Below are 288,358 nucleotides of genomic sequence, written 5' to 3'. Positions count from 1 at the left end.
ATTATCATTAAATTTTAAGCGATCATTCCATTTTTATTTAAAATATGATACTTTAAGGTTTGAGGGAGAGAACAAAGAATAAACACTGCTTTCCTGTAATAGTATTTGGATGGATACCACTTAATAGCTCACAGCCACTTGACCTTTCTGTCACAGAAAGATGGATTGTTTCTTTGAGATTAGAAACCAAAACAAACAAAAACAACAACAAAAACAATATAATTCACATTTCATACATTTAGTTTATTGTGTAATATATATACTAAATATAATTTAATTGTAATTACATATATAAATATATTTAACTTTAGTATTCAAAATAAGAATTACTATATCTTTGCACAAATATATTCATCTAGTAACCTTATACTCACTCTTTCAAGCCACTACTTGGTTTAACTTTATGTGTGTTTGCTGTCATGCAAACAGTTTTCTATAAGCAAAAAGCAAATGTCCAACTTTGCCACCCTTATTCTTCTGGTTCAGTCCCTTAAAAAAAACAAATGCAGGTTATGTATCTGACTACTTATTGCTGGACAGGGTATTAAGCGAGTGTTCAGATTCATTTCCGTTAGATGTGATGTTATTTTTAGGAAGCTGGAAAAGAGAATTACAAACAATCACAACTATGAAAAATAGTAGCTGGGTGGGTGTGGTGACTCATGCCTGTCCAGCACTTTGGGAGATCAAGGAGGGAGAATCACTTAAGCCCAGGAGACCAAGAACGATATCAGCCTAAGCAATAGTGAGACTTCATCTCTACAAAAAAAAAAAAAAAAAAAAAAAAAAAACCAGAAAGGAAAAAAAAGAAAATTAGCCCAGTGTAGTGGTATGTACCTGTAGTCCTAGCTACTCAGTAAGCTGAGATGGAAGAATTGTTTGAACACAGAAGGCAGATGTTGGAGTGAGGCACTGAGCCAAAATCACGACACTGAACTCAACCCTGGGTGATTGACAGAGCAAGACCTTGCCCCCCCCCCCAAAAAAAAATTGTAGAATTGGAAAAAGAGAAGGAGAGCTGTTCTATGTGGTTAGACATGCTCTTTATAAACAAGGATCCTTTGCAATTTCCTACCTAGATCATTAAATAAATACATCATTGGTTTTCTGAAAATATTGATGTTTATTAAAATTTTAATACCATATTAAAGTGGTTTCTTTACAGTTATTACTGATAATAAATACTTAAACATAGGTTCAGAAAATCTTCACTTCAAACTAGTGAATTTTATTCCTTACCGCTCTTGTCAGAATAATCTCTTTATTGCCACCAAGTGTCTTGGATCTACGTCAGTCAGAATGTCGCAAAGGAATGTCAGAGCTATTGTGGTCAGTGAGTGGACATTAACCAGGAAGCAAATAAGATATTCATTATAGAGATCTATAACTAATATAGGAATATATTTTCTGTTAATTCATATTCATTCAGATACTAACATGAATTTGAGCAAGACTCTGCCTCTTGCATATAATGCATGTGTTCTAAAAGTAATGGGCAGATTGGAAGTGGAATGTGCCAGCAAATGCAATCATTCTAAATTAGTGACCTGGGGGATTGGGCATGAATCCTAAACACAGTATGAGAAATTATTACTCTGTAGTAAAGGTTTCAATAATACATTACACACATTTCACCACTCAAAACACCAAATGAAAGCTGTATACAAAACAGTAACATGGTTAATACGGTTTCCCTATTAACTTTATGATGCATAATTCTTATATAATGCTGTGAAAATGCTTACTTACAATGAAGGATAATGACTACAATAGCACTTTATTCAATGCTTTAATTTGTCCCATGAATCATCCAGGCCTATATAATTGCATTGTTAAAATGACACTATTGTATAAACAGGTCATGTGCAAATGGAATGGGTCCTTCTTAACTGGGCCATGCTAAGCACTTCTATGAAAAGATTTGCTAGGTAGTTTTACCTGAATGTATCTGCTCTCTCACAGAATTTACTTTTTTTTGTTGTTTTTAATCTCTGCATTAGACAAAAACTTGATTATCCTACAATACTAAACAAGATTGAGGAAGGTTTGCTGGGTTTTCAAGTGCCATGTTGATTCCTAGAAAATATTTATTTCTATTGCATTAATAGTTTTATGCTACCTATCATGGAAATTATGTCCACTTCTCATACTTAGGTGATAATGAGGTATTATAATTAAATAGTAAAATGTGAGCTATATTTAGTTATATAACAAGTTGATGAAAGATTTCATGTAAATGGTAGTTGGAGAGGTTTTTGGAAAATCAGTGGGGATTGTAATGATTATGGAATATATATCAACAATGAAATAAGATAATGCTGATTTTCACAGAGAATGATAATGCAATTATGACTAATAATATAAAATCATTTAAAATTATCTAAAAGATATGCATTACTTTTAAAATGCAATAAGGAAATGGTAAAATATGCCTTATTTGAATTTCCATCAAAAATTCAGTGAATTATCAGAAACAAATCTACAGAAACAGGGTAAGATAAATTAAACGTCTATAGACTCTGAAAAATTATAGAGTTCTTCAAAAGATAACAAATTTTCTTTTTCTTTTTTCTTGGTTTTCAAATGCCTAATCTTTGAGGCCTTCTATTTACAAAAACATTTTCTGAGCATGGTGATAACCCTAGGACTAGAACTGAATGAAGATTACTGCAGACCTAGAACTTTGTCAGGCAAAATGCAAAACCGAAGTGTTAAATAGGGGACTCAAATTTGGCTTATACGTTTTATATGAAGATGCAGCCAATAAAATAAAGCTACTGAAGATCTCACCTTAACTTAAGAAGTACTTGTGTTACAATGTTATGTAAAAAAAAATCTACAAAATAAAATTAGATCTCACATGATATCTAATACAGAATAGTGGAAGAAGATATCCAAAGGTGTTAACAATAAATGGTTTTGGATCATCAGAGAACAGGTGAGAACAGGTTTTATTTTTCTTTTTTTTTCTTTCATATATATATATATATATATATATATATATATATATATATATATTTTAGATGGAATTTCGCTCTTCTTACCCAGGCTGGAGTGTAATGGCACGGGCTCACCGCAACCTCCGCCTCCTGGGTACAGGCAATTCTCCTGCCTCAGCCTCCTGAGTAGTTGGGGATTACAAGCATGCGCCACCATGCCCAGCTAATGTTTTGTATTTTTAGTAGAGACGGGGCCATGTTGACCAGGATGGTCTCGATCTCTCGACCTCGTGATCCACCCTCCTCGGCTTCCCAAAGTGCTGGGATTACAGGCTTGGCCACCGCACCCAGCCAGGTTTTATTTTTCTATACTAGCAAATTTATTTTATATTTTAAAATTATTGTAATAACTATATATTTTATAACTAAAATGTAGCAATGTGATGTGTAAAACTGTAGCTGTCTACTAAGATGTATTACAATGATGGAAAGAGAAAGGAAATCAGCAACAATGTAGAAAAAAAATGTTAGAGTTTGAATCAGATAAAGATTGAATTAGGTGAAGAGCTTTACTTAAGAGATATCTAAATTACTATCTGGAACATAGTCATCCTGTTAATGTGTCTGAATACCATATTTATTTTGTTGAAAGATTCCATATTTTCCAGAAATCATACTTTCTTGAAATTTCAAGTCTTGCAGTAGTATGGAGAAAAAGAAAAAAATAGAGCAAACAATTAGGAATCAGAATGCCAGGGGCTAGAGGGAGTTGAGGTGGTGGGAAGACAGTAGTAAATAAGATTGGTATATTGATTTCAATATGAGGGAGAGACTTGAGCAAAGCTTTGAGAGAGAAGGGGAAGTTAGCCAAATCAATATATAGGCTACACTGTTTTAAATAAGCTGACATATTGCTTTCTTTTTGAAAGGTTCTGAAATACTAGTAATACTAATGCCAACAACGCTTGACTTCTTTAGAACATTTACACAAATGACCCCACTGCACTCATAATTAATGTGAGTTTCTATTCTGAGTTGCTAGCTGAAATTATTATTCTATTAGGATTTTGTTCTATATTATTATGTTATTAGCACTATGGGAATTACCAAGAGAAGCTGCTCAGTGATAACAGCCCCATTAATGCCTCTAGTGAAGTATTTTATACAGTTCTTTATTGATCTTGGTTCCAAATACATCTAAATGTTTTATTACACTTTTGTTGAACTATTCACCCTACTGGCATTCTCAGGTGGATACATTCCCAGTTCAAAAGTTCTTATTCTTGAGCTCCAGGTAGAAATGAAGAAAAAGTAAATCTGACCTAAATGAAAAATGCGGGTTGACTTTATTCAAGCTTTTTAATCATTAAAAAATATATTTTACTTATTTTACTTCTTATTTCCATATAAAGAATGTGCTACTTGTCATTAATTTGCATTAAATATATGTAAATATACACATACACACATATATACATGCAAAGTAAGAAAACCTCAAGAGTAAAGCTACAATGAAAATATGATTTATTGTATGAAAGCTCTAAATTCTAATTCCCTACTCTAAGACCAGTCCAATTCACAAGTAAAGGAATGACCTGAACTGACCCTCAGACAATTAATCAAGGGATTGAATGGGTTTCATTCTAACCCTAGTAAAGATCTGTTCAAATCATAGTTTCTGTCATGAAATATGTGTATATGTTCTACTTGTGGCTGAAGTTAAGCCAAGCTAAATTTGTAAACAGTTATTCTATATCTATCATTGAGCTTCATGATATGCCAGTCTGTCTGATTCTGATTCAAATGCATCATAATGGTAGCATATACAGTGTTGACACTGTCACTATTGAGGGCCACGAGAAGCATATAATAACTGAAGTGAATAAGGTAAACTCAACAGCAGTTATGATTACTTAATTGTTTTATTTCAACCCAAATAATTTTCTACTTCATGAAGAGTAAGACATCAACGGCAAGTATACAGAAAGTAGATGTCATTAAATAATTTATAATCAAGTCCATAATGAAGAATACATACTATACATTGTTTTTATGATATTCAGTTAAGGCAATCATAGTCAGGCAATTTCATGTTAGAGTAAGAGTAATGGGGCAAATAATATCTGCCAAAGCATTTTGAATTATTTATTAGTCAGTTGGGTATAGCTTAATTCATATTGAAATTAACTGAATTTTGCTTTCTGCACTTGATCTTAGCCCAAAGGCCAAGAAGTGATTGAATTTTGCTTCTTTTTCTTTCTCATATAAATGTAGACTCATACTCTAAATGGTTTCTTTGTATATTGTGAACAGTTTCTATGAAAGAAGGTCCTAATAGTACATATAAATTACATATATATATAAACAACAATACAGTATGTTATTTCAAACACCAAAAAATGTCATTTTTTTTTAGAACAGTGAAGTGCTCTTCATCCTTCTAAAATGCTAATGAAATTAAATCAAAATTGTACTTTAGGTGTTTACCATGAGCCTGTGAGTAGGGTCATCCCATTACTCTTACTCTAACATGAAATAATATGAGTAAATAATAAGTAATTAAGACAAATAGGTTTGACAGAAAGAGAAAATTTCAATTCTCTAGCATTTTTGGCTCCAAATTGTATCCTGTATCACTATTGAATTCAGAAAGGAATATAAAAACACCAGTTTTAAAATGTCAATTTCTTTTTGTCCACGAAGTTAGATCTGCCATGTGTTGAACAGATTTTTCTCATACTTTTCACCTTAAACTCTTTATTTTTCATCTATTACACTTTGAAGGTTTTTCCATTGACCTATCTAAAATAGTTGAGATGAAAATGGACTTATGCTTTTTAAAAGCTAATTTAATTAGCCAGGCTCCATTATTTTTGCCAATATTTATTTTGGCAAAAGTAAATAAACCTATATCATGCTGTAATAAATTATAGTGGAAGAAAGAAGTCTATAACAAGTTAGTATTTTTTAAATTCTACTCTTTGTAATTTTAAAATGCCCATCAAATTAAATTAAAATTGCACTTTGGGAGGCAGACTAGAAAAAAGAAGTGTTCGTGAATGCAGAGCATGATCCTTCTTTTAATTGATTACACTCTGGCTCATAAAAATGTCTAGTAAGTGAACAGTTTGTATTTCATTGCATTACTGTGAAAGAGATTCACAGGAGGTAACTGAACTCTTTATTATTAATATTCGAAGGTCAAAGTAAAAAATTGGGAGATGAATTGAAAAATACACATTTCCCCAAAGTCTCTATTATACAACAGTAAGAGTAAAAACTCTCACTGACAACAGAAAGTTTAAATTTTAACCATATGCTCAGAGCTCACATACGACTTTTAGTTTCTGTTCCAAACTCTTCTATTTCTAAAAACCTCTTTCATTTTTTCTTCTATATGAAAATAAAGTATTTTGATATATAGCTAGAGTTGAATAAGCATACATGTTTTATATTTATCCTCCAGAATAAACATTTTGGGTTCTTTTTCTTCCTCTTATTAAGACAATTTCATCTTGCGAAATCACAAAGCCTAGTGCTTTACTGGCCTCTATTGTTACAGTCTCAGTATAACACTTCCACACATGCAGTGTAATTTCATTTTGATATGTTTGATGAAGAAATAATGTGCAGTCTAAGGTTTTAAATATGCCACAGAAGAGGAATCAAATTACTGCCAGATTATGCAAAAAATTAAGCAATTCTTTTTGAAATAATATGTGGCATATAATTGGCACACATCAGATATACATTGGAGTGAGAAAAAACTAATCTTTTAAAAGTTTCCTTAGTTACTTTACATAAATCAATTAGATACTGCTTTCTGTCCCATGTCATATACGTTCCTAGCAATCAAGCTAAACATATACTGGCAGAAATCCTAGATATATTTTGCCAAATGTGATGTTAATACAGATTGAGCATTTTTAACTCAAAAATTTGAAATCTGAAATGCTACAAAATTTGTAACTTTTTGAGCACCAGTGTGAGATAGTGACACCTTTGCTTTCTGTTAGTTCAGTGTACACAAACTTTGTTTCATGCACAAAATTGTTTCAAATATTGAATAAAATTAGCTTCAAGCTATGTGTATAAGGTGTATATGAAACATAAGTAAGTTTTGTGCTTAAACTTGGATCTTATCCCCAGATATTTCATTATGTCTATATAAATATTCCAAAATCTGAAAAAAATTTGAAATCTGAAACACTCTGATCTCAAGCATTTTGGTTAAGGGATATTCAACCGTTATTCACTCTGTAATGCTGAAGAGAGATTGTGTGAAGTAGATAATAAATACTGCTTTACAAAAAAAAAAAAAACACATCCAGATCATAATTTATTTAGAGCCCAAAGATTAAGCCTGTATTTTTTTCTGTGTAGAGATGGTAACCATTGAAGTATCAACTTTACCAAATTTTAGTCAAAGAATGCAACTCAGTTTTTGCTTGATAAGATACTAAGGTACACAATATTATTAGAGATGTATTTCAATGATATGTTAAATGTTTCTAAAACTTTTATTTGCATAAATAGAGACAATAAAAATAGCCAAAGAGATGCCTTCTAAGGTAGTAAAAAATAGGAGGAGGGCCAGGCACAGTGGCTCATGCCTGTAATCCCAGCATTTGGGGAGGCCAAGGCAGGTAGATCATTTGAAGTCAGAAATTTGAAACCAGTTTGGCCAACACAGTGAAACCCTGTCTCTACTAAAAATACAACAAAATTAGCCAGGCATGGTGGCATCGACTGTAGTCGCAGCTACTTGGGAGGCCGAGGCAGGAGAATTGCTTGAACCCAGGAGGTGGAGGTTGCAGTGAGCTGTCACATCACTGCACTCCAGGTTGGGTGACTAAGAAAGACTCTATCTCAAAGAAATGAAAAATAAAAATAAAAATAGAAGAAAATAGCAGGAATTGTTGTCTAAAAATTGTCATTAAGTATGCACTAATCATCTTGGTCTTAATGTAAAAGCTCAGCTGTCATCTGAAAACTTTTTAGTAAAGCTGTCATTGCCCTAATCCCCCTCTCAGCCTTAATTGAAAACAAGCTGCTTAAATGATAAGGTCCTTGTAGTATAATCTAATACCCCGGTCTTGTAAACCAGAAAAGGAGACACACCCACTCCCCAGGACATCAGAGAGAGAACACCTAGTTCTGCCGCCAACACCCAAAGCTGAAGTTCTGATCTTAAAACTACTCTCTGAGTAACAAATTGTACTAATTTATATTATTGATGGACCAACAATAATGTGTTTTCCAAGCATACACAACACTACTACCCTGTGTAATTAGTGCATTAATGTTTAGCCCCATGAATAATGTACAAACTAAGGCTTTACTAAAAAGTCTACAAAGACTGACTCCAGGTAGTCCTTTTCTTCCCAGCTATTGTCTATATCAATACTTTTCAAAAGAAATGTAACATGAGCTATGTGTTAATTTTTAAGTAAAAAGAATAAGTTAAAGAAAGAGAAGGAAGGAAGGAGGGAAGGAAGGAAGGAAGAAAGGAGGAAGGTAGGAAGGAGGGAGGGAGGGAGGAAAGGAAGGAAGGTAGGAAGGAATGGAAAGGAAGGAAGAAAACTTCTCACAGATACCATATTTCTGAATTGAGAAAATATGGTAAAACATATAGGCAAAATATTTAGAACGTGAGAAGGCGTTAAGTACAAGGGATAAAAATGAAAAAGGAAAGAGGATTAGATGGATCCAGAGGTCAAGGGCCTGTTTGCAAATTTAAACGGGTGATCAAAGAGCAAATTGTAGAGATGGTGATATGTGAACGAAGACTTAAAAATAGCAAGGAAGCAAACCATATGTATAAATGGGGAAGAGTTTTTCAGGTATAGGGCACAGTAGATGAATAATAAGTGTTAGGTGCATAACTATTGTCAGAAACAGTCAGGAGACCAATGAGGCTTAGGCAGCATGTGGCACTAGAAGAACAATAGTTGTGGGCTGAAGGGAGATGGTGACCAAATCATGTAGGACCTTATAGACTTTTACAAAGACTTTAGCTCTTAATGTAAGAATTAGAATGCCTACAAAGGATCACTGCTGGCTACTAATACTGAGAATAAACTGTATACTGCCATAACAAAGTGTGAAAATTAGAAAATGTGTCCAGTAACTGGGCAAGAGTTAATAATGTCTTATTCCAGGGAGAAGGTGTTTATACTATAGTCATGTTCTAGGTACAGTTTGAAGATTAGGTCAACAGAATTTGTGCTTTTTTTTTTTTTTTTTTTTTTTTTTTTTTTTTTTTTTTTTGAGACAGAATCACTCTGTCATCCAGGCTGGAGTACAGTGGTTCAATCTCAGTTCACTGCAACTTCTGTCTTCTGCATTCAAGCAATTCTCTGCCTCAACCTCCCACTGTACCCACTGCACCCACCCCAAACAGATTTAATATAAGGGACAAGAGAAAGAGTTAAAAGTGTAGCTTTAATGTTTACTTGAGTAACTGGAAGAATTAAGTTGCCATAGATTAGATGAGAAAGATTGTGGGGCCGGGCGCGGTGGCTCAAGCCTGTAATCCCAGCACTTTGGGATGCCGAGGCGGGTGGATCACGAGGTCAAGAGATCGAGACCGTCCTGGTCAACATGGTGAAACCCCGTCTCTACTAAAAAAAAAAAAAATGCAAAAAGTTAGCTGGGCATGGTGGCGCGTGCCTGTAATCCCAGCTACTCAGGAGGCTGAGGCAGGAGAATTGCCTGAACCCAGGAGGCGGAGGTTGCGGTGAGCCGAGATCGCGCCATTGCACTCCAGCCTGGATAACAAGAGCGAAACTCCGTCTCAAAAAAAAAAAAAAAAAAAAAAAAAAAAAAGATTGTGGGAAGAGCAGATTTGGAAGTGAAAAGAGTTCTGTTTGGGACTTGTTAAGTTCAACATACGTATTTAAATGTTTTGACAACTGGAGGCCTGTGAGGGAAAGAAAATAAAAAGCAATTTGCTTTCCTGTAAGGCAGGTGAAAAATGTGGATGTGCTTAAAGAAGAAAGAAGTAAACAGATGAATTAAATGTTACTAATAGGTCAAATTCAAGACTGGGATTTGACTATTTCATTTAACACTATAATAAAAAAAATTATTTTTAGAATTTGAGAAATAAAATAGATATTAAAAATCCATAGAATGATGGAAAAAATATGATATTTCAAAAGAGGAGAAAAATTGCTGGAATTATTGGATTATGAAGGTAAAATCAGATGGATTCTAGTGCAAAAAAAGTGCGGAGTTTTAGCCAGGCATAGTGGCAGGCTCCTGTAATGCCAGCTACTCAGGAGGCTGAGGCTAGGAGAATTGCTTGAACCCAGGAGGCAGAGTTTGCAGTGAGCCAGCATTGCACCATTGCACTCCACAGTCTGAGTGACAGAGCAAGACTCAGTCTCAAAAAAAAAAAAAAAAAAAAGTAAAAACAAACAAACAAATAAAGTGAGGAATTTGCCTAGGAACACTTAGAATTCATTCAGAGTAACACGAGAAAAACCAGGAGTATTTGTACAGTTGCAGGTAGATTGTAGATTTGTAAACATGATACAGAAGCACGTGACAGTTCTCCAATTGCATCTCTTTTATCAAGCAAGTATAGAAGTAGATGTTGACGGCTAAAGAGAGGAGAGAGTAGGAATTCGTCATGCGGAAGAGTGGATTGTGAAGTGTAGCATGATCACTGGTTACACAAAGAATGCCTTTGAGATTAGCAACAAAAAAGCAATCCAGGATCAGTGCTCCTTTGACACATCTCTTTCTAGGATCATGGCCTCTCTACACGTGTGATGTAAAAGTTCATGTAAAATACCCTCTACCTCTAGTTGGAACATTGTCTGAGACTGGTAAAAAATGTTTGGTTTTGTCTACCTAAGTTGAGTTCTTGCCCAGTGAAAATAGGTTGTGATTGGAAATTCTTCAATGATTTTTAAATGCATTCCATTCATAACGGTTGATCTCTTCTCTCATTTAAACACAGTTAGAATTCACACTCATTAAATGATTTTTTTAGTTTGAAAAGATAGTTTGGAAAAGTCTGTGCTTCCAAAACTTTAGTAATTTGCAAAGCACCTTCAGGAGTTTCTTCTTATCTAGTTGTATTGAATGGACCTATGTCAATTTGCCTGTGAAGCAACTGTTATGTACTTTGAGTAAATATTGATAGCGTATGGCAGTTTGAGGCAGGTGAGAGCTATTTAGCTTTTCTCCCGTTATCTCCATTCCAGCTGGTATGTCACAACAACTGAAAGTCTTTTTTTTTTTCCTTTTTTTTTTTTTTTAATTGTACGTTAGGTTCTGAGGTACATGTACAGATCATGCAGGGTTGTTGCAAGGTGGTTTGCTGCCTCCATTCCCCCTTCATCTATATCTGGCATTTCTCCCCACGTTATCTCTCCCCACCCTCCCCATCCCCCAATTTCCCTCCCCTAGCACTCCCCCCAACTGATTCCAGTCTGTGATGCTCCTCTCTGCTCCCCTCCCTGTGTCCACATGTTCTCATTGTTCAACAATTGCCTATGACTGAGAGCATGTGGTGTTTGGTTTTCTGTTCTTGTGTCAGTTTGCTGAAAATAATGGTTTCGAGATTCATCCAAGTATCTACAAAGGACACAGACTAATCCTTTTTTATGGCTGGGTAGTATTCCATGCTGTATATGTGCCACATCTTCGTTGTCCATCTATCACTGATGGGCATTTGGGTTGGTTCCACATCTTTGCTATTCTACACAGTACCACAGTGAACATACATGTGAATGTGTCTTTATTAATAGAACAATTTATAATCCTTTGGGTATATACACGGTAATGGGATTGCTGAGTCAAATGGAATTTCTATTTCTAGATCCTTGAGGAATCGCCACACTGTCTTCCACAATGGTTGAACTAATTTACACTCCCACCAGCAGTGTAAAGGTGTTCCTATTTCTCCACATCTTCTCCAGCATCTGTTGTCTCCAGATTCTTTAATGATCACCATTCTAACTGGTATGAGATGATATCTCAATGTGGTTTTCATTTGTATTTCTCTAATGACGGTGATGTTGAGCAGTTTTTCGTATGTTTGCTGGCCTCATATATGTCTTCTTTTGTGAAGTGTCTCGTCATGTCCTTCACCCACGTCTGAATGGGTTTGTTTGTTTTTTTTCTTGTAAATCTGTTTTAGTTCTTTGTAGATTCTGGATATCAGCCCTTTCTCAGATGGGTAGATTGCAAAAATTTGTTCCCATACTGTTGGTTGCCAGTTCACTCTAATTTGTTGTTGTTGTTGTTGTTGTTGTTGTTGTTGTTGTAGTACAGAAGGTCTGGAGTTTAATTAGATCCCATTTGTCTATTTTGGCTTTTGTTGCCAATGCTTTTGGTGTTTTGGTCATGAAGTCCTTGCCTATGCCTATGTCCTGAATAGTTTTGCCTAGGTTTTCTTCTAGGGTTTTTATGGTATTAGGTCTTCTGCTTAAGTCTTTAATCAATATGGAGTTAATTTTAGTGTAAGGCATCAGGAAGGGGTCCAATTTCTGTTTTCTGCACATGGCTAGCCAGTTTTCCCAACAACATTTATTAAACAGGGAAGCCTTTCCTCATTGCTTGTTTTTGTCAGATTTGTCAAAGATCAGATGATTGTAGATGTGTGGCATTTCCTCTGAGGCCTGCGTTCTGTTCCATTGGTCTATATCTCTGTTTTGATACCAGTACCATGCTGTTTTGATTACTGTAGCCTTGTAGCATAGTTTGAAGTCAGGTAGCATGATGCCTCCAGCTTTGTTCTTTTTGCTTAGGATTGCCTTGGCTATGTGGGCTCTGTTTTGGTTCCATATGAAGTTAAGGTGTTTTTTTTCCAGTTCTGTGAAGAAAGCCATTGGTAGCTGGATGGGGATAGTGTTAAATCTATGAATTACTTTGGCAGTATGGCCATTTTCACAATATTGATTCTTCCTAATCATGAGCATAGAAAGTATTTCCATCTGTTTGTGCCCTCTCTTATTTCCTCGAGCAGTGGTTTGTAGTTCTCCTTGAAGAGATTCTTTATAACCTTTGTAAGTTGTATTCCTAGGTATTTTATTCTCTTTGTAGCAATTGTGAATGGGAGTTCACTCTAGATTTTGCTCTCTGTTAGTCTGTTATTGGTGTATAGGAATGCTTGTGATTTCTGCACATTGATTTTGTACCCTGAGACTTCATGAAGTTGCTTATCAGTTTAAGGAGATTTTATGCAGAGATGATGGGGTCTTCTAAATATACAATCATGTTATCTGCAAATAGAGACAATTTGACTTCTTCCTTTCCTAATTGAATACTCTTTATTTCTTTTTCTTACCTGTTGCTCTGACTAGAAATTCCAATACTAAATTGGATAGGAGTGGTGAGACAGGGCATCTTTGTCTAGAGCCTGATTTCAAAGGGAATACTTCCAGCTTTTGCACGTTCAGTATGATATTAGCTGTGGATTTTTCATAAATAGCTTTTATTATTTTGTGTTATGTTCCATTGATACCTAGTTTGTTGAGAGTTTTTAGCATAAAGGGCTGTTGAATTTTTTCAAAGGCCTTCTCTGCAACTATTGAGATAATCATACTTTTCTTGTCTTTGATTCTGTTTATGTGATGGATAACGTTTATGGACTTGCATATGTAGAACCAGCCTTGCATCCCCAGGATGAAGCCTACTTGATTGTGATGAATAAGCTTTTCGATGTGCTTTCATCTTTGGTTTGCCAGTATTTTATTGAAGATTTTTGCATTGATGTTCATCATGGATATTGGCCTGAAGTTTCTTTTTTAATTGTGTCTGTGCCAGGTTTTGGTATCAGGATGATGTTGGTCTCACAAAGTGAGTTAGGGAGGATTCCCTCTTTTTGTATTGTTTGGAATAGTTTCAGAAGGAATGGAATCAGCTCCACTTTATACATCTGGTAGAATTTTTGACTGTAAACCCTTCTGGACCTGGACTTTTTTGGTTGCTAGGCTAATACTTGCTACCTCAATTTAAGCCCTTGCTATTGGTCTATTCAGATTTTCCATTTCTTCCTGGGTTTGTCTTGGGAGAGTGCAAGTGTCCAGGAATTTAACCGTTTCTTCCAGATTTACTGGTTTGTGTGCATAGAGTTGTTTGTAGTAATCTCTGATGGTAGTTTGTATTTCTGTAGAATCAATGGTGATATTCTTTTAGCATTTTTATTGCATCTATTTGATTCTTCTCTCTTTTCTTTTTTATTTGTCTGGCTAGTGGTCTGTTTTGTCGATCTTTTCAAAAAACCAGCTCCTGGATTTATTGATTTTTTGATGAGATTTTTGTGTCTCTATCTCCCTCATTTCTGCTCTGATCTTAGTTATATCTTGTCTTCTGCTAGCTTCTGAGTTTTTTTTATCTTGCTCCTCTAGCTCTTTCAATTTTTATGATAGGGTGCCATTTTTAGAACTTTCATTGTTTCTCATGTGGGCATTTATTACTATAAATTTCCCTCTAGATGCATTTTTAAATGTGTCCCAGAGATTCTGGTGCATTTTGTCTTTGTTCTTGTAGGTTTCAAAGAACATCTTTATTTCTGCCTTCATTTCATTGTTTATCCAGTTGATACTCAGAAGCAAGTTGTTCTGTTTCCACTTAGTTCTGTGGATTTCAGTGAATTTCTTAATCCTGAGTTCTAATTTGATTGTTCTGCGGTCTGATAGACTATTTGTTATGATTTCCATTCTTTAGCATTTGCTGAGGAGTGATTTACTTCCAATTATGTGGTCAATTTTAGAGTAAGTGTGATGTGGTGCTGAGAAGAATGTATATATTCTGTGAATTTGGGGTATAGCATTCTGTTGATGTCTATTAGGTCCGCTTGCTCTAGTTCTGCATTCAAGTCCTAGATGTCCTTGTTAATTTTTTGTCCTATTAATCTGTCTAATATTGACAGTGGAATTTGAAGCCTCCCACTATTATTATGTGGCAGTCTAAATCTCCTTTTAGGATGTTAAGAACTTGCTTTATGTATCCAGGTGCTCCTGCATTGGGTGCATATATATTTAGGATTGTTAGCGCTTCTTGCTGGAGTGATCATTTTACCATTATATAATGCCCTTCTTTGTCCCTTTTGATCTTTGTTGGTTTGAAGTCCATTTTATCAGAGACTAGGATTGCAACCCCTGCTTTATTCTGTTCTCCATTTGCTTGGTAAATCTTCTTCCATTCCTTTATTTTGAGCCTATGCGTGTCTTTTCATGTGACATGGGTTTCCTGAATACAGCACACTGATAAGTCTTGACTTTTTATCAAGTTTGCTAGTCTGTGTCTTTTAATTGGGGCATTTAGGCTGTTTACATTCAATGTTAATATTGTTATGTGTGAATTTGACCCTACCATTTTGTTACTGGCCAGTTTTCTTGCCCATTAGATGACTCAGTCTCTTCATTGCGTTATTGGTCTTTGCCATTTGGTATGCTTTTGCAGTGGCTGGAACTTTTTGTCCCTTTCCATGTTTAGTATTTCTTTCAAGAGCTCTTGTAAGGTAGATCTGGTGGTGACAAAATCTCAGTAATTGCTTGTCCATAAAGGATCTTACTTCTCCTTCACTTATGAAGCTTAGTTTGGCTGGATATGAGATTCTGGGTTGAAAGTTCTTTTCTTTAAGGATGTTGAATATTGGCCCCCACTCTCTTCTGGCTTGTATGGTTTCTGCCAAGAGAACTGCTGTGAGTGTGATGGGTTTCCCTTTGTGGGTGACCTGACCTTTCTCTCTGGCTGTTCTTAGCATTTTTTCCTTCATTTCAACCCTGGTGAATCTGACAATTATGTGCCTTGGGTTGCTCTTCTTGAGGACTGTCTTTGTGGAGTTCTCTGTATTTTTTGGATTTGAATGTTGGCCTGCCTTGCTAGGCTGGGGGACTTCTCCTCGATAATATCCTGGAGAGTGTTTTCCAGCTTGGATGCATTCTCTCCATCACATTTGGTACACCTATCAAAGGTAGATTAGGTCTTTTTACATAATCCCATAACTTTTTGAAGCTTTTTTCATTTCTTTTACTCTTTTTTTCTCTTATCTTGCCTTCTCTTTTTATTTCATTGAGTTGATCTTAAATCTCCGACATCCTTTCTTCTGCTTGATGAGTTTGGCTACTGAAACTTGTGTTTGCTTTGCTTAGTTCTCTGGCAGTGTTTTTCAGTTCCATCAAGTCATTTATGTTCTTGTCTTAGCTGGTTATTCTAGTTAGCATTTGGTCTAACCTTTTTTCAAGATTTAGTTTCTTTGCATTGGGTTAGAATGTGTTCCTTTAGCTCAGAGAAGTTTGTTATTACCCACCTTCTGAAGCCTGTTTCTGTCAGTTAATCAAACTCATTCTCCATTGTGTTTTGTTCCCTTGTTGGCGAGGAGTTGACATCCCTTGAAGGAGAAGAGTGGTTCTGGTCTTTTATAGTTTCATCAGTTTTGCACCGGTTACTTCCCATCTTCATGGATTTATCTAACTTTGGTTTCAGAGAGCTGCTTGATGAGGTCACTTATCTACCTGTCAAGGCACTGCTGGGTTTCCAGAGATTCTGTCAGGTTGCTAAGTAAGCTTCTTGTGTCTTTTTGTTTTGACTGGGAGGCTAGACCCTCCTCTTTAATGGTGGGTTCCCCTCCTTGTGTTGACCTGGAGGTGCTGCTGGGTTGTCAAGGACACTGTCCAGTTGCTACGTAGGCTTTCCTTGTTTCCTTGTTAACACATGTAAACTAGGCACACCTCTTTAATGGAGTGTTGCCCCTTTCCTCCATGGAGCTGGATCATTCAGGGCTCAGCTTAGACTGAGGCACTGGCTGTGAAACTCCCTAGCATTAGTGCTTCAGTCTGCTGGGATTTGTGGGGGAGGGGAGGGACCCACCCAGCCACACCATCTGTCTCCCTGCTTCCAGCTCCCTCTCTCTCTCCAGTTTGGGGGGAGGGGGTGGTAGCTTGGTCTGCAGGCTCTGCCTGCTGGCTTATGGGCTTATACGTTTGTTTAGATCCATGTGACAATCAGCAGCATCGGCCTGGATTATTATTCAACTCTGTACTTGCAATTCCCGGTGATTGGCCATCGAAGATCCCCTGTTCTGTGGATTGCTGAGGCTTTGGGGGAAGTGCTGTTTCTGGACTGTGGTGCCCAAGGGGGGCTGCTGATTCTCTGGTCAGATGTACTTTCTTGGTGAAACAGCATCCCTCCCCACCTCGGTCTGCCCTGCCTAGGCTCTGCTCATCATCTGACCAGACCTGTTGAAATGAACCTGGTACTTTGGTTGGAGCTAGAAGATACCTTGTTTTCTGCACCTCTTTCACTGGGTGCTGTGCACCAGAGTTGTCCCTATTTGGCCATCTTGTCCCATGAGTCCAACTGCAAGTCTTATTCCAATTTCTAATAAAGATACAAACATTGAGAAGAAACAAAACAGCCAAGCAATCTGTTCAAACAGGCTTAGTGGAGATCTCACTCTGTCCTGAGACATTTCAGGGAGCACCTTACAGAGAAGTTTCATGCTGAGGTAGAGTTGACACTTCTGATAGCGGGATCAGGCATTCTACATGTCTAGTCAGATTGGTTGGCTGAGTATTCTAGTTATCAGAAGCCTAGGACTAAATAAATTTCTAAACCTAAAGTGGACCTCCCTATGTGTGAGATGTTAGACTTGCTGTTTTCTTACTTGTTATGCATGCAAAGGTGGAACCTATAAAACCTTTACAGACAAAGCATGTATTTTAACACATCAATTAAAAAAATACTGTATGTATCCCTAATGACAATTATTAAATGTCCTCATATAGACTTCAATGACAGTATTGAAGTGCTTAAACACTTTGAACTATAGATTCCTGATTTGGATAGCGCAAATGCCAACCAAATATTTAGTTATAAATCAAAGTTAACTAAAACATACATATTCACTTTGATGTAATATTGTTTATGTGGAATAATTAATCCTCACTCACTGAAATCAGGACCAGATAATCAGTACTATTACATCATTTCATTTGCATATATGTATATGTAACGTGTCTACTTAAATGTCTTCCTGGTCAATATGTACACTAAATTGTAAATTTGAGAACTAGTTATCCATTTAATTCTAAAAAATGCACTTTTAATAAATGTCTGATTCTAAAATGTTTGGTAAACTGTCCAAATGACAATGCACTTTGAAAACAATGACTTTTTGCGTCCTTTGTAGGGACATGGATGAACCTGGAAACCATCATTCTCAGCAAACTGACACAAAAGCAGAAAATGAAACACCGCATGTTCTCACTCATAGGCAGGTGTTGAACAATGAGAACACATGGACACAGGGAGGGGAGCACTACACGCTGGGGTCCGTTGTGGGGAAATGGGGGAGGGACGGGGAGGTGGGGAGGTGGGAAGAGGTAGCATGGGGAGAAATAACAGATACAGGTGAGGGGAAGGAAGGCAGCAAACCACACTGCCATGTGTGTACCTATGCAACAATCTGGCATGTTCTTCACATGTACCCCAAAACCTAAAATGCAATAAAAATAAAATAAAATAAAATAAAACAATGACTTTTTAAATATTCATCAAAGTAAATATAGTCTTGGTTTTAAAATTATATTTTCAGAATAGCATAAATATGAGAAGATCTATCAACTCTGTACTATTATTAGTATTAATAGATTAAAACAGCACAAGCATTGCCAAAAAGCAAAAATAATTTTCTCTCCATGTGGCATCCTGGTGGAGCAAAGTTTACATAAATTCATAATTTTTAAAAATTTAATTACATTATTTTGTTATAATTTTATTTTATAAAATCTATCTTAATAATTATTTAATGAACCCTCAAAATAGAATCAGAAGAATCTCATCTCTCTTGCTTATTTTTAATTAATGTATATTACATTTCTCTCCTAATAATTAGTTATAAGACAAATTTCATTCAAATAAACTTTAGATACCAGTAAAGGATTTTCATTATGTAAGAACATTTAACATAAATGGACACCCTACTCAACAAATGGTGCTGGAAAAATTGGATTGCCATATGGAGAAAAATGAAAGTGGACTCTTAATTCTCACCATATACAAAAATCAATTTAAGATGGAGTAAGATCTTAAAAGTAAGACTTGAAATTATAAAAGTACTAGAAAAAAATACCAATACTAGAAAAAATTATAAAAATACTAGAAGAAAAAAAAAACAGGAAAACTCTTCTGGACATTGATCTAGGCAAATAATTCATGACCAAGACTGCAAAAGCACATGCAACAAAAACAAAAATAGGCAACTGATCCTTAATTAAACTAGGATTCCTTGGCACAACAAAGAAAATAACAAAGTGAACAGACAAGCTTTAGAATGGGAGAAGATATTTGCAAATTAGGCATCCAGCAGGGAACTAATATCCAGAATTTACAAGGAAATTAACAACAGAAAATGATCCGGTTAAAAAAAAATGGGTAAAGTTCATGAATTAACATTCTTCAAGAGAAGACATACAAATGGCCAACAAGCGCATAAAAAATGTTCATCCTCAGTAATTCTCAGAAAAATGCAAGGTAAAAACCACAGTGAGATATTATCTTATACCACTCAGAATGACTATAATTAAAATTCAAATAATAATAATAATAATAGCAGATGTTGGTTAGCATGTGGAGAAGTGGAAATACTTATACACTGTTGGTGGGAGCGTAAATTAATACATCTTCTATGGAAAACAGTATGGAGGTTTAACAAATAACTAAAAATAGAAATACTATGCAACTCAGCAATCCTAATACTAAGTACTGACTCAAAGGAAAGAAAGGAAATTATTACATGAAAAAGATAACTGCACTCTTATATGTATCACTGCACTATTTACAATAGCAAATATATGAAATAAACCTAAATGTCCATCAGTGGATGATTGGATAAAGAAAATGTGATACACACACACACACACACACACACACACACACACACACAAACATATATAATAGAATACTATGAGGAAAATAGGTTTATTAATAAATATATATATTATTTTCTTAAATGCAGTCAGAAAAATGACGGGTTTGTTTCTAAAATATTAGTTAATATGTATTTTAATTAAGTAAAAAAACACGAAAATTTCACAACACTCCTATAATAACAGTCTTTCAAATAACCTGGGCCAATAGTGTGCAACAGGAGGTAAACTTGTATAACTAATTAATATACTTAATGTATCTTGGAGTCTCAAACTACCACTTTATTTTTTCAAATCTCAGTAGTGGAGTTAACAGGTAGATGAGGCCTCCTTGCCCCAGTTGTCTTTTGATACATCTGAAGAGTTAGCCAGATTAGATAAGACTCCCCTCTACAGTGAATGGCACTATGGTAAGAGCCCAATGTGGTAAAATTAAGCATTTTTATTTATTCTTTCATTTTTTAAACAGGTGTCTTTCAAGCAAATATTTATGTATTTTTTACATGTTTAATTGCTATAAGGTAGGCAATTTAAAAAACAAATCTAGTGCTTTTTGTCAAGTGAGTTAGTAAAATAGACTCAATCTTATCAACACATTTCTTAATCTCATTAGCTCAAAAAGTCACATATGCCACAATGGATGACATACCAATAATGTGATTGACATATTGTCATTTTTCACAATACTAGTAGAGCTGTTGACAAGTAAAACAAAAAAATGAAGCCTAACATGTTCTGTTTTAATTTAACTTTTAGCAAATATTTTATGTTTATTGAAAGTATATTTAGTTTTAAAAAATTGTTAGTGGCCTCTATAGAAGACATACTTTTCTAATACATATTTCTTAGGAATTGCTGTATTTTGCTTATAGTATTTATATTATTAAAATGCTAGTCCTGAAGAAATAGAAGAGATATACAATTGAGTATCAAACAGTGAATCTTCCATTAAATTGTTTTCCCAGAATAAATAACTAGCCTCAAACCACTAGAGGGCAAGCTTTACATTATAATGGAACAAGAATTCACTTTCACATCCAAAGAAATGGCACACATTTAAAGTGTTTAAAATGAGTATTTTGAGAATAGAAACCTAATTTGTATATAACTAACTTTTTTTTCTTAAGAGGTAAATTAAGGTAAAGCCATATTATATATGTATATTTCTAAATTTAGGTACTCAAGTGCAGTAATTTTTAAATGTTGACATAGTGAATTTTTTAGAATCAATATTAGACATATGAGTCACATGCAATTCAGCATCTTCATATAATTATACTCCATATCAAACAAATACTGTTTCCTAGTCATTAGTTTACAAAGAAATTACTGATTAAAGTAATCTGTGTGCTTCCTATTACCTGATCCTTAGATAAGGCAAAAGGAATTCTTCAGCCTAAAAGTTTGGTACCTAGGCTTAAGTGAAAATCTTTGTATATGGCACAGAGTTCTTTTTTTCATTGCAAAATATTTGAAAATGATAATTCGTTCATAGATCACACTATAGCCTGTGTGTGTTATATATTGCATGAAATTCCTATTTTGCTATGAAAATCCGATAATTACCTGAACTGACAGTCAATCTAATCGTGGCACAAATATGTATATACTGACCTATGTTAACAAATATCCTGTAGTTTTTTTCTCTGTTCTTTGGGTGTGCTCTGCTGCTCAGGAAAACATGGATCATTAGACAAGTACATTTAATAATTTATAGCATGTATTGAACACTTTACATTTAAATCGCATTATGTAACTTGTTCAAAGACACAAAGTTGGTGAGTGGTTGAGCCTGGATTACCACTAATACCTGACACTTTCTTCTGAAGTAGTAGTTATATTCCAAGTAAATCTTAAAGTTCAAATGACACACACACAAAAAAAATGAATTTAGAAGACCCCATAGTCTCAGCCCAAAATCTCCTTAAACTGATAAGCAACTTCAGCAAAGTCTCAGGATGCAAAATCAATGTGCAGAAATCACAAGCATTCCTATACACCAATAACAGACTAAAAGAGAGCCAAATCAAGAGCAAACTCCCATTCACAATTGCTGCAAAGAGAATAAAATACCTAGGAATACAACTAACAAAGGATGTAAAGGACCTCTTCAAGGAGAACAATGAACCAGTGCTCAATGAAATAAGAGAATATACAAACAGATGGAAAAACATTCAGTGCTCATGGTTAGGAAGAATCAATATTGTGAAAATGGCCACACTGCCCAAAGTAATTTATAGATTCAAAGCTATCCCCATCAAGCTTCCTGTGACCCTCTTCACAGAAATGGAAAAAAACACCTTAAACTTTATATGGAACCAAAACAGAGCCTACATAGCCAAGGCAATCCTAAGCAAAAAGAACAAAGCTGGAGGCATCATGCTACCTGACTTCAAACTATACTACAAGGCTGCAGTAATCAAAACAGCATGGTACTGGTATCAAAACAGAGATATAGACCAATGGAACAGAACACAGACCTCAAAGGCAATGCCACACATCTACAACCATCTGATCTTTGACAAACCTGACAAAAAAAAGCAATGAGGAAAGGCTTCCCTGTTTAATAAATGTTATTGGGAAAACTGGCTAGCCATGTGCGGAAAGCAGAAACTGGACCCCTTCCTGATGCCCTACACTAAAATTAACTCCAGATGGATTAAAGACTTAAACATAAGACCTAACACCATTAAAAACTCTAGAAGAAAACCTAGGCAAAACTATTCAGAACATAGGCACAGGCAAGGACTTAATGACCAAAACACCAAAAGCATTGGCAACAAAAGCCAAAATAGACAAATGGGATCTAATTAAACTCCAGACCTTCTGTAGGGCAAAAGAAACAATCATTAGAGTGAACTGGCAACCAACAGAATGGGAACAAATTTTTGCAATCTACCCATCTGAGAAAGGGCTGATATCCAGAATCTACAAATAACTAAAACAGATTTACAAGAAACAAACAAACAAACCCATTCAGAAGTGGGTGAAGGACATGAACAGACACTTCTCAAAAGAAGACATATATGAGTCCAAGAAACATGTGAAAAAATGCTCATCATCACTGGTCATTAGAGAAATGCAAATCAAAACCACATTGAGATATCATCTCATGTCAGTTACAATGGCAATAGTTTGAAAATCTGGGGAAAACAGATGCTGGAGAGGATGTGGAGAAATAGGAACACTTTTACACTTTTGATGGGAGTGTAAATTAGTTCAAACATTGTGGAAGACAGTGTGGCAATTCCTCAAGGATCTTAGAAATAGAAATTCCATTTGAAACAGAAGTCCCATTTCTGGGTATATATCCAAAGGATTATAAATCGTTCTATTAAAGACACATGCACAGGTATGTTCATTGTGGCACTATTTACAATAGCAAAGACCTGGAACCAATCCCAATGCCCATCAATGATAGACTGGACAGGGAAAATGTGGCACATATACACCATGGAATACTATACAGCCATAAAAAAAGATGAGTTTGTGTCCTTTGTAGCAATATGGATGAATCTGGAAACCGTCATTCTCAGCAAACTGACACAACAACAGAAAATCAAACACCAAATGTTGGTGTTAAACAATGAGAACACATGGACATGGGGAATGGAGCATCACACACTGGGGTCTGATCAAAAGGACAGTGCGGAGTGGGAAGGTTGGGGAGGGATAAAATGGGGAGAAATGCCAGATATAGGTAGGTGATGGAGGGTGGAGGCAGCAAACCACATTGCCGTGTGTGTACCTATGCAACAATCCTGCAAGATCTGCACGTGTACCCCAGAACCTAAAGCACACAAAAAGAAGTGATAGCTATTTGAATCAGATTATAGTTTGAGAAAGGATGACATCAGACTAAGGAGTGACTGTATTAGGCCATTCTTGCATTGCTTTAAAGATATTACTGAGACTGGGTAATTTATAAGAAAATAGGTTTATCAATCCATCACTGACCCTTTCCAAATCTCACCTCCTTCTCATATTGCAAAATACAATCATCCCTTCTCAGTAGTTCCCACAAAGTCTTAACTCATTCCAGTATTAACTCAAAATTCCCTGGTCCAAATCTGAAGTCTTATCTGTAAATGAGTTCCTTCCACCTCTTAGCTTGTGAAATCAAAGCAAGTTGTTTACTACCAAGATACAATGAGGTATAGGCTTTGGGTAAACATTCCCATTGCGAAAGGGATAAACTGACCAAAAGAAAGGGGCTACAGAACCTGTGCAAATTTGAAGCCCAGAAGGGCAGTTATTAAATCTTAAACTTCCAGAATAATCTCCTTTGACTCTATGTTTCACATCGAGGGTACACCGATACAAAGGGTGGGTTTCCAAGCCTTGAGCAGCTCTGCTCCTGTGACTTTGCAAGGTTCAGCTCCCAGGGCTGCTCTCATGGGTTGGAGTTGAATCCCTGTGGCTTTTCCAGATCCTGGGGCCACGATGCTGGTGAGTGTAGCATTCTGGACTCTGGAAGACAACACCTCCCTTCTCACAGCTCCACTAGGCAGTGCCTCATTAGGGACTCTGTATGGGGATTGCAACTTCATATTTCCCTTTAAAACTTCCCTAGTAGAGGTTCTCTGTGAAGGCTCCCCCACTGCAGCAGGCATCTGCCGGGGCACCAAACCTTTCTCATAAATCTTCTGAAATCTGGGTGGAGGCTACCAACCATTCTTGACTCTTGCATTCTGTGCACGTACAGGCTTAACACCACATAGAAACTGTCGAGGCTTATTGTCCAAAGTTGCAACTGAAGCTGTAGCTGGGTCCCTTAGAATCTCAGCTGGAGCTAGAGCAGGCAGGATATGTAGAGCAGTGTCCTGAGGCTGCACAAGACAGTGGGCCCCTGGGCCTGGACCATGAAACCATTCAGTACTTCTATGCTTTAGGGCCTGCAATGGAAGCGGCTTCCTGGGAGATCTCTGAAATGCATTTAAGGCCTTTTAACCGTTGTCTTTGTTATTACCACTTGGCTCTGTTTCAGTTAGCAAATTTCTTTAGCAGGTGGTTATTCCACAGCCTGTTTAAAGTCTTCCAAAAGAGCTTTTCCTTTTTCTGCTATATGGCTAGGAGGCAAATTGTTTAAACTTTTATACTCTGCTTCCTGTTTAAATATAAATTCCAATTTTATGTCATTCATTTGTTCCTAAATCTGAGAACAGGTTGTTAGAAGCAGCCAGACCATATCTTGAACACGGAGCTGCTTAGAAATTTCTTCTGCTGGATATTCTAGGTCATCACTTCTCAAACTCAAACTTACACAGACGCCTAGGGCATGAACAGAATGCAGTCATTTTATTTGCTAGGGCATAAGATGTGTGACCTTTGCTCCATTTCTCAATAAATTCCTCTTATCCATCTGAGATCGCTTTAGCTTGAACTTCATTGTCCATATCACTATCAGCATTTTGGTCACAATCATTAAACCAGTCTCTAAGATATTCCAATCTTTCCCTCTCCTTCTGTCTTCTTCTGAGCCTTCTAAGCTATTCTAACCTCTGTCCATTACCCATTTTGAAAGTTACTTCTACATTTTCAGGAATCTTTACAGAAATTCCCCACTCCTCAGTACCAATTTTCTGTATTAGGCCATTCTTGCATTGCTATAAAGAAATAGCCGAGACTAGGTAATTTGTTTTTAAAAGGTTTATATTGCCTTATGGTTCTGCAGACTGTACAGGAAGCATAGTAGCATCTGCTTCTGGGGAGGCCTGAGCTACAATTATAGAGGAATGAAAAATGGGAGGAAGTACATCACATGGAAAGAAAGAGAGAGAGAGACTGCAGCACAGGAGAGGTGTCACACATTTTTACATGACCAGATTTCACCAGAACTAAGAATGAAAGTTCTTTCATCACCAAAGGGTCAGGCTAAGCCATTCAAGCAGGATCCACCCCCATGATCCAAACACCTTCCACTTGTCCCGACTTCCAACACTGGGAGTTAGAATCCCACCTGAGATTTGGGCAGGGACATATATTCAAACCATATCAGTGGCCTAGCTGTAATCAAGTGACATTTTGACTTATTGAGTGACTACCACCTAATAACTTGAGAGATATCAGATCTAACCATCTTACCCTAAGTACACTGTAATTTTTTTAACAAAATTATGCTACATGAAGAAAATAAAACGAATTTAAATTCAAGATCATCAATTTATTCTGTGCAACTCGTTGCATCTTATTTTCATTAAACTTGAATATTGTGACCCATGGTGATATCCTGATTGTCTGAGTGTCCCCAGTTAAGAGTTTTCCTGAATCCATGTCCTTGGCAATTTGGCTTTGCTGTTACTACCATTAAGTAACATATATATGTTACTACCATAACAGTATCATACTGATACCGTTAAGGTGGCTGTTACAAACCTTACTGTTAAGGTTACAGGGTTACAAAGCTTGTAGTGTCACAGAGCATTCAGGTTGCAGAGTCATGTATAATTTAATATGAAATCAGACTTTGAAGAATTACCAGTCAACTGTGACTAAGTTGCTTTTCCTGAGCATCGGTCTTTGATAAGATTAAGAATACATATCTTTTCATGGATAGTAATTGTATTTTAATTGTAAAGTTAGTTATTTCCACTTAATAGTCTCTTGGGATAAACCAAGTTCCTCATCAATTCTTGTCTATGTACTATTGTGACAAGCAAAGATAACTATATTTTGACTGATTTTATATATAATATAGGACTTCTAATTTGAGAAGCACTATCCACAATAGCCAACATGAGACATTAAAAGTTAATTATCAAACTAATAGCCCAATGAGAATTTGTTTTGAACTTATCACTAATATTCCTATTCCAACAGTCCAATACATATACTTTATAATATATTTGCATTCCTATTCTTATAAATTCACTTTTAGATAGTTTTTCTTCCCTACTAACTTACATTCTCTGTCACCTTATAATGCACCCTTCTTCTGGTAACCCAACAACAGGTAAACCCAACCTTTTTTATTTATTAGTTGCTAAATGTCAGGGATGACTTCATTTTCTAGTCTGAGCCTAAGAATCAATTCTTTTAAAATAAGCAATAAGGTAAATAGTCCAAATATAAATATTGCCTAGAAACAAACAAGTGGCATTCTTCTTACCTATATTCTCCACTAAAATCAGTATTTGCCAATCCCACATGTATTTCATCTCTCTTAAAAAATTTAAACTTTTTTTCTATAGATTTAAACCTAACTGAAATTTATATTTTTTCATAATTTTAATTTATTTATTGCTTATTTTTTTATTTTTGTGGGTGCATAGTAGGTCTATAGATTTATGGGATACATGAGATATTTTGACACAGGCATACAATGCATATTTTAAAGCACCTCTCACAATAGCCAAGATTTGGAAGGAACCTGAGTGTCCATCACCAACAGATGAGTGGATAAAGAAAATGTGATATCTATTCACAGATTTTTAAAGCAAACAACTCTAGTGTTTATAATTACATGTTATTTCATAGGAGAGAGGTATTCTTGACTCTTTCATAACTCTCTGAAGCAGTGATATGATTAAGAACAATGATGTACAGTCATAATTGTTTTAATGTACTTGGTCAGGTTTAATGCACAATTCTTTCTTGATTAGGTGTAACAGTAAATAGCAAGGATCAACCTTTAAAGATATTTTCCTCAGAACTGATAGCTTTACAAATTCATTTTGTTATGAAATGTGGAATTTACCTGAGAGTATATATATAAATTGGCCAGACTTATTTATGTCTAATATAATCAAAATATATTATTGTCATAATTATCCTGAGAAAAAGGAAGAAATATTTAAATCTATGTTAAATTTTAAGAATGTTTTGACACTTTAGGATATCCTGGAAAATACTACTGTATTTTTCTGACCCCAGGATTCTCAGATGTTGGTACCAGAAGATAGCTGTACATGGTTTCATCCTCAGCATGCTTCAAGCTTGGCTTGCCCCAAGGGCTCATCAAAATCCAGGAATATCCTAGACTTCTATTTTTAGGGATAGCTGTTATTTAACAGTGTGTATGGAAACTTCTGGATACTCATTGGTAAAATAATATTGCTTTTTTTTTTTTTTTTTTTTTTTTGAGACAGAGTTTCACTCTTGTGACCCAGGCTGGAGTGCAATGGCGCGATCTCGGCTCACCGCAACCTCCGCCTCCTGGGTTCAGGCAATTCTCCTGCCTCAACCTCCTGAGTAGCTGGAATTACAGGCATGCGCCACCATGCCCAGCTAATTTCTTGTATTTTTAGTAGAGACGGGGTTTCACCATGTTGACCCGGATGGTCTCGATCTCTTGACCTCGTGATCCACCCGCCTCGGCCTCCCAAAGTGCTGGGATTACAGGCTTGAGCCACCGTGCCCGGCAATATTGCTTTTTAAGAAGGTTGAAAGGAATTTAAAATTTCTTTCCCTAGTAATTAATTACACAATTATTGTCATGCTATTCCTGCTATGTCACTATCTATATTAATTTTAGACATTTAGTTCTTTTTTTGTAAGGGAAATTAGCCATCTCACATACACATAAAAAAGTAGAGCAGTTTGTTCACATATCTTTTATAATTATTTGATAATCATTCACTGAAAACATAAATATGAATAAATGACAGCTCTATTTCCCCTATGTCTCATATGAATAGGCAAGTCATTCTCTGAAGATCTTCATACTTAAAGAAATTTTCAACTAGTGGACACAAAAATTCCAGGAAAAAAATCAGGAATTTGACAGGTAAAAAACTCTAGCATGCCAAAATATTTTGTTCATCTCATTACATATATTTAGGTGCATTATACCTTAGAAAAGCTGGAATATCTCACTATTTTTTGACAACGTGTAATTGTTGCCAATTACAGAGAATTCTTGCTGTTTTTGCTACTGTTTTTACCTTTTTTATTCTTGATACACAATCAAAATTTGGACAAATCGGTCAAGTGTAACTCAGTGAAAAAATACAAGAGAATACAGAAAAATTATACATGATTAATCTGTAGTAGTTTAAAATAATTGAATTTTTTTTACCATAATCAACTGATGTAACATGAACTGCATTTCCTATCAGGAAATTAATTCTCTAAAAATCTTGGAGTAGAATTATGTTTTGTTTGTTTGTTTGTTTGTTTGTTTTAGAGACAGAGACTCACTCTGTTGCCTAGGCTGGAGTGCAATGTCATGATCTTGGCTCACTGCAACCTCTGCCTTCCAAGTTCAAGTGATTCTCCTGCCTCCTCAGCCTTCCAAGTAGCTGGGATTACAGGTGCATGCCACCACGTCTGGCTAATTTTTGTATTGTTAGTAAAGATGGGGTTTTGCCATATTGGCCAGACTGGTCTAGAAATCCTGACCTCAGGTGATCCACCTGCCTCAGCACTTTGGGATTACAGCCGGCATACCCAGCCCAATCCTATCTTTTTTGATGAATCTCTGAATTGTAGCTCCTCACACCTCCAACTTCATTAATGATAGGTATTATGGAATGAATTAGACAGAATAATTGGTAACTTATTATCAGGAAATTTTTTAAATATCAACTATTACTAGTTCTAAGGACAGACTAGGAAAATGAAACCTGATTACACGGATAAACTACAGTTGCTCAGACTATTATTTTGTGTGAATTTTATGACTATTTCATCAATACAGAATACATCTATCTTTTATATTTATTAGCAGCTTTTTAAGGATGATTAGAGGTCTCTTTCTCAAAAGATATCTGGATAAAAATAAAATGAAAATGGACTCATTGCAGTTGACTCATCCTCCCAGTTTAGCAGTTCTTTCATACAAGTGCTTAAAAGACTTAAAATTATTTTTAAAATGAACAAATTACCTCTATAATATCATAAAAGCAGTAAGTTTCTGAAATAATATATTAATTTTAGTATTTATAGTAAAGGGAAACACAGAGATAACCATAAATTCAAGATAGGCAGAGTATCATTAGAGCTATTATTGGTATTGATTGATGTATAGATTTTGAAAAGATTATTCGTAAGATGATTAAATTAAACTCATACTGAATATTATGAGAATCATTGACATTGATTATCACTGAAGCTTTATACTTAATAAAATAAAAAGAACTATTTCTTTTTAGAATTTGTAAAATAAATAACTATAATGAGAAAATTCTGTTATTTTTCATAAAGATATTTTCTAGAATACATGACATTTACGGTATGTTTTTTCCTGTGGAGTACCTCCCTAGACTTGCTAGGAGGGTGGAGAGAATCTTGGGAATTTTTTAGCTCCAGTGTGGTATTTCTGTTTTCTTTAAATATCTTCTTTTCTATATTTAGGTGAAAAATGTCACTTAATACGAAAATACGTATGAAACTATCATTCAGATGTGTTTTCTCCGGTACCATTTGTTTAATATTCAATCAATATTTATTGACATTTTACTTTACGATAGGCTTTATTCTTATAAAGTGTTATAAGAAGAAAAAACATGGAATCATTTGCATTTTTGTTCATCTTTTCAACTTTTCTTGTCTACTTCAGCCTTTAGGTTAAGGGTTAAGAAAGATAAAGATCACTCCAAACAAAAGAATTTGTTAGCCCCATGATTCTGGTATAATAATGCCAGCCACCTATATCTGAATGTATCTAGACATGCTCTAAAAGACTATGTATTACAGAATAAATACATGTCCAGCAACCTTTATGCATAACTAGATGTCAGAGAATGCTAGCAAGTTATGTGTAAGTATGATACCAGCTAAAGAGTAAAGACTAGAAGAGGTAGGGCAGAGCATGCCTAGTGGCTTATGAAACATAGAACACAGTGAATACATGAGTCTCACCATTGATGGATGAATGCTGAAAAAAGATCTGCACTAGCTCTGGGGATTAAAAAAGATGGGGCTCAAAATGCACAGGACCAGGGAGGCAGTCTTGGGAAGACAATGTTTTGAAAGAAGAGAGAGATGACATGAAAGAGAGAAGTAGCCCAGGAAGACCTGAAAATGAAGAAAAAGATGAAAACACATGCGGAAATTAAGTTGTACTAATCAGTTGAAAGGAAGAACAAAATTAAAGCACACCAGCTTAAACAGTGTCTCCAACAAAACACACTACATGTTAAGTAACCTAACTCCTCTATGGCAGTCAAAGAAGGCGCTGTTTAGCCCAAACTATAGAAACTGCTGAAACCACTATCTCCCTCCTATAGACACATAAAAAGCACGTTAATTCTTGTGATAGTTAATTTTACGTGGCAACTTGACTGAGCTAAGGGGTGTCCAGATTAAACATCATTTCTGGGTGTGTTTCAGGTGAGACTGTATTTGAATTGGTGCACTCAGTAAAGCAGACTGACCTCCACAGAGTGAGGGGGCATCATTTAATCCATTGAAAGCCCAAATAGAACAAAAAGGCAGAGAAGAGAAGTTTACTGCTTTTTGCTTCTTTCCTGTTTGCTTGACCTGGGAGACTGGTCTTCTACCCTTGAAATAGGAGTTACAACACTGACTTCTCTGTTTTTCAAGTTTTTAGACACAAACTGGAATTGTGCCACTGGCTTTCCTGATTCTCTAGCTTGCAAACAGCAGATTATGGGACTTCTAAGTCTCTATAATCATGTGAACCAATTCTTCATAAGAAATCTCTTTGTCTTTTTCTGTCTATCTCTCTCTCTCTCTTCTAAACACACACACACACACACACACACACACACACACGCACACACACGCACACCCCTCTTATTGGTTCTGTTTCTCTAGTGAATCCTAATACAATACAAACCTGGTCCAAAAAAATCCAACACAAATAAAGTGATTAGATAATGGCAACCAACATCTGCATGGGGAAATAAGAAAAATTATATTAGCTGATAATAATTCTCTCACCCAAACTAACCATAAGCAAGATGAAAAATGTAGAACAAAAATACAATACGAATTAATCCTTAAATAATATTTCCAAGTATAAAAAAGAATATAAAATTTGAAAAGCCAGAAAAAAGGACAAAAACATACAACATGTAACATGGAAGGTGAAAAAACAAGAAAGGTACCACAATGAAATACCATCTTGCACCAGTCAAATGGCTCTTATCAAAAGTCAAAAAATAACATGCTGGTGAGGTTGTGGAGAAAAGGGAACACTTATGGACTGCTGGTGGGAATGTAAATTAGTTCAGGCACTGTGAAGAGCAGTCTGGAGATTTCTCAAAAAACTTAGAAGTACCAGTTGATCTAGCAATTCCATTACTGGATATATACCCAAAGGAATATAAATCCTGTGTTCATTGCAGCACCATTCACACTAACAAAGGTGTGGAATCAACCTAGATGCCCATTAATGGTGGACTGGATAAAGAAAATGTGGTACATTACACCGTGGAGTACTATGCAGATATAAAAGGTCGTGATCTTCGCTGGAAATTGTGGTCTTTGCTGCAACATGGATGGAGCTGGATGCCACTATTCTAAGTGAACCAACACAGTAAAGAAAACCTAATATCTCATCTTCTCACTTATGTAAATGGGAGCTAAACATTGAGTACAAATGGATACAAAGAGGGTAACAATAGAAACTGGGGCCTCTTTGAGGGTGGAGGATGGAAAAAGAGTGAGGACTGAAAAACTGCCCGTAGAGGCGCGGTGGCTCAAGCCTGTAATCCCAGCACTTTGGGAGGCCGAGGCGGGTGGATCACGAGGTCGAGAGATCGAGACCATCCTGGTCAACATGGTGAAACCCCGTCTCTACTAAAAGTGCAAAAAATTAGCTGGGCATGGTGGCGCGTGCCTGTAATCCCAGCTACTCAGGAGGCTGAGGCAGGAGAATTGCCTGAGCCCAGGAGGCAGAGGTTGCGATGAGCCGAGATCGCGCCATTGCACTCCAGCCTGGGTAACAAGGGCGAAACTCCTTCTCAAAAAAAAAAAAAAAAAAAAAAAAAAAAAAACTGCCCGTAGAGTATTATGCTGATTACCTGGTTGACAAAATTATCTATAAGACAAACTCCTGTGACAAGCAAATTACTCATGTTAACAAACTTGCATATGTACCTCTTGAACCTAAAATAAAAGTTGGATAGAAAAAAAATCTGAAAACAGAAGGAAAAAATTCCTGATGAATTCAAGGTAGCCTTTGATAAAAATATAACAAGAATTCAACAGAAGAATAAAAATTAAGAGAATTAAGATTAAGAGAATTAAGAATAAAATAGAAGAATAAAAATTAAGAGAATTAAGATAATTCACACATGTTCAACGTGTGTTCTCATTGTTGAACACCCACTTATGCGTGAGAATATGCGGTGTTTGGTTTTCTGTTCCTGTGTTAGTTTGCTGAGAATGAGGGTTTCCGGCTTCATCCATGTCCCTGCAAAGGACATGAACTCATCCTTTTTTGGCTGCATAGTATTCCATGGTGTATGTGTGCCTTTTAACAAGTCACTGATGGAAGCTTTTGGTGATCAAGACATTTGTGCTAAATAAGAAATGACCTCTTGACATTTCTTGTAGGAAAAGAGAATGCCTTTCTCTTTTCAAATAATAACTCAATAAAAATTGTATTTGCTAAGAATGAAAGCACTTATATATGCCTGGATTGTTTAAATTTTATTATCTGTGAGCACAGGCAAATCTACTGACATTTTTGTGCTCTTACAAATCCCTTTAAACTATAGCATGTCATATATACATGAAAATAATTTCTTTTAAAAAACTAATCAACTCCCAATAACTGAATGCACTTGCAAATATTTTGTGGATTTTTAAAAAGACCTTTTATTATAAGTTCCCAGCATCTAGCTTTCATTGTAATAAAACTAAAAAAAAAAAAAAATTGCCTTTTTTAGTGTTGAGGCATCATGAGTCACTTTATTTGAGAAATAACTAGTTGGACCACACACCCCCCAAAACCCCTTGTTGCTTTTACTCAGAGGCCTTCCACTCCTCCATTCTCTAAAATTTGTAAAGATTGGTGCAAAGCTGATAGCTACTGGCAACATGATTAATGAAAGGTGAAAGCATATTTCTTCAGCATAAAATTTATCTTTAATAAGAAATCTATACATATTCCCACCTGGATAACTGATTTTTAAATATTACCAAAGAAAATCCTTGATATATAGTTACATTCCAGGCCAGAAATATTTTTAAAATTATAGTAATGTCAACATGATTTTTATAAATTCAATTTTGTTAGGCCAAAAGAATTCTTTTCTTTAGGTTCGTTATGGCAGGAATATGAGCTTTTCTGTCATATAAATAAGATTTTCTTCAAACTAAAAGATTTAATTGCAATTTTTATGGAAGTAAAAAAATGATCTGGGCTTTTTCTACATCTTAAAAATTGCCTTTAGAGTTAAATCTAAAGAGCAAAGTGACATTCAGGCAACAGAATAGCACCTGCCTTTTTCCTTACACGCATAAATTGCTTCTAAGATTCTAAAATTAATACTGGAACAACAGAGCAGCAGAGAAAATCATATCTCTTACAAAAAGATCCCTGCAAAATGTATTTTTTTTAATTTCTGATTTCTGGTAGACAACATAAATCATTACCTATTTGTGTCACATTGTTTGGTAATTTTGAAAAAATTTTAGGGACATATTAGATACATTGCATGTAATATCTTGATAGAAAATATTTTCCTGAAAAGCAAGTGGTCATGATAAATGCAGATATGATTTTCCTTCAAGGTGTAATTTTCAAACTAAGCAAAATTTACATTTGAAGTATGAATGCCTTTTAACCAAAGACTACCAGAAACATATCTGAACAAATTTGTATTTATTCACAACCAAAGTCTACCAGAAATATAATTGAACAAATTTATAGCGCATCATAGGAGATGTGGGTTGTCTTAGTAACAACATGCTAAGAAGGGCTTGTTGTGGAATGGAGTTTGTGTTAGGAAAGTCTGCTGTAGAACAGGAGCTCTCCAGAAAACTCTTTTCTAGGAGCTGAGAAGAACAGAGCTGCACTTAGGCTGCGATTGGCAAAAAAAGCAAAAGTTACTCCTATTAGCTAGGACAGAGAGATCTTTAGTTATATTTTGGCTTGGACAATGTTCATGTTTTTTGCAAATTGGTATTGTGTTTGTCTTATTCGATCATGGATATATGGTGACCTTCTCTGTGAAGTTACTAATGTTAAATAAGAAAACATCAAAGCCCAGGGGTAAGTGCCAGGCCTACCTCTTCCTTCAGGGTCCACTTTTTCCTTTATCAGAAAAAACGAAAACAAACAAACAAACAAAAACCTTCATTGAGAAGGCTCTTACACTTTCCTAATGATACATTAAGGCAGTTAACCATGTCAAAATTATCACTTAATGATGGCACCTGTGGCCCATGCAAAGTGGCTGCTGCCAAGACACCAGCTTCACGGGGGGAGGGTTGGCCAGGGTTGTGTGCTCCAGGGAGCTGGCAGGAACCAGGAGCAGGCAGGAGCCCTGCCCTCCTGTGCTCAGCTGCAGCCACCCAAGTCACAGCTGTGGACCCAGGCCTCCCTATGTTCTTGGGGGCCTGGAGCAGGTAGGAAACCTGTCCTCTTTGTAGGCGCCCAAGTGGTGGCTGTGGACCGGGACATCGCTACAGTCTCAGGAGACTGGGAAGGACACCACTGACCCTGCAGGCTCAGAGGTGTCTGCTCCCACTACCCGGCCTCTCCTCCAAGTGTCTGCTCTGATAACCAAGCAAAGTTGAGCCTGAGCCCAGGCACTGTCACAGCCTGCTTGAGTGTGAGTACACTCAGGGCAGCACTGACATGCCAGCCCACTGCTGCATCAGCCCCCTCAAGACTTTGGGCACTGACAAGTGTGGGAAGGAGGTCGAGGGGGTATTGAGGGCGATTCAGTGCTGGCCTACAGGTGCCCCTTGATATGATCAGCCTAAGCACCATGAACAGCAGCATGAGGCAGACTGGCTCCTGGGTGGAAGGAGGCAGGTCCCACGTGAAGCCCCACCTTCAAACCAGGGAGAGTCTGAAGCCTAGGACCTGGGCTGCTGGTCTCACAGACTAGAATGGGAACCTGGGGTGCTTTTTCTGGGCCCACCCATGGCCAGCTATGGACCAATTGGCATATTCTTCCTCCCTTCTGAGGCCCATAAAGCCCCAAACTCAGCCAGACTTGAGGAAATAAGATGATCAACTGCAGAGGGAAGTTACCCACCACAGTGGTCTCCTCTCTGCTAAGAGCTGAACACGCAGGACATTCTGCCTGCAAAGGAAAGCTACCTAATGTGGGTCTCCTCTGAGCTGTTCTGTCACTCAATAAAGCTCCTCTACACCTTGCTCCTTCCACTTGTCTGCATACCTCATTCTTCCTGGATGCAGGACAAGAACTTGGGACCAACCAAATGGCAGAACTAAAGAGCTATAACACAAACACAGCTGAAATACACCCCTTGCTCAGCACCTTGCAGATGACAAGGAGAGAAGAGGAGGAGAGGAGAGCCATGCCCCTTCAAGAAGCCCAGACCCAGGAACTTCTGGAGCCAGAGCTGTGACATCCTCTTTGGGGCTGTGAGGTGCTTGGCATCAACAAGCTTCCAGGCACCATTGTGTTCCTTGGTTTCAACTGTGGAAGCTGCTTTTCGTATGCTTGGTCCAACCGCAGCGTCACAGGGTGCCTGCACCTGGAGCTGCCCACCCTGTCACAGCTGGTGTGCCTAGCTGGGCACAGTTGCTGGACCCTATGCTCACTCACACATCCCTCACCACTCCATACCCTCTGACCCTTGACAAATATGGGATCCAGGCCAGTAGAACAAGCCAAGTGAAGCCTGCCAGGCCAAGTGGGCAGAAAAAGCCGTGTGCCTGAACTAAACTTGAAGAAAAGCACCACTGGCCACAGAGGTTTCTGGAAGGTGAAGCCACATCCCAGGGATCCCATAACATTTACATCTTTCAATTATCTATATTCTTTACAAATTCTTTTGTTAACAATATTCTTTGAGCAATTTATATAATATAAAGATGTGTAAGTATTAATTACAAAAGCAAATTTTACCAATGAAGTATTTGCACACTACAAAAATGTTAACACCTTTATTGAGGTGTAATTGGCATACAATAAACTGCACATATTAAAATGTATCATTGCATAAGTTTTGGCGTATGCCTGCACCTAAATCATCACCACTAATAAATTCACTCATTTCTATAGGTACAATTAATTTTTAAAAAATATTTCCTTAAAATGATATTTACCTAATGAACAAAATTGTATTAATTTTATTCCTTCTATATTCTATATCTCTCATTTATTTAATTTGTTTTCTGCCCAATAAAATGGATTGAATGGAATATAGCCCTAAGTAAATAAACCACTAGAGAGAAAAGTCAGTAGTAAGAGTGAATAGTAGAGGCCAGGTAAGGTGGCTCAGGCACGTAATCCCAGCACTTTCAAAGGCCAAGGTGGATAAATCACTTGAGGCCAAGATGGTGAAAGCTCGTCTTTACTAAAAAATACATAAATTAGCAGGGCATGGTAGCAAATACCTGTAGTTCCAGCTACTCGGGAGACTGGGGCAGGAGAATCACTAGAAGCTAGAAGGTGAAGGTTGCAGTGAGCTGAAATCACAGCACTGCACTCCAGTCCAGGCAACTGAGAGGGAGGGAGGGAGGGAGGGAGGGAGGGAGAGAGGGAGGGAGGGAAGGAAAGGAAGGAAGGAAGGAAGGAAGGAAGGAAGGAAGGAAGGAAGGAAGGAAGGAAGGAAGGAAGGAAGGGAAGGAAGGAAGGAAGGAAGGGAAGGAAGGAAGGAAGGAAGCGGGAGGAAGGGAGGGAGGGAAGGAAGGAAAGAAAGAAAGTGAGAGAAAAGAAAGAGAAAGAAAGAAAGAAAGGAAAAGAGAAAGAAGGAAGGAAGGAGGGAGGGAGGGAAGGAAGGAAGGGAGTGGATGTAGAAATTCACTCTCCATACTCAGGCCGAATATGGTGTTCCTCTTAAGCCATGTTAAGAAAAGTTTCACTTTATCTTCATAGTTGAAAGTGCAGAAATTGTCTTTGGCTGATTTAAGAAGAATAGGATTAGAAATAGTTCACAGAATCACTTGGAATGCTGGGTAAACAAGCTCAGAAATTGGTGCAAACCAGGGAGGCTGTACTTCCAGCCCCAGTGAAAAAACTGCCACTGCTGGACCTGGAGATTAGATGTTGCCACCAGTGTAGCGATCACCCACCACCACGTTGCTTCTTTCCATCAAAGTTCATAGTGGGTGCATCTGAGCAGCCAAATCTAGATCAGCTGGTCCTGCTCAGGTTTCAAAGAGGCACTGGCAAATAGGTGAGCATTCATGTATTCAGCCTTGGGTTTAAGTAGCAAATTCTGCTTTTCACTAAGACACAAAATAATTTCCTCACACTAGAAATGGGAAGTGTGCAGGTTATGGATAGGAAATAAGTGGCAATTTTCCACTGCAGAGTCTAAAATGAAGTCATTTACAGATTAATTGGAAAAAAGGTATTTTGAAAGAGAAACTAGGCAGCATTCTGTCCTAGTCTGTGATTAAATGTAAAAATCAGGTGTAATATCAAAAGTAGCTGCTGAATAGAATGTTTGCCTCCTGACTGTCAGTTACCCATTCAGATAAATGAAAAAGAAACCAGGCTCTATAGTTCATCTTATTAAATACTTCCTGTGCCAGCTCGGCAGGGACTTGATGGTGACTCCCAGTCCTTTGAGCACGGAGCTGTGTTCCATCCCACCCACTCCTCATTTCCAGCTCACAAAGACACTTTGTAGCCCATGTGTCCCAAGGCAATGTATCTGCAATATCAACTTCAGTTCTCACATGCTTCAGAGCCATGCTATCATAACTTGGAAATATCTCCATCTCATCAATAATGGCATATGGATCTATACTAAGGCTTTGTATCCACCTTCAAAAAGAGAGAAGCTTAATTGTTAATATGCCTCATCCTGTGGTGTGTAACTGTACTATTTCATTTCTTCTAATTGTCTAGTGAACTTGAGCAAGCCTGAATCTTCAAGTACATTGAACAATGGGCCCAGCTGTGAGCCCTGGAGAGAGTAATCCAGGTATGATTATGTTGAAAATAGCAAACCATGCCATATTGTAAAGGAGCTACTAGCAATTGAAACCAACATCTACTGGGTCTCTTAACAGTTGTCAAGATTTGCCCCCACTAGACCACAACCCCCTCATCTTAAGTAAGAAAAGAAATCCCTCCACCTTGTGAGAAGTACATTGTTTACAAAGAAAAGCTGTTTTCTCCCTCCTCCAAGGAGCAGGAGAGATAATATTCCTATTGCTCTTCTAATCAAAAGAAAGTGGGAAAGGGACAAAGAAAGTGGAGAAAAACGGCTCAAAAATATTGGGGTTTTCTTCAATAAGCGAGGACTAAAATTTCACTCCTTATTGCATAGTCTGCTTAGGCAGTAGGTTTAATAAATTCCCTGTACCATACCTAGCACAGGAGAAAGAAAAACTTGGGTCAGTTGGTCTGGAAGGGAAACTTCCATATGAAAAAATGATCAGTACCACACTCTTAGCTTCCCAATTCTTAACTTCCAGAGACTATGGAAGGAATCCATGGATCCATCATGTCTGTAAAGAGGATAGAAGAAATGAAGTACCAAGACTAGACTGCATAGCAAACAAGGAGACACACGTGTCATAGCAGGTGTTGAGATGTCACTACCTGGAGTTCAGTAAGGATAGGCAGCCCCTCTCCTTAGGATTCCTAGGTCTCCATGGAAGCAAGCCACTCATCAGTGGAGCACATTGGTGCTACCTCCATTTCATGTCCAAATGAAAAGAGCCACAGCAGCAGTTGAAGTCAAACAAAAAGTGATGTTTGCAATTTTCTCTCTCTGCCTTCCAAAACAAAACACCAGAGAAGCTAATCCCAAGGACACAGTACAATCTGGGAAAGTGAGAGGAGGAGAGTGGAGGAAGTGTGCAGAAAGCTCTGTTCTAAGAGTAGAATTAAAGTTTTTAAAGGGTATAAATAATAAGCTGGCATTGTTGAAGTTTTCTATCTACACAAAAAAACATTTTAAGACTTTGTTTTTTTTTTTTTTTAAAAAAAAAGCAGTACTAGGTTTACAATAAAATTAAGAGGAAGGTACAGACTTCCCATATGCTCTCTACCTTCCCACACTATCAACCTCCTCCACCAAGTGGTAGATTACAATTGATGAACCCATATTGACACATTTCTACCCATGAACCCATATTGACACATTTCTACCCAAAGTCTATGGTTTACATTAAAGTTCACTCTTGTGCAAGGTGGGTTTGGACAAATGTGTGCTAATGATATGCATTATAGTATTACACAGAGTATTTTGACTGCCCTTAAAAATTATCTGTCCTCTGCCTATTCATCCTTCTCTCTCCAACTCTTGGCAACCACGGCTGTTTTTACTTTCCCCATAGTTTTGCCTCTTCCAGAATGTCATATATTTGGAATCATGTGGCATGTAGACTTTTCGGATTGATTATTGCACTTAGTAATATGCATTTAAGTTTTCTCCTTGTCTTTTCATGGCTTGTTAGCTTATTATTTTTGTGTACTGAGTAATATTTCATTGCCTGGGGCAACGCTGTTTATTCACTTACTGAAGGACATCTTGATTGGTTCCAAGTTTAGGCAATTATGAATAAAACTGCTATAAACATCCATGTGTTGTTTTCCATATGAATATAAGCTTTTACCTCCTTTGGGTAAACATTAAGGAGAGGGATTGCAGTATTGTAGTGGGTAACAGTAAGTGTAGTTTTATAAGAAACTCTCTTTCAAAGTGGGTGGTACCATTTTGCATTCCTATCAGCAATGAATGGGTGCCATTGTTGCTTCACATTTTTGCCAGCATTTCTTGTTGGCAGTGTTGTGGATTTTGGTCATTTGATAGGTTTGTAGCAATGTCCCATTGTCATGTCATCTTAATTTGTCTTTCCCTGATGACATAGACATGTAGTATCTTTTCATATACTTATTTGCCATCTGTATGTCTTCTTTGGAGAGATGGCTATGGCGGTCTTTGGCCTATTTTTCATTGGGTTGTTTGTTATTTTATTTTTGAGTTTTTATTTTATTATTTTATTTTATTACTTTATATTTAAATGTTCTTGATGTATTCTGGATAACAGGTTTTTTTTTTTTTAATCACATATATCTTTTACAACTATCATCCCCTAACCCGTGGTTTTACTTCTCAGTCTCTTGGCAATATCTTTCACAGAGCAGAAACTTTAAATTTTCTTCATAAACTGTTTGGTGTCATAGACCTCTTTGCATATATGATAATTGTGTTAGAATGTTTGTTCAGTCAAAAACCCTGCACACAAACACATTTGGCAGAGGTGATGGCAGTTCACAGACTTCCTGTAGTCTGTTTTATTCAGTTCAAAATGCTATAACAAATTGCCATAAACCGAGTAGCTTAAACAACAGACATATGTTTCTCACAGTTCTGGAGTCTGGGAAGTCCAAGATCAAGGTGCCTAGCAATTTGGTGTCTGATGCAGCTTTTCTTCCTGGTTTGCAAATGACCATCTTCTTGCTGAGTCCTCACGTGGCAGAAAGCAGAGAAAGCAAACAAGCTTTCCCGTGTCTCTTCTTAAAATGGCACTAAACCTATCATAAGGGCTCCAATTCATGATGTAATTATCTCCCAAAGGCCCCACCTCCTAATATTATCCCAATGAGAATTAGGTTTTCAACATATGAGTTGTGCAAGGGGGTTATAAATATTCATTCCATAATAAGGACTTTTGTAGAATATTTAGGAGTTCTCAGACCTCAGTTTATGATAAAAATAGATCATATATTATTCTCCTTGAATAATATAATTATTTTCTGTCACTGGAGGGGAAAATAGAAAGATGACTGATCTGTTTATTGTATCAGGATCTGCACAAAAGCAGTTCTTCTATTTAGAACACTTTCCCCAGCTCTTTTTACCTAACTACCTCCTACTAATGTATCAGAATTCTGCTCAGAATTCATACTGTCAGAAGCCCTCCAAGACTTCCACCTCTAGGATGAATGATCTGTCCTTCTTATTTACTTACAGAGTAACCTGGGTAGACATTTTTTGGAGTACCTTTTATAATGTAATTGTAAATTCCCTTAACTATAAGCATTATGATGTCAGAATCCTGTCTGATCTATATTTGTGTTTTCTGTAGCCAGCATACGACCTGGCACATAGTAAGTACACAATAAAAAACTTGCAAAATGAGCGAATGAAGGGATTATACCATCTGTCAGATGGTATAATTTTATTTACATTCTGAGGTTTATACCCAATCCTTCCCTCCGTTAGCAAATTATGATGTTCAGCTTATTAGAAAATGCTTCTCAGACTCTCTTCTCTTTCAGCATTTATTACTCCATTATTCTGAGGCCAAAGGAGCTCAATCCCAGTTTGGGGTGCTCACATTCTCCCAGATTTCTTGCTATTGCCATTTTCTGCTCTAGCCGTTCTGTGCCCTTCCTGCCTTCTTTCTAGGGGTCTGTACTCTCACAATTCCCTGCTTGTTTAATTACCACCGAGGTCACCATAAGATTTTCTATATGCTGCATCTTTCTAATTTGGAAACCCAGCCATGCTTTATCTTTGTACACAAATAGAGGAGATTCCCCCAATCCAAGACCTCTAAAGTGACCTGGCTTCTGTGACACAATGTAGACATATGGTACTGTCAACATTTACTAATTGCCTTACCAGCATCTTTTTCCTCTTTATATCACAAGGGATGATATGATTATCTTTTGAGAGGTTTTGTCTCTCCTATTATCAGAACTGCATTTTAGTTGAAATTCTCTTTTTTTCTTGGCTTTAAGAGTGGACCCCTAACTGCTTTAAACCAATTTTGTTTATTTTATTCTTTTAGGCCCATCTGACCCACTATAGGACAAAGCACAGAAAAAATAAAAAACCTGATGCCATTCGAGGAACAATATTCTCAATTTTCTTCTATATGGTATAATGTTTTATAGGAAAGCTAGAATTGCTGTAGTCATATTATCACCATAATTCAATTTGCGGCTTTTATTCTTTCTGTTTTACCTTTGTCTTCTATAATCAAAAGAATCCAAGCACAAAGACATGGATCACACTAAAGATTTTATATCTCACCAAAAAATAGAGCTTTAGAGTTCAGATATTGAAGGAAAATATGCCAAGAAACAAAGTAATAGATAGCGGAGGGAAATTAGAAAAACTATGCTATAAATAGGCTTAAAGTAATCTGGATTGCTTTTGAATGAGACACCAAGATCAATTAATCAATTGATGGTGAATTGTTAATCAATTTGATCCCCAGTATGTAAAGATGAGTTATATGGAAGATCTAAGAAATAAATTAAGTCTTATAACTTTGTGAAACTGAATGGCTGCCACTCTGTTGATATTACCCTGCTAACTTGTATATTTGGTAGGATCCCAGTTCAAGTAATGGAAGCTAAGAAGCTTTAATTCAAGAGGGGGATTTATTTAATGGACACTGGAGTATCAAGACAATCCGAGAACAATAGGCAGCTCAATCTCAGGAACAAACCAGAACCAGGAACCTATTAGGATTCTGCTTTCTTATCTTTACATCTCTCTGCAAAATACTGTCCTCTGTCTATGTCTCCTTTGCTCCTAATTCCAAATCCTTGGGAAGGATACTAATTGACATAGCTTAGGTCTGGAACCCAATCTGCAGTATTTAATTGATGCCATGGAGTGAAATCATGCATGAACATATACAGAAAATTCAAGCAGTTGGTATTATGATTCTTTCCTGAAAAAGAGAGTTAATTCCACCCAATTGGTGGAACTGTTGTTTAAAGGAACCACAGTTGTTTAAAGGAACCATAGAGTGTAGCACTACAATGTTATGGAACTCCTTCTGTCTCTTTCTATACTATGATACCTGATTATTGGCTTTTAGACCCACTGCTATGATGCAGCTGTCCAATCTTGTTACTCTAGCAAAAGAAATAAGACATACATTTTGTCTGTTTGTGAGGTTTAATAATGGGATGTAAGCTTGGAGTCAACACTCTCTGAGGTGACATGTAAGCCTCTCCAACAGAACAATTGTTTGTTGACCACAACCACAAAGGAGCACAAAGCTCATTACTCCTGGACCTGTCAGATATTAACAGACCATGTTTTTATATAAGTAATTTCCCAAAAGCTTACCATTGTGCTTTTCACCGTGGCATTGTTCTAGTAAACAAAGACTATTGCATTAAATGTGTGTTTTATGCTGCAACAAAGCTTTAACAAAAGAATGATTTTCTTCATTTTCAATTGGCCTTTCCTCTTAAACCCTAGCTCAACTTCTTAATATGTTCTCCCATTTATTTATGCAGAATATTTAGTGCACAATACACATAAGGTGATTTCTCCCTCTGATTCTTTTACAAGGTGAAATCCTAAGTACAATTTCATTCACTTTATTTTATTCTTCATGCAACTTTGTTATTCATTATACTGCTCAAAAATGAAAATTACACAATTTGTGGCAAAACTAAATCTTCACAAATTGTTTGTTCAAGCCCCAGCAATTCTTAATGGTCAAATCATGAACACCAGGAAACAGGAGTTTAAAATAGAAATGCTGACAAGTGCTTAAGCACAACACATTGAATGATGCTGCCACAATGCACTATATGAGATGTACTCCTCCAAGCTTATTGCCAGTGGTGAGTCTATAAATTCCTGAATTAAACTTCAACTGCTCACAGCTTATACTTTTAAATTAGATTTCCCACTTTATTCTCTCCTTAGAGAAATCTGAGCTGCAGAAACTAGTATACATAGGCAAATAAAAGTAGAATAAACTAAACTACTTATATCAGGTCTAAAATGCATTTCTAGCATGTTGCTACTATAGAAAATGGTGTGGTCACAAAATATGTCTTTAGGCACGTTGTATTAAATAGCTGTGGCCATTTCTAATAAATAAAGGAAAAGCAGAGGAAGAACTGCCAAATAGCATCCTCTGAAATGAAAACTAGATGATTTAGAAATTTTGGAAACTATATGTTACTTTTAAAATATTTTGTTCAGCATTTATAATAAGTTCTGATTTTTCCTACTATTTATGATGTAAAATAATGCCAGTTTTTCCATTTTGCATTCACACTGGTAGCAAACTTCACCCATAGATATAACAGAATCAATTTGGTTTTAGAATCCTTACAGATATTTTCTGAGACAGAGTCATTTGGAGAATGTGAGTTTTATTTAGTTAGTCTTTACATATTAATAGGTAATATTTGTTTAGTTAAATGAAGATGGTTAGTTCACATTATTGTTCAGGGATTCTCAGTGTGAGGATTGGAGATTATGAAGAACATGAAAAAATGTTCTTCCTAGACTCTGTAAGTAAGATTTATTAAGTTTCTGATTTTCAAATATTTTATAAATTCAACCAGAATTTCATCTTGAAACTCTACTATGAACTTCAGAAAGTCAAGAATGAATTGCTTGGGAAATCATCACTACATTATTCCTGTAAGTCTCTCAGAGAAATATCCTTTTTTTTCCATTTTTATTTGTGATCTTAAGTAAGTTGTAAATACAAAACAAACTTTCGTGTTAAACACATCCAGATGCATACATAAAAGCCAGGCAAGGTGACTCACGTCTGTAATTCCAGCACTTTGGGAGGCCGAGGTGGGTGGATCATCTCTGGTCAGCAGTTTGAGACCAGCCTGGCCAACATGATGAAACCCCATCTCTACTAAAAATGTAAAAAATTAGCTGGGTGTGGCAGTGGGCATCTGTAATCCCAGCTAATCAGGAGGCTGAGGCAGGAGAATCACTTGAACCTGGGAGGTGAAAGTTGTAGTGAGCCAAGATCACACCATTGCACTCCATCCACCCTGGGCAACAAGAATAAAACTCTCACTCAAAAAACAAACAAAAAAAAAACTTGAATATTTAGAGAAAAGAATTTATTTTGCCATCTAAAGATTTTAGAAAAATACAAACGGAACTTATTCACTTAAGTCATGTCAGCTTTTTCCCTAGTAATAAAATAGAAAATGCATTTTTAACTTGTTTCATTTACTTTGAAGTAATAGGCTTTTAAAAGTCTTTTAAATAAAAAGACTTTCAAATAAAAACTCAACATGAAATGGAAATAAACCAAATTGAATAAGAAATCACCAAATCAGATAACAATTTTGTTTCTTTAAATTGACTTCTAAAATATTTTTATTAAATATGTTTTGGCATTTTTTTGAAGTGTAGTAATATTTATGTAGGAGCAGATGCCCATGTAGGAATGTAATAGTCAGAGGCAACATTTCAAGTTAGGATGCATCTCTGAGATCTGAAGTTTGTGTACAAACTTAAAACCTATGTCAATTTAAAGCCAAACAACATCATCAAGAGTATCCTCTAGAGAGCACATTACAGTGTTAAGGAAGATGCTTCTTTTTGAACTATTCACTCATTTAATTTAATGGAAAGTTTTAGAGACAGTATTAGATATAGAGTCATTGAGAAGCCACCCATGTGTGGAACAGTTAGTTCAACTGCTGACAATGTTTCCAAATTTTCTTCTGCGATTTAAGCTTGGTTTCCTGGTTGGAGATAATGTGATTGGGCTAGATCCTTAAATAGAGTGGTAAATTAAAACATCATCACCCAAATTAATCTGTTTGTTGTTTCAACTTCTTTGAAGCTTAAAATATACAGCATAGTGTTAAAATATTACCTATTCCTTCTTTCATATATTTTTGTGAGGATGATGGATGTGTGTATTAGTTTTAGAATCTATGCTCCTAAGTTTTTGACTAATAGACACTTACTGATTTAACTATAAAAGCAGTTAAGGAAATCTCTGGAATTTTACCTTTGTGAAATTCCTGCCACAGCCAGAAAATGCATAGTCTCCTAAGGCTAAATGCTGAAAACCAATGAGGTATTCTGTTCCTACTTATATTTCCTTAATAGAAAGAAAGAAGGACTGGACTAATGGGGGCACTTTCATCTCTACTATCCTTTTAGAAAGCTGATTTAATGATCCTTTAATCCTTTCTCTGTAAATGTAAAAGTGCCAGTAATATCCCCAAAATGAAAGGGAAAAAAATCCTTGTATAAAGACATTTTCTTCCTAATCCAACCCGTCTATCCCTCTAATCCAGAGATCAGCAATTTATTTATTTATTTTTTTGTAAATGATCAGGTAACAAATATTGTAGGTTTCATGAACCATATGGTCTCTGTTACAACTGTGAACTATACCATTGTGGCATGACAACCACCATGAACAATACTTAAATACAAATACATGAGAGTAGCTGTGTTTCAACAGAAAAAAAATTTACAAAAAACGGATGGCAGGCTGTTGCAGTTGGCTATAAGGGAACATAGCTAAATATCACTGACACAAATGTTTGCAGACTTTCTGCTTCCCATTGGGAAGCCTCTGGCTTCATACAATTTTTTTTTAATACATCTTAAAGTGGCTTCTCCTCAGATTGTGAAAGGTGAGGTGATTTTATAATAAAAAGTAAAGAGGGTAATATGATGAGAAATACATCTCAAGGTCGGAGGATACATTTTTCAGAGTTTGAGAGGAGTGGAAGATGATAGAAAGCAAAGCTATGGTGCAGGTGTGTGACTGCAAAATAGTGAATATGTTACATAATAAACTTTTAATACCTCCTCAGAGATAAAACAGTCTATACATCTTCTGACCATACGATATAACTTGCACTAGTATGCTTTTAGGTGTTAAAACTCAGGAAGAAGTTTATGAGAATGTTTTCCTGGCAATGCTTATATGTGTGGCCTACTAATAGAAACATCTTTTTTGGATATGGGACACTGGTTTTCTTCTTTAAGCACCATTATGTCTTTTATGTCAAATCAACCATATTCTGTGAAGATCTTGGAACTGTGCTTTTGTCCTGTAACGTACATTTTTGAAATTACTTTTGTTTGAATGGACAATTTCTATAGACCAACTAAGACATCACTCTAGGTTAAACACAAGAGCATCCTGAGTCCTGGACAGGATTGTGAAGTGAAGGGAGTAAATGAAAGTAATTTGAATTTCATTCTGCATACGAAAGACCATTCAGTATGATAATAAAGGGATGAGATTTGGAGTTAGATACATCTGTGTTTAAATAAATCTCTGCATTTTCTATGTGCAGGATTGGTCAAGCTGCTTCAGGTCTCTATAAAAGAGGATAATGGTAATTCAGTCAGTTAGGTCTAAAGAGGTTAGGCAATTTTCATAAAGCAACTAAATGGTAGAGATTGGATTTGAACCCTGCCATCCACTCCAGGCCACATCTTCATTAATATATCTCTGCCTCCTTATATGTAACTCATCATTTCTGTATCTTTATTCCCAAGGAGTGGTTTATTCTTCCTATTCTAACTATATTTCATCTTTGGTAAGTTTGTTCATCAGTCAGAATTACTACTTGAGAATATAAGCACCCACACCCTGGTTAATAAACTATGAAAAAGAAATTATTGAAAAGATGGAAGTATGTCACAGAATCAATGAGAAGCCTAAAGAAACAGACCAGGAAAATTGCCAAGAGTTGAAATAGACTATGAACAAAAACTGCAGCCAAAATTATTCCAAAGGAATAGTAGGTAGGTAGGCCACATGCTGCCCTTGTTGACACCTCCATTGTGATGAGTATGGAGCGCAGATGTACCACTATCACAAATGTCACAGCACCAGATGCTGCCTCTGCTGTCCCTTCCAGAATGAATTAGATATTTAGTATTTTCCTGGCATCACTTACCCCATATCCAAAGCCCTGAACAGGAGTATCCAAGCATTTTAACTAATGCTCACACATCCTAGGAGCTGGAAGAGGGAATATTGATCAGGGTCTTACTTCCCAGCTATGCTGGAACCCCTCAATTAGACAGGTTGTCTAGGCAGTAAACATGATAAACAGCCACTTTAGTGGCATGTAGACTCCCTGACAGGAGGTACCGGAGATATAGCCTTTGGCGCCCTCATTTTCATATAACTAACTCAGAAGCACTTTCCTTTCCTATTTACATCTATTTTTTTTTCTTCTCCATCTTGGGGTGCCTTTCTCCTCAATAGATTATCTTGGAAGAGCATGTATTCTTCCCAGCCACCAAATCATTAGGAAATGCTTCAATTGTTTTAGTATTTCAAGATCTTCAATCTGAAAAAAATAAAAAATAACAAAATTTATGAAACAGAAATTTGCAATGGATTAAGGAATCTTATAAAGTTCTTTTGGGTATAATTTCCAATCTAAATGCCTGATTTTCTTATCAGATCATATGCAGAAGTCTTGTCACATGAGGCAGAAAAGCAATCAGATGAATTGTGCTTTAACACAGAATATGTTTACACTTTTAAATCTTATGTAAACCCTAGCCCCTGCTAGTAGCAACTGACTAATCTTTTTTGAGGTCTTTCTACTATCTTCTGGAGTGCAAACTCTTTTCCATCTCCTGTTGTTGTTACGATTTTAGATTGTGGCCTAAAGATTCATATACGTTTTCATCAATAGGAGAGAGATGGTCTATTGAGGATAACCATCCCTCTGGTCTAGCAGTTTGCTATTCAAAATTATAAGCATTCAGTAAATGTTTCATTTGAATTGAAGCAAAATAATCATATCCCCCTCCCACCGCCATGATGGAACTTCCAGATTATTTACACATGAGCCTTAGAAAACAGCTGGATTCAAAGAGCAATGATTTACTCTGATGAGTGAGAAAAACTTCTCTATTTGTTAGATTTACAATGGCACTATACGTTTTGGTTAGAGAAATGGTTACTTACATGTCTGCTTTCTTTAAATCTGAAACTTAATTAAATGTTACTCTATTTAATTAAGAATTGTGTTCTAATAGTACAACTTGAATGAATGACTGAAGAAAATTTTTCTCAGCAGCTTAGATTATAATTACATGATAAATAGAATTTCCCTCTCTCCCCCAAACTCAAATCACTAAGATAAAACATATTTACAAGTGCTTTTTTTTCTCATTGTTTTCATGGTGTTAATTCATTATCATACTTTCAGTTGAAGCAGATACAGTGCCATCTTGAAGTTTAAGAAACAAGATAAAGCCATATTTAACTGAAATCAATAGAGAAAAAATGAAAAGTGAGAAAAATAGGTGACCCATATTGTTTCATAATTATGCTATAGATTTTCCTTCCAATAAATTACCCTAGCAACACATCTAGCAAAAATTTAAATTATCCATGGAGGATTTTATAGATGATCAGTGTTGACACTAATATATAGCTTGGCTGAAATGCATTCTGCTAAAACAGAAATCCAGTTCTCAAACATTAAAATCTAATCAATAGCTTGCTGAAAGAAAATTTATTAGAGAAGATCTGCAACAATTTTATGGAGAATAAAAGAGGCAAATATTAAACAAGGCAGCTAAAATTAACATTTGATTTCTGATCTGTGAAAACATTAAACTGGGATTAGTGAAACTCTACACCATTGTCTAAATGCTTGCTTTTGTTTTCCAAATTAAGTCAACCTAGAACAACACAGAGGTTAAGTAGCAATCTGATGTATATCAGTTGCATACACAATAATGAGAACAGTTCAATTCACAAAGTCAGAATAGGCAGTTTTGGATTGTGTGCAATCAAAGAAACCCATTGTGACTCTCTCAAGAGGAAAAATCTTAGAAATAAATGTAACAGAATTCCCATGCTAAATATTCCTTATTTTCTGATTCTCAGGGCATGGTTCTCATTCAGTTTCACATACCTAGAATTTTAAAACTTCAACCTTTGAGAGAATGTAAGGCATAAATCCACGTATAGAAAACCAAGCAAATCTGATTATTATCTATCTTTCATATATTTGACAATTAAAGGAAGAGTAGCGAAACTGGGCCCATTCATATTTTTCCAGTCCAAATTCATATATTCTGAAAGGTTACAAAATAACTTTTTCATGGCACATTTTATTGAAACATACATAATATGTATCAAACCTTATTTTCTAGTACTATATTAATTTAAAATGTTAAAATGTCTATTTAGTAATGCTTCCGAAATTTTTCTTATAATAACTAGTTAATAGTCACACCAAGACCAGGAACATTTTATCAATCAAAGAGAAGACAAATTATTACTGTTACTCATTTACAGTTGTCTTTTTCATTGCATTTTAATTCTTCAATAATTTATAATTTTATACTGTTGTAATATACTTATTCTTTCTCTTAGCCAGAATATTGGATTTTTAAAAACTCCATTTCATAGACAGCAATGTGTTGGCTTTTGTAACATTCTGCCTAATATAGCCATGTAAAGTGTTGAAACTCTGGTCTCGGTTTTGTGTCTCACAGGTTTATGATACCCTTGCCTCATTGATGAGAAAAATAAAACAAATAAAATACAAGCTCTATAGCAGCTGGAGCTTGGGATACTCATTTTCAGTTGAGAGCAGATAATTAGGCTACATCCGTTCAAGTACATAACTAAAGGTAAGATGGTTCTGCCAAACACAAAACTATTCTGAAGCAATTTCATTTCTAATTATGGGTCCTGATAGAATATATTTGTACCTAATCTATAATGGAATGTAACCTCCTGAGAAATAAAGGAATCAAGATATTAAAATCACATTTTTAAGTTAGAAGTTAGGGATAACTCCTGTTTGGAAATGTTTTATAAATATGAAGAAATAGTCTGTGAAAAGACAAAAGTCTACAAAAGGAAAGTAACTATTTTTCCCAAGATCCTGGCTGGGATAGAGGGGTTGTATATACTGACATAGCATGTCACTGTGTATATGGATATAGAGATAAATATCAAAGAGATGTGGACAAAGGCAGAAATTGAGGCCAAGATGGAAAAGTTGAAACTTTTATTCAAAGATGTCTGAGCACATTCATATGCTCTGTCCTAAATTCTCCTAGTTAGCTGTCAAACGAAGATAATTACTTTGAAATCATCATTAAATTTATCAGGTCACCAAAGTAATGAATTTAAATGCCATGAATTAATAAATTCATTGTTTCAAAACTGATGAAGTTATTCCATGGAAAAAACTTATATACTCAGGTAAAATAGGCTCAGTCCATTTATCATTGCATTGGTTGATAGTATAACAAACTCATGTTGACTAAATTTCTACATATGTAATGTTTTGGATGCTAAATAGGACTACCAATGTTCTAGCAACTTAGAAATTTCCCTAGATTCATAAAACATTTCTCTCTTTCCATGTGCATGTAATATAGTCCCAAATAAACCAAATAAGTACAATTACAAATGCATAAAATTGTCTCTAATCTGAAACACAGAATGGCTACCTTTTAAACTCAGTTACAAAATCAGCATGGTTGAAATTAGGTTATGAGAGATTGACTACAGTGTCCTCCATTCAGATACTAGCCACAATTTTGGCTCTGTTCTGTAAAAAATGAGTTTGCAGTTTTCACTTCTTATTCAATGGTCTAATCCTTGGAGTTCATTCAAAATTTCCTCATATTCTTTTAATTCAGCTTCCTGTGTTCTCTAAAGTGGTATATAATTGTAGTTATTAGAGAAATACCACCATTACAGAATTTGCCCTACTGAAAAGTTTGCACATCTGTACCACTTAAAATTTGAAATATCTACTGAATTCATTTGTGAAGCCTTCTAGAATGTATCAATATGCTTGAATGAAACTGTAATTCAGTTGTTTTCAAACAATTCACAAGGGCTGCATATGGGGTTGTATCTCTAAAGAAAATTTTTGTTGCCTGATTTGAAAAACTCAATGCAATATTTCTCAAAATCTTGAGATTCAAAGAAACATATTCCAGCGAGAAGTTTAACCAAAAAAATTAATGTGGAAATATATTTTTCAAATCTCCTGAACTTATTTTTCTTCTTGGAGAATCAAAATACACATTCAAGTAATAAAGACTCAGAGGAATTCTGATCAAAACAAAGCTGTTTATAATTGTTAACTTTTGTTTAACTCAGCATTTCTTAAGAGTATATTTAACTAAAGAGCCAAAAAAAGACTTTTAGCATCCCATATTTTCACATACAACAACCTATTTATCTGAAGAGCAGTTTAAAAATTCTAGCTTATTAAAACATACACTCTTTACTGCCCACAAAGTAATAACAATTACTTAATTGTAACTCCCTAATGCTTAAATTTAATTTCACAGTTTGTAATCTCAGACACAAGTTTGTAACCTGAGTCCACGGGCTGTATGGAGTTGGTAGGCTCTTGAAAACTGTATGTAGAAACGCGGGTATATTCATATTTCTCCAGGAGAGAGTAAATAACCTTCATCTGATTATAAAAAGTCCATGACTGAAACAGTAGGTGTTCTTAATCCAGTAAATGCTAAAAATGTATTTCCAAAGTAAGAATTTTTAAAATGCATTAATAAATATTTTAAATGCTTATGAGTGGAAGCAAAGGTGTATATAGTCAAGTCCATCCTGATTAGGTGATATTATGAACAGAAAGTAAGTTTCACATCAATCACGTACATGCACTGTGGAAAACACACCTGCTTCTCAGCTTCTGATATCACCTCAGTTTATACTTCAAAATAAACATTACTTTTCAGGGAATCACTCTTGTTTTCCTGCTGTGACTAATTCTCTTCCACCATTTTACACCAAAAAAAATGAATTTTCTATGTTTATCACAGTAGTGTTCAAGGAATTGCCTTTTTCCAGAACTGAGTTGAGGAGGATAACTCTTTCAAGTTTATAAATTAATTGTTCATGAAGAGGTCAATGAAAAAAGGTAAATTTTTATTGTGGTAAAGAAACTGAGTATCTCCAGTGTTTTATTCTTATAAAAATTAATAACAAATTTAAGTGACTGAAGAAAATAAGATAATAATATGAAAATGAAATCTAGGATCCCTACAGGGTTCTCAGTCCTACATCATTTAAAGAAATTCTACTCAAAGAGCAGACAGAAAGTTTTATAACATTTCTTGTTTTCTTTTTTATAACTTGATAGCAAAAGCCAAGAATTTTTTTTATCATGTTTTTGCTTTCTTTGGCTAGACTGTAGTTAATGTCAGTTAATAGCATCCACCTTTTATTTTATAAAATAAATATACTTTTATTATTTTATGTATACATTTATTGTTTTATAGAGGTTGAGAGAAAGTTATTTGTTAAAATCCAGATGAGATGTTTCAGAGGCATATTTAGCTACTTGTTAAATACTTGTTTTGAAATTTCAAGTTATTTTCCCCTTGGTCAGAAAACAGCCAAATGCTTTTGGGGGTTTAACAATTAAGTTGTTCTGATTGGATTGCAACAAACTCCGAATTTTTTTTGTGAAATAAGATGACATTCTTTTAAAATTGATAAACATACAAATGGGGAAAGTGATTAAAAATGTTTATATTAACCAAGTATAGTAGCAAGCACCTGTAGTCCCAGCTACTTGGGAGGCTGAAGTGAGAGAATCACCTAACTTGGGAAATTGAAGCTGCAGTAAGCAGTGATCACTCCACTGCACTCCAGCCTGGACAACAAAGTGAGACTCCTCTCAAAAAAAAAAAATGTTTACAGGACTACTGAGGAGATTAGAAGTGTTTTAGAAACAGTGAAAAAAGCCTATTCTATCTAGGCCCCAAATAATTAATAAGTCTACAGTAATAATAAATATACACATAGCAAAATATGTGTTTTCTTAAATAAAGTATTTCAGATGCCCATAACATTAAGATCTTATTACAGCATAGCTTATACACACATGAACACACATACACATACAAACAACAGTTTTGGTTTTCATTTAATCCAAATGTAGTATTTTACCCACTGAAATTCAGACACAGTGACATTCTGAATATTAAATAACTATGAATTCATGACCCAATAAAAATTGCAAATACTCAATTTTTTTGTGTGTGCAGTTAATGAAACTACAGTTTTTATTTATCTTGGCAATTCCCTCTTGAAGTTACTGAGACATTTTAAATACTCAAAGTACATGACACATAACACAGTACTGCCATTTGTCCTATAATGTCATTAGAAGAGAATCTGAGATTGATAAACTTAACAACAATTAAGGTCAATTAGACATTAAGAGATAAATATAGATAGTCTAGTCAAATCAATCTAGAAATTCTGAGGTTGGGATTGAACTTTATGTACATTAAACCTACAAGAATTTATGTGTACTAATAATGCTTTTCACACCACAAACTCTGGAGGTCAATGCTCAACTTCAAATGTGAAACGAACTAGGAAATTGCCAAAGAATAAGAACAAGTATAAATTGGTTTATTAGCATTTGCTAATGTTATTTGTTAAAATGCAAATATGTTTTTCCTATTCCTACATATAAAATATCTTCTACACTAAGTATTTAAAATCCATAAAGTAGGCTATTTTAAAACACCAAATGATTTTTTTATTTTAATACTTTTATCTCTCTGGTTAGGATGAGATGGAGGAGTGGACAGAGGTATTAGATGCCTACATGAGCAGTATATTTGGACGAGGCTGATAGATTTCCTCCTTATCCTCTTTTTAATGTTTGAAATTCAGTGTTTGGAGACTTCCTGTTCTTTCTGCTTTAGTAAGAGGAGTATACATGATATATACATGAAACTTCAATATTCATATCTTAAATTCTGTTTATTGAAAAATTATAGACACCAAATTCACAAATTCATCACAAATTGAAAGGGTCACTAAACAACTCAAGCAAGGAATAAAGTTAATTCAGCAAATTAACACAGGAACAGAAAACCAAGCACTGCTTATCCTCACTTATAAGTGGAAGCTGAACAATGAGAACACATGGACACAGAGAGGTGAACACCACGCACTCAGTCCTGTTGGGGGATGGTGTGTTAGGAGGGAGAGCATGAGGAAAAATGGCTCTTGCTGGGCTTGTTACCTAAATGATGGGTTGATAGGTGCAGCAAACCACTACGGCACATGTTTACTTAGGTAACAAGCCTGCATATCTTGCACATGTATCCCAGAATTAAAATAAAAATTATAAAATAGATGAAGTTAAAATCGCAGAGTTCCATAATCTACTCAAGGTATAAAATTACTGCAATCATTATAAAATGTACTTTTCCCTCAAATTCTGGGAATTCTGATTCTTTCCTATGGATATAAAGCCATGGAAATTTTATAGTGTTGTCTTACAGTCAAACTGCATGATATAATAGCAATTTATAGTTCTCAGTAGATCCAAGCACTAATTAAAATAAATGAGTTTAAAATTTAGTAAATATTAGTAGCTTGTTTTATATATCACTGACAAATTGCTTTTAGACATAAGGAAGCACATACTCAACCTAATCATGAAGGATTTGATAATATAAGGAAGAATTCAGCAGGAAATTGGAGTATTTATTATGTAGGTAAAATAAATAGATGTTAGTTGATGAGGAAAAATGAAACAGAGCTTGAGAAAATTACAGATAAAGAGAAGTTAAACTGAAATATTTTTCATTTATTTGACCAATGAGTGGGAGTTAAATTGAGTATTGTTAATGTTCAGGAAAAACTGAAACTGTTCACATAATTACTCCCAGCTACTTACAGAAATGGTTTTCATTCTATAATATGCTAATAGCACTATTACAATAACATATTTTAAAAGATGGAAATAAAGCAAGCATTAGTTAAAAGCTATGCTTTCTTGTGTTTTCTCAGCTTCACCTTGGAGTAAGTCTGGGGAGACATTTTGAAAGAGGTTGTGCCATTCTAAAACACAGGTAAGAGTCCAGTTTCATTATTCTGCATATGGCTAGCCAGTTATCCTAGCACAATTTATTGAATGGGTGTCCCTTCCTTATTTCTTGTTTTTGTTGGTTTTGTGAAAGATTAGATGGTTGTAGGTGTGCAGCTTTATTTCTGAGTTTTCTCTGCCATCCCATTATGGGATATATATGGTCTCTTTCACCACATACAAAAATTTACTCAAGATGAATTAAACATTTAAATGTAAGCCCTAAAACTATTAATATAAAAATTCTAGGAAAAAAACTAAGATATACCCTTCTTAATATCAGACTTGGCAAAGAATTGTTGGCTAAGTCCCCAAAAGCAATTGCAACGAAAATGAAAATTGACAAATAGGACCTGTTTAAACTAAAGAGCTTCTGCACAGCAAAAGAAACTACTGACAGAGTAAACAGACAACCCACAAAATGGAGGAAATACTTGAAAACTATTCATCTGACAAATGTCTAATATCCAGAATCTATAAGGAACTTAAACAATTGAAAAACAAGTATCTAAATTAAAATGGGGCAAAGGACAAAAACAGACACTTCTTAAAAGGAGACATACATGTGGCCAATAAACATATGAGAAATGTTTCAGATCACTGAACACCAGAGAAATGCAAACAAAAACCACAATGAGATACCATCTAACACTAGTCAGAATGGCTATTACTAAGAAGTCAAAAAACATCAGATATTGGCAAGGTGCAGAGAAAAGGAAATGCTTATCCACTGTTGGTTGGGAATGTAAATTAGTTTAGCCACTGTTAAAAGCAGTTTGGAGATTTCTCAAAGAACTTAAAATAGAGCTACTATTCAACTCAGCAATCCCAATTCTGGGCATATACCCAAATGAAAATAGATCATTATACCAAAAAGACACATGCACTCATGTTTATGACACCACTATTCACAATAACAAAGACATGGAAGAAACCTAGGTGCCTATCAGTGGTGGACTTAATTTCTTAAAAAATCATGGTACATACATACCATGGAATACATGGAATACTGCACAGCTGTAAAAAATAAAAATTAAAAAATAAATAAATAAATAAAGACATGCCCTTTGCAGTACCATGGATGCAGCTGGAAGCCATAATCCTAAGCAAATTAATGCAGGAGCAGAAAACCAAATACTGCATGTTCTCACTTACAAGTAAGAGCTAGACATTGAACACATATGGATATAGACATGGGAACGACAGACACCTGCAAACTACTAGAGAGGGGAGGGGAGGGTGGCATGATTGAAAAACTGTTCACTGGGTACTATGCTCACCACTTGGGTGATGGGATCTGTACCCCAAACCTCAGCATCATTCAATATAAACATATACCAAACTTGCAGAGGTACTCCCTCTATCTAGAATAAAAGTTGTAATTTTAATTAATAAATAACGATATTTAAAATGGCTAAAGATAGATGGTAAGAAATTTAAATGGAGGCTGAAAGAATTGACTCAAGCTTTCAAATTCAAAAGAACTTTTGGGTACCATAGGCATGTTACTGCTTATGCTGAATGTTCATATCAAGGTAACTAATAGAAAAGATAATTGTCTTGCTTATTCTGTCCACCATCTTGAAGAAAATTCCAAGACAGAATGGCTAAGGCTCATTTTCTTGATTCTTGTATAAATTGTATTAGGGCTAGAGAAATTGTACTAGCCTTCTTTTAAAATGTTTTCTGGCTATGATAGAGTTGGGTCTCCTGAGTGTGGAGCAGCAGTTTAACTGGAGTCTGCAAGGTAACCCCAGCTTTCTCTAAGAGAGTGTTTAAATAGGTACAAACAGTCATTACTGGTCCAATTAACACAGACTCAGGAGTATGGTATTATCACTAAACAAGGGAGATTGTGGGCAAAATTAAATAGCTTCGTAGATCCTACTAAAAACCAATCTCTCATTTTGATTTTATTATTTTATTCCAAGTATAGCAAATTCCCAGAAAATTATATGCAGTTGCAATAAAATGTTCCTATTGAAATACATTGTAAAGTATAAACAGACAAAGATCTTTGGTACTCATGTCATTGTGTATTTTTGTGGTTGTTGTATAATTGTAATGTCATTTTATGTATAAAGAATTCATTACACATGCTAGATATAGTAGGTTATAAATCATATTAAGAACCTAAATTTAGCTGTGATATCTCTTCAATGTGGAGATAGTGAAATGTGAGAAAATTAATGTGGAGAATCAGAGTGTGTTCAATTTTGAGATCTGCTATTTCAATGGCATTAAATGGCCAAAAGCATTTTGTGTAGATTTAATAGCTAAGCATTTCTTTTTTTTTTTTTTTTTTTTTTTTTGGAGACGGAGTTTCGCTCTTGTTACCCAGGCTGGAGTGCAATGGCGCGATCTCGGCTCACCGCAACCTCCGCCTCCTGGGTTCTAGCAATTCTCCTGCCTCAGCCTCCTGAGTAGCTGGGATTACAGGCACGTGCCACCATGCCCAGCTAATTTTTTGTATTTTTAGTAGAGACGGGGTTTCACCATGTTGACCAGGATGGTCTCGATCTCTTGACATTGTGATCCACCCGCCTCGGCCTCCCAAAGTGCTGGGATTACAGGCTTAAGCCACCGCGCCCGGCCAATAGCTAAGCATTTCTTATGGGATATTGATTAGTAATAGCAGAAATCATAAATTTATTTTCCTGTTGTGACAACCTGAAATAGGACTCCATGGCTTGAACTGCATCAGATAATTGACAACTCTCAAAAGATTTATGTACTGAAACTCTCTTGTTGTTATTTTTTTCAATTATCTAAATTATATTAAAAAGTTACCATCCTATTTTGCTTTTCCTTGAATTATTCAGATAATTATGATCATTTAGAATTGTCTTGAGGCCTTATTTATTCTGATTTTACAATCACATACACATAAAGTTACTCAGTGGGATAAAATAACTAATCGTTTGCCCTTTGCCTAATAAAGAGGGTTGGAAAGAGCAGTCATGTTGAATATGTTCAGTAGTCAAAATCAGACGCCTCTCAAGATCGTGACCAATATTCAGAAATAATCATTTTCCATTTCACACCCTCCCTGAAGGTCATTAGGCTAAGTCAGCAAGGCCATGGGTTTCACTCTCAATGCTACCAACCATGGCAATATATGCCTACCTACATATGGTTATTCTCACAGAATGTTTACTATAGCTTAAACAAGGAACAAGAAATTGTATGAAACTGGGATTTCAAAGTTAAAACATTTCCACTAATACTTACACATAAATAAATTGCTCACTAAATATCTATGACTGCTTTGTTATTATTGGGTTTGGTACTGAATTTATTGAAATATGGAACTTTTATTCCAAGCCTATCACAAACATACATATTTTCCATTCTAGATGCATCATTTATTTTATCTTATGAACAGTTGCTTGGTCATCACAGTTGAAAATTTATGTCAAAGTTTACATTTAACATCCCCAAACCAGCAATCTTATTTTATGTTTCATATCACCCTGCTACTGTTTATAAAATTGAGTATTCTAAGTAAAAGTTTACATGATATATTAGAGGAACATTCAACACATTTAAAATAAATAAGTAATTTCAGTTTATTATGAGAAATTTAATCCATGGTACAGGGAGAAAAAATAATTGTGTAATTCTATTTAGTTAGGGTAACCAAAGAGACCTGAGAAACATACTTCTTATGGAATTATTAAGTATTTGGTGAGATCCCAGGGAATTCTATTTTCACAAAAACCTAATAGGCCTTCTAAAAAAAGATAGTGAATTGAAAAGGTATCATTGAGAGTTTGATTCTGGGCCTGAGACACGAAGAAGAAAGGGAATCCAACCTAGCAGGGCATCCCTAAACGGTCAAGAATAACCCTTCTTCCCCACGTCCAGGTTAGACAGAATCAATGTAGTGTCATATGACAGCACTAGGTAGTTATTAGTGGATGGATACAGCCACAGCTCAGGCAATATTAATCCCTGCTTATACTATACTTAGTGACAGTCTCTGATTATGGAGTTCCAAGGTACATGTGTATTTTGGAGGGGCTATCTACTCTACTCAGAAGCCCCTGACTAAGTCTCTCAATTTTGGACATTCATTGTTTTCGTTGCTCTAGGATCCTTCTCTCTAAACTTCTCAGATAATGGTATCACATATTTCCTTAATATCAAACTCAGTGAAGGCAGAACTTCTACTTTAGGCTACAGTCTTGTAGCTAAGAGATCGACCTCTCCATCATGTAGAAATTGAAGAGCTTAAGAGATGTCCCTCAAGCATACAGAGTAAGTGGGCATGATGGTTAATTTTATGCGTCAATTTGACTGGACCATGAGGTGCTCAGATAATTCATATGACTATCAGAATGTTTCTAGCTTAAATTAACATTACATTAACAGAGATATAGACCAATGGAACAGAACAGAGGCCTTGGAATTAACACCACACATTGACAGCCATCTGATCTTTGACAAACCTGACAAAAACAAGCAATGGGGAAAGGATTCCCTGTTTAATAAACGGTGTTGGGAAAACTGGCTAAACATGTGCAGAAAGCAGAAAGTGGATCCCTTCCTTATACCTTATACAAAAATTAACTCTGGATGGATTAAAGATTTAAACATAACACCTAAAAACATAAAATCCCTAGAAGAAAACATAGGCAATACCATTCAGGACATAGCCACAGGCAAGGACTTCATGACTAAAACACCAAAAGCAATGGCAACAAAAGCCAAAATAGACAAATGGAATCTAATTAAACTTCAGAGCTTCTGCATATCAAAAGAAACAATCAATAAAGTGAACCAGCAACCAACAGAATGGGAAAATATTTTTGCAAGTTACTCATCTGACAAAGGGCTAACATCTAGAATCTACTAAGAACTAAAACAGATTTACAAGAAAAAAAAAAGAAGCAAACAACCCCATCAAAAAGTGGGCAAAGGATATTAACAGACACTTTTCAAAAGAAGCCATTTATGTGGCCAACAAACATGAAAAAATGCTCATCGTCACAGGTCATTAGAGAGATGCCAATCAAAAACACGTTGAGATACCATCTCATGCCAGTTAGAATGGTGATCATGAAAAAAATGCTAGGGAGGATGTGGAGAAATAGGAACGCTTTTACACTGTTGGTGGGAGTGCAAATTAGTTCAATCATTGCAGAAGACAGTGTGGCAATTCCTCAAGGATCTAGAAATAGAAATACCATTTGACCCAGCAATCCCTTTACTGTGTGTATATCCAAAGGATTATAAATTCTCCTATTATAAAGACACATGTACACATATGTTCATTGCAGTACTTTTTTCAATAGCAAAGACTTGGAACCAACCCAAATGTCCATCAACGAGAGACTGGATAAAGAAAATGTGGCACATATACACTGTGGACTACTATGCAGCCATAAAAAAGGATGAGTTCATGTCCTTTGCAGGGACATGGATGAAGCTGGAAACTGTCATTCTCAGCAAACTAACACAAGAACAGAAAACCAAACGCCACATGTTCTCACTCATAAGTGAGTGTTGAACAATGAGAACACATGGACACAGGGAGGAGAATGTCACACACTGGAGTGTGTTGGGGGGTGGAGAGCTAGGGGAGGGATAGCATAGGTGATGGAGGGACAGAGGCAGCAAACCACCATGACATGTGTATACCTATGTAACAATCCTGCAAGATCTGCACATGTATCCCAGAACTTAAGATATAATAATAAAAAAGTAAAAACAAGTAAACAAAAACACATTAAATGATTTATGCACTTAAAAAAAAGTGTGATAATTTCACAGAAAAATCAATTTCTGCAATTATCAAGTATATTCAGCAGCCCTAATACAGTTAAGACACTCAAAGATTATCTAGGTATTGATAATACAATTGTTGCTTATTGATGTGAAGATACAAAACAGCTAAACAATGTGGTAAAATGTGTATTTTAATGGTATCAAGAACTGTTTGATGATTTATTCAGAGAACACAAGAAGAGTCAGGTACCAATGCAAAATTGCTACCAAATAGTAGAATTGTAAATATAGGCCCACTTCACAGAATATAAAAATTATTTGTCAATAAGGGTATCCTACAATCCAAGATATTGTGGTACGTAGACAAAATATTCATGGAGATCAAACCCCAACCTTTTTCAAACAAAGTAGTCTTTTTAAAAAGCTGGAATTAAAGTAGAATTTTGAGGAAGTATTGAGGAATATGGATATTATTACTTTGTTTCTATTTAAGAGGCAATTTGGAAAAAAAATCTATTCATAAGTTTAGTGTTCTTTGTATTTGGCATCACTTATTTATATGTAATAATAGTAGGTTCTAAAATGCTGAAAGGTATTTCCTCCACACTTTGGTTTAGAAGATGCATACTAAATTTTTTCAAACCATTTTTTCTCAAGCAATCTTTTTGTACAGGATAACACAAATGGAAAAAAATATCCTCTCTTCAAGTATTCTTCCATTTCTGATTGATGAGACCCAACCAAATGAAACTTTCTTCCATATACACAAGAATGTTAGTGTTTTCACTAAGCCTCAGATGGAGGACTGTCCCTTATTTGCCTCTATTGTCCATCTTAAAAGATCTGGTTTTTCTAAGTTCACTCTAATTAGTTCAAGTCACAGAAAAGTTAATTAAAACAATATTCATTTCCGTAATAAGTATCTATATTCTCCTATTTGTTAGTACAATTTTCACCATTATGTGTGTGGTAGGAGGGGAGGAACACTGGGGACATAATCATGACAGCTATGAAAACAAACAGCAAATTCCTCAATTGGTATCCTCATGAATTCATTTTTTAAGAGTTACACGTTTGTGTCAGCAAATGAAGGGATCAATTTTCTGTCAAGAAGACACCTTAGAAATGACTTAGCTTTAGCCCATTATTTACATAAGAAGGAACTGAGCTGGGAGAAGGAATGTGATTTGCCCAAGATTCCCTCCCTGCAGAAGCTAGAAATTGAAAATGAGCCTCCTGATGTTTGGACTGGTGCTTTTGTGATAACATGGATAACTTGTGATGGCTTTGTGGTAGCCCAGAAACTAATTGCACTTTCATCCTTTTAACACTAGGGTAGCTACAGTGAAAATACCTACTTGCTCCTTTTCCTTGATCTTAATTTCCCTTTGTGTTTTTATTTTGTTAGATATATTAAATAATTCTTTTCATTTAAGTTTCTTCAAATTGTTTATAAAAAGGAACATACTATACATACTTTAAAAATAAAATACTTGTAAACTCCCATATATGTGTTTGCAATTTCAAATTTTATAACAAGGACATATTATCTTTCAACAGTTTTACATAAGGTCACCTAGGATTAATTTAGCGTAGCAAATCTTGGTTTGATTTTTCTTAATCAGTAAGTGGTCATTATTTATCAGATATCAATAAACTAAGATATGCTTATTTTTAAAATTTGCACTTTACACCTACACAGCAGTTCCATCTTAAATACACTTATTTCTTTTCTAAATTGAAGAAAATATTGCAGATTTAAAAATTTGCAAGTCTAGATCTAATAAGCAAGATTAGCTAAAAGTACCTATGCCTTTTCAGATAGTGAAAAGATGTAGCTATCACTGTCAATTGACAGAGACAGAGACAGAAGAAGAGAGAGAGAGAAACAGAGCCACACGTTTTTAAATTAGCCCTGTTTGCCAGTATAGACTAGGTATACCTAATACAAAAATCAAAATCTAAAGTGCTTCTAAATATTAGCATCAACATGTTGTCATAAGTAGAAAATTCCACACCCGACCTCATATACTGAGTTACAGTCTAAATGCATGAAAATTTCGTTTCATGCACAAAATTATTAAAATATTATAGAAAATTACCTTCAGTCTATGTGTATGAAGTGTATATGAAAAAAATAACTTTTGTGTTTAGATTTGGGTCCTATTCCAAAGATATTACACTATGTCTATGCACATGTTCCAAAATGAAAAAAAAAAATCCAAAATACTGAATACTTCATTTCCCAAGCATTTTGGATAAGGAATAGTCAACCTATAATCTAAATAATGTCGCAAGTGTTCTAGGACGTAAGTGGCAATTTGGGAAAAAAGGACGTAAGGACACAACGACAAAGGAGCAGCAGCTTGAAATGAGGAGTTTATAGTATGGTTCATCAGCCAAGTAATAGCAAAACAGACTAATATTAGAACATGGATGTCGACACGGCACTTGGGAATAGCCATAACACCGAGTACTCATCATAGGGAAACAGAGCAATCACAACTAGAGGCAATCTCTTGACATCCATTCAACGTCACGCTATTGGCAAAGGAGGACTTGACAAATTTAGAAAGAAGCAATAAAATCCACTGAAGCAGCTAAATTATCTGCTAAAAGACACTGGAAACTACCTAAAATGAGGTTATAAAAAAGAAATGCTTTCCAAATCACCTTGCAGCAGTTTGAAATAAACAATTTGTAGTTGCCCTGCATTGTCTATCCTTAACATTTTTAGCATGCCAGTCTTCAAATCCTAAGGCTACTGTTTGGCTTTCCTAGTCTACATGTTCTTTTAAAAAAATTTTTGCCTCTACATATAAATTTCTTTCTTTCTCAAAAAGGTCATTTATGTGCTTTAGAATCTTGAATTTCAGAGAATAGCTTATTAAAATAATTTTATAGTGAATTATATTGAGTCACTTTTTGGTTGCTCTCCTAATGAAGAATTTAAAATGGTGCTTTGATATGATGATGATTAATATCTAGTTGTCTGGTAAATTGAAACAAATAGACTGATATATTAGCTGTATGCTGTAAAAATAAACTCTGAAATAAACTCAGTGATATAATACAATAGCATTTATTTCTCGCTTTCCAAGATTATTCCAAATGATCATTCAGAAACCCAGGTTTTCATCTTGTTCCTCTGTCTTTTTGAAGGGCCGTGAAATATTATGATAAATTAATAGATGGAGAAAGAGACTACTGGAAACACATACATCTATACTCACTTCTTAGCCATTTCTCAGTGGTCTAAAAGTAGCATACATCACTTCCCCTCACATGCCATTGGAAGGAACTAATTATATGTCTCTACTAAGATGTAAGGGGGCTGGGTGGGAGCTAAAAGAAATACAGTTTTGGGCTGGCCAGCCACTTTCTAGGGCAAAGGTACTTAATAGAAAGGGGCCACAAATATTAAATAGCTAATAATGACTCCAAATATAATAATTTTTTAAGAAAATATTTATTTTAACTTTATTAAACATCTGTGTCATGGCCTTCCCTGAATTCATATCTGGCTCAACTATGGTTTCACCAATAATCCAAAGAATTTAAACCTGTTAATGACAACAGCTCTCCTAAGGCCAAGATAGCCTCCTCACAGATCATACTTTTCATTTTGCATGCTCTCTGAGCTCTGTGTATCTTTATTTGGACAGCTTAAACACGTCTCTTGTTAATTCCATTTTTCCTTAAATCTGACCTTCTGTTTGTAGCATTCTACAACCTCCGTAGTAACCTCTGTAGATTACATCAATCCATACATTCTCTCTTTAACGTTATTTTACACCTACCTTTTATCTTCTTTCACTACAGATTTGTTTCCATGATCATATTACTAATTTACAGTCAGTGAAAATTACTGCTTATATCTCCGATTAGCCTTTCAGTTTTCTGGCAGTGTGGATGATACATTAGTATACTAAGACAATGCATGCAGAAGTGAATTGAATGAATGAATATAATAAACAAATAGCAAGAAACAAAGACAGTTCTAACAGCTTTACAGTTTAAAAAGTCAATAAAATTATTTCTGAACAGCATGTTGATTTTAATAAGGAGAAATCTACACACATATATGTACACACTTGTAATAATTTCCTGCCAAGCCCAAGTGAACTTAGACAGAACAGATCTGATTTTTAATTTTAATCGTCTCAAGTGCTTCCTGGCTTTATTAACATGTATGTGGTGTAGTTTGAATATTTTTCCCCTCCAAATCTCATGTTGACATATCATCCCAGTGTTGGAGCTGGGGCCTGATGGGAAGTATTTGGGTCATGGGGGCAGATCCCTCATGAATGAGTTAGTGCCTGCCCTCCAGTAATGAGTCCATGTGAGATCTTGTTATTAAAGAGACTCAGACTCTCTCTTTCTCTCTCTTGCTCCCTCTCTTACCACACCTGTTCCTCCTTTGCCTTCCATCATGAGTGAAAGTCCTGAGGCCTAACTAGAAGCTAAGCTGATGCTGGTGCCATGCTCATACAGCCCGCAGAACAGTGTATGAAATAAAACTCTTCTCTTTATAAATTACCTATTCTCAGTTATTCCTTTATAGCAACATGAAACAGACTATTACAATGTATATACATGTAGGCACATTTAAACTAAAAATATACGTACAAGTAGGGAAATATATGTTGCTTTTTAAGAGAACAGTTTGAGGTGTGTGACTGAATAGAATGACATTTTCACAATCAGTTCCAAGTCATGAATGATATAATAAATTTACATTACTAGAAATAACGTTGTCAGTTGCTTTATAGAAATACTGACTTCTAACTTAATGTTATATAATATTAAATACATATTGGTCATATTTTATTATAAAATGTATTCACTTAATTTTTTCTTTCCTGAATAATTTTTCTACTTTATTGAATACCTACTCTGTAATAGGCACTTTATACATCCCTTACCCAAATATGTCTATTTTCTGGAGAAGAAAGTTAAAAGCCAGAAATATTCAAAAACTTCATTAAATTTTATAGCTTCTAAGTGTAGGAAAACAATTCTCCACAGTTTCTTTATATTTCTATAATCAATGAAAAACTGCTTTGTGCTCAGCCCCCAACCAAGAAAAAGGAGATCCAGCACCTTACTGAAACACTGAGTTTTGGAGACAAGACATACCTAACCTGGGAACTCTACTTGGGCCTATATATCAGTCATCTTGAAAACCAGCGTTTTTAGAAAGTCTGAGTTGAAAGTTGTCTAGCAAGCTGTGGCATTCTTACTATATTCCAGGCCCCACAGCCCTATGCTGACTGGAGTCTCTGACAAAGAAAGATGCCTCTTTGGGTATTTGTCACCACCCAGAAGCAGCTATCAAGTAAAACACTTTAGAGAAACAGCAATTAGCTTGCTACGAGGTCCTGAATCATATGGCCCTTGGAGCTCTTTATTTTGATGTACCCATTTTAAAGTGGGGCAACTGAAACTCAGTCACTAACAATGTAGGAAAGGCCCCCAAACCCGTGTTTGTTACAAGGAAATAGTATATGCAAGAAAATGAGTAACTAGGTCCTAGAAACTCTAACTTAATATGAAATGCAGCAGTTTTTTGTTGTTGAGTGTCTGCCAGGTTTTGGTATCAGGATGATGTTGGTCTCATAAAATGATTTGGGAAGGATTCCCTCTTTTTGTATAGTTTGGAATAGTTTCAGAAGTAGAGGTACCAGCCCCTCTTTGTACGTCTGGTAGAATTCTGCTGTGAAACCATCTAGACTTGGGCTTTTTTTGGTTGGTAGGCTATTAATTGCTGCCTCAAAACTTCAGCCCTTGTTATGGGTCTATTCAGGGTTTTGACTTCTTCCTGGTTTAGGCTTGGAAGGGTGCAAGTGTCCAGGAATTTATCCATTTCTTCCAGGTTTACTGGTTTATATGCATAGAGTTGTCTGTAGTAATCTTTGATGGTAGTTTGTATTTTTGTGGAATCAGTGGTGATATCCCCTTTATTGTGTTTTATTACATCTATTTGATTCTTCTCTCTTGTCTTTTTTATTAATCTGGTTAGCAGTCTGTCTATTTTGTTGATCTTTTCAAAAAACCAGCTCCTGGATTTATTGATTTTTTGAAGGATTTTTTGGGTCTCTATCGCTTTCATTTCTGCTCTGATCTTAGTTATTTCTTGTCTTCTGCTAGCTTTTGAGTTTTTTTGATCTTGCTCCTCTAGTTCTTTCAATTTTGATGACAGGTTGTCGATTTTAGATCTTTCCTTGCTTCTCATGTGTGCATTTATTGCTATAAATTTCCCTCTAGACACTGCTTTAATAATGTCCCAGAGATTCTGGTATGTCGTGTCTTCATTCTCATTGGTTTCAAAGAACATCTTTATTTCTGCCTTCATTTCATTGTTTATCCAGTCAACAGTCAAGAGCTAGTTGTTCAGTTGCTATGAAGCTGTGTAATTCTGAGTTATTTTCCTAATGCTGAGTTCAAATTTGATTGCACTGTGGTCTGAGAGACTGTTTGTTATGATTTATGTTCTTTTGCATTTGCTGAGGAGTGATTTACTTCCAATTATGTGATCAATTTTTGAGTAGGTGCAATGTGGTTCTGAGAAGAATGTATATTCTGTGGATTTGGGGTGGAAAGTTCTGTAAATGTTTATTAGGTTTGCTTGGTCCAGGTCTCAGTTCAAGTTGTGGATATCCTGGTTAATTTTCTGTCTCGTTGATCTGTCTAATATTGACAGGGGAGTGTTAAAGTTTCCCACTATTATTGTGTGGGAATCTAAGTCTCTTTGTAGGTCATTAAGAACTTACTTTATGTATCTGGATGACAATAAAAAATATATTTAAAAAAAAGAAATGCAGCAGTTGACTCGGGGAATTTTTTTTTCATTTAAAACTTTAATTTTTAATTTTTGTGGGTACATGGTTGGTATATGTACTTATGGAAAATATAAGGTATTTCTCTACAGGCATAAAATGTGTAATGTGATTATTACTCATCAATATGTGGAAACTTTTATTCCTCTCTCCATAATCTGAAGTAGTCACTGCCTAATAGAAGTCTTGATTCATAGAGATTCTTCTGAATGGCTGGTCCTGGTGCACTGAAATTTTGGCTATGCTTAAATCCAGTGGTTGGCAACTGAGGCTGGAGCTACTCTATAAAAATGAATCTGGTTACTTTGTTCAGTAGATAAAACTCAAGATTGTCCTTATAGCATTGACTCATACTCCCATTGATAACTCTGTTGAATTTATTTTCTGACTCTTGGGCTGTTGCCAATGGCCAATCTATTTTTTCCTCCTATTTGAAAAACTACTGGACAATTAAATGCAACCCCTTTGGGGCTGCAAACTGTGGAAATAAATTGCTGCATCTATCAAACCATCTAGTACAGTCATGCAGACGCTTACTAGAGGGGCCTATTCTCTGATGAAACCAACTGGAATCAAGCCACTGGATGAGTCTACACCAGCCAAATTGCCACCATTGCTACCTGGACCCATCATTGCAGTAGAAATAGCATCACATCTGCCATCATAATCTGCACAGAATGTAAACGACTTTATGTTTCTTCTTATCAGAGTCTATCACTGTTTGCCAGACTTATCACACCTTTCAAAAGTCAATTCCTTTGTCTGATGGTGAGAAAGACTAATTGAATGGCATGTTGCCTTCATCCACTCCAGGATGATTCTCTACCAGAATATTTTGACTTTTGATTTAATTTTTTAAGTTGCGTCTTATGATGAGTTGAATAAGCAAATAAGTTTGCTTATTCTGAGCTGTATTTCCAAATCTCTTATTTATTTTATGCATGACTTCAATAAAATTATTATATTTTGCTAGCTTGATTTCTGCATGTATGTATAAAATTTCTGTAGTGTCCTAAAAAGAAGTGCTGAATACATCAGTATCAGTAATGTTGTAAGAGAAAGAAGGAAGCCATTTATATTCTACCAGAATGATGACAATGCATCCTCTAATAACTTCTAAACAGAGTAAATAAAAAGTGAAGTTAAATTAAATCTGAACATATGCTTACCCTATGTTCCAATAATTGCATTCCCTGTTATATCTAACTTAAATTAGTATAGCTATGCAAGAAGAGACACATATAAGACTGTCCTTTACAACTTAATTTATATTATAAATTAGAAAACAATATTAAAGACAATTAATGGTATCTCGGTGTATTAATCTGTTCTCACAGTGCTATAATGACATACCTGAGACTGGATAATTTATAAAGAAAAGATGTTTAATTGGCTCATAGTTCTGTGGGCTGTACAGGCTTCTGCTTCCGGGTAGTCCTTAGGAAACTTACAATCTTAGCAGACAGTGAAGGGGAAGCAAGCATGTATTCACATGGCCATCAGGAGACAGAGCAAAGTTGAAAGTGTTACACACTTCCAAACAACCAGATCTCATGAGACCTCACTGACTATCATGAGAAGAGCAAGGAGGAAACCTGCCTCTCACCAAGCCCCTCCCTTGACACATGGTAATTACATTTTGAGATGAGATTTAAGTGAGGACACAGAGCCAAATCATATTACTTTGCACCTGATCCCTCCCAAATCTCATGTCTTCACATTTCAAAACACCATCATACTTTTCCAACAATCCCCAAGTCATAACTCATTCCAGCATTAAGTCAACAGTCCAAGTCCAAAATATCATGTGAGACAAGGTGAGTCCCTTCTGCATATGAGCCTGTAAAATCAAAAACAAGATAGCTATTTCCAAGATACAATGGAGGTACAGGCATTGTATAAATGCTCCTACACCAAATGGGAGATGTTGGGCAAAACAAATGGGCTACAGGCACCATGCAAGTTAGAAATCCAGCAGGGCAGTCATTAAATCTTAAAGCACCAAAATTATCTCCTTTGACTTCATGTCTCACATCCATGCCACACTAATGCAAGGGTGAACTCCAAAGGCCATGGGCATCTCTGCTTTTATGGCTCTGTAGGGTGCAACCCTCACAGCTGCCTCTATGGAGTGAGTGCCTGCAACTTTTCTAGGTACATGGTGTAAGCTGTTGGTGAATCTAGCATTCTGGGGTCTGGAGGACTATGGCCCTCTTCTCACAGCTCCACTAGGCAGTGCCAAGGTGGAGATTCTGTGTGGGGACTTCAGCCCATTTTCCCTCAGCATTGCTCTAGTAGAGGTTCTCCATGAGGGATCCACCACTACAGCAGATTTTTGCCTGGAAATCCAGGCGTTTCTATATATCCTCTGAAACCTAAGCAAAGGTTCCCAACCATCAACTCTTGCCCTTTGCACGTTCATAGTCTTAACACCATGTGGAAGTGGCCAAGGCTTGCAGCTTGTACCCTCTGGAGCAGTGGCCTAAGACATTTCTGAGTACTAGAGTTGGAGCAGCTAGAATGCAGGGTACCATGTCCCAAGGCTGCAAAGAGCAGTGGGGTCCTGGGCCCAACCCACAAAACCATTTTTCCCTCCTAGATCTGCAGGCCTGTGAAGGAACCACTGTGAAGGTCTCTGAAATGCCTTGGGGGCATCTTACCTATTGTCTTGGCTTCTCTCCTGTCTACTTACAGAAATTTCTGTAGTCGGCTTGAATTTATTTCCTGAAAATTGATTTTTTTTCCTACCACCTGGCCAGGCTGCAAATATTTTCAAAGATTTGTGCTCTACTTTCCTTTTCAGGAAAATAAGCTCCAATTTCAGACCATTTCTTTGGTCACACATGTGAGCATATCCTCATAGAAGCAGCCAGGCCACCTCTTGAACATTGCTGCTTAGAAAATTCTTCTGCTAGATACCCTAAATCATTTCACATTCAAGATTTCACATGTCTCTAGAGCAGGGGCACAATGCCACCAGTCTTTCTGCTAAAGCATAGCAAGGGTGACCTTTACATTAGTTCGCAATAAGTTCCTCGTGTTCATCTGAGATCCCCTTAGCTGTGGACTATCAGCATTTTGGTAACAACCATTAACCATTCAATAAATCTCAAAGAATTTCCAAACTTCCCTCATCTTCCTTTCTTTTTCTGAGCCCTCCAAACTGTTCCAACCTCTGCCCACTACCCAGTTTCAAAGCTGCTTCTACATTTTCATGTATCCTTGTAGTAATTCTCCCATTCTTTGGTACCAGTTTTCTGTATTAGTCCATTCTCACACTACTATAAAGACATACCTGACACTGGGTAATTTATAAAGAAGTGAAGTTTAATTGGCTCATGATTTTTCAGGCTGTACAGATTTCTGCTACTTGGCAGGCCTCAGGAAACTTACAATCATGACTGAAGGCAAAGGGGAAGCAAGCACATCATCACATGGCTGGCAGGAGAGAGAGAGAGAGAGAGAGAGAGAGAGAGAGAGAGAGAGAGAGCATAAAGGAGAAGTACTACACACTTTCAAACAATCAGATCTCATAAGAACTCAGTCATTATCACAAGAAGAACAAGGTGGGGAAATCCACCCCCATGATCTAATTACCTTCTATCAGGTCACTCATCCCAATAGTGGTGGTTACAATTTGAGATGAGATTTGGGTGGGGACACAGAACCAAGTCATATCATATAGTTAAGTAGGCATTTGTATGTCTATATCTACAATAAAATACAGAAAAAAAGAAAACAAGAATTAAATTAACTATTGCTACATGCAACACCGTGAATGAAATTTATATGCTTATCTTGAATGAAGAGCTCAAAGTACATTTGATATGATTTCACATATATATGAAGCTTTAAAAATCTATTGTGATAGAAATGAGGAAAATGTTTATATTTGTGGGTCAAGGATAAAGACTGAGAGAAGAAATGAGGAGATATCTGGGCTAGATTTCAAGATGTAGACATTATATCTTGACCCAGATGCTGTTCACATAGCTATATTCACTTTGCAAAAAATTCATTGAGCTGTATACTTAGATCTTTGTAAGTATAGGTACTACAGTTAATTTATGCTATAATAAAATATATATCTCACTATTAGTATCTTATGCTATATGTATCTTATACTATAATAAAAGCCATCCTAAAAATAACCAAGTTAAGATTTATTAACAAGTGATACAATTGTGCCATTGTATAAGTGCATGTGTGTAACAAAACCTCTTTGTACTTATGAAAGAAAATGTAAGAGTGCTGGCAATTTGAATTTTGAAGCACAAACTCCAAATACAGACTTGATGAATGATCCCAGTGCAATACATTTGATAAAAAAAAAAAGAGAAAGTGAAAAGATTATTTAAAGGAGAGTGAATGTGATCATTATAAAAAAGTAAGTTTTCCATATATATAGCCTTTTTAGTATTATAGCTTTGATTCTAAAAGAAGCAGTCTTTTATTCAACAAAATAAGAGGATTTAAAAAGTACATTTAGTCAACTAATTTATAATCCATACTGGGAGTTCGTAAAATATTATACAATGATTATTTTCAACGTTTAATGAACCACTTTAGGAGCAAGTTAAATTCCAGGCCGCTCTTATAGTGCAATCATGTATTCCCCTGCTCAAAATGTTTAGTCCCACTTTATTGCATAATTTATAGGAATCAACTTTATTTAATATGCTGATATATAAATTCTCCATAAAAATCACTTGAATGTATCTTTTTCTCCTTATCAGTTACAATTTCCTAACTTGTAACTGATGTTTTAGCTAATTTCAACATCTGTGTTCCCCATACCACCCCCGACTTCTTTCTATCCCCTAAATTTTATTTGTAGTTGTTCCCTTGAGAAAAAAAAAAGAAAGAAAAACATGAATTCCTATAGCATTTCAAAAATTATGTTCCAGACTTGTAACTATTTATTACTTGGAGCTTCTGGGTCATCACTCATGTTTTATTATGTGAAGCCTCATTAAACAGAGGCAAGTCAGGGCCTCCCCTGGGAGCCATGGCTTATTTGAGGGAGACTTCTCACTAAAAAGAGATGATTTGCTTAACTCTACAACTCCTGTCCCTACTCATCAAGAGGGCAACAGTACCAAAGCATCCCCAGCTTCCTAAATACAAACAAATTTCTCACTATTGTGTCTGTTTCTCCCCAATCAATCCAATTAATTTCACTGACATCAGAAATTTGAGGGGCGACTAGTCCTTTCTGAAGTCTAAGGCTTTTAAATTAGGTTTTGCAGTAAATTCAGTGTGTACATTCTTTTTTTTTTTTTTTTTTTTTTTTTTTTTTTTTTTTTTTTTTTTTTTTTTTTTTGAGACGGAGTTTCGCTCTTGTTACCCAGGCTGGAGTGCAATGGCGCGATCTCGGCTCACTGCAACCTCCGCCTCCTGGGTTCAGGCAATTCTCCTGCCTCAGCCTCCTGAGTAGCTGGGATTACAGGCATGTGCCACCATGCCCAGCTAATTTTTTGTATTTTTAGTAGAGACGGGGTTTCACCATGTTGGCCAGGATGACCTCGTGATCCACCCGCCTCGGCCTCCCAAAGTGCTGGGATTACAGGCTTGAGCCACCGCGCCCGGCCCAGTGTGTACATTCTTAATCCTTATAGAATTGATGTACAAATTTGTTTCACAAAAATTTTTGGCATAGTATCTCACAAACAATTTTCAGTTGTAAACACATGTATAGAAATATATTGTCCTTTTCCTTAATATATGTTCCAAGTTTTGATATACATGTATTTACATATCTATGATGTTTGTGAATTCCTAAATATATTTCATCATGGTTTCCTCTGTCCTCATACATAATTCAGGTAAGTTATGTTTTAGTCCCACACTGGCCATTATGCTAAATGTGGCCACCTTGCTGTTTTCCAAAATAAGTTATTAATTATTGTTTTAAAGATGTATCTTTCATACCCGTAATGAAGCACTATAGAAAAGGCACGTCTTAGACTCCTCAAGATCCTTCATTTTCATCTATCTGCCATGCTCTGTGTGCCTTTCAAAAACCTCCAGTCCTGCTATATAATCTTCTCTACCCCAGCCACTACCCCCAAGAAGTTCACCCCAGTCTCCTCGGGTGGCATCTTCCTTTCCAGTGAGCAGCCCTGCTAAGTTACTTCCCTTTATCATTTCTTCAAAGACTCCAGTTATCAGCATTTTATGCATCTTCTTACATTTTTCCTAATGCCTCTTTAAGAACAGAGACATGAAAGTTAGATTGTCAAGGCTTAAATCTCATAAGCTGAGAAATCTGAACAAAGTACTTAACTTTTCTGCTTCTCAGTTTCCCCATCTGTGAAATATAAATAATAATAAAACCTACATCAGAGGATGATTGTAGGGATTAAGATATTTAATGTACGTAAAGCACTCGGAACTGTGACTAGTTAATAGTTGGAGTGATGTAAGGGCCAGTTGCAATTATTATTGGGACTATTATTATTGTATCTCTTCTTGAGTACTAGCAGTGTATTCTGCTTTTGTTCAATTATACCCACCTCTACTACCTTCAATACAGCTCTCACAGAGACTTACTTCCATTACATAGTTAATAAAAATATATGTAACTAATATATCAAGTGGATTGGAAGCCTCAGCTTGGAACCCAGATCACTCAAGCAACACATCAGAAATTGTTTAAATGGATGACTCCAAGAAGCTAAAAAGATTGAGAACACTTTAGCAGTCAGAATTTCTTTTTGGAAAGAAAAATTGATTTTGTCAGGAAAATAAATTAGTGAGTGCTTGTAGTAGAAAATAAGACCTCAAGGATTGGAGGAGGTAAGGATTGTCAGACATAGATTGTACTACATTTGAACAGAGAAAGATTTCTTCTAACTGAAGCAAGGGGAAGAGAGAGGACAGGGTTGCGGGTGTTGACACAGGGTCAGTGCGCTTGCACTCGGCAGTCTTAGCCTTCCTTTCCACCTCCACTACAAAATTCTAAAAGCTCAACCCCCTTTCTCCCCACCCTCCTACACACACAGCTTTGTACAGTGTTGAAAATAAATACTCGGTGCCACGAAGAAAAATGAGCACTCAGACTAAGGATTTTCCAGCAACACAATTTTTTACTTCCTGGGCTGCAGAAGGGTACTCTCACTAGTCATTGTGCCATGAGAGTACAATGAACAAAGGAAAACACACAAATTTATGCCTTATGCATTTGGGGTTGTCCTTACTGCTGTGTTTGATCTCCACTGACTGGAGCCAGCCCTTGCAATTTAAGCTAAAACCTAATTGGCTAATAACTTAAAAGTTTTTTAGACAGGTAAAAGCAATGGAGAGCTGGGACAGTCCTGTGAGCACATCCAGCACAGGTATCTTTGTTAAAGTACAAGGACAAAGAATGTACTACATGCCTCTATGCATGGCATGTAGAACAGCGACATAGGATAGGGCTTAACAAAGTTATTAGCACACTTATTTTTTAACAAGAAAGGAAACTTTAAAAAGGAACTGTTTTACTTCCCACACCAGTGTACTTCCACTCTCCTTCCTCCCATAAACTGTGAAAAGCCTGGGCTTCCTGTGAAGACTTAACAAGACTGGATCAATAAAAAAGCACCAAGACAGAGCTAGAGAGAACCAGGAGTGCATAAGCTGCCAGAACTAAGAAAATTATGGAGAAGCTCTGGACTTTTCCCAATCAACAAAATTAGCAGATCCAAGTGAAGCAACCTAAATTTCAAAGGGAAGGATATGTAGGTGATATTGGCCTTTAAGAATGTTTATTGATTCTGTACCACTTCTTTCTGAAAAAACAAAGAAGAAAAAAAAGACAAAACAAGAAAAAAAAATAGAACCTTTATTAAAAAAGAGTATGTGTTATTTTTCTCAATGAATAATACTAATCCTGGTACACTGAATCTCTATGAATTCCCTCCCTATCAACTCTTTTTTTGTTTTTGTCGTTTTTAAATTGGAGATAGGGTCTCATTCTGCCACCCAGGCTTCCCATATTTTCTTCTGGGTGTGGCTCATGGTGAGTTTTATGGGCATAATGACATCAGTACACTGTGGATATGTTCTCTGACTTCTGAGACACTCAAGCTAACTCAGACCCTAAGGGTCTTTCTTCAAAGTTTCTAGAAACAAATTTATGAAGATCTCTCTTCTTGATGAACACTATCATTATTATTATTATTATTATTATTATTATTATTATTATTATTATTTTGAGACAGAGTCTCACTCTGTTGCCCAGGCTGGAGTGCAGTGGTGTGATCTAGGCTCACTGTAACCTCCTCCTCCAGGGTTCAAGTGATTCTCCAGCTTCAGCCTCCCAAGTAGCTGGGATTACAGGTGACTGCCACCACACCTGGCTAATTTTTTGTATTTTTAGTAGATATGGGGTTTCACCATGTTGGCCAAGCTGGTCTTGAACTCCTGACCTTGTGATCTGCCCACCTCAACCTCCCAAAGCTTGGAATTACAGGTGTGAGCCACTGCACCCAGCCATTCTTGAGTAAAATTATAAACTGCTGAAATCAAGAGCTCTCAGTGAGATGTGTCTGGTCTATAAAACAAATGCTTCACACTGACATAGAGCAAAGTCAATGGTCCTGAAAGAAACAGAGAAAAGGGGACAGGAAAGTCATGGTAGCCTGAAGGTCCTAGCCTACCTCCTCTTAGTCCTGGGTCTAGCATTCTCTCTGCTGTTTTCAAATCTTAGTTCTCAACTCTCTTGATTCTAATTCATACAGATATTTCAACTGTGAGCCAAATTACATCCAATTGAATTTCTACTTCTTGCTTAAAAAATATTAAAAACCCATATATTCAGGTAATCTCTGCCAAGCGATTGTTAAACTATTAGATAGTTTAACATTTAAAGTAAACATTTAAAGTATTTCACTCTAAAATTGGAGATGTTGTTTATTTTCATAATCTTTATAAATGAGTCTTTTAATAAGTAGATATTTCAAAAAATTGCATAAATTAACAAAAGAACAGGATCAGGATTCTGTTATAAAACATGCCAATCTCTACTATAATAAAAATGTAAATATTTATTCATTTAATAGTTCCAACAAAAAAATAGGGTATTTTATATACTGGCTTTTCCCAATGCATGTTTTATAAAATACACTATTAAAAGATGTTGTATAATGTTTAAATATACTATTAAAAGATGCATGTATAATAGCATTTGTGTGTCTGTGTGTATGTGTGTGTGTGTGTGTGTATATATATATATATATATATGTATATATATATTATACTGGAGGTTTTTCAAGTATCTTCAATATGCTAATGAAAACCTGAACTTTCAAGATGAGCCTATTGAATACAGTGTTTTCCCAAACTTACTATAACATTTCTTTTTTCTTTTATCAGATTAGATTATTTTGGGACTAGAGTTGAAACATGCCAATATACGTAGTTAAAATATATATTTGTACAAGAAAAGAATTATATAACAAAATGGAAGAATATACATCAAAGGTGCATACATTGAGAGGCATTTAGAAGTCTGTAAAACTCAAACTTCCCTATGTCTCAAATGGCCTAACCTGAAATTATAGTAATAATCATAAGCACAACCAATCCTATATTTCTTGAGTAACTGCTAAGTGTCAGGCACTGAAAACTTTTACAAACTACTTTATTTGATAATTTAGTCACTAAAACTAACTGTTAGGTGGGCATGGTTATCCCCATTTTACTGGGGAGAGAACCTATCCAAAGCTGACTATATCCTTATAGTCAAAAGAGTTTGGATTCTAGTCTGGTTAGCCAAATGAAGAATTCAAAATGCAGATAACAGTTACACCTCAAGATGTCTTAATTATAGTTAATTTAGATTTTTTGTTTGTTTTCAAAAAGAAAGTATACTTGAAACAATTTTTCTTTAGGTATTATTCTAATACTGTACAGTTTTTGTCCACACAGCTAATGGTATGGTGTGGCTGTGTTCCCACCAAAATTTCATCTTGAATTATAGTTCCCACAATCCCCACCTGTCATGGAAGGAACCCAATGGGAGGTAAGTGAATCACAGGAATGGCTATTTCCATGTTGTTCTCATAATCATGAGTGAGTTCTCACAAGATTTGATGGCTTTATACAGAGCTTACCCCCCACTTCAATCTGCACTATTCCTTGCTGCTCTTATGTGAATAGGGATGTGTTTGCTTCCTTTTCTGCTGTGATTTTAAGTTTTCTGAGGACGCTCCACCCCTGCAGAACTGTGAGTCAATTAAGCCTCTTTCCTTTATAAATTACCCGTCTCAGGTATGTCTTTATTAGCAGTGTGAGAATGGATTAATATATTAAATTGGTATTGGTAGAATGGGGTATTGCTATAAAGATACCTGAAAATATGGAAGCAACTTTGGAACTGGGTAACAAGCAGAGACTGGAACAGTTTTGAGGGCTCAGAAGTTTGGAATGGATGTATTCACCCAATGCCTGTACCCCCGTTGTATCTAGGAAGTGACTAACTTGCTTTTATTATACAGGTTCATAGACAAAAGGGATTTGCCTTGTCTCAGATGAGACTTTGGACTTGGACTTTTGAGTTAATGCCAGAATGAGTTAAGACTTTGGGGAATTGATTGAGGGTTTGATTGTGTTTTGAAACGTGAGGACATGAGAACTGGGAGGGGTCAGGGTTGGATTGATATGATTTGGCTGTGTCCCCACTCAAATCAAATCAAATCTCACCTTGAATTTTCGTCCCCATAATATCCACGTGTAATGGGAGGGACCCAGTGGGAGGCAGTTGAATCATGGGAGCCCACTGCTTCCATGTACCTCCATGCTGTTCTCATGATGGTGAGTGAGTTCTCACAAGATCTGATGGTTTTATAAGGGGCTTTCCCCCTTTTTGCTTTGTACTTCTCCTTGGTGCCACCATGTGAAGAAGGATGTGTTTGCATCCAATTAAACCTCTTACCTTTATAAATTACTCAGTCTCAGGTATGTTTTTATTAGCATGAGAACAGACTAATACAGCTACCTTTACTAAATTCACCTGTAAACAAACTCTCATGTAAATACTATGGACTTCCATTCATGAGGGAAAATGACTGACAGACACTTGCTTTTCTACTGTAAACAATTTAAAAACTGAACCAAATATATGAACATAAAAAAACTTTTTGTTCAGTTATTGTACAAAAAAAAAAAAAAACAACAACAACAACAACAAAAAAAAAAACCATTCAGACTCTGATCCTTGAACTTAAAGAAACAAATGAAATGAACAGCACTCTCACCCTGGCCACTTTCTTACGAACATTTTGCAACCTAGCTTAGGAAGGTGGAGCTCAAGCAGCGAGCTGCAGTCTTATTGAGCTGAGAAGGAAGAAAACAGAATGTATTAAGTTTATTTTAGAATTTTTTATTTGTTCACTCATATTTTCCATAGACTATTTTCATGGGAGAAGTGTATACTGGTTTCTGTAAGAGAGTATCTTGAAGGCAACATCTTTTCAAAGGCAGGATTATCAAAAAGGAAGGAACAAATTAACTCATTAAGTAGAATGAAAGCAAATGCAAGACTTAGAATTGAAGTACGAGCTCAGCCTATGCCATTCTCTGTCCTCTTGCCTCCTGTGTAAACCATGAAAAAAAGTACAGTGCAGGCAGTGAGCGAGTCATTGCAGTTAACCAGAGATGGAACATTTATTAGGACAATGAGTGTGGGAGAAAGTCTTAGGTAAGTTGGTGATTGATTACGTATTTCTAATTTAGAATTTTCTTAGTGCCACATCCAACAACAAAGTTAGTTGAGGCACAAAGAAAATGAAAGAATGTGACTGGTGTATCAGAGAGAAGGTGAAGAAAGACATGCGTTAGAAAAGCACAGAGCTTTGCCTAAGAAACAAACAAAAACAAACAAACAAAAAAATAAAACAAAAACAGGTGCTGGGAGGCCTGGGTTCAGAATGAGGACACACTTATCTATTTGAAACCGAGTTAGAAGACATGCCAGAGATGCCCTTTTCTGACTTTATGATTTCTTGAGGTTAACTTCACTAAAGATAGTAAAAATCAATGGGAGAAAGGTGAAGATGTTGAAGTGACAAATAAGTCATTACAAATCTTTTTACCTTCCTCCACTTCACAGGGGGATTTCCCTGGCTGTACAGTGATGACAGCAGGACTGTGTCTATACGAAGTGGTGATAAATGCTCTTTGAGTTGAATGCAACTAAATTGAATGAATGTGAGTTGAATTGATTTGAATCAAATTAAATGAACCGAAAGTACAAGAGAAACAATTGTAATTTAGATAATTTGACGAAGTCTAGAAAATTACCTAGTCTAATAGCCTCTGATGAGAGACGAAGATTGCAATACACTTTTAAATGAAATTCAAGAGCATGCACACCTAATTCGTGGCACAAAAAAGATCAAGTTCTAGTTTTTTAAGTTTCTGCCAAATCTCACCTTCACTATGCCACATTATATAAGAACTTTGTGGCCTACAAATATTGCTAATAATAATAATAAAGCCTGAATGAAGAGGAAAATAATTTTTATATCTATAAGGATTGCTGAGATATGATGGATGAAGAATAGATGTGAAGACTAAAAGCCACATTTCTATAATATGGCTTTAACTTTCAAAGCAGAAGTGATTTAGACAGTCTAGTGAGATATGCTTTTATAATCTGCGAAAAATTATGTTGATGCTATGAACGAAGATATAGATGTATTAAAATAAAATGAATTAGATAATGAACCCATTGTCATCATTGAATTATCATAATTTCTATTACTAGTGTCAAATTTTTACACAATGAACTCTGATGAAATCAGCCATAACAATTCAACTAAATTAATCATCTTCACAATTGAGGTTCAATACTGGCTGCCTGAAAATCAATCAAGATAATGTAAAAAACAAAATTGAATGTGAAAATATTGGTATGTGATAACAGGCAACATCCAAAATTTGCAGTGGCACAGATTAAATGTGCTTAATGGTTTGAGAAGAGGTTACGAATTTAAAAGTTAATTTGTCTTTCTACTACTCCAGTTTGATGCCTTAGAAACATTTTATAAAACAAACTCTTTTTATTTTGTAATTCACAAATGGCCTATTTATATTTGAATATTTCTCTGAGATTATATCAAATTTTAAAACATTTCTTGTAACAATTAGGTGGATATTTCTTCATGCAGATATTACATGTAAGGAATATTAGTATGGGAGATTTAATAAAGACAATATTTGCAAAAAGTAATCACTTGTCAGACTTCAGTGATTCCTAATCTGGCCACAGTGGGGCAGCACTTTACAGGAAAATTAAAATCATATCCTAAATAAAATTCTACATGCAGTGCAAGGGATAACACATTGTTCTATATGATGTGGTCATCACAGTTTATGTCAGGTGGGGAGAGGGAGGGTTAAACATCTAGGTATAACTAACTTATAAAAAAATGGTTAAAGCAACATATTGCCCTCATAATTGGAGTTTTTAAAAAATCACAAGATTCAAGAAAGATTTCTATATTGTGTGCTTTGTTTTGCAAATAAATTTGGTATTCAATATAAAGAAACTGTAGAAAATCCAAAATCAATAATATTATTAAATAATTGGAAAAAGAAAGTTGTTTTGAATTTTCCTTGGGCGTTTAAAACTTTTTAATTGATGTATATTTGTGTAATTGTTCTTTCCTTGGTAACAAAATTTTGGAAATAAAAGCATCACTTATTTTAAATAACATAGACAAATCTTAGAATGTCATTGAATCATGTATCTTCAAATGTATAAAAGCCCTTTACCCTACACTAAGATATAATTAAGGAGCCTAAATTCGGGAATAATTTTTTTCAGAGGAAAGTCTATTCCCTATAATAAAAAACATATTATTTTCTATTTTATATAAATATATATATACACACACATAAGTTTTATATATATGGAGAGGGAGAGAAATAGAGTTTACCAAGCATTTAGTGCTTACTAAGCATGAGAGTTCTCTGTATTGGCCCCACCACCTTACTTTCTCACCAGCAGTATACAAGGATTTCCCTTTTCTCCACATTCTTGCCAGCACTTGTTATCTTAGGTGCCACAAAAATTTTAAAACAGAATTGCCATATGATCCAGTAATCACACTTCTAGGTATATACTCAAAGGAACTGAAGTCAGGATCCCAAAGAGAAACCTGCCCTCCCAATTATTGTACCACTATTTATATTATTCAAAAAGTGGAATTAACCTAAATGTTCATGGATGGATGAATGGATACAGAAAGTGTGATATATACATACAATAGAATATTATTTGGCGTTAAACAGGAAGGAAATATTGACATTTGACACAACATAGATAAACATGGAGAGTATAATGCTACGTGAAATAAACCAGACACAAAAGGACAAATATTATGTGATCCCACATAGAAGTAAATAATAGAATAGTGGTTTCCAGGGGCTGGGGGCAGGGGAAAGTGGGAAGGTATTTGCTAAGGTCGAGAGTTTTAATTTCACAAGTTCTAGAAATCTACTGTATAGCATAATGTCTATAATAAACAATACTGCATTATATACCAAAACATTTGCTAAGAGGATATACCTTGTATTAAGTGTTCTTTCTCATCATCATCATCATCATCACATCATCATCATCATCATTAGCAAAGAAGACAGAAGAAATCTTTTGGAGGAGATTGATAATTTATGGCATAGATTTCAGTGATGGTTTCACAAGTATATACATATCTCCAAATTCAACAAGCTGTATACATTGAATATGTACAAGATTTTGTATGTCAGTTACAGCCTCAACAAATTAAAAATTGTAAAGGGCTGTTCAAAACCCCTTATATATGATATTCATTTTGAGACTCTTAACTTGTATTTTTCAAATCCACTTCTGATTTTACATATTTAAATGGCAGCTGTCTATGCGTTTCTGCCTCTCAATATTCCTCTCTACTTTATCTAGCTACACCTACAACTCATGTCTATAGCAATCATCTAAGTTGCTAGTTTCAATCCATCTTACTCCCAGAACTGAATCACATTTCATGTCCCCAACTACCGTTTCCTTCTTTCACAGCTGACCTACCCCAGTTCCTATACACTGTCCTTCTGGCCAATCCAACATAGGGTTCATTATATTTGTCATGCCATTTATTTATTTATTTATTTATTATGCTGGAGTGCAGTGGCGCGATTTTGGCTCACTGCAACCTCTCCCTCCTGGGTTCAAGCGATTCTCCTGCCTCAGCCTCCTGAGTAGCTGAGATTACAGACACATGCCACCATGCCCAGCTAATTGTTCTGTAATTTTAGTGGAGATGGGGTTTCACCATGTTAGCCAAGATGATCTTGATCTACTGACCTCCTGATCTGCCTGCACTGGCTTCCCAAATTGCTGGGATTACAGGTGTGAGCCACCACGCCCAGCGTTCTCATGCTTTTTAATATGTACAACATTCCTTAATGAATGAGCTGCTTTTATGAAGCTGAAACATATCTAATAACAAAGACAAAAGGAGAATGGATAAAGAATATAATGGGAAATCTTATACAAACAAATGATGAAAAAGTTATTCAAAAATCATTGGTAGGTGGAGTTTAGCAATATATTAAATACACTGAAGAAAAGTAGCATTTTTATTGAGATCCAAGGTGATTTAATATTTAGAAATCTATTAACATGATAAAATATATTAAAATTCTATAGCAAATCAAAGGCAACACAATGCATAAGCTGAAACATTAAATACATTTCCATTTTAGTCAAGAACAGGACAGCCAAAGATTTTGCATCATTTAGCAGTGTTTTTTATGTGTAAGTCAAGAAAAGACTTGGAACAAAACATCGTTAATATTAACAGATGATTTGACATTTTCTAACAAACCCAGAAGAACCAACCAATAAACTATTAAAAATTTAATAAGCATTTTTTCAGTGTTTCAACATAAATCAAATAAAAATTTAAAAATATATTCTTTAATGATAGCGTTAAATGGAAATTATTATATAGTTTTAAAAATATAAGTGTACAAAATATTTAGTATTGTTCCAATTGTATTTTATATCTCTTAATATTTTATTGTATATTTTATTGACACTTAGATTACAAAGTATATATAATCAACCTTTTTGGGAACATTTTTCCAATGTCTTAATTATTCCTTTGCATTATCATTTGCAGATGTCTTCATAACAATTAATTGTTTAATATGCCATAATGTACTTTTAAAACATGGTTAGGTTGTTGTTTTTCCTTTGCCTTTGGCTGTTTTATAAGGTTCTGGAGATGGAAGACTTTGACTTACATATTTATTGTTTGTGCATTCTTGACTAAGATCTAGCCCCTGTTAATGGAAATTATAAAGAAATGGCATAGGGTCTCTGCTATTAATGGAAATTATAAGCAAAGGGCCTACTGAGGTTTCTACAAGACTGAAATGAGGTGACATACATGAAAGTTTTAGTATAACACTTGGTGCATAGTAAGCATTGAGTGAACAGTAGCCAATTTTATTTAAAATATTAGCATAAACATAGCTGTAAATAATTTTTGTGCAAATTTATGAGGTTTTTTTCTCAGAAGAAATCTTAGAGATAAAATATCTGAGCCAAAGGAAATAATCATAAAAATTTTGATAGCTATTACTAAGCTATCAATAGGGAATATTAGCAATGCAGTAAATCCTTTTGCCTAAGACACATGAAATGTCTTTCCTTCCTGTTCCTTACCAGTTTTGGATGTTAGAGATTTATTTTTATTATTTTAAATTTGTACTTACTATGTATACATAATGGTTGTACATATTTATGGGGTACATCTGATATTCTGACACAAGCAAAAAATGTGTAATGATCAAATCAGGACAAACGGGATATTCATCACTTCAACACAATGTTCCTTTATGTTAGGAACATTCCAATTCCATCCTTTTAGTTATCTTTAAATGTACGATAAATTATTGTTATCTGTAGTTGTTCTGTTGTGCTACAGAACACTTAATCTTATTTCTTCTTTTCAATTGTATTTATGTACCCATTAATCATCCCATCTTTATCTTCCCTCGAGCTACCCTTCCTACCCTCTGGCATCATTCTACATCATTCTATTATTTCCATGAGTTCAATATTTTTCTTTAGCTCCCAAATATTAGTGAGAATGTGTTTCAGTGCCTGGCTTATTTCACTTAACCTAATATCCTCCAATTCCATCTACATTGGTGCAAATAATAGAATTTTATTAAAATGAAATAATGCCAACATTCTGGAAATATGTATATTAAATATTGGCAAGACCCATCTCTGCTTATTTTTCAATGTTTTTTCATTTTTTTGCAGTAAGTTTATATCACCTACATAATCAGAAAGAATATTATTTATAAACATCAAATACTGAAAGAAGTTTTTTTGAGGATGTTATTACTGTATTGTGTACCTAGAAAACAGAGTTAACAGAAATACTATTATAACTAAGAAGATAATTAAGTGGCCACACACAAAATCAAAATATAAAAATTAAGAGTTCTATATACCAGTAATTTGTGATTAAAGACTTTTAAAGAAGTTTATATTCACATGAAAATAATCATTTTAATGAAAGATATATTTTCTGGATTCTTAATCGGGAGCCATTACATCACTCCTTCAAAGACTGTGTTTTAGTAATATATTTTGTTATTGTTATTTTCATTGTAATTACATGTGTTCTGCTTACTGTGTTAAAATATTATTCTGAGATAAGAGTCATAGGATTTACCTATGCAAAGATGTTAGATAATGGTAACAAAAAAGGTTAAAAAACCCTGAATATTCTAGAGAATTATATCATTTTATTTTATTTGAACTTTATATCTAAGAGTAATTAAACACACGGTATAGCATATTTAATTTTGAATATCTAAAAATGTTGCATCACTTTATAAATTACAAATTTATGAAACTAATTTCAGAAAATATATGTTAGAATAAATTGGAAGCTTCTTTAAAGACATCCGTTTTCTTCAAGAATAAAGCAATTTGGTTTAAAATTTTTAACATTAAAAAACAGAATTTAAATGTTGATAATATTTGGTTGAGACTTATTTTAAAAATATATTAGCTTGTTTGCCTTTTTATAGAAATTTGACAGGGTGACAGGACAATTTCTTAAGGTGACTGATATTTTTATATTTGTGTGCTTAAGAAATTATTTATATGTTTTGAATGCTATTAACTTAAGTATCCATGTGATCTTCACTTGAAACTTTAAAATTGATTCTACTTCTCAATTTTGAATACCCTCCTAAATTTATTCATAAACTCTGTTCTTTGTTATTGTCCAACTAGTATAGATTTCTTTAGGAAAATTCTTTCCTTGGTTGGATGACTCTCCAATTTTTCAGCATGTTTCTGGTATATAAATTACTTTCCATCAAAACCAAATAGATCTCTCAAAAGCATAAAATTACATGGAAATTAAATGACCTACTCCTGAACAAATTTTGGATAAAAATTAATATTAAGGCAAAAATCAAAATATTTTTGAAATAAATGTAAACAAATATACAATATAGCAGAATCCCTGGGATACAGCTAAAGCAGTGCAAGAGGAAATTTTATAACACTAAATGCCTACATGAAGAAATTAGTAAGATCTCAAATTAACAACTTAACATCACATCTAGAGGACCTAGAAAAACAAGAGCGAACTGACCACAAAGCTAGTAAAAGAAAATAAATAACCAAAACTGAGCTGAACTGAATAACTGATACTTGAAAATCCATAGAAAATACCAACAAAACCAATCATTGGTTCTTCAAACGAATAAATAAAATTGATAGACCACTAGCCAGATTAATAAAGAAAAAAAGAGAAGATCCAAATAAACTCAATCAGAAATGACAGAGGGGACTTTACATGGACCCCAGAGAAATACAATAAACCCTGTTATGAATTCCTCTGGGCACACAAACCATAAATAGGAAAACAATGGATAAACTTTTGGAAACATACAGCCTCCTAATATTGAACCAGCAAGAAACCAAAATCTTGAACATACTGATAATGAGTTCTGAAATTGAATGAGTAATAATAATAATAATAATAATAATAATAAAAGTCCTATCATCCCAAAAAAGTCCTGAACCACATAGATTCACAGCTGAATTCTACCAGATGCACAAAGGTGATGCACAAAGGTGAGCTGGTAACAATCCTATTGAAATTATTCCAAAAAATAGAGATGGAGGGACTCCTCCCTAACTCATCCTATGAGGTCAGCATCCTCATAGAATCCTGATAGCAAAACCTGGGAGATGCAGTGAAAAAGAAAGTTTCAGACCGGTAGTACTGATTAACATAGACATAAAAATCCTCAACAAAATATTAGCAAACCAAATCCAAATGTATGTATGTCATTGTCATCTTGTAAATAACAAACCTGCTTGTCACTATAGTATGAAAATGCAACTGATAATTATGACTGATTTTATGTCTAGCAATTGTGCTAAATCTTTATATTAATTTTAACAATATTTTGTCATTAATTACTTTTTTGTTTGACCCTTTCTTTTTTACCCATTGTTTATTTTTCTTTATTGGATGCACTGTTGAGTATTAATACAATTTTGAAGAAAAAAAAAGAGGTAATGGTAACTTTTATTTTGCATTTTAATAAAAATTATTTTAGTACTTTACAATTACTATACAAATAATAATGATGTTATTATTTTGTAGAGAACTTTTACCATGTGATGAAAGTTGCCTTCAATTTCTGTATCAATCAGGGAAGTCTATGTATAATAGAATACGCTAAATCTCAGAATCTTAACCTAATACATTTTTTGCTCATTTCATAGTTTAAGCTGGTTGTGATAAATAACTCTTTATTTTGTATTCACGTATATACATTTCCTAGGTCTTAGGAATCTTTTCCTGCATTCTTTGTATTTGGCTGACAGATAGCAAGCAGAGAAAGAGGGAATGTAGGATATCACATAGGAGGTCTTGGGTCCAAGCCTAGAAGTGTCATTTGTGGCTTTCACTGTTCAAGATACCACACAGCCATGTGACCTCTTTTGGATATAATGGGTTTATTCCTTAAGAAACCATTGTTCAGTGGGGTTTAGCATCTGTCTAAAACATAAATGTATGAAACTTTTTCAAAAACGTCTTTACAAGTAATTCTACAGAGGTGTGCATGTTCATTAGCACACTCATCAAAGTGGTGGGATGCACCGGAAAGAATAGTAATTTTGGAATCCAGAAAGCTGTGTTATTCTATTTCTCAGGATTTCCAGAAATAACAGTTTGGAATTAGAGACTCTTCAAGTAAATAATACGTAATTCCTTCAATCACTTGTTAAATTAGTGCAAAGCAGGTTCACTGCACAGTGATTACCACTTCAGCCCACTGAATCTTGGGCTGCAATTTCTACGATTTGTGTAAGTACACTGGGACAGAATACTCACACAAGTTGAGTAAAGTACCTTTTCACTTACAAATAGGCAGAAAGGGACAGTAGAAGCCTGAGGTTCACAGTGAGTCCATCTCCCAAGGCTCAGGAAAGCTGCCCAGGACAGATAGACTCTCATCTACATTACCCCACCTCATACCATTGCTAAGGGACCACAGAAATCACCTGCCCCAGGTTTTATAACCCCATGCAACACAAATCACTGGCTTAAAGTTTTGTAGAATGTCTTGTCCCAGGAAGGACAAAGACAGAGACTGAGCTATTCTCATTTGTTCCTCCGTACTTCAGGATGTTACATTCCCAGAACACTCTAAAGTTATCCTTGAGAACTGCACGTGAGAAGGGGAGAACTGAGTTTGTCCACGGCCACCATTTGAACTGTCCTCGAATGAACTTTTTTTTTCCACAATGATGAGTCTTCTATCATACATTTTTTATTAGGGTGTTGTGAAATATGAAGCGAAGATAAGCTATCATTGAAATCAATTACTGATAAAAATCTCTTTCACTCGGCCGGGCGCGGTGGCTCAAGCCTGTAATCCCAGCACTTTGGGAGGCCGAGGCGGGTGGATCACAAGGTCGAGAGATCGAGACCATCCTGGTCAACATGGTGAAACCCCGTCTCTACTAAAAATACAAAAAAATTAGCTGGGCATGGTGGCACGTGCCTGTAATCCCAGCTACTCAGGAGGCTGAGGCAGGAGAATTGCCTGAGCCCAGGAGGCGGAGGTTGCGGTGAGCCGAGATCGCGCCATTGCACTCCAGCCTGGGTAACAAGAGCGAAACTCCGTCTCAAAAAAAAAAAAAAAAAAAAAAATTCTCTTTCACTCTTGTTGAGCGAAAGTATACACTTCTTTCATATTACCTCTCTGTTTTCTCTTTAGAGCTTTCTAGACATTATACTTTATGAAACAATGCCACAGTGATTAACATTAATCTCTTGGAAAAAATATATCTTCCAGTATTCCTTTTGAAAAACTTATCATTTTTCATTTAACATCAAAAATATGATGATCACATTATTTTGCATCTTAATTAAAAGCCTCAAAGTTTTACAGTCGATAAGCACTTAATTAGTTAAGCACTTGATATGCTCAGCACTAACATGGTTACAACATATTGAGCAAAGAAGCATAATCATATGATGTCATGGCTTGTTTTCAAAAATATAATTGTTTGCGTTATTAGACAATTATTCAGTCATGATTCTGGGTAGGAAGTAACTAGGACACACAAACTGGATAATTTGATAAGAACTAGAGACATCTTTTTAAAAGTATATACAGGGTTTAAGTAATCCAGAAAGGGATAGTGCAGACCCAATAGGGCTAGTAACACTAGGGAATTTTCCTACCTCTATACCTGAAGGACAAGAATTATTGGAATGTGGAAGGCATGGTGATGTAGAAAGATCACCTAAAAGAATTTTGGTCTTTGTAAAGGGACACAGCCAATTCTCGGTAATGTTAACAATGAGGGAAGCAGGGCAACCAGTTTTGTCACTGATTTTTCAGGAAGTTATACTTTCTAAAACTCAACTATCTGCAGTGGAACATTAAATTCCTCAAAAATTGTCACTATTAGGGAGGTCAATGTAAGTTTCAATATAATTATTCTGTTGTTCACATTTAAAATAAAATTTAATGACTTAATTAGAATCCTGACCTCATTCTCTTCTTATTTTCTCTTTTCCTGCTATTACTTCATATAGACCAAAGCCCACCTGTGGCTGGATGGCAAATAAGGCCACCAATAGCAGCTCGGTCAGCCTCCAGGAAAAGCAGAATTGAGAAGGAGGAACAGCATATCTGCAGAATCAAACAGAAGATACCCATCCAGAAAAGCTTCTCTGAATAATGCTTAACCACACAGCTGTTGAGTAGGTATCTCGGTTTGAATTTTAGCTCTTCTACTAACTGTGACCTTAGGGAAAACATCTAACCTCCCTATGTTTCAATTACCCTATTTATAAGAGCAGGTAATAGTATTGGTTATCTTGTGTGCTTCAATAAGAAATAAATGAGGGAACATATATAAATAAAATTCCTAGTATATTTCTATCACATGGAGACATTTAAGAAATGTTGGCTATTTTTTTATAACACGGAATCACTATCTGAGATACTACTTATTCCACTTCTATGGCCTAGCAGAAACAGATCTAACCAACTGATACATTGTTTGCTCATTACCTATTAGACTCCTACTTCTCATATTATTAAATCTTCCATCTAGTTAATACTTTCATATATAAATTAAAACCTGTTCTAGGGAATGGCTCGATAAGACCCATTCCTAACAGCTCCTGAAAAAAAGTTCTTATGGCATTTGTTCAGACTATTTACTGGTTTAAACCAAGGGTCAGATAATCTAATTGTTTAACTATTTAAATTAATAAATCAGATGTGAAGATTAATTGGAGAAGAAAGCTTTTGATATTGTACTGTGTAGACCAACACATAAAGCTAGTTCTAGTTATGCCTGCTCCATGCATACACAAGTGCATTTATTTCTTAACTTCATAAATATATATTGAGCACCACTCTATGACAGATATAAAACTCTGTGCTGATCATTAAAAGATAAATTGACAAAATTGGTCTACTCTTAGAGAAAGTCATATTTACAGACTAAGAACATAAAGATGAAGGTAAAACCATCTTAAAGTGTGATGGAAGTTCATTTGTGCAAATGACAAGTCTTTTTGCATAAGGTGAGAAATTCTTGAGAAAAGAAATAACATTAGAACTGGATCTTAAAGGATGACATTTTTAATATTAAGTTATTCCTATGTAATCAATCAGCTATAAACTGTCATGAAAAGGACCTTCTTATTCATTAATTAGATTGAACCATATTTAGTAGCCAATTTTGTAGATAAAAAATTATTGAATATTAGCAATATCATAAAGCTTCAAATCAATGCATAAGTAAAAGTGGTATTATCCTGAAACATTTATGTCATATTTAGATATATTTGTTGTCTAACCTAAGAGTCAAATATATGTGCATTGCAGAGATTTTCTTTTTTAAATTTAAGAGGCATGGGGCACATGTGCAACCAAAGAATTCCAGAGTCGAGGAAGTAAGGTGAATGATACACAGGACTTACTAAGTAATAACAGTATCTACCCCAAATTAGCACTATGTAAATCACTGGATGCAAAACAGTTTATTAAGTCTCATCCTGACTATGAGGTAGGTATTATTTATCCATGTTTCAAAAATAAAGAATGATAAAGAGATATATATCTTTCTCAGGTTTCCATTGAACGAGGCAGAACTGCATTTTGAACCCAAGCAGTCTGACTCAAGAAATTGTGCTTTTGACTGTTGTGCACTTTGCTTCTTCGAAAAGCAAAAATGCAAATGGAAGCAAAAGGAAAGCATATTATGTCATATGTAGGTCGAGTATCCTTTATCTGTAATGTCTGGGACCAGAAGTGTATAGAATTTTGGGTATCTTTTTCTGATTTTAGAATATTTGCATATGCATAATGAGATATCTTGGAAATAGGATGAAAGTCTAAACACAAAATTTATTTAAGTTTCATAAACACTTTATACACACTGCCTGGAGGTAATTTTATAAAATATTTTTAGTGATTTTGTGCATGAAATAAAGTTCATGTACATTAAACCATCAAAAAACAAAGGTGTCACCCTCTCAGCCACCTGTGTGGACAATCTGTGGTTATTTGGCATTGCCATCATTTCTGACTCTGAAAATATATCCTAACAATAAGCAATCATTTTCTTACACTTATTCACACAAATAATATGGCATACCATTAATATAGTGAAAAAGTAATGTGTCTAGGATAACTAAGCAGCACATTAGCATCACCAGCAATACCTGTATCAGCTGTGAAATAGCAGCAGCAAACAACAGCAAGCTCTTCGTCCCTACCCACAATGCTGTGTTTTGACTAAAAATTACTATAAGCTATACACTGTATTTTATTTCTTTAGGTGAGAAGAAACATCAGAAGCAGTTGGGGGACCAGGAAGTGGATCCTCTAGGGAGTAAGAGGCAGTCTGCTGATGGCTTTAAAAAATATTTCCTCATTAATGCTGTATCATTAACGTTTTGTCTTAGAAGTTTCTCTTTGATTTTATAAACCGATGTGAATTATTGTTCTGTTATCACTGCCCACTGCTTTAATTCTTCCATAAGCCCATTACACATTTTTGCCATGTAGTCTACAGACACAGTTTTCTGCACTGTTAATATCATCTTCATTGTCATCATTGCCCCAGTCACCTTGATTCAGAACCATTTTGGCTCTTTCACAATTGGGCAATGTATGCAGGTATTTTCTAGTTTTTATTAACTTTTGCTTATAACTTTCACCATAGAACTTCAATAGTTTCTCCTCTGTTTCTTTAGGTGGTATATGGTGGTCATTCCAACACTATACTCTTCTGGAAGGCATTTCACACTGAGACACAGCTGTCCAGTTTCTCTAACAGCTTGACTTTCTGTGCTGTAGATAAACAAAATGTTTCCTTGTTGTCTCATCACTGTTACCCATAGGGATATCTGCAGGCCTTTTTGGCATTTCTAACAATATATTTACACTAAAGAGCAGAGTATAAGCAAAAAAGTACAATGGAGAATATGCATTGGTCTTGACCCCTTTTGGGCCATTGTGGGGAAATTGCCTTGGTGCATCCAGCCTACACTTGTGCCATTTTATTATCCTTTGTGCATGTGTTTGCATGAGGGAATCTGGGCATGTACAGAAAAGATATATCACAGCTGATGGGTGTTAGGAGGGTCTTTTTTTCCCCTTGGGGCGCTGAATAAGCTATGTGTTGTGCACCTGCACTATCTAATCCTTCAAGCATTCATTCTATTAACTGCAACCCATCACATGAGGTTAGGTGTGGAATTCTCCAGTTGTGGCCTCATGTCAATGTTCAGTAAGTTTCAGGTTTTGGACCATTTCAAGTTTCAGATTCTTGGGTAAGTGATACTTAACCTGTATATACAAATGACAAATTTGAAAACTAGGTTAAAAAACTATTAGGTGAAAGAAGGTCACTATAATGCTAAAGCTTCTATGAAGCTTACAATATAATTATTAAATTCAAAACAAAAGATTCTAGAAGTAATTCCAGCCTGGAGGACTCATCCTAGAGATTTATTTGTGGACTTTCAAGATTACATTTATTGCATTATTGGCAATAGAAACTGGTTGGAGCAACTCAAATGTCTTTGACTGTGATACTTAACTGAGTGCATTTTCTCTACTAATTTTATTTTTATTCTTGAATTACTTTGATTCTGGGTTGAAATTTCTTGCTAATATGTCCTATAACTTGAAAATACGTGTATGTGTATTGGTCAGTTCTCATGCTGCTAATAAAGACTTCCCCAAGACCAGGTAATTTATAAAGGAAAGAGTTTTAATTGACTCACAGTTCACCATGGCTGGGGAGGCCTCAGGAAACTTAAAACCATGGTGGAAGGGATAGCAAACATGTTCTTCAAATAGCAACAGCAAGAAGAAGTGCTGAGCAAAAGGGGGGAAAGCCCCTTATAAAACCATGAGAACTCACTTTCTATCATGAGAACGGCATGGGGGTAACTGCTCCCATGATTAAAATATCTCCCACTGGGCCCTTTCCATGACACTTGGAGATTATAGGAACTACAATTAAAGATGATATTTGGGTGGGGACACAGCCAAAACATAGCAGTATGTTCCTACTTTGATTTCTAACATTGACGGTTGCTGGGTGGAAGTCTAAGGCCAGGTTGGTTATTCCTACTTCTAAGTGTAAGAGGCTCTTTTTTCTACCTACAAGTATACAGAACTTTTTTTTATCTTGATATTCATTAATTTAGTCAGAATATTTGAGTTCAGCTTTTTGAAATATTTATTTTTCTGAAATACTATGTTATTTCTCTATTTGTAAATTACTGTCTCTTTTTCTATTAGGAATTGCTTTACTAACAAAGCTGAATAAATCCAAAATGTTCTAAAATTCCCTGGATGATCTCATCACTCTCTGCCTACCTTTTCAGATACAATGACCTTCTCTCTCTTCTTCAAATAAGCATGGCCTTTGCACTGAACCTCACGTCTACAGTCCTATCATCTTGCGGTCTCCTTCACTCTCAGGTTAAGTGAAACTTGTTTTAAAGTTAAGCAACTTTTCTTCGATTTCAGGCTAAGTGACATTTTACTGTCCTCTGAAACCACAGTATAGATTACATTTCACTATTAACCTTTCTTCACAGCATCCTGTCTTTGGCACTGATAGCACATATTTCAATTACAACTAGTAAGTACCTAAAATTATTTATTTAGTTTATCCCACTACAACCTGTAAGATTATTCCACTACAGGCTGTCAGACAGGGAATATATCTACTTTATTCATGTGGAATCTCCACCATCTCACAAAGAGTTTTTGTTAAATGGACAAATGGATGCAATGGATGAATCAAATAATTTGTTAAATACATTCTTAAAAATATGTCCAATTTTTAAAGTCTGAAACCCCATTTTGACAGTTTTATTGCATTTTTCACTTACTTTTATTTGGTTACTTGGAGGCTATTAATTTCTTCACACTTACCAGCGTAACTCCTATATACTCCTTAAAAAGTCAGAATCCTACCACTGTACCTGTGAACCAAAAACACTACAAATCCAATCCTTCTATTCACTTTTGTCCAGCTCCTTACTCTGTGCCAGTTTCCAGCTCATGTGCATTCTGGTGGGCCCATTCCACACTTGAGCACCTGAGGAACTGAACTAGCACCTTGCTTGTTCATCTGTCTAACTAGGACAAAGCCTTTCAACACCATATTCAAAAAATGGTGCTGGGATAACTGGCAAGCCACATGTTGGAGAATGAAACAGGATTCTCATCTCTCACCTTATATATTAAAAAAAAAAGACTCAACATGGATCAAGGACTTAAATCTAAGAACTAAAAGTATAAAAATTCTAGAAGATAACATCAAAAACACTCTTCCAGACACTGACTTAGGCAAAGACTTCATGACCAAGAATCTGAAAGCAAATGCAACAGAAACAGAGATAAATAGGTGGGACTTAATTAAACAAAAGAGCTTCTATAAAACAAAAGGAATAGTCATCAGAATAAACAGACAACCCGCGGAGTGGGAGAAATTCTTCACAATCTATACATCCAATAAAAAACTAATATCCAGAATCTACAAGAAAATCAAAAAATTAGCAAGAAAAAACAACCCCATTCTAAAGTGGGCTAATGACATGAATAGACAATTCTCAAAAGAAGATTTACAAAGGGCCAACAAACATACCATAAAATGTTCAACATCACTAATAATCAGGAAAATGAAAATCAAAACCACAATACAATACCATCTTATTCCTGCAAGGATTAACTTTTTAAAAGTAACACTGAAACCTAGAGTGACCTCCCTAATCTTGTCAATTTTTGCAGAGTTTAAAGTTTCACTGAAGATAGTTGAATTTTAAAAGGTATATCTTTCTGAAAATCTGACTACAAAAATATAAATTCTATCAACATTTATTCTCAGGGAGAGCCTATGCCATAGATCATGTATAAGAAAAAGAACGAAAGGAAAGCTAAAGGTAGAGACACAGAGAGAGCAAGCAAGTCTTGGACTGCATTAAAGAAACAAGGTGAAGAAACATTTTGATGCATTAACCTATAGAGCCACCCATATGCCCATATGCAGCTACACCTTCAACTCTTATAGCTCAGAGTATATTAGCCCGAGTAGTCTATCACAGATTTTATTGCCAAGGTCATCTCTCTGAAGAATTTGATGGATCAAGAGCTGGGAGCCACATTTCCTTCTTTTAGAGGGCTAATTAGTATACTGTGTGTGTGTGTGTGTGTGTGTGTGTGTGTGTGTGTGTGTGTGTATCACATTTTATCTGTTCATCTGTCAATGGACCGTAGGTAAGTTGCATATCTTGGCTATTGTGAATACTGCATAATGAACATGAAAATGCAGATAGTTTTTCAACATATTGATTTTAGTTCTTTTAAATATATACCCAGTAGTGGGATTGCCAGATCATCTGGGTACTCTTCTATTCTTGTTTTCTTAAGGAAGCTCTATGCTGTTTATCATGATAGCCATACTAATTTATCTGCCTACCAACAAAGTACAAGAGTTTCCTTTTCCCCCTATCCTCACCAACACTTATTTTTTATTTTTTTGATAAAATTCACTATAGCAGATGTGAAGTGATATATCACTGTAGTTTTAATTTGCATTTCTCTAATGATTAGTAACGCTGAGATGCTGAGCAGTGTTTTTTATACCTGTTGGCCATTTGTATGTCCTCTTTTGAGAAATATCTCTTTAACTCTTTTGCCCATTTTTAAAATCAGATTATTTCTTGCTGTTTAATTGTTTAGCTTCCTTATATGCTTTGGATCTTAACCCTCTAAAAGCCATATCATTTACAAATATTTTCTCTCATTCTGTGAGTTGTTGCTTCAATTCTTTATCATTTACTTTGCTTTCCTCGATGTGTGTTTTTTGTCAATCTGTCATAAAGTAATTAACTATAAACATGTGGATTGATATTTGAACTTTCCATCTCATTGCACAGGTTGATACGCTTGTTTGTATGACAGTACCATGTTTACAATCACTTTATAATATGTTTTGAAATCAGATAGTGTGATGTCTTCAGCTTTGTCTTTTTGCTTATTTGTTTTGCAGGGAGGATTTTTTTTTTAATTGCTTTGACTTTTCAGGATGCTTTGTAGTCCCACACAAATTAAAACTTTTTTTCTATTTCTATAAAAAATGACATTGGAATTTTGCCAAGGATTACGTTCAATCTGTAAACCATTTGTGATAGTATGGACAAAATTTACCCCCAAATACATTTTGGGTATCTATTTAAAGAAACTGAAATCAATATGTTGAAGATATATGAATAATTAATTACAATATTAATCCTTAATGTCCATAAAATGAGGTATATTTTCATTTATTTCATTTTTGTTTCTTTAAACTTCTTTCATCAGTGTTTTATAGTTTTAAGTAAACAGGTCTTTTAACCAAAAGTTATTCCTATTTTGTTGTTGCAGTTGATATTTTAAATGGTATTGATTTCTTAATTTTCTTTTGGTATAACTCATTAATGGTATATAGAAATGCTACTGATACTTACATGTTGATTTTGTATCATGCAACTTTAGTGAATTTGTTTATCAATCCTAACAATTTTTTGATAAAGCCTTTAGAGTTTTCAGTATATAAGATGTCATCAGCAATGGATTAATCTGAAGGACATTATGCTAAGTAAAATAAGCCAGGCACAGAAAGACAAATAGTCCATGATATACATGGAATCAAAAAAATTGAACTCACAGAAGTAGAAAATAGAATGATAGTTGCCAGGGGCTAGGGGTATTGAGGAGGGAAGGACAGGGAGTTTTTGATCAAAGGGAACATTGTTTTACATACACAGGATGAATAGGTTTTGAAATCTATTGTACAGCATAGTGACTATAGTCAATAATATATGTATTGTATATTTCCAAATAAGAGAATAAATTTCAAATCTTACCACAAAAATTGTAGGAATATAAGGTGATAAATATGTTAGTTTGATTTCATAATTCCACATTGTAAACATATATTAAAATATCACACTTTATTCCATATGTATATAACTATGATTAATCAAAAATGTTATTAAAATATCAATGTACATTTTTAGATAAATTAATGTACAAAAAGTAAAACATCAGGAAACCATAGCATCTCCCCAGAATAGTCTGGAATGTACTTTGTCATTCATCAATTTTTCACCATAACAATACTCTTTAAAATAAAACAACTCAATACTCACCTTAAGATATCATAACCCAACATAAGTGTGCTTTCATAAAATATGGTGGAAACAGCCCAGAGTTTAGAGTCATATAAATCTGTGTTTAACTCATTTTTACAATTTCTGAGACATTTAAAAAGTCTGCCTATGCATATTCAAGAAAGTTACTTGGACTTTATTAGACTCATTCCTTCACTGTAAAATGGAAATGAGCTTCATGAGTTGATGCAAAATTGTAATTGAGATCATACTTCACAAAAATTGTACACTTCTTCCATTATGAAGGTCATTCAGGAAACAGACTGATGAAATTCATAAATGGGCATAGGCATCTGCACTCAGGGTTATTTTAGGGGGCTGTATATTGTGAAGTATTTGAAATATTGCATTACGGAAAACAGAATATAGGAGAAAGGATTACAAAATCAAAGATTACCATCTATATTGATTTGAACATTATCCCAGTAATCACAAGATCAATAAATTGATCTCGAGTTAGACTAGTTAGGTATTTTATGTTTCACATTACAAATGTCACCTTGTCTAATTATGGCTAGAAAAAGTCTTGAAGAGACTTTGGGATTTGATCAGTTTAAACTTCTTGAAAATAAATTTTCCACAGTCGCATTTTGCCATGGTAAAAATAGAAAGCAAAACACTTAATTCTTTCCTGCACATATGATGAAGTGATACTTTCCAGAAAGACACTTTAAATCAATTGAAAACACATAAATAAAAATGTTCATGGTAAAATTCAAAAGTATATATATGTTTAAAAATTACTGCAAAAATAAATCAGATCTTGTTGAAAGTGTTTTAAAACTTACCTAGTCACTGAAAGATCCCCCTTCATCTTACATGCTTTCTTCAGAAATAACTATCATTTGAGTTTTGCTCTTATTGCGTATGTATCTGTCTTAGTTTTCTACTGCTATAACATAATACCTGAGGCTGAGTAATTTATAAAGCGAAGAAGATTATTTGGCTCATGATTCTGGAGCATGGGAAGTGCAAAATCAAGTGGATACATCTGGTTGGCTTCCAGCAAGGGACTTCTGCTGCATCATAACATGGCAGAGAAGGAGAAGGGATCTCTGTCTGTGCAGAGATCCACCATGAGAGGCAGCCTTGCTCTATAACCACCTGCTCTCTAGAGAACTAATCCAGTCTTTTGAGGACTAACTCAGTCTCTGGAACGATATTAATGCATCTTAATAACCTAATCACTTCTTAAAGGCACCAACAATTTTTTTTTTTCATCATACTTTAGGTTCTGGAGTACATGTGCAGATCATGCAGGATTGTCGCATAGGTACATACATGGCAATGTGGTTTGCTGCATCCATCCCACTGTGACCTATATCTGGCATTTCTCCCCCATGTTATCCCTCTCCAACCTCCCCACCCCCTGTTTTCCATCCCCTAGCCCCCCAACAACCGACCCAGTGTGTGATGCTCCCCTCCCTGTGTCCATGTGTTCTCATTGTTCAACACCCACCTGTTAGTGAGAACATGTGATGTTTTTCTGTTCTTGTGTCAGTTTGCTGAGAATGATGGTTTCCAGATTCATCCATGTCCCTACAAAGGACATGAACTCATCGGTTTTTTATGGCTGCATAGTATTCCATGGTGCATATGTGCAACAATTTCCCTGTCCAGTCTATCACTGGTGGGCTTTTGGGTTGGTTCCAGGTCTTTGCTATTGCAAACAGTGCTGCTATCAACATTCGCGTACATGTGTCTTTACAATAGAATGATTTATAATCCTTTGGGTATATAACCAGTAATGGGATTGCTGGGTGAAATGGAATTTCTATTTCTAAATCCTTGAGGAATCACCACGCTCTTTTCCACAATGATTGAACTAATTTACACTCCCACCAACAGGGTAAAAGTGTTCCTGGTTCTCCACATCCTCGCTAGCATCTGTTGCCTACAGATGTTTTGATGATCGCCATTCCAACTGGTGTGAGATGATATCTCAATGTGATTTTGATTTGCATTTCTCTAATGACTAGTGACGCTGAGCATTTTCTCATGTTTGTTGGCCTCATATACATCTTCTTTTGAAGAGTCTCTGTTCATACCCTTAACCCAGGTTTGAATGGGGTTGTTGTTTTTTTGCTTTAAATTTGTTTTAGTTCTTTGTAGATTCTGAATATTAGCCCTTTATCAGAGGGTGGATTGCAAAAATGTTTACCCATTCTGTTTGTTGCTGGTTCACTCTAATGATTATTTCCTTTGCTGTACAGAAGCTCTGGAGTTTAATTAGATCCCAATTGTCTATTTTGGCTTTTGTTGCTTCATGACTAAAACACCAAAAGGCACCAACTTTTAATACTGCCACATTGAGGACCAAGCCCCAATATATGATTTGGAGGGGACAAACCATATGCAAGTTATAGCAGTATATATGAGAGGAATATTATTTATTGTTGAATAAAAACTATTCTGTTTCTTTTTGCAACTATTTCACTAATCATTATATTGCTGAGATTAAAAAAATAACTATGACATGACATTGTATGAAAAACTTCCAGCTTATTTACACATTTTACTATTTTTCACAATTACAGAGTAGTGATGAACATCTTGGCATACAAGTTAGTGTGTCCCTTTTGCACATACCAGACTTCTTCATCTATTTTCTGTCGCTTAAAACAGAATAGCTAAAATTTGACAATATGTAAAGATGGGAATTTACTTATTGTAATTATGGTTCCTGAGAAGTCCAAATTCCAGGAGCCACATTTGGTGACAGCTTTCTTGTTGGTGAGGACTCAGCAGAGTTCTGAGACAATATGGGGCATCACATGGTGAAGGGGCCAAGTGTGGTGGCGTGCTAGCTCAGAACTCTCTTACTCTTCTTAAAAAGCCACCAGTTCCCCTCCCCCAAAACTCAGTAATTCTTTAATGCATTAATCCAAATCCATGAATAGACTAATTCATCCATGAGGGCTCTGCCCTCACAATCCAATCACTGCTTAAAGGACCACCCTCAATACTACTATATTGGGAATTAAGTGTCAACATGAGTTTTGGAAGGGAAAGATAATTACATAGTTGCAAACTAACTATTGAACAACAAACAAGAAAAGGAATTTTGGGGTATTGTGTATGCCTATATTCAACTTTATGAAGACCTGCAAAAATCCCTTTCCAAACTGATTATTTCAATTTATACATTCATTCAAAATAGATTAACTCCATGTTATTCCATATTCTCCCCAATGATTGGTAATAGAAGACTTTATTTTCTGCGATTTTGATTTGCAGGAAGTTCTATATGTGTTATTTTATGCATATCAGTGGGGATACACACACACACACACACACACACACAGAGACATATATCATAAAATTTACCATTTCAGCCCGTTTTCTGGGTATAATTTAGTTGCATTAATTGTATTCAAACATTGTGCAACCATGATTACCATCCGTATTTGGAACCTTTCAGCTTTCCAAAGTAAAATTCTACAACCAATTAACAATAGCTCTCAATGGAGATATTCCTTCCAGCTATTGACAACCACCACTTTCCCTCCAGCTATTCACAACCACCATTTTACTTTATGCCTCTGTAAATCTGTCTACTCTATATACCTCATTTCAGTGTAATAATACAATACAATGATACTTGTTCTTTTGTATCTAGCCTTATTTCACGTAGCACAATATTTTCAAAGTTCATCACATAGTATCATATGTCAGGGTTTTATTTCTATTTTAAGATTGAATACAGTTGATTCCTGAACAACACAGATTTTAACTTCTCTTCTTCCTTCTCCTTCTTAATATTTTAAGCATACTTTATTATAAGCTTACAGTATATAATACACATTACATACAAAATATATGTTAAATTACTTTATGTTATTGGTAAGGCTTCTGGTCAACAGTAGGCTAGTAGTAGTTACATTTTGAGGTAGCAAAAAGTTATGCTTATATTTTCAACTGTGCTGAATAGGCCCTCTAAACCCTGTGTTGTTCAAGGGGCAATGGTGCATTCTATTACATGTATAGACCACATTTTGTGTATCATTTGTCAAACAATGAACATTTGGGTTGTTTCCATTTTGGGCAACGTTGCTATGAACATTGACATTAAATATCTGAGTCTCCAGTGGTACTTCTTCTTTTGGTTATATACACAGAAGTGGAATTCCCGGATCATAATAATTCTATGTTTAATTATTTTAGGATCTGCCATACTGTTTCTGACAGTGGATGTACCATTTTATACTTCCACCACCAATGCAGAAGGGTTCCAATTTATCCTCATCCTCATCAATACTTGCTATTTGGTTTTTGACTTACAACAGCCATTCTAATGTGGGCAAAGTGGTATCTTATTATGGTTTTGATTTGCATTTTTCTAATAGCGATGTTGAGCATAGTCTTATTGATCATCCACATATCTTCTTTGAAGAAATGTCTTTTCAAATTATTTGCTTTTTTTTTTTTTAGGTTTTGTTGTTGTTGAGGTAAGGTAAAGGTTGTTTTAATGTATTTTAATATATTTACTGGCTGAGATTGAAAGTCTTTCTATGTATTTATCAGACATTCAGGTGTTTTCTACCATGAGTTGTTTGCTTATACTTTTAGATCATTTTTCAATTGGATTTTTCATCTACTCATTTGTGCATTTCATATATTATAAACTCAAATTTGCAGGCCTTTTTTCAATCCATGGCTTATATAATTTTTCCTTATTACATTCTAATCCTACAGAAATTTTGAATAGTAATATAATCAAGTTATCAACATATTTTGTATAGTGTTTTAGATATCTGATATATAACAAATCCTGCCATAATCTAGTATCATATTGATGATTTCTTATATATTTCTAAAAAACTTACAACTTTCAAATTAAGTATCTAATTATTTACAATTTTTTACACAATTTATGAATATTTTCAATTATATTTATTTGCATATGAACAAAATATCTTTTTTCAAATCAGCATTTATTGCCAGCACCTTTTTGTAAATATGTTTATAGAATTTTGATTTTGTTTTGTATGCTGTTTTGTATACTAAATTACTAAATACATATGAGTCTATTCTTTATCTATTTAATTCCATTATTTAATTGTTAATCAATGTGCAACTATAAAACCAATAAAATGACTATTGTTTTTTGTTAAGTCTTGATACTTAACAGGGTAAATTAATAATTATTATTTTTTCAATATTGCTTTGATGTTTCATGGCCTTTTCTATTCCACATAGATTTTAGAGACTGCGTTTCAACTTCTTTTAAAGATCTTATTGAATTTTTGTTATTATTACATTGAACTTATAAATTATTTTGAGAGAGAACAGACATTTTCTATCATCAAATCATCCTAACTATAGACATATTACATCTCTATTTAGCTAGGTTTTCTTTTTTAATTTTTAGGCCTTTTTTTCTTTTTTAAGACTAAGTTTTATTGGGATATATGAAAAGTAGTATCATTAGGCTGTCATGAAATGAATGACTCCAATAAAAGATACAAGGAAAGGAGGTTAATTATATAGAAACAAATAAAATTAGAATTTTGCCTCCCAAAAGATATACAGTATTACAAAAATTATTTCTAGAGAGTCCAGGTACAGTGACTCCGCCTCTAATCTCAGCACTTTGGGAGGCCAAGGCGGGCAGATCACAAGGTCAAGTGATTGAGACCATTCTGGCCAACATGGTGAAACCCCCATCATCTCTACAAAAAAAAAAAAAAAATAGTTGGGTATGATGGTGTGAGCCTGTAGTCCTAGCTACTAAAAAGGTTGAAGTAGGAGAATCACTTGAACCCAGGAGGCAGAGGTAGGAGTGAGCCAAGATTGGGCCACTGCACTCCAGCCTGGGACAGTACAAGACTGTCTCAAAAAAAAAAAGAAAAAAATTATTTCTGGGTAATATGCTTGCTATTATGAATTTTGGCTTAAAAAATACTTTATATTTTAACCAGGTAGTAGTCCTAATTTAACAAATATAATTGCTAATTATGGATGTTTTGTCCTTTAAACTTTTTGAATTTTTTAATTACGTAGTAAAGTATTTAACTTTATTTACCTAAGAGTTTTTCTTTTTTAGTCATGTATTTTATCTATTTCTCTTGATATACTTTGCTATCTTAGGGAAATGTTAATAAAAGTGACATTAGCAAGAATTTTTGTATGTTACAAAATGAAATGAATTGTTTCTAATATTTCACTGAGTATGATATTGAATGAGCTATAGGTAACACAGAGACAGAGAGAGGGCAGGAAGAGAGATTTAATCACTGGAGTAAAATTGATCATCCAATTATTTTCCTTTGATGTAAAGATTTATACTAATGAATTTTCCATTGCTTACAAGTTAGCTTAGTTTTATTAAAATTTTTTGAAATATTCCAGAATTTTTTTGTAAATAAGTTTATAGAATTTTGAATTGTATCCAGATGATATTAGTCTGTAATTTTCCTTTTACAGCATGAGCTCTTGTGGTTTCAAAGTCATAATACACTCAGTAACTGAATTGCAAATTTATGATTTTATCTATTAGCTAGAGAGTTTGCAAAAGTTAACACTACTGTATTAGTTCGTTCTCACATTGCTATAGAGAACTACCTGAAACTGGGCAATTTATTTTAAAAGAGTTTTTTAATTGACTCCTGGGTCTTCAAGATGTATAGGAAGCATGGCTTGGGAGGCTTCAAGAAACTTACAATCATGGTTGAAGGCAAAGGGGAAGTGGGAACTTCCCATGTGGCTGGAGCAGGAGGAAGAGAGAAAATGAAGAGGAAGGTGCTACATACTTTCAAACATCTGGTGAGAACTCTCTCAGGAGGCGGCACTAGGTGGGTAGTGTAAACCATCAGAAATCATCCCCATGATCCAAACCTCCTATCAGGCCTCACCTCCAACACTGGGGATTACAATTCAACATGAAATTTGGTTGCAGTGGGAACAGAAGTGATATCCTCCTTCCACCCCAATTTCTCCCCCATTCTGCTGGGGGTTAAAAGGCCTTGTGTTTATCAGACACTGGTCTCCCTCCTGTGAGGATGCAGCCATGAGTTGAGGTGTGAACCTACAAGCCCAGGATCCCCGACCCAAGTCACTGCTACCAGCCTCAGAGAAAGGCATTCTGGTATGCAGGGAGGTAAAGGGTCCAGCGGCCCCCAGGAATCAAGGATAAGGTTGTTTTTCACCTCAGCTGTGATGGCAGGAGGAATCAGTTGCTGCCTCCTCCTTCACTACACAGAACAGATTCTCAGTCACTGTTCCTTCAGTCCAGGGGACAGGGACTCAGGAGCCCTGAACTGGTGTTTCCTGCCCACCCTGATCCCAAGTAAATGTGAATGGAGACAGGCATGAAAGCCTGTCCTCTTTGATTTCTTTGAACTTCATGCCTGGCCTCAGGATAGTCCTACCTAAGAAAGTCTTCCCCCTATTCCCCTCTAGAGTGGTCAGTGGTCAGCAAATCAGAAGATGACCCCACAGGAGTGTAAATGTGAGATACAATGTCTTGATTGTACTTGTTTGTGGTTTAACTTTGTATTTAAACAAACAAGGAAATAAACTTGAAAATTATTTGGCATCATAAAACTGAAAAAAAATAAATAAAATATTTATTACCAGGAAAAAAAAATGAGATTAGAGTGGGGCCACAGAGCCAAACCATAACAACTCCCATCTTTCTGGATGGAAGCTTGACTGAAAAAACAACTGTGTCTGGAATTTTGGTTGGGCAAATGTTTAACAACTCAGAAATATCATTGCCCATTTTTAAATCTTAAGTTAGTATTTTCAAATTAATCTTCCAAAAAACCAATCTCTTCAGCTAACCTTTCAAACAATGACACAAAGTTGTTTATTATGCTCACTTGTAATTTTTAGTTTTATTTTACATGTCTTATTTCCATTTTTATTCTTTAATTCTGACTTTTCTCTTTACTGATAATAAATCCAAATTGTTTATATTATTAGCCTTTTAAAGAATCAACTTTTAGATCTGATGTTATTGTCTATTTGATAATTATTTTCCATTATATTTATTTCTATTATTATCTTTATTCTTTTTGCTCTTCTAATTTTATGGTTACCCAAAGTTTGCTTTTCCTAACTGTTTGACACTTTTTGGTAAGGAAACCCAAATGCAAAAATGAAAGACTACATTATCTATCCTCATTATAAAACAAGATGAAACCTCCCACAGTTGGCAAATACACAACAAAGCATTTTTTTCCTCAAGTCATTGCCAATGCACAGAAACTCATTTGGAGTTTTTAACTTATGAGGTTAAATGTAGTGTGCATTTTCTCATTTGGAGTTTTGTGACATGTGAGATTAAATGTACTGGATAGTTTAATAACCAAGTCTCCATCACATTTTACAAATGTAATATAAAGTTTTTAAAAATTGTCTTTTTTAGTGTTTCATTTGTGCAGAAAGTGTAGCTCTGTATTTTTGCACATTCATAGAATTCATTAGTTATTGTAGTTATTCTCTATACCTACAAATTCAAAGCCTTTCTTGGCATATGGGATTGGAAGTTGGTATGATTTTTTAAAAGTCACTGAGGAAGTTTCATTTGAATATAGATAAAAATATGTAGTCAAGTTTCCAAATAACTGTACATACGTATTTTTAAAATAATGAAGGCATCATAAATGATTTATATTAAAAAATATGAGAAAACAACATTTTCGAACTCTATGTATGTTGGTGTTTTTTTAATAGAGGTATCAGCTGAAAGGCTTTGAAAAATCCCCTGATGGAAGAACAAAATAAAACAAATTCTTTGTTTATCTTTGTTTAACTCAATGTTTTCCAAATATATTTGCCTATGGAACAAATTTTCTTAAAGTATCTCAAAAATGTATCTGCTAAAACACAGATGCTGCATGGAGCATAGTGTAGAAAACACTGACTGAAATCACTGATCAAACTTCTTTCTTGCTCTCACTGCTTCTGTCATCTCTGAGATGACCAAATAAATAATGTCCTTCATTCCCACTGAATATTTGAATAAATTAAGAAATAAGATAAATGGGTATGCAAACTGAATCCAAGAATTAATCAGGCATATTATCAAATTACAATAATGCTGGAATAAGGCCGGTGTCCCTGACATACGAGTAGAACTTGTCCTGGAAAGAAATGGAGACCTGCTCTCTGTGAGCAGGTGGAATCCGAAAGATGATAGAAGGCCGACATTGAACCAAATACACCCAGTTATTCTTCCCAAATATAGCATTCAGATGAATCACTCCACCTGCCAGGAAGTAGATTGAACAAATGTCTGGGAAAGACTGTGTGTTATACAAATAAGGCTATTTAAGGAAGAAAATGTTAGGACTAGGGAAGAAGACCTTTATAATATTCTTGGCTTTTAATTTCCTTAACCCATTGGGTCTAATCATTACTCCTGTGTCAGTCATCCTGGAGTGTACTTGGGCCTCTCAAGAGAGGGAGCCCATGTTACATCATCCATGAGGCACTGCTTCTTTCTATCCTCCAAGATTTAATGTCGGATGGACACCTTGAATGTCACAATTATAAAAGCACAGGTGATAGACTAAATATCCTGATTTGATCATTACATGTTGTATGTTTGTATCAAAATATTACATGTACCCTATAAATATGTAAAAATATTTATTTTTAATTTTAAAAAAGATTTAAAACAGGCCTATGATCAGTCTTAGCAGGCTGTGAAGATCACAGTTTGCTGCCCACTTAGCGAAGCCCAAAGTCACACACAATAAAACCTCTCCATATGCTGAGTCTGCAAATCCACTGCCTCCTTTTTTCTTTGGTTTTCTGAGAAAATATACTGAATGCTGCAGGCTTTGAGAGATAAAATAAATACAATCTGTTTTACCCTTTCAATTACTGAACCACAAGAGAAAAGAAAAAGTACTATAGCATAAATGCTAAAATACCAACATTGTTGCTGATAAAGTCTAATCTGTGGACAGAGCTTCATATGAGATGGAAATGAGGCTTGTGCCTAAGCCCAGGAATGGACAATCTTATGCCTCCAGTCACAGCCAGGTTGGCCCTATGCAAGAGGCCAGCCCCTACAGAAGCGTGAGGGAAAGTGGAAAGAAGGACAGTGCCAAGCCTGTACTCACAGATTGTGCCTCCCAAAGTCACCACCTATGTTGTCATTCTTCCACAGGCCCCAGGGCCAGCATGAGTTGAAAGAATAATGTGCAATGTGTGTGACACTAATGTGACTTCTTTCTATTGGGAAAAAAAATTTCAGAAGAGTGAGAAATGCTTTTCTTCTAGGAGTTGCTGAAATTTAATGTCAGGATGATATTATCAGAAAAATGTCATTAAAAAAAATTCAGTTGTATGGCCCTGTCAGCCACTATGCTATTTATCCTTGACATATCTAGTAATTTTTATTGGTTAGTCATTCTGAGACAAGGTCCAAATGACATGTTCTTGATTATGACTATAATAATTTTTTTTTTTTTTTTGAGACGGAGTTTCGCTCTTGTTACCCAGGCTGGAGTGCAATGGCGCGATCTCGGCTCACCACAACCTCCGCCTCCTGGGTTCAGGCAATTCTCCTGCCTCAGCCTCCTGAGTAGCTGGGATTATAGGCACGCGCCACCATGCCCAGCTAATTTTTTGTATTTTTAGTAGAGACGGGGTTTCACCATGTTGACCAGGTTGGTCTCGATCTCTCGACCTTGTGATCCACCCGCCTCGGCCTCCCAAAGTGCTGGGATTACAGGCTTGAGCCACCGCGCCCAGCCTATAATAATATTTTTAAAGTTTTAATCCATTGTGTGTTAAGTATGGACCTTGGCAAAAAGGACACAATATGTGCTTTCTGAAAGACTAAAGACGTGGAAATCTCTAGGGTTTCTGCCACATTTTACTCTCCTGGGGATTCTCTGCTCTGCAACAGTTGGGTTTTGAAACTTAAAATACTGGCATTTAAGCCTAAATGCATCATTTGTTATGTGATATTAGGCATGTTATATATGCTCCCTGGGCCTTAGTTTCTCCAAATGTAAAAATGGCAATAATATCTCCTTTAGAGAGTCACTATGAGGATGCCAAGTTATAGCACACGTGGCATCTAATCCCAAAGAGGGTCTCAAAAATTGCATTTGTTTCATTTTTCTGCCATTATTAAACTTTAAGTAAGTATAAAACACAGCAACACACACCTGCCTCCCACTACTCTGAATCTGAGTTTACACTCTACATGACAAAGAACATTTATTTCATTTCACAATGTCCTAAAGCTCACACACAAAAACAGTAGTGTAAAGATATCTGATCCTGTGGTTTTATAACTTTCCTAGACTGGACAGTCCATGAAAAATCTCTGCTGACAGATGTACATAACTTTGGATATCCCTATCTCACAAATTGCCAAATAAACCAAATATTTTTCTGGGTTAGGTATACCTATGGGTAATTTACACACACACACAAACACACACACACAGAGAGAGAGAGAGACATATGTGTGTATATATAGGCTAACATCAACCAACATTTAAATGAAACCCGCAGGAAGTTAGCAAATAGTAACAAGAGTAAAATAATCCTTATTTCTTCTAAAAATCTGCCAGAAGCCTCAGGGCATAAATTTCAAAGAATCAAAGCTGTTTGTATTTAATAATATACTGAAGGTGATCATCTAGTTAAACCAAATGTGAACATGTAAAATTGGTGTCATTGATAAAGATGCATAAAAAGTGTCTTTAAAGGAATATATACTATGATACCTGAGAATTTTACCTATGTTCCTGTATCTTTACCATCTGATTTGTCTTGGCACTCTTTTTTCTCCCAATTATATAATTAAATTAAAAGATAATTTTCAAAATGTAGCTTATCTCCTATTAAATCTTCACATTCATTTTCTCCATCTAGTTATTTGCTTCTATACCCAGTGGTTTGTCCTTTCTTTACTTCCCTTTAAATTTTGCATCATGTCCTGTATTTTAACCTTACACAATCACTGTATCTTATTTGCCGTCAAGGATCTAAGATTTTATTTTGCAAACTCTCTCACTTCTGTCATAGTAAAAGGTAGGACTCTGGCCACAGACATGATCAGGGCTTGAGCTCCAACTGTGCTCACAACCTCTGCAGTCTTCAATTTCCTATCCTTAAACTAGGAACCACAAGACCTATAGGGATTGTTGTAGGATTTAACAAGATAATAAATAAAAAGTTATTTTTATGGTATCTGATACACAGTAAGTGGTTAATCAATGTTAGCCTATATATACACACATATGTCTGTGTGTGTGTATGCATATATATATATATATATATATATATATATATATATGGCAGAATAGTTGAAATATGAAATGCGATTAAGATGGCATCAAGAGAAACAGTATATCTTGATGATTAAGTTGTGACTCTGGAACCAGACTGCCAAGGCCGAATCCCATATCTGCTCTTTGGCTAGCTGGGTGACTTTGTACAAGTAAGTTGATTTCTCAGTGTATCCATTGCCTGATCTATATAAAGGCGTGTTTATAGTGACCAACTCATAGGTTTGTTATGAGAATCCAATTTAGAAAAATACTTTGCACGCAGTAGCATTTAAAAAGCATTTTCAAATGATTCCTTTCTTGAAAAGAAAAATGCGTATATTTGTTATATACAATTGAAGACAGTTTTCACTTACACTTTCTAATTCAGAATTACATATAAAATTCAGCAAATAACACATTGCTAAACTTGAATACTGTAATAATATATTTTTAAAGAACTTCAGCATTATCTCAGTGTTCACAAGCTTATAAGTGAAAAAGGTATCAACAGTTGAAAGCTCTCATAAAATAATACCTGTAATACATACTTTATATCTTCTCAAGAGACTACTTGAAAAAGATCAGAGGGAAATATTCCTAGATTTAACCTATACATCTACGAAAAATTTTCTCTGTTTAAGGATGATATAGTAGCCCGAGTCCATAAAGCCCTCATTTAATGTTTTATATGTATAAAGAGGGAAAAGGGCATTGTTAGGCTATGTCACTGTATTTAGAATTTTGTATTTAGGGTCAAACAAGAACCATAGATAGATGAGAGAAACAACATGATTACAAACTTTTAAAAAACCCCAGCCACCCCATCAACACACACACACACACACACACACACACACACACACACACATGCTTAAACAATGTGTTCTCTCATTTTGCATTTGTATCTGAATGGGAAGAGTTTAAGAAGTAAACTTAGAACAAAATCACCCAATAGAATTTAAATGTGAGCCACAAAAGTAAGCCATATATATGTATATATTTAATTTTCTAGTAGCCACATTACAAAAGCAAAAATAAACAGGAGAAATTCATTTTAATATGCTGTTTTATTGAATACAGCCAATCAAACATATTATTTTGATATTGTCATATTTAATAAACATGTTATACATTTATCTAATTCATTAAATAAATTTATTATATTGATTTAAATTATTAAACAAAACTAATAATAAAGTATTTTATATTCTTTGTTTCATAGGAAGTCTTCAAAATCCAGAGTGTATTTCACACTTAAAGACCATTTCAATTAGAATCAGCTACATTTCTGTACTCAATAGCCACCTGTAGCTAGCAGCTGCCAAGTTGGATGGCACAGGTTAGAATAAATGTTTCTGCTCCTTGCATGGGTCAGAAAGGAATTTCATTGAGTTTTTAAAATTATTCTCTCAACTCTCATAAATTCTATCAATGGTTAAAATCCTCTAGTACCAGAACTGAAAGAAAATATGGATAACTGAAAAATGCCAAATCTGACATATTTAAAGAGAGTGCAATGACCAACAGGATTACAGAAAAAAAATACAAGATTTATCAGGTAATTTTCAGAAATGGTTAAAGGTAGACAACGACAAAGTTACAGAATGTTAAGTTTCCACTAATGCTTCCCAGCTGCCTAGACTACATTTCATGATATGCATTTATTAGCCTTTCAGTGTCACTGCTAACATTTCATAAACTTCAATATCTAATTCGCTATTATTATTACTACATAATTTTTATCATTTTCAAGCCTATAATGTAACTTACAGACCTAGGAATCAGCTACAATCAGCTCTGCTACCAACAAAGCAGAGAAAACAATACTTTTCATGTGGTTTGCTTTGAGTTTTAAAGTAAGAACAACTTAGAATTTCTTCACCCTGAAAAGTTTGCTCATCTTTCAAGAAAAAAAAAGAAAAGAAAAGAAAAGAAATCTGCTTATTAGCTAATTCTTTTAGGTTCCACAATGCTTTCTCCATAATATTTTATTTCCTTTTATATTGAAGCACATGCCTGGAATCTTTCTTACTTAAATGATCTTGAAAGGGTAGAAAATTTTCATACACCTTTGATTAACTCTTACGTGTAAACCAATGACAGAACCAGAACTATGAAATCTTCATAAAATTCTTCTGGAACTTATATCTCCCTTGAAAAGTGAATGCACAGCAAGCCTAAAGCCTACACTCTGGACATTGGACAGAAAGATAGTTTTCTTTCGACATTGACAGGGTCTTTAGAAAACTTATCTACTCTCATAAAATCACATAATATCTAATGTTAATGAATCAGCAAATATATTTCTATAGTCCAGGTCTTTCTTCTAAACTCAACAACCGAGTAACCTATTGGCTCTCTAGCGTATTTCTCCCAAGCAGCTCTATATTGGGGGACCTATCATCCCAGCTGTCCAGGGACTACCCCAGTTTAGTCATTGAAATTCCTGCATTCTGGGAAACGCTTCAGTCCAGGAAAGTGAGACAGTTGGTAACTTTTAATATGCCTCACCTTGACTATATCAGATTTGTCTCAAACTTACTCTCATCTTAAATTCCAAAATTTTTGGCAGTCAGGAAATTCACACAGACATACATGTTATGAAAGCAACCTTAGACTTTTCCCTCCTACTTGCAATTATTATTTTCTTTATTCATGTAATATTTAGTGTCAACTTTGTCAAAGATCAGATAGCTACGGTGTGCAAATTCATTTCTGAGTTCCTTGTTCTGTTCTGTTGGTCTGTGTGTCTGCTATTGTACCAATCCCATGCTGTTTGGTTACTGTAGCCGAATAAAATATTTTGAAGTTGGGTAATGTGATATATCCAGCTTTGCTCTTTCTGTAGTGGGGAAAGGACTCTCTTTTCAATAATTGTTGGTGGGATACCTGTCTAGTCATGCATAGAAGAATGAAATTGGACTTTTATCTTTGAGCATATATAAAAATTAACTCAGGATAGATTAAAGATTTAAATGTGAGACCTCAAACTATAAGAATCCTAAAGGAAAATGTGGAAAACACCACTTGAGACATTGGCCTTGGAAAAGAATTTATGAACAAGTCCTCAAAAGCAACTGCAACAAAACAATTAATGAGTGGAACCAAATTAAACTGAATGCTTTTGCACATTAAGAAACTATCAACAGAGTAAACAGACAACCTACAGAATAGGAGAATATATTCACAAACTGTGCATCCAACAAAGATTTAATATCCAGAATCCATAAGGAACTTAAGCAAATGAACAAGCAAAAACCAAGTAACTCCATTAAAAAGTGAGCAAAATATATATTCTTCTCAAAAGAAAACATACAAGTGGCCAACAAACATATGAAAAATTCTCTATATTACTAATTATCAGAGAAATGCAAACCAAAAGCACAATGAAATATCATCTCACAGCATTCTGATGATTATTATTATACCAAAAAGCACATGCACTCTTAGGTTCACCACAGTACTATTCACAATAGCAAAGATGTGGAATCAACCTAGGTGCCCATTAATGGTGGACTAGATAAATAAAATGTGGTATATATACACCGTGGAATACTATGCAACCATAAAAAAGAACAAAATCATTTCCTTTGCAACAACATGGATGTAGCTGGCTACCATTGTTTTAAGTGAATTAATGCAGAAAGAGAAAACCAAATACCCTTTACTCTCACTTGTAAGTGGAAGCTAAACATTCGTTAGTCATGGACATAAAGATGGCAACAGTAGACACTGAGGATATTAGAAGAGGGAAGATGGGGGAGGGCAAGGATTGAGAAACAAACAATTGGGTACTATGCTCACTTCCTGGGTGACATGTTCAATTTTATCCCAAATTTCAACCTCATGCAATATGCCCATATAACAAACCGAAACATGTATCCTCTGAATCTAAAATAAAACTTGAAATTATTTTTTAAAGTACATTTTATTCACTATCAACTAGGAATTTATCACTTAGAAAAGATTTCAAAAATATCCATTTTTTGTTGTTGTTGTTGTTGTTGCTGTTGTTGTTTTTTGAGTTGACATTTCATTGTGGAAAGACGGAAAATAAATAGAAAAATAAAATAACAAATAACTTTTCATAAATAGTGATGTAAAAACAAAATAAAGCATAATAAAGAGAGTAGGAAGTGCAGTACCTATGTGTAGAAACTACTGACAGTACCAGCAATAACAAGTTATGCACCTTTTACATTAAACTTCTGATTCATGGGAGCCATCTCCAGTGCTAGATTCAAGGTGACATTTGTCTAAGTAAGTGATGATAATCTCAAACCCCCTTGCCAAAGGCAATAGATCTCAAGTTAGAACCAATTATCTCAAACATTTGTCTGGCAATTGATATGCATTCAGATTTAAATACATGGCCTAAATTGACCCAATCAGTCTCATGAATTTTGAAAGCGTTTAGATCTACGTCCCTGCCCAAATCTCATGTTGAATTTTAAACCCCAGTGCTGGAGTTGGGACCTATGTGGAGGTGCTTGGATCTTGGAAGCAGATCTCTCATGGCTTGGTGCTGTCTTTGTGACGTGAGTTCTCATGATATCTGGTCATTTAAAAGTGTGTGGCACCTCCCTCCACCTTTCTCTCTTGCTCTCATTCTTGCCAAGTGATGTGCCTGCTCCTCCTTTGCCTTTTGTCATGAATGGAAGCTTCCTGAGGGCTCCCCAGAAATAGATGCTGCTATGATTCCTGTACCTGCAAAACCATGAGCCAATTAAAACTCTTTTCTTCATAAATTGTTATTTCAGGTATTTCTTTGCAACAATGAAAGAATGACCTAACACAGATTTACATTCCAATACTGTGTGAGAGGTATCCTTTCTTTTTTATTCGATTTCAACATACAAACATATTGTTCAGCTGCTATTGGTAGTCATTTTGTTTGTTCAAGGAAGAATCCAAAGCCAAATGAAAAGTAAAGAAACAGAGCAAGAGATCAATGCACAACTGATAGGCAATTATACATTTTTATTTTCTGTTATATAAAATATGGACTCATCATGAAAGCCAGTTGAATTTCAGATTCTGTTATTAGCTACATATGTGGTACAGACTCTTTTACCTCAATGACTATTAATGTACTGTTTCTTCTATTCAGAATGTATTTTTCATTCTTTACTTGGATGACTGCAAGAGTCAGCATAGTTTCAAGGTTTTTTTTTCACTAAACCACTTCAGCCTGTTTTAGCTATTCCTCACCTCTGCTTCAGTAGTACCACAATACAAAACTTATCACATGTTGCAGGTATATGTTTATGTCAATTCTATTACATCTAAATTGGAAAAAAGGAATTAAATTATGACTAAGAAGTCTCCTCTCTTAAATATTATCTTATTCAGTTATACAATTGTATTTTAAACTCTAAAAATTGATAGACAATGCCTCCACCATAGTCCTGTTCTTTAAATATTAGCTATGTTATTGTACACCGTGGAAAGGTAAAGTTTAATCTTGCCTTAGAGTTGCCACTTATTTATTTTGACAACTAAATATAATACCTAATTTTTCCAGTGACTATGACAGATTTCTTTTTATTATATTATTTTCTTGTGACATTGATTTGAAAAATAAGATAATTTTACTTCCTTTTAGGTAAACAGGTAAGTTTCAAAATTTTAACAATGTACATTTAAATATGCTTTCTTTCACGAAAAGGCAAAGTTTTAAGTCAACTTAAAAATATATCCGGGCTGGGTGTGGTGGCTCACACCTATAACACCAGTGCTTTGGGAGGCGAGGCAGGAAGATTGTTTAAGTCAAGGAGTTTGAGACCAGCCTAGCAAACATGGTGAAAATCCACCTCTACAAAAAAATTAGCCAGGCATGGTGATCAAGGCTGCAGTGACCTATGACTGTGTAACTGAGCTCTAGCCTGGGCAAGAGTCAGACCTCATCACCCCTGCACCAAAATATTATTCTCCACAATTATTTCTTTTTCAGGTACTGACATTTCTTCTAAGTCACATTCATAAGCAAAATTGGATTACTCAATACAAATTTTTTATGTGTGAAAGACATCACCACAAATTATATTTTCCCTTTTCATGAGATTTGGATCAAGATGACTCATAGCTAAGCCAAATTCTTTGATTCTTTGTTTCTCCACCAATAATTTATCTTTAAATCTTTGCTGTATTCTCTAATTCACACTGAAATTTATGTAATAAACTGACCAGAAAATGAGAAACCTATGCAAGTGATTTTTCCCCCCTGGAAAGTTTCCTGTAAGAAACAGATTCTACAGTTTTCTAATGATAAAAAAATAATAATAATAAGGGAAAGAGGTTGGGTAATTTGTGAAGGAAACAATGAGATAATAATTGAGTAGATAGAAGAATATATTAAGCATCTTATACTTTTTGAAAGTAAATTTCAGCTGCAGCATTGAAATCTAGTTGTCCCCCTAAAGAAATATAACTTTAGAAAGGTTATAAGTTCCTTGCTGTGTGTGTCTTGTCCTGCTAATATGAAAGTGTCAACACTACAAAAGCTCACCTTCTGTATTTAGGAAGACAAATTAGACGTCCAAAGGGAGCAGAGGTGATTAGAATCCACTAAAGAATGTTAGGAACAATATGCTTACACCTGATAGGTGGCTACCTGGTGGATTGAAAACACTTAAACTGTTGGAATGATTTAGGTAACTGTGAAGGTAGAAATTATTTTAATTATATTTTATATTTATATGCATTTCTCAATTTTGATATGGAAAGTATGACTGGCAGTAATAATGGGATCATAAAATTAATTGCACTGTTATGCTTATTTCTAGAAAAATAGCTCTAAATCTAATTTATAAGTCTCTCTATCTACAAATTTTGTTGTGAAATAAATATATGTTTAAACTTATCAGAGAAATTCCAGGGTAGTATTGATAGGGACAGGGGGCAGAGAAAGTCTAGACAGAAAATGTGGGTCCCCAGTGAAACCCCACCCTGGATCCAAAAAGCCTGAAACCACATCCCAAAGGGAGTACTGATATACCTGTTTCACTGCTTAAATGTTGCCTTTTCCTATACCGGCCATGGTCCCACTCCATCCCGTGCCTATAAAAATCCCAGACTCAGCCTGTAGACAGAGCTATGGCTGGACGTCGTGTTACATCCTAGCAAGTTAGAAGGAAAGTACTACACTTTGAGTTCCAATTGAGAGTCTTTTATTGCTGGTGATGGAGAGTCAGCTCTCACTCAAAATCTTTCAGCCTGGAAGAGGGGGATGGGATTTCCTTTTATATCTATCCTAAAAGAGAGGGGAGGGGGAGTCTAGCTGAAGTGGAATTTTACAGAAGCAGACAAGCAAGTTAGTAGGAGGAAGCTGATTACCAGGAGACAGGAGGTTCCCATACTGCTGGTTACTAAGAGTATTTCCATACAATCATTCAGGGGGGTAGCAGGGGGGGACTTTCCATACAATCAATCACCACGGGGGGAGGGTCCAAGGAGAAGTATTCACAATAGCAGGTGTGCTAGTCAAGCAGGATGTGGCTACAACGGTTAAAAGACCCAGCTGTGCACCCAAGGGAGAAATGACAGGGAGGGAGAGGCTAAAATGGAGTTGACAGCTAAGATGGAGTCAGTTAGGCCAGCACAAGTTAGGCTATCACAGTTGTAGACAAGCAGCTTGACTTAAGAGGGACAACTTGACAATGTAACTTTGGGGAAGAATCCAGCATGAGACAACCAGACTTGAAGGGAAGATTACTTACCTGTCCCATCCCCTTTTCAGTTTTTCTTCCAACTGAGAGCCACTTTCATCAGCAATAAAATACCCCACATTTGCCATCCTTCAATTTGCTTGTGTGATCTCATTTTTCCTGGATGCTAGACAAAAGCTCAGGAGCCACCAGTAAGGGTACAAAAGGCTGTTGCACTGGCCCCCTGCTCTCACTGGTGGAGGGCAGCAACCTCACGCAAAAAGGCAAAGGGTCCACTGAGCTGTTAACACTTAAGCCATCTGCAGATGGCAGAGCTCAAAGAACACCATAATACCATCTGGGGCTTTGGGAATCACACACAATCCCACCTGGATGCTGCTGTGGGGCCCACAGCAGTTTGCTCCTGCTGGCTTCGAAAAGTGGTTGACTGAGTACATGAAGCATCCTTATCATGAGTCCCATGAAGGAGTCAAGGAAATATCCTATTCCAGTATAGTTAGTAAAAATACAGAACAGAAAATTTTGTCATGAAAAAATAATCTTTCCCTCAATCTTTCTAACCTCAATTATAATTTCTTGAATCAACTTTTTTAAATTTTTGTCTTTTTTTTTTTTTTTTTTTTTTTTTTTTTTGCTGTTGACTAATGGCTTAAGGCTCTATTTCTTGATTTATCAATTTTAAGCATTATCTAATTATTCCTTTATAAGAATTGAAAGTGGGAAATTTAGGTTACTTAAAAAAATCTAATTCACTTGCTTTCACATTCACATCTAAAATTGTTCCATAACTATAGTCAGCAAAGTGCTAGTAAATGTTTATCATTAAGCTCAGTGAGGAAGAAAAAGGCACTTACTTATTTGTAGCATTTCCCAATTTCTACAATGTGAATACTTCCAACATAGCCAATTTCAAAGTATCAGACAATTGGCTACAAAAATCTCTAAAAATTTGGCCTGGCTTGATGGCTTATGCCAATGATCCCAACACTTTGGGAGGCAGAGGCAGGCAGATCATCTGACATCCGGAGTTCCAGACAAGTCTGACCAACATGGAGAAACCCCATCTCTACTGAAAACATAAAAAACTAGCCAGGCATGGTGGCATGTGCCTGTAATCCCAGCTACTCCGGAGCCTAAGGCAGGAGAACTGCTTGAATGTGGGAGGCAGACGTTGCGGTGAACGGAGATCGGGCTTTGCACTCCAGCCTGGGTAACAAGAGCAAAACTCCATCTTAAAAAATATACATATAAAATCTCTAAAATTTTAGCATTTATTTCTACTGATTCAGTACAGGGCAGCTTTTTTTGGTTTTGTGTTGAATTTGTTTTTTCTTGGCATTTCTAATGACTCTGTGTATGTGCCGTGTGTCTGTGGGTAAAATATTAGCTTGTGTTTATCTTATTCTCATTTACCTGCCTTTTAAATTAGGCTATTTTGTAACATCGCTTTTTATCCCAAGAAACCTCTTTCTCGTAACACTTCCTATCCTTATTCCTATCTGATGACTTTATTTTGTGTCATCTTTGTTACCACCATATCCCTGATTAATTTTCCACCTGAACTACGGTACAGCTGAGCATCTGACAGTCATGGCACTCATTTTAATTGAGCCTTGAGAGATCAAGATGACTATTACATTGTCATAATCCCACCCAACCCCATTTTCCACACCGCAATATTCTATTTCTTTCTGTGGTCTCAGATACTCATATCTCGTTGCCCATCCTCACATCTGACTATTTTCCTTCTGAATGAGAAAACAGAAAGTTTCCTATATGCACCAGAAAGTCAAGCAATCTGCATCTGTCCCCACATACTCAGCCTTTCATTCTGGTAAAATTGGCACTAGATTCTGTCTCATCTCCTATTTAAAGTCATTAATCTTAGAATACTCTCCTGTTCTTCTAAATAATCAAATATTCCTCTCTATTGAATGTTTCCCTTAATGATACAAGCATGCTACAAATATTCCATCTTAACTATAAAATGAAGAAAAGGCTTTACTGGCCCCAAAATAGAAAAATAGAGCAAGAGAATAAAGAATACCTTGTGAACCCGGAATTATTTACATGCTAGTTTGATACAGAATAGAGATAGAATTGTACAATAGCATCGAAGTAGTGGACTAGCATAATGTGGTACTGAGATTATTAGTTTTTATTTTGGAAGAAAATAAATTTGGATCCCTACCTTGTACTGATCACAGGTTGAAACTTAAAAATTTCTACAAAATTAAATCTTCAAAACTTTAGCTAAAAATAGATGAAGATATTATACCAACCTTTATTTTTTAATAATTTTTTAAATGTTTAAGTAAAACTGAAGTTAGCACCAAAATACTAAACTTATAAATTTGATTACAATGAATATAAAAACTCAAGATTTTCATTTTCCAAAATAAAAGACTGGCTTCTTTTGAAATAAACCACCCACAGTTCACAACTAAAGAAACTGGAAAAATATTTAAAATATCTATTTTGGCTGGCTGCAGTGACTCATGCTTGAAATACTAGCACTTTGAAGGCCAAGGCTGGTGGATTGCTTGAGCCCAGGAGTTCAAGACCAGCCTGGGACACTGGGAGAGGAACATCACACACTGGGGCCTGTTGAGGCGGTAAAAGGGCTAGGGGAGGTATAACAAGGGGTGGGGGGATTGGGGAGGGATAACATTAGGAAAAATACCCAATGTAGATGATGAGGGGATGGATGCAGCAAACCACCATGGCATGTGTATACCTAAGTAATAAGCCTGCATGATCTGCACATATACCCCAGAACTTAAAGTATAATTTTTTAAAAGTATATTTCTTTTATGGTAGTAGATTATATTATCCAATGCTGGGGCCACAAACTCTTCATTGGAGGAGGAGTATCCGGGAGGGTTCTTCACAACGACTTCTATACCTCATGTGTCTAGTGATTATCTTATTGTTATTCTTATACTTAAAAATTTAATTTGTTTGTTATACAACAGTAGGATCAAATTATAGCCCAAGGGCTAAATCCAGCCCACTCTCTGTTTTTGTAGTAAAGACTTACTTATATAAAAAGCACATCCATTCATTTTTGTATTGCCCATGATATAGTATAGACAGAATTGAATAATTGCAAGAGAGACCTTATGGTCCACAAAGACAAAAGCATTTACTATCTGACCCCTTACAGAAAACGTTTGTGCAACCTGTTTTAGAAAGGTAGTAGTATACTTCCTCCATGGCTATGCAATTAGGGTTATTTCTCATTTAATAATAATTAATGACTGAATAAATATTTACAAAAATAACAGCAATTAAGTTGAACACTTATCATTGAGAATATTTTTTAGAATTGTTAATGTATTATTCCTTTCATAAGTCCCATTAAACTCCAGGCACTCTGGTTTCAGAATTTGGACTCTTAACTACTGGAAGATTTGTCTCTGTAAGCAAAATTGATGTACAGCTTCTCACTGATGAGCAAATGAGTCCATCAAGCTTTGGGACCCTCATAATGCCAGAGTTTTAAAAGTTTCCTGGGGTTTTAGACCTTGGTATAGATGTCTGGCTATGTTTTCCTCTGCATCTGTGTGAGGATAGGGGTTTATTGATCTAGATTTTGCCCTTTTCCTCACTCAGCTTACACTGAATCCAATTTCTGGTTGCCACGATCCCCTACAGCACCCTCACATCTGCTTCTCCCACCTTATTTTAATATTTGTTGCATATTTTCATCAGCCTTATTATTCCAGGTAAGTACAGTCTTCTGATAACCCTCTGACAAGGCCCTGTTGTATTGATCTTCTCCATCAAAGTGGAAACAGCCCTAGAAGGTGAACAATTGTGCTTAATCTGCCGTTTTGACCAGAAAAGTACTACTGCATTTTCATCTTACATGCTTCTTTTTAATTAATTTATTTGTAACAAAATAGTATATGTGGTATATACCATGTTGCTTTGATATACACACATGTACACTGTAAGATCATCACTATAGTCAAACTAACGTATCTCTGTCCTTACATACTTACCATTTATTATTTTGGTTAAAGCATCAAGCATCTACTCTCATAGCAAACTTCTACCACACAATTTAATATTACCTGTAGTCATTATGCTGTAGATTGCATCTCTATTTATTCATCTTCTTTTTAATTGTACAATAGTTCATGGGACAAAATTTACTCATTTTGAGTATTCTGCTTTTGGTTTCTAATTAATAATTACTACTCAAGTATTTACATGTTAGGGATAGTAAGTCTCTCTACTGAGTGCTTGACATCATTGCCATGCGGAGATTGAGGCAAAATAAAAATTCAGTAATAATGTGCCTATATTTATTTAAATGTTTGAAATGTGGTTTATCATGGATGTCCTTGCATTAATACGAGTTTATTTAAAATTACATGGAAATGTATTTTATATTGATCACTGAGTATTCTGCTATACCCCTAAAATTTAGAAGTCCTAGCTAGAACAATCAGACAAGAGAAGGAAATGAAGGGCATCCAACTGTGAAAGGAAGAAGTCAAAGTATTGTTGTTTACAGATGACATGATCTTATATTTGGAAAAAGACTAACAACTCCAGAAACAACCAATTAGAAGGATAAAGAAATTCAGTAAAGTTGTAGGTTACAAAGTAAATATGCCGAAGTCAGTAACATTCCTCTATGCCTGTTTCTGTGAACAATCTGAGAAACAAATTAGTTATTTCATTTATGATAGCTACAAATAATAAGAAATTAATGAAAGAAGTGAAAGATCTGTACAATGAAAATTATAAAACATTGATGAAAGAAATTAAAGACACAAAAATTGAAAACATATTTCATTTTATGTGTTGGAAAAATCAATATTGTCAAAATGTTCATATTATCCAAAGCAATCTACAAAGTCAATGTAATCTATCAAAATACCAATGACATTCTTCATAGAAATATAACAAATAATTCCAAAATGTATATGGAACAACAAAAGATCAGAATAGCCAAAGCTATTCTCAATTTAAGAAGAAAACTGGACCAATCACATTATGAATTATAAACCTCACTATGAATTATACTACAGAGCTATAATAACCAAAACAGCATGGTATTGTCATAAAAACAGACACATAGATCAATGGAACAGAACAGAGAACCCAGAAACAAATCCATACACCTACAGTGAACTCATTTTTGACAAAGGTGCCAATAGCATACATTGAGGGAAAGGATAGTCTCTTCAATAAATGGTGCTGGGAAAACTGGATATTCATATGCAAAAGAATGAAACTAGATTTTTATCTCTCACCATATACAAAATAAAACCATAATAGATTAAAGTCTTAAATATAAGACCTCAAACTATGAAACTGCTAAAGGAAAACTTTGGGGAAACTCTCCACAACATTGAACTGACTAGGATTTCTTGAGTAATGCCCCACAAGCACGTGCAGCTAGAGTAGAAATGGACAAATGGCATCACATGAAGTTAAAAGTTTCTGCACAGCCAAAAGAAAAAAAAATCAACAAAATGAAGCCACAGCTCACAGAATGAGAAAAAATATTTGCAAACTATATGTCTTACAAGGGATTAATAACCAGAATATATTAAAAGCTCAAACAACTCTGTAGGAAAAAAATCTAGTAATCTGATTTTAAAATGGGCAAAATATCTGTATAGACATTTCCCAAAAGAAGACATACAAATGCAAACTTAATATATGAAAAGGTACTCAAAATTAATATATGAAAAGGTACTCAACATCACTGATTATCAGAGAAATGGAAATCAAAATTATACTGAGGGCTGGGTGCTGTAGCTCTCATCTGTAATCCCAGCACTTTGGGAAGCTGAGATGGGTAGATTGCCTGAATTAAGGAGATCAAGACAGACGGGGAAACATGGAAAAACCCTGTCTCTACAAAAAAAAACACAAAAATTAGCCTGTACATACCTGTAGTCTTAGCTACTTAGAAGCCTGAGGTGGGAAAATCACTTGAGCAAGGGAAGGTTGAGACTGCAGTGAGCCAGGACCACACTACTGCACTCTAGCCTGGGCAATAGAGGGAGAGTCTGTCTAAATAAATAAATAAATAAATATCACTACAACAAGATATCATCTCAGCCTAATTAAAACGGCTTTAATACAAAACACAGGTAATAACAAATGCTGCTGATGATGTGGAGAAAAGGAAACCTTGATACACTGTTGGTAAGAATATTCTCCATACCACTATGGAGAACAGTTTGGAGGTCCCTCAAGAAAACTAAAATAGAGCTACCATAGGATTGTTGTATCATCACATGGTAGCTTTATTTTTATTTCCTTCTTTTCCCAAATAAAAGAAAATCAGTGCATCAAGGAGATATCTGCACCCTCATATTTATTGCAGGACTGTTCACAATAGCCAAGATTTGGAAGCAACCTACATGTCCACTAATAGAGGAATGGATAAAGAAAATGTGCTACATAGGCACAATGGGGTACTATTCAGCTACAAAAAAAAAAAAAGAGAGAGATTCTTTCATTTTAAGAATATGTATTGAACTGGAGTTCATTATGCTAAGTGAAATAAGCCAAGCATAGAAAGACAAAACATCACATGTTCTCGCTTATTTATGGGAATTAAAAATTAAAACAAGTGAACTCATAGGGAAAGAGAATAGAATGATGGTTGCCAGAGGCTGCAAAGGTTAGTGGGGTTGAGAAGTAGGGACAGTTGAATAGGGACAAAGATATGGTTAGACATAATGAATAAGATCCAGTATTTGATAGCCCAACAGGGTGATAACAGTCAACAAATATTTATTCTACCATTTAAAATAATTGAAAGAATATAACTGGATTGTGTATTCGTTTGTTCTCATGTTGCTAATAAAGACATACCTGAGACTGGGTAATTTATAAAGGAAAGAAGTTTAATTGACTCAGTTCAGCCTGTCTGGGGAGGCCTCAGGAAACTTACAATCATGGCAGAAGGGAAAGCAAACACATCCTTCTTCACAGGGTGGCAGGAAGGAGAATGACTGCCCAGTGAAGGGGGAAGCCCCTTATAAAACCATTGGATCTTTCCAGAACTAATTCATTACCAGGAGACAGGATAGGATAAACCATTCCTGTGATTCAATTATCTCTACCTGGTTCCATCCATGACATTTGAGGATTATGGAAACTACAATTCAAAATGAGATTTGGGTGGGGGCACAGTCAAACCATATCAGATTGTTTGTAAAACAAAGGTTAAATGCTTGCGATGATAAATATCCCATTTAACCTGATGTGATCATTATGCATTGTATGCCTGTATCAAAATATCTTATGTAATCCATCAATATACATGCCTACTATGTACCCATGAAAATTTAAAATTAAAAAAATGCACCGATTCTAGGCAAAATATTATATATATAATATATAATCATAATTTTATATATATATATGGTGCCCGAGCCAAGTTTCTCACTAACTTCAACCTTGTTCGAACCCTATTTGACATGTTTCTCAAGGCTCTTGATTATATAGTATTCTCCTTTGAGTATAATCATATAACCATAAATAAATATCTATACTAAAATAATTCAGTAAAAACACCTGTAGTTAAAACTTGTATGCCTAGACTTTTTATGTGAGCCCAATATAGTACATTTAAATATTTGTCTTTTAAGATTAAAGTAATACCCTTTCCAACAACAGTGTATTAAAATGCAGAGTTATCATACAATATGTAATGACACATAATTCATTAAACCATTAGCAATTTGTATTTGAAAATTTTCTAATATGAAATTAATTGATAAATGACAGAGAAGAACTAAGCTTTAATTTTGGAGCAGAGAGAAGAAATTTGCTTAAGCAAGAGAGGAAATTAAACTTTATAGATACAGTGCTGGAATCCCAATCGGGCATTCTGAAAGCCATGGAAAATGAGATGTGAGAATAATAAAGTCAAGCTTCTACTTTTGCTTGAACTAATTTTCCTTGCTCTAATTATATACAATGCATTAAATATATTATCCGCAAGTAAAGAAGTCTCAGTAAATGTATATGGCTCTAAAAAAGGGAACATTTAAAAGTGTTTGTAAATTTAATTTATTTACACTTTAAACAATATTTCAGAATGCATTTCAAAAATTATGCAAAAGTAGAATATCTCAGCATTATTAAAATCAATAGCAATAATCATAATAAATATTGAGTAATAAGAAAGCCAAGATAATAGGCATTCTTATTTGTAATTAATGTTGTCAAGATGGAAGTAGCACATTTACTAATGGAACCATACAATCATGAAGTATTTCATACATAACTATCCAAAATAAAATTATCATTTTCCAGGAATGAAAACATTTCAAAATTATAGTGTGCAGAGCTCTAAATTCATTCTATAAATGGTTTCCAGAAGATCATTTACCAGATGGTTATATTTAGATGCCACTCAAGCTTCCTGAGTACTTTAAAGGTGAAATCACTATGCCCACAGCTGTGTTAAAAATAAAAGACTTAACATCTTTAAAGAGGAATAAATGCTGAGTGTTACAAAAGATACAAAAATACAAGAAAGTTTCCAATTAAATGATTCTGATACACACAGGAAAAGCAAATTACTTTTTTAATTGTTCATCAAGCTTAATTTCATATAAGCAAGTCTCAATCATCATAATCTAAAAATTTTTCATGTGTATCATAATTGCAATTTTGATTGTCATCAGAATTACTTACTTTGCCTATTTCCTCTCTGAGAGGTAATACAGGAGTTCATGGTTAAAAGTGCAGATTCTGGAGACAAATCACTTGCATACACAGCCTAAGTTTGTGATTTCAGGCAAAGTGCTTAACCTCCTGGGTCTGAGTTTCCTCAAATGTAAAATAAAAATTATAATTTCATAAGATTTTGACAATTAGATGATGCAGTGCTTGACATTAAAGGATTAATTATTTAGAACTTTCATTGAAGTCCTAAATAATTGTTAATAATAGATGTTAGAATTTTAAAGAATGGCAAAAATATCTAATCAAAGTGGGAAATTCACTTTTAGGAAAACATTGTTAACAAATGCAGTGGAATATGTTAAAGACAACACCCCAGTTATTACTGTAAAAATAGGTTTCTGTGTGTTATATATACATTTTCTGCTACCTAAAATTCTACAGACTGTCTACATAATAACCACATAGCTTACAGGCAATACATGCCATCTGAACATATATTTTCTTTGGGAAACCATTTTCTCCTAAATTCAACTACTTTATGATATATCATGTGGATTAGTGCTCATGTGAATCTACTTAGGAGGAAAACCATATGCTAGAAACACCAAACCTAAAGATGATGAACTTGAAGATATCATCCCATCACTGCTTAAAGCAAAGATAGTGATGGATGTTATCAATATTCAGATGAGAACTAACTTAGTAATCAATGCTTTTGCCCTGGATTTTTGAACAGTGTGAAGAATTATAAAATGGCAAACCATGATCAGTTGCCCCAAACATGGACTACAGACTGAAAGTTTACTACAGACTGAAAGTTTATGAAGGCATACTCTTTAGACAGAAAAAATATATATGCTTTAAAGATCCTGAAACAGACTTTAAGAGATGCAGCACAACACGTTTCCAGGAAATAGATGCAACACATGAGCTATCTTTGACACTGCAAAATGAAATGAGGAGATTTAAAATGTCATTCAACTAGTGCAAGTTCTCTCTCTTTTCCTGCCCCTCCACCTCCGCTAGTGTTCATATGGATCTCCCCGCCTGGAATTCCCTCCCTGACCTGTCAGCTGTTTCTTTTTGGATGTTACGTACTTATTGTTGATCTCCCGAATCTCAACTTGGATATCATTTCTTCCATGAAGCCAAATCTAGGTTAGGAGTCCACTATGTGTACACCCAGCACCCTGAACTTCCTGTACCACAGTAATTGTCATGTTTCATTATCCTGCCTCTCTACCTGTCCATCTTTTCACTGCATAAAAATGTTTTGAAGTCAGAGATCTTCTATATAATGTCACAATCATATCACCAGAGTCGTTCCTGGGTCAGTGCTCCATATATGTAGTTTAAAATAAAAGTAGGGAGAGAAGGGAAAACAGACTGAGAATTAAGGTAGAAATGAATAGGCAGTGTCTCATTCATTTAAATAACGGCAAAGCTGCTGGAAACCCCAAAACAAGATGCCACCTGATCCCAGACTCAGTTGTAGCACAAAGTGAGGGAACTTATTTATGTAGGACCAAAAGGGCTGATTTTGTTTGCTACAGCTTTTTCAAGCCTAAAATTTAAAATATCCTTTAAACACTTTAATCCCTCTGAAATAATGGTGGGGGAAAACAACTGTATGCAAAAGCAATCCAGTAATAATTAATAAACAAAATAGCAGAGGCTTTTTTCTTCTGAAAAATCTTTCATCCAATGAGTACTCATGAAGGAGCACAGAAAGTAGTCTATTTTATTTTTTAAGATGTACGATTACACCACCTTTGATGTGTATGTATGTGTATGTGTGTGTGTGTGTGTAGGTATAGATATCCTATATGTGGTATATGTGGTATCACATATAGCACACGTATGTGGTAGTTATATGTCACACACCCATATGCACATACACACACTAACACAGTTAATATACACATGAAACTCCAGGGTTTAAACTGAATCTCATTTATCATATAATCTATAATTCCTTTGTTATTTTTGGATAAAATGAACTGAAGCTCAGTGTAGATTTCTCTTACTGGGAGAAATGTGAAATCTGACTCTAGAATCTGGATTGAGCTTTTAATTTGGGAAGAATCAATAAATAGATTGAACATTTTTTCTAAAAATGTGTCATATTTTAACAGCACATGTGAATATAATAATTGTATTAAAAATTCCTTATTATCACTCTGTAAATTTAAATTATAGTATATTCCTTTTATTATTTCTTTATGGAACTGAGCTAAGGAAGTAATAGAACTATTCTTTTTCTCTTCGAAAAGAATTTTCTTGTATCTTATATTTTGATATGAATGTAATTGTGAAATGAATTGTGTAGATTCTTCAAATATAATTATGTATAATATTGGAAATGTCAATGGAAAAAAGGAATAACATCAGAAACAATGAATGTGAGAGAAATCTGAATAATAATACATATTTCTTCAAAGCATGTGGACCAACTCAGAAAAATAACTGTCTTATGGATAGGTGAATATATGTGACGATCCTTTTCCATGTCATTGGATAGCCAAGCAATTCAAGTACACAACAAACTTAACCTTTTTTTTTAACCACAATTTGTTTCATCAACATAGTTAAATTGAAATTATTTGGGTATCATTTATTCATTAGTATCTAGTGCTATTTTGCTCCTCCCTATCTATTATCTGTCCTTCTATCTAACCTAGGAGGTTCATCTGTATGAATCACAGTCATGGTTTTCTATTCCTCTGGCTTCCAGTTAGTCCAATCAGTAGGGAAACCTAGCAGTTTGGAGGAAGAAAGAAAGAGGAAGTAGGAAGAGTAATGTCAGAATATTACTTGGCTTCTTCATTCCCTTTTGAAATGGTGTCAGACTAGCTAATCCTTTAAATAAGCATCACCCAAATCCCATTCTATTCCTTTGGGTTCCGATAACCATGCTATCTCTTGCTCCTTTAAGTCTACGGGTGGTACCAGGTCAACTGCTGCTATTACTTTAGTAGCTTTTATAGTCTTCCTTTTATCTATGTCATTAAACACATCAAGAATTAGTCTATTTGCAGTGATCCATATATTTTCTCTTGAGACAAGATTTATAAGGAAAACAGATAACACTATTCAACTCTTGGTATGCATTTTTTTTTAGATCAAAATTTAATTATTGATTTAACACTTTTTTAAATTTAGTGATTTTATAAATTCAGACATATCTTATACATTCCTCATTAATGGATATTTTTGTCTGGAGAAAAAAGAAATATGGCTAGAAAACACATAGGATATTGTTTGCTCTTGCACACACATGGAAGATTCTTCTCTTCTTTATACTTTACCAGTATTTTTAAAACTGTAAATTAACTCATTTGAATATATTTTACTTCATTTATCCTGACTTGAAAACTTCTGTTAAGTCACCCAGCCTCTATTTTTTCCCATTCTAGAAGAACCCAAATCATGTCCAGTAATGTAAACTATTTTTGTTTCCAAAGAAAAATCCCAATTGGTCTATGCAGTCTAGCTTTGCATTTTGTCTCCCTATTCAGACAGAGCAAGGTTCTTTGGGCTCAAAAGCCTATAAAATTTGGAGGACCTCTTTAAAAAAAAATAATAAAAACTGTGATAGGTACAACTAAATATTTATTGAAAATAAAAGTAATAATAACAAATTAAAAATTGTAAAGCTAAAAGTACTATAAATATAATAGAATTTAGAAAAATAATATAACTTTAATGAACTACAAGAAGTTCATTTCTACAATACATTTTCTCTACTTTTCTTTCTTTCTTTCTTTCTTTCTTTTTTTTTTTTTTTTTTGTGGTCATTGTTTTTTAGACAGGGTAACTGTTTCTCAGGCTGGAGTTCAATGCAGAGTTCTCTCTGTAGCCTCAGCATCTTGGGTAGAACCAATGCTTCCGCCTCAGCCTCTCCAGTAGCTGCAACTATAGGCATACACTGTTATGCCTGGCTAATTTTGAAAATATTCTGTAGAGACAAGGTCTCTCTATGTGGCCCAGGTTTGTCTCAAACTCCTGGGCTCAAGTGATACTCCTGCCTCAGCCTCCTAAAGTGCTAAGATTACAGGCTGAGTCACTGTGCCTAGCCCATTGTCCCTTCTTTTAAAAATGCATAGCCCTTGATTACCACTTCTTATGGTTTTATAGTATCAATACCTATATCAGAATTTTTTTTAAAGAAACTTCAATTTTTATCCAGTAAATTTAAATTTAAATTTCATTTTTATTATTACTAACCACATGCTTTTACTTCTGCTACAGGCCTGTGCTCTACAAATGGAAGAATTCTAATAAATTCTGTTTCATATAATTCCCATTACAAAGGGAAAAATGTATGATTCAATAATACTTGCATATTCCATGATATGACATGTATTCTAAATAAGGAGTCTTCCATTTTAGTAAGTTATAGATGAGAACTGAATCCTCAGCTAACAATTTTACTCATTTGATAGTGAAAGAATATTCCATATACTAGTTTATGTTTATATTTTGAATCTTTTTTTCCAATTACTAATCACAACTTTCCAGTGCCAAACATGTTAACACATGTTAATACCATAATTTAATCTATGCAAAATGGGTGGTAAGTCAGAAGAAGTCTAGCAAAAAGTTCACTATATCAACTAAAGAGGAAGTTGACTGCAAACCACATAAATACGCCCCATTATCCCAAACTAAGATAACCCCAAACAATATTCTCCTTAGCATGATATCTCAAAATATTCAAAGCTACTTGAACATCATCTGCAATGAAGTATAGTGTGAGAAAGGGCAAGTCAGAGTTCAAAGACACATAGACCTTAACTAATTGAAGTTAAAAATGACACATTACAAATTTCATCAAAAAGAAATAAATAAAATATGAACATGTGAGCACATTTTTAAGGAACACTCTCCTGATCTTTGTAAAAGTTCATACAAGTTCTGACCTAAAGTTTCATTAACTTTATAGTAATGTATTTACACTAATGTATGTAACTCTGTCTCTGGTGATAGTTTCTGGCTCAAGTTTAGGCATGGGATCTAAACCAACTTAATTAGACTGAAGAGAATTACTATTTTACAATTATTTACAAGAGGTTTCTCTACCTTCTCCATTGTAAAGGTAAACAGAACATCTCTTGCAAGCATGGGAACATGGGCCAGGGCGAAGTTAATGTTGACTGAGTGGATATGAAAACCCAGATTTTTGAGATTTTCAAAATAAATTCATATCACCCTTGGAGTTTACCTTTGGATTTATATTTTATTTAAAAAAATATCATTTAAGCCAAATTGCTTTAGAGTTTTCAGTTACAGTGAAAATATCCTAAAGTGTAGCTACAAATTATTTGCTTTATTTCTGACAGTCTTATTGTTAAGTATCATTTTGCATTTTCACTCAGATACAACTGTTAATATAAAATTCTCTGAATTAAAAATCATTGTAAACTGTGTTGAATTTCATAACTATCACAGATGACAGGACTTTTTTCTCAAATAATGAATTTTTTTAAACTTCTGATATTTTTCAGTAAATAATAATCTGATAATAATTGTTTCAAAGATATTTTTCAAGTAAGTTAACGTTGGTATATTAGAATTTACATTGTTATTCTATTCAGCATAAATGATCCTCTAAAATACATATTTTCTTAAATTATTGAAAGAAAAATATAGGATTCTCAACTTTCTAAAATTCCATTTTTGAGGTTTAGAAATAAAGCTTACACCTCAGACAAGCATTACAGTCAAGGTACTTTTCTATTGGTGAAACACATTTTAAAAGTTACCTGCTCAATTAGTCAAATTTCAAGGCATAACATTGAAAAAAAATCTATTGCTAATAAATAAAAAAATCACAATTCCCTTAAGATTCAAAGTTCGTTTACAGTTTTATTCCCGAGCAGCTAATATCATTCAATTTACAAGCATTAAACCTCTGAAAAGTCCCAAGCAGGAGAGGATAAATCTCAGAACTGAGAGAGAGAAAAGTGATTAAAGCGAGACAAAGAGCAAAAGAATTTTGTATAATAATTCTAAAAGGAATATAACAAAAGGTATTATCAGAAAATTCTTTGATGTGCAAAGAATAAATTTGTAGGCAAAGAGAAGTAAAAGTCAATACCCAGAGGAATAGTGACTAGTTTAAATCAGTAGAAATTTTCTCTTTAATATGGAAACAAAGTTTATCTGAGGTTCTCTTACTAGAGGAGGAAACAATATTAAAGAATGCAAACAAAGAAAGAGAAACTGTTTCACAGTCTTTGATACAAAGTTTCTATTCCATATGGTTTACATTTCCCAAAATGTTTCTTAACCTCAGGAAACTGTTAATGGCCTTCTCATTATGGCTTCAGCTTGTATTTTTTTTTTAATTCTTACTATGAGATCGACTTAAGAAGTCTCCCAGTGTCCCAAAGAGAATGATCTAGTTTTTGGTTTCTAAATGAATTTCATATTTATAGGTGTTTATTATATCTATACTTTAGCAAAATATACAGAAATATTTGCAACACAAACTAAATTTTACAGTTTTGTACAGGTGTTTGGCATCTATCCTACACATCCACAAGTGAAGGTTGTGCCTGTAGTTCCAGCATGTCAGGATTCTGGGGCAAGAGGATTGCTGGAACCCAGGAGTTTGAAACCAGCCTAGGTGATATAGCACAGCCTCTGTCTCTATTTAAAACAAACAAACAAAATCAATTCTAAAAACACTGTGTACTAATTATGTGCAAAATATATTTGGCTCAAAAATAAATATTTTCATCTATCTCTGTTCTTTACTATTGTGATATCTTTTTAAAATTATTTATTTTTGTCTGCTATCTAAGGAGGAATGATTTAGAAGTTGGACAATATAAAAAAATGACTACTAAAAATGCAATATTTTTATGTTTCCTAAAAACTTTGTATTACTTCAATTAGGATAAAGAAATTCTTTAACATTGTTCCTGAACTCAGAGGGTTTTCAGTCTGACTTAGGAGAGATGACACAATAATGATAAGAAACGGAAGTGACACCAAGGGTACAGAGTAGGTTGCTGCAAAAAGGAAAAGGAGAATATGAGAGGATAAGGGAATGTTCAGTGATCCCTTGTTACTTATTTTTAAAAATTATGGAATATTTTAAGTCTAAATACATAGAACGATACAGCAAACATTCATGTTTCTACCATTTAATTTGGTTAATAACACTTCTGTATCTTAAATTTTTATCATTTAAAACAAAAACAAAACACCATTACAGATTTTTATTAAATCCTCATTGTTAGTGTTCCCAGTCCCTTTCCTTCATTTCTTACTTAGAAATGACAACCATCCTAAATTTTGCATATGTCAACCCAAAGCAACTTTTAAGTTTTACTGTACAGGTATTTCCACACCAACACCGGCATACATATACAGGTAATATATTAAATATAGGATATATATTTGATATGTATATATTATACATAGTTGTATATATGTATAGAAATCACGTAACAACCTACTATACTGTACATCTCTCAGCAATGTTTTTTCACCTAACATTTTGTTTACTCTTTATCTATGTTTATAAACCACATATGACAATCTAGGTGATTAATTTTTACTGATATGCAGGTTTTAAATATGTGATAACTATACAATATATTTAGCCATTTTCTTTTTTATGATTTTTTTTGTCTTACTATTCACTATTATAAACAAAATTACAATAAACATACTTGAGCATATATCCTTGTACACATGCATGAGATTCCCTGGAGTATATTCCTAGGATTAAGGAGAAGTGCTGAGTCTTAAATATGTGAAGCTAAAACAGTATTCAATATGGCAAATTATTTTCCAAGGTAGTTAAATCAGTTCATTATCCACCACTAGTAAACAAATCCCATTTTTTAACAAAAAAAAATTATTGAAACTAAGGAAACATACAAATTAGGAATTGAGAATATATATCAAAATAAACTCAAGAAACTGGCAAAATGAACAATACAGAAAAGAGCAGAACTTATTTACATGGAAAGCAAAAATGTAATGCACGAATCTTTTTTTGTCAGGTTTTGTCTATTAGCTCAATGTTAATGAGCACTATTCGATCAGTGTTAATGAGGATTATTAATTAACAGCATCACTTAAATATTCTATAGCATTATTTTTCTTGCTTTGTCTATTAAATATTAAAAGAGGTATTTAAAGTATTTTATTGTGATTGTGATTGTGCTTATCCAATTTTCCTTTGTAATGTCATTCATTTTTAGATTATTCTGTCAAGATAACATAAGAAAAACTTAGACTAAGCATAAATCCGGTATCTATGAAAATCAAAAAAGAAATATATTAGTTTCTTGAGATTATTTTAAACACATGGGTTATGTAAGCAAAATAAGATTATATTCTATTTATGAATATCTAACAGGATTGTTGAGTGTGAATCATGTAATCAAATTATTGTTTACACCAACATACATTTGCTGCAGCTTTTCTTCACACAGATGTTTCATTATTTATTTAACCAAGTCTTTATTTGAATATTTCTTACACTGACTGTGATACTTCACGATTTTAACTACTATTAAAGTAAACATTTCCCGATGGCTAGTTATATAAAAACCGGTTGTCATAAATTATTAGAAGTTAAATTATAGTATATAATGATAAAAATTATAAGACAATTAACACGCATTGTCCTGATGTCCCTATATCTTATACTTGTGGCTGCAAATTTTGAAATTATATTAATTATCCTATATAGCTTCATTAGAATTAAGAATAATAATTTTTAAATGTTTGACTAAGTAAAAATTTGTTTTTCAGAGTTGTACCATTGAATACCAATGTTATACAAGTATTTCTTTTTAATTGTTTTTGTCAATAAGTTTTTCTCTTTATTAAAGAGTTTGTTCATAGTCTGTCATATTTTATTTTATTGTGATGGCGATATTTCTTAATGGTTTAATGTGCTTTTTAATTATAATATCAACTCATAAAATTGTTTTTCTTTTTTAATTTGGCCTTTAATTTGTTATTATATGATTTGATGTATATCATACACAATTTGACTGATAGCCTTTTGTTTTAATATGCTTAAATCTCGCAGTCTTTTGTGGTTTTCTCAACATCCCTCTAACATTAAAGAAACATATACTAAGCCTCTAGTATACGTCAAGAACGGATCTAGATACAGGTAACACTTTATTGGTAAAAAGGCAAATAAAGCTTTGTTTTTTTAAAGCTAACATTTTATTCATTGACTTTCACTGATATAATAATCATCATTTCATGTCCATAACAATGAAAAATGTAAATAATTTAAAAATTTTATACCTTTGTACTTTTTATTTTTAATTGAGAATTTTTAATGTAATATAATATTACTTTTTTAAAATATGCAACTATTATATAATTCTTCATTTCTGCATAATTTAAAATGTCATATTACCATACAATAACTCTTAGTTATCCAAAAGTCTATTGTTATTATTTTGTTTAACTTTCAGTTTGATTTATTGTTCTCTTCTTTGTTATTTCTTGTTTGTTTTAGGATCCACCTGTTAAAACATTTACATTGTATGGTATCTTTCAGTGTTCATATAATTTATAACAATTTTCTATGTACCCTAATTTAGTCCATTTATTGAATAATCAGAATAAAGTAATCATTATACATTTTAAAATGTGGAAAGTGTTTGATTATAAATAATAGCATGGGCTTTGATGTGTTCCCCCAGAAGCTAAAAGATGAAAAGTTCTTTTAGCTGTTTCTTAGTAACTTGCTTTAAAAATATTTGCATGTTGCCTAGCACCCCATTTAGCAATAAGCCTCAGATAAAACTTTCATTTAATATTTTATTACATTTTCCACTTAACTAAACTTCTTCCTTCAAGCATCATGCTCCTGTGACCTTCGTAAACATTAGACATTGCTCTGATCATGAGCTTTAAATGACTTCACATTACCTACAGAAAAAGGCTTAACGTGCTCTCAAAGCTCTTGGTGTCTTCCACAATTTTTTCTTATTGTATTTTTCTAGGAGCATCTCTTATATTGTCTAACAAAATTTGTCTATTCCAGCTAATGTGACCCATGTTGATTATTCAGAGTTATATCAATTCTCCATGTGCATGCCCACCTTCCTTGATGTCTTCTACACTTTTGTCTTGCCTTGTCATTTAAATCAAAACATTAACTATTTCTCTGTCACTATAAATCCTTCTAAATACACTGCAAAAATGAAATGATATTATAACTTATGTGTTTCACTTCTGGAGAGTTTAGTGTATTTTGTTTTTCATCCACCCTTATCATCTACATTTTAAACTTCCTATCCTTCCTCTCACACAACCATCTTCACAATTCTTTTTCTGTGCTAAAATAAAAATATACTTAATCTGATAATGGACTCATTGGCAACAATTAGAAAATATTTGTACATTGTTAGCTCATATCTGTCTTCAAATTTTCACCCAACACAATGACAAATATTTTCAGCTTGATCTCCAAATTATATGCAGGTTTTATTTAAGAGGTCTTTAGCTTCTGTTTAAAACATAGAAAATTGAAAAAATTGTTATTCTTTTTATAAAATAAGAAAAAACAAATTGTACCTTTTGCTAAATCTATCAGACAGCTTAGGTCACAAAGCCATCATCAACCGGCCTGAAATCTAAGGAAAGTCAGCTGTCTCCATGAGCAACAAGACTGGCTTATCTGGGGCAGAGGACAAGAGAAAGATAAGGCTGCAAAATTATTCAGTTAAGTGTAGGCCAAATGAGAGTATAAACCCCCTAAAGCCTATGACATAAGGAGAGTTTGCACCTATGTGTATGTTCTACCTCATGGACCTCACAGTTAGAACACAAAAAAGATTGAGGTCAATGCAGAAATCTAAAGACTCTTAGTGCTTCAGAAAGGACTGGAAGCCGTAGCTGTCATCTTCTCTCATATAGAACAAAAGACTCAATCCTCTGGAATAAAGCCAGCAAACCATATCATTATCAGGACACAGGTAAAGAGCTACTGTAGTTAGAGTAATAATAACCAAGTAATAAAGGTCTACCACAGGAAAAAAAATTCAAATAAAGAAACAAACTCTGAGTGAGGAGCAGGAAAATGTTCTATACCCAGATTATTAACTATATTCTACACTGGAGAGGGAAAGATAATAGAAAAAGTTCATCATTAAAACAGAGGTACACATAGCCAGCCAAAGACTGAGAATGCACAAGGACAAAAGAGAATGTTCTCCACTCTTCACTACAAAGCCAGCAAGCAGAGAATAACAAGTGCCAATAGTTTGTCTCCAAGGGAGGAGCAAACGCAACAAAGTCCAACATCACAGGGACAGACTAAAGCTTAAGTTGGAATGTAGACAGTGAGAAAACTCTCTAGGAATCCAAATCACAACCTAAACACAACGTTTACTAAGAAGAATGTGAAGATATGGTACAGTAAAACCTAACCAAAATTAATAACTAACTAGATTGACTCAATTACTACAATAAAAGCTGAGCAGAAGAGGGATCCCTATTTCAATGCATAAGTGTAATTTACTTCAGTCTCTACTGTCCTACACACAACAACAAAATTCACACAACGAACTACAAGACATAGAAAATGTAAGGAGGGTGAGATAAAGTGTCCAGATTGGATCATCTTGGTAGTGGCTCTGAATTATGGCCAATGAAAGCGCCTGACCAAAGAGCCCAGCCAACAGCATCACTCTGCAAGAAGCAGTATCAAAAAATATGCCAGGCTAGAGTGTGCAGCCAGCTTCTCCAATCAGCTTTGGTGGTTTTACTTAACACTTCCCTAGTCTGGAAGACAAGTACACATCTATGACTATCTGTGGGGGAGAACATCTGGCGGCCCCACTCACTCCAGTTGTCAGGTGGTGACTACACAAAGTTCTGATGCTCTGTATAAGACTTCCTTTGGCTGGAGGAATGTGCATATTTACAAATGTATGAAGAGTGGAGCATCTGGACCCAACCACTCCAAGTGGCCAAGTCAGAATCTCTCAAAGACCTTTGCCCATCCTCAAAGTCCAGCCTACAGTCTTGCCCAACAACAAATTCTGAACAATAGTTCTGCCCCACCAGGGAATGCAGCCTGCAACCATGCCCAATTAGAGGTGATCACAAAGCTCAACCAAGTGGCTCCACCTGACTATAGAATCCATCCAGTGGTATCACTGTAACACAAAGCACAACCAGCAGCTCCACTGAACTTCAGAGCATGATATCCCAGCTCTACCAAAGAACCTAACATTAAGGTCTGTTTACCTATGGTTACTACAAGCTGGCCTATTCAGAATCCCAGGCTAAACAAAATAATAAAGGTCTATCACTGCCAAATAATACTTGCAAAGGCTGGAATATTTGGCCATTTTCTGAAATATGATGACACCAATACAAGTAGCAAAGATGTAAGAAGAATCTGGAACATATGACACCATCTAAAGAATCTAATACAGCTCTAATAATAAACCCTAAACAAATAGACATCTATAAAATGACTGAAAAAGAATTCAGAATAATCATCCTAAAGGAGTATAGGTATCTATATATATATAGGTATATATACATATATATATATATATATATAATACACCTATAATATATTATAAGTATATATAGGTATATATACCTATATTGTATTATAGGTGTATTATATATATATATAAAATACATATATAATTATGTAATTTATATATACATATATAAATATATAATACATAATTATATATGTATATAATATAATTATATATAATATATATAATATAATTATATATGTATATAATATAATTATATATAATATAATTATATATATAATATGTATAATATAATTATATATAATACATAATTATATATAATACATAATTATATATAATACATATGTATTATATATAGGTGTGTATATATATATACATGTATTTTTATATATATATACACATATATATATTAAAAAACTGGAATTTATATGGAAGTACAAAAGATGCTAAATAGCCAAAACAATCTTGAGCAAGAGGAACAAAGTTGGAGGCATCAAATTTCTTTATTTCAAAATGTATTATAAAGCTACTTAAATCAAAACAGTATAGTACTGGTATAAAAACAGACACATTGACCAATGAAGTAGGATGAGATTTTAGGAAAAAAAAAACTCATAAACTCATGTATTTTTGCTCAATTAATTTTTTGACAAAGGTACCAAGAACATACAATGAGAAAGGATAGTTTCTTCAATCAATGGTCCTGGAAAAACTAGATATCCACAGACAGAAGAATGGCATTGCACCTTTATCTCATACCTTATAAATAAATCAACTCAAAATGGGATACAGACTTAAATATAACATCTGAAGCTACAAAACTACTGGAAGAAAACAAGGAAATAGCTTGTTGAAGTTAGTTTGAGAAATGATTTTTTTTGGATATGACCTCAAAAGCACAAGCAAAAAAGAAAGACAAATAATATTCTATCTCACTTAACTAAACTGCCATTGAAATAACTGTGAGATTTCAGAATGTGACTGGAGATGATGAATGCTCCAAATGGACTTCTCAGATTATTGAGCATGCTTTTTATCAGTTATATTTTACATTTATCTTTTATTCACAGGCATTTTTACTTTATGTTAGGTAAATATTTTTATCAGTTTTATCACATTTTCAAAGGGATAAAGTAAAAAGAAAAATCAAATATTTTAAAAGACTAAATTTAATAATTTCTGAGGAATATTTATGAAACACTGATTTCATAGTTAGTATCCTCAGCTTTTTATATTAACTCTGAAATTCTTGGTCAAATCATGGTATACCAAAATCAATGATTAAGCAAAAGAGATATTTTTTTTCTCAAACACTGTCAAGGCAAAATGAAATTTAGAAACATGACAGAACAGGGAAAATGTACTAAATATAATGCTGTCCTAAAATAAGAGTTATGAGGTTAAAACTGCAATAGTTTTACATAACCAAGATAATTTACATCGCAATGATGAAAGATTCAACTAAGAATTTAGAATAGTCCCAGTGTGGCAGAAGCCATTAATTGAATGGATAGATACAAGAAAATGTATCTTATGTGCCAGTTTAGATCAATTGTTATTCCAAAATGATGCAATTACTGCATGAAAAAAAATGCTAAATTAGTGATGTCAGTTTTATGTGCCAGAGAGGAATTTGTGGCACAGATACTATGTATTTGCTTCTCTTTTTCTAACGTCTATTTTTTTCTAGTTTTCCTTACGAGGCTTAGTGGGAAGATTGGGAATTTTCTTCATAAGGATGAAAAAATGTCTACACATGAGAATAGAAATAGTGTACATATTGGAAAAGGAATTGCTGACAATTTTGATAGGTATGTCATAAGACTGGAACAGATGAACTTTGAACAAATTCTGATTTATGGAGGCAGTGGAGACTAATGAGTCTACATTAAAGCAAGAGTATATGTCAGTTTCAGTTAACTATTGCTAAGGTATAAGCCACCTCAAAACCTGGTGAATTAGAACATCCATTTATTTGCTAGAGAGTCTGCAGGATAACAACTTGATCTGGGCTCAGGTAGCTAGTTGTCATATTGGTCTCAACTAGGATGACCCTAAATAGTTGCAGTCATCTGATGGCTCTATTGGACTGGATGGGGTAGGATGGTCTCACTCATTTGTCTGGCAGCTGGTCCTGTCTTATACACCTCTATGTGTCCCTCTATCCCCCAGTAAACCCAACTAGCATTTTTACATGGCATCATATTTCAAAAGGGCAAATGCAGAAGTTGTAAGATCTCATATACCCTAAGTTCCAGAATTCTTGTAATTGTTACTTCCCCCTTATTCTATGGGTCAATCCAAGTCCCAAAGGCTAATCAAGATTCAATGGGTGGGAAAATAGGTTCCACTCTTTGTTGTGATGAATTGCAAAATACCATATCCATTGAAATCTACCACAGGGGCTGTTGCATTTCTTGCAACTTTCAAACACAAAAATTATTTACAAAAATAATTTTCATAAGACTAGAGAAGAAAATTATTGCTTAAAGCATTGAGAATATTAAGAAAGCACAAGGGAACATGTACTTCTTCTATAAGCAAACTTCATTGTAAGATTTGTGTCTTATTATCACTCATGTAGAAGAGTACTTGTCATCTAGTGAGTTAGAAATAAAGTTTTGTTTTATAATAGATTTAAAATACTTGAAGTTTTACACCTAAACGTATAGAAAAAAACTTTAAAATGCTTTTAAAGTTTTTTCTATACGTTTAGGTGTAAAAAATAACTTTATTATAAAATGATAGGACATACATTTGAAATAAGCAGTTTTGGACCTAGATATGGTGATGTTTTAATCAAATGAGCAAGAGAGCTTCGTGTGCATCAGTGTGTTACCAATGTTAAAAGCAAAGAACTACAAATTGGATAAAAATTACCACAGTATATTTTCAATTTTATAGCAGCATCCACATTATCACGGAAAATGTAAAGGTATTTATAGGCTACTTGCACTTCTATGTAAAACTTCTCATAATGATCACATATTTATAGCTAAGCACAATTTAAATCTACTGAACTTTTAAATGAGTTGCAGGTTCTACATATATTTCTAATTAGGGTTTTGCCACCTGGCATTCAAATTTCAAATCAAGTATTGCAAACTTAGTGGCTCACTATAAATGGACAGCATCACAGCTGTGTATTTACCATCTTAACAGAATAACTAGAAATGACAAGAGATAAAATATCAAATGCAGTAATTAATGACCACTTTAAATCTTTTTGAGAAAAAATAATTAGTATATTTTCAGGTACTTTAAAAAATTTCATTATCAGGTAAAATTTCAGCTTGTCAATTGTGACGAAAATTTAGTTAAATGTATCTTAAGGATTTTCAAGGAGTCTATCATGTTATCAAGAAATTATATGGGACTGCAAGCTAATTAGAAATATGATTAATATAAAAATAAAGTTATAAAAATGTGCATCCCTGATTTAAATAATCTTAGAAATCAATGAAGCATAGCTAATTAAAAACATTAAACTGTATAATTTGAATAATTTACAGAAAAGTTTTTTTTTTCAAGTACTGCAATGAAGTTCAATCAAGCTCCCTTGACATTTAGGCATCGTGTGTGCCAGATGCAGTGGCTTACGCCTGTAATTCCAGCACTTTGGGAGGCCGAGGCAGGCAGATCATGAGGTCAAGAGATCGAGACCATCCTGGCCAATTAAAAATACAAAAATTAGCTGGGAGTGATGACGCACACCTGTAGTCTCAGCTACTTGGGAGGCTGAGGCAGGAGAATTGCCTAAACCCGGGAGGCAGAGGTTGCAGTGAGCTGAGATGGCGCCACTGCACTCCAGCCTGCTGACAGAGCAAGACTCTGCCTCAAAAAAAAAAAAAAGAAAGAAAGAAGAGAAAGAAATTAAGGCATCATCCATAATATGGACTAGCAATAAATTGCATATCTTTGCCCTTACCCCAATACTGTAAGTTAACATAGATACTTATTACTTTCTGCAAAAAATTTTACAGCAGATTAGAGTTAATAAAATAATTGTACTGTATATTTTCCCCCAAACAACTGCTATTACCAAGCAAATGTAAGTGGCCACTCAGTGGTTTCTGAGGCTTTCAATACAATGTTTCTTTAAAGTTTCCCTTACCATCATCTCAAGAACCACACTTCCTATAATGCAGCAAGCAAATTTTCTTGCTTTCCTTCTAATGGGAAAAATCAATTTTTCTTGCTTTGATATTTACATGGAACCTATTAGTAGGACTTTCTGTCACATCTTCTTTAACACAAATCCTGGCCTGACACATATGTTTTGAGATCACAACGCATATCTCAAAATCTGTTTCCTCTGGAAACACATATAATTAAACAATGTTACTTTGTAGATATCTCAGTTATTGGAACAAATTGTGAAAGTTAAATAAAAATTATCACCTTATACATTTTCTTAATTCTATTTGCATAAAAGGAAAGACAACTATTTCAGAAATTGTTGTTTGTAATTCTTTTGTAAACTTTTTAATGAGTATAGACTTACTTAATAATTAAGAACATAAAAATGTAAATACATTGTACATGTACAAATATGTTTAAGGTAAATTTTTAGAAAAATAATGCTCTCATAAATAAGATTGACTATAAATATGAATTTATATTGAACTTAACATGTTAGGAGTTATGCAAAGGAAAGGTAGGTGATACACGATCTGTTCTTAACAGATTATTAGTGCTATTCATATGAAAGCATTGAACTGCAAAAATAAAGAATGAAATAATTATAGATTTCTATTCTCAGCTACATCCATTCCAATATCTAAAGCAGTATTCTATAGCAAAGTTGTATAAATAATTAAATCATTATAGCAAGGTCATGTAACTCTTTTCTACCTACCAAACTCTCTCTCATTCAGAAATTCCCCTTTATTTACTTTGGCATGCATATTCTCACCATAATTTTTAATACTAAACAGCAATAAAGACAGCTTACAAATGCTAATACACCCCCCAAATAATAATATATGGAAATAATGGGAGAAGTAGAGTGGAAAATTAAAGAAATATGGACACTGCTAATTGTCTTAGTAACTTCTATTTCATCTGTTTATGTTTGAATTCCTTTTCTCTGTTCAACTTAATTCTGTATGCCATGTGACTTAGGAGAAGGTGACCTCTGCTCCTTACCCCAGAAGGGAATTCTGATATATCCAAAGCTCAAAACTCTTATTTCCTCAATCACTGTGTTATCACAGTTGGATATTTCACCTAATTCTGGCCAATGACATTCAAAGACAACTCTATGAGGGCCTCCGTCAATATTTTCCCTTATTATTTTTCTCAGAAACACAGCTAAATATGGTACCTGGAATGGCTGCATGTTCCCCACTACCAGACTTAGCATAACCACCCTGGGAGAAAGGCAAAATCAAAATGATTGCAGAAATGTGAACTATTCCTTAACACTGTATTTGCTCTGGATTTCTGTTATGCAATATACCATTTTTCTCACTGTTTCAATCCCATTGAAAAAAAGAATCTTGTTTGTTATGTGCGACAGACGGCATTTTAACTGATAAAAATTAGTAACCCAATAATTCCAAGTAACTTTGTAGATTTCTTTCCTTTCAAAATAATGGCAAGAGTCTTCAGAATATATTCTTGAAGATTAGAACCTTCCAAAGTGTCCTTATTTTTTCTGACTGTTCCCAGATAGGTTTTTCACATGATGGATCAACGCATCACTCTTTCAACTATAGCTACTGCACAGCCTCTGCTCTAATCTTGTTCTCCTGCTCTGTCTTCTGCTTATCCAATTCCTCTTCCCACTAAGCTATTCGGAGAAGCCTCGACATTGGTGGTGCTCATCAGAAAAATCAATAATATTCATGCAAAGGTGGCTATCACCAAACATTAACAAATGATTTTAAGCTTATGGCTGCATTGTTGTTTTCTGTACAGAGAAGCAAAAACTACTATCTCTAATTCCGTGCAACACATGTTTTCCTTTTTCCCAATGCAATTTTGACTTTCCCAAAATTACTCTACACATTTCTGCCTTTAATTCCTCCTTCTGAATGGGCTCAAAACAGGCCATGCAGGGAAACAGATGCATCATATCATTGCTATTATTATCTTATCTCTCTCCTTTCCTTAACAGAAAGGAAAAGTTTCAATGAATTCAAGCAGACACTGTGGAGGTACTGGTTTTTTGTGGCTGTCAATAGACCCCAGCCTAACCTGCCTCGTTACAGTCAAAGAAAAGAAAAATAGACTTCATGGGTGTATGATTTTCCCATTAAAATAGCTATTTACTCTTTTGTGTTTTTTACAGAAACCTCTTGTGCAAGTACTGTAGGCAATTTCCAAATGTTTTTGTTGTTTTTTTTTTTAATTTAATTAGATTTTTTTAAACACTCAAAATAGCAACACTCCTGGGGATAATTTGAATTTAAGACACATTCTAAGTGAAAATCTGCCCACAAACTTTATGTTTATTGATCTAAAATGGCAATAACAACTGAAATATTGTAATTTCACTCAGCATGCTAAGTTACATTTTATGACCTGTGCCTACTATTGTCACAGCATAGCAACTAAATATCACTTGATAGCAACTAAATATCAGAGTATCTATTGACTAATCACAGATGAAAACAAATGTTGTCTGGGATGACTAAATGACAAAGACTGCAGAATTACTATTTGTGTGGGTATGCAAATAACATAAATGAACGGGCCATATAGGGTGGCTTGAAGCAAAATGGAAATTTTTAGAAGGACACGTATTCTCTGGTCTGAGAATACGTGTCCTTCTAACAAGGGCTACCACTTCTCTGTTCATGGCTGAAAGTAGAAATATATACTATCACAGCTTCCAGTTTTTCAAGAAAACTGGAATTCAAGGTTTCCATATAAAATCTTTAGGTATTTCAATATTGACTACCTTTTCATAATGTCTCAAAACACTATATAGAAATGCAAATTAAAACCACAATGGGGCAGGGCATGGTGGCTTATGCCTGTAATCTCAGCACTTTGGTAAGTGGAGGCGGGTGGATCACCTGTGGTCAGGAGTTCAAGACCAGCCTGGCTAATACGGTGAAACCCATCTCTACTAAAAATACAAAATTTAGCTGGGCATGGTGATGGGCGCCTGTAATTACAGCTGCTTGGGAGGCTGAAGCAGGAGAATTGCTTAAACCTGAGAGCTGGAGGATGCAGTGAGCTGTCATCACACCATTGCACTCCAGCCTGAGCAACAAGAGAGAAATTCCATTTCCAAAAGGGAAAAAGCTGGAATCTTCATACATTTCTGGAAAGAAAAATGTAAAAGGGTGCAACCACTGTGGAAAACAGTTTGTAGATTCTCCTCCAAATTAAACATAGAATTATCATTGATCTAGTTATTTTGCCTGTAGGTACATACGCAGAAGAACTGAAAGCAGAGGCAGAGACTTGAAGAGATATTTGCAGACCACTGTTCAGAACAGAATTACTCACAAAATAACCAAAAGGTAGCAACAACCCAAATATCCATGAACAGATGGATAAATATACAAAATATGACATATACATACAATGGAATATTATTCAGCATTAAAACATAAGAAAGTTCTGATATATACCACAACATGTATGAACCTTGTGAAAGCATTATTCGAAGTGAAATAAGCCAAGCACAAAAGAACAAATATTTCATGATTCCACTCATGTGAGGTACCTAGAGCAGTCAAATTCATAGAGACAAAAAGCCGATAGTGGTTACCAGGGTCTGGGGAGAGAGATGGGAAATTATTATTTAATGAGTAAATTTTAATTTGGGATGATGAGAAGGTTCTGGAGTTAGATAGTAATGTGGTTGCACAGCAATATGAACATACTTAATGCCACTGAAGAGTGTACTTAAAATTATCATAATGGCAACTTTATATTGTTAGATTTATTTTACCATTAAACATAAACCCTTATATGGACGAATTAAAATATATCTGCAGGATGGATTTAATGTGCTAACTTACCCTGTGTTAGCCAGACAGACTCCATTTTGCTGAGAGTCATACAGACTCCATCTTAGCCTCTGCCTCACCCCTCCCACCATTTCTCCTTTGAGTGTGTATCTGGGTCATGTTCCTGTGCTGGGTCATGTGTACTTAGAGCTATAGAAACATAACCATTGGAACTATATCCTGCTTAACAAGCCCACTTGCTATTGTGAATACCCGCTTGGTAACCAGCAATCATGGGAACCACTTGTGTATACTCTCCTTAGTTAATCAACAATCATGGGAGCCACCTGCCCCCTAGTTAGCAGCCTCCCCGCCAACTTGCTTGTTCTGCTGCTGTAAAATTCTGCTTCGACTAGACTCCCCCTTACCTTTCTTAAGCAAGGTATAAAAAGGAATCAATCCCCTTCCTTGGGGCCAAGAGATGTGTGAGCTGACTCTCGGTCGCTGGCAATAAAGGACTCACAATCAGATTTCAGAGTGTGGCGCTTTCCTAACAACTAGCTCGGTTATAACATTTGGTGGTCCCAGCTAGATTTATTACCCAACTGGGCATGGACCAGACTCAATCCAGGCTCCCCCAGGTGGAGGTGAACTACAGAGGAGGTGCCACCTGAGATGTTCCAGGGCCCCATAGGCCACCCCTTTCCAGAGGAGACCCCCAGCACGCCCCACCAAATTATTCTTCGGAGTCATCAGTCCTGCTCCACAGAGAAGGTAAGTCAGGCCTGACCAGGTTATTTCCGGAGGCACACCCTAGCAAGGGTCATTCATTAAAAAGTCAATCAGTCATTTAGTTGCCAGGGACACCAGGATTGACTCCTGTATTCTGATTCCTGACTGATTTGAGAAATTTCTCTATATTCTAATTTCTGACTGGTTTGAGAAATTTCTGAGGAAAAGGAAATTTTTCTGGGATCCTGACTGGTTTACAAAAAGTGCAAAAACTGTCATAACCTCTGAGTGTGTGTGTGTGTGTGTGTGTGTGCACGCACGTGCGCGTGCGTGCATGTGTGAGTGCATGGGAACCTTAGAGGTTTGCGTCTAAGGATCCAGTCTGTGGCTCCACGACGAAAGCTACAGAGTCCAAGTGAGCCGTAACTTGTGGTTCCGTGGTGACCTTATATGTCTTAAAGACTGCATTGGGCTATGCCTGGGGGTTTATAGCAACCTGTTTATGCCAAGAGGCACCTAAGTCCCCACAAGGGGCACAGATAGGCAGCATCTGAGCCATCACAATACGAGACTCCCTTTCCCTTGTTTGTCCTTGAAAAACTGCCATAATAATTTATCTTATCTACCCCAGTGTCAGTTGTCCTGTTTTGTGCCTAACATTTGAGTTCGCATATCTCATGTCTGTTGTCCTGTTTGTCTCTAACATTTAAATTTGTATGTCCCATTGTCCTTTTTGCTCAAGACGTTTGGGCGAAAACTTCTTCAAGGTCATCAGTAGAGAAATCCTATCTCAGGAAGTAAAATCTCTCATCTGCCATTTGGCCTGGCTGTCTCCTACCTTTTCTGTGAAAAACAAATTGGGTGTTGTTATGGGGAGTTCCATATGGAACAACCCCCTCTGAGGTTTTTGGCATCATAAGAGTTGCTGGCAATTGGATTGCCATGGTCCATGCCCCAGTGATTGGTGTGACAGTTTCATTGACCCCTGGTGGATCCAAAACACCCACCCCATTGATCTGAGCCGGACCTCTCCTTTGCCCCAACGCACAGCTCCCTCCCCACCAGTCACCTCCTGGCTATGAACCAGAGGCAGCTGCCCCACTTGTTCTCTTAAGAGAGGCACCACCCCCACTTGGCAGTAACTAGTCTATGTTCCCTTTTCTATTTCTGACTTGTACAAATGAAACGCTCAGAAACCATCTTTCTCAGAGAAACCTTGGGTCCTAACCTCACTGGGTGAGACCATACTCCAGACTCACCAGCCCACCTAGGATGATTGTCAACAGCTGCTCCTGATCCTTTGTTTACATTGGAGGATAGGGACCATATTTGAAGGAAGGCCAGAAAGTTTTTCCTTGGTACAGCCATATGCCGGAGGAGGGAGCCCGAGACCTCCTAGAGGAAGTTTTTCTTTCTGCTCGGCCTTACTAGGACACATATACCTCAGGGGGGAGTAGAGCTTTGAACGATTTCTACTGGTCTCTCCTTGCAGGTATTAAAGGAGCAACTCGAAAACCCATGAATCTGTCTAAGACAACTGAAGTTTCCAGGGGCCCAATGAGTCACCTGGAGTGTTTTTGAAACACCTCCAGGAGGCCTATGGAATATACACCCCATTTGATCCAGCCTCTCCTAAAAATAGCCATGCTATTAATTAGGCATCTGTGGCCCAGGCAGTTCCTGATAATCAGAGAAAGTTATAAAAACTTGAGGGATTCATTGGAATGAACATTTCCCAACTCCTGGAAATAGCTCAAAAGGTTTTTGACAATGGAGACCATGAAAAACAGAAAACAGGCTTCTCTGGCAGCTGAAAAGGCAGCCGACAAGGCATCTAAAAGGCAGGCAAAAAATCATAGTTGCCACAATCCAGGAAGCTAAACAAGACAATCCTAAACAGAAAAGTTATACTATGGGGAAGCCTGATTCAAAAACTCAAGATTCTTGTGGGAGGGGAAAGAGAACACCCCTATTAAAAAAAAATCAATGTGAATATTGTAAACAAATCCCTCCAGCTATTTTGCCTGCCTCCTCCAGCTGTGTCCTCCATCCCCATCTACTTCTTTCTCCTCACTAATTTCAAAACAGGACGTGTATATGCAAATACTAGAGAATGGTAACTACATTTCTTCAGATTCACCTGTCTGCTAGAGCAGGCATCCCCAACCCCTGGGCCATGGATCAGTACCTGCCTGCAGACTCTAAGGAACTGGGCCGCATAGCAGGAGGCGAGTGTCAGACCGGTGAGCAAAGCTTATCTGCATTTACAGCAGCTTCCCATCACTTACATTACTTCATCTGTATTTGCAGCCTCTCCCCCTCACTTGCATTACCACCTGAGCTCTGCCTCTTGTCATATAAGCAGCAGCATTCGTTTTTCATAGAAACATGAACCCTATTGTGAACTGCACATGTAAGGGATCTAGGTTGCTTGCTCTTTATGAAAATCTGATGTTCGATAATCTGTCTCTGTCTTCCATCACCTCCAAATGAGACTGTCTAGTTGCAGGAAAATGAGCTCAGGGCTCCCACTGATTCCACATTATGGTGCATTGTATAATTATGTCATTATGTAATAATAATAAAAATAAAGTTAACAATAAATGTAATGCACTGGAATCATCCCCAAATCACCCTTTCCCACCACACCTGGGTTCGTGAAAAAATTTTCTTCCACAAAACCAGTCCCTGGTGGCAAAAATGTTGGGGACTGCTGTGCTAGAGAATCTGTTGTACTCCCAATTACCATCATGGGAAAGACATGATGCAGTTACTGAGTCAAATGTTGATGATGTTTCTCAGAGAGGCAGCCAACACTCAGAGCAATGGCTTCACTCCCTGACATAGCACTAGGAACCTATTTTAGCTGATGGAAGGAAAAGCCACTATTGGACAGCTTCTACACTAGAATAACTTGATTGATTAAAGTGTTATTCACACAATACAATCACATGTATATTAAAGAGAAAATATAGCCTGCAAATTGTGATTAGAAAAGCCCCTCAACAATCATAGTAATATATACAGTAACTATGTTCCTAGTGTAAACACTTTAAAAAATCACTTAAACTGCCTTAATTAATATAGAAATGATTAAATTTGAAAAATATATATACACAAGGTAACTTAAAATTAAAATACAAAAAAAAAACCCAAATGTAGTTTTATAAAAAAGGTTTCATAAAACCTCATTTTAACCTCATTTTAAGTGGATTAAATGTAATTTTTTTTTCTATAAAGTATAGGTAAAATGAGTGCCCAGATTTTAATGTAATAATCAGGTAAGCATTAAAAATGTTTCTAAAAATGAGTCAGGATAAACAAAAATAGAAATTTTGAACTACTAAATTGTTTCAATAGATAATAAATCCTAAACCACCAGCAAAAGAGAAAAACAAATAACAACAACAACAAAAATAAGAAGACAACATTAGAGAAAATTGATAATTAAGTAGCAAAAAGTAAGCTAAGGATAACATTACAAAAGTGAATGTAAATGCTTTTAAATGTCTCTATTAAAAAAGAAATAGGATTTGGATTTTAAAAGAGCACAATACAATGACGTCTCTTGAGAAACATATATCTAAAAATATAATAATCTTAAAAATAGACAAAAGCTGGTTATCGAAATACAAACTAAAAGAAAAGCTGAGTGGCAAGGGGTGTGTGAGCCAGCAAGTCCAGGGTCTGGCCACTGGGCACAGCCAGGTGCATCAGCTGGGCTGGATGAGCAGCTCCAGGAGCAGACATAGGCACTGGCTGTGTGGGAGGCCGTAGCTGAACCAGGCATACCACAAGCAGCTTCTGCTGCTGGCGCTGGGAAACATGGTGGCGTCTGAAAGCCTTGAGATGCTAGGAACCACAGAGCCCCCAGGAGGGTGTTTCAGCTTGTCACAGCCCAGGCTTAGGAGCCCTGAAGTCTGGGCCCCCAATAGGGCTGCAGCTCTTCTCTTCTTATAGCCCACAGTATGGTGGGAGGAGGGTGTGGAGCATGTTGCAGCCCATTTGTGTTACAGGTTTTTCAACTCCACCATCCTAGGCTGCCCCCGCCCCACCACTGCTTCCTGTCATGTGGGGCGGTGGCTGTCCAACCCAGACAGCAGGAGGCCTATAGTGTAACAGCCTCTCTGGCTAGGGGAATCCCAAAGTCTGGACCCCCAGGAGGGTCACTACTCTTTACTCCTGCAGTCCAGGAGTGTGTCACCAACTGCAGCTTGATGAGCTGGCTAGGAATGTAGTTACAGTTCCTTTTGCTCTGGCTGTTTGGTGGCTCCTGAGTTCTTGTCCTGCATCCTGGAAGAATGAGGTTACATGGACAACTGGGGGTGAGCAAGGCAGAGAGGAGCTTTACTGAGTGACAGAGCAGCTCTCAGGAGACCCTAAGTGGGTAGCTCCTTTCCATCGGCAGGTCATGGCCGGTCATTCCGAAGAGTAACTCCCGGGGTTTAGTGGAAGTGCGTGCTGATTGGTCCATGGGTGGTCACGGGTGTGCCTGAATAAAGCACCATCCCATCCACCAAAAGGCATCAATGAAGTTCTCACTCTGGGTCCTGGACTTCACGTGGAATTGGCAGCCCCAGGCTTCAGGCCATCCCTGGCTTGAAGGTGGGGTTTCACTGGGGACCCACCCCTTCCTGCCTAGGCACCTGTCTGCCTCCTGTCACCATTAACATGAGGTTCCTGACGCTCAAGGTCTCTGTGCTGTGGAGCATCTGTAGGTCTGTGCTAAGCTGCCTTCAGCTGCCCTGACCTTAAGCTCCCCGACTTCCTTCCCATTCTCGTTAGCACCCAAAATCTGGAGGGAGTGAAGGCACCAGGGGGCCAGCGTGTCAGTGCTGCCCTGAGCATGCACACATCTGGCTGGGTTGCTGCAGTGCCTGGGCTCAGGCACAATTTTGCTCTGCACCAGATAGCGTGTCAGGGAGCAGGAAGAGGCGGGAAGCAGGAGCAGGAACTTCTGAGCCTGTGGAGGAAGCAGGCTTCTTGGGATCCCAGAGTGCAGAGATGCCCAGGACTGCAGGCTTCTGCCCCACCAACTCGGTAGGGCTTGGCACTCCAGCTGGGATCACCGATTGCCAGCCCCCACTGGCTCTGTGGAGTGCACAGCACTGGCTGTACCTCCCCTGCTACAGCTGGTGTCCCCACAGTGGCCGCCAATGCCATCAACGAGGCCAGGGTAATAAAACACTTAGGGCACATAGCACCTACTCCTAGAATTACATTTTCCACAAACCCAGCTGCTGAAGCTGCCTGTTGTAATTGAAACCAGTTTTATCTAACAGCTACTGAAACAATCTGTGGTGGCTCTTTTTTTTTTTCTTTTAAGAGGAGTCAGTCGAGAGGATGAAGTTTCACTCTTGTTGCACAGGCTGGAGTGCAATGGCAGAATCTAAGCTCACTGCAACCTTCCCTTTCCTGATTCAATCGATTCTCCTGCCTCAGCCTCCTGAGTAGCTGGAATTACAAGTGCCCACCACCACACCTGGTTGGTTTTTGTATTTTTAGAAGAAATGAGATTACACCATGTTGGCCAGGCTGGTCTCGAACTCCTGACCTCAGATGATCTATCTGCCTCAGCCTCCCAAAGTGCTGGGATTACAGGCATGAGCCACCGCATCCAGCCTGCTGTGACTCTTAAGACTAGTTTTACACACTGTTATCACTCACCAATAGAAGTTTGCCAGCTCCTCAAAACTTAACTGGTGCCAATTAACTTTCAAGACAATATGCAATACTTATTTTTTCTGTAATCCCGCTAACCTTCTCTTTGTTTTTCAGACATGCTGAAGACCACCCAATCTATGTGTATTCCCCAAATTACAATTCTTGCTTCCCAGACAAAACATTTTAAATTTAAAAATTTGTCTCAGCAGGGTGCAGTGACTCAATCCTCTAATCCCAGCATTTTAGGAGGCTCAGGTAGGTGGATCACCTGAGGTCAGGAGTTCGAGACCAGCCTGGCCAACATAGTGAAACCCCATCTCTACTAATAATACAAAATTAGCTGAATGTGGTGGCCCACACCTGTAATCCTAGCTACTAGGGAGGCTGAAGCAGGAGAATCACTTGAACCCAGGAGGTGGAGGTTGCAGTGAGCCGAGATCGCACCATTGCACTCCCTTCTGGGGGACAAGAACAAAACTCTGACTCAAAAAATAAAAAATACATTTTATCTGACTTAAACATACTTGGTGTCAGAAGTACAGTTCCAAAGCTGAATCACCTCAGGAGGAATCACTGCGAAGAACTATAGAATGAGGTATCTATATTCGGCCCCTTGATCCCTTCCTGTTTTCCTGAGTTGCCTTTTTTCCCCCTGGTGAATCTCTCTTGGAAAAAACTCCCCATTTTTTTGAGTCCTGTCCCCTTTTTTGGGGGGGTGGATTTGGTTAGGGAGGTGTATTACGTTTCGTGTTTAAGCAAGGTATTTTACTCCTTGGTTGAGAGATCTCCCGATGGGGATGACTCTTTTCCTTGTGGCATACCTCAGCTTCAGGTCTCCCTGAAGGGATTTTTCCCTTTGGGTTGGGTGTCAGTGAAAGGACTTTTTTTTTACTTGGGTTGAAGAAGGTAGCTTATTATTCTTCTATGTACTTTGTTTTCCATCAATGTTTGTGTTTATTTAAATTTTGCATAATCAGCACTTGCATTCAATTGGCTTTTGTTTATTTGAAATTAAACTAAATCACCTTGAAAAATTTATTTATAATTGGAGTTACAAAGTGCAAAGATATGCCAAAATATTTTCTGTGGCTCCAGTTGGTAACATGTTCATTCAAACAGTCCGACGTTCTTAAAACTATACTAAAAGGAGGCCATGGCTAAAAATTCATACACTCCAAATAAGACTAACATCTCAACTGATACACTGACACTTAAAAAAAAAAAAAAAAAAAAAAAAAAAAGGAAAAGAAAAAACAAACCAACAAGATTTAGGACTCAAAATTTACCTTGCTGCTAAATACTGTCTCAAAGCTAGGTGAGATCGTATTGGCTTCCTCTCTGGAGATTTACCCTTCCTCTTCCTACACTTCCTTCCCTTTATGCTTCTTAAGCTAACCTCTCTGTTTCCAAAATTCTTAAGCTATTTTGGCATAGACTATTTAAGTAAAAACAATTGAAAACCAGCAGATATAAAAAAATTATCTGACATTTATGCTGTTTCTTAAAAGCAAAAGAAAATATTTCCATGAGAAAGATACCCTACCTATATTAAAAGAAATGGCACCATTCTTATCTGCAAGGACAAAGACATGAGACTAAGAAAATACCATGCAGACCTTGTTAGAGTACCTCTTATCTTCTTGGCATGCAGTCACATTTTCTAAGTTAACTATTCTTTGTCCGATTATCTAGTTTTAAAAATCTTAAAGGTTAACCTTATCTCATTTTGTCAGAAAAATAATTTGGATCCTACTGTCTTTTATAAACCAATGAGTTTATATGTTTTAGTATCTCATAACTAAAAGTCTAAAGTAAAAGCTATAAGACCTTCATTTATGTGTATATATGTGTGTTTAATATATTTAGCCACATGAACATGTATTATGTTGTATGTTGTGACTACATGATAAAATCTGGCAGTCAGCCAGAAATCTTTTAAGGAATACATTTAAATAAATAAGTGCTCATGTCAAATGTATAGTAATTAATTCAAATGTATTTTTTATTTTTTTTTTTTGCTTATATAAGTTAAATACATCTTTGATAAATTAACTGGTTTTAAGATTGCTGATAAAATTAGAAATGTTTTTATAGTAGTGCATGTACATTTTTACCTGTCTTTACTGGTCAAACCATTTTGTATTTGCCTCTGCTAGATGTTTTAAGGTCATGAAGTTATAAACTCAGACTAAAAGAAAATGGTCTTTGTTTATGCAGTTCTTTGATAAAAACAATTAATTTGATTTTGCTGATTTAATAAAAACAGTTGTATTTTCTGAGTTACTGACAATATACCTATGCATTTAACTTTAAAATTTTTACTTAGGTAAACACTTGATATTAATAGGTTGTAACATTTGTTTATAAAAGAGTAACTTACAATAATGATTAGCTCTGTGTAAATACTCAATTTTCATAAGTAATCTAGGTGTAATTGTTAGAAAGCTAAATAAAATGAAATAAATGTTTATTTTATTTATTTCATTGTAAATGAAATAAATGTTTATATATTAAGCTTTTATGTAATTTAAAATCTTAAAATTATGTTAAATTAACAAATAGAACTTAATTAAATGTATTGGTCATGTCCAAACAAGATAAAAATATATTTAGCTCTACTAATCAAAATATACGTTTAAGAAAAAATAATTTTGTATGAGAAATAATCTTATGTCATAAATTTTTGTCCTAAGATAAAATTAATAATTAAAAAGATTTTTTTTTAATGAATGGCTTGTGGGTTAAGAAAATATAAAAGGTCTAAACAAGTCAAAGAGGATTTGTAAAGGATGGGCACTATAAAGGAAGTTTTATGTGTGCTTCAATAAGCTGAAATTAAAAAGAAATTATTTATGTGTTTTGCTAAATATTAAACATTGGTGGCAAGGATGCACTGTTACAGGAACAGGGCCTAGTCTTATTACTAAAAGCAAGGTTATCTTGAAATATTGATCTGCTCTTAATAAACTTGCCAACAAGTTTTGCTTTTGTATTTTAAAATCTGTTTCTTCAATGCCATATTCTAATCTACAGTTTCTATTTCTCCCACACTTCTTGTTGAGATGTATTTAATTTTTCTAGTTTCAAATTTAAAATGCCTTTTAAAAAATGATAATTTCATTTCTTGAGGTAAAGTTTTCCTTTTGAAATTTTTCAGATTTATAGCTCAGAAGTTCAACTTTTGCTGTATCTCAGTGCACGTGATTTGCAGGTTATAAATAATCACAGGCATACACAACAGAATGGCATTCTATTCTTTCTCCCCTTAAAACACTATTTTTTTTTTCCTTTGGCTGGGGTGAAAACTCTCTCTTTCAACCTTTTTTTTTTTTTCTCAACTCTCGTAACTTATTTTTCCATTTCTAACTCTTGTGTTAGTGGCCTGATGCTGAAATGCTTATTTTAAAGATCTAGAAAAGCAATGCTTTCCTCCAGTATAATTAGACTCTATGCACTTGGCTGTTCTTTATGTGTCAAAATTGTTCCACATAATCAGAAAACTTCCCATGCTGTTATTAAGCATATAATATGCTGCGTATTTCCCTGCTCAAGATACTCGTTTTCTTGTTTACATTCCTCTATAATATAGTGTACATTCATAACCTTAGATACATTCTTCCTGTGTCTAGTATAATTCAAGTACCTTTATCAACAGTTTTGACTTTGAGGTTAGGTAAATTAGCTTTCTGTAAAGGAAAACAATGACTGCATAAGGTTTTTCTTTACTTTCTAGTAACTGGCTAAACAAAAATATTATATTTAATCAAAATAATTCCTGAATTGTCTTTCTTGGGTTTTGGATTACTTAGGAAAACTTAGCTTTTGAAGGATTAAGATTTGTAATCCATGTACATTTCTGCACTGCTTTTAAAGTCTTCAGATTATTACTCTAGTTAAATATTATGTAATATTACAGTGACTTGTAACTCTGTTTTGATCAAACATTTTGATACTTTCAATATTTTTTACTAATTCTTCCAAAATCAAATTCTGAAATTCATATATTTTTATTCAACTTGAAAACTATTATAACATCTGTTTAAATTTTATTGTGGCCTAAAAATATTAATTTTTAGTTATGCTACATTAAAATATTCTACACGTCTTTTGAGTCTTCCCAATAAATTTTAAAGTTATTTTTTAAAGGTCAAAAATGTTTAATTGAGAACTCTGTCCAAATTTGATACTAATATTCTTCTTTGGTTGCAAAGAGCAAAAATAAATGATAACTATTTTAACTAAAACAAGAGGTTTCATAGAAAAAAAATAGTTTTCAAGTTGAATAAATGCATATGGAAGTATAAATGTTAGGGTTAATAAAAGATAAGTTATATAGTTTTCTTCAAACATTTCATAAAATAAATTCAAATGAAATAAAATACACCATTTCTCCACTCATGTTAACAAAGATTTAAAATATGATGACACAAATGTAAACAAATGTGCAAAAGAGGAAACATTCTGAAAGACGTTATAACCAGGAGAAATTTTTCACAAGAAATTGAGCAACTCCTACACAAAATGTCTAAAAGTATGTATGATTTTGATCTATTACTTCAGTCATAAGAAATCTATCCTTATAATATAACCCAAAGCATGAGAACATTCTATACAAAAAATTCATTCCTCCCAAACAATGTAGAAGTCAAGAAACAGGAGAATAATTACACAGTATTTTTTCCAAACTGCATTCCATTGTATGCTAATATATATTGTTTGAATAAAGTGTTCTATGCTCAAGAATATTTAAAAGATTCTTTAACACAGGAGTCTTTAAGCCTTTTGGGGATACTTTATACTCACATAAATTAGAAGTACCCAAGAGGGACGTTTATTAAAAAATTTTACCCATAGGCCATTAAAATACGGTTATATCTGAAGAACAACTAATTCCGTGAAAATCACCTGTAATTCATTTTATGATGGAAAAAGAAATGATGAGGGTTTGGAAGACAAGATTAAAGTTATGTGAAAGATAGAACAGGAATGTTGTTTTAGTGGCAAGGTAATTTGGATTTCACACAAAGATTCAATGAATTGTTAAGAAAATGACTCAGGGCCGGGCGCGGTGGCTCAAGCCTGTAATCCCAGCACTTTGGGAGGCCGAGGCGGGTGGATCACGAGGTCGAGAGATCGAGACCATCCTGGTCAACATGGTGAAACCCCGTCTCTACTAAAAATACAAAACATTAGCTGGGCATGGTGGCGCGTGCCTGTAATCCCAGCTACTCAGGAGGCTGAGGCAGGAGAATTGCCTGAGCCCAGGAGGCGGAGGTTGCGGTGAGCCGAGATCGCGCCATTGCACTCCAGCCTGGGTAACAAGAGCGAAACTCCATCTCAAAAAAAAAAAAGAAAAAAAAAAAAAAGAAAATGACTCAGTATTTCTTTATATTCAAGAGGGAGAGAATCCAACACAATTTAGTCTCCTCCCAGAGAGAAAACACAAGATATTTCACATTTACATAGATGCTGAGACCCATGTGTTCTGGAAGTGAATGTGAATACACTGGTTCTCAAATTGCTCATGTATCCAGACTAACTATTTGTCATTTGTTGTACTGCAGTTATGACATAGAGTTATTTGTTTTTGTTTTTGTTTCAATTATAAACACATTTTGTCTCAGACTGGGGAGAAGGTAAGTAACTGGAGTAAAGAATTTACCAAACTGTAAAGGTTCTTTCTTCATCCACACGTTAGGACAACCGTAGGAGAAAGGCTGAGGTATCATAAAACAAAATCAAAGAAATTTCTTTTTGAGGTGATGAAAAAGTTGCAAAATTGTCTGTGGTGATGGTTATGTATATCTATGAACATAAAATCCTTTGGATTATACACTTGAAATTGTATAATGTGTGAATTATATCTCAATAAAGCTTGGACCACGCACAGTAGCTCACATCTGTAATCTCAGCACTTTGGGAGGCCAAGGTGGGCTGATAACGAGGTCAGAAGTTCAAGACCAGCCTGACCAACATGGTGAAACCCCATCTCTACTCAAATACAAAATTTAGCTATGTGTGGTGGTACATACCTGTAATCCCAGCTACTCAGGAAGCCGAGGCAGGAGGATTGCTTGAACCCGGGAGGCAGAAGTTGCAGTGAACCAAGATTGTGCTGCTGCACTCCATCCAGCCTGGATTACAGAGCAAGACTCCATCTAAAAAGAAATAAAATAAATTTTTAAAAATTTTTATATATATATATATATATATATATATATATATATATACATACATACATACATATCATGACAAGAGAACTAAATCGTAGGAATCAGTCATGGAACTCTGTAAACAGAATCTTGGCCTAGGGAAAAAAGTCACTGTTGCACTAAAACCACGAATTTTACTCATGAAAAGCTATCTTTAAAATCGACTACTGACAAGATGTCTGCTCTAAATCAAAACTAGTTTTTTTCTCATTTGTTGGTCTTTCATTTGAAGCCAAAGAACATTACTGTGGATACACGTGGGCTATATTTACATAAAATTTTTTTTATTTAAATTCTACTCAAATAACTTTATCCTATTAAAATATGATATACTTTTAAAATACTTTTAATGGGGACTTTTTAACTGTCATAACTGATCTATACCACATGCTCCTCAGACAATTTTTCTCTGGTGTATCTAAAAGGCTCCAAACTGTTTCATGTTCTGAGGTATTTTACTGTATACATAACCTTTCTATGAAATTCATTGCATATTTGTAATAATCTGCTTCAACTAAAATAGGTTCCTATTATGTTATTATTCCTGTTTTATTAAATATATCCTGAATCTTTTATCTGTGAATTTATAATCTTACCAGTCAGCAATTACATTCTTCTATTAAAGGAAATCCAACTTCTTATCTTAGGAAATTGCATTCTGACATGAAGAAAATATATTTCATGATTTAAAAATATGAATCATAGTCCACATGAGACTCCCGAGTTTTCAAACTCACTTAGAAAGAGCTGGCAGAAAATATGCTGAACTAAGATAAGTATTTTAGTAAGGAAATGATTTCACTTATTTAAATCTGTCATTAAATATCCTAAGTTTTGTTAAATAACTGCATAAAACCCCAGATTTCATAGTAATTAAGTAAGACCATCTTTGACTCTTTGTCAAAGATAAATCAGTCTTTAATTATTAATAACTTGGCTCCCAAATTTAGCTGTACTTTATAACTTTTGGCCATCAAATTAATTACAGGATGAAACCAATAAAAAGGTGCATTTTAAAAAAATTTTATGATATAACTGTTTTTGGTTAAACAGATACATTCTGAATCTTCGTTAAAATAAGAAAATTGGGTAATTACTTATAGTCTGACTTAGAACTTAACAATTACATAGATGTGTTTTGCCTATAGCAACATGATTTTACAATCAGAAGAATATCCAGTGTCCTTGGAATGGTGGTTCTCACTAAAGAAAGATTGGGGCCTCTAGAATGCTGAAAAAGTCACAGTAGGTTGATTTCATGGTTCACTAGATGATTGTTTAGGTAAATCCAACCTGATCACCATAAGACTTTGTTTGAATGTTCTTCATCTAGACCATCCAGGATTCACCCTTTCTGTGTCTGCATTCTTAGGTGATCTTTTAGCCCTACTCAGTTTCATTCACACCTAGAAGAAATTCATTCTTTCAGCAACAACATATTAAGACCACTTAAAAGATACAAAACACACTAGCAGTAAACATAGCAGACAGTATAAAACAGATCTTATATTCTAAGGTGTGGGAGCATGGTAAACAGACAACTAACATACTAACACATATACAACAGTCTGTCAGGTGGTGTGAAGAAATCTTGAGAAAGTAGGGGTAACAGTTTATGTTCAAGTGAGGAGGATTACTTCAGAGAGGATATAGTATCTCTGAATGAAGTGAAAGTTTAAGTTAGCAAAGAACTAGGGAATACCATTCAAGGCAAGACAAGAAACAGCAAAAGCCTTGAGGTGGCATTTTTCAATAACAATAACTCCAGTAAAACAAGAATATAGTGATCCAAGCAGAGAGAGTTTAGGGAACATGATATGTCTTGGGCTAATTGTGATCCCTCAAAATTCATTTGTTAAAGTCCTAACTCCTAGCCTCTCCGAATGTGACTGTTTTGGGCAACAGGATTTTTAAAAGTCATTAAGTTAAAATAAGGTCATTAGAGTGCGCCATAATACAATACAACTGGTGTCTTCATAGGAGGAGATTTGGGCACAGAAAGGTACAGGAAAAAGACAGCAATCTACAAGCCAAGGACAGGCTTTAGAAAAAATAACACTGTTGACATTTTGACTCTAGACTTGTGGTAAGGTTATGTTGCTTAAGCTACTCTGTGTGCAGTAATTTTTTATGGTAACCCTAGCAAACTAATGCAAGGTGGAGGAGGTAGCTAAGAGTTAGATCAAGTGGGGTCTTGGGTCAGTATTTGGCTTTAATTTTGAGATAGATGGGAAATTATTGGATAGCATTCGGGAGGAAATGAGATTATTGAATTTCTTTTCAAAGACATCCCAACAGTTGGGTAGAACATTTCATGGAAGAGAGTATATTCTTATAACAGCCTTCAGACCACAACTAGTGTGAACACTGCCTCCATCTCAAAGGCACATGATCAATCTCTAGAGTTACCTTTGACACCTGTGAGAGCCCAAAATAGTAGCAACCTTGGAAATGATTGATAGAAGGAATGAAGGAGAGAGAAGTATTTTTATATGCAAAAAGGCATAAAAATTTTTTAAAAATCCAAATTTTGAAATTATAACCATACTCTATGACATTGTAACTTTAGGATAATTAACAGAATCTGGATAGTTTTATTAAAAGAGAGCCTGGAGAATATTGATATAAAAGATTTTTACTGAAAATTATATTTTATTTGGAGTTTAATGTTAATTTATATTTTATAATGTAAAGTATTATACTTTGATACTATATTATACTATAATAACATATCTTAGTCTGCAAAAAGAATTCAACATTGATGAAAATCAAGTGTATTCTCACAAATACTGTTTTTCAAAATGTGATAATAAGCCTTCAAAAAATCTCTCTGTTCTGTATTACATTTTTATTTGGACCTAAAAATTCTCTTCACTATGACACAAAATTGGGGTCTACATTAGAATATTTTAATTTTTAGTTTATATTGAATTCAGCACATTAGAACTCTAATAACTTCAAATAATTTTCATCAGTATAAAGGAATGGTTATAGATACACAATGCACAGATTTACATATGGATTTCACTGTGGTATCAATCCATTCAAGTCAGCAAAGCATAAAAATAGCCAAAAAGAAAATGCTGTGACTAAATGTAAGGTTCTTAAAATGGCAGTAGAAAAAACATTATTTTATTTAAACCTATCAAATACCATTTTCATGAAAATAAAAATAAATACAATTTGTTTACAAGTATATTTACTAGCCATAAATAAATGCAAAATACAATTCAGTGTTATTTAAAATGAGCTTTCATCACAGGCACATTTCTCGAATACATTCCTGAAAATGGCATTACTGTATAAAAGAAAAAAAGTTGCAGTAGACATGATCTGCAGACAGAAGTCAGTTTTATTTCGATATTATTGACAGCAATAAAGGAGAGAGCACAGAGCAATTCTCGATACCCAGATCCAGCTCCATACCAAGACAAAGATCTGGAGGGTTTTTAAGCTCTGGGGTGACCTAGCAAAAAAGTTCTGGAAGATATTAATGGGGTAGTTGATAAATGAAATGTGTTGAGTACATTGAGTTATTCTTGAGTTTGCAAATGGTTTTCTCTGGGCTTAGGCCATCTGTGTTTGCTAATGTGTCCACAGAAGATAGGCTTCTCCCTCCCACAGATACCGATAGAAGCACTCTCTTCCTTGATGATTACATTTCCAAGGGCTGGTTCCCAGGCCCTCTGGAAAGACACTCTTAGGTTGTAAAATTGCAAGAGGCTGAGGATATTTACATACATTTAAAATTGGCAGAGAAAAAATACATAGTTGGAAACGTTCTTGTCAATGCTTTAACAAAAGAGGAGATGGAGGCCTAAAGTCAAAGAAACCTGTCTAAAGTTTAGTCAAGCTGAGAGAAACATTAAGTCAGTTTAGGTAAACTGTAAGATGGGCCACATTAAACATTTTAGTTAAATTTTTTTTTTTAATTTTAGGATTAATAATTGTAGTTTTAGGTTTTAGTATGTATGTCTTTTTCTTAAAATTAGATATATCATATAATTTTACACACCCCTCAATTCTTATTTAGAGCAACATGCAGAAGGAAATATTTTTAGTTAGGGAGAGTATGGGCTTCAGAAATCACCATGACTCAAATCTGCCACATAATAGCTGTGTGACCTTCAGTAGTTGGTAACCTTCTTCTGTTTTGTAAAATAAAAACAAAGATAGCCATCTTACACAACCTTTGGCTAAGTCTAAGAAGATATAATTGTAAAACATCTAATATAGTGATAAGCACAAATATGATGGTTGTCAAATATCATTTCCCTCCGTCTAATGCCCATAAAGGTGTGGGAATAAACCTTCAATTAAAAAAAATAACAATTTTCTGATAGGAGAAGAAGTCTTTATTCTCTACCATTTTTTTCCCTTCAAGCACATATAATATAACTCATATGACTGAATGTTTAAAACAAGGTTGTTGAAGTTGCCAGTTTGGAAATTTCATACCTTAGTGCACCAGTGGCTTCTGTGACCTTAATTGTACCTCTGGGTCAGCACTCATTCATTTCTGAAATAAATACAATACAGGAAAACATCTCTATCTTAACAAGGGTGTTTTTCACATTACTGAAAAAAGTATTTTTAAGGTACACGAGATGAAAGCACTGTTGTTATTAAATATGTGATGAATTGTTAGCAATTCATACTCTGTGATGATGTAAGAGTCAGCTTCAGGAGACAAACACTCTCAAGAGTCTTGGGCAGAAGAAACCGTATAATGGCAATTGAATTAGCTGCTAAATTGGAAAAAATCATTGAGAAAATCCAGTATCCCTATGAAAACAAAAGAAGCTATTATATCTCAGTACAATAGTTATAACACTGGAAGGGAAGTTTAAATGATCTAATTATTTCTTGCCCATATCTGTAAGAGTCAAGTGCTTCACTGGGACATAGCCAAGACATTGTCTTTTATAGAGCAATGCACTTAAAAAAATTTTTTAGTATTTAATTTAGTATTTGCAGAATTTTTGTTCCTATTAAGAAATTAATACATACTAATTAATTTTTGTCACAGATATATTAATATATTGTTCACCTGTATAATCAGTAAATGTTTTAAAATTTGCAAATGATAAAATGAATATTGAACAAAACCTTCCCAAAGTTTACAAGGTTTTTTTAATAAGTTGTAAAATTTCAGCCTGAGAAGAGATAAACTTTTTATTTAAGATGAAACAGGTTTTGATAGGAAAATTCACATTTTAAATAAGACCAATACCTACTGGTGAGGAAATGAAGTTTATAATATTGCAGCAAGTTACAGTTAAAATACCGAATTCATTAATTATAAGCAATCCTTAAAAGTTCTTCATAAAAACCCTGAAACTTGAAATCGTAGCTATAAATCGCCTCTTTCTAAACTGTCCTAGTGGATCCTGACTAGCAGCACTGAACGGTAGAAATTCCTTTTTTCATTGGTCAGATAGTTTTTAAATCACCAGGTTCTCTGTAAAATACTAGAAACATAAAGACAAGTTAGGTGTGATTTTACTTCTTGATAAGGACCTACAGTCTAGATGAGAAAAAAAAAACCTTAAAGAAATAGTTCAAATAAAATAATCAGCTGCTATGATAGAAGTCTGTACATAACATAATGCAAACATAAGGAAGTCACTCTACCTGGCAGAGATAAAGGGAAGTAAATATTAATACAGGAGGTGATACTAGATGTAAACTTTGCTGACGAGGTAGATGTTTTTAAGGTGGACAGGAACAGGAAATGGTAGGTCAGGCAGAGGAGTTGGAATGAACAAAATCATAGATGAATAAAATTCTCCAGTGAATCTGAGAATTGTGTATGGGGAAACAGAATTTTTGCTTTGGACCAAGACTTAAAGGGAGGGGACGTAGATTTTTAACATGAGCAGATGCAAGCAGATGGTGGAAGAACAGATAAACCACAATGCCACAGTCCCAGAACTGTGCACCAAGGCAACTCAGGATACCAGAGAAAACACTCAAGAGTATCATAGGATACATTAAATTTCAGAAGGAAACACAGCAGTATCTCTGAAACACCATAAACACAACACCTGTTAAGTTGTTGGAACCTAACTACTTAATAAATAAAACTGCTCAATATTTATTTTGGCTGATAAGTGCTTTGAAGAATGGACTCCAAGAAGCAAGAAAGCCTGGAAATCATGGCCTGAATGGCTTTTAAAAAACAGGGAAAGTTAGAAGTATTTTAAGCAGGGGAATAAAATGGACAAATACGTATTTAGGGATGCTCATTCTAGCAGCAATGGGAGGATATATTAGAGATTTGCCATTTTGGACACAATATGAGATGTCTAGTAGATGATGAAAATCAAAAGAATAACAAAAAAAAGTGTTCTTCCTTTAATATGCTAGAGGTTTTTGGAAAGACTCTTGAAATTAGTAAGTTATATTCACATTTACTTAAGATCTTCATTTAGTCATACTGTATTTACTGTTTGGCTGTTTGAGTAAAGCCATTTAAAGTGTGACACAGAGCAGCAATCTGCCAGGGAGTAACATTTTTGCATGTTCCAGTAATACGGTGTGTTTAAAATACTAGGCTGGCATCACACTACACCTTTAACTTACTTTGCAAAGAAAGTCAATATTCTACTAATTGAAAGCCAGTGATTTAGACCAATCAGACTAATGGAAACCAAGTAGCACACATGACTCACACAGTATCTTCACATTTAACCAAAATTCCTGGTTAGCCACATCCCAAAGCTTCCCTTGCTACTAAGGTCCTTATTTGCAAGATCATTTTATGACCTCAGCAATCCAAGTCCTATATTAAAAGAAAGCTCAAAATATGTTATGGTTAATATTAGATTGAAATTTATTTCTATGAGCCAGGCAGTCTTCTCAACGTTTGACATGCATTATTTTACTTATTCCCTACACCCACCCCATGATGAAGATGCAATTATCAGTGTTCCCAATTTACACATAAAGAAACTGAAACATAAATTGAAGTGTTCCAGGTCACATTAATATGAAGGTGGATCTGAGACACAAGCCAGATTTTATGATTCCAGAGTCCATAGTCTTAACAACTTTATATCTCTTCCATGTGGGAGCAAAAACTAAATTTTGTGTTTGTTCTTATTTATTTTAAGCATTTTATGTGTAACTATGTAAGCTCTCTTTAACTTATATTAATTGAATAAAAGTGTTATTAATTTCATTGTAAGGAAAATATTGTAATTATGGAGACATATTAATAAAAATCACAAGCCTGAGTAGAGCAGTGAGAGGGAGGTAACATTAAAAAGGCAGCTTCACTAGCCATACTTTGGTGCTCATGGCATAGTCCTTAAGTTTGTGAATGAAAGAAACTTGGGTTTATCAATTCTTTTAGATTTATATGGTCCTCAGGAACAGGTTGACATTAATAAAGTCATAAAACATTGATGTTTAACTTCAAATGTTAGCATGTGGACACTGACATACTAGACAAGTCACCAGAATCCTTGTGCCTACGAGCTAGGTACTTGATTATATCAAAGTGCTTAAAAGAAACATTTGAAAATAAATCAAATGGTTGGAAGATTGCAGATAAAGTTAGGTCAAACAAAAACAGAAGGTCTTTGGAAGACCTTCTTCTGTGATAAAGCTTAAATACTTATAACAAATTATATCTTTAAAACTGAGGTGATCAAGAGTGGGGAAAGTTTTTTTTTTAACTTTTATTCTTGCCATGATAAAATTTAAATACTTATAACAAAGCATATCTTTAAAACTGAGGTGATAAAGGGTGGGAAAAGTTTTTCTTTTATTTTTATTTTAGGTTCAGGGGTACAAGTCCAGATTTTTTATATAGGTAAGCTGTGTGTCATGAGACTTTGATACACAGATTATTTTGTCACAAAAGTAATAATAATGCTACCCGATAGATATTTATTCTGATCCTCTCCATCCTCCACCATAATTAGATTCCAGTGTCTGTTCTTTCTTTCTTTGTGTTTATGTGGTCTTGCTATTTAGTTCTGACTTATAAATTAGAACAAATGATATACTTGGTTTTCCATTTCTGCATTTGGTTTTCCATTTCTACATCTAGTTTTCCATTTCTACATCTGGTTTTCTATTTCTACATTAGTTTCCATTCTACATAATGACTTCCAGTTCCATCCATGTTAGTGCAAAGATTATGGTCTCATTCCTTTGTATGGTTGCACTGTATTTCATGGTGTCTACTACTGGTGGACATTTAGGTTGATTCCATGGCTTTACTATTGTGAGTAGTGCTGCAATGAATATATGCATGCATAGGTCTCTATGGTAGAACAATTTATATTCCTTTGGGCATATACCCAATAATGGCATTGCTGAATCAAATAGTAATTGTTTTAATTTATTTGAGAAAATACCACATTGCTTTCCACAATGGCTAAATTAATGCACACTCCCACCAGCAGTGAATAAGCATTCCCTTTTCTCCTCGACTCCAGAAGTATCTTTTATTTTTTGACTTTTTACTAGTAGCCATTCTGAGTGGTGTGAGATGGTATCTCATGGTTTGGATTTGTATTTCTCTGATGATTAGCGATTTTGAGTATTTTTTAAAAATATGCTTCTTGGCCACATGCATGTCTTCTTTTGAAAAGTGTCTGCTTAGGTTCTTTGACTATGTTTTTATGGGATTTTTTTTTTTTTTTTGCTTTTAAATTTATTTAAGTTCCTTATAGATGCTGTATATTAGATATTTGCTGGATGTATAGTTTGCAAATATTTTTCCCATTCTGTAGGTTGTCTGTTTACTCTGTTGATAGTTTCTTTTGCTGTGCAGAAGGTCTTTGATTTAACAGGCTCCCATTTGTCAATTTTTAGTTTTGTTGCAAATGCTTTTGGTGTCTTTGTTTTGAAATCCTTGGCAAGTCCTATGTCCAGAATGGCATTTCCTAGATTACCTTTCAGAGGTTTCATAGTTTTAAGTTTTACATTTAAGCCTTTATTCCGTCTTGACTTGATTTTTGTGTGATATAAGGTAGGAGTCCAGTTTTAACCTTCACAGATGGCTAGCCATCTATCCCAGCAACATTTATTTACTGAATGGCAGGTCATTTCCACATTGATTGATATTGTCAGCTTTGTCAAAAATCAGATGGTTGTTGGTGTGTAGTCCTATTTCTGGGCTCTATTCTGTGTCATTGTTCTATGTGTCTGTTTTTGTACCAGTACCATGCTGTTTTAGTTACTGTAGCCCTGTAGTATAGTTTGAAGCCAGGTTAACATGACACCCCAACTTTGTTCATTTTGTTGAGAATCTTCTTGGCTATTCAGGCTCTTTTTTGGTTTCATATAAACTTTAAAATATTTTATTTTCTAATTCTGTGAAGAATGTCATTGATAGTTTGATAGAAACAGCATTGAATCTGTAAATTGCTTTGGTCTATGGTCATTTTAACAATATTGATTGTTAAAGCATGGGATCCCATAAGCATGGGATGTCTTTCCATTCATTTGTTTCATTTTTTGAGCCGTTTCTTCTTGTGTAGTATCTTGCAGAGGTTCTCTGCATTTCCTGAATTTGAATGTTGGTCTCTCTAGGGAAGGTTTAAGGTGAAAGTGGATGATCATAAAGAAAGGAGAAAACATGACAAAGAACAGGGAAAAGAGGAAATCCAAATTTGGAAATACAAGTATTTTAAAATATCTGTTTATCTACTAATTAATAGATAGGTATACAGAGATTATGAGTAACAACTACAAGAGAGGATATAAGACTGGTCATATAATGAATGGATGTTTTCTTGAGAGCATTGATAGAATTTAGTGATATTTACTTTAGCTACAAAGGGGAGAAGTATTTGGAGGTTTTCAACCATAGATATATTTGAGAGGCTTTTTAAAAATTACTACCACTTAATGAATCTTACTCTGTGGCAGTGAGTAAGTGAATACTTTGGATATATTAGTAAAAAGATAATTTTTCATATATTAGCTCATACAATTTTAAATAACTATTTTTGGCATAGCATTTATTAGGAATAGAAAAAGTTATTATAAAGAACAAAAGTTCTTTATAAAAATTATTGTTATAGTCTGGGTGCAGTAGCTCACGCCTGCAATCCCAGCACTTTGGGAGGCCTAGAGGAAGATCATGAGGTCAGAAGTTCGAGATCAGCCTGGCCAGCATGGTGAAACCCTGTCCCTACTAAAAATACAAAAAATTAGCCAGGCACGGTGGCATGCACCTATAGTCCCAGCTACTTGGGAGGCTGTTGCTTGAACCTGGCAGGCTGAGGCTGCAGTGAGCCAAGATAGCACCTCTGCACTCCAGCCTACAGCCTGGACAACAGAGCGAGACTCTGTAAAACTAAATGGAGACATTTTTTAAGTGTAAAGTTATTTTCTGCTTTGGGGGAAATAAATATCAAAGAACCACAGCTACAGTTCCAGGTTCAAGGTGGCAAGCAGACTCCTAAGACACAGATTAGCTTTAATCTATTGCTACGTTTGTTTACTGTTTTGACAGAATACAAGACAGAAACTATAGCAACTAGAGCATCTTCAACTTATGTTTTTCTAGCTCAGCAACTTCCAAGTACACAGTTGTCTGTCTCACTATGTAGATATTTGGGTTTCATGGATGAGAGTCAAGATATGTGTGGATCACCTTGACAAGTAGAAGCAACAGGCTATGCTTTCCAAGTAATCCTTTATGATGTTCAAGTCTATAGGCCCAAAACTGCATGACAGCTTGCAGTTCTCCTAACTCAGAGCTGACTTCACTCAATATCCAGAAATACCATTTCTCATTTTTTGTTGCTTCATTCCTCCCAACACAAGAGTGCCATGGGAAATTAAGGTCATTCTCTGAGAAGCCCACATCAGATAAGGCTAATGTTACATTCTTACTCACAGTTTCACCTCCATGACCTCAAGTCAATATTTTCACAAAACACACTCCTTAAATGTTCCATGGTATTTTTTCTGATAGGCACATCTCTAATATTTTGTACATAGGAAAAAACAAACTAGTACACTTGTGACCACCAAATTTGTACCGTTAATCTTCTTCCCAAAATATGTTCATCTTAACCAACATACTAAACAAGTCTCTTGATAACTAAACGAGTCTTTTGATACCTTATTAGTGAATTACAGTTTCCCTCTCACTCAATATCACACATACCTTTTAGAAGTTTTTAGGGACATTTAGAAGTGTGTTTAGTTTCTCTAAGGACAATTAGTTTCTAAGGGCTTGTCATCAAGTGGAGATTTCAAAGCAGTTTCTCAAAATATCTTTTCATCCTGGGGGGTCATGATCATTATACATTTTATTTCCTTTAAGTTCCATATATGAGGCTATAAAATACTTTATTATACCAAATGGCAGTAAATGAGAGATTAAAGTAATGCTTAGCACACAAACTACTTGTTAACATTACAGCAGATAGCAGCAGTTAAGATATTAAAGTAATACTTAGCACACCGAACACTTATTTTTATTACAGTGTAATTTCCTCATCCTTCCCAACAGAACTATCTCTTACCCACGTGCCATACATTTTCAATGACAGGAATAGTCACTAGAGTATTCAGTAAATTCAGAATTCTTTCTGGCCTAGGGGCCTAATCATATCTCTGCTATGAAGAAGCAGGATTTTATTGACACTGGTTCCCACATATAAAAGTAGAGCACAACCAACTTACCCTTTAGAGAGGACACAGTGTTGGTCTTTTGATGGTCACTAACTGCATCACCAGAAATGGTGGCTCCTTTTAAATTCATGGTACATATATTGTCAGAATCACTTGTCCCAGTGACATCCTGCTATAGTTCAGGTGGTCCTTCGCATTTTTATAGTGCATCTAAATTTCCAAAGCACTCAGGCATTTTCCTTTAAACACAATAGAAATAAAGCATAGCAGAGAGCACTTCTTGCATGAGCAAACAGGCCCTCTCCCAGAGGTTCTGCACAGGATAATATCCCAAATGACTTTTCCCTCCAGATAAAAATAAAGCCTCACCAAATCCTGTTCTTATAAATAGATGACAGGTTTGCAGAGGTATAAGATAACTGGTCCTCCTCTAACACTAGGTAATAAAACAGTACTTAGGGTCAGTTCTACCTTGGTCACCCTGGGCAAAATAACTATCTACAACATGTCCTTAGGAAAACAGATATCCAAGTGCAAAAGAATACAGTGTATTCAGTAGTATACTTTAGTTGGACAAAGGGCAAATGCAATGCTTGTCTAATCCACTTGATCTGATAACACAGAAGGAAACGTTTGTTAGGTACAAAAGACAAAGATTTACGTCACAGCATCATTTCCCAACCCTTTATTCCCAGTACACAAAAACCCTTCTTAAGGTTGTTTCTCCACCAATGCTCCCCGTGTTTGGGTGAAGCACACACCCCCTTATAAGCTTCCTAGCCAGCCCTTCTTATGCTTTACTTCCTTAGCATCTTCTGTTATTCAAAATGAATGTTTTAGCTGACCATTCCAATTTTTAATTAAGCCACTCCTATGTGGCTGGTAGGAGTATATGTCCACTACATATGGTTCTTTTGGTCTCATTTTGGAAACTTGGCTATGGTCAAATGCATTCTCCATGAAGTGTAGGGCAGGGACTCAAAACACTTGTCTATCCCCAGAAAGACCCATTGGAATACTCCAGGAGTAAAGAACTGGGTCTGTATAATCCATCTGCCAGTGATGCGCTTGCCATTGACCTCAGGGAATTCTCTGCCATTTTTTGACTTTTTTTTTTTCTTCTTGATAGCATTCAGGACAGCCTGTCACAATAGTAATGGCTTTTCTGGATGGCACTGGTCTATGCCAATTGCTTCCAACTGCTGTGACATGGCTTGAGCACCACTGTCACAGCTCATCTCATACACTCAACTGATTTTCCTCTTTGGGAGACCGGGGCATTTACTTTGGCTTTCCAGTGCTTCCCTAAGACACTATTGAGTTTTCTTTGCAGGCATCTAAAAATGTACTTCTCACCAGGAGTTTTCAAAGGGACTTCCACAATTGCATCTCTTCACATCAAGATAATCTTGTGTACCTATGTGTCAAGGAAGCATTTGCCTGCCTGTCCATGCAACACAGTCCTGGGGAAGGCCCAAGATCTTTACATATTTAGACATAACATTGAGGCCAAGAATCAAGTTCTTCCTGAACTATTAACATGCAACATACACTGACTTCTATTCAGGCCACTGTGTATGCTTATCATTGCCTCTTCAGCTCAGATTTTTATAGTACATTGGCAGTTAGCTGAAGCCTTCCATGGAGAGTCCCATCATTCAGCACAGGAACTCTCATTAGCAAATAAGTCAGATATTTTGTCGCAGCAGTGTTCAGAACCTTTGGCAATAAGGGTGGGTAGCTTTTCAGGAGTGTCATTGCAGAGGCAGAGATGTTACCTGCTCATGGATACAGTGCATTTCCTCAGAGTCTATCTCTTTCGCGTGTTCCCAAATATACTGTATTATTCCATTCTCACACTGCTGATGAAGACATACTCAAGACTGTCCAATTTATAAAGAAAAGAGGTTTAAATGACTCACAGTTCAGCATGGCTGGCAAGGCATCAGGAAACTTAAAATCATGGTGGCAGGAAGGAGAAGAATGAGAGCCAAGTGAAGGAGGAAGCCCCTTATAAAACCATCAGATCTCATAAAAACTTACTATAATGAGAATAGCATGGGGTAAACGATTTACCTCACTGATTCAATTACCTGCCACTGGGTCCCTCCCATGACATGTGGAAATTATGGGAAATTATGTGGAAACAATGGGAACCACAATCAAGATGAGATCTGGGTGTGGATACAGCCAAACCATACCATATATCATTCCTATTTTATTAGGGAACTTGTACAACTCCCTTTTTATTGAAATCTCTTTTTTTATATCACCCATGACATTGTAGATAACTCGAGCCTCAAGTCATTACAGGTAATGCAATGTAATCTGATGCTCTTTGAGTATAAGGGCTGTTTCTTACTAGAGCCAAAAAACAGGCTAATACCTATATCACAAATAGGCTGTTTTCAGACCCAATATGAGGAATTTTTTAGTCCAGAACTCCTGCAATCACCGTTAAGTAGCATTCTAAGGCTTTGGCTATGGACTCGTCTGTGTTTTAGCAGTGGACTTCTCTAAAACCACTAGTTATATCAGGATTATAAAATCCCAAAAAGACAGCGCGACCTACCTCTGGTCTGGATCTCATTCAAATCCATTGCTTTTTCTAGTCACTTTATATATTGCGGCCAACAGGATTTCCAAATATGGCATATGTGTCCTAGAATCCAAACAACCCTTTGCGAGTTTGTACCTCTCTTGCTAGGAAAAATGGCTCAGAACAATTTGTTCTTTATGGTATGTGAAATGCTTCTAAGGGTCAGATTATTCCCAGAGAAAAGACTGACTAATACTGAAAGTATTAGTCAGTACTAATTAGTCAGGACTAATACTGGGTCCTGAATCTTAACCAGATTATTCAGGCATCCCTTGTCTAGTCCGATTGCAGCTACAGTTTGTAAATCTTCCTTCCCTCCATTCTCAGCTTACTTCCTGAGAAGGAAAGTATCATATCATCAACTTCATGAATCAATGAGCTTTCAGAAATAGAGACTCAAATCTTGTCTTATAGTGCAGTAGCTAAATTCTGGAGAATGTGTGTAACCTTAAAGGAAGATAGTAAAATACATATGATGAAATAATCTATCATGCAGATACAAATGATACTTGACATTTTTTCCAGATTCCAAGCTTATTAAAGCACATTCCCTGCCAAACCTTCCGGTAGTTTTGCATCATGCCTGGCATAAGAGAGACTTTGGTGAAAATTGTTTTTCTTAATTCTGTATTTTCTTGCAAGGTAGACATGCCTAACATGAAGAGAATTGATAGGGTTGGGCACAAGTGCTTCCATGACCCCTTTAATCAAGACTGAGGTTTCCTGCTGCTTTCCTGGAAAATTATGCAGTTTAGTATTTACCACAGAAAAGGGCAATTGGAAAGCTTTCCACTTAGCAGATCTGATAAAAACCTGGCAAAGGGCAGATCACTAGCATTCAGCTATGGACCAGTAAGAAGGGTAAGACCTTCCATTTTTGCTTCATATTCTTTCCAGTTATTCATCCAAGTAAAGAGAATGGCATCACTATTCTTATCTATTTCCACTATTTCCTTATCATGTTCCTCTCTGGAGCTCTACTAGGGCCTTGGTGTCTTCTCTCACAGTATCTCCTTCCCACCCCAGCCCTTAGCTTCCTCTTCGGCTTCTTAATATTATATTTTTGCTCTCCACATATATTATAGTACATTATGTACCAATATTCAATTGTCTCAAAAAGTTTTGTTCACCAGCCCGAGGATATTCTACTTTAACCTAAGCACATGGTCTTTGAACTGCTCTGTGGGGTAGGGCAAAATGCCCTGGCCTTCAAGTTAATCTTTATTGGTTAACTTGTTAATTCCATTGCCTCTACCAATGGCGTTTATTTATCACACTGGATCGACAACTTTTGTTACTGTCCCTCAATAGCATCACTGGATTTTTAGTAATGGACTTTTCTAAAACTACTGATAATGTCAGGTTTATAAAATATAATACAAAAGGGACAGCTTGGCTTCCCTTCTCTGGATCTCATTCAAATCCTTTTTTCTCCTAGTTTCTTTGCATACTGGGGCCGAGGGGGTTTCCAAATATGGCATTTGTATCCTCCAGAATGCAAACAGTCCTTTGAGGCTTTATGCCTCTTTTACTAGTGAAAACAGGTCAGGACAATTTGTTCTTTACCATTTGTGAAATGCTTCTAGTGGCCAGATTATTCCCAGAGAAAGGACTGACTAATCTGGGTTAAATTCATACAGATTGGCTTAAAGGGAGCATATTTCATGGGACTCACTAAGGAAGATAGCTGGCAGATATGGAGCAAATGTTCCTCTTCCCAACTGGTGACAATGAGCCAGTATATCTTTTCAGAGAATTCAATAAATGCCTTATCTTTTCATCCTGTGTCTTAACAGCCATCTAATGACAGCTGTATCTGATTCACCCTTTTCTTATATCTTTAACTGCCCATTCCTCTTGCCTTGCTTTGTCTATCCATTTTAACAGTTTCCTAGGAGATAAATCTGTGTAACTCAACCATTCAGGCATCAAATGTTCATCAGAATCTGCTGTCCTAACCCTATCCTGTCCTACTTCCCTGCATCACAATGATTCGACTCAAAGACCTGAAAGCCAAGGCTACTTCTGACACCATTGTGTAGCACAGCATTTGTCTTCAGCTAGAAAGCCAAGTCAGAAGACACAGGCAAGCTTTAATATAATACTGTTTACTTAGCATTATAGAAGAAAATAGGCAAGACACGAAGCAGGTGTAGCATCTTCATCTCATCATCACCTCATCTCAGTAGCTACCCAAGTACAGAAATGTAATTTTTTTTAAAAAAAGGTTTCTTTTACATCCTCACACACATATGTATGCATGGCTGCCACAAATGATTGCCAAGATGTGTGTGCAACCTTGAAACATGGAAGCTACAGCCTCTATTTCCCACCAACTTTTTATACCATAGTTATCACACAGGCTCAATGCCCATGTGCATGACAACTCACAGCCCCTCTAACCTGAGGCAGACGTTGTGTTCTGCAAAACAAATGAGCCAGTCAAAACATTCCTCATTTGTCTTAAATCTGCTGTTTCCATGGAAACAGTCCTATGAAAATCTAAGATCTTTCTGAAGCAGTCTTGATATGCAGGCCTAATAGTAACTCTTTCTTCGCAAAAGCTTTATACATATGTATGTATGTATGTATGTATGTATGTGGTTAAATGTCATGTGTTAATCACCTTTTTGAAACTTTTGTATTTATATGTAGTTTTCATTTACCACGATCCTAATTTGTGAAAACCACATTTCTAATTTGTGAAATACAACACAAACAGAAAGGTGCACAAAATATTAAATACAGTAAAATATAATATATATGTGTGTATATATATATAATCATTAATCCATCCCCCAGATTGAGAAACTGAACATTGTCATGACCTCAAAAGCCTCCAGGTTGTTACTTCCCCAACTAAGACTCCTCAATATTCCTTAGTCCTGTGCATGTCTTTAACTTTTATAATAATCACAGCTACATGTAATTTTAGTTTTATCACTAAGTATACATTGCTAAACAATACAGTTAAGGTTTTCCTATTTCAAATTTTTAATAAATACTACCTATTTATTTTGGGTTTTTTTTTTTTTTTTTGCTCAACATTCTCTAAGATAGTGCAACAGCCATTTGCTTTTTATTACTATGCAGTATTCTATTTTATAAAACTGTCACGATTTAATTCAGTCTCTTATTGATGGCTATTTATTTTATTTCAAGTTAGGGTAATACAAACAGTGTCCTTATAATATTCTCTGCATTTCTTTAAGGTAAGCATTATCAGTTTCGTTTTGTTTATTTTAAACAAACAGAATAATATAGAGAGAAAATGTCATTTACTCAATATCATGCTGCTGGTAGAATTGGACTTTAAACCTAATTCTAGAGTGCTGTGACTCCAGAGTCCATGTTCTCAATTTCTTCAATACTTCTTGCAATAAGAAGCATGTTGTAACAAATACAGTGAGAACTGAGATTAAGAAAATTGACTAATTCAACAAATTCTAAGAATACAGATTCAATACAATTTTGTGATTAAGGCAGTTGCTGAAGAAGATGGAAAAATCAATAGTAACATTGATTAAGCACCTGGCTTGAATAAGTGATTGGTGATATCATTTAATGAAATACGGAACACAGAAAAATGACCAAGGTTGACAGATGAGGAATTCAGATGGACTTGAACATATCACATTTGGTACCGGCAAGACACCCCTTGACTAAATAACAGCTAGCATTATTGAGAACTAGCAGTATGCCAAGAAGTGTTCTGAAGTTTCTACATGCATTAATTTGATTCTCACAACAAACCTAAGGAGCAGATCCCATTATTGTGCCCATTTTATAGATGAGGAAAGAAAACTAAGGGAAACAAAGTATAATCTCATTGTTACAAAGCTAGCTAATGAGATATTTACATAAGCAGCCACTTCTAAAATCCATATTCCTAAGCATAAAATATGTAAGGTCTTTTGATAAAAGGTCATGGGCAACAGGCAGTTAGCTATACAGAGTTGAGGCTTAGGTAGATCTGGGCTGGAATATAGATCTGAAAGTATTTACATGTCAGTAAATATATGCAGGGTCAATTACATCATTAATTCTCAGCCATAGATGATTTTGCCCCCCAGGAAACATTCAGCAGTGTTTGGAGATATTTTGTCATAACTGCAGTGGGTGCTAGTTGTATATAGTGGGTGGGGGTCAGGGATGCTGCTAAACATCCTACAATGCACAGGATAGTCCCTCACCACAAGAAATTATCCAGTTCTAAATGTCAATAGTGCCAAGATTAAGAAACCCTGTCCTACACAGCTTAATCACTGGATGGAGGCTGACCTAGGAAGAGTGATGAAGACTAGGAAACTCTTCAGTGGAGACTTGTTTACTGATAGCACTTATAGCAGGTAGGATAAGAAGTTCTTTATTCCTAAGTAGGAATGTATCAGTGTGTCACAGCATCTGCCATGATTATGGAAGGGAGATAAAGAAACACAGCCAGATGGGTCTCCAACAGAGGGGGAACCCTGCTTTCAACCACCTACTAGGTTCAACAGTATATTAAGTCATGCCTTTCTGTTTTCTGCAATTCTGATGCTTTGACATCTTAGGGTTTTGCTGATCCTGGAAAGCCTACCCCTTCCAAACTAGCCATCTCCTACATAGTAAATGACTAGCCCAGGAGTGTGAGGATCAAGTGCAAACCAACAATGCAGAGCTTTTTTTTTTTATTGCATTTTAGATTTTGGGGTACATGTGAAGAACATGCAAGATTGTTGCATAGGTACACACATGGCAGTGTGATTTGCTGCTTTCCTCGCCTTCACCTATATCTGGCATTTCTCCCCATGCTATCTCTCCCCACCTCCCCATCCCCCATACCTCCCCCATTTCCCCCCAACAGATCCCAGCATGTAGTGCTTCCCACAACCTCCTCTAGCAGGCTCTCATACTCAGGGTCACTATCCCCTGCCCTAATCACTTCAGAGTCAAGTACTAGACAACTAGGGACAGCTCCTATACCCCAGAGTCTACTGGGATTATTCAAACAAGCCAATTCTAAACCTGTTTACTTTGCTGCAAAAAACACCATAAAGGCTCTTGCTCGTGCTCTCCACCACCCCTCAACTCCCTCTGCCTCCTGACTGAATCTGGTGCTTCCCACAGTGGCTCTGAGTGGCATGGCATACCCTTCCTCTTGGGAACAAACTGTCTATACAATGGCAATTGTCTCCTGATTTTTTGGCCTCAATACCTGAATAATAATGAAACCTACATTTTAAACTGACTAGGTTGTTTGAATGATTAATTTATATGTTAAAGTTTTATTTTTATGTATTTCTTTTCTTATTTCTTGTCTTTTGTATTGAAAGCATTTAAAAACTAACTTCATGCACATGATTTGGCTGTAGAGTGGGTGCTATATTTACTGTATTCATGCACATTTTCATTTTTAACAAATCTGCTTAATCTCTATGAGAAAAAGTATGTTCACACATGGTATTTGGTTGTAAACATTATCAATGCATTGCCCTTATCTTATTCACTATCTATTGCTAATATATCACACCTCTCTGATTTTGAGCCAGTTTATGAACATAAAGCTTCTACCAAATATTTAATGAAGTATTGTCATTTGTATTGCTTTGTAAACAATCTGTAATCCCCTCTGATCTGTGTTAACAAGCCACGAATTATTTTCAAGTAATTAATTTTTAACTTTTGCTATTCATGACTATTTTGTGTTATGACTTAATTTACATGGCATGCACAACTTCAGCTTTTCTTTTGTAACTAACAACATTTTTCTGGCCTATTAGATGACAGTTTTTCAAAAGATCCACTGGCTTTTAAAATAAAGTGTATATTCTTTTTGTTTGTAATATACTTGGTCTCTTTATTAAGTAATTTATAAATTAGAATACTATATAGCCTTTTTTTTTAACTTTTTTTCTTATGTGGGTATTCAAAGCCTGGCAGATGTTTCTTCCAAGCTACAATTTTTCTCTTTTCTAACTTTACTTTGAAAAATGTTATAGCATAGATTTTACTTTAAATATTCTGTAGCTATGTTATTTATAAGGGTTTATGATTCTAATATTTTTATTGTGAATGTCATTTTTCAATATAAAATTGAAGTCTTTTTTATTTCATGATGATCTATTTGCCTCAAAATCTGAGGTTGCTGATTTTAATGTTATGATCTTTCATTTGCCTTTAGATGATGTATTTGTGCCAGTCTCTTTTCCTATCTTTCTTTTCTTTCTTTTTTTACCTCTCTAGGTCAGATTCCCTTAGGTACATCTCTTGGAAACCACATATAATTGGACTGATCTTTAATAGAACAGTTTAACCCATTCAAGTTCAAAACTTTTAAGCTGTTATATCTGAAAACTTTGTTCATTTGCCATTTCAGTTTTAACTTTTAAAAAATGCTTCTTTACTATCTTTTTCTCATCTGGATCTTTATGGAATACAATGTTCTCACCTTTATTGCTAATGCTTCATATAACATACATCTTATTTTAAAATTTTACAGATACATAAAAGTTAAAAAGGCTGGGCACAGTGGCTCACGCCTGTAATCCCAGCACTTTGGGAGGCTGAGATAGGCAGATCACGAGGTCAAGAGATTGAGACCATCCTGGCCAACATGGTGAAACCCCGTCTCTACTAAAAAATACAAAAATTAGCTGGGCATGGTTGTGGGCTCCTGTAATCCCAGCTACTAGAGAGGCTGAGGCAGGAGAATTGCTTGAACCCAGGAGGTGGAGATTGCAGTTAGCCAAGATTGCACCACTGCACTCCAGCCTGGAGCCTGGCAACAGAACAAGACTCTATCTCAAAAAAAAAAAAAAAAAAAGTTAAAAATAAATTCCAATAATCAGTTTCACAAACCAAATAATGCTTTGACACCACCTAATAGAATTTTGAATATTAGTATTATTTTACTTTGCTTCCTTTAGCTTTCTTTCATCCCTCAGTTGGGTGAAAGGAGGTTTTTATAATCAGGAATTTGAGGTCTGAATTATTATGGTTATTTTTAGGTGTCATATATTCTATTTTATGAATTTCCTTTATATTTTGTTTTCAAATCTATTTAGAATATTTAATTCAATTTATTCGGTTTCACCATTTACAATGCCTAACACTGAGCATTCTTTAGTCTTTTATGTGAATTAATCTCTTAGCTGGATATAAGTACTTCTTTCAGTAATTGTTTTCTCACAGAGAGATCTTGCTATTATATCTGTCATTTCAATTTTTACCTTCCTCCTCTTAATTAATATCCTTCTTTTGTCAATCTGTTGATATTTCATGTAGTATTTTCATCTTTTGCACCAGAGACCGTATTTTTAAAATTTGTACTAAGAACACAAGGAGATGCTTTAAAAAATGTGCTTTAAATTTCTGATAAAATTTTCCAACATATGTCTTTGCAGCTTAAATGCTGCTATATTTCTTTTATGTTCATTTGTCAATATACTCACATATCTTTTATATATCTGCTTATCCCGATGAGGAAAATATATATCCAAACAGATATTTTTTCATAAACATTGTGGGTGAAATTACAGGCCATCTGACTCTATGACAACCTCCCCTCACATGGATTTTGAGCCAGAGAGTTTATGGATATGCAGAGCCTCTATCAAAATTTTCTATGTCCAGAAGACATTTATCTTTTCTGGCTATCTGGTTGTTTTTTGAAAACGATCATTTGTACTTCAGTGATTGGAAATATTCTCTGGCTTTTCAGATACAATGAGAGGGAAATGGCAGCATTCAGAATACAGGGCTTTGCAGCTCTTTGAATCACAGTATCTTCCACTGCTGTTGCCACATGCCTCAGCAGAGAGCACCAGTTGCCTTCCATGTCTGTCTTTGGCATGAATAATATAACTTTTCATTTTATTTCTTAAATGAATAGAAAGAGCTACGGATGAGAGAAATTGGAGGATATGGTGGTCTTAGATCTTTTAGAAAACAGCTCCTTTCACAATATTAGAGGATTAAAGGGTTAGTGTTGTGGTTATGTGTCATGGTAAAAGCCCCATAAAACTGCATAGCTCAACCACACCTTGGCTTTCTGTTGAAAGTGCTCTCTGTAACCCTGATGTGACAGGCAAGCAGTCCAAACCCACGGCACCTTCACCCCTGCGACTTGTGATAAGTAACTAAGGCCTGTAATTTCCTAACCAGACTATGTATAAACTAACACTTACCTTGACTTCTGTGAATCACTTAAGTAACAATCGGAATGTCCAAAGCCCCTCACCCTCACCGCCGCCCAGGAGGTGTTGCACAGGCATAAAAGGTCTTGACACCCTCCTTTCGGGGCCACAGGTTGGAGAGACGTGAGTCCTCCGTGGCCACTGGCAATAAAGACCTTGCAGTTTGGCATACTTTTGTCTTGGTGTTGACTTTCTATGCTTGCTCTGGTACAACAGTTAGTACAGACATTGGGCATTGAGGCAAGAAACTGTCTGTGGCACAACAATGCAGACTAATGATTTTTAGATTTACACCTTTATTATTCCTCAAGAGGCAAAATAAGTATATCAGCCATTAATTGAAGTTTCTCTTTCACTATTTTTCACTTGTTAAGTGTCTGCCTATCCTCTGCTCCCTGTTCTCTAACAACTGGGGTTACCTAACCCCCACCCACAGCCCTGTAGGTGCTAGGGCAAGCTTTACCTAGATAGTTTTACCTAGCCCAACCTCTGACACTGTAGGTTCTCCACCCACAGCCTTGTAGGTTATAGGGCAAGCTTCACCTAGAGAGTTTTATCTCTCCTAAGCTTCTGACACTGAGCTTTGTCATCTGTGCCACTGGTCTTGCTATTGTTTTCAAAATCTGTCCTGCCTTCATTCTCACATGAAGCTCTGAAGACTGGGCACCTGCCTTTCCCTCTGTGGATTCAATTCCCTCTCTTGATTACCTTCCCAATACTTTAGATCCTCTGGGTTTACCCATGCCCGTGATAAAGAGAGGAACTGCAGTCTTGCCTTGAAATTCAAAGCCTATTGCCTGGTATTAGGGGGACTTTCAGATGCCTTTAGCTAGATTAAACCAGCTACGTAAAACTTGCCCTAAAACGTCAGATTTTCTGAGAGCACCCTATATTTTTGTTGGCAGCATTAACATTTTGAAAAATGTATTTGTTTGAATATTTGTTTCATGTTTGTTTCTGATATTATCCTGCAAGCTTCATGAAAGTATCTGTTTAACACATCACTTCTTGACTAGGGCCTACCAGTATCTTGAATGAGCAGAGACTCAAACATATTTGCTCAGTGAAGAAAAATGGGGGTGAACATGACATGGAAATGTTAGCATTTTACCCATAATACTAAATGTTTCTTATTAATAAATTATATGTCTAGTGACAATGTTAGGTATTTTGTGAAAATAGTGTTTGTGAGGAAATCTAATGCTATTTTCTTCACATACAAAATAAGGGAGAGGGCACAGAATATAGTTTAGTGAAAGGGAACAATATAATGACAAGTTGTAGGCCTCTGAAGAGTCTCATTTCTGAAGATATGCCAAAGGTCTTTGAAACATTTCTTAATTGTTCATATGAATATTTATCTATGGCTGGAAGGGTGCAACCTTTATTTTTTATTCCTTTAGAGCTAATAGTGAAATAAATTTAATTTTTCTTCAAAATTCATGTTGCAGTTAAGAATATAAATGAAACTTCTTAACTTTCCATCCTAAGTGTTGTCTGCAAAACTGCTAATAAAGCAGGTTCCTGTACCCTCCATCCTCACTCCATTCTGTGCACCCAACTCTCCATTTATCTCTCGTCATCTTGTCTTCAAATAATCTAGACTTAATGCAGAATGGCCTGTGACACACCTGAAGTCAGCTGCTCTCAAAGAACCAAGTAACGACCCTTGTTTACTCCTCTGTGACTTTCCTTTTTCCCCTCCTGTTGATTCTTGCCTATGACCCTATAAACAGCATTTCACAGAGGTTAATGTAAAAGACTATTTGAAGGATTTGGTAAGGTTTGGGCAAAAAAATCAGATTCCTAGGTCTTACCCCAGAGACTTAGATTTGATCAGTTTGAATCAGGACCTAAACATCTGAACTCTTTTTCCAACTTTTACTTTAAGTCCAGGGGTACATGTGCAGGATGTGCAGGTTTGTTACATAGGTAAATGTGTGCCATGGTGGCTTGCTGCACAGATCATCCAATCACCTAGGTATTAAGCTCAGCATCCATTAGCTATTCTTCCTGATGCTCTTCCTCCTCCTACCCCCAACCCTCCAACAGTCCCCAGTATATCCACAATGTGTCCATGTGTTCTCATCATTCGGCTCTCACTTATAAGTGAGAACATGTGGTATTTGGTTTTCTGTTCCAGTGATAGTTTGCTGAGGTAATGGCTTCCAAGTCCATTTATGTACCTGCAAAGAACATGATCTTGCTCATTTTTATGGCAGCATAGTATTCCATGGTATATACATACCACATTTTATTTATTCAGATGGGCATTTAGGTTGATTCCATGTCATTGCTGTTGTGAATAGTGCTGCAATGAATGTATGTCTCCATGTATATTTAAAATAGAATAATTTATATTCCTTTGGGTGTATACCTAGTAATGGGATTGCTGGGTCAAATGGTATTTCTGCCTCTAGGTCTTTGAGAAATTGCCACACTGTCCTCCACAATTGTTGAACTAGTTTACACTCCCACCAACAGTGTAGAAGTTGTTCCTTTTTCTCCACAACTTCGATAGCATGTTGTTTTTTGACTTTTTGATAATAGTCAATCTTTTTTTTTTTTTTTTTCCTTTTTTGAGACACAGTCTAGCTCTGTTACCCAGGCTGGAGTGCAGTGATGTGATCTCGGCTCACTACAACCTCCACCTCTCTGGTTCAAACAATACCCCTGTCTCAGCCTCCCGAGACAGGGGAGGCTGGGATTACAGGTGCGTGCCACCATGCCCAGTTAATTTTTTTTTCATTTTTAGTAGAGACGGGGTTTCACCATGTTAGTCAGGCTGGTCTCAAACTCCTGACCTCATGATCCGCCCACCTCAGCCTCCCAAAGTGCTGAGATTACAGGCATGAGCCACCACTCCCAGCCAATAATAGTCATTCTGACTGGCGTAAGATAATATCTCATCGTAGTTTTGATTTGCAGTTCTCTAATGATGCATTATGTTGAACTTTTTCATGTTCGTTGACCACATGTATGTCTTCTTTTAAACAATGTCGGTTCATGTACTTTGCCCACTCTTCAACAGGGTTGTCTGTTGTTTTCCTGTAGATTTGTTTAAGTTCCTTGTAGATGTTGAATGTTAGACCTTAGTTAAATAAATAGATTGCAAGTATTTTCTCTCATTCTTTAGGTTGTCTGTTCACTCTGATGATAGTTTATTTTGCAGTGCAGAATCTCTTTAGTTTAATTAGATTCCATTTGTCATCTTTTGCTTTTGTTGCAATTGCCTCTGGTATCTTTGTCATAAAAAATTTGACCATGCCTATGTCCTGAACCGTATTGCATAGGTTTTCTTCTAGGGTTTTTATAGTTTGGGGTTTTACATTTAAGTCATGAATTCATCTTGAGTTTATTTTTGTAAATGATATAAGGAAGGGTTCCAGTTTCAATCTTCTGCACAGGTTTAGCCAGTTCTCCCAGCACCATTTATTAAATAGGGAATACTTTCCCCAGTGCTTGTTTTTGTCAGGCTTGTCAAAGATCAAATAGTTGTAGGTTTTTGGTCTTATTTCGTGTTTCTCTATTCTGTTCTATCAGTCTATGTGTATGTTCTTATCATTATGCTGTTTTCGGTACTGTAACCTTGTGGATAGTTTGAAATTGGGTAGCATGGTAACTTCAGCTTTCTTCTTTTTGCTTGGGATTGTTTAGCTATTCTGGCACCTTTCTGGTTCTATATGAATTTCAAAATAGTTTTTTTTTTTTCTAATTCTGTGAAGAATGTCTATGGTAGTTTAAAGGCAATAGCATTAAATCTATAGGTTGCTTTGGGGAATATGGCCATTTTCACAATATTGATTCTTCCTATCCACAAGCATAGAATGTTTTCCCATTTGTTTCATCTCCAATTTCTTTGAGCAGTGGTTTGTAGTTTTCACTGAAGAGGTCCTTCACTTCCCTTGTTAGCTGTATTCCTAGGTATTTTATTCTTTTTGTGGCTGTTGTGCATGAGAGTTATTAATGATTTGTTTCTCTGCTTGACTGTTGTTGGTATATAGGAATGCTGGCAATTTTTGGACATTGATTTTGTATCCTGAGACTTTGCTGAAGTTGCTTATCACCTTAAGGAGCTTTTGGGCTGAGATGATGGTTTTTTTTAGATACAGGATCATGTCATGTGCAAACAAAATTTGACTTCTTCTCCTATTTGAAAACCCTTTCTTTCTTTCTCTTGCCTCATTGCACTGGCCAGAACTTCTAATACTATGTTGAATAAGAGTGGTGAGTGAGTTCATCCTTGTCTTGTGCATGTTTTCAAGGGGAATGCTTCCGGTTTTTGCCCACTCAGTATGAATATCATAATTTAAAAAAAAAAACACAACAGCTACTCCTTATGCTTATGATCTATAGAAAACCCACTGAAGAAAATCAAAAATAGTTTTGTTTTTTCATCTGGTCACCTATTGCCCAAAGTTGTCACAAGCATCAACAAATTTTGTCACTAAAACTTCCACTTATGCATAGGGTCAGCTTCAATTTAAAAAATGTTTTTCATAAATTACCACTAATTAATTTAGTATTACTTTTGATAACTTATAATTTACAATTAATGTAAATTTGTTTCTGTTTTAAACCACTTTATTGACATATGATTGACATGTAAAAAGCTATACGTATTTGGCATATACAACTTGATAAGTCTGGGAGTAAGTATACATCCATGAACCATCACCATCTTCAAGGCTATAAATATCCATCACTCCCCAAAGTTTCTTCCCACTCCTTATTTATTTTTTTTAATTTGTGTGTATGTGTGTTAGAAAGAATTACCATAACATTTACTATCTTAGTAAATTTTAACAATAAAATAGTATTCCTACTTATGGTCACTATGCTGTATAGATATCCAGAACTTACCTTAAATAACTGAAACTGTTAGAAACTGTTAGTTAATGTTCTGAAAGGCGTAAGTTCTTTAATTACTTTATTTTACCTGGCTGTCAAGATAATGAATACAAACAAAATGGATTCAACTTTTGAATTTTTATATAATTTGTCTTATTCTACCACTTTGATTACATAGGTAAAAATGTTTTCAGAGAGTGCAAAAAATAACAATATACTTCAGGTGACTTTGGCAAGATGACTAAATATGCAATAATTTTTAAAGTACATTTCAACAGTTCAAATATACAGATAAAATTTGTATTATGTTACCTTTCAACTTGACTACCATATAGTACTAGCTTATCTCCAAGAAGCCTTTTTCCAGTTGAAAATGATGATAGAAATGTGATGTGTTGCATCAGACACTTGACTGAAGTATCTCTACTCATCAGACTTCTGAGACTCAACCTGCAGGTGGTTCTGCATTTATTTTAGCTGTCTGCCATATTTCTCCATTTTTAAATCTCTTTCAAGTAAAACAACTTAAAGGAATATCAGGAAGCAATTTATGGGAGATTATGTATTTATTTTAATCAACATAGATAATTAACTCAATGAGTATAATACATCATCTGGCTGCAGCTACATTCTGTGTGTTCTCATTTTAGATGAAAGACTAAAATTCTCTGTGGTTCATTAAGTGTGGTATGGTTTCCTTTTTTTTTAATTAAATTTGAATCCATATAAATTATTATTTTTCACATTAAGTACTGTTCTTCACTCCAGTTCAAGACATACTACCTCATGTTTCTAACTCATAATCATGTGCCATCTGAAAAAATTTTCTATGCCTCTCAAAATCTTTATTAATTTGATTACCTTGATGCTTTGCCAAAACAAAATAAAATCTATATTCTTCTAACTATCTATGTCAGGGTTGAAGCAGCATATGTTTAATTGCTGATTTTTAAGATGAGGAAACCAGTAAACTTATTCTTACACCCCGCAATTTTTGGCTGTATAATTGACATGTTTGAAACAACATAACTTTTTAATGTTATTTAACTTTTCTTTCAAAACTGTATTCATTGCCTTGTTTTACACAAAATCAGAATTATTTTTTGAAATTATTTATTTAAATATTTAAATGATCACAGCCATAAATGACTCAATTCTTATTAGTTCAAGCTGATTTTTCTATTTTAATAGAAATAAAAGCCCATTGTTAAAAGGAAGACTATCTAAAATTGTAACAGAAAAACAAAGGTCCTGTAATACCAGATAACAATATCTTTGTTTACCTTTTCACACATTTTTATATCTATATATAAAAAGTTTTGTACAGCTACCTATAGCATTTCCCTATCCTTGCTGTTACATAGTCTGCTTTCCACTTAACATTGAATCATGGGTGTTTTTCCATATCACTATACTGTAGATCTTTACAATTCAAATGTATGTGTTTGTATGTATATTTATATCACATTTCAGGTTGAAGCATAACATGAAACGACATAAATGTATTCTCCAACATATAACCAATTTTTATGAACATTTACATTGGTTCACATATTTTTGTTATTATTAGCAATACTATGATAAGTACCCTTATTTTTATGCATGGGTTCAATTAGTTCCTGTAGATCTATTCCTGTAGGAAAACATGATCAATCAAAAGTATTCACTTTAAATTTTGGTATATGATTCTTGAGTATTTGCAAATGGTTGAACTAATGGTGTATGAGTGTTTCTTCTAATATTTGATGTTATATAATATCATAAGGGCTTTTATTTTATTGTTTTCAACCTGAAAACAATTTTTAAAAATCAAGTTTTAATTTATATTTCACTAAATATATGGGAAGTTTAACTAGGACAGCTACATAATTTGCAGGACTGAGTGCAAAATGAAAATCCAGGACTCTTTGTTCCAAAATTGTTAAGGTTTTCAAGACTGTGACAGCAGAATATCAAACCAAGTATGGGGCCATTATCAACTATTGTCGTGTGTAAATCTATAGGTTGGACACTCATAAAACTAACCCCTTAGCTTTTTAAATACATGTTATCCTTCTGACTTTGATTTCTGCCTACTATTTATGAGCGGATATCACCCATTTAAAAAAACTGAGTGGGTGAAAATGGCATTCACCCACTTAAAATGAATCTGCTATATTTTCTAATTGATTTATTATGAAATTATAGTTCCACATCTGATTTATAGAAACACTTATCCAATTTTATTTATATATTCATGATTGTTTGATTTTATATATAAATATTTAATGTATTTACATTTTTATTTCTTAAGGTCTGATCTTAACATTTTATTTTCCCTAAAATAGACCTGAAATCTTTTATCTTATAATCTATAAGTTCCCCTGTGATAAGAAACGCCACAGTTTTCATGTGCCCATAGAAATTTAAGAATGAATTTCTTGCTTTTCTATGCAATTTCATTGATCTAACTTACTGATCTTTTCCCCAAATCATACCATTTTAATTATTGTGGCTCTATGATTCTACTCATTTTTCTAATTATTCTACTATTTTCTTACTATTTAATTTTCTAACATAATTTTAATTGTTTCAACTTGTGAAACAGAGCTCTTGAGATTTTTGATTTCAAAAATAATGACTATGTTTACCAAGGTGGACAAATGAATGTCTTTAAACATTAACTTTTACACCTAAAATCGAGGCATAAGCCTTCATATATCTGTGTATTTTTTCATGTATCTTGGTAGAGTATAGCTTTCTTCAGATAGATTCTGAACATTCCTATTTTGTTTTTTAGATTTAATCTCTTCAAGGAAAACACAATCTGCTAATTTTGTGTATAAATTTTATGACTGGTCACCATGCTGTTTGTTTCTTGAGATCTATTTTCCCCACCTTGCTCTGTGCCACAGGAAGAAGTCCTCTTGAACTGAATTAATTGAGTGCCTTGTATTCTGATTTCCAGTTGAGTCCCACCAATGACAAACAGCAAAACAAAACTAGAGAGTGAAAGGAGAGTGTAGTTAAATGAAAGTCTTGATTAGTCCAAAGGAAAGAATTTTTTTCTATTTTGTCAGCCCAGAGAGGATATCATGTTCAATTTTCAAAGAAAATAACTTCCAAAAGAGAGCCCGTATAGCCAAGTCAATTAATTTCTAAGCAAAAAAAAAAAAAAAAAAAAAAAAAAAAAAAAAAGCTGGAGACATCACACTACCTGACTTCAAACTATACTACAAGGCTACAGTAATCAAAACAGCATGGTACTGGTACAGAAACAGAGATATAGACCAATGGAACAGAACAGAGGCCTCGAAGGCAACGCCACACATCTACAACCATCTGATCTTTGACAAAACTCACAAAGACAAGCAATGGGGAAAGGATTCCCTGTTTAATAAATGGTGTTAGGAAAACTGGCTAGCCATATGCAGAAAGCAGAAACTGGACCCCTTCCTGACACTTTACACTAAAATAAATTCTAGATGGATTAAAGACTTAAACATAAGACCTAACACCATAAAAACTCTAGAAGAAAATCTAAGCAAAACCATTCAGGACATAGGCATAGGCAAGGACTTAATGACTAAAACACCAAAAGCAATGGCAACAAAAGCCGAAATAGAAAAATGGGGCCTAATTAAACTCCAGAGCTTCTGCACAGCAAAAGAAACAATCAATATAGTGAACCGGAAACCAATAGAATGGGAAAACATTTTTGCAATCTACCCATCTGACAAACGGCTAATATCTAGAATCTACAAGGAACTAAAACAGATTTACAAGAAAAAAACAAACAAGCCCATTCAAAAGTGGACGAAGGATATGAAGAGACACTTTACAAAAGAAGACATATAAGAGGCCAACAAAATATGAAAAAATGCTCACCATCATAGGTCATTAGAGAAATACAAATCAAAACTACATTGAGATATCTCATGCCAGTTAGAATGGTGATTGTTAAAAAATCTGGAGACAACAAGATGCTGGAGAGGATTTGGAGAAATAGGAACACTTGTACACCATTGGTGGGAGTGTAAATTAGTTCAACCATTGTGGAAGACAGTTGTGGCGCTTCCTCAAGGACCTAGAAATAGAAATACCATTTGACCCAGCAATCCCATTACTGGGTATATAACCAAAGGATTATAAATCATTCTATTATAAGGACACATGCACATGAATGTTCACTGAGGCACTGTTTACAATAGCAAAGACTTGGAACCAACCCAAATGCCCATCGATGATAGACTGGAAAGGGAAAATGTGGCACATATACAGCATAGAATACTATGCAGCCATAAAAAATGATGAGTTCATTCCCTTTCTAGGGACATGGATGAACCTGGAAACCATCATTCTCAGCAAACTGACACAAGAACAGAAAATCAAACACTGCATGTTCTCACTTATAGGTGGGTGTTCAACAATGAGAACATGCGGACACAGGCAGGGGAGCATCACACACTGAGGTCTGTATGGGGGAAGCAGGGAAGAGACAGCTGGGGGTGGGAAGTTCGGGAGGGATAACATGGGGAGAAATGCCACATGTAGGTGATGGGGAGCAAGGCAGCAAACCACATTGCCACGTATGTACCTATGCAACAATCCTGCATGTTCTTCACATGTACCTTAAAATGCAGTAAAATATATTTTTAAAAAAAGAAAATAACTTATGTGCTACAAGAATATTGTAGAAATCTTCCATGTCTTCTATGTATTGTGCTTCATTTTATCATTCACGTAGAACTCAGTTGAAGGGGCTAGAAAAGTATAGTGTGTTATCATCTGCTTAGTTGTTTAGCTGCCTGAGGAGAGTACGACCTACTATTTCAGTCTATCCAGCAACAGAATTTTTATTTTTTAAATTACTTCATTAGATATTACATTTACCAGTTGTTGCAAGAACTTGTAATATGAATTATTCTCCCATATTATGGAAAATCTGCCACATTGGTGAAGAGACAAAAATAATAATAATAGTAGAATGATGCTGGTATTTTCTTTGTTGCATGAGAGCCTATTTTCTCTGTACTTGTACCTTTTTACCGGTAGGTCTTCATTTATGGATTTTGGTCTAAGCAATTTTGGTGCCTCCTTATATTTAAGTTTTACATGTCCCTTTATATTATAAAAACCCCTACTGTTAGCCAACCACCAGACCAGAGAAGCATAACAAAGTATATTCCTATGGGTAGTTTCCTGTCTAGCCACTCATTCAGTCTGATGTCTATAGTCTTTTGCTTTGACAGGTGGTGGTAAATGAAGTCTCACTGCAATACACATCTTCAGCCCAAATTCCATAAAATTAAGCAATATTAAAGAGTGTTGTGTAGAAATTGAACTTAGTTTTTTGTTCAGCACTTCATCTTATATCTTTTGCTGCAAGAGTCCTTGTGAACTTTTTTGACAGCATAAGACAGGGACATTTTTAAAATTTTTGTTTGTTTCTCAAGGAAGTTTTTTTTTTTTTTTTTTTTTGCAACAATCTTTAGAGTTGTATTCTACTACTATTAGAAAAATCAATTCGTTTTTGTATTTTCCTCTTTGTTTCTCCTTCTTGAATGAAAAGAGGTCATTTATGGCCTTGTATTTGTCCAAATAGCACATGGGAGAATACCTTTTTGATGTCTTCATTGCATACCTGAACTGTATTTCACACACACACGTGCGCGCACGCATACACACACACGCACACACACACACACACACACACACACACTACTCCAAATATATTTTTTGGAACATTTCTTTAAAGTTTTAAACTGGAAGGCAATTAGTGTAAGTTTTAATAATACAGCATTCTAAAAAGAATCAAAAGAAGGGTAGGGCATGAGCAGATCTAGTGGAACAATTCAATCTGCGTATGATTTCCTCTCTACCATTTATAATGTTGCTGTTCTAGGGAGCAGTTCTCTGTGTCTCCTTTTCCATTTGGCCCAGCCTTCAGTCTAGGAATATCATGGTATCCAATTACCTTTTCAAGATCAGTGCCCAAGCTATTAGGAAGAATCAGTAGATCAGAGAAAAATTACCACATGCTGATTTCCTTTTTGAGTGGCTTACGTTCTTGTATGTCTCCCAGTGCAGATAATTATGAAAGCTGCTTATCATAGAAAGTAAGGGTCTGGCTTGCTCGATGCTGTGTTTGCTGCCATTGCCTTCATTCCTCTCTACTGAAAATTATGAAGTGCCAGAATTTCCGGTATTTGCTTTCTTTAATGTCATACTACTCTTAGGAAGAAGCAATGCATCTTTCCTTGATTTGTTTTGAAGTAAATTACTTCAAGTTCAAAGCAGACTGATTAGCCATGGTTCCTACACCATGTAGGCTCACTATTTTCAGGTTCTTTTAGATATTTTAGCCTTTAATTACCAGGTAATTAAGAGCACTAGGTAGCCAAAGTGTTTAGGTATACCCATGTTTAATACATTTACTTTTCCGGAAGCCATGGTCAACAGCTTCTCCTTCCCACACATTAATTCTTACTAATTTTTAACTGCTTGAAGTCCTTTGTTTTTTCAGCTGGAATCCTTAATCGAGTTTTTACTCACCTGATTTCAGGTGTACTGTGCTTTCACCTAAAAACTGATATAAGTATTTCTAAATGTTTCATCATTTCCCATTTTCTTTTTTAATCTATATTTTCTATATCCAATTTCATCTAGACTTACAGCTTCAGCTATATCTACTTTGTGGATGACTTTCAGATATCACTCTCTACTTTTGTACTTCCCATAAGCTCCGGTTTACCCATGCAGATAATTTCCTGCTCCTGCTTGAATATTCTGGTAATGACTTTAGTCAAAGCAATATGCCCAATATTGAGATCATCATCATCTACCTTCCCAAATGTCTCTACCTGTTCATTCAGATGTTCATTGGTTCATTTATTCATTGTTGTATTTAGCAAATACCTCCTTTGTAGCAGGTCCTTTTGCTGGGGGTATTCAGTGAAAGAGGTAGATAAGGTAATGCTCCTGAGGAAATTTGCACACAATTAAGAGACACACATGCATATAGGCATACAAACATGATGCAATATAATAAGGGCAAGATATAATGAGTTTGGGATTGGATAAAAGAACAAAATGGGGAACCTAATCTTACCTTGGGTGTCAGAAAAACTTTTAAAAGGAGTAATGTCTAAATTGAGCACTAAAGCTTGAATAGTAATTAGCCATGTATCGGGGAGAAGGAGAGAACAGTAGTGTGGGTATAAGAACAAACATGGCACACAAGCAAGTCTAGAAAAAGAACTAAAGTAAAGGCAGTATGAGCAGTGAGTTTTGAGAGTGAAAGGGTAATCACTAGCCAAATCCGTAAGAGTTCTTCATGTTTTGTTATAGAATTTGGACTTTATCCTGAGAGAGAGGGGAAGTATTGGAGGGTTATAAGGACAGGAATCACATGATCAATTGAAAGTTAGAAAGATCATTCTGACTGTAGTGTGGAGGCTGTATCACAAGGCCAAAGGCAGGTGAAAGATCAATCAGAATGAGAGGTCTTAAATGAAAGATAATAAAATATTTCATTGGAGTGGGGATATTAGAAATAGAGAAAGGTTAAAGTAATACATATTTTTAAAAATTTGGTAATTTCTCTGTTTAGGGCCTGAGGAGAAAACACAGGCCAAAAATTATTTCTTGATCACTGAGATGTATAAGGACACTTTCCACTGAGATATAGACCAGAAGAAGTGACCAAGGTTAGGGAGGAATACTTTCCACTGAGATATGGACCAGGTTAAAGAGGAAAACTTGAGTTCAGTCTTGAACATATTATATTTGAGTATGCAGCATGGTATATGCAACATGCTTATAAACATCCTGTGGTATTTATAAGCATATATGGTTAATAGAAAGTTAATGGTCTGAAGGTCAGGAGAAATATTTGAACTGGTATTTTGCTTTAGTAATCCTCAAGACACTGATATTTATTGAAGTCATGAAAATTAAGAGACTTCCAATAGTTAGTATGTATAATATGAGAGAGCATCCAGACAGAAGACAGTCTATTTAAGGTCTAGAACACAGAAAAGAAGTCTACAGAGGAATTGTAGAATCCAAGAAAAGTAGGAGAAATAATATTAGAACTTAGTATGTTTGGAACATGTGGGTGTGCACAGAGGATTGAGTGCAGTAAGCACTTTACATGGATGCCTAATGTCAAATTGGAGAATGTGAGGTCAAGGCAACTAGAGGAAGAAAGTGTTCAAAATGGATGGAGCTGAGTATAGAGCTGAACATAAGCCAAGATATCAAGTATGGTATAACCTGAAATGTATTAACTGTATTTAGCACAAGAAAATCACTGGAGACCCTGTGAAAAGCAATTCCTGAGGTGTGTCAGGGGCAATAACAAGTGTACAGTAGGTTTGAGAAGTCAGAAAAGATGAGAAAATGTTTCCCATGCCTTGCCAGCAACTCCATTAGTCTATGTATCTAGGATGAAAAATATAGTCACCTTTGATTCTTTTCTCTCATTTGTCTTCTGCTGCTCATTCTAATTGCACAATGACTCTTGGTTTTCTCTGGCTTCTCTTTGCCTCTAAAAGTGGCTCTAAAAGAGCCACTCTTGTTCAATCCTGTATTGATACTCTCACATCACTACTCCATTCTTGTTTATGAAAAATCATACCACAAATAGTTATTATTTAATATCCAGTATAAATAGTGCTTGATTAACTGCCTCCCCAATAATTTCATACTTAAGCAGTCTACTTTCTCTGAATTCTTACACTTCATCAGAACCCTTTTTATTTATTTTTATTTTTATTTTTTTATTATTTTTTATTGCATTTTAGGTTTTGGGGTACATGTGAAGAACATGCAAGATTGTTGCATAGGTACGCACATGGCAGCGTGATTTGCTGCCTTCCTCCCCTTCATCTATATCTGGCATTTCTCCCCATGCTCTCTCTCCCCACCTCCCAACCCCACCATCCCTTCCACATTTTCCCCCAACAGACCCCAGCGTGTAGTGCTCCCCTCCCTGTGTCCATGTGTTCTCGGAACCCTTTTTGATAACATTTATGACTTTTTGCTTTGAGTGTAGCCATCCATATGCATGTCTTAACCCCTTTCATAGACTGTTAATATCATGGGGGAAGTAATCTTATTTTTATATTGTACATATTTCCTAAAACAGAACATCTAAGTACTTATTTTGGTTCTGCACAATTTTGGCCTGTTGGACCTTGAGCAAGTATTACCCAGGTCCTCTAAACAGTTTTTCTTCCAAAAAGTGACAATTTTCTATGCTGCCTACTGAATATTCAAGATTGTTTTCAGAATCTACGAAAGTAGTGTAATTGAAAGTGTTTTAGAAAGTGATAAAATATAAAAGAAACTTTTTATATTTTTACTATGGACGCAGGAGTTAGTAGTAGTAAGCACTGTTATGATTATTATGTACTGAGAATTGCCACTCTAGACATGCAGCAATTCAGCCAATCATAACTTTCAAGGTTAATTTCTTCAATTTAGAGCATAACACCTACAGTGAAGTCTGCCATTTATTTTGATGAATAATTCATGGAACATATATTTTACTCAGAGACTGTTCTTTCCCTAGGTGTTTATACCAGAAAACATAGCAAGTGAATTGGATCAAGTGCCTGAGCCTAATTGATCAATTATTTTTTTTTTACCTTTTAAAGTACAATATTAATGTGTGCTTGTTGTACAAATACAAACCATTCTTAAATGTACACATAAAAACTGAAAACCCACTTTCCATAAGAAACACTGTTAAAGTGTTTGGTATGTTTATTTCTAAAAATTTATTCTACACATACACACACACACACACACACACACACACACACACACACACAGTTTTTTATTGTTGGTCTCTCTCTATCCCTGTATGTAAATGTATGTGTATATGTCTGCATATTTATATAGTTATATTTATATAACATATTTATACAACATATATATAACTTATAGTTACATTATATTTATATACTATAACTTATACTAATGTACATATAGATATTGGGGTAGGTGGAATAATGGGCTCCCAAAGACATACACACCCTATTGCCCAAAACCTGAGACTATGTCACTTTACGTGACAAAGGACCTTTGCACATGCAATTAACGTTAAAGATTTTGAGATGGGGTGGTTATCCTGGATAATTCAGTTGGACACAATATAATCTAATATCCTTAAACATGAAATAGCAAAGCAGATGAGTGGGTTGGATAAATGTGATATGAGAAAAACTGGATCTGCCACTGCTAGTTTTGACAATGGAGGCAGAGGGCCATGAGCCAGATAATATGGAGGCCTCTAGGAACTAGAAACTGCCTTCAATTTATAGCCAGCAAGAAAACACAGACCTCAGTTATACAACTGAATTCTGCCCAAAAAAATGAACAAGCAGGGAAACAATATCCCCAAGAACTTCCAGAAAGCAAGGAAGTCCTGGTGACACCTTGATTTTAGCACAGAGAGATCCGTGTCTGACTTCTGACTACAGAACTGAGAGATAATAAATTCGTGTTGCTTAAATCACTAACTTGTGGTAATTTATCATGTCAACCATACAAAATTGATACAGACATAAATGTCTTCATATAGCTACCTACATAATTATGCAAATTCATTATTCTTAAAAATTATACATGGACACCTTTTCATATCATTTACAAAGAAAGCTCACTGTGTGCACAGTTTTTTCTCATTAGTGGTACAGTTTTGTAGAAAAAATAGCTAAATAGAACAGTCAAAGAGCAGTGCAGCCAAATTTCCCTTCAATAAGGTTCTACCAATTAATACTCCTACCAGTAAAATGTGAGAGTAGACATATCCCATATCCTGGCTACAACTGGATATTATCAGTCATCTTAATGTCATGGCCTTTGCCCTTTCCAGGACTCGAAATTACTTTTACACCTATTGAGTACATTATTTCTTCTTTTTATGACTCTCACATGTATTCTAGTGAGACACATTAGAGATCCACACAGGATTTTATAAGAATGTCCTCTTGGCCTAGCAGATTTTCTTAGTCTTAGATGAATTGGCCATATAAAAGTTATTACTTCAGAAAACATTTAACGACAATTTTAATAAAAAGATCCATACTCCTAGGTCTCAAAGATTGTGCCTAAACTCAACTGATCGAGCAGCTAACTCTGCAGTTCAACTGGACACTTCCTGTACCACAGTAGATGAAGTTACTGACACTTATCTCAAGTGTAAATTCACTCCTCAGTCTGTTGCTACCACGATCACCCTTTCCACTGTACATTCTAAGAGTACTAGTTTCTAAGCAACCTAAATGAAAACAGAGAGGTGTCTTGGGATACTTTATGAACACCTAGTAGTTAATACGCACTAAATTAAGGTTAAGTCTCCAATCAAGTCTGACTTAGAAAAGTCTTTCAGGGAGAATATACTTAAAATTATTCTTGCTTATCAAGTGTTCCTAAATTCCTCCGAGGTCTTTCTTTAGTTTTTAAATTACAAAATATTTTAAATTTGCTAAAACTATAAAAGGTATGTACCCAACACTAAGGTAAAATTTAGACCTATTTGCCTCAGATAAAAGATTATTTTGTTTCCCTGAATATTTTTTAGTTACCACTTGTAAAACTTTGTATGCCTAGTAGGTTCTTGCTATTATTATTTGTATTATTGCCTCTGCAGTTGATGTTTTTATTATTTTGATTAGTGTGAGCGTATGTTTGATTAATGACCCATTATTTAATATTTATTAGTCTCTTCAGGTCTTCAGGTTTCCTATTATTTTTCTCCTCCTCCTCCCCTTCCCCCTCCCTGCTCCTTCTCCTTCTTTTTTGAGATGGAGTCTCACACTGTCACCCAGGCTAGAGTGCAGTGGCACCATCTCAGCTCATTGCAACCTCTGCCTCCCAGGTCCAAGTGATTCTCCTGCCTCAGCCCCCCAAGTAGCTGGTATTACAAACACCCACCACCACACAAAGCTAATTTTTTTTATTTTTAGTAGAGAAGGGGTTGGCCAGGCTGGTCTCAAACTCCTGATGTCGTGATTTACCCACCTTGGCCTCCTAAATTGCGAGGATTACAGGCGTGAGCCACTGCACCTGGCCAGGTTTCCTATCCTTGAGTGTGCGTTTATCATTTATACATTTTAAAAAATTATTTAAGTTTTCAAATGTTCTGGCACTAAGTTATTCTTAGCATTCTCTGACAACTTTTTAAAAGTTCATGGTACTTTTATCACTGCTTTTCCATTCCTGATATTATTTGTTCCTTTCTCTTCTTGCCCTTCCTCACTCCTGTTGGAAGCCGATTTAACAGGTTTTTTTTGTTTGTTTTTTTGTTTTTTTTAAGACTCTGGTATCTTTATTTTCCATTTCATTACTTTCTTCTGTTATCACTATTTTTCTCTTTCTTTGACTTTTTGAGTTTATATTAATGTTCATATTTTAACATGAAGCCCTTTTAAAATAATTTTATTCTAAATATAATCTCTACTTTCAGTTCTTTTTCAATCCATGAATCATTGGTCTGTGCCATTTAATTTCCATACCTGATGAATGGCTACTATTTTGCTACTGTTTTTTAATTTCATTGAATATTTCCCAAAGAATACAGTTTATGTGTTATTATTTGGTATTTTCTGAAACAATTTCTTTGTGGCAAAGAATGTGCTAAGTTTTCATACATATTAATGTTTTCTTCAAATAAAGTGAATTAATTTTCAGGTACAGGATGCTATGTATGTACAATAAATAAATTCCCTTAAGTGTTCAGTTGAAATAATCTATATTCTAATATTTTTATACTTTACCAATTATTTCTGGTAGAAGCTTGTTACAAATATCAATATGATTATTAACCTGCAAATTCTCTTTGTATTTCTGCCAAGTTTTTAAAAAAGATTCTTACGATATAAGAATAAGTTGCCTCATTTCCTTGGGTGAATGTTACAGCTTCAGAAATTAGAAAGGAGTCTTTCATCCACATCTTCTACACCAAGCAACTGGCTTCGAATTCTCTACTTGTTCCTGACATTCAGAATATTTTTTGCGCACGCGGTCTCGCTCTCTCGCTCGCTCGCTCTCTCTTTCTCTCTCTCTCTCAGCTTTGTTACACATTAAAACCAAATATTTTAAAATTATACCTGATTTAGCATTTTTTGGGTGGGAGAGAAATTGAATAGCTACATTAGTTAGTTCACCTAGTATTGTGTTCACCAGAAGTTTTCCCTCGAAATTTAAATTAGAGTTGACATGAAGAACCAGTGTCTCTTCTTTCCTCCTGACTGGGTATATCAGGTTGCATTGAGAATATTTTCTCAAATAGATTGTATTCTGTACTTGCAATTCATTTCTTTATTCTATTCTGGCTGTCACATGTAAAGATATTAGCAAGATGTTTTGCAAAGATGCAGATAATTTTTGAAGGGGTCAAAAATGTTTTGAAAGATGAGTAGAAACATATTCATTTATTTGTAGGGCTTTTGTTGTTTCAGGAGAAGTATTATAGTATTTTGTACAGCTCCATAAAGAGAGCTAGGGAACCTGTATGGAAGAAATAGGGAAACTAATTTAGACTTATTTTGATACAATCTTTGCAGTAATTTGTCCTTTGTGTGAATCGGTCACCTATTCTTGGCTGTTACCACCTGTTTGCAGTGTTGTAGAAGGGATTGTTAGTAGTAAGTAAAACAAACACTGTTCAGCTCAAATTTAATGTCCCTTAATAGTCTAAAATTCTATGAGTTGCCATAAATCCAACAAAGTTCCAGCAAATGTAAGACTGCAGTAATTAGACAGGAAGCTAGTATGTAGCCTAAGCCAGGTACCGCTGGGGAGTAAGCGCTTTTGGAGCTACAGGTTAGTATAGGTAGGGAATACCACTGAGCTGTCCACAGTAGGAGCTTGAGGGAAAATAAATCTCAGGTCTGGATGCCACAGGGACAAGCAGGAAGATGAGAGTTATCTGGGGAGCTTAAACAAGTGGAGAAGGAAATTACAATTGAAGGAGAAAAAAATAAGAGAAGCCAATAATTTTGTTCCTTGGTAAATAAACCCAGAATTAAATTTCCTTATCTTGTGTTTTTAATGAAATAGTATCGTTGACATTCACTTGAAAAATATTTTTATAGTCAGTATTTGCATTCTTTTGATCTTCATTCCTATACTTTTCCTAATCAAGTTATATAAATTATAAAAAAGTCAATGTTGTAGAATAAAGATATGTTGTATCTCGTAACAAATTCTACACTCATAAAGGCAGAGCAAATGTATGCATGAAATTGTATGTATGTACTTTTAGCACATATTTTGGGGAGCACATTATCTACTTCTATGAATCATATTAGCAATAGGACATATATAGAATACATATAAATTTATATATATATAAAATTACATATGAATACATATATAAAATTATATATAAATATATATTATATGACTACATATATACAAATAATTTATATAAATATATATTTATATTTAAAAATCTTTGCTGTAAAATTATAAATGGTAACTTGATAAGGTTTGCTTTTATTGTTGCATATTTTTACTTTAAAAGATGAGTAGACCTCATACTCAGGGAATTTATTTTGAAAGAAGCAAGAACAGGAAGATGTTACTACCAAATTACCATATATATGTATAAACACACACACACACACACACACACACACACACACACAAACACACACACACACTCTTACACTGTGTTTCCTTCATTCCTTATTCAGTCAATAAAGCATGAATTTCTGGCCACTAGATATATTCAATTAAACATTTCTGAAGCCTTGTTATATGGAAAATACTGTGCTAGATGCTGTAAAATAGATGGATGCAGAAAAGACTCCCTTGCAGGTGCACAAAAACTCTTTTGAGATATAGACATGTACAAAAATAATTAAAGTAACCCAGACAGTGGTAAGTAGATAATCTATATAAATCACACAGTGTATATCTCTGTAATTTATCACAGATGATAAACTCCTAGGAGGTAGAGATTTGTCATGAACGTATGTATTCTGAAAGTAGGCACCCCTCAAGATTGTGAATAAATGCATAATAAAATAAAACCAATTATTATGAAGCTAACGTATTTCCCTTCTCAACAAACCAAAATCAACCTCAACAACCAGAATAAAAATTGGTAAATAAGAGTTCAGTTTATATTAATGCAATCAACTTTTACTCTGCAGACATAAGAATGATGTTTCTCTCACATTCACAGAACCAATCTGGGTATCTCATAATTAATGTAATATTTACTGAATCCCTACTGTTTATTGATTCTTTTATTCAACACATATTTGTTGGAAACTGTATTAGTTTCCTGTGGCTGCTAGAACAAATTACCACTTTTAAACTTGGTAGTTTAAAAAGCATACATTTATTCTCCTAGGCTTCAGGAGGTCCAAAGTGTGAAGTCTGTTTCACTGGGCTGAAACTGAGGTATCATGGTCACTCACCCTTCTGAAGGTTTTTCTTGCCTTTTCTGTCTTCTAAAGCTTGAATAAAATACTTGCATTCCTTTACTTTTGGGCCCTAGTCTAATCTTCAAAGTCAGCATATGGTTTCAGTAGTCCCACTGCCTTCTTCTTTGTCAAATCTCCCTTTGCCTCCCTGTTATAAAGACAATTGTGATTATATTTAGGGCCCATCCAGGTAACTCTCATCTCAAGATCCTTCCTCACATCTGCAAAGTCCCATTTGCCATTTTAATCATCATTAACTGGTTCAGAGGATTAGGACCTCTATATCTTTGGGAATTATTTTCATCCTAATATAAGTACTTACTATGTGTTGGCAGTTCAAACCCTAGCTCTGAGCTAGATAATCTCTTAACTACATTCATGGAACCTGACGTTACAGGGAGTACAAAAGATGTGCACAACACAGGCCTCCTATTTCATTGGGTTCTCTAACAGAAAAGTGTTTATCAGAGAGCAAATGTACACTTTTTCTTTTTCTTCCTTAACAAAAGAAATTGTCAGCTACTTCTTATAATAAGCAGGTTTGGAAAAATAACATATTGTGTGTTTTGTGCCCAATTTCCCATTAAAGAAGCCAAAATTTCTGGGCTCTACTTCAAGGAGACTATGGAGAAACAGACATACAGCTCAGGGTAAGTTAATCAAATGATCTAAATCCAAAATTTGAACCTTGAAGTAATGAGGCAAATAACACAGGCAGAGTTGAGAAGTCACTCATAGTGGTTTCAGCAGCATTGAGTTCAGTGAAGCCCTGAAAGCAGCAGTGCCCTAATCTGTACTGTTATATGAGGCTGTTCCCAATTTCCTAGCCCCTCTTGGTTACTATCCATTGCCATTACCTAATCTACTAGCCTTCATCTTCATGCTAAACTCTGTAACTTCTTGCAGTCTGTTTTTAGGTTTGCCAGATTCAACTTCTATTGTTTAGAAAAAATAACTCTGCTTAGTGTAAGTAGAGAGAATATGGACAGATATTGATTTCTCATCTTCAGTGTGAGGAGTAATGAGCAAAGGTACAAAATGGCGTATGGCTAGGAAATGCTATAGGACAGGGGAAAGTTATAGGACGGGAAAACTAGACGTAAAATAATCAGGAGACAAACAATAGGGCCCACTAAAACAGAGGCAAGAAAAAGATGTTTGAAGGTATAACTGTTGACCTAAGTCTCAGAAATACAAAGAAGACTCTTCATGCTGATCCTAAAAGGTAAGATAAATGACTGCTGCTTTTCTAGTAGCAAGATAGGATTAACCTCAAAGATTTTGTGGGGTGGGGACTATGATTTTAATAAATGCTAATTAGGAGAAACTAAAGTCTACCATTAGTTTGTGTTAGAACCCTTCCTGACAAGAATTGGACAAAAAAGAAAAAAAATCGTGGATTTTTTTTTTTTCTATTCTTCCTTCTTTGGATCATTTTTGTCTTTGGATTCTCAGTGACTGATTATCCCTGATGCAACACATTTAAAATGTCTGTTTACTATAGAAATGAATTTATATGCAGTCCTTTTTCTTTCCAAGAAATCATCTATTAGATGAATGGCATATTCTTCCACTGCTGTATTTTTAATTAAAAATACATAAATATGGGCTTATATTAAAAAAATAGCACTACACAGAGTAAAAAGAAAATGCTCCTTCATTCTCCTTCCCTTATACCACTATAGGTAACAATGCATATATCCTTTCAGATATTTTTATAAATCATACATGCACATATATATTTAAAAGTTATGTTAATATAATATGAACTTCTCCTATAAGTATTAACATACTAATCCCTTGATCATTTATCTTGGGGACCTTTCCCATCAGTACTTATTAATTTACTAAATTCTACATTGTTTACATTCAGAAAATTATTGAACTAATTAAAAATATATGTATATATGAGAGACAAAAAATTGGATGTGGCAGTTATTAAGGCCATCCCATATTTGAAAATAAAATCAAGATTCAGAATGTAAAAACATTACCTATGTGATAATTACAACAAAACATTGTTTCCTTATTTTCCAGTGATGTTGAGTAAAAAAAAAAAAAAACATAATCTACATAAAAACACTTTGTGAAAAAAAGTGATGTGGGAAAAAAAAGAATATTAACAACATTATTTCTATTACTGCTATCTCAACATTCTCTCACAATAGCAGGGGACAGGTAAGCAGTAAGAGTTACCAGATGCACCAGCAGCAATTCTAATCCAGTTTATAAACACCATTGTGCAATGAATCTGACATATACAGAGGGTGATGCAACGAGAATCTACTTGTCCTAATTTATTTACACTGGCAATCATTAAGTACCCAGTTTTTAAGCAAGTGAGCATCCATTAACATTTATAAAATAAAATTCTCTCTGTCTCCTTCAACATCAGAAAATGTATTAATCATTCCCATAAATATATTAGAATAGGAAACAATGATTACCTCAGTAGATGCAGAAAAAGCATTTAATAAATTAATCTGTCACTCATGGTTAAAAAAAAGCAAACAACAAAAGTTATGAACTGAAAACAGAACACTTAATAATCCTGATAAAGTATTTACCAAAAACCCACAGCAAATACTGTACTTCCTTATAAAACCTTAGCAGTATTGCAGTAACGTGAGAAATGGGACAAGAATGCCATTACTACTTCCATTAAACATTGTATTGGATGATCTCTTAATAAATAAAAGAAAAAACTGAATAAGTTGTTTGAAAAGAGAAAAAGAAAGAAAGAATTATTCTTATTCACAAGTAGTATGATTACCTATATAGGGCATCCAAAGATGTAACAAGGAAATAAAGCAAACAAAAAAATTCAGCAAAGCTTCTGGAGATGGTACCAATATATAGAAAGTGATGCTCTCTTAATACAATATTACTAAACAATTAGAATACATAGTTTAAAGAGAGAGATCTGACATTTTACTAATAAAACTAGGAGGCAATACAATAAAATACAGTCAATAAATTACGAAGCATAATAGCACATAAAATACCTGAATAAAATAACTATACCATGTTCATAGATAAGAAGACATTTCACTAAAATAATCTCTAAATTCAATATTCAAGTTCCATATAATGCCCAATTAAAATCCAATTATTTTAATGGATCTTTGCTGGCTCATCCTAAAATTTAAATGAAAGAGTGAGGAGCCAAGTATAGTTAAGGTAATTTTAGAGAAGAACCATCAGGAGGAGGGGTTGCAAAATGTTGCAATATATAGAGTTGAGTGTATGAGTGTTTATTGTGTTATTATTAGTCCTTTTCTGTGTCTAAAATTTTTATAATTGAACTTTTAAACTTGCAGAAGAAAGAGAACAGTTCATCATCTTATGTTGAGAAGAATGTTGCAAGCAAGAAAGCAAAAAGCATAAAATTATTATGTAAAACATTATTAAATTCAAAAAGCTGTATACTGAAGTATAAAGCTTTTGACCATCAAGAAACATCATAAAAACTGGAAAGACAGTCCATAAACTAAGAGAAGACATTTGTAACATATGTAACTTACAAGAGAGAATTAAAGTAAAAAAATAAATAAATACAAATTTTCAAAAGCAAGCAATTTAAAAAAAGAGACAAAATTAAGAACAGGCTTTTAGCAAAGGGAAAAACGCAAATTAAAGAGCAATCAGATGCTCTTGCCAGCAAAAACTTAAAACTCTGACAATTAGCACATGTTAAGGATAATGATGTGCCAGTCTAGTTAATGGGAAATAGACTTGTATACAGACGAAATCACAAAACCTCTCAAAACCTAAATGGGTAGTGAAAAAAAGGGAAACAATGATTCACATATAAAACCAGGAAAATTGTATTTTTACGGAATTGTACATATATAACTATTTTCAGAAATGCAAGGGAATGAGTAACATAAAATTCCGTATAATGGTGAAGGGAAAAAAGGAAATGTTTTTAGAGAGGCCTTACTAGAAGGCTTCAAAAACAGGTTTTTTGGGGGGCTTTCTTAAGCTCTGTAGTAGGTACCTGGGCAGTTTTCATTTTTCTTCTTTAAGATATACACATGAGATATACTCATATGTATCCTTCCTAATTAAAATTGGTGTAAAAACTCCAGTGAACTTGTAAGGAGAGCGCTTACAAAACTGTTCACATCAGCATGTTCTAGCTCGAATAAGGATTTCCTGTTACTATTGTAACCAAACAAAATATATTATTTTCTTGTTTTCTGAAACTAATGTAAGGTGGAAACCTTCAGTGGTAACCCTATTTCAAAAGTTCTTGCTCTTCACATCTGACTGCTCCTCAATGATTTCTAGTATTTCAGTACTGATGTAATTTTACAGAATACATTCAAACTAAAAACGCCATCTGCATGTGCCTACCTTGGGTTTCCAAGTAAAGCTTTAGTCTTAAAAAAATCAAAACAGTTCCTCATCTAAAAAAATTTGAAAACCAGTGTACTCGGGTTAAAAGCAACCTTTGAACGTTTCACATAAAAACAAACAAAAACACGTCCTCTGTAAGTTAGAGCCTCCCAACAGACCGTTTCTAAGGGCAGTGAGTTCCACCTGCAGAAATAGTACGGGAGCGCGGTCCGAGTCCCATTCACGTCTTTTCGCTCCCCGAACGCCTCAAACGCGACGCCGTCTTTCCTCCGCGCCCCTCCCGCCCTCGACGTCCCAGACGCGCGACGAGAGGCGCCGGGAGACGCCGGGAGACGCCGCGCCCCGCCCGCTCCGTGACCCCGCCCCCGCCCGTCGCGCCCCGGAGGGGGTCCCCGAACGCCCTGCGCGCGCCTTCGGGAGGCGGGGCTGGCTGGGCTCGCGGCGCGGCGGCCGTGGGCTCGGTGTTCTGAGTCTCAGCCTCTCTGCTGGCCGAATCCCTGCAGTAAGCCGATTCCCCTACCCAGGTGAGTAGCGGCAGGACTCGGGCCCGCGAAGGCGGCTGCGGCAGGCACGGGGGCCACCGCAGGCGCCTGCGCGCTCTCCCGGCAGCCAATCTGGTGGCCGCTCTCCTGCGAGTGCCCTTTGACCCGGCGTCCCTGTGGCGGGCAGCAGCAGGCGCCCAGCGGCGAGCCTGGGGACCTCGGATCGGCCAACGCTGGCACTCTAACCCCTGTGTTAGTCTGCGTTCGTTCGTTTTACTGCTTTTTACACTGCTTTATCACCCATCCCACCTGCCCGCTTGCTGCCTCCTCTTTGGGACGGAACCTCCCGTCGCCTCGGTTTTTCCTTGTGTCCCCGGCAAGTTGGACATTTCGGGAAGGATGGAATCCTTTTTCAGCACCTTCTCCTTGTGCCCCTGGACCGCCTCTGGGCCTTGAGCAGACCGGGAGAGTGGAAGGACGGAGGCCTGCTGGGCTCAGGGTGCAGAGGACGGGAGGCTGGCGCCCGTCTCAGCGCCTCTGGGCGGCGGGAGGAGACCGCCGGATGGCGAGGCCGCTGGAGATGCTTTTTCCGTTCACCTGTTACGTGTTTGGCACTGTCATCTTAGACTCTTAGGCTTTACTAGTAAACTCTCGGGATGCACCAGTGCTGGATTAGTGTTCTTGTTGTTCCCTTTTCCAAAGAAGCAACTCGAAGTACAGGCAGTTATAACTATTCCGTTTTATTGTTGCAAGACCCTACGGATAAGTGTCAGGGGAAAGTGTGGAAGTGCTATAAAACAACAAGGGGAGGGGGGAGTCATGTTGATTATGAACTTGAAAATAAGAAAAATGGGACTGGAATAGGCTCTTCGCCTTAAAGTATTGAGGCAGTAGTTTCAAATATATAAAGTAAAACCTAGATATTGGTGTTACTGTGTCACAGTTTGCAAATCACTTTCATGACAACACATCTCTGTATCTCACCTGAAAAAACCAGACTGCTGTGAATATGTGGATTTTCAGGCTCAATGTAGAAAAACACTCTCTAAAACAAACAAACAAAAAAACACAGCAATTAAAACACCATTTCCAAAGCTGTTGCTGTTATTCGTGTGATAAATAGTGAATGTATGATCAGAAAAATAGAATAAGCTGCCTTTAGGTTACGAGCGGGCTACAGCTTATGAAGTAGGTAACAATCACTGTTTATTAAGTACATAATCTTTACTTGAAAACATAACCATATAGCAGCAGCTTTCATCTTATGTCACAAAAATAACCGTGATGTATCCTTTAAATTTGATTTGTCTAATACCTTAAAAGAAAGTAGAATAGCATGATGTCAAGAACTTGAGTTCTTGAGCCAGACTCGATCTGCTCTTTGCTAAGTGATTAACCTCAGCTTGGTTGCTTGGCCATTTACTGGCCCAGAGATTTTGAAAAAGTTACCAACTGCTCAGTTTCGTCATCTGTATAATGGGGTTAAAAATTCTGCTTCATAGGTTGTTGTGAAGATTAGAATGGAAGGATGAAACGATACCTAACTGAATTTCTGTTTACCAGAGGGTACAAGTATTTACAGTAAAACTAATCTGGGCAAGGAAGCCTTGGTACAGAAACTGATTTTGAAAATTACAGTTGTGTCTTCTAGTATTGGGTTCTGTTTATCTCTGGTGGCTTCATATAGAATATAGAAGAAAATTATAAAAAAAAAAATAAGCACCAGAAGCCTGTGTAATTTAATTTAGTTAATAGTAATTAAAAGGGGCAGTATTTTTGGCTTTTCTGAGTTACATGATAACAGCAAATAAATTTTGAAGTACTAACTCATACCACCCTGCTTCTGAATCTCTTGGAGTCTTGTAGCTAGCTGGATATGTCCAATAATTTTTTATTAAAATTCACTAAACTTCAAATCAGTATTTTAAAGGATTAAATGCACAAAACTCACAAAATAGAAGCTATAGCTTCAAAAGAACCTATTGTGTATGAGTAATGTAAAAAGGCTTTTGAGGAGAAAACAGATTTTCAGTAGCCAATACTTTGAGTAGGTTCCTGTTTTGGAAACATACATCTGCCATTAACTTGGAATTTTTTCCTTATAGTGACTTATAAAACTTTTCTTTTTTGAAGCTAAATTAGTTACTCTACCCCTTTCTTGCAATATCAGATATTTCAGGGATCTCAAGGGTCATCGTGGTTTTGCAGTGTTGAAGATGATTTTTTCTATTAAATTGGATTTTTAAAATTATTGGATCTTTATGATTCTATATAATATGTTCAGTATACACTGTAAACTTAAGTGTGTTTACTGTCATTAGTCTCTATATATATGTGTGTATACACACACACACATATATGTATATATACACACACACACACACACACATACACATATATTTATACTGCCCAAAAACCAATCAAACCCCAAGAGTCAGAAATGGACTTTTTTAAGCTGAACACTTAATGAACACTATGTGGAAGAGATGTTATACTCTACTAGAATGGGACGATAAAGACTCCATTTCTGAAACTTAAGGAGCAATCTAGTAGGGGATATAAATGCATAGCATGATATAACCCATAAGAAATGACAATTTAAAAAGTAAATACTGTTAACAATAACATATATGAGGAGTAGGTAACTTTTCACTGTGGAATCAGGAGAGGTATCAAGAAGAGGCAGCATTTCAACTTTGACTTGAAGGTGACTGGTATTTCAATAGTTGGTGATATAGAGAAAATAGGCACTTAGAATAAAATGTGTTACATTTTAATTGCTTGCCAGACAACCATATTTAATCATCATCCTAAACAATTGCTCACATTTATTTAGCAAGCCACATGTTTCTGAGAGTTTTACAATATTAACTAATTTTATCCTCACAAAATATGAGTGGAGTTATAACTCATTTTATAGGTGAGGAAAGGAACTCAGAAAGATTAGGTCAGTTTTGTAGGTCAGATAACTAAAAAATGGCACACCTGGGATTTGTACTCAGGCATTTGACCTATAGAGATCATATTTTAATTTCCACGTCCATCTGTGTTTATTTAGGTTGAGATGGCTTAATTTGGATGCAGAGGATAAGCCAGAACCAGTAGATCCTCTCTTAAAATTGAGCTTGTGTGTCGTCTATAATGATGTGGTAAACACACATTTTAACTGAATCAATGAAGTAATGTAAAATGAGAAGACAGAGGGATCAGCTTAAGAAATTACATTTATAGGTAAGAGAGAGATAGAGAAAAAAAGCTGCTTCCATAAATGGACATTTTGTGCTTTGTATTCATGTGTAGATCCAGAAAATGAACCTAAGAAAATGTTTAAAGTTTTCATTGTTTCCTGTGTTTCTTCACTTTTCATTTATTTATAAATTCATTAGTATTTACTGTTTGATTAAAACATTACTCTTTCAATTTGTCTTGCATGATTCACAGAACAGTTTTGTCTTTAGGCAAAACAGATACCCTCTTTTTTAAGAAAAGGCTAAGTGACTTCCTGGGATCACACAACTAAGTCAGCATGACTGATTTGAATTTACGTCTTCAGATTTCAAGACCAATATTCTTTTTATTATATATCTTGATCTTTCATGCATCTCACCATACAGCTGAAGTCAACATTTCAAAAATCAGTGCCTTATTAATTTCTAAATCTGTTAGTTGTTTCTCCTTTCTCTGTAACTCCTGCAACATTCATTACCATTGATTTTTTGCTTATAGAATACCTACCTAAGCTTCTTCCTTATGAAGTATTATGTTCTAGTTTTAGACAACAGAGTAAGAAAGTATCACTGTCTCATCCAGACATAACTATTTTACATGTTTAAGTATATTTCCTTCTGTGTGTATCTTTAATATAGTTGATATGATATTACATCCAAAATACTATTTTTGCTTCATATCTCATCAAAATTCTCCCTTTCTTTACGCAAAGGGAAGTATTTATTGTGATGTCAGTAATTTGAAAATTTCAGGACAACAAATTACACTTGCATGCTAAAATGGTTATATCATCGTTTTGTGTCTATTACTGCAACAGGACTGCCACAACTCAAATGTAGAAATTTCACTTCCTAGAGTCATGCAGTGCAGGGTCTGAAAGACTTTATGATTTGGCCCTTTCCAGAAACAAGGAGGTATGTTAACAGCTCATATCCTTCAACTTACTGCTGGGATAAATAGCACAAATTTTTTTTTATATTTTTCCTGCACATTCACCAAATGATAATATTTTACTACATTTGCTTACTATTATACACATACACACACACACACACACACACACACACACACACAGCATTGTATGTAAGCATATGTATAGTGTATGTATGTGGTGTGCATATATGTATGAATATGTGTGTATTTATGTGTGTGTGTAGGTGTGTGTGTATCCTCTTAATATATTGTCTGATGCTTCCTCATGATTAGTTCTGGATTAATTTTTAACAGGAATACCACAGCAGTGATTCTGTGTTTTTCTCAGTACAGCTTCTCTGGAGACTAACGTTCATACGTATTTACCCAAAATTAACTAATAAAATCAGTTTTGATCACTGTAAATTGGTGTTTTGGTAGCTTTTCCACTGTTATTATGTCCCCATTTTTAATTAATTAGATATCTTCTGGAGTAACATTTTGCCAGTATGTATATAGTTATTAAAAAAAATATCTCCAGACCCGTCTACCTATTCCTTTACTAAAAGTTCATTTACATAGCTTTTGATTAGAGAGGGAGGGAACTGATGTGATAGAATGCAGGAATGGGGAAGAGTTAGGATACGAGGTAAAGTGTCAGAAAAGGTTTAGTAATCAATATTGTTTCCTAAGAGTTTTATAAATTTTAAATACATGTAATTATGTATATATAATCATAGATATGCTTAATATGTAAATACACACATATGTATGTGCATGTGTACATATACACATGTATATGTACCTGCTTGCATTGATATATATGCACAGAATACATATTTGTGTATATATAATACATATACATACGTGTTCATAATTGTGTATGTGTGTATTTATATATATATATATATATATATATATGCACACCATATTTGCTTAAAGTTTGAAACAGACAAAGCACAATTAACTTTAGTAAGACATGCTTGTGTGGTGGGAAAACTATAAAGAAAGATGAGGCATAATGGTAAACACAAAAGTCAAGCCACTGCCCTTAGGCAGGGAGAAGAGCAGGACTGGTGATTCAGCGGAAATGCAGGAAGTGGAAAGGAGCTTTTAAGCTGGAAGATTTCTTTTTGAATGTTTACTTTATATGTTTTAAATTAGACATGTCTTTTATACTATCGTTTATATAATTCTTTATATTTATATTATTCACTATTCACAATTAAACAAGATTGACCTTAAAAATAATTCTTAACGATTTTAGCTGTAAAAGAAATATGCTTGGTTAGTTTAGTGTTTCTTTTTTTTTTTTTTTTTTTTTTTTTTTTACACTTTGAGAATATATTTCAAGTAAAATAAGCCAGTAACAAAATGATGGATGTTATCATTTCACTTATATGATATAAAATAGTCACACTCATAAAAACAGAATGTGAAATGGTGGTTCTCAAGAGCTCAAGACAGAATAAAATGGGTAAATGTTATTTAACGCATACTGAGTTTTAGTTTTACAAGAGGTAAAATTTCAAGAAGTGTTTTGCATAATGAGGTGAATGTAGTTGACATGCCTCAAATACACAGTTTTGTTGTTTTGTTTTTTTTTTTGAGACAGGGTCTCAAATTGTCACCCAAGTTTGAGTGCAATGGCACAATTATGGTTCAGTTCAGCCTCACACTCCCAGGCCCAAATAATCCTGCCCCTCAATCTCTCAAGTAGCTGGGACCACAGGTACACATCACCATGCCTGGTCATTTCTTATAAAAAAAAGTTTGTAAGAGAGGATGTCTCCATATTTTCCCCAGGCTGTTTTGAAACTTTTGGATTCAAGCAATCCTCCTGTCCTGGCCTCTCAAAATCCTGGTTTTACAGATGTGACCCACTACCAATGTCTTCTGACATGGACATTTAAATAGATTTAAGAAGGGAATTATATATACCTTTACAATTTTTTTTAACTTGACAAAATATAGAATCATAAATCTTTTTTTAAATTACCTTTAAATCGCCGGATGTGGTGGCTCATGTCTGTAATCCCAACACTTTGGGAAGCCGAGGTGGGCAGATCATGAGGTCATGAGTTTGAGACCATCCTGGCTAACACGATGAAACCCCCGTCTCTACTAAAAATATAAAATTAGCTGGGGGTGGTGGCACGTGCCTGTAGTCCCAGATAATGGGAGGCTGAGGCAAAAGAATTGCTTGAATCTGGGAGGCGGAGGTTGCAGTGAACCGAGATTGCGCCATTGCACTCCAGCCTGGGTGACAGAGCAGGACTCCCATCTCAAAAAAAAAAAAAAAAAAAAAAAAAAAAAAATTACCTTTAAATCATTAAAGTGTTTTTCTCACACAAAGAATATACATGTTCATGATTAAACACATGGTGAAAATAAGACTATTTCCAAGGCTACTCACTTAGAGAAGATAAAAAGAACACTGAAAATGAGCTAAGAAACTGGGCAAGGTGGCTCATGCCTGTAATCCCAGCACTTTGCAATGCCAATGCAGGCAGACACCTGAGGTCAGGAGTTCAAGATCAGTTTGACCAACATGGGGAAACCGTGTCTCTACTAAAAATAGAAATTAAAAATTCCTGATAAAAATCCCTTTATGAGAGAACCAGGCATCATGGTTCACATTCGTAATAATAGCTACGTGGTACATTAAAGTTGGAGAATTGCTTCTGGTCAAAACACTAAGACCTGCCTGGGTTACGTAGCAAGACCCCATCCCAAAAATAAGTGTCTTTTTTTTTTTTTTTTTGGACAGACTCTCACTATGTTGCCCAGGCTAGAGTGCAATGGCACGATCTCAGCTCACTACAACCTCCACCTCCCAGGTTCAAGCAATTCTCCTGCCTCAGCCTCCCGAGTAGCTGAGATCACAGGCTGGCACCACCATTTCCGGCTATTTTTTAAAATTAATTTATTTACTTCAGGTGCATACTATATCTGGCATTTCTCCCCATGTTATCCCTCCCCATCTTCCCCTCCCTTCCCATCCCCTGCTGTCTCTCCCTACCCCCCTCAACTACCCCCAGTGTGTGATGCTCCTCTCCCCGAGTCCACATGTTCTCGTTGTTCAACACCCACCTATGAGTGAGAACATACGGTGTTTGGCTTTCTGTTCTTTTATTAGTTCGCTGAGAATGATGGTTTCCAGATTCATCCAAGTCCCTACAAAGGACACAAACTTGTTTTTTATGGCTGCGTAGTATTCCATGGTGTACATGTACCACATTTTCTTTGTCCAATCTATCATTTATGGGCGTTTGGGTTGATTCTATGGAAGTCTAGTATTTCTTTTTTTTTTAGAGACAGTTTCCAGTTGACACTCAGAAACAGGTTATTGAGTTTCCAAGTAGTTATGCGGGTTTGTGTGTGTTTCTTGATCCTGAGTCCTATTCTGACTGCGCTGTGGTCTGATAGACTGTTTGTTATGATTTCTGTTCTTTTGCGTTTGCTGAGGGGTGATTTGCTTCCAATGATATGGTCAATTTTAGAGTATGTGCAATTTGGTACTGAGAAAAATGTATATTCTGTGGATTTGGGGTGGAGTGTTCTATATATGTGTATTAGGTCCACTTGGTCCAGCTCTACATTCAAGTCCTGGATATCCTTGTTAATTTTCTGCTGATTTATCTAATATTGACAGTGGAGTGTTGAAGTCTCCCACTATTATTGTGTGGGAGTCTAAATCTTGTTTTAGGTCATTAAGAACTTGCTTCATGTATCTGGGTGCTCCTGTGTTGGGGACATATGTATTTAGGGTACTTAACTCTTCCTGTTGGATTGATTCTTTGACCATAATGTAGTGTCCTTCTTTGTCTCTTTTGATCTTTGTTGAAGTCCATTTTATCAGAGACTAGGATTACAACCCCTGCTTTTTTTTGTTCTCCATTTGCTTCGTAAATCTTCTTCTATCCCTTTATTGTGAGTCTATGTGTGTCTTTGTATGTGAGATGGGTTTCCTGAATACAGCACACCGATGGGTTCTGACTTTTTATCCAGTTTGCCAGTCTGTGTCTTTTGATTGGAGCATTTAGGCCATTTACTTTCAATGTTAATATTGCTATATGTGATTTGATGCTGCCATTTTGTTACTGACTGGTTTTCTTTCCCATTAGTTGCCTCATTTTCTTCATTGCATTTTTGGTCTTTGCCAACTGGTTTGCTTTTGCAGTGACTGGTACTTGTTCCTTTCCATGCTTAGTGTTTCTCTCAGGAGCTCTTGTAGGGCAGGTTTGGTGGTGACAAAATCTCTCAATAATTCCTTGTCCGTAAAGGATTTTATTTCTCCTTCACTTACAAAGCTTAGTTTGGCTGGATATGAGATTCTGGGTTGAAAGTTCTTTTCTTTAAGGATGTTGAATATTGGCCTCCACTCTCTTCTGGCTTGTAGGGTTTCTGCAGAGAGATCTGCTGTGAATCTGATGGGCTTCCCTCTGTGGGTGACCTGGCCTTTCTCTCTGGCTGCCCTTAGTATTTTTTCCTTCATTTCAACCCTGGTGAATCTGACGATTATGTGCCTTGGGGTTGCTCTTCTTGAGGAATATCTTTGGGGAGTTCTCTGTATTTCTTGAATTTGAAATTTGGACTGCCTTGCTAGACTTGGGAAGTTCTCCTGGATAATATCCTGGAACATGTTTTCCAGCTTGGATTCATTCTCGCCGTCATATTCAGGTATACCGATCAAGCGTAGATTAGGTCTTTTCACATAATCCCATATTACTCGGAGGCTTTGTTCATTTCTTTTCACTCTTTTTTCTCTTGTCTTGCCTTCTCTTTTTATTTCATTGAGTTGATCTTCAATCTCTGATATCCTTTCTTCTCCTTTATCGATCTGGCTATTAGAACTTGTGTTTACTTCACGTAGTTCTTGTGCTGTGTTTTTCCACTCCACCAAGTCGTCTAAGTTCTTCTGTATGCTGGTTATTCTAATTAGAATTTTGTCTAACTTTTTTTCAAGGTTTTTGTTTGCTTTCCTTTGAGTTAGAACATGTTCCTTTAGCTCAGAAATGTTTCTCACTAGCCACCTTCTGAAGCCTTTTTCTGTCAATTCGTCGCACTCCTCGGTCAAGTTGTGATTCTGTGCTGTTGAGGAGTTGTGATGCCTTGAAGGAGAAGAGGTGTTCTGGTCTTTGATGATGGTTTCATCTTTTTTGTGCTGGTTTTTTCCCATCTTTGTGGATTTACCTGGCTGTGCTGTCAGGGAGCTGCTTGATGAGGTTGCTTGTCTGCCTGGGGATTCATCCACCATCGCGTGTCGCTTCATCTTCCAGGGCTCTTTTGCTTTCTCTAGACAGGTGATCAGGTATGGCTTAGAGACAGCAATACCCAGGGAGGCCAGGTTTCTGTAGTTCTCTAACATCACATTCCTATATAATTTCCGCTGTGCAGGGTCCAAGCATTGCCACTCCTCCAGAGAGAATTCTATGGCCATATCCCTAAATGTCAATGGTTCTATTTCTAGGCTTCTAGGGGGTCCCAGCGTCGTAGCTGTAGATCTCCAATACCTGCAGGTCACAGGGCCACACAAGCCAGGCGTCTAGGCGAACAGGACACAGAGCAGTGGAAAAGAGACCCGGAGCTGCCGCTACAGGGAAAGACCAGTTTAGTGTTTCTTAAATACACATATAATAGAAGCAGCAGTTTGTAGGAAGTTTTGCTTGTCTGACTTTTTTATTAGAGTTAAGTCTATTTTAACTTAATTCTCTAGAGTAACAGCACATGATATATCATAGAAACTCGCATTTTATAAATCAGTTAATGTCAGCATTGTGCCAAATACCTTTCTAATAAGAAATTTGTATGTAAAATCTTTGAATATTTCATTCATAAGATGTATATGTACTTATATAATATACTCATATATATATATACGCACACACACTCTCACACACATACACCCCAATAGTGGCTTTTCTTAATCAGCCAAGAAGCACTGCACTAATATGTATCCATAAACATACTTACTAAAACAAAAACACATGTAATACCATTTTAGAAGTTATAAGTTACTGTTTGTAATCTCTCTTCAGTAAGATTTTCAGAGTCATAAATTAATTTTTTATGTTTTGAGATGTTTTCTTGCTCTAGGCTGGAGTGCAGTGGCACAATCATGGCTCACTGCAGCCTTGACCTCCTAGGCTGAAGAAATCCTTCCCTCTCAGCCTCATGAGTAGCTGAGGAACACAGGCACATACCACCATGCCCAGCTAATTAAAAAAAAAAAAAATGTTAGGGCTGGGGCCTCCCAAAGTGCTAGGATTACAAGCATGAGCCACTATCCCCAGCCTAATGAACTTTTTTAAAAAACTGCTAATATCTAACTGGTGGTTTTCTTTTTTCTCTACTGTCATTTAAAAAATTTTGTCTGATTCTATTTTACTTCAAAATGTTATCTAAAATGAGTAATTTTCCCTTTTATGAAATTGTTATCCTAGTTAAAATAATTTTGGAAAATCTGTTTAATGACTGGGATTTTTATACACTCATAAGTATATCCTTTTTATCAACTGTGACTTGTAAATTTTACACTTAGATTTAGAAAATTTTAGTTCAGGCCAGGGATGTGGTGACTCATACCTGTAATCCCAGTAATGTGAGAGGCTAAGACAGGAGGATCCCTTGAGCCCAAGACTTCGAGACCAGCCTGGTCAACATAGAGAGACCCTGTCTCTACAATTAAAAAAATGATTTTTAAAAGAAAATTTTAATTAATATACATAAAATATTCCCTTTCTACATTCAGTATACATGTAATCTGTTCAAGTAATGAAAACCATATTTTAATATCTTAAGCACAATTTCCTAAGGATTCGTCTAACTAAATGTAGTTGGCATACACACGGTGATATATCCAAATGAATATGTCATTTATTCTAGCCATAGACTCTTTTTGTAGACATTCATATATGATGATATAATTAATATACTATACTTCTTTAATTTTACCAATATGTTATGAAATCAGTTTTAATTATTCAACATAATAAAATTTATGGATTTTACTTTTCATGTTGAATACATTAGAAAATATTGTTGATAACACTAATTATCTTTTTTCAATAAATTGCAGCAAAACACTTACTATTTCGGAGTTTAAATTATGTCATCATGGCAAAGTTTCGGAGAAGGACTTGCATCATTTTGGCACTTTTTATTCTATTTATTTTCTCTCTGATGATGGGTTTAAAAATGCTGAGACCAAATACAGCTACATTTGGAGCGCCTTTTGGACTTGATCTTCTTCCAGAACTTCATCAACGAACTATTCATTTGGGGAAAAATTTTGATTTCCAAAAGAGTGACAGAATCAACAGTGAAACAAATACCAAGAATTTAAAAAGTGTTGAAATCACTATGAAACCTTCCAAAGCCTCTGAACTTAACTTGGAAGAACTACCACCTCTGAATTATTATCTACATGTATTTTATTACAGTTGGTATGGAAATCCACAATTTGACGGTAAATATATACATTGGAATCATCCAGTGTTGGAGCATTGGGACCCTAGAATAGCCAAGAATTATCCGCAAGGGAGACACAACCCTCCAGATGACATTGGCTCCAGCTTTTATCCTGAATTGGGAATTTACAGTTCTCGGGATCCTTCTGTCATAGAAACTCATATGAGGCAAATGCGCTCAGCTTCAATTGGTAATTTTGTATGTGTGTATGTATGCATGTGTGTGTGTGTATCTGTGTGTGTGTAAGTCTGTATATATGCATATAAATTTTTTCGTGTAACTTTAAATTGCCAGTTTTCAAATTATTATTAATTATACTATTAAGCTCAAACCTCCAAATTAAACTGTATATATTATCTTAAACATCCAGGCAACCACCTTTTAACACTGTCCTTAATGCCTTAATGTATATTGTTTAATTTTTAAATTTTGGACCATTTCTGGATATATTGTTGATTTTTAACTTAATTCACTTTCTCAGTTTTATTTATGATGTACATTAAATACAGTGAATTTCTCACTTTAAGTTCACAGCTCATTGATGTTTCTCAAAGGTATATACCTGTATGAATATCGCCTCAATCAAGAAGTCAAATATTTCTGTAGCCCAAAAAGTTTCATCGTGATTCCTTTATTCAGGCCCACCTTCTACCCCACTGCTGAAAATTGTATACATACCAGCTGGATCTGATTTCTGTCAGATCTGATTTCTATGAGATCCAGAAATGGATCTGTCTTTTGCTCAGCACAATATTTTGAAATGTACTTAACTATCAATAGCTTAGTCATTTTTATTAATGAGTAGTATTCTATTATATGATTTTAGCAAATTTGCTTTTACATTCAGCCTGTTGATAGATATTGGGGCTGTTTCAAATTTTAGGCATTGTAGCACATAATTTGGTGTTGCTTTTCTGTTTAAAATTATTCTTACAGTCTCTTCTTTCTTAATGTCTGTTTATTTTATGTTTAATATAATGATACAATTTTAAATCTGCTATTTTTCTGTTTATTTTCCATTTGTTCCACCTGTCTATGTTTCTTTTTTTCCTCTTCCTTCTCTTACATTATATATATGTATTATTCTATTTTATATTTTCTTCTGGCTTATGTTTATTCATTTTATTTATTTTATAACTATGTAGCTTTTTATAACACACCCCTTTAACTTAACTGATTCTTATTGTTGTTTCCACCTCTTCTGACCTTTCTCTTCCCTTTCCTTCTGGCACTCCAATTATATATATATTTAGATAGAGTTATGTTGTCTCACAGGTGAATTATAGAAAAAACATAACTAGGTGCCTCAAATTTCTTCAGTTTGTTGATATACTCTTTGTAAAACTTTCCAGTTTCTGCTTTATTTATCTTGTTAGTGCCCCTACCAGTAGAGCTAAAAGAAGAAATTGGGTGTTCTTAATTTTTCTAGCTCTATGAGAAGGCATAAATTCACCATGGAGCTGCTGTATATAGACAGAAACACAAGACTCTTTGGTGAACAGAACACTGTAGAATTCTGTAAATCTATATCAGATATGTGCAAGATATCTTGCTTTCCTTGTATGGACTAACTTTTTTCCAGTAGTTATAAAATTTAACTTTGTCATATACTTAGAACTTTAGTTTCTATGTTCTATATGTATTATGACATAAAGTAGAATTGGGCAGTTAAGATAGCATTGACTTCTATGTGGTCAGTATGTATGTGTGTGTCTGTCTCTATTTTCTATTTGGAAGAATCTTTCCAAATGATCTTTTTCTGTTTTTTACAAAATATCTGTGTAACATTTAAGTCTTTATTATTATTTCACGACTACCTTGATATGGCTAAAAAACTATGCTAGATTGACAGAGAAAATCATTGTGGTTTAAAATTTTAATTTTCATTTGCAAATTGAATAGTATACAATGAGGATTTTGTCCCCTCCAGTATAAATATAACTATTATATGAATACCTATTTATAATATATAAACATACATAAATGATATTTATAGTAAATATAAATTTTAGATACAAATAATATTTCTGTTATACTATGTTTGGGATAGTTTGTAGTCAAGAAGAAAAGTTTCAGTTAACATGTTTGTGCCAATCTCATATTTATAAAAACCTTTTCCCCTGTATAATATTTTACTATTATATCATATATATGAACATTAATTCTGAACATTTACAGTAATACAGTCATTTTGATTTTAAATGTTAACAGCTTCACTACTGATAGAAATATTTTACTTTTTAATGTATTTTTCTCCTAGAAAAAATTAAAAAGAAACCTTGATAATAAAAGTGACATAATCAATTTATAAATAAATACTTTCTTAATGAGTTAAATATTGAATTATACTCATTGTTAGCAGGCAAAAAATAATTTGACTGTTGGAATACTGATTGAGAACCCTACTTGAATCCAGGGAGCTGGCATGCTGACTCTGGCATTCTTTGAATTGAAGAAGTTAGTAAATAAAGGCTATTTAAGTTCTTATATGGTTGACTATGCTTTGACTACATATTTAACATTCATATTTTTCCTTTGATATAAATGGCCTTCTTTTTATCTTAAATTGAATTGTTGTATGAAGTAACTGTACTGTTGTATCACAGAGTACAAGTTGGTTGATTTTCTGCTTTTACAATTAGAAATGTGATGTGTATAAATCCTAATGGCTCAACCCTTCTTTGAAAAAGAATGATAAAATTAAACTATTGATGTTATGTTTAAAATCCAATTATCATTATAATGTATCAGATACATGATAATAGCATGTGATAGATTTGTATCTTTTTCAAGTCTTTTAAGTAAAATATTGCGTATCATGTATTCTGTCCTCTTGTATTGCTATATTACAAATCTAAATATACCAGATGAATACCTTCTTTATACAGTTTTCTAAAACCTCAGTAGACTAGTCAGAAAATGGCCTCCAAGGTGTCCACATCCTAATTTCCACAATCTGTGAATATATTATGTGGCAAAAGAGAATTAGGGTTGCAGGTGCAAAAAGTTGCTAATCATCTGACCTTGAGATGGTATTATCCTTCATTATTTGGTTACAGATAATCTAGTCACATAAGTCCTTAAAAATAGAAGAGGGAAAAGAGAGTCAAAGGGATGCAATGAGACTTGACCCATTGTTGCTGTCTTTGAAGATAGCACAAGAAGTTCATGAGCCAAAGAATATGGTAGCCTCTACAAGCTTGAATGTCAAGGAAAGGATTCTTTCCTAGAGCCTCCAGAAAGGGATGGCATCCAGTCCAACACCTAGCCTTGATCTTCACATATTAAAACACATGTCATCACTTCTGACATGCAAAACTGTAAGATTATAAATTTACGTTGTTTTAAGCAACTAAATTTCTATTAATTTGTTATGGCGAAATAGAGGACTGCTACATTTAGCAAACCATAATGTACTCTATGACTTTAAAATTATCTTTCCTTTGTTTCAGTTTAGCAGTAAATATTGTTTGACTTTCCATGACGTTCCAAGTTTGTGCTAGATTCTGGGGACATAAGATGAGCAAGTTCTTCCTTTGTTTTCATCATTCTTGTTTCACAAACACCAGACGGATGTCAACATTAGAATATTTCCTGAAAGTATGAAGTATTTGTTTTAGTAAGGTTACAATTCTTATTTCTGAATTTTCTACCTTAAAAAAATGTGTACATAAAAGTAGAAGTTACAGCGAGATGAATTAGATGCATAATATTTAAATGTACTTAATAACATCAAATACGATGTCATAAATTTTCCTTTTATAATAACTATTTGCATTAAGTTTAAAGTTTACGTTTATGACTGTGGAGTGGTGATATTCTATAAAGCTTTCATATTGCTATAGATGCCCAACCTTTGGTTTCGTTGATTTTCCCTAGAAGAACACGTGTACTCTGCTGTTGTTGAATGAAGTACTTTATAAATTTGAATTGGTTCTGGTTCTTCCTAGTATACTAAGGTCTTCTCTATCCTTGAAGATTTTCTGTCTACTTGTTTACTGTCTACCGGTAAAGGAATGTTGAAGAGTCCAAACAAATTTGTGAATATGTCTGTTTCTCTCTTCAGATCTGTCAGTTTTTTTTCCATAGGTCGCAAAGATCTTTTGTTAAGGGCATTAAACATTTAGGATTGTTATGATTTTTGGATAATTGAATACTTTCTTACTGTATAATATTCCCATTTATTTCTGCTAATTTTATTTGTTCTGAAGTCTGCTTTGACATTAATATAACTGTCTAGTTTTCCTTGATGAGTGTTTGCTAGGTATATCTTTTTCATTCTTTTATTTTATCTATGTCTTTGAAGTGTTTTTCTTGTACATTGCATATGGTTGGGTTCTCCTTTTTTTAATACAACATAAAAATTGTATTTTAACTTGGTGCCATTATACTATTTGTACCTAATACGATTATTGATATGGTTGGATTGATGAAATCAACCATCTTGTTGACAGCTTCATGTTTTGTTCTTTGTTTCCTTTTTTTCTTTTTTTTCTGTTTTCTTTTCCACTAGTTGAACAATTTTTGTGATAACATTTAGTCTGCAGTATTTACTTATCATTTATAACTTTTTTCTTTTTTGTCATTAACTCAGAAGTTTTCAAATATATCTTTATATAATCACTCTCTACTTGCAAACGCAAACGATACATGCTTCATGTATAATGTAAGGTCTTCATCACTGATATTCCCAGTGTGTCTCTTCCATACTTTGCTATTGTCATAATTCTGTCAAATAAGACATGATATTTTACTATCATTGCTGTAGACCAGAGGTTGGAAACATTTCTCTAAAGGACCACCGAATACATACTTCTAATTTTGTGAGTCCCTCACTCTCTTTGCATACCACACTCAGCTCTCTCCTTATCGTGTAGAAATGGCATAATCAATAGATAAACGAACATATAGATGAATTGGCCTGCAAAAGGCAAGATTTGGCCCATGGGTCATAGTTTGCTGATCACTGCTTTTGATAATCAGTTGTTTTTCATCGTTATTGAAAGTAAGAATGTTTTTTACATTGATTTCATTTCTAGTTTTCCCCTCTATATTTAAGGTAGATCTAAGTGAATGTCTAGTATCATATTCTTGCTCTTAAAAATTTCTTTTAACTTTTCTTGTTTTACTTGTCTCCTTGCAATGAATACTTTCGAATTTTGTTTGTATTCTTTATTTTGAAAGATTTTTCATCTGCTGTGGAATTCTAAATGGGCAGGTTTTTGGGAATTGTTTTCTTTTGAAATTTTGAAAATTTACTCCATTTCTTTTTTTATTCTTTTTCTTCGGTCTTCTGTCTTTCATGGTTTCTGATGATTAGTGTGCTGTAATTTAAAAGGATCTTTTATATCCTCATTTTCCTGTATGGATATGTTTGTTGTTATTGTTTTCTGACTGCATTTAATTTTTTTCGTTTTCTCTTTTTTTATGTTTTGGTTTTTATAGTCTGAAAATGATATGGTTAGTTGTTGTTCCTGTTGCCTTTGGTATTTATCCTTCTTGATATTCTCTGAATTTTTTAATCTGTTGCTTTGTGTCTTCATTAATTTTGCAAAACTCTTAGTGATTATTTTTTTCTTTTTTTGAGAAGGAGTCTTGCTCTGTTGCCAGGCTGGAGTGTGGTGGTGCGATCTCAGCTCACTGCAGCCTCTGCCTCCGGGGTTCAAGCTATTCTCCTGCCTTAGCCTCCCAAGTAGTTGGGACTACAGGTGCGCACCACTACTCCCAACTAGTTTTTGTGCTTTTAGTAGAGACAGGGTTTCACCATGTTGGCCAGGATGGTCTTGAGCTCCTGACCTTAAGATCCATCTGCCTCAGCCTCCCAAAGTGCTGAGATTACAGGTCTGAGCCACTGCGCCCAGCCCGATTGTTTTTTCAGGTGAACCTTCTATCTCTTCTGGGTTTCCATTTACATGTGTAGTAGAACTTTGATATTTATTTCACAACTACTAGATGCATTGTTCTATTCTTTTCCCCAGTCTTTTTTCTCATGGTAATTTGGGTAAAGTAATTTCTTTTGACTTGTCTTGAAGTTTCCTGATTATCTTCTCAGCTCTATCACTGAACTTATTAAAGGAACTAATTCATCTCTTTAAATAGTTTTTCATCCCTGGCATTTCTGTTTTATTTATTCTTTTTTTTTTTTTTTTTTTTTTTTTTTTTTTTTTTTTTTTTTTTTTGAGACTGAGTCTTGCCCTGTCAGGCTGGAGTACAGTGGCTCCTTCTGGGAGCAAGCAATTATCTGCCTCAGCTTACCAAGTATCTAGAATTTCAAGTGCTCACCACCACACCTAGCTAATTTTTGTATTTTTAGTTGAAATGCCATTTCACCATCTTGGCCAGGCTGATCTAAAACTCCTGACCTCATGATCTACCCACCTCAGCCTCCCAAAGTGCTGAGAATACAGGTGTGAGCCACTGCACCTAGCCTGTTTTATTTGTTCTTTTTTTTGTTTTGTTTTCTTCATTTAAAACTTTTCTTTATTTCTTTTTATTATTATTATTATACTTTAAGTTCTGGGATACATGTGCAGATCGTGCAGGATTGTTACATAGGTATACGAATGCCATGGTGGCTTACTGCATTCATCCCCTGTCATCTACATTAGGTATTTCTCCTTTAAAAAAAAAATTTTTTTTTAAAGCTCCCAGATGCCTTTAATATGCAACCAAGCTTGAGAACCACTGATAAAAAAAAACATAGGAAATAACAAAATTGAATATATTTTTCTTTATGCCACCAAGGACCAATTACAAAATATGATGCAGAGAAAATTCCACCAATAGCAGTATAAAACATTTATATTAATAGAATTACCATATCATTCAGCACTTCTAATTCTAGATGTATACCCCAAATAATTTAAATCAGGAGCTCAATGAGATATTTTTACACTCAAGTTTGTATTGGTATTACTCACAATATCAAGAATTGGCAGCCAATTAAGTGTTCATGGATGAATGAATGGATAAACAAAAATTTGATATATATTGTATGATAGAATATTATTGAGTCTTTAAAAGGAAAGAAATTGTGACTCATACTACAACATGAATGAAACTTGATGATGTTAAGCAAAATAAGCCAGTTAGAATGGCGATCATTTAAGTCAAAAATGATCGCCATTCTAACTGGTATCTCAGTGTGGTTTTGATTGGCATTTCTCTAATGACCAGTGATTACCAGCATTTTTTCATGTTTGTTGGCCTCATAAATGTCTTCTTTTGAAAAGTGTTTGTTCATACCCTTTTCCCACTTTTTGACGGGGTTGTTTTTTTCTTGTAAATTTGTTTTAGTTCTTTGTAGATTCTGGATATTAGCCCTTTGTCATATGGGTAGATTGCAAAAAATTTTTCCCATTCTGTTGGTTGCTGGTTCACTCTAATGATAGTTTCTTTTGCTGTGCAGAAGCTCTGGAGTTTAATTAGATCCCATTTGTCTATTTTGGCTTTCATTGCCATTGCCATTGCTTTTTGTGTTTTAGTCATGAAGTCTTTGCCTATGCCTATGTCCTGAATGGTATTGCCTAGATTTTCTTCTAGGGTTTTTATGGTGTTAGGTCTTATGTTCAAATCTTTAATCCATCTATAGTTAATTTGTATAAGGTGTTAGGAAGGGGTCCAGTTTCAGCTTTCTGGAGATGGCTAACCAGTTTTCCCAACACCATTTATTAAACAGGGAATTGTTTCCCCATTGCTTGTTTTTGTGAGGTTTGTCAAAGATCAGATGTTGTAGAGGTGTGGCATTTCCTCCGAGGCCTCTGTTCTATTCCTATTTGTTCTTATAGTTTCCACATCTCTCCTGAACTTTCTTTTTCTTTTTTTTTTTTTTTTTTTTTGAGACGGAGTTTTGCTCTTGTTACCCAGGCTGGAGTACAATGGCGCGATCTCGGCTCACCGCAATCTCCACCTCCTGGGCTCAGGCAATTCTCCTGCCTCAGCCTCCTAAGTAGCTGGGATTACAGGCACGCGCCACCACGCTCAGCTAGTTTTTTGTATTTTTAGTAGAGACGGGGTTTCACCATGTTGACCAGGATGGTCTCGATCTCTCGACCTCGTCTCCTGAACTTTCTTACCAAAATTGTGTGTTAGGTACTTTTCCCATTAGATCCTTTATGATATTTATTACAATAATTGTAAATTCTCTCTCTGATAATTCCAACATCTGTCTCATATGTGAGTCTGGTTCTATTGATTGCTTTGTCTCTCGGCAGTAAATTGTTTTTTCTTGCTTTTTTCTGTACCTTTTAATGGTTTTTTAAAGGTGTGTCACCCTGAGTAGCACAGTGATGGTTGTGTTTATGTCTGAAAATGATCTTGCCTTTTTTTCTCTTAAAGTTTTAGTTTGAAAGAGTGTCTGAAATGTTTAAAAGAGGCACTAAGTTTCCTATGAACATATAACAAATTTTTAGGGGCTCAAGGTATCCAAGTTTATCTATAATTATACTGTCTTCTTGTTATTCAATGTTATTTGTAATCACTTTTTTGGTGTTTTTACTTCGTGCGATGCATTTTCTTATTTGTGCTTTTTAAAACAAACGTTTGGATTATCAAGTGAACTTATCCTTCATTTTACAGATGTGAAAACTTTTGTAAAATAATTTATCTAAAGATATATATCTATCAAGTAACAGAATAAGGACTCAATTCTCTAGGCCTATCTGATTTTTTACCCTATATTCTTAACTGTTACTTGAATGTATCACTTTACTAACAACAGCAAAAATTTGACTATCAGTTATCTTGAAGGTCCTGTAATAAGAGATATGGAAGGATGACATGAGCAACATGACATGATTGTTTATAATTAGTTTGGTAATATTTTAAGATTGGACTTCAAAGAGCATCCTAGAATTTGCTAAGTAATTAGGATGACAGAAATACAGAGTAGTAGATTTTACTTATAAGTGATACTCAGTTAGCTTATTTTATAGATACTTCTCTGGTTACTATCAAGGATTCATGGCCATTGTAAATTGCCAACACTCCTCAGAAGTAAGACAATCACTGGCATGATTCCCAGGCTAGTATTTATTCAGTGCTATACATCACTGTCTAATGATTAATTGGACTGTGGATCACAGTATAGGGATAGAATTAGATATCTGGAAGTCATAATTGATGCAATAAAGAAGCTGAAACATAACATTGTAAGAGAGAAGAAAGAACATTCCTCCCAAGTCATATAGAATACTTGCAAAGAGGGTAAAAGGGGAAGAGAAATTACTAGACCAAGAATGAGGTGGTTAGTTTATTAGGAGAATTAGAATAATCTGGCAGTGCTGTCCAGTAGAATTTTCTGTGATGATGAAAATGTTCTATATGTGTGCTGTCAAATACAGTAGATACATGGTCATATGTGGCTATTGAACACTTGAAATGTAGCTAGTTGTTTGTGCAAGAAAACTAAATTAAATTTTAATTTATATGGTAGATCTGGGCATTATTTTGGATAGCATAAGACTAGAATGTGATCAAGCTGGAGGAAAAGAGTAAAGAAATGGTGCAATGGAGATCATAGTATTAAGTTGCAAAACATCTGCTGGCACAGTGGCTCATGCCTGTAATCCCAGCACTTTGGGAGGCCGAGGTGGGTGGATTATCAGGTGGGCAGATCATTGAGACCATCCTGGCCAACATGATGAAACCCCATCTCTGCTAAAAATACAAACATTAGCCAGGCGTGGTGGTGCATTCATGTAATCTCAGCTACTGGGGAGGCTGAGGCAGGAGAATCCTTTGAACCTGGGAGGCAAAGGTTGCAGTGAGCCAAGATCACGCCACTGAACTTCAGCCTGGTGATTGCGCAAGAATCCCATCTCAAAAAAGGGAAAAAAAAAAAAAGATAGAAAAGATTGTGTGTGTGCGTGTGTGTGCATACTAGGAGAGGGGTATGGTTGAAGAGGGAGGGAAAAATATGAGAAAAAAACAGAGTAGTTGGACCAATATTTATTGAGTATTATAGTCTATTAAATGGAATTTTATTTGTGTACCTAAAATATATCATGAAAGGTAAGAATTACGTGTGTTTTGATGGTGAGGCCACAGAAGCAAGAAGTTAACTTGCCCTTAGTTCACGTAGCTGAAAAGTGGTGAGATATTTAAATGTATTCTACTATACTGCCCTGCCTCTCACTAAAACAAATGCAAAATAGTAGATGAATTAGGAAAAGAACAAAAATAACAATTTTCTGAATTTTTCAAGGTAAGTGCTTTTTATCTTTTCTCTTTTAAACTATGAACGTAATTTTTAAAAGTATGTGTAATGGCAATATCTAAAGTTTTCACAGGTTGTTTCTGTTGTCTTGTTTCTGCTGATTCTCGTGCATGGTGTTTTATTTCTTTCTGTTCTTCCTTATCTTTCTTTAATTATATACTATTTATTGTTTTTTTAAAAAAATACTTTTTGTAAATAATTTGAGGCCCAAGAAGAAGATGCCTTTGTCCAGAAAGGATTTCCTTTGCTTTTGCCTGGTGACTGTTTGGAATACCATTTCTGGGTTACCTTAAATTAGGTTTAAGGCTAGAGGACTGTGCAAGCATTGTGAACTTGCAGTTTACTTCACTGTTTTGAGAGTTGGTTTATGTCTGTTAATTTTGCTTGGGGGAAACAGATCCTTGCTCACTTATCTTTCTGGGTTCACATTTTTCCTTCAATTCGGCCAGGAAGTTTGTTATACTTTTCAGCTCTTTGACTTTAAGACATTTTCTCCTCGTGTTTTATGTAATAATAATGGTTATTTTCATGGAGAGTGATTGGTCTACTATTAGACCAACTGTTATTTTAAACTAGTCCACTATTTTTAGAAACAAGAGTCTTGTTTTATTTTTACTTTTATGGAAGAATACATTGCTTATAATTTTCATGTGATTCATGGCATAGTCTTTCTGTTGTTTAATATTTATTTATAATTTTTTTCTTTTTTGCATAAAATAATTTTTTGCTGGTCTCATGTTGATACAACTTTTGTTGTCTTTCTTATTTTCTTTGGTGATTCTTCTTATAAACTGGGCTAGTAATCTTACAAGATTATAAGTGATCGCTTATAAAATGTTGGATTAATTGTTTCCAGACACTTTTCTCACCAGCATTCCTCTCTAGGCTTTGCCTCCCTCTGGCTAGCCAGAGTTTCCCTGAAGCCTCATATGTAATAGCTTGTTTTTTCCATCTTTTGTTCTAGTTATCATTCTTCTTTTCAGAGTAGATTGGGGACATAGGCATTATTTTTGTTAACTTTGATTTTGTTGCCCTAGATGGGACTTACTTGGACATGGCATGGCTAGCACAAAACTTAGGTCTTAAAATGTAGTTTTCTGGCAGTTTCTTTCCTTCAATTTCTTGATTTCCACATGCTTCCTTTTGGTACCATTGTTATTTATTTCCCTGTCTTAAAGAGTCTATTGATTTATCTAGAAATTAGTGCAATCTTTCTAATGACTGTCCATTTCTTTATATATATATAACAAGGCTTTGAATTAATTGATCTTAAATATTCTGTCTCTAGTTTGTGATTTCTATGTAATTTATGCTTCTAACATGTAATTTATTAGTTTAAAAATAAGTAGGCAGGCACTACAGAGAGGAGCAGTAATAATTTCATTATGTTCAAATCTTCTGTTAAAAGATATTGATCTACACAAAAACAGCATACAAATGTTGATAGCAGTTTTATTCATAATTGCCAAAAATCAGAAGCAACCAAGATGTCCTTCATTAGGTGAATGTATAAACATACATACAGTGGCATATTATGCAGCAATAAGAAATGAACTGTCAAAAAAAAAATGCAAGTTGCTAAACAAATGAAGCCAGTTCTAAAAAGCTACATACTTTATGATTGCAACTACATTACATTCCAGAAAAGACAAAGTTATAGGCAGTAAAAAGCTCAGTTATTGCTAGGGGTGAGGGGGAGACGGAACAGGGTTGAATCAGTATTGCACAGCGGGTTTATAGAGCCTGTAAAGCTAGTTTGTCTGCTACTGTAATGGAGGGCATATGGTATAATGGAATTGTCAAAACCTGTTGAAATGTGCAACACAAAGTGTGAACCATAATATAAACTATGGACTTAAGTTAATAAAAATCTTTCAATATTGGGTCGTCAATTGTAGCATACATACCACACCAATGAAAGATGTTAGTAATAGGGAAAACCATGTGGAGAGTGGGGGCAGGTAGGAAAAAGAGTACATGAGAACTCCATATGTTGCTATTTTTATGTAAACCTAAAACTTACTCTAAAATAAAGTCTGTTAACTTTTACAAAAGCCTTTTTATGACCTAAAGAGGTCATAAATATTGACAAAGAAATCAAATAACCCTATGTATTCTGAAGGAACTTAACAAAACCACCTTGTGTAAATATATTCTTTTATTGTTAACTATTTGGTACTTACTATGCCCTTTTAAGAATATCTGCATTCATGTTCCTGTCTTTTCCCTTTGTTTTTGGTCTTTTCTATTAGGTGTACTAGCCCTCTCTTGGTACCCACCTAATTTAAATGATGAAAATGGAGAACCTACTGACAACTTGGTACCCACTATTTTGGATAAAGCTCATAAATATAACCTGAAGGTATTTTATTTTATTTTCAAGATATACATAAGTTAATTCTTTTGGACAAGAGGATAGTAATAACAATTTTTGAAATAGTTATTTTAATTAAAAATGGTAAGGACTTAGAATCTTTTAAATCCTATATTTCATACAGAAAATTTCTGTAATTAATAGGAATTTCAATCTTTTCTATATTATATTTTAGATTCTTTACTGTGTTTCTAATCATGTTTTATATTTATTTTTTTATTTTATTGTAGAAAAGAGGAATTGGAAGGTTCTTTTGTGAAGATAATAAGTAGTGAAGATTTATGTGTCTAAATATCTTAGATGTCAAACATCTACTAAAATCTAGTAGTATTGCCATATAACTTTACATATCTATAAAGTAGTTAAAAAATAAACTTACTCAAATATTTTTCGAAATCCAATTTTCATATAAACCTTATTTAACATGCACAAACATACAAATACACACCTGTGTACATATAGAATACAGGTGAAAGTTTGAAGATAGTGGAAAATCAAGTATATTTGATTCAGAAATTAAGGTATGTTACAAATGAGGGAACATTTCTCATAGTCTAAGATTTTATTTCTTTCATAAATTAATGAATCATGGAAACAAACAGGAGTGATGGTTAAAAGGAATTAAATAGCACTACAAAGGAAAATTTTCTACTAAATAGCAAGTAAATAAGCACTGTTCTTAATATCCAAAAATACTTTTTAAAAATTGGTCATGTATTAGATAGCAACATTAATTCTAATAAATTCACAAAAAATATAACCAGAAAGAGATTTAAAGAATCTAAATTGACTACCCTAGAAAAAATGTATAAAAGATAATTGAACAAATGTCTTCCCCAAAGTACCAGGTTTACCTGTCAGTTGTATTCAGAATAGTTGATTTTTATGATAATTGAAATACAGTATCAACTATACTCACTATCTATTGCTGCGTAACAAATTATTCCAAAACTTGGTAGCTTAAAACAATAAACATTTGTTACCTCACACAATTTCTAAGGGTCAAGCATCTGGAAGTGGGGCTTAGTTGGGAATGTCTGGTTCAGAGTCTCTCAGGAGCTTACAGGTAAGCTATTAGCTGGTGCTTCAGTCTTCTGAAACTGGAGGATCCACTAACAGTGGATGGTTGACAGGCCTCAGTGATGGTTGACAGGCCTCAGTTCCTTGCTGTAGATGAACTGGGAGACTCTGTACTTCTATATATGCGCCTCTGCCTTCACTAGAGTAAAAGATCTGAGAGAGAATCTAATATCAGGGCTGCAGAATTGTTTTTTGTTTGTTTGTTTGTTTTTTGACATAAATCTTTGCAGTGACATGTTATCACTTCTGTCCCATTGGCACAATGTGGAAGGGAGCTGCAAAGTTGTGAATACTAGGAGATGGATATCAGGGGGGCCATCCTGAAGAATCGCAACCACAGAAGAATTCTGAATTCATTCTACAATAGCACAATTTTTATTTAAAAAAGGATAGAACAAGAAAGAAACTTATAGACTGATCTCACCAATAATGATAGATTGAAAATTCCTAAAGGAGATTTTGATAAGAAATGTTTATTAGCAAGGATTTAACAATGGTTCTAAGCATATGAAATCTGAATCTAAATTCAGGCCTGCATTCAATCTGGCTCAACCACTTTGTAGCTATATAAATGACTCATGTCTCAGTTTCTTCATTTATAAAATGGAAATAGCAAGAAAACCTTCCTTACATACAGAGTGCTTATAAAGAATATATGAGGTAATAGATATAAAACATAGATTTCTGTCTGGCACAGAGTAAGCACTTCGTAAATAAAACTTTACTGATTATTTAAAGAAGGTAAAACATGATCATCTTAACATATACTGGAAATTTTAGTAAATAAAAATTCATTATTAATAAAGTCCTTAGTAACCAAATTTATTTAGTTTGATAAAGGGGTGTTTCTTAGTATTTTATTTCAAACACTATATCTGATGGAAAAAAAATAGTGTCATGCTCATTCAACCAAGATCAGCACAGGATTATGATTTAGTACTGTTAAGGAGATTCTAAAAGCAGTTTAACTAAAAGATGCAAAAAGAAATAGTTATAAATGAAATGATTTTGGTTTTGTTTTTTTTTTTGCAAATGGCAAATACCTACAAAACCCCTGAAAATTGTCTACAACGATTAGAAATAATGAGTTTGTAAGGTGCCTGGAGTGAAACTATGTACAATTCAGTAAGATTTCTATAGTACAGCACAAAATGGCAAAGAGTACACTGAAAATAACATCAAGTATGTATGATTTTATCCAAAGATATGAAAGACCTGCATATATGACATTCCGTGACTTTGGTGAAAAGATTAAAATTGCAGAAGTAGTCAATCTTGCAAACATTTCTATTTCTTTTAATAACATTTATAAATTTAATGCAATCATAGTTAGAAATTCTAATGAGATTTTAAAGACAGAATTTAATAAACTAATTCCAAAGTTTATAAATATGTTAGAATCAAGTATGAATTTAAAATTCTAAAAGTAGAATTTTTAAAAAATGAGGGGAAAATTTGTCGTCCCAGATAACAGCATACACTATAAATTGGTGGAAATTAAAGAGTATAACATTAGCCTCAGTATGGGGAAAGAGATGAATAGAGTCCTGGCACTTAATATGGGAATATAATATGTAATTTAAAAAATCAGGTGTAAAAATAATATTTATTCATTATCTTGCCCTCATGAAACTGCTTTATTTTTTTGTTGTTGTTGTTTTGTTTTGGTATTATCCTCTATATTCTGTGTCCTTGGACATCAGGTAACTCTTACTGTCTGCTTGCTCGTGTTTCTCAGAGTTTATCCTTCTTGTTCAATGCATTGTGTTTGCAAATCTTAATGAAAATGTGAGGTTGGGCACAGTAGCTCTCGCCTGTAATCCCAGCACTTTGGTAGGCCAAAGGTAGGTGGATCTCTTGATGCCAGGAGTTCAAGACCAGCCTGGCCAACAAGTTAAAACCCTATTTCAACTAAAATACAAAAATTAGCTGGGCATAATGGTGCACACCTGTAGTCCCAGCTACTTCTTGAGAGGCTGAGGCTTGAGAATCACTTGAACCTGGGAAGCAGAAGTTGCAGTGAGCTGAGATTGTGCCACTGCACTCCAGCCTGGGCAACAAAGTGAGAATCTACCTCAAAAATAAAAGTGATTTAGTGTCTTTCAACTGGAGACCATTTACCCTGATCTCAAGATTGCTACCACTCTTAAAATTTGCTGAAGCTTTTTATTTGCTCTGTAACTTCTTGTAGTCATATTCTAATGGAGGACAGTTTGGTTTGTCCAATACTGGTAATTGAGTCCTGTAAGATATGTTGAAATGTTGCATTTCAAATAAAAATATTAAACGTAGTTTTATATTAATTTTCCTTTTGCAATCAAGAAACTGAGTAGTTACTGGAGAGTAGAAGTGGAACTCTAGGGAGTGAGAAAGAGCTAAATAGGCAAGCATTTTTTCATTCTTGTCCATAAAGCTGCTGCTTCTTTCTAATTTACTATCCTGAAACTGTTAAGACAGCATCTCTCAAATTAGCTAACTAGCCAAGAGCTGTCACCTATCATGTCCCTTGGTGCCTTTCAGTGAGTTCTTATTGGCATTTGAATTCTGAAAATAGGCAAGCCTCCAGGTTCTGGCACCCAGTCTAAGATTGGGTAAGTGATTGATTTATCTTCCACAAAAGAAGTCCAGGGCTGCTCTTCTGTCAGGGCCCTGCCAAAATCCTGGGAGATGGGAACTCAAGAAACTGGCTATTTTTTAGTGCTTTCAGGAAGTTTTTAAAGAGAAAGTGAAAATGTTATGATATATGAGGATTGGCTGGCTTTTTCTTCTGTTTAAAGTGTCTATGTAGAAGGAGAGTGTGACCAGCTCAACTACTAATTGCCTATTTAATATTGCCAACATACTTGATCTCTCTGTGCTACATATTTTATATCTAATGATCAGAAAAACTTGGAATATCATAGACCAATGTTTTCAAAAATTTTTAGAACAGTTTCTTGGCCTCATTACTGGTGAGGAGCTATATATAGACAAAGAATAGACCTGGAATCATGAGACTAGAGCTTGTTCCAGCTGAGTAGCACTGAAGTCTTACATTAGTTCCTTGATCTTCTTGGCTTATCCCCTTCATTTGTACAATGACAATGAAGTCATAAGATAGTTTTATTATTGGATTTGTCTATGATTTCTGTTGTTGTGGAACAGATATTTTTCCTAATTTAATAAAATATAGTAAATTCTGTTTTTTTTGTGTGTTTTTTTTTTTGTTTGGTTGGTTTTGTTTTGTTTTTTAAGAATGGCAAACTTTCCTTTTTCTTGCTAATATAAGGAAATTTTGATATGTTTAATGAATGACAGTACCTTATTAATATTACTTAATATGCTGAGGCAATCTGATGGGAAAAGATTAATGAAGTTATAGGTTGTATGCTGACAAATTGGAGCCTCCAATGCATGTAACTGACCACGTCTAAAACTTTTAAGTGTAGAATGTGTTCATTAGTAACATCTCTTTTTTCTGGCTAATCTTCAAAGCATGGGAATACTCTGCTCTTTTTCCAGCATGTTGATTAATATTAATTAGATTACTGCCCTCCCCCAAAAAACTCTTCCATTTATTTTATTTTAAAAATATTCTAAGGGTTTTAATGTATTAATTCTCCTTTAATCTTTATTGATGTGTTTCTCCTTTAATTAGTTTTTGTTTTTTGGTTTTTGGTTTTTTAAATTTTTACTCTTTCTAATTTTGGAAGTAAAAATAATTTTTCTTTATTTTTATTCCTTTTAGTTTAGGGATGGGTTATTTTTAGGGAATGAATGTGTCTCACAGTTAAGCTTTTGTTACAGCTCATTCATTTTGATTACATAATGTTTTTACTCATATTAGTCATTAAATATTTTGTGATTGTAATTTTGATTTGTTAACTTCAACCAAGAGTCATTTTAGGTGAGTGCCTTTTAAATTCTAAACAAACCTACAAGTAGAGCAAATGATTGGTGCTTTAGTTATTTTTCATTATCTTTAGCAAATGTGACTAGGGTTTTTTTTTTTTAAGTGTAAGCGAGTGAAACTAAAATTTTAATCATTTTTTCAAAGCAAGACTTTTAAAATATATTTCTCTGCATGTTTCTAGAGAAAAGGCTGTTGCACTTATAACTGTCATTGAGTAGGCTGGTTTTGCGGAGAGTATAAAAATCAGAGCTGGAGTTTAATTAGATCCCGTTTGTCTATTTTAGTTTTCGTTGCCAATGCTTTTGGTGTTTTAGTCATTAAGTCCTTGCCTATGCCTATGTCATGAATGGTTTTGCCTGTGTTTTCTTCTAGGGATTTTATGGTGTTAGGTCTTAATGTTTATAAGTCTTTTAATTCATCTGGAGTTAATTTTAGTGTAAGGTATCAGGAAGGGGTTCAGTTTCTGCTTTCTGCACATGGCTAGCCAGTTTCCCCACCATTTATTAAACAGGGAATCCTTTCCCCATTGCTTGTTTTTGTGAGGTTTTCAAAGATCAGATGGCTGTAGATGTGTCCTCCAAGGTCTCTGTTCTTTCCCATTGGTCTATATCTCTGTTTTTGTACCAGTACCATGCTGTTTTGATTGCTGTAGCCTTGTAGTATAGTTTGAAGTCCAGTTTTGTTCTTTTTGCTTAGAATTGACTTGGCTATGTGGGCTCTCTTTTGGTTCCATTTGAGGTTTAGGATGTTTTTTTCCAGTTCTGTGAAGAGGGTCATAAATTAACTCCAGAGCTTCTGCATGGCAAAAGAAACAATTATTAGAGTCAACTGGCAACCAACAGAATAGGAAAACATTTTTGCAATCTACCCATCTGAAAAACGGCTAATATGCAGAATCTACAAAGAAATAAAACATATTTACAAGAAAAAAACAAGCAAACCCATTCAAAAGTAGGTGAAGGATATGAACAGACAATTTTCAAAAGAAGACATATATGAGGCCAACAAACATGAAAAAATGCTCATCATCATAGGTCATTAGAGAAATGCAAATCAAAACCACATTGAGATACCATCTCACACCAATTAGAATGGCAATCATTTAAAAATATGGAGACAACAGATGCTGGAGAGGATGTGGAGAAATAGGAACACTTGTACACTGTTGGTGGGAGTGTAAACTAGTTCAACCATTGTGGAAGACAGTGTGGCGATTCCTCAAGGACCTAGAAATAGAAATTCCATTTGACCCAGCAATCCCATTACTGGGTTATAAATTGTTCCATCACAAAGACACATGCACACGTATGTTCATTGTGGCACTGTTTGCAATAGCAAAGACCTGGAACCAACCCAAATGCCCATCAGTGATAGACTGGACAGGGAAAATATGGCACATACACATCATGAAATACTATGCAGCCATTAAAACCATGAGTTTGTGTCCTTTGTAGGGACATGGATGAACCTGGAAACCATCATTCTCAGCAAACTAACACAAGAACAGAAAATCAAACACCGCATGTTCTCACTCATAGGTGGGTGTTGAACAATGAGAACTCATGAACACAGAGATGGGAGCATCCCACACTGGGCTCTGTTGGGGGCGACTAAGGAAGAAGGGACTGCAGGGGAGTAGGGAGTTGGGGAGGGATAACATGGGAAGAAATGCCAGATGTAGGTGATGGGGATGGAGGCAGCAAATGACATTGCCATGTATGTACCTATGCAACAGTCCTTCATGTTCTTCACATGTACCCCAGAGCCTAAAGTGCAATAAAATATATATTTTTTAAAAAATCAGACCTGGATCCCTTTCTCCCCTGCACCATTAAGAACACAGCAATGGGACAGTTTTTTGAGTGAGACATGATAGAGATGTTTGGTATATTCTGTCATTGTTTAGCAAATATTCTGTTTTTTCCTTTTCTTCCATGCAAAGAGTAAGTATACTTCTTGTCCCATTCTTGTTGGTTTGGCCTTATGGCTTGCTTTTGCTGTGAGGAGTGAGAAAAGGTAATGTTTACTATGTGCTTGCATGATTGTGCTCCTATTCTCTTTTATGAGAAAAGCATGCCCCCTTCTGCCTAGAACTCAGAATGACAGACACATGGAACTGATTTGAGAGACATCATAAGCCAGTTCATAGATTTTTATGTTGAAGAAGCAAATGTTTGTCTTTTAGAGCCACTGAGATTGTGGGGTTGTTTATTACATGGCATATTCTAATCAAAACTTAACTAAATTAAATCATTCATCTAAGTAAAAGAAAATTAAGCAGATTCAGTGATTTTTTTTTTTTTTTGGTCCGTATTTTAGGGGAAAGAACCAACTCAGCCCTGATAATCTTCTTGCATTTTAATAAATTTAGTATGTTATTTTAAAGTAGCACATTTTCTTTCTACTTTATGCAGAAATCACATTTTTGTATTAGGTTTATCAGCATCCATTGTTTCTTTGTATATGACGCTAGAGTCATTTTATCTACTTTTCAGGCTTTTGCAGATTTCGACCATGTGAAATGTGCATATATCTGTGATTCTTTTTAAAATGATTTTCACCTCCATTTGAAACATGTTATATTAGTCATGGCCTCTCCTTTTTCTTTTTCCTAGTTGTTAAATGAATACTGTGAATCCATGGCAAAACCTTTGAATCTTACCTAAATCTTACCTAAAAACTTGTGAATCTTACCTAAATACGGTATAAATGACAGACTTAAGAGTTTAACTGTTGTTCGTTTTTGCATGCGAATCATTAGTCCATTTATTTATGCTTGCATTCACTCATTTAGTGCCTGCGGCGTGCCAGATACAGTCCCAGATGCAGTCCCAGATGCTTACAGTATTAACAATAATAAAGTATTAACTCTGTCCCTAAAATATTTTGTAATCTACTGGAGGTCAGACACAAATACAAGTAAATTTCAGTAAGAAAAGTATGAGGCATCATGGTACCACATAGGAGTAGGAAGACCTACCTCATATTTGTTGTGGCAGGGAATGGGTGGTGTACAGGGGTGAAAGTAGGGAATGGAGTTTGAGAAGGAGAAAAATACCAGATTTTCGTTTAAGAAAGTTTATATTGTTTATTAAAATTTATTTATTAAAGGTTATTAAAATGCAGGGTAGGGAAGAGATGGGAAAGATCAAAATTAAAAGCACGAAATGAGGAAATGTTTATACTCTTATTATCTAAAGATAACAGATATTTCATTTTATTTATAGTATTCTGTCATTTTAAAATTTATTTTAAAATTGATCTAATCAGTTTTTCCAAATGGAAGAGAGATGGAGACTAGATTGCATCATTAATTAAAACTGCAAAGTAATTTTATTATAATTAAGAAATTAGAAATACATGAGGGAAATTTTAAAATATTTTATATTTATCAGTAATAGCTTTTTGCATTTACTGCAAATATATATATATCTGCTCTTTACAAAAATAGCATGCTATTTGTTGTTTGCAGCTGTAAAAGCAAATTCATTTTGATATAGTTCACGTTGGATACTGCTTAAATATGGTGTCCTTTATGTATAAAATGGAAAATTTAGAAAACACAGTGATATATTGGAAGGAAGAATTACCCAAGGCAACATCATATAATAGTATGACAATACCTATACACTTGACAGTTTGCTTTCAACTGAATTTAAAAAGCAAATACCAAAACTACTGAGAAATCTAACTGCCCTAGCAGTTTCTACCGTAGCAATACTAACAATATTCTGTGAAAATGAATTAGACCTTAGTTTTTTATGACAAAAACTTCTTTTTGTAATATTACTGCAATCTCATTTTGTTTAAAGTAGAAAAGTATATTTTTATTAAATACTACTTAACTTTAAAATTGATTCTGTGAAAACATGTGGCACTGATTAATGTAAAATACATTTCGTTTTAATTAGGTAATTGAAAATAGAGGAGTTTCATATCACAATAGAAGTCTCTAGTTTCGACCAGGTCTTGTGGCTCACACCTGTAATCCCAGCACTTTGGGATGTCAAGGCAGACAGATCATGAGGTCAAGAGATCGAGACTGTACTGGCCAACATGGTGAAACCCTGTCTAGTAAAAATACAAAAATTAGCTGGATGCGGTGATGTACACCTGGAGTCCCACCTACTCAGGAGGCTGAGGCAGGAGAATCACTTGAACCCAGGAGGTGGAGGTTACAGTGAGCCGAGATCATGCCACTGCACTCCAGCCAGGTGACAGAGCAAGACTCCATCTCAAAAACAAACAAAAGAAGTCTCTAGTTTTATAAATACCTCATACAGCCAAAACCTGAAATTAAAACAGTATCTAAAAAGAAATTTATTTAGACTGCCGTAAAGATTTTTAATTAATGTTGGTAAGTCTGTAAAACTGGGAATAAAAGTGAACATCCTTGTTCTTTGTTTTATGAATCTGTAATAGATTGTCACAAGAGAAGTATCTTCTGTATTTTTTAACTTACTAGTTAGAAGTGGCATACAGAATGGCTTTACTAGCCATAATTAGTTTGTCTTGATTTATGTATAGTTACCCTTAATTTAAAAAATTTTAGTCTGTGCACAGTATTTTAAAAGTAATCGTAGTTACTGCTCTCCATATATCAACATATATATAACGTATATATGTATATCTGTGTGTGTGTGTGTATATATATATATATATATATATATATATATATATATATAGTCTAAGGGATATCTAAACCATAACAATAACCTAGGCATTATGAAAATTATTGTCCCTTATAACACTAGTAGATATTTTGTGATTTTATTATAAATTCTTTAATAGAATTAAATGTAGCTTATTTTATAAAATGTTGTTTTAATGATATGGAAGAATTTATCATGTAAAGAAATTTTCTAATGACTTTATTTAAATTTAAGCTTAATGGTCACATGCCTGAAAAGAATTGAGATATTTCTGGACCATATTTTTTTGGTCTTTTTCCTAAAAGAAATATATTTCTGAACATAGAGTATTTCCTATATATCTTATGTAGGTTATAAATATTTAAGATAAATATTTTTATATGGAGTAAACATAAAAAGAAGCATTGCACAGTGGTTAAGCATTTGAACTCACAATTCAGATTATCAGTATTACCTCCAGCAAACTGGGTGATCCTGAGCAACTTACTGAACCTGTTTTAAGATTCTCTCTATCTTTGATTACCTCACTAAGAAAACAGAAATACCTTAGGGAGTTGTGAAGATTAACCAAGATAGTAAGTATAAGATGTTCAGCATGTTATTTAACAGTAAATTTTATTAGTAAAAATTCTTTGGTAGTTTCTGTATTCAGTAAATATTCATCTTAAATTAAGGTGATTATATCAGTTACTTTATTAAATATATGAAATATACTTCTAATTTTACATTTTAGATAATTTATCCCCTAATTGATTGTTTTGTTTGTTCTAGGTTAGTTTTCACATAGAACCATACAGCAATCGAGATGATCAAAACATGTACAAAAATGTCAAGTATATTATAGACAAGTGAGTTTATTCAATATTTATAAATACTGTTTTGTTATCCACTGACAATTACTGTTTTAAGAATAGTACATTAAATTATATTTGAGATTTGAATGTTTATGATGTCATTTTTAATAAAATTAAATTGTTAGTGAATGAATATCGCCATCATTTCAAGGAACATTGCTAAAGTTCCTTGCAATTCGCTTTGTTTTTGAAAGATTTCTATTTTCACTATTTTACAGGTTTATAGGCTATGTATGATTTCTGTAATTTTGATATTCTAAGTTGACATTATTTTCGAAACGCGAGGAATATGGGGCTTTATCTTGTTTGAAAAAAGGTTCAGATTATTAAAAGTAAACTGCTTCTTTTATTGCAGTGACCTAGAGCTGATATTTTCATTTATGTCTAATCTGATCAAAAAGAAAGAATTTATTAATGCAGGCTTCATTTTTTGAAAAAAATTTACTGCTAATAGTCTGTGACAGATGCCATACTCTTACAAAGAAACTTGTCAGCAACAGTAAAACATTACTGATACATAAAAAGGCAATTTATGTATTAATGTAGAAAATAATAGGCTTTTTATGGCATTAGTCATAGTTTCTAAACTTCAGTATGAGATAATCACTTGTTTGATAATGCATCCAGTATCTCATTTTCTAATGTGTAAATTAAAAATACATTTTTAATTATTACACTTACATAACTGATTCCCCCAAGAAACGGAGCAATGTGCTCAAACTGTACTGATTCCTTTATTTTCAGTACATAAACAATTTTTATATGTGGCAAATTAGTTGTGAATATTCATTTCACTTTTATATGTGCTTATATTCTAGATATGGAAATCATCCGGCATTTTACAGATACAAGACAAGGACTGGCAATGCTCTTCCTATGTTTTATGTCTATGATTCCTATATCACCAAGGCTGAAAAATGGGCCAATCTGTTAACCACCTCAGGGTCTCAGAGTATTCGCAATTCTCCTTATGATGGATTGTTTATTGCCCTTCTAGTAGAAGAAAAACATAAGCATGATATTCTTCAAAGTGGTTTTGATGGAATTTACACATATTTTGCCACAAATGGTTTTACTTATGGCTCATCACATCAAAATTGGGCTAGCCTAAAATTATTTTGTGATAAATACAACTTAATATTTATCCCAAGTGTGGGCCCAGGATACATAGATACCAGCATCCGTCCATGGAACACGCAAAACACTCGGAACCGAATCAATGGGAAGTACTATGAAATTGCTCTGAATGCAGCACTTCAGGCACACCCCAGTTTAATTTCTATCACCTCTTTTAATGAGTGGCATGAAGGAACTCAGATTGAAAAAGCTGTTCCCAAAAGAACCAGTAATACAGTGTACCTAGATTATCGTCCTCATAAACCAGGTCTTTACCTAGAACTGACTCGCAAGTGGTCTGAAAAATACAGTAAGGAAAGAGTAACTTATGCATCAGATCACCAGCGGCCTGTTTCCTAATGCATTGATTAAAGTTTAATAGTTATCAGGATCACCTAATTTTTAAAAGTAGCTTTTGTTATGAGTTACGGAAAGAAAACTGTCAAAATCAGTATACACTATTACCTTTAAAAAAATATATTTTTAAATTTTTTACAGATAATATTGCTACCCTTCACAATACCACATTGAGAAAATGTCTGAGACAAAATTTGTGCGAATTATTCCTTATGGCATAATTTACTGCATTTCTGACTGAAATCAAAATTCTGATTTAATGACAGTTGAATTTTTATTTTACAGTAAATAAATGCTTGTGTTACCCAAAGCATTTAGCACAAGTTAAATTATATTTATATCCTAGTCCCAAAGAAATAGGATTGTGTGTATATGTGGGATATCTATCAAAGAAAAAAAAAAACCCTGAAAGATAATGTACATGTTTTATTTGGTATTTTTTAAATAATTTAATCAACGTTACTATGTTAGTAGTCAGATTCTGGATAACTCTTTAATAATGATGAAATAATCTTAAGAATAACAAAATCATTGTAACTTCCTCTCAGTTTTGCTATGAATCTGAAATGGCTTTAAAATAGTAGTCTTTTTTGAAATTTAATTATATAAATTCAGCCTTACTATGATCAATTTGCATTAGGAAGGCCTGCTATCTACAGCACAATGATTCACTTGCAGATTTGTGGTTACGTGTAACTTCCTAGGTTTTTTGGCATGTTTAGTGTTTCTGCTTTACAGTGCTAAATTCTACATTTTAAAAGCGATGGAAAGCCCCTTTATGAAAGTTAATGATTGCCTCTCGGTTATCAGGAAAACAATTGTGTCACAATTACTATGTAGATATGATGCCCAAAATGTCATTTTTAGTATATCTTGTTCATTTTTAAGTTGTTACCATTCTATTATTCATGTCTTTAAATCAGAGACCAAATACTTTCTAGGAAATAAAAATGTTGTTACTGTCATTAAATTGTCTTTTAATATTTTAAGTTATTTTGACCAAAAGTAATAGGGAAAATTTACTTAGTATTTTAGATTTTAGAGACATGGAAATGAAAATTATTGTATATCTAGGATAAGTCCAGAAGTTGGGGCTTACATTAAGTTTAACAGTGTATAATAATGAAGAAACTAATATTTTACTTAAAAGCTAATACTTTCAAATTTTTATATAGTAATGTCCCCATTTTATAGATGTTAGACTTTTATGCCTATAGGTTAAAATATTTGTGATCAGTAAATTGTCATATTATGACAAGTTGATCATTTGTGTACTAAAGATAAAGCTCTTTAAAAACTAAATAAAATGCACTCTATTCTTACAATTAATGTTTATAACTGTAGTAAAAAAATGTATATTGTGTTACTTAAATGTTATTTCTTAGGTGTTCTGTTAAGAAGAGCAATAAGATAATGCTAAAAAATAATGCCTATAAGTCTTCAGAGTATTAAGTCATCCATTCAGAAACGCACTAAATTTATTATAAAATAGCTCATCAGAAGACAAAATTTTATTTTTAAACAGTGGTTTTGACATAAATTATGTTATTGAAGAGAGGCATTATTAATGTTAAATTTGTTTATAATTTATGTTTATAATTGTTATTTCTCAGAGAATGATCAGGCCTTAGGAAATTAATACAGTAGTAGTAATCATTATTTACTAGGGGAAAATAAAACAATAAATCACTAACTGATATTTTAATATAACCAAGCACCTATATAGTAATAACTATATAGATGTAACCTGTGGATTTTTTTATATCTATTTAACTAGAATATATTATTTTAGGGATAATTTATAAGTGTCATACCTAATACTCTTTTATAATATACTATATGTCATTAAAGTTTTGTTAGCGAAGTATCTACCACAGAGAAATTTTTGTCATTGTTTATGTTGTGTATTTGAACCCACCACGACAGAAAATAAATTTTTGGAAATAGTTGTGAGATTAAGGGAAAGTCTATAAAAACAAGGTCAGCAAATTCTCAACATGGATACCAATTTTTGTCTTGTTCCCATTATAGACATGGCGAATCTACACAACATGCTTCACCTCTAAGCTTTTTTGTGATTCCTCAACACATTACCTAAACCAGCCAGCAGTAACAGATTTCAAAATAATCTAAAGCAGATTCTGTCTTCATTGCAAAAAGTTATTCTCAGTGGAAGAATGGCATCTCAACTCATAATTACTTACTAGTTTATAATTATATTAATATGTGTTTTTTTTCCATTTTTAATAAAGTAATTGCAGTCATCCCTCAGTGTCTATGGAAGATTGGGTTCCAATTACCCCTATAGATACCAAACTCTGCAGATGCTCAAATCCCTGATACAAACTGGTATAGTAGTTGCATATAACCTATGCACATCCTCCTTATACATTAAATCATCTCTGGAGTACTTAACAACACTTAATACGATGTAAATACCATGTAAATAGTTGTTATACTATATTGGTTAGTGAACAGTGACACGAAGAAAAGGTCTGTATATTTTCAGTGCAGACCCTGTTTTTTTGTTTGTTTGTTTGTTTGTTTTCAAATATTTTCAGTAGGCAATTTCTTGGCCATGGATGTAGACCCACAAATATGGTGAGCCAACTGCATTAGGAATTATCTCTAATATTCTGTTAATTCTTAGAGAGGAAAGCTTTTAAAATCTTCCTTAAGTATTCATTACCGCCACCTTTACCTTTTTATTTGTAACACAGTTTAAATTGCTATGATCACAAGTAAATGAGAGCAAAGAATTTATTTAATTCAAAAAAACTGTATGTTTGAATTCAGCATAGTATAATAACTGTTAAAATACAAACTGGTATAATTATAAAATGCATGAATCATAATGGATTCTTTTTAGGTTATTAATTTTTATGGTTTAATCAGTCTAATTATTTTGACTGTATAGAAACCAAATATTTTACCGTTTCTTTTAAGGACTAATGTTGTCAAAAACTGCTGTTATTAATGTTTACTTGAGTTGTTTAACTTTTTTTCTGTTTGATTTTAAGACTAAAAATTACTATTTTGTTATATGGAATGGTTAAATTTTACCTAATAAAAACATACATGAAATACATTTTATTTTAGATGTTAAAGTCTATCATTTCTCTTTATGAAATGTCTTATTTGATTTCCAATTAACAAATGAGAAGGAGTACCCAGTCATCGTTCTTTATATGTATTTTCTTTTTAGATATCCAGCACTTACAAAGTGGTATCTTTAACTGTACATAATTTTTAAATCTATAAAGTTGTGTTAAACATACACACATAACATGCACACATAATTTTTTTTTTAATTTGGGAACTATTTTTCTATTTTTTTTTTTCTTCTTTGGGTATAATGATATATTAGCTCCGGCATTCATTAGGAAATTAACCTTCTCCTAAAACAGCAAAGTAACAAACCAGTAGAGAACCTACCAAGTTCATGCACTTTTTCAAACTGACCACAGTTAGCCAATTTAAACATGGCTGCTCCTAAACTCTACAGTGCTTACAGAAACAGTCTTTAAAAATCTATGTTTAAATTTTGAATTACACTTTTACATCCCATAGTGAAGAAAAGGAAAATTTCAGTTATTTTTGCAAATATTTATAATTTCTAAATGAAAGCTTGATGTACCCACAAAAAGGCTTTATGGATCAAGGCATTACTTTTTAAATATTAAAATAATAAAATTTAAAAATTATACTAAAAAATGTTTAGTCTTTTGAAAAAGTGTACTCCAAATTAAATTTTATACTATGTTGTTATATATCCACATAAATGCTAAACGTTATTGTGGGATTGTTGCCAGATTATTATCCTTGAGAATTTAGGTACTATTTTGGCTTAATTACCTTATAGAGACTCATTCATCCTTAGTCAAATCAAAGAACTTAGTAGTAGCAATATTATATTCCAACTATCAATTAAGGGAGGAACATTTTTCAAAGTTGATAGCCTTTTTTAGTTGTTATATAATTACTATTTAAGGCATCAAAAGATAAAATAAGGAATAATGAACAAAAATAGTCATGTATCCAAAATTTAGTGAAATTGAAACAGTGACACTTTTATATTGGATGTCCTATATTTCATTTAAAAGATGGTGAATTTTAGGCTTCTCAGATTACATGAAATTACCAATAAATTTAACCATCAAGTCAAAAAAATCTTTAGAAGCCAAACCCATATCAATAAGAAAGAAAAGAATGCTGCTCTATGTAGTAAGATAAAACTGCTTGCAATTCAACTTAAGTATATGATTTTATTACATGCTTTTGTGTATTCGTTTTTTGAAAAGAATAGGGTAATCTGAACAAAGTTTATTGTAAGCAGCACAGTGAAAAATAATGAGTTACTCATTATATATAAAATAAATAGTTGAATACGATTATGTTCTTGTATAAAAGTACTTTAGAGTAAGTTTTACCAAAAGCCATTATCAAAACGCTTTACTGTTGTGTTAATTTGATGAGTCTAATGTAATACAAATTTTGTCCTGAAATTGCCTTGAAAATAACAAATGAAAAAAAAAAAAAAAGAAATCTGTTTGGAAGAAATTCAGCTGCAATGCATGCAGTAAGCTTTAGAAATTTTTTATGTTTGGACACAGTAACTTAGTAGCATGTCACAATTTTTAAAAAAGAGAGTATTAGGCAAGATATTTACTTTTTCCACTCTGTTAAAGTACTATGCATCTCTTAGGGATTAGAAAATATATTAATTAAACACTTAGTCTTAAAAACTGAAACATTAAGAAAATATCAATTATAGATAGATAGATATACATAGATAGAATTAAATATTGTTTGTACTTACGTTAAAAAAAGTGTTTCCAGAGAAAGCCTCTTGAAATATAATAGATACAATATTGTTTGTACTTAAAAAAGTGTTTCCAGAGAAAGCCTCTTGAAATATTACTCTTTTTATTGAAAAATTGATTGTTTTTTAAGGTCAGAAACCAAATGGGAACAAAATTTCAAGAAGTGGCAGTATGGTGCATTTATTTGTATATACATGAAAACAGCATAAAGGATAAAAATGCTATTTAAGTTATTTCTATCTTGGGAGATACAGAAAATAAGAAATATTTCATTAACCAGAGAAAAGAACCATTAAATGTTGAAATTAGAAGCTGAACAAATAACGTATTTATTAACAAGTACTCTGATATTAAGAATGCATCTGCCATAACAAAAAATAAGGGAATATTCCTCATTCAGCTGGTATAGCATGAAGCCAAAATAAAATCATAGAGTCATATCATTTACTCATATAGATAGCAAAATTCTAATATAAGCAAACCAAATACCACCATGTAAAGAAAGCCTGCCTTGATCCAGTTGACTTCAATCCTAGATTGAAAGGAGTGCTTTAACATTAGAAAAGCCATTAATTACATTAACAACAGACTAAAGTTAAAGTGTTGTGGTGAAGAATTGATAAAATTCAATATTTGTTCATGTTTACTCTTGAAAAATTAGAAACAGAGGAACATTTTTAATCTGAAAAGGGATATCTACCAAAAAACCCTCCTGGCAAGTATTATAATTAATGGTAAAGCTTGCAATTTTTCTCTTTGAGACAGGGAACCAAGCAAGACGGCCCGTTACGAATGCTACCTAACATTGTATTGGAGGTCCTAGCCACTGCAATAAAGCAGGAATGAATTAGTGAATGAAATAATTTTTATGTATGAAATTCAAAATGTACAAACAGAGTAGTTAGCAAGTGTTATGTACAGTCTTATAGAAAAGCAGCATTCAATAAATATAAATTTAGTATAGGCAAAAAATATTTTTGATCTAAACTTCCTTTTGATTTTAAACTTCATAAGGGAACTTTGTGAGGTTTTATAACTGATTTCTTTATAAGTTTCACTCTTGTTACCCAGGCTGGAGTGCAATGGCGCGATCTTGGCTCACCGCAACCTCCGCCTCCTGGGTTCAGGCAATTCTCCTGCCTCAGCCTCCTGAGTAGCTGGGACTACAGGCATGCGCCACCATGCCCAGCTAATTTTCTGTATTTTTAGTAGAGACGGGGTTTCACCATGTTGCTTTTCTGTATATCATTTTTAATTACCCAGAATTAAATATTAGCCACATGGCAGAATATTCAGTCATTAATATTAAAATAAAACAGCCTAATCTCTGATTTTATGTAAAAAATTAACTGCAGTTATGATCATTTGCTAAATTCTTTAAAATTTGCTTTGCTATAATATTTAAAGTACATTATTAAAAATTGCTTTTAATCGGTATCCTATAAGAAAAATAGTGACAATCATATGAACAGTAGCTATGCTCAAATTCTATTTTTTTTTCACATATTAGTATTATGTGAAAATAATGCAACACTGGTAATAAAACTCTAAATTACTCTAAATTATACCTAGGGTCAAAAATGCCAATGGCTATGGGAACCTGTCAGAGAATGTAAGTGAATTCATCAGGTTTAAGACCTTAGATAGTCCCAGGTACTGGGGACAACTCTCATCTAAAAGGAGTGCTCAGCGTCTCCTGTCAACATTGCCCTTTGTTGCTACGGGTCCCTAAAATGAGGAAGTATATCTACCTGTTTGTCTCCGTAAATTTTTCTGATTATAATATGGTCAAACATTATAAAATATTTTTTAAACGTTCGCTGGTGGATCAGGTAATGGATCACTAATAAGTCAATAATTTGTGACCTGTGATACAAAGAATGTAAAACTTATGAAAAATGGCCTCAACATTTTGTGACGTTAAGAAGGGAATTTCTTTTTTTTTTTTTTTTTTTTTTTTTTTTTGTTATCCAGGCTGGAGTGCAATGGATTTTGGTACTTTAATCTTTGCCTTTTCAAGTACCATTTCACTCACTTTCAAAAACTGCTTGGTTTCTTTTAAATTTAAGCATATTTCTACCATGACCAACAATTTTGCTCCCACTAGAGTAGAATTTCTTCTCTTCCCTCTTCCTTGTCTGTTCTGTATATCAACCGATGACATTCTCATTCATGTCACATAACCAGAAACCTGGGGTCATTCTTTGCCTTATCACACTTTGTCATGCCTTGAATCCCATTTAGCATGAAATATGACCTTCTTTTTTTCCCAAAAATATTTCTTAAGTGTTACCCTATTTTCCATCTGCACTATCTCTGACCAAATCCAGGACATGATCATCATTCACCTGGCTTATTATATTTTAACTAATTTGTTTATATCTATGGTATTGCTTAATTTAAATTAATATCCAGAATAAGAGTCTAGGTAATTCTCTTGCTACAAATCTTCCAGTGATTTCACATTGCCTGCAGAATGACACACAGACTTCTTCAAAAGGTATATAAAATGTTACTATTCTGTATCCACAACCACAGTCTTGTCTCCTGGTGTCTGTTACATTAATATTTTACTTCAGCTCGATAAGCAACACAACTTGTTATTTAATAACCTCATGAAGATCACTTTTGTGTGTGTGGTGTCTTTTCCATTGCTCCTCACTAGTTTACTCCTAGTGGAAACAGGACAAGAGTGGGAGAGAAGGCAACAGAAGAAAGGAAATAAACATTTGTAGTAAGTACCTAATGTGTGTCAAACACCATATTAGGTGTTGTATGGGTTATCTAATACAATACTCATTCAACATTCTAAGTTTTGTTTGTTTTATAGTGGAGAAAAGTATATGTTGTAACTTGCAAATGTCTCACATCTGAAGAGAGATGAATCTGGACAAATTGTCCTTCTACTATAACAAATTGTCCTTCTACTTCAACTCATCCAGAAGTATTTCCCTACACTCAACCCACCCCCTACTCTCACAGATGTTAGGCACCTCTATTCCAGCATTTACTACATTCCATTGAGATAAGCTTCATACCAGAGTACCTTCATCTCTACTACAAGCCCCCTGAGGGTCAGGCATATTTTTGGTGTCATTTTAAGAATATAAAATAGTCATCAGTATAAAATGCTGTGATTTCAATGTATGTCCCAATGCTCATGTGTTGGAAACAATCCCTAATACCAAAGTGTTGAGAGGTGAATAGGTCAGGAGGGCTCTGCTTTCATGAATGGATTAAAGCCATTATCATGGGAGTGGGTTTATTATTGCAAGAGTGGATTTATTATAAAGGTGAGTTTGGCCTTTCTCTTTCTGTCCCTTTCTCGCTTTGCTGACTTTCTGCCTTTCACTACGGATGAGGGAGGCATTCGAAGGCCCTCACCATATGTGGTTCCTCGAGTTTGGAAATCCCAACTTCCAGAGCCTTAAGACAAATAAACTTCTTTTCTTTATAAATTACCCAGTGTATGGTATTCCCATCTTGGACCTCTGCCCCCCCACACTTAAATGCAATTTTCCTTAGCTGCTCTAGTCATAGCTCAGGTGGTCCTGGGTGTAGCTCAACCTGCCACCCCAGAGTGTACAAGCCATAAACCATGGCAGATGTATAGAATGTAAGCGGTGGTGGCATGGCTTCCTCCACCTAGATTTCAAAGGATGTCTTGGACAGCCTGAGGGCCCAGGAAGGGACTTGTCACAAGAGTGGAACCAGACCATCACAGAAAGCCCCTACCAGGGCACTGCTAAGCAGAAGCATGAGGTTTTTCTCTGCCACCACAGATAGTGGCAATGCCATCCCCACTAGTTCATTCCTACTGGGACGAGAACAAGAGTGAGAGAGAATGTCAATGCCTAGTGGAGCCCTGGGAGTAGGGTCATACCTAGGACCCAAGAACTGTAGTGATACCAGCTTGCAGAAACAGCCTGGTAGAGCTGCAGACAGGAGAATCCAACCTCTGTCTTTCCGCTGCCTTTATATTCCAGTGTTTGATAAAAGTGGGTGCAAATTTAGTGCATGATGAATTGGAAAAAAAAAAAAAGATTCACACGAAGCTTTGCATATACAAAACATGTGCTATATAGAAGTTTCTGTTCCTGAATATTTCTTATTAGTTGTTATTCTATTTTCTTCAGCAAGAAGATGGTACATGTGTTCCATGATTTGATGGTTATAGCCAAATAATACTATACTGGCATATATAATTTCCCTTTATTTTCTTCAAATAAAACATTAATAATAAAATTATAGTTATACTTAGGATTTTTTTTAACAAATGAGCTATTTATACAAAGTCAATTTGAGAAAAGTATTACAAGAACAATCAAAAACATAAACAAAATAAGAATTGCTTACATAAATAAAGCTACTGTGTTGATTTAACATATTAGTGGCTGAAATTCTGGAAGTGGCCCATTTAAACCAACTTTCAATCAGTCATTTACTTTAAGAGTATAATGTTTGAGATACTCATAGCTTCCAACCTATTTGCATAATCCCTGTGCTCTTTCCACTAAATGTTTTGCTAAAATTAACACTGCTATTAAAACAGAACATGCACTAGAAATTATTAAAAAGTAAATATCAACATGCTTTTCAGTCAGTATCACAATTTAGAAAACCATATGTTGAATATTGACCTCATTTATTCATTAATTCTGATTCCTAATATACAAATAATTCTTTAAAAGGAGAGCAAAACCAATTCTTTCTGTTTAAGACAAAGTCCTAAAAACACTACTCAGAATATTTAGTAATTGACCTAAGTATGAGAATTGGGTTGGATAAGCAGTTATCCTAGGAAGCCACATGGAGAAGCCCTGCAAACTTTGAAGATATTGTTTAGAGTGAAAAGACAGACTCATTCTTATATGTATTTCATTCATTTCCGTTTCTTCAAACCATCACTACTTTCTCCTCTATCTTTAGTTAGAATCAATAATTTTAACTGAGACAATACAAGCGATTGAAGATGGCACCTAACAAACTATCCTTTATATAGTTCTCTTCTTTTGAGTGTGAGCAAAATCTGAAATTTACTTGTAACCGAATACAGCAAAGATGGAGGCTTTTGAGGATGTAATTGAGAGCTTTAATCAGTTTACGTTTATCAACAGGTAGATATTGCTGGATGGGCTGACCTAGTCAGATGAGCCCTATAAAACAGATTTAGAAGTTAGAGACAGAAGGAATTAGAGACACTCTTCTCTTGGCCTTTAAGAATTAAGCCACCATGAGTCTACCACTTCAAGGAAAGAAATTCTGCCCCTCCCCAACACAAAAAAAGTCATCTTGGAAGAGTACCCTGAGTTTACAGGAGTCCTCGGTGCTGGCTGACACTTTAATTGTAGCTGTGTGAGACCCTGAGCAGACAACCTAGTCATTCTTGAAATACTGACTCAGAAACTGACATAATAAAATGTTTCAAGCTACTAAATTTGTGATAATTTTTTACAGGGCCTTAGATATTTAATATGCAATCAAAAAATATCTATATGTCTCTACCACCAAAGTACCCTCTTGCATATGTCTGTTCTATGTTCTGCCGGCCCTTCTTTCCACTGTGAATAAACTTTATCAAAACCAATCTCTTTTTTGGTTCTAAATCCTATTTCCTCCTGTCTGCTCAAAGGCATCTCTATGACAATGGTCCTCTCTCATTCCTTACCTTATTAATTTACCCCTTCTCTTTTCTGGTAAATGGTTCACAAATAGAATCTGTTTTCTTCCAAACTCAAAAACCATGTGCCCTCTGGTATTCTTTCAAAGAAAATAACCCCAGTTTAGACATGTGCAAAAAACATCTGACAAACCCAACTTGAGGGTCATGCTGCAAAATATCTGACCAGTAGTCCATAAAGCATAGGATTATGAAACAAAGAAAGAGAAACTGTCATAGATCAGAGGAGATTAAAAAGATGTAACAAGTAAATGAAATACGAAATTGGATCCTGGAACAGTAAATAAACATTAGGGAAGAACTGCTGAAATCTGAATAAAGTATGAGGTGACCAATGTTAGTTTCTTAGTTTCAACAAATATATCAGGATTGACCCCACTTTCTTCAGGTCTTACTCAAATATTATTTTCCCAGCAAGGCTTTCTTTAACACTCTATTTTATTTAAGATTGCACTCCTTATTTCTATTTAATAAACATACACGGTGTGCTTACTTTTCTATGTTGAGGAAATAAAATGAACATAATTCTCCATTCCCAAGGAGTTCAGAGTTTTAAAGCAAAATAATGATTTTCTTGAAAGATATCTGATTTTTGTTTTTTAGTTGTTTGTTCTGCCAAGTTTTTTTTTTTTTAATACTTTCTGATTTAAAAAAATCTCTTCTTTACATTTGAGGAACCACTCTTCCTTACTCTATGTGGTCTCAGTGGGGTCACTAATCCCTGGACCTTTAGGTTGGTCATACAATATAAGTTGGCAAATTGATCTATTCACTTTCCTATAGTGACCGTCCAGGGCTAGCCATGTGAACCAAGCCCCAATGAACTTTAACAATGTAGGCTTGTAGCACTCAACAGAGATTTTGTGCCACATGGAAAGCTTCTATGAACAAAACCAATACAGAGGAAAGCAAAAGCAAGAGGTGGGCAAAAAGACAGCTTGATGACATATTTTGAACCTTCAAATTCTGCCTTGGATTATGTCTGCCTTTAGCTTCTCCATTCCTTTAGCTGATAATTTTTTCTTTTTTGATGAAGCTAATTTAAGTTGATTTTATGGCATGAATGGAAAGAGTCCTTATTAATAAAATCTTATATAGTGTTGTAAGTCTCAAAATAGAGGTAGATATGGTGGATGCATAAGGAATAGTCAATACTTTTTGAAATGACAAAGTAATACAGAGGAGTCACCCATAAGTTTTAAAGTCTCAATAAGAACGTATGGACAAACATAGGAACAACCTTATTAAATTATTGCATTCTTACTGTGTGCCAGGTACTGTTTCAAGTATGTTACATACATCATGGAATAGATCACATTATTTCTTACCAGGTTGTTAACTGAGGGAGAAAGCAGATCAGTAAACTTGTCCAACTTTATACCTGAGAATTAAACTCTTATTCACTGAATTCCATAGGATGTTATTTTCAAGAAAACAAATTTTATAATGTGTAATTTTAAAAATGTTTATCGTTTTGTTCTGATAAGTCATTAAACTGGTACACAAAATCTTTATTATCAATTGGAATATCTTATAAGAGGAATAATTTGAATGGTCCGAAACCATCTAACTTTAATTTAATTAAGGTGAAGAAAATACTGAAAACCAAAGGGAAAAATAGACATGTTGCATAGTTAAAAAGAGAAAAACTACTGTCATTTAATGATCAGTTTTATACTACATGTGTGTTTCTGATCCCCGATTGGAGCAGTTGTTGAAGAGCATGAACAGTTGTGTACAATTCCTTATGAGAATCAAGCATTTCCTCTAGTGTGGCTGACATATTTAACTAGGTAATGCTGACAACACCTACTTTGATGGGTTAGTGGGTATTTTTTCTAGGAGTGCAACTTAGTGAAGCAAACAAGAAAAATTTTAAGAAACTTTAAGGCAATGTTTTTTATTAGTGCAGTAGTATGATCATGGCTCAGTGCAGCTTTGAACTCTAGAGCTTAAGTTATCCTTCAGTCTCAACCTCCTGAGTAAAGTAGCTGGGATTAGGCATGTGCCACCACACCTGGATACTTTTTTCAAAATTTCTTTTTGTGGAGATGGGGGTCTCACTATGTTACCTTAGCTTTTCTCAAACTCCTGAGTTCAAGTGATCCTCCTGCCCCAGCCTCCCAAAGTGCTTGGATTACAGGTGTGAGCCACCACACTCTGTCTTATTTTAACAGAATAATATGCTAAATTTCTTAAGGAAAGTGGCAAATGTTTTTGAAGATGCATGAATACACCTATAAAAACCTGTCAGTTTTGAGAGATCTTCAGGTTTCTTTTATTTGCTCAAAAAAATCTTGTAACATCTAACACCAGTTAATAAAGTTTTATTCTATATGCTCTAGCTTGTTTAACTTTTTGTCCCATAAATATTCCTCTTACAAAATAAGTCATTCATTTTATTCAAATACTAACTCATATGGCTTGGCTGTGTCCCCACCCAAATCTCATCTTGGATTGTAGCTCATATAATCCCCATGTGTCATGGAAGGGTCTAGTGGGAGGTAATTGAATCATGGAAGTGGGTTAGTGTGTTTTTCTCTCTTATAGTGTATGAACTTTCCATGTTCCTAAGACCATGATTTGAATTTTATGTTTGATCCCATTATCTCACTGTTTCTTAACGGCTTTGATTGTATAATTATTTTTCTCTCACCATCATCCTCACCATCACATTTTTTCCCTATAGGATATTTTTCATTCATGTAGAAGCATATGTAATAGTGCCATCATAAAACAACAACAAAACTTTTTCTTGACCTCATTTCCCTCCAGATACATCCATCTGCTCCTTTTTATAGCAAATTTCTCAGAATAATGATTTTACTCTCTTATCTATTTCTCCTGCCAGTCTCTTTTGGATCCAGTTAATTTTTATTTCCCTACCATTCCACTAAAAAGACTCTTGTTAATGTCCCTGATGACTTCCAAGTTGACAAATTCAAAAGGTAATCCATAGTCTACATCTTACTGAAACTCAGCCAGGACACAATTAATCCCTTCCTTCTCCGTGAAGCACTTTCTTCCCTTAGTTTTGGTGACATCATCCACACTCCTGGGCTCAAGTGATCCTCTGCCTTGGCTTCCCAAAGTGCTAGGATTATAGGGGTTAGGTCTCTACCATGCCTGGTCCCTCCTGCCTGTCTTAACCATCAAAGCTTGCATTGCTTCAGAACTCTGTTCTTGCGCATCTTCTCTTCACTATCCACGTTCCTTTCCTAGATGGTCTTTTCTAATTCCATGGCTTTAACAATTATAGATATGTATATAACATCCAAAACTGTATCTGTATCCCTGACTTTTCTTCTGATCTCCAGGTTCATACATCTAATCTGCAGCTGGATTTTTAATAGACAAGTCAAATTTAATTTTAAAAAATTGAACTCATAATTTTTCCCATCCCATAAACATTTGCTTTCCCAAGAAGTGGCATCACCATGCTTTCTGTTCCTCATATCAAAATCCTTGGAATGAATCTAGATTCCCCTTTTTATTGCACAGTTCTTATCCACTCCTTTGTTCAGAATCTTTCACTTCTACTTTTAGAATATGTTCTAAATTGGAACCTTGCTCTCAGTAGTTGTGTAATCCTTTTCAAGTCTTAAGTTTCATCATGGTGTTTCATTTCTCAAAACCATCCTATGACTCCCCTCAACACTAGGAAAAATATTCAAAGTATTTACAGTAGCTGATAAAGTCCAAACGAGTTTTTAACCCATAGCTGGTTTGTCACTTAGTGCCTAGAAATGGAATTTTGCTTCTGTCCTGACCATTTTCCCTTCATTCTCCCCTTCCTCACTCCACTGCAGCCATGTAGACCTCTTTGGTAACCCTAGAACATTCCTGTGCAGGTACGCTCTTCAGGTTCCTGCTTCCTTTCTCCTTGCTGTTTCCCTTTCCCAGAGTGATTGCCCCCGAAAAGAATCACAAAACTCTCTGCTCCCTTATTTCATGTAGGTCTCTGCCCCAAAGTCTTAAAGATTTTTCCTTAAGTATACAATGTAAAGTAGTAGTTCAGTTTCTATTTCCTCGCATTACTTCAATTTTCTTTGAGGGATTTTTCCCCCCTAAAGGCAACGTTATATAGCAATGTTTTTAGAGTTTGTCACCTCTTGTGGCATATTAGCTCCATGTTCTGCTGGGTCCTTTGATTGCTCACTGATGTATTGCAATGCAGATGACTTCAAGTGAGTGGGTGAAGCATGAGAATAGATGCAAATCATAAAAATGGAAATACCAAACTACCACCATTTGGTGAATTATAGAAAAGATAGGTTTTCTTTAAAATTTCTATAGCTTGATGAAGAATTGCTGCTGTGCAAAAGATGCATTAACTAAGTGTCATAATTTATTTATAGCTGTATATGTGATTTAGATGATCTCATCACATTGCTGATGGTTCTGTTTTTTTTTTGTTTTTTGTTTTTTGTTTTTTCTTCTGGAAGGTAGGAGACTTTGCCTCCATTCTCCTTGTCCTTGGTCACTTAAAATAACTTAAAATAACCCTTCTTATAACTTAGCAAACTTAAAATAATCCCTCTTATAACTTAGCAAACTGTCAAAGCAGTATATAACAGGGTTGTTTAAAAAAATCTCATCAGTTTTCTGTACCTAGAAAACACCGTAGTCTCTGCCGAAAGGCTCCTAGATTTGATAAACAACAACCTAGGCAAAGTTTTAGGATACAAAATTACTGTACAAAAATCAATAGTACTTCTATAAACTAATAATATTCAAGCTGAGAACCCAATAAAAATTCAGTCCTATTTACAAAGGCCCCCCAAAAATAGAATACCTAGGGATACAGCTAACCAGAGAGGTAAGAGATCTGTACAAAGAGAATTACAAAACGCTGCCGAATGAAATCAAAGATGACACAAATAAATTGAAAAACATTCCATGTTCATGGATGGAAAGGATCAATATTGTTAAAATGGCCATACTGCCCAAAGCAATTTGCTCTATTTCTATCAACCTACCCGAATACATTTTGCACAGAATTAGGGGGAAAAGGGCTATTTCAAAATGTATACAGCAACAAAAAAGAGCCCCAAATAGCCAAAGCAGAAAAGAACAAACTTGGAGGAATCATACTATATAACTTCAACCTATACTACAAGGCTAGAGAAATTAAAACATTATGGTACTGGTACAAAAACAGACACGGACCAATTGAACATGTTAGAGAATGCAGAAATAAAGTTACACAACTACAAATACCTGATCTTCAACAAAGTCAACCATATCAAGTAATGGGAAAAGGACTCCTTATTCCATAAATGATGCTGAGATAACTAGTTAGCTATATGAAGAGAATTAAAACTAGACTCTTTCCTTTCACTTTATACAAAAATCAACTCAAGGCAGATTAAACACTTACACATAAAATCTAAAACTATAAAAATTTTGGAAGATAAGGAAGGAAATACCATTCTGGACATAGGACCTGGCAAAGAATTCATGACAAAGACTTGAACAGCAATTGCAAGAAAAACAAAAAATTGACAATTGGTATTAACTAAAGAGTTCGGCCCAGCATGTGTGTGTGCATGCACACACACACACACACACACACACACACACACACAAACACACACCCTACAGAATGGGAGAAAATATTTCCAGACTATGCGTCGGATGAAGGTCCAATAGCCAGAATCTATAAGGAACATAAATGACCGAACATGCAAAAAAATGCCATTCGAAATGGTCAAAAGACATTAATAGGCACTTCGCAAAAGAAGATATACATATGTCCATCAAACATAGGAAAAATGCTCCGCATCACTAATAGTTAGAGAATTGCAATGCCAAACCACAATGAGATACGATTTCACACTAGTCAGAAGAGCTACTGTTTTAAAGTAAAAAAATAACAGCTGCTGATGAGGTTGCAAAGAAAAGGGAACACTTATACACTGGTAGTGGGAATGTAAATTAATTCAGCCACTGTAGAAAGCAGTCTGGAGATTTCTCAAAGAACTTAAAACAGAACTATCATTTGACCCAGCAATCCCCTTACTGGGTATATACCCCAAGAAATATAAATCATTTTACCATAAAGACATATGCATGTGTAGGTGCATTCACAATAACAAAGAAATGAAATCAACCTAGACGGCCATCAACAGTGGACTAGATAAAGAAAGTATAATTTATGTATACCATGGAATACTATGCAGCGATAACAAAAATTGGATCATGTCCTTTGCAGCAAGGTGGATGTAGTTGGAGGCCATTATCCTAAGCAAACTACAAACTAATGTAGTCCAGATACCACACATGCCCACTTAAAAGTGGGAGGTAAATATTGAGTTCACATGGACACAAAAAAGGAAACAGTAGACACTGACGTCTACTTGAGGGTGCAGGGTAGAAGGAGGGAAGGATTGAAAAACTACCTAAGGGATATTGTGTTCACTACTTGTGTGACAAAATAATCTGTACACTGACCACCCACAATGCACAATTCGCCCATGTAATTAACATGAACATGTACCCTCTGAACCAAAAAGTTAAGAAAAAAAAAAAAGTATTTACTGAGAAAAACTAAAATTAGAAAAAAAATTGAGATTGGAAGGAAAAAGAAAAAAATCTCATCAGTGGATCCTTTTATGCTCTAGGCCTTTCATTGAGGAAATATAATTGGTTAGAAAATTTTGTAAAATGTATTACCTAGTCAGCAATCCTCTAATTAGTTACGATCTTTTCCAGATGACAAGAAAACATTAAAATGATTTTTGAACACATTTTAAAGAACTTTGTTTTGCCCTAGCTGGTAATATCTCCTACCTCCTTCTAACTTACTCTTTAAATGTGCCAATTTACCCAACAATGTTTTTGAGAATATCACAAAGATGTTCTGTTTCATTAATCTGATTTCCCATTATTTATATGGTACAAAAGAATCCTACTCACTTTTTCTGGGTCTTCATTTGTTTAACATACTTCTCACATACTTAGTATCCTCATAGAAAGTTTTCAACGCACAACCAGTTTGTCACTTAGTGCCCAGAAATGGTGTTATGCTTCCACAAAGATGAGTCTATGCCATGCTTTCACAACACCCCGGTGCATAATATAAACACAAAATTGTCCTTTGTAGTGCTCTTACCTTTAAATGGCTTTCTTGAGTTCCCTCTATAAGTGAGGATCAGAGTCTCTTAATGAAACACATTTCTTTCTTTCTTTCTTTTCTTTTCTTTTCTTTTTTTTTTTTTTTTTTTTTTGAGTGGAAGTCTAGCTCTTTCACCCATGCTGGAGGGCAGTGGTTGGATCTGCTCACTGCAATCTCCGCCTCCTAGGTTCAAGGGATTCTCCTGCCTCAGCCTCCCATGTAGTTGGGATTACAGGCATGTGTCACTGCACCCATCTAATTTTTTTGTATTTTTGGTAGAGATGGTGTTTCACCATATTGGCCAGGCTGGTCCTGAACTCCTGACCTCAGGTGATCTGCTCACCTTGGCCTCCCGAAGTGCTGGGATTACAGGCCTGAGCAATGGCACCAGCCATATTTCACTTTCAATATGCCTAGATATCTGATAAAATCAAACTTGCACACACTATTTGTAAACTATTTACATAAAACAATATGCATAACTTTAGAACTAGGCTTTAAACTTGCAAAAACCAGTTACTCTATGGCTTCAAATTAGCATTTTTCCCATTACCACATTCCTCTTCCCACATTTAGAAAGTGCAGTTCTGTACTTCGTGCATTCGAGATTAAAATCTGGCACTAAGAATTGTTCTTATAACTGCAAATAGTTTCCATGGAAACACAGCATGGCTTCTCAAATGTCAGCTTCTCCAACTCTCACTTGCAGTTGATGAAATATCCTTCATTGTAGTGTGACTGTCTCTTCCACCTGTGTGAAATAAGGATGGAATGCTGGAAGAGGAAGAACCATCAAGGCCAAACTATACAGTTAAATAGACTGTCCACATCTAAAAATATGAGGTAAAAGCCATCAATTAAAAATTGGTGTTTTAAGAAGGAAGAGTTAACCTCCTGCATATTAATGAAAAAGCAGTGGTAAGGAAAAAAAAACAAACACAAAAAGCATATTGATTTCCTTTTTCAGAGAATATGTTAGAATAGCTGTCCCCTGCGTCTTCCACTGCTCTCAAACCTATCCACATAGCAGAGTCTCCACAATCCTCCCAAAGTTTTCTGGGCCTGGCCAAACACTGGGCTTAAAATGTGAAAAATGGGCATTGTCACAGTAGACACAGATGTGGGTACTGCACCCTGTGGATCTCATACAATTAGCAGGAACCCTGTGTTAAAGGAAGGTTGGCAAGTGTTAAGCTGAGCCTGGGACCTCACTCTTTTTGGATAATACCATGGGAAAACTCAAACATAGGGCTGTTTCAAATAAAGAAAAGGGGTATGATTGGTTTGACATTCTGTACATTTGGATTTTTTTTCATGAGCACAGCTAGATTCTTTCTGCTAGGGTGTCAGACCATAAAATGAGTCTCTCCCTGATATGGTTTGTCTCTGTCCCCACCCAAATCTCACCTTGAATTGTAACTTCCACAATACCCATGTGTCATGGGAGGAACCCGGTGGGAAGTGACTGAATTATGGGAGTGGGGTTTTTCTACAGTGGATGAGTTCGTGAGATCTAATGGTTTTAAAAAATGGGAGTTTCCCTCTATAGGTTCTTTTTGTCTATTGTTATCCATGTAAGGCATGATTTGTTCCTCCTTGCCTTCTGCCAGGATTGTGAAGCCTCCCCAGCCATGTGGAACTGTAAGTTCATTAAATGTCTTTCTTTTGTAAATTGTTCAATCTCAGGTATGTTTTTATCAGCAGTGTAAAAATAGACTCATATGATAAATTGGTACAGTAGAGTGGGATGCTACTGCAGATACCCAAAATTGTGGAAGCAAATTTGGAACTGGGAAACAGGCAGGGGTTGTAACAATTTGGAGACCTCAGAAGAAGACAAGAAAAGGTAGGAAAATTTGGAACTTCCTGGAGACTTGCTGAATGGCTTTGCCCAAATTTCCGATAGCAATATAGAAAACAAAGCCCTGGCTAAAGTGGTCTTAGACAGGGATGAGGAACTTGTTGGGAACTGGAGCAAATGTGATTCTTGTTATGTTTTAACAAAAAGACTGGGAGCATTTTGCCCCTGTCCTAGAGATTTGTAAAACTTTGGACTTGAGAGATGGCTTAGGGTACCTGGCAGAAGAAATTTCTAAGCAGCAAAGTATTCAAGAGGTGACATAGGTACTGTTAAAGGCATTCTGTTTTTAAAGGAGAAACAGCATAAAAGTTCAGAAATTTGTAGCCTGACAATTCAATAGAAAAGAAAATTTCTTTTTCTGAGTAGAAATTCAAGTCAGCTGCAACAATTTGCATAAGTAATAAGGAGTCAAATATTAATCCTCAAGACAACAGGGAAAATGTCTCCAGGGCATGTCAGAGGTATTCATGAGAGCCCCTCCCATGCCTGGAGGCCTAGGAGAAAAACATAGTTTCGTGGTTAAGGCCCAGGGTCCCTGTGCTGTGTGTAGTCTAGGGATTTGGTGCCCTATATCCAAGCTGAGCCAGCTATGACTAAAAGGGGCCAAAAGCTCAGGCTGTGGCTTCAGAGAATGCAAGCCCCAAGCCTTGACAGCTTCCATGTGGTGTTGAGCCTGTGGGTGCACAGAAATCAAGAACTGAAGTTTGAGAACTTCCACCTAGATTTCAGAAGACATTTAGAAATGCCTGGATGTCCAGGTAGAATTTTGCTACATGAGCGGGGCTCTCATGGATAACCTCTGCTAGGGTAGTGCAGAAGGGAAATGTGTGGTCAGAGCCCCAACACAGAGTCCCTTCTGGGGTTCTGACTACTGGAACTGTGAGAAGAGGACCACCATCCTCCAGCCTGAAAAATGGTAGAAACACCTACAGCTTACACTATGCACCTAGAAAAGCCACATACACTCAACATCAGCTCATGAAAGCAGCTTGGAGGTAGGCTATACCCTGCAAAGAAAAGACAGAGCTGCCCGAGACCATGGGAACTCACCTCTTGAATCAGTGTGACCTGGATGTCAGGTATGGAGTCAAAGAAGATTATTTTGGAGCTTTAAGATTTGACTGCCCCACTGGATTTCAGACTTGCATAGGCCATGTAGCCACTTGGTTTTGGCCAATTTCTCCTATTTGGAATGGCTGTTTTATCCAATACTTGTACCCCCATTATATCTAGGAAGTAACTAATTTGCTTTTAATTTTACAGGCTCGTAGGCAGAAGGGTCTTGCCTTATCTCAGATGAGATACTGGACTGTGGATTTTTGAGCTAATGCTGAATTAAGACTTTAGGGGACTGTTGGGAAGGCATGATTGGTTTGGAAATGTGAAGACACGAAGTTTGGGAGGGCCCAGGGGCAGAATGATTTGGCTGTGTCCCCATTCAAATCTCATCTTGAATTGTAACTCCCACAATTCCCATATGTTGTGGGAGAAACCTGGTGGGAGGTGACTGAATTATGGGGGCAGATCTTTACTGCATTGTTCTTATGATAGTGAATAAGTCTCATAAGAGCTGTTGGTTTTAAATACATGGATTTTCCTGCATGAGCTTTCTCTTGGCCTGCAGCCATCCATGTAAGATGTGACTTGCCACTCCTTTCCTACCACCATGACTGTGAGGCCTCCCCAACCACATGGAAGTTTAAATCCATTAAACCTCTTTCTTTTGTAAATTGCACAGTCTCATATATGTCTTTATCAGAAATGTGAAAACGGACTGATGCACTCCTCCATTTCTTCTTGCCATTGAGTAACTGTACTGTTTTCTCTGACAGATCTGCCACAGTCCTTGCTGACTTCATACCTTCAACATGTCCCTTTCCCTCATCACTATGTTTTGTGAATGACAAGGAGTAAATCAGTGGCCCCACCAATACAGATGTGTGCTAGCCTCAGGGACCACCTCTGCAGATCTTTCAGAGGTTTAGATAGACATGAGAGTTGTTTGGGGCTTTCTTCTCTATCAATCCCAAAACAGGTAAAAAAGAAAAATATTAATTAGCATATTCATGTCACTGCAGCCAGAATTCTGATAGTAAAATTAAGCAGAAAATTGAGGCCATGAATTCAAATAAATATAAGCCAAATAGGCTTTTGATAAAAATAAATTATAAAGTGTTGTTTCGGGAGTTTCCGTGAACATTCCTTAATCCTGAAATTCACCTGAAATTCACCTTCCTTATTTTGACTGTTGATTTCTTCATGTTAAAGAAAGACTTGACATAACTTTTAGAACTGGTCAATAACTTTAAAATTTTGTTGGTCACACTTTGGCCCAGGATATTACATTAGTTGCTGAGAGAATAGTCCTTGTCTTTTCCCTCCTTCCCTTTTTCTTTCTTTCTTTCCTCTTTTTTTCTTTCTTTCTCTTCTTTGCCATTTGCATTCCTCCACCCTAAATTTCCCCCTCATCTTTCCAAATCGTTTTGGTAACTGCCACCTTTTTTTTTTTTTAACTGGGTTTTATTTTAAGTTAAGCATACATATGATTTAAAGAATTAAATAGTTCTATATATTGTTTTATGTAAAAACTGTATTCACTTTCTACCCAGTTTCTTTTGCATTATATGCAACCACTTTTAAATCTTTTAGTTTATTCTCTTTGAATTTACTTCTATGTCTTTAAGTAGTATGCTGATATTGCCACTTGGTAATTTTATCAGTTTCAGGCATTATTAGTTTACTGTCATTATGGAAGATTATTTAGCTGTCACTCTCCGTGTTTTCACCAATTCCTGCATGCTTTGTGTTGATTGAAATTTTGTCTGAACTTCTGTAACATTTTGTGAAAAAAAATTGATTGGTTTTTGGTTTCCAATGTTATCCTACAATGTAGGAAGCAAGGGAGATATTTCATCCTTGTTTGTGTTACAGCTCTTCAAGCCTTGCCATTCGGTGGGTCCTGCATCCTTGTCCAACATCCAGGAAGAATGAGGTACACAGACAAGCGGAGGTTGAGCAAGACAAAGACGAGCTTTATTGAGCAATAGAACAGCTGACAGGAGACCCACAGTGTACAGCTCCTCTCTATAGCCAAGGTTTCCTGACAAGTGGTCAACTATAGGATGGCAGATTACCTGAAAAGGGTACAGCTTTCACCAGAGAGGGTAGCTCCTCTCTGAAGCTAGTTCTACTGTGGTCTTCTCAGCTGTTAGCAGACAGGAGAACCTGGGATGGGCAGCTCCCCTCTGCAGCTGGTTGGCCAGTCATCTCCCTATTGTCTCTCTGCCTTTTCTTCAAGTCAGGCTGAGTCCAGGGTTTTTATGGGCCTCAGAGGGGAGGAAAAGTGTGCTGAGTGGTCCATGGGAGGCCATGTGTGGGACTAGGTAGAGCACTACACATTCCCACTCCAGTCCAGGGGACTGGCCGCCTTGCCCCCAGGTTTCAGGCCCTCCTTGGGTTGAAGGTAGGGCCTTACTGGGGACCCACCCACTTCTGTGCAGGAGTCTGCCTCCTGCCACCATTCATGGCACCCAGGCTGTTCATGTCAAGGGTGCCTACAGTCCAGCATCAGGCTGTACTCAGTCCTTCCCACCTCACCCTCTCTCCCATGCTCATTGGTGCCCAAAGTCTGGAGTGGGCTAAGAATGCAGGGGGCTGGTGTGACAGCACTGCCCCAAGCATGCACACAGCCAGCTTGGCTGTGACAGTACCCAGCCCCATACTTGCTCTGGGATCAGAGCAGACACCAGCAGCAGGGAAAGGCCAGGCAGTAAAAGCAGATACCTCTGAGCATCTATAGGGCAGGGGGCTTCCCTCGGTCCCTGAGAGTGCAGAGATACCTGGGTCCACAGTGGTGGCACATAGGCTGCCACTGCACCTGGGGAGCTTCCACCCTGCCAACTTAAAAGGGACAGGGCTCTCACTTGTCCCTGGCCCCTGCCAGCTCTGTGGAGTGTGCAGCCCCAGGTATGCCTCCCCATAGCCAAAGGTGGGGGCTCCAGGTCCTCACTGGGGTCCTATCTGCCTGCTTCTCCATGTCCAAACACATGGTTTTCCTACCAAGAGCAATGCTCTGGCTCCTAGAGCCAGGCTTTGGGGAATGCCCAACTCCTCTCCTTGTTTACCCCACAGCACACAACAGGGGAGAGGAGTAATGCGAGGACAGGGTTCAGAGTGACAGAGGCTCTGGGCCTGGGATTGGGTCCTGCCCAACCATGCGAGATTAGGCATGGTGCAGTTACCTGCCTTGGGGATGCAGGGCACAGGGGTCTCACTGTCACCACTGCTGCTCCTGCAGCTGCTCCTGTCGCCACCCCCCATGCCTGTCTGCTGCAGTTGGTGTGATGGCAGTACCACTCCAGACACATGGCTGCTACCCTCAATATCTTGTTTTACAGATGAGAAATCTAACCTCAGGAAGGTTAATTGTCACCTAACAGAGTTAATCATAATAGATTTGCGATTTAGACACAGGTTTTTTGACACTGAAATTTTAACTCTCAGAATTGACAAATGGGATCTAATTAAACTAAAGAATCTCAAAATTTTAAAACAAAATGAGACAAGAAATTACCTCATCAAAACCTTCATACCATGAACTGAATTTTATAGAAGTCAAGAGATTTTTTTCTTGGACAGACTGCCTCCTAGGACTTGAAAAGTTCTATTTCTATTACAAGAAGACTACTCAGAACTAGTTGGATTATTCAGAGCCTGCATAAATCATAAGATGACAAAGGTGGTTTTGATATAGAAAATGCTACTTCAAATATATATGACCCAAACTAATTTTTGTAAAGATAAAGCAGCTGTTAATGAAAATGTTCAATAATGATAAAACCGGAGTAAACTTTAACTTAAAACTAAGAAGTTAAAATAAAACAAAAATATGAAACATTCTAAATGTCTTGCCATTCTCATACTTGGAGAAAATACACAGAAACACATTTATATTTCAATATATAAAAGTAAATGCAAATTAGATAGGTTATTATTAGCTTCAGGGAATATTTACTGTCATACTATAAACCTTAGGTAATAGGGTTTTATAATAAAATGCTAACTTTAATTATAGCAAAGAGAATAATAATGCAATAATTAACATGTAAATCATATGCAATAGACTGTTATGTAAAAATCAAGCTGAGGTTCAGTGCAAAAATACACGTTTATTGAAAACAAATTTTAAAATATGATCAAGTGACTTTAGCCTCAAGATAACCTCACAGACTATCCTAGAGTTTTATGGAAATTAAAGGAAAAGGTGTGGGCTTGATAATTGGTTTTAACAAAATGCACAACTCTAGTTTATAGACACAACATGTAAAACTGACCCACATAGGGCTTAAGAAATAAAGCATAACTTCCAAAATTGATTGACTATGTAATTGGGGGTGTCAATCTTTTAGCTAGTTATTTGTCTGGTTGATTACCATTAGTTAATAGTGTACGGGAACTTTCCTTCTCTTTTTAAAATTTGATTTACCCAGAATTGACTTGAAAAATCACGTGTATTGAAAAGCAGAACAAAAATATGTTACAGGCTTCCTACCTGGTTCCTGCAGTAAATCCTTGACTTGGCACCATCTAAGACATCCAGTGTCAGCTCCAGGCTCTAGAGAGACTGACACTCACAGTCAAGTAAGTTCTCTTTTTGGCTGTGCATTGAATAACATTGCATTGACATTTAGTAAAGTATAGTTGGGTTTCTGAGCAAAAGTGAATCTTCTTTTTCTGGATCTGAGATCAAAGCACTGATACTTGGTAGGAAAATAAAAGACACTTAAAGAATGCAGTAAGAAATACTCTGCCTCCTTTCCTTCAAACCCTTGTTTCACGCTTTCTTTTAGTCTCTGTATGATTGGTTGCTGTCTCAAATGGTCAATCAAGTTATCTTTTTTGGTGCATCTCTAGCCAGGAGTTGTTGCTTATAATCTTTTCTGAACTTTAAAATTAAAAAAAAAATCCTGTGTTATCATAAGGGTGATTGTGATTAGGTAGTAACGTTAAGTTTGTTGAACTTTTACTATATGTCAATCAATCACTGGGCTCTGGATATTAACATATAGTGGAATTATATATGGAAGCATTAATCAATCTTGTTATTTTCTCTAATTCTATATGTGGTGCTCTGCTCTCACAGTTGCAACCTATCTTCAAACAATTACAAGATATTATATTTTTTTAAAGCAATGTTTAACTTTTATTATGTCTTGCTGTTTTCAGATTTCTCTTGCCTTTAAAAAGGCCTGAAATAATAACTATCATCTTCAACTCATTTTTAGTTTCTGTAATTTTTTTTCTTTCTTCCTTAGGTTCTAAATGTTGTTGTGGTCTGATGCTAAAAATGTTTTATCCTAAAGGTCTGAAGGAAATGTTTTGCTCCAACATAACATTCTCTGCTCTTGGTTTTAAATTGTTCTATGAATCTGAATGTTTTCCCTTATGACCCAGGAAATATTCCTCCTATGTTTAACTCAAATGCCCTTTTCCTTAGTTTTGATTTGCAGATAAAAAAATGGACTTCCCATGGAGAACAGTAATACCTGCATGTCTTTTCTTTTGCCTTTTGGTAACTGGCCTAACCATTTATCAGAATAATTCCTATGTCATTGTTATTAAGTTTTGATTTGTTTTTAAAAAAACTGAGATTAAAAAAATTAAAGTTATTATATCCATACTATTTTATGTATTTGCTTTTAAGGTCCTGTGCCATTAAGTGACAGGGCTTTGACTCCTGGCTTTAAAAAGGACAAGAAATCCTAGTAAATCTTAAACACTGCCAGCAGTTCAGTTCTCATCTTTAGACCCAATACAAGATGCCAATCAAAACAAACTGTGCTTGTGAGACACAGGGTCAGAATTTGAAATTATTCAAATTCTCAAGGCCCAGGGACTATCATGGAATAGGTGGGTGCGAGATTGTAAGGGTCAATTTTGAGACATAAAATTAGTTCAGTTGTTAAATAAATTAACTTTCAGTTTCAAAGGCACACTGATGCAAAACCATTTGGGCTCTTGTGTCAGATTAACCAGGTTTTTTGGGGGCATTAACCCACTCCTTAATGAATAATTATAAAGATTATAAAAAGATTTATGGAAATTATATCTTATTACCAAGATGATTAAAATTTAATAGATTTTGTTTATAAAATTTTGAGAGACATTTAATTGGCCTCGTGCTGTCTTTATTGTTAGGATTTTATTGTTTGGGAAATTAAGGCTTCTCTCTCAAAGAAAAAAGAATTTTGCCTTTTTTTGAAATCTTTGAGTTTTCACTTTGGCTAAATGAATGACTTATTTTACAATAACCTGTGACTATTTTGTGATATCAAGTGTTTTATACTTTTTATATTTGTCAAACATTGCAAAATCAAACTTTAACTTTGGTCCTCATTAATTTTTGATATTAGGTACATTTGAATTCCAAAGGAGACATATTTGGCTTGTTTGGTATAATAAAATCATTGTCAAATAAAATCATTTTATTACAACAAGGCTGAATATGTCTCTTTTGAACTTCAGGCTAACAGTATTGTTAAATATATAATAGGATTCAACCTTATTAGGATTATATTCATATAAATTTGTTATTAGTATGTGCTCCAGAATTCCATGAAATTCCTGTGATTCTAATATGCTAAGACGTATTATAATGTCTACTACTATTACTAAAAACCTAGTAATTATGTGACAATTCTGTAGTTTAGTAGTAATTATGATTATTATGTAAAACTGTTGCATGCCCCAGAAGTAACCGAATTTCCTTGTAAATTGTGTTTTAAACTACGACTGTTCTAAGACTCTTGTAATACACAGTGGTTTTACTTTTATCTTTTCAAATAAATGTTTTTATAATTAGCTGTAGGGCTCTGACAGGTGCTCTTGAATGCAGGTTTCTGATAACTTTGGAGATTGTGACATGATAATAGAGGAAAAACTTCCGAGACTCCCATAGAGAGCTAATGTGATCATAAACATGAATCAGAACAGGAATTAATTACATAGACTATAAAACTAATGGAAGATTGAAATAATCATTTTATGACTTTGTTTGAAATATTGCTAATTCTTTTATTTCAGAGTCCAGAAAACCCTTTGTCTTTGCATTATTTATAGCTTTTAACAATTGGGTAAACTAAAGTCCTGTGCACAAGTCTGAAGAATATTTCTCTCTACCTGATTTCTTCAAAGTCTGAAAACTATCTGCAGTATAGTTATTTGCAGTATAGTTTATTGCAGTATAGTTATTTGCATAAGTTCAATAAGAATCTGTTTTTTTATTGACCTCATAGTCTCCTGAAGGACTTTGATTTCAATGGCATACTTTCAGATATGAACAGATTTCTTTATGGGATCTGAGTTGACTTATAGAGCCAATAAAAGCCACTTGGGAAGGCTGGACTCATACCTTTTCTGCACAGCCCCTGTACAGGTTACTGACCTTTGGTAAATAAAGAATATCACTTTCTGACCAGTCTACACTCCCCAAGACATTTTGAGACCTAGAGGTGAGGAATTCACCCAATTAATATCATTAATGAAAGCAGGGATTGGAGAGAGAAGCGTTACATTTCAAAATAAACTACAGTACACCTGTTATTAGACTCTAGTCTTGTGTAACTTTTAAAAATTTTTATTATTTTCTACAGTTTAATTTTTTCCTTCTTTTATTTATTTTCCCCCATTTATCCTGATTCGAAATTACTAAAAAGTAAGATGTGCTTTTTTAAAAACCCTATGAACTGAAGCTAGACAAACTTCTGAAGAAAATAGCAGCAACTGTGGTGATTTTCTGGCAGACACTGGGCACACCATGGACAACAGTGAAGGAAAACAATTCATGAGGCAAAAGAGTACATCCAGTGGATGGAGCATGGTGAAAGGTTATGAGTCCAGACTCTGGAGCCAGACTGTTTGGGAAAGAATTATGTAGTTTCAGATTCTTGCATTGGGACTGAGTAGGCAAACCACTTGACTCATGAAGAATGAAAAAAAGCATGGGGTGGGGGTGGGTGATGGCCTACCTTGTAAGTGAATCACTTGAGGTGAGGAGTTTAAGACTAGTCTAACCAAAATGGCAAAAAACTATCACTACTACAAATAGAGAAATTAGCTGGGCTTGGAACTGCAAGCCTGTTGTTCCAGCTAGCAGGGAGACTGAGGCAGGAGAATTGCTTGAACGCAGAAAATCATTGAAAACCAATAATATGAAATTCATTGTGATAATATCATGGTTACAAAAATCAATAGTACACAATTTCTACTTTAAAAAGGTTTATGGCCAAGTACAAAGAGGCATAATAAGAATAACATAAAATACCTACTGTATATAATAGATAAGAAAGAAGAAGTGATTGCTTTCCATTGAGATCATCAGGGAGAATGTCATAGCCAAGGTTTCCACCTTGAAATAAAGACTGAGACAATAATTCCTAATAGGCAAGGTAGTTTATTTTCAGAAATATTCTCAGGGAAGAGGAGTGCCAGACAAGTCAGAGGGAAACAGAGAAGGAGGGAGAGCCAATTCCAGTATACATTCTTGAAATGATCACTACCGATGGCAAGTTGGCTTGATTCTGCCTGGACCTTTATGGAGTCATGAAGACTGTCCCCAGAACTGCTAGTTTGAGGGACAAAATAAATCAGAACGTAGTAAGAACTCTTTTTCACTAATCAATCATTGCCCACTGGTGCGTTAACTCCTTCGTACTTTCAGGTTGCACATGAGTGAGTGACCAAATTGGTTGCTGCACGTGTCCTGTGTCAAAGAAGCTTGGACAGAAAGTATAAGACAGCTGGTACAGCTAAGGGAGGTGCTATCAGATTCCATCTGTGTGAAGCTAGTTACCATGGCAATGGCTGAAGTAAAAGGTGGACTAAGAGCATGTGAGTGGACAGGGGGAGAGGGACAAACTATTATTAATATAGAAAACCTTAACAGGTGGGAATATTTGAGCTAGATTTCAGAGATATATCAAGACTTTTATACACAAAGATTAGCAAGAAGTAGTAAGATAAGAAAATTATTTAGAAATATATTGTAGGCATGGATAATCTATTAAGGATGTGGATATGGGAGACCACAGAGTGCATCAAATGTCAGTATTGGTGGGTGAGAACATAATGTATCAGTAAGAGCATTATGACAGATAAGAGTGAATATATCTTTTGGGTTGAAGAAAGATCTTAATGATGGGCTCTGGAATGGACCACTATTGTCCAGTGGTTGGAAGTCACTGACCTGGCCTGATTACATGCTGACCTGTGGGTCTGGGAGACCACTAAAAAATAATTAGCATTCTTTTAGCAGAAAATCAGTTCCCTGTGGAAAGCTCTTATAGTTTTAAAATATATCCACAAATTATTTGATAGTACTTTCTTCAAGAGGTATAGCTGAATTCCATGCCAGCTAAGTGTGAGCTGGACTTAGTAACTTGCCTCTGACACAGAATACAGTAAATAGAGTTACAGTCAGTGACAATTCTGAGACTAGGTCATACAAAGTATGCAGCTTCTCTATGTTTTCTTTCTCATACTGCTGTAAGGGCATTATATATGTCTTATGGGACATATGGAGAAGCTCATATGTTGAGGAATCAAGACCACTGACAAACAACCAGTGAGGAACTGAGACTTCTTGCAAAAAACCATGTGAGTGAGCTTGGCAATGAATCTTCCAGCTCTAGCCAAGCCTTCAGGTTACAAGGTTCCAGGCTGAAATATTGATTACAACCTCATGAGTAACTCTGAGCTAGAACCACTCAATGGACTACTCCCTAAGTCTTGATATACAGAAGTGCTGCTATAATAAATGTTTCTGTTTTAAGCAGTAAATTTTGAGGTAATTTTTTACACTACTTTTGATAACTAATACAGAAAAGTACTTAACAGGCAGAAAAAATGTATGACTAGTTTAAGTTAGAAGTGCCTAATTTAGGGTGAAAATGATGGACAATAAAGGAGATAGATACACATGAGAGACTAAAGGAGTCAAATGTGTGGAGAGTAACAAAAGAAAGGAAGATAATTGGAGAGCACGGGCAATAACAGAATTTTACCACACCATTCAATAAAATTGAGGGTTAACATTTAATTTTTCATCACAGTTAGTGAATCATCCATCCCAGAGTTACATGTTCTTGAGCGTAGCTAATGTTACATAAAGGAGTCAATTCTAGATGCAGTCTAGAGAATACAAGGATAATAGGACAATGATAACATGTGAGCCATTGCTTGTCTGAGTCTCTTAATTCAAAATAAGTTAGTGGAAATTCTAGAATAAATAAATAGATAACTGATATGGTTTGGATGTGTCCCTACTCAAATCTCATCTTGAATTGTAGTTTCCATAATCCCCAAGTGTCAAGTGTGAAACCAGGTAGAGATAACAGAATCAAGGTGATAGTTTGTTTCCCCTATGTTGTTCTTGTGATAGTGAGTGAGTTCTTACGAGATCTATGGTTTTATAAGGGGCTTCTCCCTTTGCTCTGCATTTCTCCTTTTCTCTCCTGCTGCCAATATGAAGAAGGATGTGTTTGCTTCTCCTTCTGCCATAACTGTAAATTTCCTCGAGTGTCCTCAGACATGTTGAACTGTGAGTCAATTAAACCTCTTTCCTTTATAATTTACCTAGTCTTGGGTAACAAATATCAAGTTCAAATTGATTTCACTCTAATTCCAAACTTTCTTGTTTAACTGTAATGCAACCAATATCTTAGCGTCTATTAATGTGTCTTTTTATTTTTTAGTAATGTGTTTATATTAGTCTTGATAGTCAGCTAGAAGCAAGGTATCGCTTTGGGTTTGTCCACCTAGAGTAGCAGTTGATGTAGCAGGAGCAAAAAGGAAATAAAAATGTTAATACCATATTCAGTTAATAATACTCAAAAGAAGATTTTTCTGAAAAAATTTAGAAAAAAAAATCTGAAAAAATTTAGAAAAAAAAGCTTAGATATCTAAGCTTTTCTAGCTGTATGTTATTATCTAAACTTTTTTAGTATATGAAGAAATAAGCCTAATATACTCCAGCCATAGTTTTCCTTCCATATTTCAGAGAAGATATTCCATCTGCCTATGATGATTAGGTCATAAGTCTTGCTTTCTTAAGGTACATTAGATAAAGTAGTTTTAAATCCAAAGCTCCATTCTCTTTTTTCTACTTGAGAGCCAAATTTTAAGAGGAAAGTTTTGAGAAATAGATTCATAGTTTAGAGCTTGAGAACACTGTGGCAAAGGCATAGTTCCTTAGGAATTGTGTGATGGAAACTGCCAACCCCTGGCTTAATGCTATTGATTGAAAATAAGATTACTAAATTAGGTAAATTTAGTTTTCTTTTCTTCAGCTACCCAGTGGGGCAGGGCTTCTGAGGAAATATCAATCAGATACAGAGTAAATAATCTGTATACTTTTTATTCCTCTGAACTGAAGTGGAAGTAAGTGACCCTGCTAAGTATGAGTGAATAGCATTAATAACCACCTTCTGAATACATATTCACTAAGATAATTTATTTTTATTGCAACAATTCTCATGTGTTAAGGCCTTTCATATTTTCAGTTAGCTTTGCATTTTCTGAGCTATAAGATATATCAACTTTAATCCTATCTTATCTTTCTTTTTTTTGTTTCTGTGTGTGTTTTTTTTTTTTAGTAGCCATAAAGGGATTTCTTAAAAACAAATTAACTTTCCTAAGGCTGTATATATTCAGCCTATTAAAATTTGCATCAAAGTTTATAATGAAAACCACTCAGATAATTTAATGATGAAGTATTTTACAGAATTAAAATAACCCCTTAGATCCTGATAAGGCTTATGATGTGAGCAGGAATACTAAGAAAGGCAGAAAAAACTAAATAAATACATAAGTGATTCCTTTTGTAAATGTCGGTTGCCTGATTTTACCACCCTTTCTACCCCAAATAATTAAATTTAACTACTTTTCTGTATTTACTAAAACATTTAACCTACAATGTTAACATTATTTCTTCATCTAATTTCTCCAACATTCCACCAAACACTTCTCTGAATACAGTTTCCTGATTTACAACCTCCCACTCATTCCTTCCTACTAAACACCACCATTACTTTTACATACTTATTTATATCCTCCCTATATTATTACTGTTCTCACTCACTTGCTTTTCCACTAAGCCAGAGCTTCACTGCTTTTCATTTTTTGAAGACAGCCTTGCAACCTATTTAATATGAAGGTTGAAACCAATTGGTAAGAGCTTATTCAAGTTTTCCTCCCTACACTTAAAAAAAAAATCCTACTAAGTCTCCCTTTCCTCTTTCCTTCTTAATCCAACTCCTTTCAACCTACTCACAAACTTTTCCATCAGCAGTATCTATTTGTCTTGTATTACCAATACTGTTTCCACTGAGAATGCTTAGATCTTTGCACTAAAGAAGAAAAAACTAGTGCTTTCAATCTTGTCACCCTTCAAATTACTACATAAATGTCTTCATCTCCCACTCACCTAACCCTAAACCCTTTACATTCTGTCTTCTATCCATACCACATGAATACATGGTTTTGCTTATGAATTTATGACTTACGTTTTTAGTTTCTTTCTTCTTGTGCTGTTTATAAGTAACTGTAGATGTTTTTCATTATGCCTTTCTTGAAATACTTTTCTTCCTCACTTCTCTCTCACCACCCTTCCTCTATGTTGGCTGGCTCAGCTTTGATTTTACTCATTTGCATGTCAGATTTACCTCTGAACTTTATTTCAAGCTTTTTTACTCCCCAAATGTCAACCCCTTCAGTGATTACTTTCCAAGGTGACTACAATCACCTCAAAGCAAATGATTTTAAAATCCATACATTAGTTTCCAACAGCTCACATAAAATATATGCTTCATTGCTTTGTTATCAGCTGTACAATTCCAACTCGGTACTTGATGTAGTTGGAATGTTTGTGCCCTCCAGATCTCATGTTGCGATATAATCTCTGGTGTTGGAGGTGGGGCCTGGTGGGAGGTTTTTGGGTCATGGGGGTGGATCCCTCATGTCTTGGTGCTGTGCTCACCATATTGAGTGAGTTCTCACAGTAACTGGCCATTTAAAAGTGTGTGGCACCTCCCCCACACTCTCTCTTGCTCCTGCTCTACCATGGGAGACAACAGCTCCCCTTTCACCTTTGCCATGATTACAACCTTCATGAGGCCTCCCCAGAAGCTAAGCAGATGCCAGTGCCATGCCTTCCGTAAAGCCTGCAGAACTGTAAGCCAATTAAACCCCTCCCTTTTTTTTTTTTTTTTACAAAAATTACCCAGTCTCAGGTATTTGTAGCAACACAAGAACAGCTTAATACAGTACTACACCAGTACTTCCGATTCAGCAGAGGCAAAATTAGACACATCTCTACACGTTCAAGTCATTGCGTACTTTTTGTGTCCTTTCTAGTGTACTAATTCCGTTTTCTGTGATCTACCCTGGAAGCTCCAGTGTTTAATTTATCCATCTACAGTATCTCTCAGTCCTTTTTCTTCTTTCTTCATGTTGCTGTTGTTAGAGTTTCAGTTATAGCTATTAATAGAAAATTTTTATCTGTAACAGCACTCAAATTTTTAATATTCCTTTCTCAAGGAAAGAAAGCCCCATGGGTGTCACAGTGAAGAACATTTTGAGGCTGTGATACTAAGGAATAAGAGCCTTTGTGGTGAGCTTAAAAATGATTCAAAACTCTTGCTTTTACAAAATTTGTTCCCTTTTCCCTCTGGATTTGTGTGTTTATCCTATTTTTGTTTATTCTCATTCCTCTTCCTTTTGTCATGGCTTCTCTCTCTCTTCCTTCTTCACTACCTCTTTTCTTTTTTTGTTTTTGGAGGTGATATCTCTGATTTATTTTTAGAAAAATTTACCCTCACTCTCACATCAAACTGTAAAAAGCAAAATAGAAATGAACAACAGAAAGTTGAAGAAGAGAAGGGATACGGTCTAGGTTGCATAAAGGCTATCTACTATAAAACAGTGTGGTATGGAAGATTTTGGCCAAATTTCAGCTAGTACTAAAGAATGATTTCTTTTTTCTCTTTCTTCTTTTATCTCTTTTGGGGTCTAGCAGGAGGCCTATTCATGGTGAGAAATGAAGAATATAAGGATTGTAATTTCTTTCATTCATTGTAACTTCCGGAGAATCTGTTGTTTCTTTATGAAACTCACCATATGTTCAATTATTTGGTTAATGTCATAATTTCCTACCATAAAGTAAATTTGAAAAAGACACATTTTCATTTCTAGTTGTTTTTATTTTTTTATTGCCTAGTTCTAGGTACCGACCATCATACATAACATAAAGAAGATAATAAATATTGTGTAAATGAATGGATAGATGGATGACTAAAAGTGTTTCTCTCTCACTTGATTTACTATATCCAACATTCCCTTTAGATGCCAAGTTTTTATTGGTATGGCTCCCAGATTCATCCCCTAAAGTATTGATTTTATTATGTCACTTCATCACTGCTGATAGGACAGATGCAGATTCAGCACGCTAGTTGACATTTGTCACTCTTTGGCCTTAATCTTTCTTTACAACCCAATTTACTCCTACTCCCCTACCCTTACCCAGTGCTTCCTCTAAACTTGTTCACTCTTTTCTCAATAAAACTACTTTCCAACCTCTCCCTTCTTCTCATTGCTGTTTCTACTACCAAGAATGTAGCCAGTTGAAATAATCTTCATTTTTCATGTGTTACTCAACTGTTATACTCAGTAAGAAATCTGCATTGATTTATTCCAATTTCATTTTGCTTATTCTTTTCTCAAAAAATTAGCATACATTCTCTTGTTTTATGATTTTCTATCTCTTTTGAATCTCATAAAATTCTGTTATATGAACAAATAGAAATTGTGTTTCTTATTTATCTCTTCCCAGGTTGTCAGATTTGTAAAGGTGTGGTCTATAGTTCCTTCATTCTTATATCCACTTTGAATCATTTCGGACCTGGGAAACACTCAAGAATGTACTAACTGAAAGAATGAATTTAGTAAAGACTCCATTATCAAAAATGTTCCAGAGATCCTCCTGGCTCAGGATTGATCCTCCAACCTCAGCCTCCCACGTAGTTGGGAATACAGGTGCAAACCACCACACTTGGCTAATCTTTTAATTTTTTGTAAAGAAGTGGTCTTACCATAGTGTTTTGACTGGTCTAAAATCCCTGGTCTCAAGCAGTCCTCCCACTTCAGCCTCTTGAGTTGCTAGGATTACAAGCCTGAGCTATTCCACCCAGCCTCACCCCTAGTTAAGCTGTGAGAATTTTTGTTAATGTTTCGAAGAAGCTTTCCTATCTTAGTGATAATTGTTTTCATGGCTTTATGGAGTTTTATCACATGTGGCAGCTTTATGGTTAAATGCTCAATGATAAACTTTGCAAATTCTGGTGGTCTTTCTCTGTGTTGGCCTCCCCTCCTCCAGTTCTGCCCTTCACACTTCAACTACCTTAGCTTCCCTGACCTCTACTTGCTGAGCCACTAACTGAGCAAGAGTGCCATTCATATATGCATTTCTTCTTATTATTTTTTACTCTGTAATGTGCATCCAGTAAAGAAGCTGGCACAATTACATATCTATTTGCTATTTTATTTATGGTCAAATAATCCAGCTCAGTCTATTGTCTAATATCTGAACACAGTGGCTTTACATATGTTTTCCATTTATTTAGGTTTTTGTTGTTTGTAGGAAGGATAGTTTTGTACCAGTAATTCCATTATGCCCAGAAATTGAATTACTCAGATACAATTTTTGTTCTCACTTTACAGATAAGAAACTTGGGACTCAGATAATTAAACTAATTTGCCCCAAATTACATAGATATTGAATGTAGAGCCTAAATTCAAACCTAATCTCTGTGACACAAAACCTATTATCAATCCATGATACTATATTTTCTCTCATGAACAAACAGGACTTTACCGATTCAGGCTCTATGGAACCTCAACATTAACTGTAGTAACAATGATAATAGTAATAGCAATAACAACAAGAAAATGGTAAGTTTACTATGGGAATAAAATTTACAATTTACAAAGTAATTTCATGAATTTATCATTGAGTCTTATGAGTCTTCCAAATTTCCTCACTTTCTACTGGTTCTCACTACTGCCCTACCTGTGCTTAGAGAAACACTGTAATTTTTGCTGTTTCCAAGAGAAGGTGTACACTCCCATATTAATGAGACACTTAGTTCAGCAACTGCTATGTGAGATGGGAGGGAGATCACTCTTTAGTAGAAAAGGAGATTCCTGTATTTCTTAAGGGTGGAAATACTATAGTCCAGACCAAAAGAATCTGATTTTAGTGTACTTGTTAGCTCCTGAAAGCTGATGTATAGCATGGTGGATTTTACAGACTCATAGTATTTTACGTTTTAAAAGGTAGTTTATTTGTGCTTTTCTCCTAGTTGGTTCAATAATCACATTATTAAATTAAAAAAAAAACTAAAATGAAATGAAATAGGAAAGTATCAAGGCTTTGGTGAGTTGAGATTACGCCCATAGAATCAAACATGTTGAGCTTCCCAGATCCAGAAATCTAGGGTAGAATTGTCTTCACATGAAGCTGTAACTAATATGAAAATTACTGTTCCATTTTTTGTCTTAAATTATGGTATTTTAAAGCTTCTCAATCACATACATTGTATCATCCAAACACATCATTCTTTTGACATTAGTGTTTCTAAAGGAAAACAACAGAAAAAAAAAGAACATTAAAATATCAGTAATAAAAATAGTAAAGCAAAATATTATCATATTAGCTAAACAGACAATGATTATTTTAAAATGCAGGTCTTTGAAGGGAGAAGGTAAACTTAAATCTCTGTTCTAATCACAAAAGAGCGCAATGATTACTTTTACTGTTCTCTTGTTGACCTTGAGTTTATAATATAATTATGACCCTTAAAATAAGCCTTATTAATTTTCCTTTTCTTTTTTCTTTTTTAATGCAACATGATTTTTAAAAATTGTGGCCTTCTGGCTGGGCATGGTGGCTCACTCCTGTAATCCCAGCACCTTGGGAGGCTGAGGCAGTTGGATCACGAGGTCAGAAGTTTGAGACCAGCCTGACCAACATGATGAAACCCCGTCTTTATTAAAAATACAAAAATTAGCTTAGCATTGTAGAGTGTGCCTGTAATCCCAGCTACTCAGGAGGCTGAGGCAGGAGAATTGCTTGAACCTGGGAGGCGAGGTTGCAGTGAGCTAAGATTGTGCCACTGCACTCCAGCCTGGGTGACAGAGAGAGACTCTGTGTCAAACAAACAAACAAACAAACAAAAAACAAAATTTTGGCCTCCAGAAAAAGAGAGAAATAAAGCCTCCATTTTGACCCTTCATAAGAGAGTCTCATTTTGAACTAATTATTAGTCCTACTATATGGAAACTGTGAACTTCCTACATTGCATAGCATATTTTTGGAGTAAAAAGCACATAAATTTTTCCAGAAAGCACAATTTTACTACTTACTTAAAGAGGTCCATGTACCCCCCAAATGCTAAGCACTTGGTTCTAATAGAAAAACATGAGGTAATATAAAGGGAAAAATTTTGGGAGTCACAGTTGTAGATGCAAATTTCTGGCTTCATTACTTACTAGTTTTATGATCTGACTTTAATATCCTTATGTATTTGAAAATTACATTAAAACCTAGAGCGTGGGGTTGTAGAAGGGTAAAGATAATAAATTTTATTATAAGCTCAATTTCATCTCTCATGTTGCTTTAATTAGGATCATACCTCACCCATCTGATAGACTTGAATATTTAGACCATGACTTGACACATCTGCTGAACCAAACTCACCATAGGGTAAATGTATGTATCACAGAGATATCTTCAAAACATAGACATAGCATAGAAAAAGTGTCATAATTATAATGTGGATAACTGTTTTGTTTGTTAGTTTTTTTTTGTTTTGTTTTCTAAAAGGACTCTTCTCATAATTATGAACCTTTAGAAGTCTTATATACCAACGATATCTCCTGGGGTATATTGTAGGAGGGAAAGTCCCTCACTGTGGTAGGGGAGCCTGGCTACATCCTCCCTGTCCTCCTGACAACTTGCATCATACATTGAGAGAGCTGTTGTCTCATTTATTGTATGCTCTCACTTGCTCCTAAACTAACATTTCTGCCACTTTTTAAAGAATTTAATGTTAAAATTGTCAATGTAAGACATTCCAGAAGTCATTCTTTTCAGTCCTAAAAGACTATTTTTGCTCTCATGAAGTCAGGAAGCCAAAGAACCTCTTGCTGAAACTAATCCCTGTACTGGTTTTTAAAAGATTAAAAGAATATAATGATGTTAAAACAATACAGACTGACTATGACAAATAAACATAAGAGAAATGAGGAAAGCAATAAGAAGGAAATGAGCCTACATTTGTTGTAGGACTCTGACTTGGATATAGTCTAGCCCATCTACCATATTTTCACTTTCTTGCTCATTGTAGCATTCTACAGCTGTATCCATCCAGTCCTTTTTTTAAATTCTAGATCACTCCTTCCTCTTCCCAGTTTGCCCCTGAGTCCGTCCTCTTTGTAAAACATCACTGTCCAGGTTAAGTCATTGCACATAACCAATTTACATTATTGCTTACACATCATTTTCTCTATTGAAGGAATTTGCACAGAAAGCCTGGACTACCTCAGTATGTAAAAATCTTTTTGACATGTAAACACATGGTGCTACCACTGTGAAATATAAACACAAGTTGCTACTAATATTTGGGCAACTCTGGTTGTCAGTTACTAGAGTACATCTCTTCATGTATTATCAAAAGCCAATATTGAAAGAACAGTTAAAATTGAAAAGACTGCTCATTTCACCCCAGATTGCTACAAAGAACACACAGACCATGTTGCAGGAAAATTTTCATTGAATGACGATGAGTGTTCTCTCTTGCATTAATTTCAGTTCAACTTGTCTGGACTGCTTTGACAAAAGCAATAGAAAGCAAAAATAATGCCAACTCACATCTTTTCTGGAGCATAAAATTTACTGTGCTCTTGAGCACATAATTCTTGAGTAAAGAATATGTTGTAAAAAATAACATCCTGAGCCAAATTAAAAATTGTCCTTTTATGTTATGATAAACTAGTCTAATATCGTTTAAAAATCATGATCCTATTTCTAATGCAATTGTAGAATACAATGCCTTTACTTAATACTTAGCCAAGTTTAATGGTTATTTAATCTTATTTTTGAAATTCATGTTACTAATATATATTTTAATTACACATAGAAGAAGAATATTTGAATATAAAGGCTGAATTATATGTCTTTGTAAAATGTAAAGCTAATGAATCAAGTAATAATGTTTTTATTTTGGCTAACTCTAGTGATATATGGGAAAGTTGCCCCAAATAACATTGGTTGTAACTATATTAATTAATGATCTATTTTATTTTTCTTATAAGTATTTGAAGGTTTATATTTTATTTTGAAATATAATTCTGATGAAAATAACCTTCATCAAAGATCAGATTTGTTTTGTCTTCTGCATATAATTATGTTTTCAAGTATTCTATTATTCTTATTTAAGATCTACTTCTTTATTAGTCCATATTCATGCTGCTGATAAAGACACACACAAGACCCGGAAGAAAGAGGTTTAATTGGATTTACAGTTTCACAGTTTCACATGGCTGGAGAGGCCTTAGAATCATGGCGGGAGCTGAAAGGCACTTCTTACATGGCAGCAGCAAGAGAAAATGCGGAACAAGCCAAAGCAGAATCCCCTGATAAATCCCTCAGATCTTGTGAGACTTATTAATTATCACGAGAATAGCATGGGAAAGACTGACCATCATGATTTTATTACCTCCCCTGAGTCCCTCCCATAACACATTCTGAGAGATAAAATTCAAACTGAGATTTGGGTGAGGACACGGCCAAACCATATCAACTTTATAAGTCTGTCTGAATAAGAGGAATTATCTAATATGGTGTAATAAGTAATAAGCATTCACCTTCTCTTTGAGAAATTAAAAAAATAATTTGGTTTCATAAGATTGAAGAGCTATAATCAATTTTGGAAGTACTTTTACATCATTGCTGGAAGAAATTCAATCTGCTCTTTGTTAACAGAAGGCATACATATTAAAATGGTTGTACACATAAGTCAGACATATAAATAATAACATAAAAATTATTATAAACCTTCTTTCATCCTCTTATCCATATAAGTAAATGAGCTCATTTCTATGAAATGTCAGAAGTTTGCTTTATAATTAACTTAAGAGAATGATGTGAACTAGAGTAGAAATTTCAAATGATAGTACACAAAACTTTTATATCTCTTCCTGCTTGCACCCTACAGGCAGACCTCAAAGTAGAGCACTTGATATGCCAGAACTGAAAAGTGGCTTGAAAAACAATCAGTGGCACTGATAGTTTTAGAGTAGGAGTATAACAGTCATTTGCAAAGCGAGAAGGTAGATTCAGTGTGTGTTTTTTCCTTTACTTTTGTGAAACAGTCACAATAATATGTAGTAATTAAGTAGTCAATATTGTACAAATTTTAAAAGTAGTAAACTTGTCAATTTGCTCAATGAATATTTCTGAGAAACTACTACTGTGTGCTGTGCATTTTTCCAGGTGCTGCATCTGTGAATGACAATATTTTGTTCCTGTTCTCAAGTTGCCTAGGGAATAGTAAAATACAAATATCATTATAATACCAAGAGTACTCAGTGTTATAAATGAACTAAGAAAAAGGTGACCCAGAGCATGGCAGGGTCCTGGAGACAGGGAATAAAATGTGGGATGTGACTGTCAAATGTAGTCAAAATCAGAACAGCTGTGGACATTCGAAAAAGGCAATAAATATTTGAAAATAAATAACTTCCAAAAGCAATTAATTTTGATAAACAGTATTAAGGGATATATAGTAATTGGAGAGTGGGGCTAGGAGCTATTTTAGGCTAGAGACTCTGTGAGGTCACTCTCTGACTTGAGATCTGAATGATGAGAAGAAATCATAATATCTGTAGGAAGGGTATATCAGATAGACCTAACAGCTCGTGCAAGTGGTCTGAGTCAAAAGAGAGGAGATTACGTTGTCCAAGAAACAAAAACAAGGGCAGTAGAACCGTGTGCCTGGAGCAGAGTAAGCTCAGAGGGAGGATCTTGTAGGACTTGAGCTCAAGCACTTAGGCAGAGACTCAAGTATTAATTTGTCCTCATAGGCAATGCAAGAATCTTATTTTAATTATAACGGAAAATTTTAACCTACAAAATGAATTGCATTTGAATTGTTCATTTCTGTACCATTGTATCTAGAAGTACGCTAGCCACAAAATGTTTGAAATAAATATTTATTGAGTGAATAATTCATTGTTATGGTAGTGTTTGAAGAGTTATAATTACTGTATTATGAGAGTAGCACACAGATTCTTTACTTCTGTATATGTCATGATGTCATTGTGATATGGCAAAAAATAAAATTTTAAAAACCAAAAAATCATCATCAGTCAAGTTGGTCAGTAAAATTCAATTTCCTTTCTATAGCCATAGTTTTTAGCCTAAGGTTTGTTTCTAAGTATGAATAATAATAGTAGCCCTGGGATTGCTCTAGAGGAGTACTATCATTTTACAAAATAATATACCCAAAATACTTCAGATTACTGGAATAGACTCTGTGAACATGATAGATCGTGATTAAATTTTCATTTGTTAGGAAATTGAAAGAGCACAAAAGTAAGTCTGGTTCATCTTCACATAATATGCTTGGCTAATCTTAGGAGAGCACCTTAGACAACAAGGGGCATTCAGAACGCTCAACTCTCAAACTTTGTAATCCCTGCATGCAGTGCTGTTCAAAATTGGATTTCTCTGGGATTGTTCCATCTTATTTATGTCAAAACAGGGAATATTTTTCTGGTCCACTAAACTGAACCTCATTTCAACTTTGATGGATATAAAATAGCGCCTTTTATCTGCAAAGGATATAGCATATAGTGTGTATGATTTGCCTTCAATGAAGCTTATTTTATTTATACTGTGGAACAAATACATCCACTCTGTAAGGTAATGGTGTGAAAATCTCACATAGATTCTCTTCTTACCTATACTAAGGGGGATTATTAACGGACATATTAGTAAGTGCTATTACCTAGACTGATAGTTATGAACAATGAGAAATGAGAGAAAGAGAAAAATAAAAAATCAGTGCATTTGCTCAGCGTTCATATGTTATTTGCTTTATCAGCATATATGCAGATGATGAAGGAAGGGATATAAGAAGGCAAGAATAAATTCATGGAAGTGGCAAAACAGAAGAATATGCCAGTTATGGCAAATATTTATTGGGTCTATGTTACGTTCCAGTTATTATTCTAAGTACTTTAAATACCCTATTTAATTAAACCTGCACAACTCTATGGTAGCTACTGTTATATTTCTTGTTTTACAGACGAAGAAACTGAAGTACAGAGGGATTCCATACCTTTCTTACAACCTCCCACTTAGTAAGTGGGGAAGGCAGGTTTGCATGCATCATGTAGTCTTGCCCTACAGCCCAGTGTGGCAACATGAAGAGTGGCACTTAGACCTCTCTTTAAGAAAGATTTGCTATTTGGCTGCAAAGAGTGAAGTTGGCTGACAGTGTCTAACTCCAACATCTAACTTTAGAATCAAGACTGAGCTCTTTTCGGACTTCCGCAGCCAATGACGAATGTAACAGAGACACGAGGGTCAGGCTGTTTGTCCACTGTGGGTCTCCTCTAATGAGCAACTTTGCTTCAAAACCCCCTTGCCAGAAGAGACTTTGACAGGTCTGCATCTTAGCCTGAGACTCCCCTTTTCTTTCTCTCTCTTTTTTTTTTTCTGGCTCTGAAGTCTTCTTTTGCATGTCCTCTGCACTCTTGCCCTGCCGTCACACCAACAAATTCCTTGCACCTAACTCCAGCTCAATATCTACTTTCCAGAGAGTAGAGACATGATCAGTCCAGATACATGATCATTATCCCCTGAAAGTATAGTATAAACTGAACTTGTGACTTCTTCATGAAATTAACAATTTCTATGTATACTGTGCGCCAAGCATTGTGCTAAAGCTTTATATTTACTCTGGGTGTGGTGGTTCATGCCTGTAATCCCAGCAATTTGGGCGGCTGACACAGGTAGATCAGCTGAGGTTAAGAGTTCAAGACCAGTCTGGATAACATGGAGAAACTCTGTCTCTACTAAAAATACAAAAATTAGCCAGGTGTGGTAGTGCATGTCTGAAATCTTAGC

At 35.1% G+C, this 288,358-nt stretch overlaps 2 protein-coding genes and 1 long non-coding RNA gene across 6 annotated transcripts; 1 reads left to right on the top strand and 2 right to left on the bottom strand.

Moving 5' to 3' along the window:
* Positions 1-45,821: 45,821 nt before the first annotated feature.
* On the bottom strand, positions 45,822-208,446 carry LOC141584283 (uncharacterized). Of its 2 annotated transcripts, none has more exons than XR_012517234.1 (3): positions 203,630-208,446; positions 160,794-160,919; positions 45,822-48,930 (listed from the first exon to the last, which is right to left on the bottom strand). It is a non-coding gene; the product is annotated as an uncharacterized LOC141584283 (long non-coding RNA). The 2 variants fall into 2 exon arrangements; XR_012517233.1 differs by lacking the exon at positions 45,822-48,930 and adding an exon at positions 112,820-116,307.
* MANEA (mannosidase endo-alpha) lies at positions 208,358-246,546 on the top strand. 3 transcript variants are annotated; one of them, XM_039467938.2, is made up of 5 exons: positions 208,358-208,521; positions 219,701-220,282; positions 232,561-232,670; positions 243,078-243,154; positions 243,979-246,546. In XM_039467938.2, the coding sequence occupies exons 2-5, from the start codon at positions 219,739-219,741 to the stop codon at positions 244,634-244,636; spliced, it is 1,389 nt and encodes a 462-aa protein (XP_039323872.1). In that variant the 5' UTR covers positions 208,358-208,521; positions 219,701-219,738; the 3' UTR covers positions 244,637-246,546. The 3 variants fall into 3 exon arrangements, with proteins under 3 accessions (XP_039323872.1, XP_074253791.1, XP_074253792.1); XM_074397690.1 differs by lacking the exon at positions 208,358-208,521 and adding an exon at positions 211,539-211,710; XM_074397691.1 differs by lacking the exon at positions 208,358-208,521 and adding an exon at positions 212,326-212,621.
* On the bottom strand, positions 214,598-218,458 carry LOC141584194 (zinc finger protein 273-like). Its single transcript, XM_074397094.1, has 4 exons — positions 218,411-218,458; positions 217,861-218,167; positions 216,394-216,397; positions 214,598-214,738 (listed from the first exon to the last, which is right to left on the bottom strand). The coding sequence occupies exons 1-4, from the start codon at positions 218,456-218,458 to the stop codon at positions 214,687-214,689; spliced, it is 411 nt and encodes a 136-aa protein (XP_074253195.1). The 3' UTR covers positions 214,598-214,686.
* Positions 246,547-288,358: the final 41,812 nt, after the last annotated feature.

The sequence above is a fragment of the Saimiri boliviensis genome, chromosome 4, assembly GCF_048565385.1.
Source record: "Saimiri boliviensis isolate mSaiBol1 chromosome 4, mSaiBol1.pri, whole genome shotgun sequence".
NCBI classification, from domain to species: domain Eukaryota; kingdom Metazoa; phylum Chordata; class Mammalia; order Primates; family Cebidae; genus Saimiri; species Saimiri boliviensis.
Note: the sequence above shows the minus strand (reverse complement) of the source record. Positions and strands in the feature narration are given on the sequence as shown.

Bases quoted from the DNA above. Each gene is read 5' to 3' on its own strand.
- LOC141584194 (XM_074397094.1), bottom strand. From the start codon at position 218,458: ATGAATGAAATATTCAAAGATTTTACATACAAATTTCTTATTAGAAAG. The intron at 218,168-218,410 runs GTATTTGGCACA...CTGTTCGCCTAG, and splicing joins ACAAATTTCTTATTAGAAAG to ACGCCTGGCTTGTGTGGCCC.
- MANEA (XM_039467938.2), top strand. From the start codon at position 219,739: ATGGCAAAGTTTCGGAGAAGGACTTGCATCATTTTGGCACTTTTTATT. The intron at 220,283-232,560 runs GTAATTTTGTAT...CTTTTCTATTAG, and splicing joins AATGCGCTCAGCTTCAATTG to GTGTACTAGCCCTCTCTTGG. The intron at 232,671-243,077 runs GTATTTTATTTT...TGTTTGTTCTAG, and splicing joins CTCATAAATATAACCTGAAG to GTTAGTTTTCACATAGAACC.